Below are 256,195 nucleotides of genomic sequence, written 5' to 3'. Positions count from 1 at the left end.
TTTTTCCTCTTTGGCACCCAAGCTCTAGCCAGTTTTCCGAATTTCTGGAAAAACCCTTTAAAGGATTGGCCAATAGTTACAAACTTTATCAGGGTAAGAACAAGACTATAACAGGGTCTCCCATATTGGATCTACCCTGGTAAATTTTACCTGTGGTACGTAGGGAACGGTAGGCCACGTGATGGGGCGCAAGCAGGACTTAGGACTTCCTACAGTTATCAATGTCTACACCCCCCCCCCACCTCTGTAATAACCACTCCCATTATTTTCCAAGGTCATCCACACGTCCCTCCAACCAATGAAATGGGAGTGTTTTTCATGCAATGGGTGTTCAGACTGTACGGCCCCCTCCATCTGCCAGAAGCCAGCAGGACACGGGGTGTCATAAGAAGCTTTGCTTCCGGGATCTCACAGACTTTACTAAGGTAAGTACAAGACCCTAACCGGGTCTCCTATATTGAACTTACCCTGGTAAAGTTTGTTATTAGTGACCAACCCCTTTAAGCTGGCGCATGTTTCTCACTTCCATTTTTTACAACCATTCTATATAGGTGCCCCTCCATTGATTGGAATTGTCTATCTCCCATCATTCCCAAGTAATCACCTTCTTTGTGGCTCATTTACTAAGGGTACGGGGAGCGCATTTTCGTCGGGATCCCCGACGATTTCTGTTTTGCAGCGCATCGCATCGTGGATTGTGTCGCACGCAATCGGATTTTGATGCATTGGTGCTGGTTTGCACGCGACACAAATCGAGGGGTGGGCCGTCGGACAACCCCACAGATTCGGACAACGTGCAAGATTTAACATTTAGAATGTTTCGCAAGCCATGCACTTACAAGCAGCGGGAAGAAGAAGGTGAACTCCGGCGGACCTCAGCGCGGAAGCGACGGATGCAGGAACTCGGGCGCACGATCTTCATGAATCGCACCGGACTTCATCCTCCTTGAACCGTCCGATTTGGTGATCGCGACAGGACCAGGTAAGTAAATTTACCTGAATCCGTCGGGTTCTCCGACGGCCCACCCCCCGATTTATGTAGCATGCAAGCCGGCGCCAATGCATCAAAATCCGATCACATACGACACAATCCCCGCAAAACGGCAATCCCTGGCGCAATGCAGTGCAAAACGGAAATCCCCGGCGCCATGCGGCGCAAAACGGTAATCGTCGGGAATCCCGACTAAAATGCGCTCCGCGGACCCTTAGTGAGCCCCAATGTTTTCATATCTCTTCTGTCAGGTGGGTTGAGGCAAGTTCCAGCACCGGCCCATCAATCTGATAATAGAAGCCCTAATAAACTTATTGGATACTGAAACTACTCTAAAGAAATGCATCTACAGTTGTCTCTTAAAGGGGTCACAAGGACATCAGCAGTCATGGCAGGTTTCACGTGGGCAGTCATTAATTTGTAAGCTTTCTTATTTAGAAGGAAAAACAATGATAGGCAAAAACAGCATACATCTATCTACAATATCTATATTATCTGCTCAGCTCCTCCTCATGCTCTATAACATGCTGCCTACAGATAGGACACTATGTACAATCTGCTCAGCTCCTCCTGCTCTATAACATGCTGCCTGCAGATAGGACACTATATACAATCTGCTCAGCTCCTCCTGCTGCTCTATAACATGCTGCCTGCAGATAGGACACTATGTATTAACTGCTCATCTCCTCCTGCTCTATTACATGCTGCCTGCGGATAGGACACTATGTACAGTCTGCTCAGCTCCTTCTGCTCTATAACATGCTGCCTGCAGATAGGACACTATGTACAATCTGCTCAGCTCCTCCTGCTCTATAACATGCTGCCTGCAGATAGGGCACTATGTGCAATGTGCTCAGCTCCTCCTGCTCTATAACATGCTGCCTACAGATAGGACATTGGGGCACATTTTCTCACCTGTGCGGAGGAGTTTACAGAAAGTGCATTGTCCAACGATCATGCACTCTGCCGCGATTCACCAAGTTCGTGCATGTGTCGCTTCCCCACTCAGGTCCCCGGAGTTCACCTTCTTCTTCCTGGTGCATGTAAGTGCTTGGGCTTGCGACACAATTTGAAAGTTAAATTTAGTGCTCAGTCCAAATCAGTCAGACCCCCCCCCCCCATTTCTGTCACAGCCGTGCAAAAAACCCATAAACGTCGGTTAGTCTGACAAAAGTGCGTCTGCAGACCCTTAGTAAATAAGCCCCATTATGTACAATCTGTTCAATCTGTTCCTGCTCTATAACATCCTTCCTGTAGATCTACTTGTCACATCAATTTGCTAATCTTTTCTATCCTGGGTGATAATTCCCTGAATGTACAAGTTGTGAATCTTCATTAGATCCATCCGGTTTGTATATAAAAAGTATCTTTATTTATGAGGCTCTCGGTTACTCCACAATTATTGCACATTGATCCAATAAGATAATGGATTGTGTAACCTTTCTAGAAAATATTAATTACACTTGGAGGCAGCTGTGCATAGCGGAGAGCGCGGCTCGCAGGTCCCCTGAGAGGGCGAGCTAATTGTCTTGTATATTTCCTGGTTACGTCTACATCTAGTGCCTGGGTCCGGACCACCAGTGCTTTGTACATGTACCAGATCCATCTCTATGGGTCATCCATTGCCTCTTGTCCATCCCCCATGTACAATAATGTACTAAACCTTTATCCGAATTCTGTTTTATCCGGTTGCTCTCCTGTCTCCAGTCGCTTCCGATCGTCATGTGCTCCTTCAGGCAACACTCGGATGGTTAATTATCAGCAGCCATCTGCCATAGAGGAACATTAGACCCTGAACTGACCTCCTATAAGTGTATTATTTATTACCGCGTATGTACAGTCATGTCTATTACACAATTCCCCGGCAACGTAGGAGGTGCTATTTTTTAATTTTTTAAAAAAAGCTTCCTGGAAGTGAAGGGGTTAAACGCATTGAAAGGGAAAGAGTCGTCATCTGATACTGAAATATAATTTACAGAGTGGGCCCTGGGGAGGAAGACGGTTTTTCAAGTCACCGCGTTCAATCCCTTAATTATGGGAAGAGCAGAGGCTGTAGATTTGTTTGTGCAGCGTCGTAGTGACAGCGCGCAATTATTACCATTACAGCAGCTGCTCGCGCTCAGCCGTCCGGTTACCTCACTGTATTTTTTAAATTTAGTAATTAATTTAGATTTTTTTTATATATATATTTATTATATTATTATTGTAATTATTAATTTATTTTTTTTTTTTTTGCTGAATCCTGTTGGGTAATATTTCCCGAAGAAGGATTATTTTTATGGATATTCATTCCAATATTTTTGATCCGAAACTACCGGTCCACATGTGCAATTGCTAATACAGGCAGTCCCCTACTTAAGAACACCTGACTTACAGACGACCCCAGTTAGAAACGGACCCCGGTAATTGGCAATTTACTGTACTTTAGCCACAGGTTACAATAATCAGCTACAACAGTTATCACAGGCGTCTGCAATGAAGCTTTATTGTTAATCCTGGTTCTTAAGACAACCCAACATTTTTAAAATCCAATTATCACAGAGAACAAAAAATTTTTTGTCTGGGTTACAATTATAAAATATACAGTTCCGACTTACATACAAATTCAACCTAAGAACAAACCTACAGAACCTATCCTGTACATAACCCGGGGACTGCTTGTATGGTCAATGCAATAATCCATCTCGCTGTAATATTTTTTGTTATAATCGGTAGCCAGGTTCTGAACATATTACCCACAGTACCATCAGTACCACAGTACTATCATAAGGTAGTGGCACCCATAAAATTGCTCACTCCAAGACCGGGATGTCACTGATCACTGGCGTTACCAGCAGAGGGTGGAGCTAAACCCCACTTCTGATGAAGTATTGGGCAGCACGGTGACTCAGTGGTTAGCACTAAATACTTGCAGCGCTGGGAAGGTGGGTTCAAGCCCCACCTAGGTCAACCTCTGCAATGAGTTTGTATGTTCTGTGATTGGTGATCTCGGGTGCCATGACTCCTCAGGGACAGTGTGCCTTGTGGTTGGTTCTTGCATCTCCTTTGGTGTTTATGCTTCTTGTTGTCTTCTGTTTCTACTTCTAGAGGTAGCTGAGTAATGATTTCTGATGGTCTCACGCTTATGTGATTTTGTCTCACGACTGGTCATCCATCTCGACAGTAAACTATGCCAAATCTCTTAGAACATCCTGAACCGACCCAGCAGATTTGTCCTTGTAGCGGCCGTGTTAATTTGGAAGGGCCCATAACTCAGTGGCAAATCCTAATAGGAGATTTAAAGTTGGTTGGGTTCTAGCAGCCGACCCGATCTCAGATGACCCAGCTGCCGGCTCAAAGCCTTACTGGCACCGCGCCCATGGGCGAGAGAGAGAGCGAGAATCATCAAACATGTCATACCCCATCTTCAAGAATCATAGACAATTCCAGATGAAATACACAAAGTTCTATGTTATAGAGGAGAGGACGATGTTAAAAATATACCTAGTCTTCCCATAAATGGCATAATTTGTAAAATGTAAAAAAACGTGATAAAATAAAGTTATACAAAAAAATATATAGCTTATATAGCAGATAAAGGGAGTGGAACAACAGTGTAGACCATACAAAGCTGCAGGCAGTATTCGGTCTTGTCCTTGGAGTTCTGCGTAATCATACCTTTGTGTGTGTAGTAGTAGCAGCAGGACTGTAAAATATGCATTTATATTCCAGGTTCGTAGCTGGACTTGGAGCACTGTTGTGTGAGACTCCTTTGTCACAGGCGTTGTCCAGGATTCTAAATATGTCTCTAAAAATACACATACTTACCTCTACCCCCCGCTCCGGTTCTCCTGCGGAGGCAACTGTCTGTATACAGCAGCTTGTTTATACAGCCGCACACCTACTACTGCACTGAAATCAATGCTATATATGCGCATCACCGCCAGCCTCCGCATGTAAACAGAAGCTGCAGAAGCACCTTGCTGCCTGCCTCTGAATACAGATGGAAACCGGCAGTGACTGCTGTGGGACAACAGGAACGGGGGCAGAGGTAAGTATAAGTTCTTGTTTTAGAGATGCCCCCCCCAGCCATATATAAAACATTTTATGATCCCAGACTACCCCTTTAAACACAACATAGCTCAGAGTAAGAACATTTAGAAGGAAGGAGCTTGGAATGTAGAGATCAAAGAGCACAGCAGTGTGAAGAGACTCCAAGTCCAGCTACAATCCTGGAATATAAATGCTGCTACTTATAAGCGCACACAAATGTATGATTACACAGATCTCCAGGGCCACTACCTATCACTGCACATGAGTAAGAAGAAGATGATGCCAGTTATGGGAAGAAGGTTATTAGGCCTCATCTATGCAGAAGAGTTACATCCTATACAGATCAGTCAGATGAATAGAATCTGACTGATGGCTTGCTGCTGGCAGCTGCACTGCTTTTTATAGATTGTATGTCTTGTATGTATTGAGATGTCTAAATCTTGGGCATTGGATTTAGTTTTCGGGGACATTCTGATACTAAGAGGCCAAAGAAAGCTAAACACAACCACATCCAGGGTAGATTTGTACTAATGTTCTTTTATGGGTACAACTTCCTTCACATTTCTTTTTTAATGCTAATCATTTAAGAAATATTTTGGATTAAATTAGAGGAACACCCCAGGTAAAAATGAGAGATTACTCAGCCAGTCCAAATCATGACGTTTTATAGTTATATAATCAGGCAAACCCTGATCGGTTGCTATTTACAAATGGACAGTTTTAATTATTGAGGATCAAATTTTTGGAAGTAGAGGACGAGTGGTGTTTTACACGGCTCAGGATTTCCAAAAACACAAACTAGAGAAGTGATGACCACCTGCACTCCATTGCATCCCACACTGTGCTCCTAGAAATAGCACTGCGCTCCTAAGTTGAATCACCACCAAGCACTGATGTATACATAACGTTGCTTACCTGACATTAGTTACCCCTATTGGTTGCTGTGCATGAACATATGGCTATTTATGTAATAAAGGTGTTAGATACCTTGGTAATCCCATGCAGGAAATAAGATGGCTAGGGGTTGGTATATTCCAATTAAAGATAATGGGGAAGATTTATCAGAATTGTCTGAGGTAGAACTGTAAAGGTAGATTGGGTGGTAGGTGGATCAATAGGACTTGATAGCCCCTAGGCGCATAGCCGTTGGGCTAATGACTGCTCAAAGGTGGCTAACAGTCTGGATACAATAAAAGGTGTGTGGCCCCTTTAATTGGAGGTTGCTCTACCCTCTCTCATCTTTATTCATCAGAGGGATGTGCTGGGGGCGTGGCTAGTAATGTGGGCGGTACAGGAGGTGAGCACATGCTCAAATACTCTGAGTAGCAGAGACTCAGCCTCTTTTTCATCGGTTTTCCCTCCCTCCCTCCCTTTTTATATCGTTTTCTTGTATTTTTTGTCACAGCGGGCGTTTTTTTAGGGGTAACACTGCCCTACATGCCCTTACATATGGCAGGCATACAGGGTGTTATCTGGTGTGATGTAAAGTGGAATAGTTAAAAGTGTGTATATATTCAAACAAAGAAATGGTTAAATTATCAATGGTTTCAATAAAGCTGTGGCCGACCCCGAGTCACCCCACAATGGAGAATGGTTAAGCAATGGTTTCTGTGTGGTTATTTATATTTGGGGTATGCGGTATTAAAGGGGCCAATCCGGCTCCGGGTTAGTAAGTGTTTATTATTTGAGCAGTCATGAGCACTTTTTGATAACTTTTATTAGCTTTACATGCAAATTTTGTAATGCGACTACTGGGGTGGAGTAGCCGCAGCTGAGGCTACACAGCGTGGCTACTCCACGCCCCAGTAGCCTCTTTACTCCTCTTACCCACAATCTTCGGCGCACAGCTGCACAGAACAGCAGGCCCGCACCTGCCCAATCAGTGCTCCGAAGCCTGGGCTGCACAGGCGCGGGCCTGCTGTTCTGCGCATGCGCAGACGGCAGGTTCGTCGGACAAGGGCGCGCAGCTACTAGGAGCTGCGCACCGAAAATTTGGGACAGGAGGAACAAAGTGGCTACCGGGGCGTGGAGTAACCGCGTCGTATAGCCTCAGCAGCGGCTACTCCACACCACAGTAGCTTCATAACAAAATTTGCATAAAAAGCTGATAAAAGTTATCAAAAAGTGCGGGGACGTGAGGATTAGCCCTTAAAAGCACTATCCTCACGTCCTTTTGATCCACCTACCACCCGATCTACCTTTATAGGTAGATTCGTGGTGGTAGGTTCCCTTTAAAGTTGCCCATGAAAACCTCAGCCTTAATTTTATAAACAGCTGTGGGAAAATGAAAGCTGATCTCTGATTGGTCGGCCATTGAAGTGCTCTGTAACAGAGGAGCATTGAATTTTGGACATTTGTGGACGTTTGAATATTTCCCCTATGCAAACTCTTCACTTCTTACTTTATTTTACACCAAGGGTTAACTTGTTATAAACATTCCGTTTATTATTACTGTATCTGTATAGACTAGTAGAAAGGGTTAATGAACACTGAGAGACGTTTGTGACTTCATTGTCTCTATCCGTCAGAGAAGTCAGTCATTTTCCAGCCATAACAGAAGTTGTTTTGCAGAAGGGAGACAGACTTGTTTACCAGACAAGCAGACAGCCTGACCTTTTGACTGACAGGTGCTGTCTGGAAAGTTGTTTACACTTTAGAACCCTAGAATATTATGAGGGGCTCAATGTAAGTCTATGGGGAAATGCCTTGTCACTGTTTTTGTGCTAACCACTACTCCCCTGGTAGAAAGTATATCATGAGAATAGTCGCAGTCCTTAGTGTCCTGCAGTTATGGAACAGACCTTGGAGGAGAAGACATCCAGTCTACCTGAGCAACCAGAAGAAAGGACAGGGATACTCTCCCATAGACACTGGCACCCAGCCTGTGACCAGGGTACCAGCCTTCTGAGAAAGAGAGGGACAGCTAGCCCGGGCCTCTCCTCAGCATTATCCCTTCTTCTGCCGGGGAGGAGATTGGAGAAGTCAGCCCTTTGATTTGTTTGTATTGTTTTGTACCTTGTTTTTCTTCACTGCAAACCCCAACTCTCTGGACTCATTGGGGTGCACCAGGCCTTACCATCCCTTCTGGAGAGCAGCAACAGGTGGTGGTGACACCTAGATGGTGGCTGGTGGATCCCGCATAGCGTTGAGGCCACCCCTAACCTGGGCAACTAGAACAGTTAGACATTTCTGATAAATCTTCCACAATTATTTAATTCTATATAGGGTCTTTATAGAATTCTGTAAAACCCTGTGGGGGTGCTGGACCTGCGTGTCAAAAGACAAGAACGTAGACTGACCCTGAATCGGCCAATAATTCACACATCACTCTGGTGCTTCCGGTTTACGGCCCTGCGTCCAACTACTGTTACTGGAGCAACTTGGACCAATAAATGGCCTCATCGGACCATGGGATATAACTTCCTGTAACCATGGGATGTCACTTCCTTTGTTACCCCCAGGTCCGAATAGTCCGCTCATTGGTCGATGTGGGTCCTTTGACCCAACGAAACATCCCAACCATACCCACAGCTGAAAATCAGAACTTACTAGAGCAAAGTTGGAACTGAGGGCTTGGTCAAGGTAAGTAGGCTTTCATTTTTTTGCCATCACTCCTGGCCACTATAGGGTTTTCCCAGAATTCCTCTGTCATGTCCAAAATGCCTCCCAAATCAATAACAGTACTAGGGGCCTATGTAGGAGCAGCCCATGTATGGGCATATAGTGGGTCTCTGTTTTTGAAGTGCCAGGCTACACAGGAATAAGGGATGAGGAATAGGGCATCAGACTTTGACCTTTGAGAACTAGTTGATCACTAGCAAATGCTCATTCACAAATTGGGTCTTAGGTACATACCCCTCAAAGTCAAAGGGCAGTGTGAAAGAGGCCATAATTCATCCACATTATTACTAGTATTACAGCTGTAAATACTCCCCGACAGCAGGTTCAGGTTATTGGACTCGTGGACTTTACGGTATCTGCAGCGGATTTATGAACTGCCTGATATCGTAGACAAGACGTAGACAATTTGCATCTGTATTTCGCTAATTTATTATAGATACATAAGGGTCCTGCTTTTACATATCTGCAGAATATACACATTTTACACGTTATATATACACATGTGTACAATTTGTAACTGTTTACATACCTGAGCTCTACAACCTGTAGAAAATCAATTAGAAAAAGAGGAATTTCAGCATTTCAGTCTTTTTTTTTTTTAGCCGCTACCTTCCTAGATTGGTACAAAATAAAATATATGCCTCCTATTTAGATCCAAGTTGACGTAACGCGTCCCTTGCCGTCAGATGGCGAGGCTGGCCCATCCGGCAATAACAAGTGAGCGGAGACGTGTGCAGCGATGGATGGGGTGGGGGGGGGAGGCCAGCCTCTCCAGCACTCAGAGGGTTAAGACGAAGCCTGGCTCGGATTGAAGGAGGCCCAGCGGCATCTCAATGAAGATTTAGGAACATCTATCTACTTTATAAACTGTACATAAATATGTGACTCAGAGTTCTAGAATTATCTATAGAACATTATCCAGGACAAACACTGTGACTACATGGAGACAATGGAGGGTGTATAATGTATCTGTGCATCTGTGCTAAGCAATATTGACATTGATTATTTTATTACAGGTCAATGAGGGGAAAGGTCAATTCACACTTTGCAGATTTGCTGCAGTAATTCCTACAACTGTCCCATTCACCCAAATGGGGAAGGCAGAAATGTATGTATTTGCTGCTCAAACAACTCAATTCCTTCATTTTCAGAAATGTGCACGTGCGAATTTACCTTGAAACATACAGCTTCATATTTTTTCCCTCTTTGCCTTGAAAATCTCCTTCTAAATAATTTGTCACGTCATAACAAGATGTACAGACCCTGTTCACACGGTGACATTTTGATGCAATTTTTCACCATTTAACCCCCCCTAAAAAAGTGGATTAATACAAGTCTGCCCTTATGTGCATCCAAAAGAGAACTAAAAAAAACTGCATGCTAAAGAGTGTAAACAAAGCCTAAGGGTTACTGTACACGTGCAGTAAATATCCTCACCGATTCAGTTTCCTCCGAAATAATCTAAGAATCCGCTACAAAACATGTAAACAGGTCACTAGAGTTCATTCAATCCCGACTTAGGAATCGACCAAAAATAAAGGTTTTTTTTTTTTCAGAACTGCATATCACACATCGGAAGGTTCCCCACATAAAAAAGATAAGGCTCTAGCTAGTGTCCAAAAAATTCTGATTTATCCCCTAATGATGGTGGGAATACTTAAGGTGGCCATACACCGCCCCCAACAGCTGCCGGACAGCAGCTACTCCCCCCCTTCCCCGACTTACACATGCACACTCGAATCGGCCGAGTGTCAATGTGGTGTCAATAGGTAAAGAGGAGACGTCTCTCCAAGGGAACAAAGGATCAGACGTGTTTCCTACTTGATTGACGATTAATATGTGTGGCCACCCAACTAATATAATAGACCCAGTAGTAAAATAGGCTTACTCTAGAATTGATATCTTGTTCTTTACCAGAAAGAAAGGACATTTTGGAAAGTGTCTCTTTTATATAATGCATGACCACCTCCGTTCATCATCATCCAGGAAGAGGTAATGCAGAGAAGAAGGAGGCTTTACATGCAAGGCAAACAAGGGGCCCATCTACTCCCACCATTAGCTAATATTGGTCCAGAGAGACGTCTCTTCTTGTAATCCTCTGTTGACAGATGGGACTGCAAAGCATTGCAGATCTTCATGGCACAGCAGGGTCGATAATCAAATCCATATCGCCATGCATACATGGATATAATACGTCCTGCAGATACTAACATTAGAAATCTTTGGTTATCTCCTTGGGTGGTCGCCATCTCTGTTTTTCTCAGAAGGTTGTGTGTTGAAATCAGTATTTTCTAAGACCAAAGTGTCCATGGCCAAATCCTGAGTCCCACCTGAGGTGAAGGCATCTCCTGCATCTACCGAAGGCTTGTGGTATCCAGACATCTTCTCCTCGTTCCTTGAGAGTGGATCTTCTCCATCTGCTTTGATGTTGAATCTTGTTTCGCGAGACTTCCTCACATTTCCCAGTCCTTTCATGGTCCCTGGGGGTTGACTAGTGCTGTCGAGCTCGAAGGCCTGAGGCCTGTTAGACGTGGTCTCGTTGAGAGGAGGGACGGGGACCACTTGGCTGTTGTTGCTATTGCTGCTGTTCCCACTACCGGATCTCACAGGCATCCATATTAAACTGTAGTAAATAGCCAGAATTATGGCTGCCATTGATACGGAGAGTACGTAGGCAAATACAGTTGCAAGTCTTACCCATTTTTGGTTGGTCTTGGCGGCCATTCTTGCTTTTTTGTCTCCGGTGTACGTAGCAGGTTTACCCCTTTCTGTGTTGGGCATGAAGTCTTTGTCCTTCATAGCTCCCCGAGCTTTAACTCTGTTCTGCACCGCGCGATCCGTCTTGGCGCGTTTTGGAGACCCTCAACACAACGTATGGATGTATTCGGGAGATGTATAGAGATCAGCAGCCTGGCCCGGGCGATAGGCTCTCTGTCCCCAGTCGGATCATTTCCCTGCAGACCGCCTGCATTGCATCACCGCCGCTTGCTCCTCGTTCTGTCTCTCCATGATCGGCCTCAGCTGCTGCTTAAGACTGGGGATGATTCCAGCTAATTCTCTCCTTTCCCAAATTATCTAGAGCCGATTACCAAAGGTTTTATCACCCGTCTGCTTCTCCTTTGGAAATAAAGCTGCTTCTCCCAGTGATGAGCTGTGGGCAGCCCTCAAGAAATCAAATGACAGCTCAGAATAGGGAGGAGAGAAGACGAGTGCTCTTAAAAGGGAAACACACACAGGCGTGCAGCTCGGGATGGGAGGTGGAAGATCATTGTCATGGTAACTCTGAAAACTTGCCAAACCCGAGGAGAGACGTCCTCAGCTGTACGTAGCGGCTAGACCGGAGTGAACTATGAGTATTGTCCAAAGGAAAAGTCATTCAAGGTCAAAAATACGATAAGAACATAAAGAGCATAAAACATTTTTAGTACAACAAAAAAAAAACATTAAAAACAATTGATGTTTATGGTGAAAAAAAATCACAACGACAACATGTAAAAGGTAAGATATTTGTTCCTGAGACATCCATTTCAAGAAAACTGGAAAAGCCTTTGAAGTAAAAATTTTAAATACAGCAGTTAATTTTCTAATTCTGTCTTTTTTTTTTTTAATCTACAGATCAGAAACGCTACAAAAAAATTGATCTGCTGCAGATTGAAAAAGTCCACTTTGCAAATTAGTTTACGAGTGGAAATAAAAAAAAAAATCGACCAGCATAAACATTTTTTTGAAAAATGCCACATGAAAAAAAAAAAATCCCTGAAAAATGCGCATAAGAAAATTTACCTTGCTGATGCTAATGACACTGTAATAGGCAGAGGATATTCTGGGAAGTCTGTACTTGGTAATGGAACATATTAGGCTTAGATTTATCAAATAAATCCCTACAACGGTAGGGCAAATTTACTTACCTGGTCCTGTCACAATCCCCGATCCGGAAGGTCAGACAAAGATGAAGTCCAGCGCGATTCACGTAGCTCGTGCGCCCGATTTCCTGCATCTGTCGCTTCCCTGCTGAGGTCCGCCGGAGTTCACCATCTTCTTCCCAATGCTTGTAAGTGCGTGTCTTGCGACACAATTTGAAATTTAAATCCCGCTACGGCCACGCCCCCTGATTTGCGTCGCATGAAAGCCGGCGCGATTGCATCAAAATCCAATCGCGTGCTCCAAAAACCCCTGTTAAATGCGGCACAACGCGGAAATCGTCGGGAAACCCGACAAAAATGCACTCTGCGGACCCTTAGTAAATGAGCCCCATTGTGTTAATATGTGCCTTAAAGGGGTTGTCTATTTTCTCCCAAGTGTAACGTAATCAAAAACCAATAATCAATCAAATCTTCATGCCGTGTCATTTTTTCCCCTTCACTGTGATCTCTCCCCTCCCTGAAGAAGGTAATTTCCCAAATCAATTCTCCATGAAGTGACCCTTAAATGCAGAGTGAAAAGTTGTACAACTCGATAATGTAAGCGCTGGATGGAATTCATTGATAATGTGACTTAGGGCAATGTCAATTCATTAACACCAACGTGTACTGATTTTATTTCCTTAAGTGGGTTACAGAAAAGGGCACACAAGGTTTTGTTTACATTGGGAAAATTATTGGACGAAGATGGGGAATGTTTTGTTTTTACAGAGTGAGGGGAATGGGATCAACCTCTTTTTATAGTATCAGGATATGTATACTAAGGCAACACAAGGGAACCAAAGCAATTATAACTTTTCACAAATAGTCTTAAAGAGAACCTGTCACCACATATACAAATACAGCTAGTGACAGGTTCCCATAGAGCCCTATTAAAGGGGTATTCCCATGAAGACAAGTTTCTTATATGTACTCAGGATAACAAAATAACACATTCTCTAATTCACTAATATTAACAAAAATACAGCATTTCATGGATATAAGTCCGACCTGTCTCTATCAGTCCTGGTGTACCCAATTTTAGTTGCTCCTAGACAAGACCCAGTAACTTGTGACTTAGGGTCGGGCGTCATCTTGGATGAGATTGTGCAGATGAGATTTCTGTCTCTGCTGTGTGGCTGTAGCCCCGCCCCCTGCCCGGAGCTCAGAGACTCTCACTGATTCACCTCCTGTCAGCACATGGTGAGCAGAGAGAGAAGCTGAAAACTACAAGCTACAAGGAGATAAGCGATCCACGGGAAGGGGGAGGCAGGCACATAGCTGTGAGATGTAGCAGTGCTTCATCTCTCTTTGTGTCAGTGTGTTAGTACAGAAGCCAGATGAAAGTGTTTATACACCTTGTACCCTGATAATCTAACCACATTGTCACCCCAACAAAACTAGATGGGTCATTATGTGCCTGTTAAGGAGGCCTCGGCCACACCCTGGGATTTTGCATTGAGCAGCCAAGGAGAGATAAGAGCTAAAACAGCAATAAAACTGAGTAAAATTGTAAAGTAAAGGGTTAAAGTGATCTTTAGATGGGGATAGAAATGCGAGAATTTTCTTTTGTGGAGAAACCCCTTTAACTAAATGCCACCATTTTTGCAGCTAAAAATTGTTTCCTTCACATCCCCATAAAATCAAGTTTGTTATCTTACCTGGCATCAGCAGCGAATCTGAAGGGATGTGTCCTACTCGGTCGAGGCCAGGGTGACTCCTGCTTGCCCTTCAGAACTTAATGTCATGTGACAAGGGTGATGTCACCTAAGGTCCTTTCCCCATTAACATTTGCAAAATCTATCCCATGTATGTATCTGATCACATGAAATCACAGCAGCCTCCATGGGAAGGAGTAGAAGTCTATGGAGGCTGCTGTGATTTCATGTAATCAGATACATACATGGGGTAGATTTTGCAAATGTTAGTAGGTAAAGGACCTTAGGTGACATCACCCTGGTTACATAACATGAAGTGCTGAGGGTGTGGTCAAACATTGCAGTTACAACTGCATCGCAATCAGTTTTGAGGTGATTTTAGGTGCAGTTTTGTTAATTTAACAGGAAAAAGACATGAACTGAACGGGTGAAATCACTGATTGTGATCCAGTTAACTGCAACATGTGACTGCACCCTCATTGGTGAGAAGGAAACATGGGAAAGTGGAATCGGCTGAACAGGACACGCCCCCTATAACTCGCTGCTAATGCCAGGTAAGATAACAAAGTAGATTTTTTAGGGATATGAGGGAAACCATTTTTAGTTGATAGGCCTCTATGGGAACCTGTCACTAGCTGTATTTGTGAAAAATGTGATCACAGGCTCTCTTTAAAAATAGGCCTTGAGGGAACAGTGAGGAGTGTATTGTAGCCCTACCTTCTATGTGTCCAATTTTTTGTCCTGTTTTGCCTAAAGATAGTAGTTATGAATCATTTTGTTGGAGGCATGTACAGAATATTACTGCCATATATAGATATTAAAACGTTATGAAGTTGGAAAACCCCTTTAAATCTAAATACTAAACCATAAACTAAGATAAAGATGAGCATCCTAAGCTTTTTATTATGCCTCCTGTGTCAGCCCTTCCTCCACATAGATTATACGCTCCTATTGAAGTCCTTAGATTGGTTGGGGTTGATCATTTTAACCCCTTACTTTACAATATTACTAAGTTTTATTACTGTTTTAGCTCCTATCACTCATCACTCAGTAATAGTCAGTGTAAGATCCCAGTGTGTGAGCAGGGACTCTCTAAGCAGACACTTCATGATTCCTCTGTGCTATGAGATGCTGTGTGCTGACAATGTGCTTAGATTATCAGGGTATAGGGTTTATCTATCTTTAATTTAGCTACTGAACATTCTACTAGTATCTGAGAAAGAAAAAGAGATGAGACAGATCAGAGATGATGAGATCCATGAGATGAATATAACACAAAATGACACTTTAAGCTCTACTATCTCACCTATAACGCACACAGTCAGCACTGCTATGCCTGCGACTCCCCCAGGATAAAGAGCTTATCTGTCTGTAGCTTGTAGAGTAAGTTAGAGATGTGTCGTTCGTGAACGAACTGCCTCTTGTTTGTGAACGATGGGTTCCGGCTCCTGTCAGTGAGACGATGGCTCACTTAACCCCGCCCCTAACTGGCTCGCCATGCCCCCTTTAACTTCATATAATTGAGTTAAAAGTGGAGTGGTGTGAGGTGAATGACTGTCCTGCGGCTCCCTATTATATATTTAATAGGAAGCCGTTCAGGAGCCTGGAGAGCCGTCTCTGCTTAGTGAGCCAGCTCACTAAAAAGAGCCGAAATTCCCATCACTAGAGTAAGTCTCTTGCCGACAGGTAGTGCCTGTGTCTGAGTTGGTCTTGTAATGCGGGGGTGGGGGGTTTAGGGAGGATGCAGAGAGCACTGTAGTGTGCAGAAAAGAGAAGCTATTCATGAGAAGAATCCAATCATAGTCAGAAGATTTACGGTTGGATCCAGGGACAACCAGAATTGTGTACACCAGGACAGATAGAGACGGGTTGGAATTATATCTGTGAAATGCTGCATTTTTGTTAATAACAATGAATTAGAGAGTGTGTTATTTTGTTATCCTGAGTATATTTAAGAATCTTTATTTCTGGACTATGATCCCTAATGAACATAGAGAGATTACAGATGGATTTCTGTAAGTTACAGGATTCAATATGCAAGAGGCTATTACATGCTTAATGGAAAAAAACATGTCTAAAACTATCACGGAAAAAGTATTACGGTATAAGTCAACAAGGTAACTATAGCCACCAGGGCCAGCCAGCCACGGCCAAGACAAAGACAGTCATGAGATGCAACAAAAGAGCATGGATAAGAACAGATCCACCATAATGTCAGTCAATAACTGAGACTATGCTGTGTTATCGTCAGACAGCAGATAAGTGTTATAGAGCAGGAGGAGCTGAGCAGATTGTACATAGTGTCCTATCTGCAGGCAGCATGTTATAGAGCAGGATGAGCTGAGCACATTATACATGGTGACCTATCTGCAGGCAGCATGTTATAGAGCAGGAGGAGCTGAGTAGAATGTACAAAGTATCTTATCTGCAGGCAGCATGTTATGGAGCAAGAGGAGCTGAGTAGATTGAGCATATTGTCCTATCTGCAGGCAGCTTGTTATAGAGCAGGAGGAGCTGAGCAGATTGTACATAGGGTCCTATCTGCAGACAGCATGTTATAGAGCAGGAGGAGCTGAGCAGATTGTACATAGTGTCCTATCTGCAGACAGCATGTTATAGAGCAGGAGGAGCTGAGCAGATTGTACATAGTGTCCTATCTGCAGGCAGCATGTTAAAGAGCAGGAGGAGCTGAACAAATTGTACATAGTATCCCATCTGCAGGCAGCATGTTATAGAGCAGGAGGAGCTGAGCAGATTGTACATAGTGTCCTATCTGCAGACAGCATGTTATAGAGCAGGAGGAGCTGAGCAGATTGTACATAGTGTCCTATCTGCAGACAGCATGTTATAGAGCAGGAGGAGCTGAGCAGATTGTACATAGTGTCCTATCTGCAGGCAGCATGTTAAAGAGCAGGAGGAGCTGAACAAATTGTACATAGTGTCCTATCTGCAGGCAGCATGTTAAAGAGCAGGAGGAGCTGAACAAATTGTACATAGTATCCCATCTGCAGGCAGCATGTTGTAGAGCAGGATGAGCTGAGCACATTATACATGGTGACCTATCTGCAGGCAGCATGTTATAGAGCAGGAGGAGCTGAGCAGATTGTACATAGTGTCCTATCTGCAGACAGCATGTTATAGAGCAGGAGGAGCTGAGCAGATTGTACATAGTGTCCTATCTGCAGGCAGCATGTTATAGAGCAGGAGGAGCTGAGAAGATTATACATAGTGTCCTATCTGCAGGCAGCATGTTATAGAGCAGGAGGAGCTGAGCAGATTGTACATAGGGTCCTATCTGCAGACAGCATGTTATAGAGCAGGAGGAGCTGAGCAGATTGTACATAGTGTCCTATCTGCAGACAGCATGTTATAGAGCAGGAGGAGCTGAGCAGATTGTACATAGTGTCCTATCTGCAGGCAGCATGTTAAAGAGCAGGAGGAGCTGAACAAATTGTACATAGTATCCCATCTGCAGGCAGCATGTTATAGAGCAGGAGGAGCTGAGCAGATTGTACATAGTGTCCTATCTGCAGACAGCATGTTATAGAGCAGGAGAAGCTGAGCAGATTGTACATAGTGTCCTATCTGCAGGCAGCATGTTAAAGAGCAGGAGGAGCTGAACAAATTGTACATAGTATCCCATCTGCAGGCAGCATGTTATAGAGCAGGATGAGCTGAGCACATTATACATGGTGACCTATCTGCAGGCAGCATGTTATAGAGCAGGAGGAGCTGAGTAGATTGTACAAAGTATCTTATCTGCAGGCAGCATGTTATGGAGCAAGAGGAGCTGAGTAGATTGAGCATATTGTCCTATCTGCAGGCAGCTTGTTATAGAGCAGGAGGAGCTGAGCAGATTGTACATAGTGTCCTATCTGCAGGCAGCATGTTATAGAGCAGGATGAGCTGAGCACATTATACATGGTGACCTATCTGCAGGTAGCATGTTATAGAGCAGGATGAGCTGAGCACATTATACATGGTGACCTATCTGCAGGCAGCATGTTATAGAGCAGGAGGAGCTGAGTGGATTGTACAAAGTATCTTATCTGCAGGCAGCATGTTATAGAGCAGGAGGAGCTGAGTAGATTGCACAAAGTATCTTATCTGCAGGCAGCATGTTATATAGCAAGAGGAGCTAAGTAGATTGATCATATTGTCCTATCTGCAGGCAGCTTGTTATAGAGCAGGAGGAGCTGAGCAGATTGTACATAGTGTCCTATCTGCAGGCAGCATGTTATAGAGCAGGAGGAGCTGAGAAGATTATACATAGTGTCCTATCTGCAGGCAGCATGTTATAGAGCAGGAGGAGCTGAGTAGATTGTGCATAGTGTCCTCCAATCTGCAGGCAGCCTGTTATAGAGCAGGAGGAGCTGAGCAGATTATATATAGTGTCCTATCTGCAGGTAGCATGTTATAGAGCAGGAGGAGCTGAGTAGATTGTGCATAGTGTCCTCCTACCTGCAGGCAGCATGTTATAGAGCAGGAGGAGCTGAGCAGATTATACATAGTGTCCTATCTGCAGGCAGCATGAGTTTCTGAAAGTGCATTGTCCGACAACAAGGCACTGTGCCTCTTGATTCACTAGGATTGTGCGCCTGATATCCAGCAAATCCGATCGCGTGCAACACAATCCCCTGTTAAATCCGGCGCAAATCCCAAAATTGACGGGAAGTCCGACAGAAATGCTATCCGCGGACCCATAGTAAATAAGCCCCAGTTTCTTATCTGCAGGCAGCATGTTATAGAGCAGAAGGAGCTGAGCAAATTATAAATAGTGACATATCTGCTGGCAGCATTTTATAGAGCAGGAGGGACTGCACTGATTGTACATAGTGGGGTACATTTTCTTACCCTGTACTGTCGCAATCCCCGCGGCGCGTTCTCAGTCGAGGATTTGGGTCTTCCAGGGATTCACTAAGGTAGTGCGCCCAATGTCCACTAGGTGTCGCTGCTGCGCTGAAGTCCGCCGGAGTTCACCAGAGTTCACTATCGTATTCCTGGTGCAGGTAAGCGCGTTGTCCGACGGCCACGCCCCCCGATTTCCGTTGCATGCATGCCTGCGCCGATACGCCACAATCCGATCGCGTGTGCCAAAAACCCGGGGCAATTCAGGGAAAGACGTGTGAATCGGAAATATTCGGGAAACCCGGCAAAAAATAGCGATTCAGGTCCTTAGTAAATGACCCCCAGTGACCTATCTGCAGGCAGCATGTAAATTTTATCAGATTGCTCTCACACATAACGCAGAGATTCTCTTTCCTGTAAATTTTAACAGTAATTTTTGGTTGTGTCATGTTTAATGTGACATAATGAACATCAGATTTTGCATGATAAATGAGGGAACGCCCCTTTCAATGACAAAACTTGTGTCACGTGAAGAATAGTGCAGCCGCGACACAAAACGGTTGCGTGTGTTTTAGTAGGGTATATAGTAGTGGGGTATTTACCAGAAAATACACAGGAGTAACAAATAGCTGTTAACTTCTGTTATGAGTTATGTGTCGTCCGAATTAGACTGTGATCTCAGACCAACATTTCCAAATTTAGCTGTTTTTGTGCCCCTAAAAAGTGCAAGCAGCACACAGAATTTTGTATATGTCCATAATAATAATAATTATTTGTATAGCGCCATCATATTCCGTAGCGCTTTACAAATCATATATACCGTATTTTTCAGACTATAAGGCGCACAAAAAAATCCTTTGATTTTCTCAGAAATCAAAGGTGTGCCTTATAGTCCAGTGCGCCTTATATATGAACCGTACTGACAGACAACAGCTGCCTTGTACTGTGCACAGGTCTGCCACCTGCTGGTCATTCATCCTTATAATCACGTGAGCCTTATAATCCAGTGCGCCTTATATATGAACCTAGACATTTTAGCAGGCATTTATCGATGGTGCGCTTATACTCCGGTGCGCCTTATAGTCCGAAAAATACTGTAAGCTGCAGATAAAGATCCAGGACCGGCCTATTATTTAACTGCCTGTATGTCCAGTTCTGTAGCTTGCCGAGCCGTAAGTTTGATTGGATCTGCAAGATGAGATTCCTATCTCCAGTATAACACCAGCAGCACATTTCTAGGTGCTATACTACAGGGGCTTCTTATATTATAATTTTCTGAAAAATGTTGACAGCCCCCCCTATGCAGATTTCACCTTCTTCTATTGTTACAGTTGGAAGTAATTGTTCTGCTACAATGTTACTGTTCATACCGCAGAATGGACCATAGGGGGCAGTATAACATGAGAAATACTCACCGCAACTCGTATCCTCATCCCTGTAATGGCTAATAATGATAATAAGAACCTTTATTTCTGTAGCACCATCTCTCTTTAGGATACAATAGTAGGGACAAGGACAGTGTAAAAATACAAACACAATCTTTTTCAGAATATAAATGTTTTACTTAAGAATACCCGACTTACAGACGACCCCTAGTTACAAACGGACCTTTTAGATGTTGGTAATTTTAGTCCCAGACTACAATAAAAAGCTATAACCTTATTAAATGTGTCTGTAATTAAGATTTATTGTTAAAAACTGGTTCTTATGACAATCCAACATTTTTAAAATCTAATTGTCACAGAGACCAAAAGAAAAATTTAGTTGAGGTTACAATTACAAAATATACAGTTCCGACTTACATACAAATTCAAGTTAAGAACAAACCTACTGATCCTATCTTGTACGTAACCCGGGGTTACATACTGCCTGTATTTACCATTTTTTAATTTAAATTATTTAATTATAATTAACTGTAAAGAAGGTTTTAGTCGCATCGGAAGGAAAAATAAGAAGAACATTTAATTCACTTAAAAATGAGTTGTGCAGATAATATATGTCGAGATATGGTTTCCTGGACGCAGACAACATCTTGTGGAAGGCTTAGACTAGCGTCCTCGAGTGTCATGGTTACGGCATGAGATCTAACATTAGATCAGAGTTGTTTCCTGTTACCCGTCTCCCTCTATGGCCCTATTCACACAAGCTGGTGTCACGTGCACTGCCTATTAATGTCAATGAAAGCCTGCTAAAACGTCTAGGTTCATATATAAGGCGCACTGGATTATAAGGCGCACCTGACTGTAAGGATGAATGACCAGCAGGTGGCAGACCTTTGCACAGTACAAGGCAGCTGTTGTCTGTAAGTACGGTTCATATATTAGCCGCACTGGACTATAAGACGCACCTTTGATTTCTGAGAAAATCAAAGGATTTTTTGTGCGCCTTATAATCCGAAAAATACGGTATAGTAAATCTATATCAGTAATTTGGGGTTTTCTCTCAGTAGTAGAGACCTAGGTGCTGAGCTCACCCTATAGTAAAAATCAGTATTGATATAGCGCCATCATATTCCATAGCGCTTTACAAACCACAGGGGACAGATACAAATAAAATACTACATGAAAGAGTACAAACAGTCATAGGGAACAATAAAACTTCTATGCAATCTGGCACCTCAATGAGTTTCTGTCCGTCTTGCTATCAAGAGGAAATTAAGCAAAGATTTAGGGTAAGTAGCTTGGGAAGGAAGGAAGAATGGAGAATGATTGTGATCTGTAAGATCGAGTAATAATGGGATGGAGAGTTTAGTTCTAGGACTGCAGGGACAATGAGGACATGGCCCAAAGATCTTTACCACTTGTGGTATCAACCCTAAGGAACTGTCCAAGGAGATCAGAGACGGAATTGTGGCAAGGCACAGATCTGGCCAAGGTTACAAAAGAATTTCTGTAGCACTCAAGGTTCCTAACAGCACAGTGGCCTCTATAATTCTTAAATGGAAGAGGTTTGGGACGACCACAACTCTCCCTTGTCCCGGCCATCCAGCCAAACTAAGCAATCGTGCGAGAATAGCCTTGGTGAGAGAGGTAAAGAAGAACCCTAATATCACTGTGGCTGAGCTCCAGAGATGAAGTAGGGAGATAAGTGAAAGTCACCTATTACTGCAGTCTCCACCAGTCAGAGTTTTATGGCAGAGTCTGCTGACAGAAGCGGGGTGGGTATGACAACCAGTCATTGGAGCAGCGACAAAAGTCATCACGACTGCGAGTCTGAGTCAGAGAAACAGAGAATAAAGAGAAGGATCAGTTCAAAATCCAGGGTTCTTTATGGTCGGCTGTTGATTTTACTTAGTACTAACTATTTCCTATTTTAATCCTTGAGTAACCGTGTATCAGCCCAAGGCAAAAACATAAATGAAATGATGACGTCCAGTTGTTTTTTTTCTAACCTGGGAATCGCAGGATTCAGACTGCAGACGTAATGGGGAGGTGTTACATAGCGCTAGCACATCCCACAGAAACCGCCTAGAAATAGAACAGGAACATGTTGTGAAATGTGTAGGTGTAAAACTTCTCTTCATCTTTCGGTTCATGACATCGTCCTGCGTTACATCACGGAAACTGGAAATGGGAAAAAAAGAGCTTCTGCTCTCACTCAGGTTTTCCTCCCGACTGCTCTTCCTGAATAGTTATACAATCCTGGGACATAATATTTTGTTAGGGGACATAAAGAAGGAGAATCAAATTATAATACGGCGGTTTGGGGTCCGAAGCTCCCACACTACTCATCAAGGTTAACACTGCCATATACAGGTAACAGAGGGCCGCTATTGCTGTACTGTACACATACATACTGGCTAGGACACACATACATACAATAGCCGAGGACCTTGGAAGTTCCTTTAAAGGTCGTTCAACTCCAACCTAGTAAAAGATTTTTTAAAATGTAAAGTAATATGACATATCCCTCTGCTCGCTCAAAGGGTGTCCATCAATGAGCATGCTCTATCTTTCCCCGTACGTATGGGTGGGCACCATGTCCCACCATTGGCATCCCTCCGCCTCTCCAGCGCGCGTCTGTATGCGGGCTAATGCCAGGTGAGCATATGGCCCAAGACTGTATACAGATACATCCCTTTGTCCTGAGCATTTGTGGCGAGGTTGCAAACAATGGGGCTTATTCACTAAAGGTCCGCGGACACACTTTTGTCGGACTTTCGGATTTTGCACAGCTGTGACGGCTATTTGACAGGGGATTGTGTCGCACGCCATCGGATTGTGGTGCAACTGCGCTGCTTTCATGTGACACAAATCAGGGGGACATGCCGTCGATCTGACTGATTCGCACTGAGCGCGGGATTTAACTTTCAAATTGTGTCGCAAAACCAAGCAATCACATACACCGGAAAGAAGAAGGTGAACTCCGGGGGACCTGAGCGGGGAAGCGACACATGCATTTGGGGCACGATCTTAGTGAATCGCAGCACAGTGTATGATTGTTGGACAACGCTCTTTGTGTGAACTCCTCCGGATGGGTAAGTAAATGTGCCCCAATGTTTTGATGCCTTCCCCACAGTTACATAGAGTATCTAATATATTCCATCACTGCTTATCACATCTCTGTACAATATTCCACCTGACAAGTGATATATAGAGGGAAGTTAATCCTTTTTCCTCTTTTGCATCCCGTCCCCACATTTGCCTTGGCAGCTGCAGCCGAGTCGTGGATCGGTTTCCAGTCTACTAGTATTTCTAAATCCATCACAATTAACCTGACCGACCCTGACTGTGGAATTGGTTAGAAAGCACATGGTAGGCATCGCTATAGTCATCCAGTATACAAAAAATATTAAAGATTTTAGCTATCTGCATCCCATGTGATACCCCCTGTGTAAGTGCAAGGCTGAGGATACATTGGGGGAGATTTATCAGACGTCTCTTAGAGCAGAACTGTTCTAGTTACCCATTGGAACCAATCATAGCTCAGCTTTCATTTTTGGGCAACTAGAACAGTTTTACCCCAGACACTTCTGGTAAATCTCCCCTTATCATGTGTAACTTTCATGAGCACATACAGCCACATGTCTCAACAACCTGCTGCAAGTCAATCCAAGGACATATAATCCTACCATCCACATAATTTACACTGCTAGACACAGAGGGCATAACTTGAGTGGCTGCAGAGGGTGTGGTCGCACCCGGGCCCAAGGGGTTTAGGGGGCCCTTACTGTATCACTTTCCCATATGAGAAGACTATTACTATAAACCATACATTATAGTCAGGGCCTGGTACAGACTTTGCACTGGGGCCCATCAGCTTCTAGTTACGCCACTGTACACACATCAAGCACAATCAATTCTGACAGCCACATACTATAATGTATACTCTCATCCACACACAGTACAGAAGGCCAGAGTATTCCCCCAAGCCTAGACTATACCTGGGGTTAAAGTGGCCCAGACCTGATTATACCCCAGGTATATTTGGCCTAAGCAAGATTATACCCTCGGCCATAATGTGGCCTAGGCCCATCAGTAGCATTGTGAGAAAGCCAGGCACCAGCACCCGGCTTACCTGGGCAAGTGTCGGGGCCGAGGGTGCTAGAGGGGCTCTCTCAGGCACCGAAAAAAAAATGAATTGTACCGGGGGGGGGGGGGGGGGGCTACTGGGGGAAGGCGTTGTGGTGCTGGGAAAGTGAGTTTGCTGAAAAGGGGCCCACTAGGGGCCAGGGGCCTGCTTTAACATGGAGCCAAACACCTAACATCACTGTCAGGCTTCATTCCCACATTGAGGTTTTCTGTTTTTGTTTTGTAGCAGATGCTGCCCCTCCAATTCTTATCTTACCATTCTCATTGCCACATTTATATATATATATATATATATATATATATATATATATATATATATATATATTCTTCAGTTACATTCTATTAAAAAAATGTCCCTTTGTGAAGATAATTTCTCACAAACAAGATAGTCGTCCTTGGATACAACTGTTTACGGACATGTAGTGTAAACACGGTGTTCACATTTGCCCACATTTATTAAAGTAAATGCTGTGTAATTATCACCTCGATGTAAACTCAGTGCAAACATCATGCTGACATTGCACGAATTTACATAAATGTGGTGTAAACATGTTCACATTTCATTTACATAAACACTGTTTACACAAATGGGATGTTAACACAATGTAAACTTGATGTAGATGAAAAGTGTGGGAGTGCAGGATAATATTAAATTCACATTGCGTTTATGTAAATGTGTTATAAACATTGGGGCTTATTTACTAAGGGTCCCGCGGCCGCATTTTTCGTCGGTTTTCCCGACTTTTTGGTGATCGCAATCGCACCGGCTTTCACACGACACAAATCGGTGGACGGGCCATCGGACGATCCGACGGATTCGGACTACGCACGGAATTTAACATTTAAGTTTGTGTTGCAAGCCATGCACTTACATACACGAGGAAGAAGAAGGTGAACTCCACCGGACCTGATCGGGGAAGCGACACATGCAGGATATCGGGCGCACGATCTTCATCAATCGCGGCAGAGTTCATCCACGTTGGACAGTCTGGATTGGGAATCACGCAGGGACCGGGTAAGTAAATGTGCCCCATTGTGTTCAAGTTGCTTTAACATAGTTTAAATAGACGGGATATGAACGCAAAGTAAACGCAATGTTTATGAAAAGTGTGGATGCAGGCTAATATTGCGTTCACATATCACTTACGTAAATTTGGTATAAACATTGCGTTCACGTTGCTTTTCCGAAAACGTGGTTTGAATAAACGTGATGTTAATGTAATGTCAACATGATGTGTGAACGCAAACATTGAATTCACATTGCTTTTACGTAAATAAGTTGTTCACACAACCAGTCTCTGGCGTAGTGGAGATGGAAAGGGGTGAGCGGTCCTCCCCCCTTCCACCCAACGATACGTGACATTGTGGATCAGTCATTGTGGGGCACATTTATCAAAAACAGTGCAAACTGCAACATGTGCAGTGTCCTGTGTATAGTGCAGGGGGCGCCAGATTCATGATTTCTGGCGCACGTTCTTCATGAATCTGGCCCTTCCTGCACTGCTCCAACAGAGTGCACCATTAACAAGGTGCACCTTTAACATGGGTCGGGCAACACACTTATGTCAGACTTTACATGTTAAATGTGAGGCCCGGTCCAACTGAACACCGGAACTCCCCCTTCAGTGCAGAAATTTATGTTGTGTCGGGTATAGTGCAGTGTGCTCCACAAAGTGTCGCACGCGCCACAAGTCCGACAGAAAAGTGGTGCAAGGTCCTTAGTAAATGTGCCCCAGGGTGCTCAATGCACTGTGGCCATACATAATACTAGTCAATGCTACCTGGGTGTAAACTGGGATGGGGTTATTCTGGACTGCTACATGGGTTACAGGCGGTCCCCTACTTAAGAACACTCGACTTACATACGACCCCTAATTACAAACAGACCTCTGGATATTGGTAATTTATTGTACTTTAGTCCTACGCTACAATAATCATCTATAACAGATATCACAGGCGTCTGTAATGAAGCTTTAGTGTTAATCCTGACTCTTATGACAACCCAACATTTTTAAAATCCAATTGTCACAGAGACCAAAAAAGTTCTGGCTGGGATTACAATTATAAAATATACAGTTCTGACTTACATACAAATTCAACTTAAGAACAAACCTACAGACCCTATCCTGTATGTAACCCGGGGACTGCCTGTATTGGAGGATGTTGCAATGTAACCCCCATATTAAACAAAATGAGGGTTTCTTGACAATTTCAACTCACACCTACATGGGAAAGTCCCTTAAAATTAGTTCATTGTGACAAAAGTAAATAAAACATCATTTAATGGACACAGGGTTTTTTTGTTCCATTTTTTGCTCCCCACCTTCAAAAATCTATAACTTCCATGTACAGATCTGTGTGAGGGATTATTTTCTGTGTAACAAATTTTGCTTCTCAGTGACGTTATTTATTATTCCATGCCGTGTACTGGGAAGCTGGAAAAAAATTCCAAATGTGGTGAAATTGGAGAAATTGTGCGCTCCAAATGATACGTCTACTTTATTCTTTGGTTCGGTATGATCACGGTGATACCACATTTATAGAGGTTGTAATGGGTTTTAATTAGAGATGAGCGAACATGCTCGTCCGAGCTTGATGCTCGTTCGAGCATTAGCGTACTCGAAACTGCTCGTTGCTCGGACGAATACTTCGCCCGCTCGAGAAAATGTCAGCTCCCGCCGTTTTGCTTTTTGGCGGCCAGAAACAGAGCCAATCACAAGCCAGGAGACTGTGCACTCCACCCAGCATGACGTGGTACCCTTACACGTCGATAGCAGTGGTTGGCTGGCCAGATCAGGTGACCCTGGGATAGACTAGCCGCTGCCCGCGCTGCTCGGATCATTCTGTGTCTGGATGCCGCTAGGGAGAGAGCCGCTGCTGGTCAGGGAAAGCGTTAGGGTGTTCTATTAGCTTACTGTTAGGCAGGAGTGATTCTCCAAGAACCCAACAGCCCTTCTTAGGGCTACAATAACGTTCTACTTTTTTGTTTTTTATTTGCATCTAGTACCATTTTGTGAGGAATTAGCAGGGGGACTTGCTACCGTTGTGTTTAGCTCTTAGTGGCACACATATCCACCTCAAACACCAAAGTGGGAAAATTTAGTAGGGGTTGGATTTCAATTAGGCACAGTCTGCCATTTTTCCTTTTTTATTTTACGTTTATTTTGTTTAATAACTCAGTGTCATCTCATCTGGCATAGTAGTGTGCTTTCATACTTGGCTAGAAAATAGCCATAGGAGAATCCAAACGGCTTACTTACGCCTACAGTAGCGTTATATATATTTGATTTCTGGTTGATCTGCTGGTGGCTGTACTTGCTGCAGTGCATCTACTAGCCAATTGTGAGCAATTTGTAGTGAGACTTGCGACCGCTGTGTTTTGCGCTTAGTGACGCACATATCCATTGCAAAGACCGAAGTGGGAAAATTTAGTAGGGGTTGGATTTCAATTAGGCACAGTCTGCCATTTGTCCTTTTTTATTTTACGTTTATTTTGTTTAATAACTCGGTGTCATCTCACCTGGCATAGTAGTGTGCTTTCATACTTGGCTAGAAAATAGCCATAGCAATAGGATAGCATTGTTTGGTTTTAAAAACTCAAAAACACAAAAAAAAAAAAAAACACAAAAAAAAGTTAAAAAAAAATTAAAGCTATAACTCTCATTTTAAAAATGTTTAACCCGAGGGCTAGGGGTAGAGGACGAGGGCGGGGACGTGGGCGTCCAACTACTGCAGGGGTCAGAGGCCGTGGTCCTGGCCGGGGTGAGACACCACCTGCTGATGAGGGAGCAGGGGAACGCCGCAGAGCTACACTTCCTAGGTTCATGTCTGAAGTTACTGGGACTCGTGGTAGAGCACTGTTGAGGCCAGAACAGTGCGAACAGGTGATGTCGTGGATTGCTGACAATGCTTCGAGCAATTTGTCCACCAGTCAGTCTTCCACGCAGTCCACCCATGTCACCGAAATCGCCACTCCTCCAGCTCCTGCACCTCAGCCTCCTCCCCCCCAGTCTGCCCCCTCCCAGGAAAATTTGGCATTTGAACCGGCATACTCTGAGGAACTGTTTTCTGGACCCTTCCCACAGTCACAAACCACTTGTCCGGTTGCTGCTGAGCAATTTTCCGATGCCCAGGTTTTCCACCAGTCACAGTCTGTGGGTGATGATGACCTTCTTGACGTAGTGGAAGTGTGTAAAGAGGTGTCCGACGATGAGGAGACACGGTTGTCAGACAGTGGGGAAGTTGTTGTCAGGGCAGGAAGTCCGAGGGGGGAGCAGACTGAGGGATCGGAGGATGATGAGGTGACAGACCCAAGCTGGGTTGAGAGGCCGGGTGAACACAGTGCTTCTGAGACGGAGGAGAGTCCTCGACCAGAACAGGTTGGAAGAGGCAGTGGTGGGGCCAGACGGAGAGGCAGGGCCAGAGCTGGTGCATCAGCGCCAAATGTGTCAACTAGTGAAGCTCCCGTGGCGAGGGCTCTTGCGGCGAGGGCTAGATCTTCAGAAGTCTGGAGGTTCTTTAAGGAAACACCGGATGACCGACGGACTGTGGTGTGCAACATTTGCCAAACCAGGCTCAGCAGGGGTTCCACCACTACTAGCTTAACTACCACCAGTATGCGCAGGCATATGAATGCTAAACACCCCACTCAGTGGCAACAAGCCCGTTCACCTCCGGCCGTGCACACCACTGCTCCTTCCCCTGTGTCAGCTGCTAGTCAGCCCCCTGCCCAGGACCCTGCCACAAAAACCCCATCGTCGCCTCCACGATCCTCCACAGCATCCACCAGCGTTCAGCTCTCCATACCCCAGACGCTGGAGCGGAAACGCAAATATAGTGCAACCCACCCGCACGCCCAAGCCCTTAATGTGCACATCTCCAGATTGCTTAGCCTGGAGATGCTGCCCTATAGGCTAGTAGAGACCGAGGCCTTTCGCAACCTCATGGCGGCGGCCGCCTCTCGGTATTCGGTCCCCAGCCGCCACTACTTTTCCCGATGTGCCGTCCCAGCCCTGCATCAGCACGTGTCAGACAACATCACCCGTGCCCTGACCAACGCCGTTTCTGACAAGGTCCACCTGACCACGGACACGTGGACGAGTGCTGCCGGGCAGGGCCACTATATATCGCTGACCGCACATTGGGTTAACTTGGTGGAGGCTGGGACCGAGTCTGACCCTGGGGCTGGTCATATACTGCCGACGCCGAGGATTGCGGGGCCTACCTCGGTCCAGGTGTTTCAGGCCTACTATGCCTCCTCCTCCTCCCACCCCTCCTCCACCTCCTCCTCCGAACTACCATCCGTGGGCACGGCGCCATCAGTCGGTAGCTCTAGGCACAGCAGCAGTGCCGTTGCTAAGCGACAGCAGGCGGTGCTCAAACTGCTGAGCCTAGGCGATAAAAGGCACACCGCCCAAGAGCTATTACAGGGCATCACGGCGCAGACTGATCTGTGGCTGGCACCGCTGAACCTGAAGCCAGGCATGGTAGTGTGTGACAACGGCCGTAACCTGGTGGCGGCTCTGCAACTCGGCAGACTGACACATGTGCCATGCCTGGCCCATGTGTTAAATCTGATAGTTCAGCGTTTCCTCAAGACATACCCCAATCTGTCTGATTTGCTCACGAAGGTGCGCCGCATCTGTGCGCATTTCAGGAAGTCCAGCACAGATGCTGCCACTCTCAGGGCAGCGCAGCGCCGCCTCCAACTGCCCGCTCACCGACTGTTGTGCGACGTGCCCACGAGGTGGAATTCAACACTGACCATGTTATCCAGAGTTTACCAGCAGCGCCGAGCGATTGTAGACTGCCAGATGTCAACTTCCACCAGAACTGGTAGTCAGGTCAGTCAGCTTCCTCAAGTCTACAATGAGGAGTGGACGTGGATGTCTGATATCTGTCAGGTGCTGAGTAACTTTGAGGAGTCAACACAGATGGTCAGTGGCGATGCCGCCATCATCAGCCTCACCATCCCGCTGCTTGGCCTGTTGAAAAACTCTCTGATCAGCATGAAGTCGGAAGCTTTGCGCTCGTCACAAGAGACGGGGGAAGAAGATTCCCTTGTTGAAAGCCAAAGCACCCTTAGGTCTGTTTCTCAGCGCATATCGGAGGTGGTGGAGGTGGAGGAGGATGAGGAGGAAGAGGAGGAGAATGTTGGCGAGACACAAGAGGGGACCATTGTTGAGTCCTTCACTGTTCAGCGTGTATGGGCAGAAGAAGAGGAGTTGGAGGAGTTGGAGGAGGAGGAAATGGACAGTCAGGCCAGTGAGGGGAGTGAATTCTTACGCTTTGGTACTCTGGCGCATATGGCAGATTTCATGCTAGGCTGCCTATCCCGTGACCCTCGCGTTCAAAGAATTTATTCCAGCACCGATTACTGGGTGTTCACTCTCCTGGACCCACGGTACAAGCAAAATCTTTCCACTCTCATCCCTGCAGAGGAAAGGAGTGTGAGAATGCATGAATACCAGCAGGCCCTGGTGCACAAGCTGAAACACTATTTCCCTTCTGACAGCGCTAGCGGCAGAGGGCGTAGTTCTGCGGGACAAGTAGCGAGGGAGAGTAGGCGAGCAGGCAGCTTGTCCAGCACTGGCAAGGGTACGCTTTACAAGGCTTTTGCCAGCTTTATGTCACCCCAGCAAGACACTGTCACCTGTCCCCAGTCTCGGCAGAGTAGGGCTGATCTTTACAGAAAGATGGTGAGGGAGTACGTAGCTGACCATACCATCGTCCTAAATGATCACACAGCTCCCTACAACTACTGGGTTTCAAAGCTGGACATGTGGCACGAACTGGCGCTGTACGCCTTGGAGGTTCTTGCCTGCCCTGCCGCTAGCGTCTTGTCCGAGTGGGTTTTCAGTGCAGCTGGTGGCATCATCACCGATAAGCGTACACGCCTGTCGACTGACAGCGCTGACAGGCTGACGCTTATCAAGATGAATAAAGCCTGGATTTCTCATAATTTCCAATCTCCACCAGGTGAAGGAAGCTCAACCTGAATAATTGATCCACTCCTCCTCCTCATTTTCCTCCTTCTCCTCCTCTTTGTACAGTAAAGCAGAGGAAACTGGCTATTTTTTGACAGGGCCCACTGGCTCTAGCTATAGTACTTTATGCATTTAATTTTTCTGGAGGGCCACCGACCCGGTCCTCTGTTTTAAACAATTTTTGGGAGTGCCACATACAGGCACTCAATCTATTCAATTTTTCTGGAGGGCCACCTACCTGCTCCTCTGGTTTGAAAACTTTTTGGGACTGCCACATACAGGCACTCAATCTATTCTATTTTTCTGGAGGGCCACCTACCTGCTCCTCTGGTTTGAAAACTTTTTGGGACTGCCACATACAGGCACTCAATCGATTCCATTTTTCTGGAGGGCCACCTACCTGTTCCTCTGGTTTGAAAACTTTTTGGGACTGCCACATACAGGCACTCAATCGATTCCATTTTTCTGGAGGGCCACCTACCTGCTCCTCTGGTTTGAAAACTTTTTGGGACTGCCACATACAGGCACTCAATCGATTCAATTTTTCTGGAGGGCCACCTACCTGCTCCTCTGGTTTGAAAACTTTTTGGGACTGCCACATACAGGCACTCAATCTATTCTATTTTTCTGGAGGGCCACCTACCTGCTCCTCTGGTTTGAAAACTTTTTGGGACTGCCACATACAGGCACTCAATCTATTCTATTTTTCTGGAGGGCCACCTACCTGCTCCTCTGGTTTGAAAAATTTTTGGGACTGCCACATACAGGCACTATCCAAATTAAATTGTCTCCATAGCAGCCTCCACACGTTGTCTCCATTGCTACCTCCAAAAGTCGTCCATATAGCTGCCTCCATACATCGTCCCTTTATCAAACGAGGTGTGTCAGGCAGAAATTTGGGTTGTTTTCATGGATTCCACATCAAAGTTGTTAACTTTGTCGCCACCCAGCTGTGTTATCCACAAAATATACTAATAAACTTTTATCATTTACCAATATTATTTCAGCGCTTCTTGCGCATCTGTTTACATTCCCCTCACCCGACATATCCCAAACTTATAAGAACGCTACTACACTTGATCTTATACAAAAGGTTCTTAGAAGTGCTGTTTGGGGAGTAGCCTAGAGACAGGGGCTTGGATTGGCGAAAGCTCGCCTGGCTGCGGAGTTTTAACTGCAGCACCTTTAATCTACTACTAGTTCACTGCCTCCATAATAATAATAATAATCTTTATTTATATAGCGCCATCATATTCCGTAGCGCTTTACAAATCATAGGAAACAAATACAAATGTAATGTAACAGAGCACAACATTTGTATGGAACAACAGGAGTGAGGTCCCTGCTCGCCAGAGCTTACGGTTTATGAAGATGATGGGGTAACACGAGGTAAAAGAATATTTAATGGTCAAGCCATTCTTCTTAGGGAATAGAACAAAATATAATAAATGGAATTGCTGTCGCTTGAACCACTCAGCCGTCATCTTATATACCAGGTCCAGGGTGAATGGGACTGTAGAGAAGTCTGGTGCCTGTTGGTTGCTGGATAACAGATGGGAGGACGACACAGGACGGGTTAGTAGAAGAGTTAAAACTTCATGCAGTTAATGAGTGTTATAGGCTTGCCTAAAGAAATGGGTTTTAAGAGCACGTTTGAAACTTTGGAGGTTAGGTATTAGTCTGATAGTCCAGGGCAGAGCATTCCATAGAATTGGTGCAGCTCTAGAGAAGTCTTGGAGACGCGAGTGGGAGGTCCGCACTAGGGTAGAGGTTAATCTAAGATCACTGGCGGATCTAAGAGCACGGGTTGGGCGATAGACTGAGATAAGAGAGGAGAGGTAGGGGGGTGCAGCATTATACAGAGCTTTATGGATGAGGGTTATTATTTTAAACTATTCGAAAGGAGACTGGCAGTCAGTGCAGCTACTGGCATGAACTGTAAGCATACATGGTCCCCTTATCAAACGAGCTGTGTCAGGCAGAATTTTGGGTTGTTTTCATGGCTTCCACAACAAACTTGTTAACTTTGTCGCCACCCTGCTGTGTAATCCACAAAAAATACTGGCAAACTTTTATCATTTACCGATATTATTTCAGCGCTTCTTGCGCATCTGTTTACATTCCCCTCACCCGCCATATCCTAAACTTATAAGAACGCTACTACACTTGATCTTATACAAAAGGTTCTTAGAAGTGCTGTTTGGGGAGTAGCCTAGAGACAGGGGCTTGGATTGGCGAAAGCTCGCCTGGCAGCGGAGCGCCAGCTCCATGCCAAGATCCAACCAAACATAGTTTTAACTGCAGCACCTTTAATCTACTACTAGTTCACTGCCTCCATACATGGTCCCCTTATCAAACGAGCTGTGTCAGGCAGAATTTTGGGTTGTTTTCATGGCTTCCATGTTAACTTTGTCGCCACCCTGCTGTGTAATCCACAAAATATACTGGCAAACTTTTATCATGTACCGATATTGTTTGAGCGCTTCTTGCTCACCTCCTTTGGTTCCTCTCTGCCACCCATTGGTTTGAAGCCTGAGTCCATTTAGGGTATGTCGCCATGACACTCTCTAGCCTGCCGCTGCTGCCTCTGCATGCCGTCCCCTATAGTGTCAGGGTCAATTATTGGATGTTTTAGATGCTATCTAGCTTCATTCTGTCACTCTGTCATGGCCATGCTGTTGCCCATAATTTTGGCATAATGGTGCGTTTAAGCAGTCTCAGAGGCATCCATGCATGCTGCCCCTGCTGTTTCCTGTCCATTTCCGTGGTGTTTCCATCTTTTTCTGAGGTTCCCAGGTGTTTGGCCAAGCTTCCCTGTGCAGAGCCTTGGTCCCCTTGAAAAATGCTCGAGTCTCCCATTGACTTCAATGGGGCTCGTTATTCGAGACGAGCACTCGAGCATCGGGAAAAGTTCGTCTTGAATAACGAGTACCCGAGCATTTTAGTGCTCGCTCATCTCTAGTTTTAATACATTTTCAAAAATAAAAAAATTTTTACTACATTTTTATGTGATATAACATGGCATAAAAGTGTTTTTTTTAGACATTTTGGGCTCTATTTTCCGTAATGGGCTTCACTGACCGGGAATAACCATTTTTTATATTTTGAAAGATGGGACATTTTGGGAAGCGGCGATACCTAACATGTTTGTCATTTTTACTGTTTATTTAGTTTTATATAAGTTCTAGTAAAAGGGGGGCGTTTTGAATTTTTAGTTTTTTAAAAAAATTTTATTACTTTTTAGACTCTAGGGTACTTTAACCCTCCACAGTCTGGTCATTCCTACCATATATTGCAGCACTGTACAGATGTATCATCTACCGTCCCTTCCCGATTGTACTGTAGCCCCCCCCCTCCACTTCATGAGATCTTTTATTCATCTGCATGAAGAGGAAAACGGAAACATTTGGCAAGGGGCAGCACAGTCCTTCCATATTAATACAAGAGGAACTTCAGAGCTCTGATCTTTTCCTCGTGACATCTTAGAGACTCTAAATGGGGAAGTTTCTTTTACTTGGTTACTAGTAAAGTCTTCTCTTGTGGGGGCAACGTACATGGGGTCTTCAAGTAATAAAAATAACACTGAAGACTGTTGTTACCTGCATAAAGATGTTTTATGCAGGTATAAGTTTGTGGCGTAAGGGATTAATGAATTAGCGCACGGACTGAATGGTTTAGCACTCCCTAGACCAGTGATGGCAAACCTTTTAGAGGTCGAGTGCCCAAACTGCAACCCAAAACCTGCATATTTTTTGCAAAGTGCCAACAAAGCAATTCTTGCAGTAACTTATTACAATCTTCTTGCTCCATGCTATACCACAGCTTTCAATAGGCCAAAGGGCACCAATATCTTTGTCAGAAGGAGAAGAAATTTGGATTGCCACTGGAGCTTCCCTTGACAGCCCCCTGAACAGGAAGATTCAGGGGTCACACAGAATGATAACCTAACCCTGTCCACACCTCTCTCTTCCTGCAGTCTCAGGAAGACCATGATGCTTCACATTAAAATAATGCAAAGCATGGAAAGTCCTGAAACTGCAGGAGGATCCCTGTCTGGCAAACTCTGCCATGGGGCAACAGCCTGAGTGCCCACTGAAAGGGCTCGGAGTGCCACCTCTGGCACCCGTGCCATAGGTTCGCCACCACTGCCCTAGACCATCCATTAGCTGCTCTCTTTGTGCCACAAAATGCACCAAAAACGAGTTGAAAAATAGAAAAGCCAGAAAATTGTTGGAATCACAAGCAGCACCACAATTTTGCGCCCAAAAATAGAACAAGTGGAGAGTGTCGGAAGACCAACGATATAGTGGCGCCAAAACTTATCATATATTAAGGTACAAGAGGTGCGAGAAAGGAAAGGGGGGGGGGGGACAGTTTTCCGTTTGAATGGCGGTAATAAATTACCCCCATAGTGTTCTTATAATGGTATCACCCCACATTGCTCTAATAGCATTGTATGCCACACAGTGTCCCTATCACTGCACCAGCTACCCAGTGTAATACTCCAGCCCAAATCAGCATAATCCACACAGTGCCACCACATCAACACCTGCCCAAACAGTGCCACCACATCAACACCTGCCCACACAGTGGTACCACATCAACACCTGCCCACACAGTGCCACTACATCAACACCTGCCCACACAGTGCCATCACATCAACACCTGCCCACACAGTGCCACCACATCAACACCTGCCCACACAGTGGAACCACATCAACACCTGCCCACACAGTGCCACCACATCAACACCTGCCCACACAGTGGTACCACATCAACACCTGCCTACACAGTGGCACCACATCAACACCTGCCCACACAGTGGCACCACATCAACACCTGCCCACACAGTGGTACCACATCAACACCTGCCCACACAGTGCCACCACATCAACACCTGCCCACACAGTGCCACCACATCAACACCTGCCCACACAGTGGCACTACATCAACACCTGCCCACACAGTGGTACTACATCAACACCTGCCCACACAGTGCCATCACATCAACACCTGCCCACACAGTGCCACCACATCAACACCTGCCCACACAGTGGAACCACATCAACACCTGCCCACACAGTGCCACCACATCAACACCTGCCCACACAGTGGTACCACATCAACACCTGCCCACACAGTGCCACCACATCAACACCTGCCCACACAGTGCCACCACATCAACACCTGCCCACACAGTGCCACCACATCAACACCTGCCCACACAGTGCCACCACATCAACACCTGCCCACACAGTGGAACCACATCAACACCTGCCCACACAGTGCCACCACATCAACACCTGCCCACACAGTGGTACCACATCAACACCTGCCCACACAGTGCCACCACATCAACACCTGCCCACACAGTGCCACCACATCAACACCTGCCCACACAGTGCCACCACATCAACACCTGCCCACACAGTGGTACCACATCAACACCTGCCCACACAGTGCCACCACATCAACACCTGCCCACACAGCGCCACCACATCAACACCTGCCCACACAGTGGCACCACATCAACACCTGCATACACAGTGGCACCACATCAACACCTGCCCACACAGTGCCACCACATCAACACCTGCCCACACAGTGCCACCACATCAACACCTGCCCACACAGTGGCACCACATCAACACCTGCCCACACAGTGGCACCACATCAACACCTGCCCACACAGTGCCACCACATCAACACCTGCCCACACAGTGCCACCACATCAACACCTGCCCACACAGTGGTACCACATCAACACCTGCCCACACAGTGGCACCACATCAACACCTGCCCACACAGTGGTACCACATCAACACCTGCCCACACAGTGGCACCACATCAACACCTGCCCACACAGTGGCACCACATCAACACCTGCCCACACAGTGGCACCACATCAACACCTGCCCACACAGCGCCACCACATCAACACCTGCCCACACAGTGGCACCACATCAACACCTGCCCACACAGTGGAACCACATCAACACCTGCCCACACAGTGGCACCACATCAACACCTGCCCACACAGCGCCACCACATCAACACCTGCCCACACAGTGGCACCACATCAACACCTGCCCATACAGTGGCACCACATCAACACCTGCCCACACAGTGCCACCACATAAACACCTGCCCACACAGTGGTACCACATCAACACCTGCCCACACAGTGCCACCACATCAACACCTGCCCACACAGTGCCACCACATCAACACCTGCCCACACAGTGGCACTACATCAACACCTGCCCACACAGTGGTACTACATCAACACCTGCCCACACAGTGCCACCACATAAACACCTGCCCACACAGTGGTACCACATCAACACCTGCCCACACAGTGCCACCACATCAACACCTGCCCACACAGTGCCACCACATCAACACCTGCCCACACAGTGGCACTACATCAACACCTGCCCACACAGTGGCACTACATCAACACCTGCCCACACAGTGGCACCACATCAACACCTGCCCATACAGTGGCACCACATCAACACCTGCCCACACAGTGCCACCACATAAACACCTGCCCACACAGTGGTACCACATCAACACCTGCCCACACAGTGCCACCACATCAACACCTGCCCACACAGTGCCACCACATCAACACCTGCCCACACAGTGGCACTACATCAACACCTGCCCACACAGTGGTACTACATCAACACCTGCCCACACAGTGCCACCACATAAACACCTGCTCACACAGTGTCTCTATAAGAACACCAACTATACAGTGCCCCAATATCAGCACTAGCCACACATTGTCCACATAACATCACCGGTCACATGGTGCCCCCATAATAGTAACAGTCAGACAGTGCCCCCATAACATCAAACCACACTATGCCCCTATAACATCACAAACCACACTATGCCCCCTTGCATCAGCAGCCACATAGTGCCCCATACCAGCACCAGCCACACAGTTCCCCATTAAGTGCACTATCCACACAGTGCTTCCATATCAGCACCAGCCAAACAATGCCCCCATAACATTACCAGCCCACACAGTGCCCCCATATCAGCACCAACTGATACAGTGGGGCACATTTACTTACCCGGCCCATTCGCGATCCAGCGGCGCGTTCTCTGCACAGGATTCGGGTCCGGCTGGGATTTAAGATGGTAGTTCCTCCGCCGTCCACCAGGTGGCGCTGCAGCGCCGAAAATAATCTTAACGCCCCGGAATGCACCATCCCATAGAAGGTGAAGGTGAGCGCTCCCCAAGCGACACATTTTCGGATTTTAAATGCGGCGGTTTTTCCGAATACGTCGGGTTTTCGTTCGGCCACGCCCCCCCGATTTCTGTCGCGCGCATGCCGGCCCCGATGCGCCACAATCCGATCGCGTGCGCCAAAAACCCGGGGCAATTCATGTACAAGCGGCGCAAATCGGAAATATTCGGGTAACACGTCGGGAAAACGCGAATCGGGCCCTTAGTAAATGACCCCCAGTGTCTCCATATTAGCACCTGCCACACAGTACTTCCACAAGAACACCATCCACACAGTGCACTATGCCGCCCTAACATCACCAGTCATACAGTGTACCCAAATCAGTACCAGCCACACAGTACCATCATAAAAATACCATCCACAAAGTGCCTCCATATCTGCATTAGCCACACAGTGCCCCCATAACAGCACACACCCATGCCTTGCCTCATGAGAATAGAGACTCTGTGTACATGCATAACAACCCTCTCACCTCTGGGGAACTGCCAAAATGTTAATCTCCCTAAAATCAGCTCATCAGCAATCTCATAGATAGGGGAGAGGGGTCAATAGTGTAAAACCCCTTTAATAACCTGAGCTTGTATATTCATCTTATCACTTTGATAGTTGCCACCCTTTGTAATTATCTCATTATCTTGACGTTTCAGGAAGTTAGAGAGTCACGTTGTATTCCACGACCCGGGAGAAGATTATTTTAGGGTTTTCGCTAGACCTTTTTTCTATGAGGGCCTATACGTTTCTCAATAGGCATCGGAGCTGTGATGAAACCACGATAAGCCGGTGGAGCTCTCGAGAAGCATGAGCTCAGAAGAAAAAAGGAAGTCCCTTGGTGGAACTGGTTGCAGCATAATTACTACACATCTATCTGTGAGCAGACTATCCCTCCGTCAGCACGGCCCCGGGAAGCTGAAAGGTGATCGCTTCCCTGCTTATTTACAATGCAGATTGAGGGATACTGGGTTATTTGCTTGTAACAAATTCTGGCTATAAAACCAGGAAACCTGAGAGGGATGGCAGCAGGAGCGCACGTCCCAGGACACATGATGTGAGAAGCCAGCGAGGGAGCGAGCCATCACCATCCAGGATGTCCATGCTAACACCTATCCTGACCCCCACCGAGATCAAAGGTTACCTGTCCAAGGGGGAGCGCTTCATAAAATGGGATGATGTAAGTAGCACAATCACTCATCTTCCTACTCAAATGTAATACTTAAGGGTCAAGTAAATTGGGTGACAAAAATGGTAAATTAGAAAAAATTTCAAAAAGTGAAAATTTCAAAAAGCTGCTTCAATTATATAAAGTTTGTTTTCTGTACTATGCAGTGTTCAGGGGGAAATTAGTGTTGTTGTAGATCAATACTTTAGGAAACTTAGGGTAGGGGATTTTTAATCCTGTATGGGACCACCCAACTGTGGGACCACTAGTGAATTCAAAAAGAGGGGCTTACATGTCCCCTTGGGTGTATTGGGTGCACATGCTGGTCGACTGCCCAATTCAATTCTATGGGGATGCAAGAAATAGTCATCCCAGATGTCCCATAGCAGTCAATGGAGAAGAGAGCAGACATGTGCACTATTGCTCTATTCATATAGAGGACTTGTGGACCACTGATCACTCGGACCCCCAGCAATGAGAAACATATCCCCCATCATATAATCATTGCTAATGGGAAAGATTTAGACATTTTAAGAATGAAACTTCGTGAAAGTTTTGTCTTTGTCTATCATCTTGTCATATTCAGAAGCAGGTGTTTAGCACATGTCATATCCAGTCTAGATGACGCTTAGGGGCACAAATCAGTTTCCTGTGCTCATGGTTCACTGCAGAGTATCACTACTGCAGAGTATCACTACTTGGAAAATGAATTGGTCCTACTATTTGTTTTTTGCATAAGTCACAAAGGATAATGAAGAATGTAATTTTTTTTGCAGAAGTACAGGGGATGTGTCTGGTCTGTGCCGCTCAGGGTGAATCAGGGTTGTGATAGGGTGCATCAGGGTTGTGATAGGGTGCATCAGGGTTGTGATAGGATGCATCAGGGTTGTGATAGGGTGCATCAGGGTTTTGATAGGGTGCATCAGGGTTGTGATAGGGTGCATCAGGGTTGTGATAGGGTGCATCAGGGTTGTGATAGGTGGCATCAGGGTTGTGATAGGGTGCATCAGGGTTTTGATAGGCTGCATCAGGGTTGTGATAGGGTGCATCAGGGTTATTATAGGGTGTTTCAAAGTTGTAATAGGATGCATCAAGGTTGTGATAGGGTGCATCAGGGTTTTGATAGGGTGCATCACAGGGTTCTGATAGGGTACATCAGGGTTGTGATTGGGCGCATCAAGGCTGTGATAGGTTCCATCAAGGTTGTGATAGGTTCCATCAAGGTTGTGATAGGTGGCATCAAGGCTGTGATAGGGTGCATCAGGGTTGTGATAGGGTGCATCAGGGTTGTGACAGGGTGCTTCAAGGCTGTAATAGGATGCATCAAGGTTGTGATAAAGTGCATCAGGGTTGTGATAGGGTGCATCAGGGTTGTGATAGGGTGCATCAGGGTTTTGATAGGGTGCATCAGGGTTGTGATAGGGTACATCAGGGTTGTGATAGGGTACATCAGGGTTGTGATAGGGTGTTTCAAAGTTGTAATAGGATGCATCAAGGTTGTGATAGGGTGCATCAGGGTTTTGATAGGGTGCATCAGGGTTATTATAGGGTGTTTCAAAGTTGTAATAGGATGCATCAAGGTTGTGATGGGGTGCATCAGGGTTTTGATAGGGTGCATCACAGGGTTCTGATAGGGTACATCAGGGTTGTGATTGGGCGCATCAAGGCTGTGATAGGTTCCATCAAGGTTGTGATAGGTGGCATCAAGGCTGTGATAGGGTGCATCAGGGTTGTGATAGGGTGCTTCAAGGTTGTGATAGGGTGCATCATGGTTGTGATAAGGTGCATCAAGGTTGTGATAAGGTGCATCAGGGCTGTGATAGGGTGCCTCAAGGCTTTAATAGGTTGTATCAAGGTGGTGATAGGGTGCATCAGGGTTGTGATAGGGTGCTTCAAGGTTGTGATCGGATGCATCATGGTTGTGATAAGGTGCATCAGGGTTGTAATAGGGTGTGTCAAGGTTTTAATAAGGTGCTTTAGGGTTGTAACAGGGCTGCAAAACTGCACAGAGAGGGTCCATGAGCTGTGTCCTCTCCATACCCGCCGGTACCATACATCTACCGTTTATCATAATTAATGCTGGCAGGTTCAACACTGCGAACCCAAACAGCGGCAGGATACAGAAATCAGTTGCCATGATGGTCAGGAGCCAAAATCTTCCAGGCCTCTAATAGAAGAAACTCAAATACACTCTGCTGATGGCAAAATACCAATGTACAGCAGTATTGTAGTAGTATTTCAGCACATTGTATAAGCACTGGGGACCTTAGGGTTCAAACACCTTAAAAAAAACTTTAAGAAAATAAACCAAGCTTCAAACTTATAAAACACAAAAAACATATTATAGAATCCCCTTCCGCACATAAAAATACCAAATAAATCCTGAACATACTAGCTATGATCTATAAAAATAAAAAAATTATGATCCCATAAGGTAAATTCCATAAAGGAAAAACATTCACATGTCCAAATTGCTGCTTTTTTCTGTTTTGACAACCAGAAAAATTTTAATAAAAAATGACAGACATTTTGGTTCTTTTTCCAGTTTGACCACCCGTTTAACTTCTCATAGAGAGAAGCTAATGGAAATTTGCATCCTCAAATGCATTATAAAGAAATTGATGCTTCATGGTCAACTGTACTATTTTGGGCCCATGCTGGTTCCTGTTTCAAAATCCAAACCACAGCAGAAAAAAAGCAGTAACTAAAATATATCAAATCTATCAAAAAATTACCAGTGATATCGCATTCTCATAATTCCTCATTATCTTCATGTGAGTAGTGCTGCTGCAGTATTGGGAATGTACTGATAAAATGGACTGTGTCTGAGCTAACAGGGGTATTCCCATGAAGACAAGATTCTTAAATATACTCAGGATAACAAAATAACACATTCTCTAATTCACTGTTATTAACAAAAATACAGCATTTCACAGATATAATTCTAACCTGTCTCTATCAGTCCTGGTGTACACAATTTTGGTTGTCCTTGGAAACGACCATAAATCTTCTGACAATGGTTGGTTTCTTCTCATGAACAACATTTCCTGTCTGCACACTGCAGGGCTCTCTGCGTCCTGCCCCCTCCTCCCATTACAAGGCCAGCTCAGAGACAGGCACTTCCTGCCAGCAAGCAGCAGTATGCAGAGACTTACTCTACCAGCTACATACAGATAAGGTCTTTATAGCAGAGGTTACTGTGTGTTTCATTGATGAGTTGAGGAAGCAGGACTGAGAGTGTCATTGTGTTTTATATCCATCTCATGAATCTCATCATATCTTATCGCTGATCTGTCTGATCTCTGTGTCAGATGCTAGTATAATGCGCCAAAGCTAAATAAAAGTGTAGATAAAGCTATACCCTGAAAATCTAAACACATTGGGGCACATTTACTTACCCGGTCCAGTTGCGATCCCGCGGCGCGTTGCCCGATGCTAATTCGGGTCCGCCGGGATTCACTAAGGTCCGATATCCAGGAGGTGTCGCTGCTGCGCCAAAGTTCACCTTCTTCGTCCCGATGCATGTAAGTGGTGATCTTGCGACACAAATTCTTTTTTAAATTCTGCGTTTTCTCCGAATCCGTCGGGTTTTCCGACGGCCACGCCCCCACATTTCTGTCGCATGAAAGCTGGCGCCGATGCGACAAAATCCGATTGTGTGCGCCAAAATCCTGGGGCAATTCAGAGCAAATCGGAAATCGTCGGGATACCCGACGAAAGTGCGCGATTCAGACCCTTAGTAAATGAGCCGCATTGTCAACACATACTTATGCGCTACTTTTTCAAGTTCAAGTGTAATTTTCAATTTCCTCCACTGGTGGCACTGCAGTAATATGAAACACTGCTGGTTTTCCCTATAGCGGATTACAGTACAGTTCACTGGATAATAAGAATACCGTATTTTCCGGACTATAAGGCGCACAAAAAATCCTTTTATTTTCTCAGAAATCAAAGGTGCGCCTCATAGTCCAGTGCGCATTATATATGAACCGTACTTATTACCAGGTCTGCCACCTGCTGGTAATTCATCCTTATAATCAGGTGCGTTATACTCCGGTGCGCCTTATATATGAACCTAGACGTTTTAGCAGGCATTTATTGATGGTGCTCCTTATAGTCCGAAAAATACTGTAAGTAATCACAGGTCAGTCATCTATCCACAAGCAGTCAATATTGGGTTAAAAGGGTTCTGCAAATGGTTATAAATAATTCTTAAAACATATTTAAATATTTTTTAAAGAAAGGCTTAAAGGGAACCTACCACCACGAATCTACCTATAAAGGTAGATCGGGTGGTAGGTGGATCAATAGGACGTGAGGATAGCCCTTTTAAGGGCTAATCCTCCCGTCCCTGCACTTTTTGGATAACTTTTAAGAACCAAATATGGGGCGTGGAGTAGCTGGAGCTGAGGCTACACAGCGTGGCTACTCCACGCCCCAGTAGCCACTTTGTTCCTCCTATCCAAAATCTTCGGCGTACAGCTCCTCGTAGCTGTGCACCCTCGTCCGACGAACCTGCCGTCTGCGCATGCGCAGAACAGCAGGCCCGCGCCTGTGCAGATCCTGCTTCGGACAGTGACCGCGCAGACGCGGGCCTGCTGTTCTGCGCATGCGCAGACGACAGGTTCATCGGACGAGGGCGCGCAGCTATGAGGAGCTGCGAACCGAAGATTTTGGGTAGGAGGAACAAAGAGGCTACATGGGCGTGGAGTAGCCGCTACATGTGGCCTCAGCTCCGGCTACTCCAAGCCCCAGTAGCCGATTAACAAAATTTACATATTCGGTTCATAAAAATTATCCAAAAAGTGCCGGGAAGGGAGGATTAGCCCTTGAAAGGGCTATTCTCACGTCCTATTGATCCACCTACCGATCTACCTTTATGTAGATTCATGGAGGTAGGTTCCCTTTAACCTCTTAACGCTCAGCGTCCGATATATCGGACGCTGAGCGCAGTGACTTAGCGCTCAGCGTCCGATATATCGGACGCTGAGCTGATGCCGGTTCAGCTCAAGATCTGAGCCGAACCGGCATCGGGAAACACGGGGTGCCGGCTGTGACTAATAGCCGGCACCCCAGTGTAACACCCGCGATCGGAGTTGTCTCCGATCGCGGGTGCTTAACCCGTTAAATGCCGCGGTCAGCGCGACCGCGGCATCTAACATGTATCTGGGGGATCTTTCCCCCACGATCGGCCCCCCCGAACCGTTTTCGGGGTGCGCCGATCGTTGCTATAGTAACTCTGGGGTCCGATCTGGACCCCAGAGTTACCTGCAAGAATTGCCAGTAAGATGGCGTCTGTGACGTCATCTTACTGGCACAGTGCCAGCCTATGCAAGTGTATAGGCTGACACTGATAATACTCTGCAATACATGAGTATTGCAGAATATTATCATGAAGAAGCAATCAGATGATTGCTTCTTCATGTCCCATGGTATAAAAGTGAAAAAGTAAAAAAAAAAGTTATTCAATAAAAAAATAAAGTCATAAATCACTAAAAATGCCCCAAACCCCCAAAACATATAAAGAGAAATATAACTCAAAAAAAAGTCTAAATCATAACACAAACCCCAAATATATAGTATCACCGCGTCCGTAACAACCCGTAGAATAAAAGTAAATCATTATTGAACCCGCACGATAAACGCCGTAAAAAAAAACTGTTATAAACCCTCCAAAAATTATGATTTTTACCTTTTCAATCCCACAAAAAATGCTATAAAATGTGATCAAAAAACCATATGTACTGCGACATGATACTGGTGCAAAGTACAACATGTCCCGCAAAAAACAAGCCATCAACCAGCTCCGTAGCCAAAAAAGTAACAATGTTATGCCACTTGGAAGACGGCAATACATAAATGATAGATTTTTCCCCACATTAGGGTTTTGTTTGACAAATTTAGTAAAACGTAAGAAAATATATTCATGTCTGGTATCCCCGTAATCGTATCGACCCATAGAATAAAGATAACATGATTATTAGTCTATACGGTGAACACCAAAAAAAAAAGAAGTAAAAAATCCAGTACAGAATTGATGCTTTTCTACTCCTGTCCTCAAAAAACGTTCCTAAATTTTCAACAATAGGTGATACAAACCCCAAAATGGTAACATTGGAAAAAGCATCTCATCCCGCAAAAAAAATGGCATCACATGGCCCCAATAACGAAAAAGCGAAAATTTTATAGCCTTCAAAAGGGGCCAATGAGGAAACTAAAATCCTGGCAGCTGCAGCGCCCTCCTTCCCTTCTGCACCTCGCTGTGCCCCCATAACACAAGTCACAGCCACATGTGGGGGGTCTTTGTACTCAGGAGAAATTGCAGAACAAATTGTATGGTGGGTTTTCTCTTTTTATCTTTTGGAAATGTGTAAATTTTAGGGCTAAATGAACGTATAAGGGAACAATATGACCATTCTAAATTTCACCTCCATTTTGATTCAATTACTATGAAGATCTCAAGGGGTTAACAATCTTCGTAAAAGCTGTTTCTGATAGCTTGAGGGGTGCAGATTTGAAAATGGGTTGGTTATATAGGGGGTTTTGATGCTAAATATGTAAAATTTCATTCCAAACTGTATTTATCCCCAAAATAGTCAATTCTGAAAATCCGGAAAAGCGATATTCTATTTGTAAGCCGCGTGACGGCAAAATAAATTATCCAGACATTTCAGAAATTATGAAAATGTAAAGTAGACAAATGGGAAATGTTATTCAGCAACTTATTTAGGTGGTAAATCGATCTGCCTGAAAACGCAATGATTTTGAATTTCGAAAATGGCAAATTTTTCCAAAAATTTATCATATTTTCTTTTTTTTTGTAAATAAATGCAAAACTTATCAGCCAAAATTTACCACTAAAATGAAGTACAACATGTGGGGAAAAAACAATCTCAGAATCGCTTTGATAAGTAACAGTGTTCAAAAGTTATAACCGTATAAAGAGACGCAAGTCAGAATCCAAAAAATCGGGCTGAGCCTTAAGCTAAAAAATGGCTGCGTCCTTAAGGGGTTAAAGAGTAACTGTAAAGGTTTTTTTGTTTTCCACAAATCAATAGCTCTTGGGATGTAAAACAACAACAACAGTTTCCTTCCTATAGCCCTCGGATTACCGCATTGCTGCAATGGCTGCCTCCTCTCAATGTCCTGATAAGCCCTGGAACAAAGTGGAAACAAACTGCAGATTCATGGGAGGGGAGGGGCTGCTGCTGCCATGTAACATGTAACAGTGTATGTAGCAGAGCTGGAAATGTATGCAGATGTCTCCTGCACAGAATAGTGAGGTACAAGACCTCCCTGTTCTCTATCAGTCCCTCCATCCTAGTCTGTGATTCTGCAGAACTTTCTCTGTCTCTCTCCTTTCCTCATGCTTCTCCCCTCCCCTACCTTGTCATCGGCAGTATCAGCTCTGTCCAGATAAGCTAGAAACCCTTACTGCTCACACAGTACGGGCTATAGCCTGTATGTAACTACTGGTTTACTTATGATTTCTACAGCTTATTACATGTTCCCTGTTCCTTCATGTGATGGAAGCTGCCAGGCTGTCACCATATACATCCTGTTGTTGAGCTGTTCTTAACCCCTTAACAACCAGGCCCTTTTTCGTTTTTGCGTATTTTCACTCTCCACCTCCAAAAATCTATAAAACTTTTTTATTTTTACATGTAAAGAGCTGTGTGAGGGCTTGTTTTCTGGGTAACAAATTGCACTTCATAGTGATGGTATTTTATTCCATGCCGTGTACTGGGAAGTGGGAAAAAAATTCCAAATGCATTGAAATTGGTGTAGAAATGCATTTGCGCCATTTTCACAAGGCTTGGATTTCACAGCTTTCACTGTGCGCTCCAAATGACATGTTTACTTTATTATTTGGTTCAGTATGGTCATGGGGATAACAAATTTTATAATATTTTCATACCTCCTGTACAAAAAAAAAAATTATTTTGCTGCCTTCTGGCGCTAATAACCTTTTCATACTTCAGATTTTTGTGAAATGAGATGACATTTTCAATGCTACCATTTTGAGGACTGTACAGACACTTTCTGATCGCTTTTTATAAATTGTTTAATATTTTTCAAAATGGCGAAAAAGTGCCATTTTCGACTTTAGATGCTATTTTCCGTACGGGGTTAAACCCCAGCAATAATCGTTATTGTATTTTGATAGATCGGACATTTTGGGATGCGGCTATACCTAATATGTTTATGATTTTTACAGCTTATTTATATTTATATGAGTTCTAGGGAAAGAGAGGGATTTTAATTTTTATGATTTTTTTATTCATTAACTTTTACTATTTTTCAGACTCCCTGAGGTACTTTAACCCTAGGTTTTCTGATTGATCCTACCATATACTCCCATACTGCCATTTTCCTAATCATTTATTACAATGTGCAAATCCCACATTGTAATAAAATGGTTAAAGGGAACCTACCACCACAAATCTACCTATAAAGGTAGATTGGGTGGTAGGTGGATCAATGGGACGTGAGGATAGCCCTTTTAAGGGCTAATCCTCACGTCCCCACACTTTTTTGATAACTTTTATTATCCCTATATTCAAATTTACTTATGCGGCTACTGGGGCGTGGAGTAGCCGCATCTGAGGTTACACGAGGCGGCTACTCCACGCCCCGGTAGCCACTTTATCCCTCCTACTCACCCATCTTCGGCGCGCAGCTCCGCGTAGCTGCGCGCCCCCGTCCAGCGATCCTGCCGTCTGCGCATGCGCAGAAGAGCAGACCCGCGCCTGTTTCGGAGCAGTGAGCGCGCGGAGCTGCGCGCCGAAGATGGGTGAGTAGGAGGGGTAAAGTGGCTACCGGGGCGTGGAGTAGCTGCCTCGTGTAACCTCAGATGCGGCTACTCCACGCCCCAGTAGCCGCATAAGTAAATTTGAATATAGGGATAATAAAAGTTATCAAAAAAGTGTGGGGACGTGAGGATTAGCCCTTAAAAGGGCTATCCTCACGTCCCATTGATCCACCTACCACCCAATCTACCTTTATAGGTAGATTTGTGGTGGTAGGTTCCCTTTAAATTCAAACAGCCTTGGGTCTTTGTATGCCGCTCTCCGATGACATCACAGGGAGTGAAGGTCTTCACCAAGATGGGCGCCGCCATCTTTTGGACACCGCTGGCAGCCGAGAGCAATGTAAACACCCGCAATTGGTGCGCAGGTGTTACTGGCAGGTGTTTGCTGTAATATGCAGCAAACACCCTCTTGGTACGGAGAGGGGTCAGCCCATGTCCTCGTATAGAAAAGCTCAACAGTGTGGATGCTTGACACATGAATTTCCCCCAGCAGCCTTAGAAATTAATGTGCATATTGACAAATTAAACTTTGGAGCTGATGCCGCACAGCTTTGAGTGTGTGCTCTGTGCATGCGCACACCCATTTGCCTTGTGGACTCACGGGAGCTGCGCACTAAGGATAGGGTAAGAGGGTACAAAGAAGCTACTGGGGCCACAGCGCGGCTACTCCACGCCCCACTAGCTTCTTCATGTAATTTGCATATATACAACAAAAACTTTTTATCAAGATATCAGCCACTCAAGATTTTGCAATAAAAAATGATACAGTATGATTTTCCTGTATGGGACTGTGAGAGGTCAGTGTCTCTGGTGATGGCCTGTCATGCTCACCAGCTCTTCATTCAGGTTATGTTGGGGGCATTTGAAGACATTGGGGCACATTAACTAAGGGTCCGCACACTGCATTTCCATCAGATTTCCCGAGTATTTCCGTGTTGCGCCGCATTTAACAGAGGTTTATGGCGCACGCAAGCAGATTTTGGCGCAATCGTGACGACTTTCATGCGACACAAATCGGGATGTGGCCGTCGGTCACCCCGACTGATTCGGACTAAGTGTGGGATTTAAAATGCCCCGGGAAGAAGATGGTGAACTCCGGCGGACCTGAGCGCGGAAGCGACACATGCAGGATCTCGGCCGCACCATCTTAGTGAATCGCGCCAGACTTCATCCTCGTCGGACAACGCACCTCGGGGATTGCGCAGGGACCGGGTAAGTAAATGTGCCCCATTGTTTTTCCTCAACTGCACCCGCAGCAATCAGACACTGTTTCCCATGGCAGCCAACCAGAGCTCAGCTTTAGTTTTCCTACAGCTGTTTTTAGAATTAAAGCTGAGCTCTGATTGGTTTCCATGAGCAACTAGAACAGTTTTACCTCAGACACTTCTGATAAATCTATTTATTATGGTTGGTAGTGATTGATGCATAGATCAGGGCCTATGCGCACACATATTTATCATAAGTCTCTTAGAGCAGAACTGTTCTAGTTGCCCATGGCAACCAATCAGAGCTCAGCTTTCATTTTCCCACAGCTGTTTATAAAATTAAAGCTGATCTCTGATTGGTTTCCATGGGCAACCAGAACAGATTTACCTCAGAAACTTGATGATAAATCTCCCCCATAGGGTGGATTTGGTATTTCTGCCCCTAGTAATGTTCTGTCTGGGGGGGGTTCCCTAATTCATAGCTTCACTCCAAGAAGTGTTGTGCTCCCCTTTCCTGAGAACATCACATTGAGACCTATGTATCCTGACACTTGGGTCAGGTATAGGATCTGTTTGGCGTCTTGCACACAGCATGTAATGGCCGCCATTGTCTATGTACAGACATGTCTGGTACTTTCGGCCATTAGCCTGTGTTGGTACAGACTGTAGTTTGTTTAGCCGTTGTTGCAGTATTTGACTCTAATTTGTTATGAAAATTTAGGCAAATGAAGAAGCAAAAACTGTGCGCGTTCTGTGAAGCCACATCCAGACATACGAAACCTCAGCGTCTTCTAGATGGAGCGTCGCTGTGATTGCGAGGTCTGATGTTTACATTGAGGGATCCTGGTCAGGATCGCTTCCTGTGAGCTTAGTCATCTAGACCCAAGACATCAAAGGCAGAAACGAGTCAAGAGAAAACATTGTGAATATATCACTCTCAACCTTGCTGGAACATACTGAAAGCCATAACAATAACACAATATACTACCCAGAAGTGGAATACAATATAGACAGATTGCGCGGTAGCCCGGGCCCAAGTTTTCTAGAGGGCCCGTGGCCACCCAAATCACCCACCAAATTTTATACTGAGAAGGACCTTTGCTATTAAATCCTCATACATCTGTTCATGATTTTAATACACAAGTACATGAGAGCAATTTCAGGCGCACTTGTAGGGGCACTAATATTCATACAGGCCCATAGTGGTCTTAATCCATACCTTATCCTACCCTTCCTAAAACTACATATTTGAAGATGAGTGGCCAGGATGACCAGCTTTAACACTACACAAACAAAAATTTGTGATTCTATATTTGGAGATGACCAAATCAGATACCTTCAAACCTGGATTTATTTTGCTACACTCACCATTTTAAAGGGGTTGTCTGAGACTGTAAAAAAAACCTTGGTGGGCGAGAGGGGGCTCCTTAAAAAAAATAAACATTTACTGTCCTGCCGGCGTCCCGCGCTGCCATCTCTCTGACACCCATATCTACTGTTCTATAGGATCCAGAAACAATTTCCTTTTTCAGATCCCTTTCAGACTTGTACTTCTGTAAGATAAGATTATTATCTTTTATATAACACCAGAACTATGTTTCTATGTACAACAGAACCGAAGATAGGGGCGTCTGAAGTGACTCTCCCGATGCAATCTAAACTTGACTCATCTCAGGAAAATATGACTCTTCTCTGCTCTTTTTTCCAGGACTTTAGAGGAGATTTTTATAGGAAAACAGGAGAGTTTTCACATACAAGAGTAAATTCAAGAAAGGACATTTCATACCCCACCTGAGAGGGCTGCTAGTTAAAGGAATAAAATCTGGTGACATGTTCCCTTTGATTGTGTAAGGAAAGGAAAGAAATCTGTAGAAAAGTGAACTGCTACTCTTTCTTAGTCCTCTCTTCACAGATAAATATTGCACTACGCTGGTGTTTCCATTCTCTAACACCTTTCTTTTGAAATAAATTGTGCACTAACCTGTAATAAAAAAAGTTTTTTTTACTACGTTGCTTAAAGGGGTTGTCTGCCATTCTATAGCTCTTCTCTCTTCTTCCTGATGTGAGCTGTAGAACGGCCATCCCTACACCCCCTTTTTTTTAGTAAGTGGGTTCTCCATGCAGCGTCTCACATCAAGCCTGACATTGGATGAGAAAAGACATTTATTAACGTGTCAGTTCCTGCTTTTTAGCAGGTGACTGAGGCCCTGATGCTGCCCCCTATCTTTCTGCACGTGGTGCTGCCTGATGCAAGAGGCTCAACTTGCCTCATGGTTGGTGCACTCCTGCCTGTTATACTGTATGAATAGAGCAACATGTCGAGCAAAGCACAAAGTCATATGATTGCAAGGGGATCCCAACCCTTGAAAAAAGAAAGTATGACTTTTACTTCACAGACCCTTTAAAGGGAAGCTGTCACCATTTTATCACTAATTCCTTTATTTATATAGTGCTGCACAGAGCTTTGCCAAATCAGTCCCTGTCCCCATGGGGCTCACAATCTAATCAACCTACCAGTTTGTTTTGGAGTGTGGGAGAAAACCAGAGGAGCCGGTGGAAACCCACACAAACACGGAAAGAACATACAAACTCTTTGCAGATGTTGACATGGATGGGACTTGAACCCAGGACCCCAGCGATGCAAGGCTGTAGTGCTAACCACTGAGCCACCTTACTACATTAATAACACCTGGAAGTAGGGTGTGAAATATCCTTTTTAGCAATACCTCTTCTTCGCAAAAATTCCTGTTTACCTACAATTCTTCACATCTAAAGTCAAATGTCAAAGGTCAGAGATGATCTCTGTGTATACTGATTCAACTGACTCTGCCCCTTAATCTGGGAGAAGAGCAGAATCATGGCAAAATATGCAATGAAGGCCCTAAGTGCATATTCTCTAGTAGAAGGACCTGTGATGATGACATCCACAAGCTCAGGTTTTCAGATGCAGTTTTTAACCCCTTAACGACCAGGCCCCTTTTTGTTTTTTCATTTCCATTTTTCACTCCCCATCTTCAAAAATCTATAATTTTTTTTTATTTTTACATGTATAGAGCTGTGTGATGGCATGTTTTCTAACAAATTGCACTTCCTAGGGTCGGTATTGAATATTCCAAGCCGTGTACAGGGAACTACAAAAAAAATTCCAAACGCAGTGAAAACGGCAAAAAAACGCATTTGAAACTTTTTCTTGTGGGCTTGGATTTTACAGATTTCACTGTGCGCCCCAAATGACAGGTCAACTTTATTCTTTGGGTCGGTACGATAACGGGGATAACAAATTTATATAGGTTTTAGAATGTTTTCATTTCAACTTTTTCATACTTAGGTATACGGAGCTTTTTGTTGTGTCATTTTGTGCGACTTTTGATGATGTTTTCAATGTTACCATTTTTAGGACAGTGCAACGTTTTGATACTTTTTATAGAATTTTTTTATATTTTTCAAAATGGCAAAAAGTGCCATTTTCAACTTTGGGCGCTATTTTCCTTTACAGAGTTAAACACAGTGAAAAACCATTATTATATTTTGGTAGATCAGGCATTTTCGGATGCTTCGATACCTAATGTGTTAGTGATTTTTACCTTAACTGTTTTTCAGACGCCATAGGGTACTTTAACCCTAGGTTGTCTGATCGATCCTACCATATACTGCCATACTACAGAATGGCAGAATATGGGGATTTTCCAGCCCTTTCAATAAAATATGCAAATCGCAAATTGTAATGAATGGGTTAAAATGAGACAGCCTCGGGTCCTCAGAAGACCCAAAGTTGTCATGGCGACCGATCGCCGCTCCCCGATGATGTCACGGGGAGAGACGATCGTCACCATCTTTTTTAAGTCACCGGCTAGCACCGATCGCGGGTGTTACTGGTAAGTCTTTGCTGCAATATGCAGCAAACACTTACCGGCTATGGAGAGGGCTCGTAACTGATGTAATGAGCCATTTGCAGTTTCACCGTAAAGAATAGTCAGTACTTAGACATGCATGGCTAAATCTTTAAAAGAAGCATATACTACTGGCAGGATCAACCAGGTAGCCGGCTCTGAGGAGGGGGATGACTCCTTTTCAGGCTCTGTGTGCATTGTCAGTGCAGTATTTGCTGATAGATTGAGGTAGTTTAATAGTAACAGCATATGATTATAACTTTTCAAAAGTTTTGTGATCAGTGGAGTTCTGACAGTTGTGACCCCACAGTGATGATAATTCTGTACATACCTACACATACGTGTTACCCCAGCCTCAGAATGCAGTTGCAAATCTAAGACAAATTATTGACCAATAGGAAATGCTTTTCCTCCAGACGAAAAAATTGCCAGACTCGTGTAAACATGCAGAAGACAAACATTCATACATTTTTCAATTTGTGCAGAAATATTTGTAATAAATGTATTGATTTTGTGCAGGAATCATCTACAGCATCTCCAGTAATTCTACGTGTTGACCCAAAAGGTTTTTACCTGTATTGGACTTTCCAGAGTAAGGTGAGAATATTCTTTCCTACCATATATTGTATGTTTTACCTGTCTTGCCTGTATACAGACCTGCAAGCAGCATATTATCAAGGAAACTCAGCAGATTGTTTATCGTGTCCTCTCTGACAGCAGGATATTATAGAGCAAAAAAAGTGTAAAAAAGTGTCTTATATGCAGGCAGCATGTTATAGAGCAGGTGGATCTGAGCAGATTGCATATTGTGTCCTAGCTGCAGACAGCATGTTATAGAGCAGGAGGAGCTGAGCAGACTGTACATAGTGTCCTATCTGCAGGCAGCATGTTATAGAGCAGAATGAACTGAATAGATTGTGCATAGTGTCCTATCTGCAGGCAACATCTTATAGAGCAGGAGGAGAAATTGAGCAGCTTGTATTTAGTGTCCTATGTGCAGGCAGTATGTTATAGAGCAGGAGGAGCTGAGCAGATTGCATATTGGGGGTCATTTAGTAAGGGCCCGATTCGCGTTTTCCCGACGTGTTACCCGAATATTTCCGATTTGCGCCGCTTGTACATGAATTGCCCCGGGTTTTTGGCGCACGCGATCGGATTGTGGCGCATCGGGGCCGGCATGCGCGCGACAGAAATCGGGGGGGCGTGGCCGAACGAAAACCCGACGTATTCGGAAAAACCGCCGCATTTAAAAACCGAAAATGTGTCGCTTGGGGAGCGCTCACCTTCACCTTCTATGGGATGGTGCATTCCGGGGCGTTAAGATTATTTTCGGCGCTGCAGCGCCACCTGGTGGACGGCGGAGGAACTACCATCTTAAATCCCAGCCAGACCCGAATCCTGTGCAGAGAACGCGCCGCTGGATCGCGAATGGGCCGGGTAAGTAAATGTGCCCCATTGTGTCCTAGCTGCAGACAGCATGTTATAGAGCAGGAGGAGCTGAGCAGACTGTACATAGTGTCCTATCTGCAGGCAGCATGTTATAGAGCAGGAGGAGCTGAGCAGCTTGTAAAAAGTGTCTTATTTGCAGGCAACATCTTATAGAGCAGGAGGAGAAATTGAGCAGCTTGTATGTAGTGTCCTATGTGCAGGCAGCATGTAATAGGCAGGGGTGGATTAAGCCTGCCATGGGCCCCGGGCTGTATGTATATTATAAGCCCTACAAGTCTGGAGTCACTTCCTACATATGGTACTAGAATCAGCTTCTTGGGGAATGGAGGATGCATCCCTTCTGTCTGCTTTCATACTGCTGTTTCAAGACTATGGTAAGACCATCAAAGGTCCTGAAATGGCTCTTGTGTACATATATATTAAGAACAGGAACAGATGTGCAAGGATTTCATGGGTCTAGGTACTTCTTAGAATAAAATTTGGTGGGTGGTGTTGGTGGCCATGGGTCCTCTAGACCAGTGATTTTCAACCTTTTTTGAGCCGCGGCACACTTTTTTACTTAGAAAATCCTGGGGCACACCACCAACCAAAATAGCACAAAATGATATTATTATGACTATATAATACAAATAGTTAATAATATAGATTGTAAATTTATTTTACTCACTCAGTGTGAAACCTGGGCCTGTTTCGATAAAAAACAAAATGGATATCCTGGCAGGAATGGTGGAAAGACACACACAAAGCTCTTCCTCAACAGCTCTTCTCAGTTTCTCCCTGTTTTTAGTATATGGTGCTGATTATTATGTGGCTCATATACTGCAAAATAAAGGGGTACAATGAGAAGTACTATGGCCATGAAGCCAGAGTACAGGTGCCAGCTCATATACTCAGCATATGGGCTGGTACTTGTAGTACTCCAGCCTCATGACTATAGTATTTCTCATTTTACATTTCTCATTGTTATATACAGTATACTGCTGGAGTACTACAAGTACCAGCTCATATGCTGAGTATTCTGCCAACAGTTCATATACTCAGGCAAAAGCTCATATAGTCAGCATTATTGGCGGGCATTACCTTGGCGGTGGGCAAATGCGAGAGTCTCTCCGCTCTCAGGATGATGCGCCGGCCTCGGTGAGGTCATTTTGTTGCGCGAGGTTCAAAGCTTGCGAATGTGTTATTGTACACGTCTCCTACATTGTAAGAAGCCATGACTGCGCATTGCCGGGAAACAAAGCACAGGGGGCATCATAGTTTGGGGAACTTTCCACGCGGCACACCCGACCATGTGTCGCGGCACACTAGTGTGCCACGGCACACTGGTTGAAAATCACTGCTCTAGAAAACTACAATCTGCTCAGCTCCTCCTGCTCTATACGATGCTGCCTGCACATAGGAGACTATGTACAATATTCTCAGCTCCTCCTGCTCTATACGACGCTACCCGGAGATAGGACCCTATGTACAATCTGCTCAGGTCCTCCTGCTCTATAACATGCTGCCTGCAGATAGGACACTATGTACAATCTGCTCATCTCCTCCTGCTCTATAACATGCTGCCTGCAGATAGGACACTATGTACAGTCTGCTCATCTCCTCCTGCTCTATAACATGCTGCCTGCAGATAGAACACTATGGGGCTTATTTACTAATGTTCCGCGGCCGCATTTCAGTTGGGTTTTCTGACGTTTTTGGGCATTGCGCCGGGGACTGCATTGCGTGCGACCGATTTATGTCGCAATCGCGTCGGCTTTCACGTGACACAAATCGGGGGCCGGCCGACGGACGATCTGACGGATTCAGACAACGTGCGAGATTTAACAAATCAATTTGTGTGGCATCCAATGCACTTACATACACCGGGAGGAAGAAGGTGAACTCCGGCGGACCTGATCGGGGAAGCGACACAAGCTGGAAATTGGGCGCACGATCTTCATGAATCGCAGCAGATGGGCATTCCGGTGGAGAACGCACCTCGGGATCGCACAGGACAGGTAAGTAAATGTGCCATTATGTACGATCTGCTCAGCTCCTCCTGCTCTACAACATGCTCCCTGCATACAGGACACTGTGTACATTCAGCTCATTATGCTGTATAACATGCTGCCTGCAGATTAAACACTATGGGGCTCATTTACTAAGGGTCACACTGCTCACTTTCGTTGGACTGTGCACCTTTTTCAGGGATTGCACGGCTTGGACAGGTATTTAACAAGTGTCTGTGCTGGGATTTTGGCGCATGCGATCCTTGCGTCACAAATTGGGGGCGGGCCATCAGACAATCCGACTGATTCGGACTGAGCGCGGGATTTAACTTCCAAATTGTGTCGCAAGACAATGCACTTACATGCACCAGAAAGAAGAAGGTGAACTCTGTCGGACCTCAGCGGGGAAGCGACACATGCAGGATATCGGGCGCACAATCTTAGTGAATCGAGGCACAGCGCATTCTCATCGAACAATGCACTTTCAGTAAACTCCAGCGGACAGGACGGGTAAGTAAATTTGCCCAATTGTATAATGTGCTCAGCTCCTCCTGCTCTATAACACGCTGCCTGCAGGACACTATGTACAGTCTGTTCAGTATTTCCTTCTCTATAACACTGGATCTGATGTAGAAATTATTACATTTGATAATTGATATTTATTGGATTTCGCCTGATGCCAAGGGTGGGGTGGTCACACAGAAGCAGAAGACAGAAGACGTTATATAACCACTATCATGGACATTTTATAGTGTTCCTCCCTGCGATAAGTTCTCACATAAAAAGCTTTATACTATCCTACTAACATCTAATTGTGATATTTAGAAACATCCTAAAGGGAATCAGCAATACCATAATGTTGTAAATGTCAGCTGGAGGAGAGGGTTTCTCCGCTCTGTCTTATGGGCATTGAGCAGATACTTCCCCTCCACTGACTCCACTGCTATTAGTATGAACACATAATGAAGGCAGATATGGCAAAAACATGAAATTATGGGTCACAGATCCAACACAGACTACAAAAAGCCAGTGTGGTGTGTAAAAAAAATCCTGAAGAGATAGGATTCATTTCAAAAGTAAAGACAAATTTATTGAAACACCAATAAAAATACTTAAAATGCACGTTCCAAATACATGCAGAATCAGAGAATTCATACAAATGTGAATGACTGGTTCAAGCAGAATCACACAAAGTTTTGATTAAAGCCAAATAGCCTATTGATACAAGTATAATGGCATGCTAGCACCGGTCAAAACATATATAACCCAAATCAAGCCTGCATTCAGGGGGAGTGTGGTGCCTAAAAATGAAATGACAAGTTTCCTTTAAGGAAATGTCCATTCATGGACATGTGTAACTTAACATTTTCCTCAGATCTTAATGATGGACTTATTTAACTCCGCTCTTCATTACTAGATCTGTGATTACAGCCCTCGTTCAGTGCATACAGTCAGAAGTAGTCTTTGACACACCTACTTTTTTGTGATTGGCTGCTCCTTTGCCCCTCCCACTGCAGTTCTGCCTCCTTATACCCCTGCTGATAAAGCAGAATATAGGAGGACAGGGTTGGACTGGCACACCGGTGTACCCATGTACACATAGGTGGGCTCTGACACCTTTTGGCTCCACCCCCACCACCGCTGACTCCTCCCTCCATAGTTTCAGGACTTCAACTCTATCTGTGTCCTCCGAACGCAGATAGAGTTGAATAAGATGATGGAGCAGAGAGATTTCACTTTTTCCTTGCTGCAAGAGAGCTGTGGAACAGAGTAGTGATGGGAATTCCAGCTCTTCTTAGTGAGCTGGCTCATTAGGCTCCACTCACTAAGAAGAGCCAGCTCTTCTAGCTCCTGAATGGCTCCCTGTAAAATATATAATAGGGGCATGATGAGCCGTTTAGGGGTGGGGTTAAGTGAGCCATTCATGCGACTGAGCACTAGAACAGGAAGACATAAGTATCTAGTGTATCCAGTCCCACCTGGTCCCTCCCATTGGAATTGAAAAGCCGATGACATCAGGGACCCATCGGGACTGGAGGGTGAATAAACTATAAGCCGAGGAGTCCCGGTGATGTAAGAAGGAAAGCCTCAAGCTAATTTGCATAATTAGTAAAACTGTTTTGGATTATAATAAAAGAAGTTCCTAGAATCCTAAGCAGCATGTGAATAGGATTACTCTACCATCAGTCAGTCGGACAGTAGAAGACCTTTAAACGTATTTCATTTACTACATATCCATAAACGTATGTTCTGAGTATATATAACTACACAAACCTTGCTCCTTCATTAACTTCAGTTTGTTTTAATCACTTTTACAGGAAATTGAATTTGTTGACTTAACAAGTATCCGGGACACACGATTTGGAAAATATGCCAAAATCCCCAAGGTATTCAGATTATTATGGAAAGGAAACGCACTAGACTGGATGATTCTCTATGGCTACATGTAATGTTATCTAATGACTGGTATTCACACTCATATTGACATAAGACATCTAATTTGAGAGTTATGGGAAAATTTTTGAGACAAATATTTCTCTGATTTTACAGAAGGGGCTTTGCTCAACCGGGAGTCTTATCATGCATTAAAGGGGTTTTCCCAGGAAACGAGTTAGATCCTAACCACAGGATAGGGCCTAACTTGCTGATCGTTGGAGGTCCGATTATAAGACCCCCACAGGCCACAAGAATGGGGGTCCGATGAGGTCCGAGGTACCTCCGTCAGACCCCTCGTCGCCCTCCGAGATGAGCAGAGCAGAAGGCCGAACGTAACCGTTATGCTCCATTTATCTCTATGGAACTGATGGAGATTGTCGAGTGCTGATCAACTCCATCGGACCCCCCGTTCTCGTGATCTGTCTTATCACTAAGACTCTCCCAAATCAGCAAGTTATTAACTTGTTTCATCGGAAAACCCCCTTTAAAAGGGGTATTCCAATGAAGACAAGATTCTTTAATAAACTCAGGATAACAAAATAACAGATTCTCTAATTCACTGTTATTAACAAAAATACATAATTCCAACCTGTCTCTATCAGTCCTGGTGTATGCAATTTGGTTGTCCTTGGATCTGACAGCAAATCTTCTGACTATGGTTGGATTCTTCTCATGAATAGCTTCTCTTGTCTGCACACTGAAGTGCTCTCTGCATCCTGCCTCTCCCCCTGCATTACAATTCCAGGTCAGGCACAGGCACTTCCTGATAGCAATCAGCAGTGTGCAGAAACTTAATCTACTAGCTACAGGGAAAATATGCAAAGTTTTCCAGGATGGGATAAGGAAAACCACGCCTCTTTTAGCTACCTTGTAAGGCAGCTCCCTTGACATCAAGCATGACCTTCAGGAAGCATTATGACATGATTCTGGATTAAAACCAAACCCGTATATCTATTCCAGAAGGAACAGAATCAAATGTAGACAACACAGTTTCGACCTGGTTGGGTCTCTTCAGTACAGTATAGGGAACTGGTTTGGCTGAGTGAGAGGCTTGTGACTAGGGTCAGGAAGTAACAGTTCTCCTTCTGGAGACTGGCGATTAAGGCCGCCGTGTGGAGTCTTATAGCAGACAGACAAGGTCTTGATCCGAGTGAAGGGAGGCATATAGCACAGCTGACAGTGAGTGTTATAGGTGAGATAGCAGAGCTGAGTGTTTCATTGTGTCTTATATCCATCTCACGACTCTGATCTCTCATCTCTCTTTTCCTGTGTCAGATACTAGTGAATGTTCAGAAGCTAAATAAAAGTGTAGATAAACCATTACCCTCATAATCTAAGCACATTGTCAGCACACAGCATCTTACAGAACAAAGGGATCATGAAATGTCTGTTTAGAGAGTCCTCAGCTACACTGACCATCACTGAGTTATAGAAGCTAAAACAGCAATAAAAAACGAGTAAAATTGTAAAGTAAGGGGTTAAAACGATCTTTATTCACTAGCGGGATAAAAATTGAGGACTTTCTTTAATAGCCAAACCCCTTTAAACAAAGGGGCAGCAGGGTTCTGTTCAGAAGTGCATCCTTCACTTCTTGTGCGATTTATCTCATCTCAAGAAGAGCAAATTGTCTAAAGCTGTACAGGAAGATTAACTTATGCATTACCATTTTGGATGACGCCTTTATATAATGCCCACAACAAAAGTAACCTGTGACAGGTAGTGTAGGTATAGTATTTAACATGCACTCAAAGTGTACACCACCATTACAGAATGTGATAGGGATGGGCAAAGTGGTGAGTGTGACTGGTGTATGTGAGTGGTGAGTGCTTTTGACTATTATAACATAACTTTTATTAAATTCCAATCAAATATATTGTAGACCTATGTGTTATCTTATACCACCATTAGGCAGCATCCAGATCATGGATGTGGCCTTGTTGAATAGATGCAGCCACTGAAGAGAAGTCCCCTATATACTATATTTTTATTAAGATTTATATATTATTCTCCCCAGGAAATGTACCTCCTTTTACTAGTACTTACACAAAGTGCAAGAGGGACTGTACAAGGAAGGCAGACTGTGTCCCTAAGTCCTGCTACGGTCATAGTCTCCTCAAACATAGTGGCTACTCATGTAGAATCTAGCAGTCGCAACTGAGATAAAGGAGTTGTCCGGGGATTAAAAATACTTGATTTATGGCTGGGGGTAAATTCATTTTACATGATGATAGGTTCCAATAGCCTCTGACAAGCTGAATTCAAAAATGTCTTTGTGGTGCATCTGAATAATTCCACTGCCCGGCTCCCTGCCAGCAGTGTGCGGTGAGTCCCGGCTAATGGGGGGGGAGGCCAATTCATATGAGAATTGCTTGCAGCGGGGAGCTGACATAAGCAGGGGGTTGGGAGAAGAGGAGAGGCTGAAGGAGGAGGAGGGCAATGATTGAGGAGAAGACGACGTGTGCTGTTTGTACTGCACCCCCCAGGGACTCACCGCACACCACTAGAAACAATTGAAACCAGTAGAATTATTCAGATGCAAGACAAAAGCATTTTTCAAATCAACATGCCAGAGGGTATTAGAACATGTCATCAGGAGTTCAGATAGCAGCCATAAGGTAGTAGTCGGGACGGCATGGCAGGTCTTTGTATACAAACAGAGGCTGGTAGTGACATATGGTGCCACAGGAGAATGAGAGCACCAGAGCAGGTGAGTATTAAGTGTTTAGTGTTTTGTAAAGAAAATATACCACCAGGATGAAGGATCGTAAACAAAGCACATTTACACACTGGTGATATGCTCTTCTTTAAGCTTCTTATGCCCCTGTTTAAAAAAAAAAGCTTTAAACATAATGCAAATGAGCCTGAGGGTCTCCGGGATTAATTAGCAGCTATGGGGCCCAGAGCCCCTTAGGCTCATTTGCATAATTGTTTATACCTTTTTTTTGTAAAAATAAGTGCATACGAACCTAAAAGAAGAGATTTCCACAGCCATATATACATTTTTTTACTCCATGTATAAAGTTTCAGATGACATAGTCAGATAAGATCACGACACCTGAGAGGAAAGTAGACTCCCTACGTGTCAGGTTAAAGGACATCAACCATCACAATGAAGGATTGTAAACCAAGCGCACTGACATACTGGGGTGCGTCCCCTCTGGCAGGATCTGCTCTTCTTTAACCCCTTCCCGACATTTGACGTACTATTACTGCATGGCGGGAGGTGCGTTCCCGCAAAATGCAGTACTATTACGTCAAGCTTCTGGCCCCGGCTCCTGAACGGAGCCGGGGCCAGAAGCTGCGGGTGTCGGCTATATGTTATAGCTGACACCCGCCTCTAACACCCGCGATCGGAGAATTCTCCGATCGCGGGTGTTAACCCCTAACACGCCGCGGTCGCGCTGACCGCGGTGTGTTAGAGGCATTTAAAGTTATTTAAATGTGAATCGGACCCCCCCGCGGCGCTTACCGGGGGGGTCCGCTCCTCCGATCGCAGCCCCGGGACTGCCGGTGCCCGGGGCTGCGCGATCCTCCTCTCGGTGCCGGGTCCCTGCCTCCTGGCAGGACCCGGCTGTAAGACACTGGGCATGCGCAGCATGCTCAGTGTCTTACATTACACAGTGCAATACATCTGTATTGCACTGTGTAACCTGTAACAAAGCTTGAACAAGTGATCAGAAGATCACTTGTTCAAGCTTAGATGTCAGTAAATGTAAAAAAAGTAAAAATAAATAAAGGTTTTTTACAGTAAAAATAAATAATAAAAGAAAGTGAAAGTCCCCCCAAACACCACATTTCCCTGTACACAAGTAATAAAGTATAAAAAACACTAAATCACAATCAAACCCCACTTATTTGGTATCGCCGCGTCCGTAACAATCTGTACAATAAATCCTAATCATAATTGGACCCGCTCGGTGAACGTGGTAAAAAAAAAAAACCAAAAACTTGCCAAAAATTAAAACTTTTTATCAAATTGCTTTACAAAAAATGTTCTAAAAAGTGATCCGAAAAAGTTACAAGCACCAAAATGATACCAATAAAAAGAGCAACTTGTCACGCAAAAAATAAGCTTACAACCAGCTCCGTAAACCAAAAAATACTATAATTATGCCGCTATAAAAATGACAATACTAAAACAAATGCAATTTTTTCTATTCTAGTTTTCCTTCAATAAAATTGGACAAATAAAAATAAAACTATATAAATGAGGTATCACCGTAATCGTAGTGATCCGTAGAATAAAGATAATATATTATTGTTATGCTACAGTGAACAACCCCCCCAAAAAATGCTAAAAATCCAAAACAAGAATTGATGATTTTATTTTCCTCCACACGTAAAAAGTTAATAAAATTGCTTCAATAAGCTAAAAACCCACTAAAATTAAGGTTTTTTTTACAGTGCATCTCGTCTCGCAAAAAATAAGCCCTTATTTGTCTAAATTGCTTAAAAAATAAATAAAGATTGTATAGCCTATTCCCAACGAGCGTTGTTATAGAACGGTGCGGCGGGTAGTGACTTTCCAACACCGGTCAGGGTAAGACGGCGGCTGTTCACTGATCGGGGTAAGACGGCGGCTGTTCCTGACAGCCATCCATCCTGCCCCATGGACCAGAAGGGTTACGTCCCCCCCACACACCCCCAGTTTATTATCGCTGCTATTGGCTCATCAATTCAGACGAGCCGATAGCAGCGAATTTACTTATGACGTCAGTAATACCGATCACCATGTCTGTAGACACGGTGATCGGGGCAGGGTGGCGGCTGTTCCTGACAGCCACCAATTTTGCCTTGCGGTCCAGAGGGGTTTTGTTGCCCCCCTCTGTTCATGTTTGCCGCTATTTGCTGGTCGATTTGGTCCAGCCAAAAGCAGCAATATTCGTCACAATGGGCATCGCTAGGGTGAATAAAAGCAACACTTGGTGATAATTTCCCTTCTAAAACGAAGATTTGGTACAAAAGTGCGGGCCGTGTACATTGTACAGATTATGGTGTACAACTCTTACGAGCTGTTCCAATGTGCATGTCCTGCCGTATCATTTCTCCGTTTTCAAGAGGAAGATATTAGGAAACTAATATTGGGACAAGAAGGACGGGCCCCAGTACCTCTGGTTTAGATGTTCCTGTGTTTTGCCAGGACAGCATTTTCCCAGTGAATTCTGCTGCTTCTAATGGTAGGACTCAATAAAGAGTCTGTTCCAAAAGAGAAGTTAGGATGGACACTATATACTAAGAGACCTGCGACAACTCCAGAGTGACAAAAGTTTAGTTGGTCCCCTGGTATATTCTACCTCCTTATACACTAGACATTCACAATTCACGCCCAACCTATTGTGAATTAATTTCGGTAAAATGAATAATTGTAACAACTGTTATGTCCCGTTGCTCCCTAAACCCCTCCATTATTTCATAAGGGGCGCCACATAACGGGCACTGAACTTTCCAGAAATAATTGCAATTTCCATCTTGGACTCCGTTGCACATCATATTTGGAAACCACCTATATGTTCAAAATGCTCATTTCACCACGTGTATTACACTACACCACATATTACACATTGCTATATTCCCCAAGGGGTGTACATTCAACAATTAGGGTCACTTTTCGGGTTTTCCTCTGTTTTGGTACCACTACGGCTCTCCAAATGTATCCTGACACATATGAAGGATTTCTTGCAAATTTGGCCTCTAAAAGACAAACATCCCTCTTTTCCTCTACTGTGCGCCCATAAAGCATTTTATATGCACATGTGGGGTACTTCTACACTCGGGAGAAATAGTTTTACACCTTTTTTGGGGTTATTTAATATATTATCCCTTGTGGCTTACATAAATTAGGGGTAAAGTGACATTTATAGGAAAATTTTCACCTTTTTAATGATTCAGGCCTAATTGGATCATTCACCTGTAGGGGCAAATACATATATTACACATTGCAAAATTCTCTAAGGGGTGTGCATTCAAAGATTAGGGTCACTTTTCGGATTCTTATCTGTTTTATACCACTAGGGTTCTCCAAATGCATGTCAAACATTTCTGTCAAATTTGGCTTCTAAAAGGCAAACATTCCCCTTTCCTTTTACTGTGCGCCCATACAACATTTTATATACACATGTGGGGTACTTCTACACTCGAGAGAAATAGGTTTACACATTTTGAGGGGTTATTACATTTTTTTATCCCTTGTGGCTATCTAAAATTAGGAGTAAAATGACCTTTATAAGAAAATGTTCACCTTTTATCTATTTAAGTCCTAATTAAATCAAACACCTTTACGGACAAATACACATATTACACCTTGCTAAATTCTCTAAGGGGTGTGCTTTCCAAAATGGTGATACTTGTTGGGGTTCCCCTCTGTTTTGGTACCACTACGGCTCTCTAAATGCATCCTGACACATGTAAAGGATGTCTGTCAAATTTGGCTTCTAAAAGGCCAACGCCCCTCTTTCCCTTCTGAGCTTCACTGCGTACCCATACAACATTTTATTTGCATGTGTGGGGCAATTTTATACTCGGGAGAAATGCTAGTACACATTTTTTGGGGTTGTTTCATCTTTAATGCCTTATGGGATACAAAAATTAGCCGTAAAAGTGACTTTTTTGGGAAAATGTTCACCTTTTTCCTTTTAGGGACCTAATTGAAGCAAACACCTGTAGGGGAAAATACACATATTACACCTTGCTAAATTCTCCAAAGGGTGCACTTTCCAAAATGGTGACACTTGTTGGGGTTCCCCTCTGTTTTGGTACCACTAGGGCTCTCCAAATGCATCCTGACACATGTAAAGGATGATTGTCAAATCTGGCTTCTAAAAGGCCAGAGCCCCTCTTTCCCTTCTGAGCCCTACTGTGCACCCATACAACACTTTATATGCAAAAGTGGTGCAGTTCTGTGCTTAGGAGAAATAGTTTTACACATTTATGGGGTTGTTTCATCTTTTATCCCTTGTGGCTTACAAAAATTTGGGGTAAAAGTGACTTTTTTGAGAAAATTTTCACCTTTTTTCCCTTTTGGGGCCTAATTGAATCAAACACCTATTGGGGAAAATACACAAATTACACGTTGCTAAACTCTCCAAGGGGTGTACTTTCCAAAATGGTGTCTCATGTTGGGGCTTACCTCTGTTTTGGTACCACTATGGCTCTCCAAATGCATCCTGACACATGTAAACTTTTTCAGCCATATTTGCCCTGCAAAAACGAAACAACGCTCTTTCCATTCCAAGTGCCCCCCTGTGCCCGTACAGCAGGGTACAGTGACAAAATGGGTATTGGCATACTCAAGAGGAATTGCCCTCAACATTGTAAAATGCATTTTCCTTTTTAACCCATTGTGAAGGTGCAAATTTTAGTGTTAAATGAATCTATAGTAAGATAAAATTACATTTCTGTAATTTCACTTTCATTTATCTTTCACGCTCATGAAACGCTCAAAGGGTTAACAAAATTCCCAAAGGTTGTTTTGAATATTTTGAGGGGTGTAGTTTCTAAAATGGTGTCATTTGTGGGGGGTTTCTGTCATGTGGGCCTTATAAAGTCACTTCTAACTAAATTGACCCTCCAAAAGTAGGTTTTGATGATTTTCGTAAAAATCTGAAAAATTGCACCTAAAGTTATAAGCCTCCTAACATCCAAAATAAAGGAAAAGATGTTTGAAAAATGATGCCAAGTTAAAGCAGACATATGGGAAATGTTAGTTCAAGTTATTTTAGTGCTATGACCAACTTTCCAAAAAGTAGAAAATTTAGAATTTGGAAAACATTGTTTTTTTCAAAATTTTTGCCAAATTTCCATTTATTTCATAAATAAATACTAAATATATTTATTAAATTTCTCAACCAGCATGAAGTACAATGTGTCACGAAAAAACAATCTCAAAATCAACTGGATATGTTAAAGCGTTCCAAAGTTATAACCACTTAAATAGACACATGTCAGATTTTAAAAAATGGTCCGTGTCAGGAAGGTGAAAAGTGGCTTCAGCGTTAAGGGGTTAAGCTTCTTATGTCCTGTTTTTTTTATTTTTATTAAGGCTTTTAAAATTATGCAAATGAGCCTCCACAGATGTTGATGGAGCATAATTTTTAAAACTTTTTTTTATTAAAAACAAGGGCATAAGAAGCTAAAAGAAGATCAGATCCGCACACCAGTATGTCAGTGTGCTTGGTTAACAATCCTTTATCCTGGTGGTAGATTTCCTATAAATGCACAGTGAAAAACAAACCCTGAATGTTGCAGCTGTGCTAGTTTTTTTTCATAAATGTTTTTTTTAATAGTAGTAGTGCCACTACTAGGAAGTTTACACTTTTTCCGAAGATAACAAGCCTTTTGGTTTTTGGAATTGCAGGCAATGAAAAGCAAAATATGGCTGTCTCATGAAAGGGTTAAGAATGCTATTGAATTAAACATTTTTTAAAGCACAAAAATGAACCGGAAAGTGTTTTCACATCCTTGTTTGTTTTACTGGAACTTCTTGAGGGAAATAATACATTACTTGTAAGACATAAGGATATGGATCATGATTTATTACACTGATGGGTAACTAGGATTCTCCACCCATGTGCCATTGTACTGGCATCGCTGGCAGAGGCCGTCCTGACATCCTGGTGGTTATAATTTTGTCTCATATAAATCAGTTGTTGTAATTGGCCGGGGTACAGGACAAACGTGTGACATTGATCACACCCAGCACCAGATACAAGTAATATATCATGTGGGATTATCTTCAGGAATCTGCTGAGGCCGGTCACACAAGTGGCGCTTTGGTGGCGTTTCTGAACACATTTTTGGGGCATTTATCAATTGTGATAAAGGGTCTGCGTTTTTTGCACACAAATCGTGCTATTATTTTCACTGGGATGTTAGATTGTGGCGCATGGGGTTAAAGGGCACCTACCACCCTGATTCTACCTATAAAGGTAGAAGGTGTGGTAGGTGGATGGATGGGACGTGAGGATGGCCCTTTTTTGGGCTAATCCTCACGTCCCGGGTGTCTTTTACAAAACATCTATATGCAAATTTTTTTATGCGGCTACTGGGGCGTGGAGTAGCCGGTAGCCACGTTACTCCGCCTACCAGGAAATCTTCGGCGCGCAGCTCCTGGTAGCTGCGCGCCCACGTCTGAGTCCCCCGGCTACTGCGAATGCGCAGTAGTTCTGGCCCCGGAGCCGCGGTCGCGCAGCTACCAGGAGCTGTGCGCCGAAGATTATCTGGTAGGCGGAGTAACACGGCTACTGGGACGTGGAGTAGCCGCGACTAGTAGCCTCATGTCCGGCTACTCCACGCCCCAGTAGCCGCATAAAAAAATTTGCATATAGATGTAATAAAGTTTTGTAAAAGACACCCGGGACGTGAGGATTAGCCCAAAAAAGGGCTATCCTCACGTCCCATCCATCCACCTACCACCCCTTCTACCTTTATAGGTAGAATCGGGGTGGTAGGTGCCCTTTAACGAATTGTCTCACAACCTAAATGGTCTAACCTGTCTCTCCATTCATGAAGGGGAAATAGAACACCAGCTTTCCATAGCGATATATGGGGCTTGGTCCATCTTTCTCCCGGTTACAGGATGGTACAGTGCCGCACATACTGCTCAATATGGCGCCGTGTGCCCATTGCCGTCTATGTGGACATATATACGGCGTATATATGTCGGACGTATATATGTCCCCCATACAGTTGTGTGAATATATGTGAATATAAATGTGTGTGTATGAATGAAGAACTGTATGTTAATGTATACAGATATATAAATAAGTGTAATATGTATATTTTTAAGCGGGGAGGGGGCCCCATTCAGCAGTTTGCTATAAGGCCCTGCCTCTCCTAGTTACGCCCCCGAGGTGATCGCATGCGTTTCAAAATGTAGACTACAAACAAAACCATTTTCAAAAAGCGCAACCACTTTGAAAAAATTAATTGAAAATGCACATCACAAACTCAGACCTTCAAAAATGCAATGGAGAAAACGCCAACTAAAGACACTTAAAGGGCATCTATCACCAGGATGAAGGGTTGTATGCAAATGAGCCAGAGGGACTCCAGGTTCCATAAGTGTTAATAGAGCCTGGAGACCCTCAGGCTCATTTGCATACTGCCCTTCATCCTATTGGTAGATGTCATTTAATCAGGAATCCTATTTGAAGACTCAAGAAGCAAAACTGATCCTTTTTTATATGAATCAAAAATGCTATTTAAAAACACCATAGAAACCCTATGGGTGTCACAGGCCTAAGGTCTGTCTTATGATTTCTGATTTGTTTCCTACTCAACTTCAATGAAAGAAATGAATGGGCAAGTGTGTATTTACATGAGAACAGCGATGATGATTTTCAATTGGAAACTTGTAGAAAAAAAAAAGTACAGCCAGGAAAACCAATTATAATTCGGGGTCACATATTATTCGCTTTCCAACAGTTTTAAGGCGGATGGTTTTTTCACCGCAATTCACCTTCTTTTCCAACACTCACACCTCTTTTTTTATTTGTCACTCAATTTCATAGCATCTTTTGAATCCCCACACTTTTCCTGAACTTCTAGCTTCCAAGACTTTTATTGGGGAATATTTTTTGGCGCAATATTAAGCCAACAAAAAAGCAAGTCTAAATCATGATCTAAGTCAGATCATGAATAAGGACGAAAGCACACTAGTCCAAAACGCGTAGATCCTATTTTGGATGTTATGCAATATGTGACCTTGTGTTTTTTAACATTTATACAATAAAAATTATTTATTTTTAAAGAAGAAATCGAGTGCTGGAATACCTTCGTTTTACAGTGCTCCAAATACATTAATACCTACAATATAACATCACAGTGCCAAACATCGCTAAAATCAGGCGCCAAAAAAAATGAATGTCCCCTAATATGTTTAATAACTTCAGGAAATTGGAATCAACAAATTTTAATGCAGATTTAGGAAGCAGATATTTCACCTCCATCGATGAAAACAAAACTAGTACATTAACAGTATCAATGACACAACTTTGCAATCAGCAAATAAGAACACATATATAATAAAAACCTTCAACAATCACCTAAATAACACCCAATAACAAAAGCAGGACAATCACAAGAATAATATCAAATTAATCACCACATGAGTAAACACAATATACAGGAGGGGGCACATACAGGACCATGTCCCCAAATATATCTGCACAGAAGTAAACCACATACGCCAACATCTAACATACAGAATTATATTTCTTCAGATTTCAAATCGATAAGGGGAAAAAATGTAATCAAGAGGAAGGAAAGAATTTTGTAGTAAGTAGAGAGTAAAAGTAGAGTAGAAAAGTGAGATCTCTCTCCCACCTGTGTCTGAGAGAAAATGTAAGGTGATGGCATGTGCCTATCGCATAGCCAGACAGCAAAGACACAGCAATAACAAAACTAGAATAATCAGAAGAATAATAACAAGACTAGAATAACCACAAGAATAAAACACAATGGGGCACATTTACTAAGGGTCCGAATCACGGTTTTCCGCCGGGTTTCCAGAATGTTTCCGATTTGCGCCAAATTGCCCCGGGATTTTGGCACACGCGATTGGATTTTGGTGCATCGGCGCCGGCTTCCACGTGACAGAAATCGGGGGGCGTGGCCGCCAGAAAACCCGACGGATTCGGAAAAACCGCAGAATGTTTTAAAAAAATGGTGTCGCAAAAATAGCACTCACATACACCGAGATGGAGAAGGTGAACTCCGGCGGACTTCAGCGCAGCAGCGACACCTAGTGGACATCGGGCGCACGATCTTAGTGAATCCCGACAGAAGCCGAATCAGCGGCGGAGAACGCGCCGTTGGATCGCGACTGGACCGGGTAAGTAAATCTGCCCCATTAACCAAACTAAGACAATCAGTTGAATAATAACAAGCCTAGAACAATCACAATAATAAAACACAAAAACAAATCTAGTGCAATCAGAATAATGACAGAAACCACATGACCACAACAACAATAAGGCTCAGTTCACACTGTTACACTTTCCATTTTAGGAGAAGGTAACCAAAACTAAGAACAGCAAGTGAACAGAACGTCTCCCTTCACCTCCCGTTCCTCACTGACATGTAGTTCTATTACAATACCATTATGATAGCAATGTGTTCTATGGAAAGGGGGGTGATTTAAACTTTTCATTTTAAATTTTTTTAATATTTAAAAAATACTGCCAAACACTGCAATGCTACTGTATTGCTGTACATATCAATTTTACTGCTCCTCTCTAACAGACTGCCATGGCAGGCCTAAGAGTCTCTATGAGACTGTAGACTGCTATGGCAACCGATTGGTGCCCCCTGATGACATCACAAGGGGCGCCGATTACCCTAATGGCAGCTTTGTTAGGCACTTAACAAGTTAACTGCAGCGATCATAGTAGTAAGTCCTGGTGCACGAAAGGGTTTAATGGGCAAAAACTGGATCAAAACCTGGATCAAAACTGTGGATTGATGGATTGGGCTTGATGGCCCTGAATCCTTTTTAAGCTACTTTATGATATGACTATAATACATTCACAATAACAAAACACAAAATCAAAAGCAGGACATTCACAGTAGCAGCAGATCCATTACGATCAGTAGTGGATTATAACATAGGCAGTTTGGGCTGTAGCCCAGGACCCAAGTCTTCTAGGGGGCCCATGGCCACCCAAACCACCTACCAAATTTTATACTGAGAATGACTTTTACCCATGAAATCCTTGTACATCTTTTCCTGCTCTCAGTACACATGTACAGAAGAGCCATTTGAGGACCTTTGAAGATCCTTGGTATGAATCCATCGGGTGAGGGGGCTTTATATAAAATAACCATAAGGGGCTGTTTGGTATGATAAACTAGGGAACATTTTTAATGCCACCACGTGAATTCACTGCAAAGGGGCCCACTAAGGCTCTGTCGCCCAGGGGCCTACTGAAACCTGGAGCCGACCCTGAATCCACCCCAGATTATGATCCCTGTATATCTCACCCGCACCTGTGAATCTCTTATATACATATATCTGAGTAGGACTCTGTACAGTATACATATTTCTTGTGCCTTGGATTCCTTTTCCTTTGTTCTAGTCCAGACTCCATAGACGGATACAATCCCATTAATCCCTTGCATATCCGTTGGATCTTAGTTGGCGTCCTCTGCGCTCCCCTCTCTGTTTGCGTCCGGGATTTGCATAGTAGGATATGATTACTAGTGTCATTTGCACAGGAAATACAACTAGGTAAATCCACAGAAAACAGATCTGTCACTCTGGAGCAGCTGCCCTTTGTCAGGATGATATGCGACCGCTAGGGTATAGATGGAAGAGAATCACCAGATAATCTGCTTTGTCCAATAACGTGAGGCTTCATCATACATTATAATAATCTTATGTCACTTCTTCCAGTGTTAAATATACCTATTTAATAGAATGGAGCTGAGCTGCAATACCATCACTGCCCATGGGTATGGGGGGGCGCTATTTCTGTAGGGAATATGAAAAGCTACCACATATAGCCATATATGTAGAAACCATGTTTTTTTTATGACTTTATTTTTATTTGGTTTTTTTAAAAATTTAATACAAAGAACAACATATATGTGTATCATCTTAAGTTTCATGACATTAAGAAACATAATACATTGTTGATATATGATACATTGCGTAAGTATTATAAACATATATGAACATATACAAAAAAGGTAACAGTGCCTGTTGTTTAATGTACATTAAAGATATTTGTTTCGGATTTATACAACATATATAACAAAAAGAGTCAGATTGTGTTAAGGTCTGAGCCTGGAGACATAGTTTTGTACAGGACAGGGAGACCACGTTCGACATAACATTTCTCAGTAATAGCCGTGGACATGTTTCCTCTCAGTATTTGGCAGCCTCTCTCACATTTTCCAGCAGAGAGAATATGGCCGGGGGCCAGCAATCATTTCCTCCTCTTCGCGCTTGCAGCACATTTCTAGCAGTTAGTATTGCTTTGCATAAAGATAAGATCAAAACTCGTCAAATTATATTCTATTGAATGTAAATAGTATTGTGGTATGAATTTACATACAATCTGTATACATATATGTCATAAAACATTAGCGCGGCCATGGGCGCAACGCAAACTTCCTGTAAATTAGTCACATGACCATCAAGAAATGGGGCATGTGGGGAGATCTCTTCACTTTACTGCTGTGTAGCCCCTCCCCCTGAGTAACTGCTGTAGGTTTCAAACTGAAGCTGTTGCAGCAGTGACTCAGAGCTGTGTATAGTTCACATTTCTACTATGCTTTGACTTTCAGGTCACACCATTTTTAAGATCACTGCTTGCTGAATCTAGAATATGCAAATAAGTTTCCCAGAGTGTGAAAAGAATATGGAAACCTTCTTGTTTTTTTTTTTTTAATTGTTTCTTAATTTGCCAAATGCTTTGAAATAACATGAAATATTCTTATTTTCTTTTACCGCCATCCATATAGAGATCTCTGGTATAATTTTTTTAAAAATATTCATGCCTATTTCTTATAGGGTCCATCAGCACCCAACCACTGGAGCACATGTCCTGCTATAACCTGGGCGTCCACTATATACACTTTGTTATAAAGAAAATAATTAATTTAGTTTAAAAAAAAAATCTTTGAAAAAGTTTGAAAAATTTTATAGATTATGCAGTTTTCTTTTACTGCGGCCCACAATATCCAGCGTTAAAAAATTATATAAGTCCCCCTATGATTTGTAAAGCGCTTGTCACAGTCTATGGAGATTAGTCCCTTAGGACTAAGTAAGTGGACTCCCTGGACCACCGCGGGAGATAACAACCTTAGCCACACCCGGGAGCGGAGTCTAAGTGAACTCCTGGTCTTCGCCAGAGCCCGCCGCAAAGCGGGATGGACTTGCTGCGGTGGGGAGTCACCAGGTCGCTCCACGGGTGCGACTAGGCCCACGGTGGCAGCCAAGGTAGGGACAAGGGGACCACGGGAAGGCAGGCAGGACCACGGGAAGGCAGGCAGGCAGGACCACGGGAAGGCAGGCAGGCAGGACCACGGGAAGGCAGGCAGGCAGGACCACGGGAAGGCAGGCAGGCAGGACCACGGGAAGGCAGGCAGGCAGGACCACGGGAAGGCAGGCAGGCAGGACCACGGGAAGGCAGGCAGGACCACCACAGGATGCCAGGACCGCCACAGGAGCCACAGAACAGGGGAAACAACACGGAACACAGGAAACCGGGAACTCAGAGGCGTCTGGAAACGCTCAAGAAGGCTTTCTCCTCAGAAGAGTGAACTGAAGATCCGGAGGGGGATGCTGGGAGTCGCCAGGCTATATAGCCGAGCCAGGAATGCCAGAGCCAATAAGGAGGACGCTGCCCTTTAAGGCTGGGAGAAGTCCGCGCGCGCTCCCTCTAGTGGCAGGAGCACGCGACTGCATGGAAGAAGCATGCGGCCTACACGCTGGGAGCAAGAGTGCAGGCCGGAGCCTGGAGAGGTAAGTGAGAGCTGGGGGAGCGGGGACCGCGGCAGCAGGCACGGGTACACCCTCAATCCGTACCGAGGATCGTGGGTGTAACCGTGACAGTACCCCCCCCCCCCTTAGGGCCCCTCTTCTCTTCTTCTTCAGCCCGCTGTTCTTCTTTCTTCGCCTCCTCCAATTCTTCTTGGTGATGATACACCTTAGGAGGAGAGAAGGCACCGGGAAGACTTGGAAAGCAGGCTGGGTCGGCTCTAGGCACACCGGAGCAGCCTCAGGGGAGGCCAAAGCAGCCGTGGCAAGCTGCGGAGTCTCTGGAGCAGCCGTGGCAAGCTGCGGAGTCTCTGGAGAAGCCGTGGCAAGCTGCGGAGTCTCTGGAGCAGCCGTGGCAAGCTGCGGAGTCTCTGGAGCAGCCGTGGCAAGCTGCGGAGTCTCTGGAGCAGCCGTGGCAAGCTGCGGAGTCTCTGGAGCAGCCGTGGCAAGCTGCGGAGTCTGGGGCACCACTTGGGCAGCACTGGCAAGCTGCAGAGTCTCTTGGGCAGCCGTGGCAAGCTGCGGAGTCTGGGGCGCCACTGGAGCAGCCGTGGCAAGCTGCGGAGTCTGGGGCGCCACTGGAGCAGCCGTGGCAAGCTGCGGAGTCTGGGGCGCCACTGGAGCAGCCGTGGCAAGCTGCGGAGTCTCTGGAGCAGCCGTGGCAAGCTGCAGAGTCTGGGGCGCCACTGGAGCAGCCGTGGCAAGCTGCGGAGACTGGGGCGCCACTGGAGCAGCCGTGGCAAGCTGCGGAGACTGGGGCGCCACTGGAGCAGCCGTGGCAAGCTGCGGAGACTGGGGCGCCACTGGAGCAGCCGTGGCAAGCTGCGGAGTCTGGGGCGCCACTGGAGCAGCCGTGGCAAGCTGCGGAGACTGGGGCGCCACTGGAGCAGCCGTGGCAAGCTGCGGAGACTGGGGCGCCACTGGAGCAGCCGTGGCAAGCTGCGGAGACTGGGGCGCCACTGGAGCAGCCGTGGCAAGCTGCGGAGTCTGGGGCGCCACTGGAGCAGCCGTGGCAAGCTGCGGAGTCTGGGGCGCCAGTGGAGCAGCCGTGGCAAGCTGCGGAGACTGGGGCGCCACTGGAGCAGACGTGGCAAGCTGCGGAGACTGGGGCGCCACTGGAGCAGCCGTGGCAAGCTGCGGAGACTGGGGCGCCACTGGAGCAGCCGCGGGGAGCTGCGGAGCCACTGGAGCAGCCGCGGGGAGCTGCGGAGCCACTGGAGCAGCCGCGGGGAGCTGCGGAGCCACTGGAGCAGCCGCGGGGAGCTGCTGAGCTACTGGAGCAGCCGCGGGGAGCTGCAGAGCCACTGGAGCAGCCGCGGGGAGCTGCGGAGCCACCGGAGCAGCCGCGGGGAGCTGCGGAGCCACTGGAGCTGCAGCGGGGAGCTGCAGAGCCACTGGAGCAGCCGCGGGGAGCTGCAGAGCCACTGGAGCAGCCGCAGGCAGGACCACGGGAAGGCAGGCAGGCAGGATTACGGGAAGGCAGGCAGGCAGGCAGGACCACGGGAAGGCAGGCAGGCAGGACCACGGGAAGGCAGGCAGGCAGGACCACGGGAAGGCAGGCAGGACCACGGGAAGGCAGGCAGGACCACCACAGGATGCCAGGACCGCCACAGGAGCCACAGAACAGGGGAAACAACACGGAACACAGGAAACCGGGAACACGGGAACTCAGAGGCGTCTGGAAACGCTCAAGAAGGCTTTCTCCTCAGAAGAGTGAACTGAAGATCCAGAGGGGGATGCTGGGAGTCGCCAGGCTATATAGCCGAGCCAGGAATGCCAGAGCCAATAAGGAGGACGCTGGCCCTTTAAGGCTGGGAGAAGTCCGCGCGTGCTCCCTCTAGTGGCAGGAGCACGCGACTGCATGGAAGAAGCATGCGGCCTACACGCTGGGAGCAAGAGTGCAGGCTGGAGCCCTGAGAGGTAAGTGAGAGCTGGGGGAGCGGGGACCGCGGCAGCAGGCACGGGTACACCCTCAATCCGTACCGAGGATCGTGGGTGTAACCGTGACAGCGCTGCAGACTATGATGGCGCTATATAAATATAGGTGATTGTTATTGTTAATAATAAAAGAAACTGTATTTTTCAGGATCTAGATGTACATTAGAAAACTTGACCAAAAATAGTTCAGAGGCTTTTTGATGCTTTGTTTAAGCAGCAGTGACACCTGGTGGTCTATTACTGCACATACAGGTGTTCTCATATACAAGGATGACAAGGGCTGCTCAACAAATCCCTTTTTGGGAAGAAATATTAGAATAAATCTTTTCACTGTAAATTTGTGGGTGAAGCCACTGAGCAAACTCCAGTTACAGGCCACACTTTCCTGAGAATAAGACCCAGTGGCAGTGGTCCAAATCCATAATAAGCAACTGTTCCGGACCAGGACGAAAGGCAGGGAAAAATGGGAGGCGGAACATTTTTGTTTCATAAAGTATATTACAAAATTTACTATTCTTATCTATATTATTCATCTATGTAATTTGGCTAAAAAATTTGTTTTACTTTAAGACATCTTTTAATTCCGTGCAGCAGAGCCGGAAAAACATCCCACTCTGCCCCAATATTGTGTTCTTACTAAATAGCTGCCCGTATTTCTCCCCAATACCATGCCCACCTTGCTACAATACTATATACAGGCAGTCCCCTACTTAAGGACACCCGACTTACAGACGACCCATAGTTACAGACGGTCCCCTCTGCCCTCTGGTGCTTTAGTATAGTCCTAGACTGCAATGATCAGCTGTAAGGTGTCTGTAATGAAGCTTTACTGATAATGCTTGGTACAATTACAGCAAAATATTTTGAAACTCCAATTGTTACTGGGACAAAATTTTTTTTTGTCTGGAGCTACAATTAAAAAATATACAGTTTCGACTTACATACAAATTCAACTTAAGAACACACCTATGGAACCCATGTTGTATCTAACCGGGGACTGTCTGTATGGTATAATCTGTCTCCACTGAGGGCTGCTTCTCCTGTCCAAAATACTGTGCCTATTGTGTTGCTTTATTCACAATCTTCCTGTAGCGGCATCATGAACTTTAATATTCAATTTGCCTATAATGCTCTCCAATACACAGGTATGGATTTGTATTTCATGAGCCATTGGAGTATCAACAAATTTTCGCATGAAAGAAAGTAATCCAATTTGAATCCCCTAGTGATGTTTACACAATCAAGATCAATTTTAACCCCTTACTTTACAATTTTACTTCGTTTTATTCATGGTCAGGGTAAGATTCCAGTGTGAGCGGGGACTCTCTAAGAAGACAACTCATGATACCTCTGAGCTGTGAGATACTGTGTGCTGACAATGTGCTTAGATTATCAGGGTACAGGTTTATCTACACTTTTATTTAGCTTCTCAACATTCTACTAGTATCTGATACAGAGAAAAAGAGAGCTGAGACAAATCAGAGATGATGAGATCCATGACATGGATATAACACACAATGACACTCTCGGCTCTGCTCACTCACCTATAACACACTGTCACCTCTTCTAACTCACCTAACCAATAAAACACACTGTGTGTCAACTGTGCAAGCTTATCTTGTTTTAAGCTTGGCGCAGCTTCCCTTCAATGCCCTGGCGTGTGCCCATGCAGCAGGTTACCACCACATATGGGGTATTGTTATACGTGGGAGGGATTGGGTATCAAATTTTGTGGAGCGTTTTGATATTTTATCCACTGAGAATTTGTACATTTTTTTTTAAAAACACATTCATTTAGCCAAAACATATTTACTTTCAAATTTGTACCTGATTTTGTTTTAACCCCTGTAAATCAATTAAAGGGTTAACAAACTTCATACAAATTGTTTTACATACACTGAGGGGCGTAGTTTCTATAATGGGGTAATTTATGGGGTATTACTTTTATTTAGGCCTCTCAAAGTGATTTGAAACCTGAGCAGGTCCCTCAACAGCAGGATTTTGCATTTTTTATGAAAATGAGAAAAATTGCACCTGACGTTCAAAGCCCCATAACATCCTACAAAAATAAGAGTATGCATAAAAAACCATGGAGACATAAAGAAGACATTCGGTGAATGTTAGTTATTAAGTATTTATGCGGTTATGACTATGTGTGGAAAAAGTAGAACATTTTGAAGTTCGAAAATCGAGAATTTTTCCAAATTTTCCCCAAATATCAGATTTTCTCATAAATAAATGCAAAACATACCACCAAATTTTTCAACTAACATGAAGTACAAAGTGTCACGAGAAAACAATTTTAAAATCACTTAGATATGTTAAAGCGTTTCAAAGTTATAACCACTTATAGTGACACAGGGCAGATTTGAAAAAATGGGCCGTTTCAGGAAGGTGAAAAGTGGCTTCGGCCTTAAGGGGTTAAATAAAAAAGGACCCTTTTAGCTGGTTTTACTGGAAAACCATTGAACAGCAATTGATATTGACATTTCTGTAACAAATCCAATTGTGCACAAAACATGGCTTTATATACATGGTAAAAAGTAAAAAAAAAATCTTATGGAGCGACATTATAAGGAAAACATGTGAGTTAGTGGTATACTTCACCCTAGAGACACGTCAGCAGTCACTGTTCATTTCGAGACCTTGCAGGGAAGATAAGTTACATCTGTCCCAGGATTTGGCATTACATAAGCACATGGTGACGGATTGAGGAAGTGTAGGGTTGTCAGTGTCGCCTAACTCGTTGTGAATCTTTCCCGTCCTGGACTGCAGGGTCTGGATGGTGTCACCGTCACTTTTTTCAACATCAATATTTAAGTTAAAACATTCAGGATGTTAGGCGAGACTTCAGAGGGAATGAGCAGAAATACTTCCCCATGTGTTCGTGGTATGTTTCCCAGAAACGGGTCTATGTCTTTTCCCAGGCTGGGCTGTATACTGTCACATACATGTATGGTATGTACACACACCAACTAATGAAAACATCTCCATTGTTACCAAAAAAAGCACAAACTACATTAAGACTGGCAAAAAACTTTGACTAGGACCTTTTACCAATCAGCCAGTGTATAAAGGTGGTTTTGGCAAACTGCTGCTCATTATATTCAATTGATTAAGACCTCTGCTGCAGTTCCCCCAAACCACCACTATAGACTGTAGGGAGTCCTCAGCTTCTCACTCCATTCCTTAGGTTCTAGCACTGAGATCACAGGTAGATGCTCTACTCTTTTAAAGCCAACTGTGTATGAGCTCATTGAATAGAGCAGAAAGCTCTTCAGGATGAAGCACCTCCCCAATTAACACTTGCAGAGCTGCAGCCTTCGATTAAAATTCTATTCTTCACAGTCCTATTGTTGCTAATCATGTACACAAAGATATGACTACACAGATATCCAAACCTGCTACCTAACACTGTCTTCAGTTTTTAATAGCCAAAACTACTGCTAGATTCCATTCAAGGTTCTTTGTTCCACACTTGTCCTAGGTTCTGTATACAATGTATTGACTTTCCTTCTTGATGATATCCCCATCTACTAATATAATCTACCTTCTCATGTATAGAGTCAGAAATTACGGGAGGTTTTCAACCTGGACTTTCCTGAAAATAATTTTTTGGCCAAAACCTTATGTATCGTCACCGGGCCGGACATGGTGGATCTCACCTTTCACAACTTTGTATCCTACAAGGAGAATGTTGGCAAGGTATAGTACCGGCCGTCTCACAAAGAAATTATTTGTTGTGTTTATAAAGATATTGCTTAATTCGTTAATGGTGTTGAGCAAGTTTAAAGGTTATTTCAGAATTTTATATGTGTTCAGAAGAGATGTGTCCTCACACTGCTGTGCTCTTACCTCCCTGCATTGAACTGCCATACAGCTCCTTTAATAATTCCTTTATTTATATAGCGCACACAGATTATGCAGAGCTGCACAGAGCTTTCCAAATCATTCCCCGTAACCCTTGGGGCTCACAATCTAATCAACCTACCGGTATGTTTTAGAGTGTGGGAGGAAACCGGAAGACCCAGAGGAAATCCACACAAACACGGAACGAACATACAAACTCTTTACAGATGTTGATGCTGGGACTTGAGCCCAGGTCCCCAGCGCTGCAAGGCTGTAATGCTAACCACTGAGCCACCTTGTGCTTGACTTGCTTCTATCATACCCTCCTCCTTTTCTTTGTTCTGCATGAAAGCTGTATCGGTGTCATTGATGGATGCTACAGCTGTCACTTAGAGCAGAGGTGAGGGGCTGTGGATAAGATCAGTTTAGGGAATAGATGGCTCTTTATCAACCTTATGGCAGTCAATGTATAGGAGTAAATTGCAGAGAAGTCAAGCGATTTTCTGACAGACCTATCTATTGCAGGACTGGGCTACTGACATCATGATGATCATCCAGAATCCTCTCCAAAATAATGCTTCCAGATACTCCTTCTATGAAAAAATGTAAGTGATGCACATAATATTTAAGGTGTCCTACGAGGGGTTTGGTGGAGATATAAAGAAATGGTAGTAAAATTACTATTTGAAATTTTTAAAATCAATGTTTTGGGGGTAAAGGATAAGCAGCTTTTTGTATTTAGTGAGGGATTAGGCCATTTTATGTAAGATTCTCCTTAGCAACACTCTAAAAGAGCGTTATTAAGGGGAGCATCTATGCACAGCGAGTAAGGATGCAGGAAGTTATTGTTAGGTTGTGCAGAGGATCTGTCTGGTTGTAGCCTCTTGGCAGCTTTATGCAACCTAAACCTATGGTCACTGTCTTTATGGCAGCAATAATTAACAGCCCTTCTTATCTCCTGGAGCCGGACAGTGAAAGGATAGAGCAAGGAAGTGAAGTTTTGTTAGTGATCAGAGTTGATTGGGAACAGTAAATAAAGTGTGGGATGTTTTTCTCCTATTATGTGCCAAGCAGAAAATTTTGTTATTTTTTTTTCCCCCATGTTTTTCCCCTTTTTCTTCTCTTTAGACACGTAAAACTCACACTCCAACTAAATCCAGAAGGAAAGATTCCTGTGCGCAAGTAAGACATCAAATTTACACATTTTGGAGGACAGTTTAGTCTTGGTTCAATTTCAGTTAATTGCCCTTACAATGCATCTAGATAATGAAAATGTGCTTGTTGCTACCCCATCAGACATCCTCTTCTTAGAGTAAATGTCCCAATTGCTCCCCCTCAGTATGTTCTCAGGAAGGAGGAAACAACTATGTGGTTCACTCTTAGTTATAGTGTATGGGGGCAAAGAGATCAGTCATATGTGGAGGGTCTCTGGCCATATATTTAGGCCTGATTAACTATCAGGTGGCAGCTGTGGTCTGGTTATCCCTAGGGGTAAGTAATGTGATTTCGGTCAGACTCTCGCGAGGGTGAAATTTACCCTCAAAATCCATCATGATAAACCAGGGACATTTACTCATAGATCAAGGCACTGTGACTTTGATAATCTTCTTATATTTGTTATCCATGGCCTCCTTCCTTCTAAAATCAAATTTAAAAATTATTATAAGGAGCCTGAAGTTCTATTGGGGTGTTACCAGAGCTCCTCTGTGCTGTAGCTCCACACGCTGTTACACTGTACACTCCCTTAGCACTCCTCCCCTCCCTCTGCCTGCTGTGTTCTTACTTCAGCTAAGGAAGTTTCAGCACACAGTGGGAGAAAGGAAGTGCTCCTGCACTGTGTATCTACAGCACAGAGGGGCTCTGGTAACAACCCCAATGGCACCTCAGCCTCATTAGGATAATTTTAAAACTTGATTATAGAAGGAAGAGGCCACGGATAACAAATATAAGAAGATTACAGTTCCACGGTTCCTGGATCTGTGAGTAAGTGTCCCTGGTTTAACATGATGGAATTTGCTAGATTTCCTTTAAAGTGTTTTTAAAGCCAGAAGTGGATTCAACAAGATTTAGCTCCAAAACTTCATCCAAACAAAAAGTATTTTGGCGTTATTATTATTATAAGCAGTATGTGAACACAGGCTAAAACAATATAACATGAATATGTGTCCAATACTGTGATATAGAACACCAGCTTTTTAGCAGATTTAATTTATTACAAAAAATACCTGTATTAACCCGAAAAACCTGTCTTTTTTCCCTTCTTGGACAGTATTTTCCAGATGTTTCCTGCTGACAGGAAAAGAGTAGAAAATGCATTACACGCCTGTCATCTCGCGAAGGGGAAAGTGAGTGTGATACCATCGCTGAACTTACTTATTGGCCCTTTCTTCTTCCCATAGCGGCGATTTATTGTAAATTTATTTGTGCTAAAATAAAATAAATAAAAAATTTTACTGATTTTTACAAGCTGCACACAAAAAAAGTTAACACATTTTCAGCAATAGGGCAGAGCCACCCCAAGATAGTACCACTGAAAAATGCATCGCATCCCGCAAATAACAAGCCCTCGCATTGCAACATTTACAGAAAAACAATTATTTTATAGCTCAAAAAAGTGCAAACCAACTAAAAATCACTAAATTCTATAAGGCAAAACTGGCAGCTGCAGGGCGCTCCTTCCCCTCTGCGCCTCACTGTGCGCCCCTACAAGTAAAGGCCACATGTGGGGGGTCTCTGTACTCGGGAGAAATTGCATAACAAATTTTAAGATGAGTTTTCTCATTTTATGTTTTGTGAACATTTAGCTTTTAAGGGTTAATTGAAGGTAAAACTGCCAAAATTGGACCGTTCTAAATTTTACCTCCATTTTGATTTAATTACTGTGAAGATCTCAAGGGGTTAACAATCTTCCTAAAAGCTGTTTCTGATAGTTTGAGGGGTGCAGATTTGAAAATGGGTTAGTATATAGGGGGTTTCGAATATAATATATTTAAAATTTCATTAAAAATAGTAATTATCCCCCCAAAAATCAAATCTCCTTGAAAACACGGAAAACCGATGTTCGATTTGTAAGCTGCGTGACATTGAAATAAATTTTCCAGACATTTGAAAAATGATGATGGTAAATCTGGCTGAAAACGAGATAATTTTGAAAATTTTTGGCAAATTTTTCAAAGGATGCATAATTTTTTAAATAAATAAATGCAAAAATTTATCAATAAAGTTATAACCATATAAAGCGACGCATGTCACATTACAAAACATAGGGCTGAACCTTAAGCTATAGACGGGCCGCGTCCTGAAGGGGTTAAACTAGGATCCAGTCATCTCTTTATGGCTGAGCTGCAATACCAGCACTAACCGTGGTCAGGTGCTGTTTTTCCTCCAGACCCCATCTGTCCATGAAAGAAAGTTCTCAAATTACAATCCCCTAGTGATGTTTACACAATTAAGATCATTATTAACCCCCTTACTTTACAATTGTACTCAGTTGTATTGCTGTTTTAACTCCTATCGCTCACTGATGGTCAGTGTAAGATCCCAGAGTGTGTGTGGGGGGGGGGGGGAATTCCCTGAGCAAACACTTCATGATCCCTCTGTGCTATGATTCTGTGTGCTGACAATGTGCTTAGATTATCAGGGTACAGGTTTATATACACTTTCATTTAGCTTCTGAACATTGTACTAGTATCTGACCTATTGAAAAAGAGATGAGACAGAGAGAGAGTGATGATGAGATCCATGAGATGCATATTACAAATGACATACTCAACTCTACTATACCTCACCTAAAACACATACTGTGAAATCTGCTGTGCCTCCCCCTCCCTTGGATGAAGATCTTATCTTTCTGTAGATTTCCTCTCCTTACACACGCTGGCAGGAAGTCTGTGTTTGTGTATTAGTGTGAACTCGTCCTGGGTGGGGGCTAGAGAGGAGCTCAGCGTCAGGCAGAAAAGCAAGATGCCTGTCAGAAGATACAGGGTTGGGTCCAAGGGCAACCAAAATTATATCTGTGAAAAACTGTATTTTTGTTAATAACCTTGAATTTGAGAATATGTAATTTTGTTATCCTGAGCACATTTAAGAATCTTGTCTTCGTGGGAATACCCCTTTAAGTTTACATATGTGGTTCATAAGGAGCATCTGGGACTCAGTATAAGAACATACTTTCATACCGCTCCAGCTCTACAATTAACGTCCCATGGGTATAGATTAATATAGTGCTACTTCCTTAAATGCAGGGTCTTGTAACCTTCCATTAATCTTATAAAGCAGACATTACATAAGACACCTCTCTGTACGGATATTCAGATGCAGACTTCCATGACGCAGCTCTTGTGACTGTATTACGTACCAGAGATCGGAAAGGTCCACACATTGATGGGATACAGTTAATTCGATACTGATTGTTAAAAAGAAACAGCAAGTTCTGGAACCAGAGAGATGCTAACTAGTAGTCTGCTAACTCATATCTCCCTTATTTGCAATAAACTGTATTGGCATCCACTGGATGCTGATACAATATAAGGGATTATTTGAAAAATAAATAATCCCTTATGCAGGGGCTATAGGACATTCAAGGACTTCTTTCTGCAGAACCTCTGTGGTGTATCGCCCAAATATTCCAGACATATACATCCTACTAATACTAATAATTCTCTGTTTTTTTTATCCATCTATAGAACGACTCTATCAATCCTGAGGATTTCCCTGAAACTGTCTTCAGAACGTTCCTCATGCAACTCTGTCCGCGACCCGAGATCGATGAAATCTTTACATCCTAGTGAGTCCGACCCCCTATCCCAGATGCCAGATCCCAGATACAGACATGTCATATAACTTGGTGCACCAAATCTGTCAAGCAGAAAACACATGGATAGGGAAAGGCCACCTTATTAGGGGAAAAAAATCCAATTTCCCTGCCTGGTTCTTTATCTTTTACGAGGTGAAATGGTTTGTTGGCACATGCCACATGCCCAGCCACATGCCCGGCCTGACCTTCCCCCAGCTAAAATGAAACCAACTCTTATGTCTTTTTTGTTCTTGGCCTGTGGCTTTAACTAAGGTTGTAATGGGCAAACTTTATCAACTCACAAACTTCCTAACAGAAAGTTACAGCTTGCATTTTTGTGAGCTGCAATATCCTGTAGATAAGAGTTTGGTTAATTTCGAGGCTGTGAAACTGACCTCACAATGCTGAGACTTCCTCTTGTTACATAAAGGAGCTTCACGATGGCACTGGGTTACTAGATGCATTGTGCTTTCAGTAAACGGACAAGTGTAGAAGTAGCATAAGGATACTCACATGTAGATTTTTTGGCAATTGTTTCCCACTTCAAAATTCTTGTGGAAAAGTATCAGGAAGAAGCCAATTTAGGATTCTGCATGGATTACAGTGGATTACTCGTTGCTGTTTCAAAATTTTGGCAAAAAACTCATGAGTAGAGATGAGTAGCCCCAAACTTTAGGTTTAGTGTCCACCATTCGGCAACTCTGCCTAAACCAGACGTGTTGCGTGATGAGTTTATCTCTTTGGGAATGAAAGGATTGTGCATGCTGAGATCCAATATGGCTGATCCTTCTATCTCCAAATATGCGTGCATGAAAAATCTCAGTACCTCCATATACACTAGTAAGGATAGATGGCCACCATTGGGTTCAACCAATAATTTTTTTCTTATGTGTAAAGTTCTTTAGAGCAGATTTTTCCATTTCAAGTTGGATGAAATTTCTACAATGGTTATGAGTAGGGATGAGCAAACTTTAGGTTTGGTGTCCTCCGATTTGCAGCTCCACCTAACCTGGATGTGCCGTTTGATGCTCCGCAGAGCCAATAGACATGGCTTTGATTGGCCAGTTGGACAACTAGTAGACACACCTGGCCAATCACAGCCATAACTAGGTGCTTGGGCGTGAAGCTGTCTCATTGGCTGCTCTGCAGCCCATCAAGAAACATGTCCGGGTTAGGCAGAGCTGCCAAGCGAAGGATGCCAAACCTAAAGTTCGAGTCTGCTCATCTCTACTCATGACCATTACAGAAACTTCCTCCTAGTGGAAAAATCTGCTCTAAAAAACTTAGTGGGACCATACCTTTACACATAAGAAAGGAATATCGGTTGAACCCAACAATGGTGGAATTACCGGCCAACTATCCTAACAAGTGTATCCAGTTTTTCATGTAAGCATATTTGGAGATAGCAGGATCAGCCATGTTGGATTTCAACATGAACAATCCTTTGATTTCGAAAGAGATAAACCAGCATCTAAAGAACATCTTATTCCCATCGTTCTACTGAAAGTCAATGCATGTGAATAGGGAAATCAGAAGTATGGCCTAAAGAGCTGTGCACCAGAGGTATATGCTGCTTGGAATCCCCTACAAGGGTGAAAATGGAAAGCACAATGTAACGCTTGCCATGGCTAACCCATCCTAATCGCATAGGACAATATCAGAGGCAACGTTTAACCATGGAAATGAACTTCTGGTCTTACAGTCATAGGCGTGAAATAAATTTCTGTATTTTTTGTGTTTCAGCCACTCCAAAGCCAAACCATACATGACGAAGGACCACCTCACCAAGTTTATCAACCAGAAGCAGAGAGATAGTCGCTTGAATGAACTGCTCTTCCCTGCCGCAAAGATCGAGCAAGTGAAAGTCCTCATAGAAAAATATGAGCCCAGTGCCATCAACAAGCAGAGAGGTGGGAATGACGTGTCCCAGCAACGTCACACAATATCACATCATCTTATCTCTTTTTGATTTTATATTACAAAATACTACTTTGATATTTTTACTACATGTCAGCTGCCAAATCTCTCCAAAAGTAATCATAATGCCATGCAAGGGACATTCACACAAACATATCCTGATTGAGAGAGCTCAATGTCTAAATGTCTTATGGTTAATGGCTCTGAGAGCTGACAGAATGCCCTTAAAGGGGAACTTTCACAACCTCCACCAATTCTAAATCTTTGCATCCTTGAATCTGTGACTCTAGAATTAGGATTCGGGTCCATGCCAGATTTCGTGGGCTCTTGTTCACAGATCCAAACACGAACTTCAGTCAGAAGTTCAGGTCCCGGTTCGAGAGTAACAAGATAACGCTGGTTGATGGACTGTTGAGCCGCCAGTCAGCTAATTTAGCCCAAAGCAATCACAGGCACACCCAGTTTCAGCATGGCTGTGATTGACCAGGCAAGACATGTGACTCTGCTGTATAAGAGGCAGGGTCACATCTCCTGACATCTTTACATCTGTAGAGAGCCAGGGAGATGCTGCAACTGGAGGGACAGTGAGGGAAAGAATAGAGCTGTAATCAGTACAGAATTCCCCTTTTGGGCACAGATAAGGAGATCGAAATAATTGCCCTTTTCAGGGCAGCGTGAAGAAGTGTTATAGTGAGGTAACCTTACTGTATCATCATCTTCATCATTAATGTAATCATTTCAGAATTCCCCTTTTGGGCACAGATAAGGAGATCGAAATAATTGCCCTTTTCAGGGCAGCGTGAAGAAGTGTTATAGTAAGATAACCTTACTGTATCATCATCTTTATCATTAATGTAATCATTTCAAAATCCCCCTTTTGGGGACAGATAAGGAGATCAAAATAATTGCCCTTTTCAGGGCAGCGTGAAGAAGTGTTATAGTGAGGTAACCTTACTGTATCATCATCTTCATCATTAATGTAATCATTTCAGAATTCCCCTTTTGGGCACAGATAAGGAGATCGAAATAATTGCCCTTTTCAGGGCAGCGTGAAGAAGTGTTATAGTAAGATAACTTTACTGTATCATCATCTCCATCATTAATTATAAATAGCATCATTATTCATGCAACAGTATATTCCTAAACTGCAGATCTCTGCTTACTGCATCAGAGTTTTCCTAAATAGCGGTGCCTGTGTTTGCTCCATCCATATATTTCCCTAAATAGTAGATTCCTTGTTAACTGCATCAATGTCTATATAAATAGCAGTGCCAGTTTTTGCCTAATCCTTATATCCCTAAACGGCAGAGTCCATGTTCACTGCATCCACGTTTTCTTAAATCACAGTGCTGGTGTTTGCTCCCCGAAATTGCACAGTATTCACTGCATGCCTGTTTTCCTAAATTGCAGATGTTTGCTAAATCTGTATATATCCCTAAATTGCAGGTCCATGTTCAGGGAGGCAGGTCCATGTTTACGGACACAGGTCCATGTTTTTTTCCTCAATGGTGATGCCAGTGTTTGTATATATCCCCATTTGAAGGTCCCATCGCTTCTTTTAAGGCTATGAGAATGACTGCATCTGCACACCCATAGAGACTTTAACCTCAATGACATTAACAGCAATTTTTAAATACTTTTTATTATTATTATTCCTTCCTGCCCTGTTATTAACCCCATTTTGCAGCCCTCTAGCCCTTTCCTCCATAATTTTACAGCCATTTTTGGGTGTAAAATTTGGCTCCCCGTTGATGAAGCAATGTGGTTTGTGTTCAGGGTCAAGTCCATGCGTATAAACATGTCTGTCACAGGAAGCCAGTGCAAGGAGAGAGAGTTTCTTCTTTATCAAATTGCACATGAGAAAATTATGAATTTCTATACATATAATTAATCAAATTAGCCTTTGTCATTGGATGGTAATTTAAGCAGCACCTGTACTCCATTTTCAGAATCATTTTACATATATTTTGGTTGTTTTCACACTTTTTGGTAGATATTCTTTTATTTGTATAATCTAATCATGAGCAGATCTCCCTAACATGATGGGGAAATGGTCTGATATAATGTTGCATTGGTAAATACATTGTACAGTGGAAGTGTAATTTTAAATGAGAAAAGTTTGACTGTGGAGGGTTCTGACTACGACTACGATATCATTGGTTCTTTCTCCACTCTAGGACAGCTGTCTCCAGAAGGTATGGTCTGGCTACTCTGTGGGTCTGAGAATAGTATTGTGTCGATGGACAAGTTACCTGTGAATCAGGACATGGACCAACCTTTTACTCACTACTTTATCAACTCTTCTCATAACACTTACCTCACAGGTACTCGTCTTCTTCACAGGTTCTCTTCTGTATCTTCTCTACTGCTCAGAACCCATAAGCATTCTGTAAATCCCAATATTTAACTCAGCAAAGGCAACAATCATACGGAATAGAAAAATATATATTTAAAAAAAAAAACATCCAACACGTGTAAAAACTGATCATGCACCACAGATAATGGGGCTTATTTACTAAGGGTCCGTGGAAGGCACTTTCGTCGGATTTAGGAAATTTTCGGGATTTGCGCCGCTGTGACAGCTATTTAGAAGGGGATTGTGTCGCATGTGATCGGATTGTGGCGCAGCAGCGCTGGCTTTCATGCGACAGAAATCGGGGGGGCGTGCCGTTGGACGATCCGACTGATTCGGACTGAGCGCGGGATTTAATATTCAAATTGTGTTGCAAGCCCAAGCACTTACATGCACCAGGAAGAAGAAGGTGAACTCTGTCGGACCTGAGTGGAGAAGTGACACATGCCGGATATCGGGCGCACGATCTTTGTGAATCGCGGCACAGAGCATTATCGCCGAACAATGGACTTTCAGTGAACCTCGCGGACTGGGTAGGTAAATGTGCCCCAATGGGTAAATCCAAAAAAACAACTAAAGACTGCTGTGTTTTTGTTTCGTGCTTCAGATGCCCAGACAATAGTTTCTGACCCGGAATCTGAAACAGATTTTCAAATACCATAGTAAGAATATACCGTAAGGGTGCAGCACAAGAGAAGTCTTAGTGATTGTAGGAGAAATAAGGGTTCAAGTTTAGTAAAGGACAGAATTGTGAAGAATTTTGTGGGTTGGCACCAGTAGTTTGCATTATTCTAGGACCCCCTCATATTGGAATGAACATCCAATTAAACGCGCAGAATAATACACCCTGTGTTACCTTACTAGCTACTTACTATCTATACTATAAACCTTGCAGCCGGGCAGTTTTCTGGGGTCTCATCCCCTGAAATGTACCGACAGACTTTGCTCTCTGGTTGTCGATGTGTGGAGCTAGACTGCTGGAAGGGGAAGCCTCCTGATGAAGAGCCCATCATCACCCACGGATTTACAATGACTACTGAGATCCTTTTTAAGGTGAATAATCACATTTTTGAAACAAGAGTATTATACGGCATGAGAATCTAACTCCTTTATAAAAATTCTTGTTCAACGAGAATACATTAGCCCTTAACTTTCTCTACTTGTCCAAGAATACATTAGCCCTTAACTTTCTCTACTTGTCCAAGAATACATTAGCCCTTAACTTTCTCTACTTGGCCAAGAATACAGTAGACCTTAAGTTTCTCTACAGTAGACCTTAAAGGGATATTCCCATCTGGGCATTAACATTTAATTTAATTCATTTGCCATATTTCTTCAATTGGATGTTATTAAAAAAAAGTTCCAGTGTGAAAATAATTTCTCATAAATTTCATGTTATCCCTTATAAACAAGACTGTGCCCTCGGATACGACCACCTTGCACTCTGGCAGCGGTGGCCAGACATTCACTATTAAGCCCTGCCTGACCACCTGGCTTCAGGGATCATTACCACAGGACGGCTGTGGGACATAGTCACTACCAGAACCTTTTGTACCTTTGTGCAATCCCTCCAGCAGAGGTGGTCGTATCCAAGGACAAAGTCTGGTTTCTAAAGGACCAAATCACTACATTTATGAAAAATTATCTACACTCAGGTAGATATAATCTAATACCATTTAATACCATCTAATTGAAGAAATGTATATATATATATATATATATATATATATATGGCAGATTAATGAATGAACGTAAATGCCCAGATAAGAATATCCCTTTAACTTTCTCTACTTGACCGAGAATACAGTAGCCCTTAGTAGACTGATCTTATTTTTACAGGATGTAATTGAAGCTATTGCAGAATCTGCATTCAAAACTTCTCCGTATCCAGTGGTCTTGTCCTTTGAAAACCACGTAGACTCGTGAGTACTGCTCATGTCCACCATGATGTGAAATCTTTAAGGAATTAAAGGGATTTTCTAGGTCTACTACATCTTCCTATACAACAATATGTAGAAATCTAGGCCTAATAAATAGTCAAGTACTTGCTAAAAGAAAGGTACAAAGGGTCATTCTGAGACAAGGCCATTACTTTGAAGGATAGGTGATTAATCTATGATCACAGGGGGTCCAATAGCCATTAATATATAATGGGGAAAGCCCTCCAGACCTGCTCCATACCAGAGTCCCACAGAAGTCAATGTAACACAGGACTTTATAGGACTTTGGGAACATCATGGACAGGGGCGTAACTTTAGTGGGTGTAGAGGTTGCAATCGCACCCGGGCCCAAGAGGTTTAGGGGGCCCTTATGGTGTCACTTTCTCTTATGAGAAGACTATTACTATAAACCATACATTATAGTCGGGGGCCTGGCACAGACGTTGCACTGGGGCCCATCAGCTTCTAGTTACGCCACTGATCATGGGTGTCAGCCAATACCCTTCTTCTGGTTACTATAAATTGATAGGTGTCTGTGCATGTTTGGGGCCCACAATTAAGTTATATGTGGTTCCAAAATGAAAAAAAAATCCTTAAGTTATGAGAAAAACGTTAACTTGTCATATTGTATTTTGCAGTGCCAAGCAACAGGCGAAAATGGCTGAGTACTGCAGAACCATATTCGGAGACATGTTACTGACCGATGTTCTGGAAAAGTATCCAGTAAGTCTGATCAAGTATCGTCCAATGAACCCATGATTCACTAAAATCTGTTCTGTGTGTCAGATTCTGGTAGATTTTATACCCCCTGCCCCTTTTTCTATCCTCAACCCCAAATTTAGGACTGTAAGATAACCATGACGGTACCCAATACTATTCCAAGGGCCTTCATTTTTGTCTTTTTTAGTTGAAACCGGGATGTCCAGTTCCAAGCCCCAATGAATTACTGGGCAAAATCCTGATTAAAAACAAGAAAAACCAAGCGTTTTCATCAACGGAGAAAAAAGCACAAACCAACGACCCAACAAGTACAGAACAGGGAAATTCTGAGACAAGTGAAAATTCAGGTAAATCCAATTTTTCACAATCCTATTAACCCTTGTTTGTAGGAGTTTTATTGATCGCATAGACATCATGTATGACGTCATCACCAGTAAAATATATGAAAAATCTTCCCAGATAATCCAACAGAAGAGGACGCTGGGAAAGAAGGTGAAAGTGAGGAGGTTGTCGAAAATGTGAATGAAGAAGAGATGAAACAGATGCAGTCGGATGAGGTAAGATTGGAAATTTGTCCGAGATTTTTGATAAGTGTAAAAACAGCAGCAATTGGTAACTCTTGTTCCCTGCTTTTCAGTAAAACAGGCTCCACCCTTCTGAGGAGGCATTCTAGAATATTTAGGAAATTTTGTCCAGGGTGACCATTTAGCAAACACTGATATTGGATGAGATCTCCACTCACAAAACTAGGCCCTAGTGTACAGAGCAAAGTCCAAAAAGTCTTGGGGTTGGGGAAGTTTGATGTTTAAGATCTTGAACTCATCCAGCCAAACTCCCCCAACCCCAAGACTTTTTGGACTCTGTTCTGTACACTAGGGCCTAGTTTTGTGGGAACAGAAAAGGACCTTCCCCAAAGTGCTTCCACAAGGTTGAGAATATACAGTACACCTGTCCAAAAGATCTTGGTAAAGCACTTGGCTATCTCCACCACTAATGCCCAACCCTAGCTGCATTCAATCTTTTTCTCACTTTCATTGGGTCCCCCCATTCTTATGATAAGTAAGTTTTCAGTCATGTAGGCACCAAATTTCCAGGCAATTTTTACCTGTCGTGTAGATATGTGATAAACGGTGGTTGTGGGATATTTTTAATACTAGATGTGCAGTTTCAAAGATGGTGTTTGCGTTTTTGCTACAAGAAGATATGGAATGAAGTCTTCAAAGTTTTAGGGAAGGTTGTAGTCAGATGTAGTTGTGGCGATGGTAGAAGGTGCAAGTTGCAAAGAAATTATTACCAAACAGGATACTTGTGTTCCATTACCAATTTCCAGCTTAAAGAGGACATTTCACCACCTCACACATGTGGAGATGCAGGGGCTGTTTTACGGATTCAGGGGCACTTAGCATTTTCTTTCTATCATGCATTGTTGCTGAGATATCAGTTCCAGTATCTGACCATTATAATTCTCTCCACTGTCAGAAAGGAGGTGCGTAGGTGGTGCTGGAGTGGAAGAGGTGCTGAAGCAGAAGAGGGGGGGTGTATTATCAAAATTTTCTCTGACGCTGAGACGATTATCATAACACACGACGCCTCCTTAGCTTGCGACAGTGCAGAGGATTATAATGGTCAGAAACTGGAACTGGTATCTCTGCAACAATGGGCGCTAGAAAGAAAATGTAATTTCTAAGCATTATCATCATTCCACAGAATTTCCATAAATATATTGTTAAAATTTTACTATTTATAATACAAAAAAATTCTTTGGCTCTTCAACATCATTGCCAGATTCAGAGTTTTTTTTAATTGTTTGAATAAAGTTTTTAATCACAGTTTTTTTTGTACCACATTACATCTGTACAGGGTACGGCGGGTCAGGAGGCAGTCGCTTATGAAGAGATGTCAAGTTTGGTCAACTACGTCCAGCCTGTTAAATTTGAGTCATTTGAAATATCTGCACGTAAGACGAATTGCTTAAATTATAAGAGATAAAGAGGTTTTCTGGTCTATAAATATTGGTGAACCATCCATAGGATAGTTTATCAGTTTCAGATTTTGAGGAGGCCTGAGACTTGGCACCGTTATCGTTTGGAGATAAAGTAACAATGAGAATAAAGCAGGAAGAACGGCTCCATTGTTTTTGTAGTGGTCAAGTTGTGTTACTGCAGCTCATTTTTTTTTTCAAGTAAATTCCTTATTTTTAGGCTGCCCACTCCCTGATAGTATCTCTTTCCTGGTCAATCAGAATATTGGTATTGTATTGTATTGAGTAGGGTTTTTAGGCTTTCATTTTCAAAATTTTTTTTTTTTTTACTTGGACTACCCCTTTAATTTATACAGCTTTGAATTTTGGTGTAGACAGTCTCACAAATGTAGGTCCCATATGTTAGAAACTAATTTGGTATAAGTTTGTCTGTTCTATGGTATATAAGCACATTGCATGTGTAGTCCAGATAGTGGTGTGAATCTGGTCCTACAGTAGTCAATGTTTTTTCTCTCGTTTCTGTCTCCAGAAAAGAATCAAAGTTATGTCATTTCTTCATTCGTGGAAACCAAAGCCTACGATCTGCTGACCAAGTTCCCAGTGCAGTTTGTTGAGTATCCTTCATTTTGCTCTCGATAAAAAACCTAATAGGGTAATATTATTCGATCAAGGCTATTATGGTGACAAGTGCAGCCAGAAGAATAGCTTAAAAGGGAACAAATCCGGGTTAGGGACCATGCAAAGCTGCGCATGGTGCCAGACCACAGCACTGGAGAGATGTTTGGTGATAACTTTTGTGTGTGATTAATAGCAGCAGGTCTGCGGATCTTAATATTTCAGGATTGGAGCTGGACTTGGAGCACTGAAGCAGAGTGTTTTTGGGTTTATAACTAATTTAGTATTGGACTAATTTAGTATTGGACTAGGAGTCCTCTACAGCTCTTACTCAGAGTCTGGGAAGGGTATGTGGAGCAGTGCATCAAGTCCAGCTACAATCTGGGAACATACATGTATTTTTCACAGTCCTGCTGCTTCGAATAACACACATAAGGTTATTATTGCACAGATCTCCTTGGCAATTCCCAACAGGGTCCGAAGCTTTGTCCCTTTAAATCTGCCCCTAAAATATTATATACACATAGAGAAAAGTCACTTAGGACCAGACTCTCAAGTTACACTTATGGCTCTGAGTTTGCCATACACTACTAATACTTCTACTCATACAGAAGGCAACTCTTTATTTCCTATACAATCTATTCAGATATAATAAGAGACAAATGAGCCGGATTTATCCAAAAGGAACCAGGATGGACTCATCCAACTACATGCCGCAAATGTTCTGGAATGCCGGATGTCAGATGGTGGCGCTCAACTTCCAAACTATGGGTCAGTTTTATGCATATTTATACAATGATCACTTAGTATATGCAGAATATATATTATACATTTCATTTCTTACTATAATAACATTGTCTCCTAGACTTGGCGATGCAGCAGAATATGGCCGTCTTCGAGTTCAATGGCGGCAGTGGTTACATACTGAAACATGAATTCATGAGACGAGCGGACAAGCAATTTGACCCATTCACAGTTGACCGGATAGATGTGGTTGTGGCCAATACACTTTCAATAACGGTAAGTTACTGTTACTGGTGATTCCCATCTCAGATATTTATGGCATAACCTCAGGACCTGGTAACACGACCAATGGAGGTCACATACAAAAGGTAAATGTGCTGTGTATCTCTCTGCATTGAGCTGCTCCTCTCTGCTCTGAGTAACTGCTATAGCTTCTACTCAAAGAAGAGGGATCTCAATGCAAAGAGCTAAGTAGTGTTAAGGACACACCCCCAGTGCTTTTGGAGAATTTAAATTCAATTTTAGCAGTCTGCTGTATCTTAGATACAGCAAAGGGAAGTTTAGCTTAAAGGAAATCTACCCCATGGATTCGGTACTGCACACCAAGCACACTTAGATGCTGGTGTGTGTCCCCTGAAACAGGATCCGTTCTTCGTTTATCTTCAAATGGCCTCATTTGGGTGAAAAATTGTCTTTTAAAGTTATGCAAATGAGCCCCATGGGCTCCTGTTTACATGACAGAAGCCCCTTCTGCTAATTATCACATCACCGGCTCACTGGCTGGAAACGGGAGGGAGGAGGCTGGCAGTAACACTGAATAGAGGGATGAATAATTAGCAGATGACAGAGCCCGAATGGACTTCTGTGATTTAGACAGGAGCCCCTGAGGCTCATTTGCGTACGTTTAAAAGACTATTATCTCCACAATGAAGCCATTAGAAGATAAAGGAATGGCATATCCTGTTTCTGGGGACACATATCAGCATGTAAGTGTGCTTGGTTTATAAAACTGAACCTATGTGGTAGATTTCCTTTAAACTGGGGAAGACAAACAAAAACTGTCTGTTAGACAAAACGTGCAGCTACAATCCTGGAAGATAAATGCATTTCTCACAGTCCTGCTGCTTCTAAACGGTCTCATACTGTGCCGCTAGGTCTTTGAAGTGTGTCATTGTGGATAATAAATTTGATGTAGATTAAGGTGGCCAAGTCTAACTTCGTGCCTCAAATAAGTTGGCTTAGATTTATGGCAGATAATGTGCAATTTAGACATCTCCTATTTTAAAGAGACCACACCCCTCTGCTAATAAACCACACCCATTTGTACTAGTCATAGAAGTCTCTAAAAATGATCTAAAAGGAAATATGGTACAACTCATGTTTTTCAGTGCTAATTCTGTCAGCAATCTGGTGGGTCTTTCTAAGTTTATCTCCCCCAATGTCTGCAGTTATACATGGTCAGCAATTCTGTAAATTCCCTTTAAACTCACTTCTAAGCTAAAGCCGGGCATGAGGTTTTGAGAGTTAGCAACCAAGTAACAAAAAAACACAAGATAAGTGATGAAATATTCTATCTTCAGATAATCTCAGGTCAGTTTCTCAGTGACAAGAGTGTGAAGACCTACGTAGAAGTTGAGCTCTTTGGACTACCTGGAGACCCCAAGCGCAAGTACAAAACCAAATTAACCTCTACTGCCAACTCAATAAATCCTGTATGGAAAGAAGAACCGTATGTGTTTGAAAAGGTAATGTGAGGAATTGTGTGCGATCCTGACGTACAACCTTAGACCTGCACGGCTTAGACCTTGTAGGACGTTTTCTCCTAATCATATCATATTGATCCTTTCCAGATCCTTATGCCAGCAATGGCCTCTCTAAGGGTTGCAGCCTTTGAAGAAGGAGGAAAATTTATTGGCCACCGGATAATACCGGTTGATGTCATCAGATCAGGTACAAGTCCCATTGTATTGTCCTGCCAACAGACATGATACAATCTTGTTACTGTTGTAGTACTCTAGTAGCGTTGTCGTACTGTACTGTTGTATCCTTGTACTGTTGTAGGGAGTTTTATCTGGAAGACAATCATAGTGTATTTTCCTATTTTCATGTGGTAATGTCTCATATGCCACCTAGAGACAAAATGTGTAAATTAGGGATTCTATTAGCAATATAAGTGACCACGACTCTAAAAAGCTCAAAAGCCAACAACTGCTTATTGGGGCAATGGTCCTTTTGTTCTGGGGAATAATGAAAGGGGTTTTCCCACTTACCAAGTTAGGCCCTATCCAGAGAATAAGGCTTACTTGCTGATCGGTGGGGGTCTCAGTGATGAGCCCCCCACAGATCACAAGAACAAGGGGTCCGATGGGGTCCCAGCTGCCTCTGTCGGACGCCATTAATCTCACAGAGATTAATGGAGCAGAAGGTGGCACGTGACCGTTCTGCTCCATACTTCTCAATGGAGCTGACCGATATTGCGAGACCCCCACAATCAGCAAGTTAGGCCCTATCCTGTGCATAGGGTCTTTCTTGGTCCATGGGAAAACCCCTTTCATATTGGTCAAACTATGATTGCAATATGGTGTTTCACAAAGATTCTTCACTAGTGTCTCCACTAGTGTCTTAGTAGCGGCTACCCGCTATGTCCAACCCATTACAGAGCCTTGAAACATGACAGGATGACACACAGTGCCTGTAAGACTCTATATGTCAGCTCCATAGTCTGTAAGAAGTAACAGTTCTGCCAGGAACAAGCACCACAGAACAGAGGTCCACAATTGGTAGTTGTTTTCTGTATCTTGTATCATGTTTCAAGGTTTGTCAATGGGTTGGACATTGGACAATGACCTGCAATGTATATAGGTCAGAATGAACAGAGCAACTATGATCATCTTGTCTCTGCATCGAGACAGACCTCTTCCTGTTTCCGTGATTGGTGGACCTCCACCAATGATAGATGTACCCCCCCCCCCCATGTCTTATTACTGAAAAACTCCTTTAAAACCACATTAGTGTTATGCCCGGAGTGACCTACAGTAGTTACACATGTTCAGAAACTTTTCATAGGACATGGATAAACATGTTGTACTGCTGTGATTATGCCTCCACCACAATCCTGACAAGTCAACATGTGACAGGTGTCATAACAATTTGGAATTTTGCAAATGCATGGTAAATATTGCAAATTTTTGGGGGAACTGTTCGTTGTGAGGCTTTATTGTGTATTCATTACATGCAATTATATTTATAATTTAAGAGGTCCCTTTGATTCCATTGCCAGGCTACCATCACATGTGCCTCCGGAGCGAGAGTAACATGCCCCTTACAATGCCATCGCTGTTTGTCTACGTGGAGGTGAAGGACTATGTGCCAGATACGTGGGCAGGTAATAATCAATTAATTCTTCCTCAATCATTAGTATCAGCTGTATAACTGAAAATACCTTTAAAGTATATTGAAAGTGCCTTTAAGGCAGATGCATTTTTTACCAGTGTACAATCTGTACCAGGTTCCAAACCATAATAAATAGTTCATAGTAATGGACTCTCCAGCTCCTGGGCACCAAGTCCTACACGCACCCTCTGTACCCCGACAAATTACCCTTCGGTTTCCAGAGAAAATACTGTCCCTGGTGTCACACAGAAGAGGCTTTTGTGATATGGACAGGAGCCCCTGAGTCTCATTTGCATAATTTTAGAATACAATGTTATCCAAAATGAGGCCATTAGAAGTTAAAGCAAGAACAGACTCACTTCAGTGTCCTTGGTGTAAAATACTGCATCCATGTGGTATGTTTCCATTAATTTATGCTGGTTTTTAACTTTTAACTTTGTTATGGTCTATTTTGCAGATCTTACTCACGCGCTTTCAAATCCCATCAAAGCCTTCAAAGCCCAGGAGAAGTCAATAAAGATGAATAACAAAGCATCATGTGATGAGGTAGTGAGCAAAACCTTTTATGAACTACTTGGAGCAAAATCAACATATTTAACTTTATAAACAGTTTACCAATGCAAGATACCAGAAGTAAGAATGTACAATGTCCTTCCTTAAAGATCTGCATCCCTTTATGGTCATGCAAACGCTACCTTTTGTTGTGCTTGGAAACATAAAGGTTATGGCTAGTGTGTTGTACTGTTGTATTGAATTGTTTTTTGGGGGGTAATAGGAGATTTCACCAAATTAATTTAAGACTCTTAACTACAAGCAAAAATTTTTGTACAATTTTTAACTAAAGTTACACTTTAGTGCAAAATCGCATGAAGGTTCCAATAATTGAAAAGTGCCATTTGGCATCTGAATAGGTGTAAAAAAGTTAAATATCCAAGTGAGGGGCAATAATGTCATTTTATTTCTTTTTCATTTAGTTTTTAATTGTGTATGTCAATTGTGTAAAAGTTGACCTGAAGGTGTCAATTTAGGTAAATATCGAAAGCACATACATTTACAGTGGCAACTGTTCACCTTAACAATATAATGAACAACCTAGTGAAATAATGTTTGGAAATGAACCTGAACCTTTTATGGCAGACTCCATGACACATTCTCAGAGTATTCTCCGGATCATTCCAATTTGTGAATGTTGATTTCTTTGTTTTTATTCCTAGAAATCGGTCAGCCTTCTATCCAATGGATCATGTCGCTCTATTAAGCTGTCAAACGCGCTGGTGCAGAACTGTACTGCAAGTAAAGTTTTTTCCATTTATTTTACTTTTTGTTTTACAATATTTTTATAGGGCTTTTCAAATATTACAGACTTATAGTAACAAGTGTTATTTTACTTTTTTGAAATGAATAACTACACTTGCTTTTTCGGGCTTCTTTTATTCTATGATGTGCCTAAAGGTACATTTGTATCTCCGCTATTCACATCTGATATGGAAATCCCATCCTAAGCCAAGGCTAAAGTTGGCCAGGAGTATAGAGAGGAGGAGATTTGTCAGAATTCTAGAGTAATTTGTACCTGCGCCACATTTATCAAGAGTTTTAGATAATTTATAGACAATTTTCCAACTTATCTGACAAAGGGGTGTGTCCTTGGGAAAAGGGGAGTGACTAAGTCTGTGTGCCAGAAATTAGCCCAACTAAGTGCATTCACACGACCGTAGGGGGACATATGTACGGCATGTCCTATCTAACTTGTGTTATGGGCCGTGTGCCTCTATGGAGAGGGGTCACCACTCCTCCTCTCTATGGTGCTGGACGTATACGCCCACCTGGCCATCGCCGAGCGGGCATACCTCAGTGTGAATGCCCCCTAAGGCTTCTTTCACACGGTTGTTTGCTCACCCAGGTTGTACCGGGGCTGGTGGAGGTGAGAGGGGAGGAGAGTTCTCCTCACCCCTTCCTTCTCCATAGAAAACCGGGCAGCCTTAATCCTGTAAAATATAGGACACGTCACATATTCTGCTCATAGACAATTGTGCAGCCTAAATTAGCTGGTCTAAATTTGACTCCAGTCTAACTCTTTACTGGTCTATTCATAAATCTCCCCCCAGCAGTAGAACAGGATTTTCTGCAATGTGTTGAAGTTATGAGATGGATTTATGGACCAGTATTTGTATACCCTGAACCACCAGAGGATTGCACTTGACTTATAAATTGGTGCATCCTCCAGCAGCGCATGCACCTAAAATAAGGTTTATACAAGCTGGTAGCCAGCATGGAGTGAGGGTTAAACCATGCTGTGCCATACACTTGTACATTACGCCAAACATAACAGGATCAGTCTTTGTTTCTTACCCAAAATGTTTTAAACAATGGAACCCAAATGGAAGTCAATGAGATGTCCCCATTTATGTGTATTTCTTTAGGTGCTTCAGGCTGTGGAAAAAATGATCCTACGTGTGACACAGCAGGTAAGAATATGGCATGGGGCATCACAATTTTTTTTGGAAAGTAAAATTTGTTATTAATTTTGATAAGTGGTTTGAGGAGCCTCCTAGGGCCTAAGGCCACACAAACCATGTACCAAGTTTGAAACTATCCTGTAGAGATAATAAGGAAAGGATGACCACTGCCTCAGGATAAAGGTGCTGGACTGGCTAAGCAGGTCTCCAGTACCTAAACCCTAATGAGCATTTGTGGGGCATACTCAAACGGAAGGTGGATGAGCCCACAGTCCCAACATCCAGCAGCTCTGTGATGTCTTCATTGAGTAGAAATGGATTTCGGTAGCTGTAGCCTGAGAAGCTCTAATGAACTCCAAGTCCGAGAGTGTTAAAGGGAACCTGTCAGATAAACTAACCCACACTGACTAAACATGTCTTTACAAACAGCTATTATACAGCGGTACAACTATCCCTATATTGTTCCTCTCTATTCATGTAAAGTTCCACAGTCCGTTTGTAAAGTTGACTCTATGCATATGCATGTTCTTCCAGCTCAGCCGCGCCTCCATCTTCCTGATTGACAATGGTCCTGCTTTCTCTTGAGCAGAGTAAACTCGGCACAGCTACATCAATCACCCGTCCCTCAGGAATGATAGAGATGCTGGCTGTATGTGACAGACTTGCTGAAGAGAAATCCTAAGGGAGGAGTGAATGAGGGGGTTGAGAGAAAGCGCTGTCTGTGTGTGATTTGCTGAAGAGAAATTGGTTCCTCATTCACCCCTCACTCAGGAATTCTCTCAGCGAGTCACAAGCCAGCATTTCTCTCATTCCTGATGGAGGGGGGAATGAGCCGGAGGCAATGCTGAGCAGAAAGGAAAGCTCTGGACTCAGCTCAGAGGAAAGGCAACGATTGCATCTACATGGGGTCATCTTCATAGATGGTGAGTCAGTTTCACAAACGGACCATGGAACTTTTCAGGCATGTGGAGTAACAATATAGGGATAGCTGTGCCACTGTATAGTAGCAGTTTTCAAAGATATGTTTAGTTAGTGTGGGTTAGTGTGACTGACAGGTTCTCTTTGAGGAAGTTTATACATTAATGAATGTACACTATTATACAAGCTGTACACTGTCTACGTTACACCGTATCATACTGTCATATCTTCATTGTTGTCCCATTAAAAAATATATAATAAAATATTTCCAAATCGTGAGGGGTATACTGACTTTTGTTAGATACTATATGCCCTGTGATACTGTCAGATCAGGAGGAATAGCTGTTGTTACACAAAGAGTTAAGGGAGTAAAATACAGTTTTATATCTAAAGATATGTCTTTCCTTACCTTGATATATTTCAAAGTGAGTGACATGAGATGATTGAAATTTTCTGAAGCTAGTCGTCTCTTGCCACTCTCCTAGCCAGATCTGGAGCCAGGAGGATAGTAATGTAGGATTATATCCGCCAAATTTGGTTACTTTGCAGAAAGTCATATGGAGGAGTATCCATTTAGGAGTCTTGTATACTTTGCCATTGTTGGTTGGTTGACTGGTTGTCTTATATAACTAATAGAGATTTCATTGTTTGCATCCTAGAACCAGAAACCACAAATCAGGATGAATTACAGAAACAGAAAAGTTTTATGAAACTTCAGAAAAAGCAGGAGAAAGAACTGAAGGAATTGGAACGCAAAGGAATGAAACGGCGGGAAGAGATTCTCCAAAAATATTCCAGTGCCTTCAGTGACTTGAATACACAGATGAACAAGAAGAAGAATAGCAAGAAGGCCAGCAAGTATGTGTTCTGCAACAATGGTAAAGAGGGGGCTTATAGACAAGATGTCACCAGCGATCCCCCCATAAACAACACACAGTAGATGTCCCTGTGATGTCTCTATCTATGGGATTAGAGTCCGAATTTTTTCTAACAAAAGACTTATTTATGTCCTCTGCTTCAGTCACGGAGGCAGTGAGCTGCAGTATAAAGTCATGCCTCCTCGCTGTCCTCACTGATACTGACACTGGCTGAAGAGAATTCCTAACGGCAGCCTGAGGTTGATTTCTCTTCAGATAGCCAATCACTATAAACCCCTCCTTACTGAGAGAGTGGTTAACGATGTAGCAGAACTTTGTCACACACAGCCAATGTCTGTCTCTGTCTCTCTCTCTCCTCAACGTTACATAAATCTTTCATGCAGCCCCTGTAAGGGAAAGTAAACGGTGCTGTATATGTCTGTAGTTTAATATTGTCAGACAGTCCCTAAGTACTAGTTCCATATGGCAGCATGGTGGTAGCAAGGAGAAATGTCAATCAGGAACATGGAGCCAGGGCCGTGCAGGGAACAATGAATATGCAGGACTCACTTTCATTGGACTTATCCCTAGATTATTCCTTTCCAGTCATGGAAAAGAACAATTTTGGGATGAGGATAATGCTTTAATCATAGTTCTTCATTAAAGGACATCTACCACCATTTTCTCGGTGGTAGGCTGTCCCATATGCCACCCTCGTTACCTTATGCTCACAATGGAGAGTCTTTGTGCTTTCTCTGGTGCCCCGTGGTGTGGAGAAAATGAACTTTTATATCTATTCAAATGAGCCGGAGGTGCTCAGGGTCTCGAGTGAGCGCCTCCTGGCTCCTCCGAAAGCTTATTTATGCTAGCCTTCCATGTCATTAGTATGCTCTGCTCCCAACTACACACGCAGTCAGGCAGCCGGTGATGTTATCCGGTACTCTTGATTTCTTGCGCAGCCGCACAGGATACCTGTGAGCTGCATAAAACACAAGATCTTGCCACAGAAGAGTACCGGATGATGTCACCGGCTGCCTGACCATGCGGGTAGCTGACAGCGGTGCATATGAATGAGGGGGGACATGCATAAATTAGCCTCTGGAGGAGCCAGGAAACACTTGTTGGACGAGACCCTGAGGCTCATTTGAATAGATATAAAAGTTTATTTTCTCCATACCAGGGACCCCTGAGGAAGTGCAAAGAGGCTTCATAGAGAGCATAAGGTACTGAGGGTGGCATATGGGACAGTCTACCTCCGAGAAAATGGTGGTAGATGTCCTTTAAGTATTATTTTGGGTGGGTAAATTTGAATGGCAGGTTCCCTTTAAATTGCTCAACACTTCTATATTTTTGCCTCCCATAACAAATCTCAAACAAGTAATAGGTGTCCTCAAGGTTTCAGTTTATACACAATTTTCCATTACATTGGACTTTCATGACATACTATCAGTAGTACTGTTCTATAGTAGTGTCCTAGTCATTGAAAGGCTACATTTCTGGCTCAGACTGGTCAATAGGTGACCCAATAAATCCCCCAATGGGCCCCTAATCTAGGTGTGCCACATGCCACTGTATTAACAGTGCGGATTACACTCCCTGTACATTACAATACAGATTATTCAGTAGTGGCATATACTGTAGATGCATTGGGATAACATCTAGGTCCAGTGCATCCCCACCAGTATCATTCCCCCTGGGGCCTCAATCACAAATGATCTCCTTGCATCTTGCTTCTTTCTGTGGCTCAAGGCCTGATCTTGTGTGGCCTGGTGTATATATGGCTGACAGAGCCTGAGGGCCAGTCAACAGGTTACTGACAGGGGCCCTAGGACCATAACATTATAAGATAAGGGCTAGAAAGCAGCTACTACTGAAAGGGAGTTATGATGGCTAAAATATGGGAACTTGGAAATGGATGTCAGATAATATTTGCATGTAGCTGTATAATAGCGGGCCCGAGGCATCCCAGTCTGGCGCTGAGATCATACATAATGAGACTACTTCTTTGAGGAGACAACCACTACCACATATCCAAACCAGACTTCCTATAAAATATTTTATATTATGTATACCTGTCATTTTGTTCGAGAAGCCCCTCATTTTCAATACCAAAATCAGCCCTGATAAGCCAAGGGGACTTCTCCTCTGCCTGCTGTAATATCACACAGTGAGAGGGGTTAAGTGCTCCTGAGTAGTGTAACAGCCTGTGAAGCTACAGCATGAAGGGGAACTGGTTAAGGCCACAAAGCACTTCATTAACATAATTTTAATGGCAATGGCCATGGATATCAAAAAGAAGATGACAGACGACAGTCACAGTGCCTGGATCTATGAGTAATGCCCCTGGTTTATCATGATGGATTTTCATGGTAGATTTTCGTAGCTGCATGTAACAATGGTCATATATATTGTAGAAGCCTGGAGGAGGAGTACGGCGCAGTGTGGGGTGCAGGCGAAATGCCAGGTAAACCAGATCCAAAGGTGGTTGAATTGAAAGAGAAGCTAGAACAGGAACTACTGCGCCTGGGAGAGGAGCTCCATGAGAGTATCTGGAAGAAGAAGGAGCAGCACGCTAGCGAAGTACGTATGTGCCGAAAATACTTCTGTGGTTAGGTAGAAAGTAGAAGTTTATCTTATCATATAGTGACGTGTCCCATCTCTGAACAGCAAATGGCAAAACTGCTGGAATTGGCCCAAGAAAAGCAAGCGACAGAGCTTAAAGTTTTGAAGGAATCGACAGACAGGTAAGACTCTGAATATTATAAATATAACTCTATATCCAGTATGAACAAATGCAGTGACTATACATGCTACATATAGGGTGACTTGTATATCTAAATAGTAGATAATCCAAAATATAAAGCTGAATGTATGTCTGAGTGCATGTATGTGTGAGTGTATGTGTGTGTGCGTATGTGTGTATGTATGTGATAAATCCCCCCATAGACAAAGTGACGGAGGCAGTCACTGGAATGAGAGTGCCGGCGACACACAGTCACTGAAAAGAGACTGCCGGTGACACACAGTCACTGAAAAGAGACTGCCGGCGACACACAGTCACTGAAAAGACTCTGCCGGCGACAGACAGTCATTAAAAGAGACTGCCAGAGACAGACAGTCACTGGAATAAGAGTGCTGGCAACAGACAGTCACTGAAATGAGACTGCTGGCAACAGACAGTCACTGAAAGAGACTATAGATACATATAAAATATTTTGGTAACCCATTCTATTTAGTTGTAGCTCAGTTATTTACTATCCCAGGCAACGCCGGGAGCTACAGCTAGTACAAATATATTCACTGTACAGACCCATAGACCACTAACTAAGCACTAACATGGTCATCTGCAGAGTCAGGCACATGGTGGGAAAGGGACTCCTGTTCACTGGATCATTGGGGGCCCAAGCAACAAGACGATCCACAAGTAGTAAAAGTACAGTAAAAAAAAAAGGTGATTGGTGCCACCATCTGGTGCACAGGTGACTGTAGCTTGTCTATTGCAATGCAGTATGACAGCTCCTGTGTTAAAAAAAGCAAGTGTTTGATCACAATTAACATCTAACCTTCCCAAGTTTCAATCCCTCCAGCCCCTTTAAGAACCTTTATCTATTTTAAGAAATTCCACATAAAAAAAATTCCAGAACAATATCAGGAACAAGAGAAATGAATGTTGGTTGTCAGAAATGTTTCAGTCTTGGATGGAAAGCAGGTCTACTAACACAAATCTTACCCAAATATGAGGGATAAAAGTTACAGGGTTATTTAGATGTGAAATGTTAAACCCAGGAATGGGAAGAGCTGCATTATGTCACAGTGTAACACCAAGGCAGATTACATAAAACAATGGCCGGGGTGCTGTGAGGTCCAGATGTGTGAATGATGCGTCTTTCCACAGTGACACTAAACAGATGAAGAAGAAGCTGGAGATGAAGAGGATCGAGAGACTGGAAGCCATGAGCAAGAATACAATGGATAAAGCCGCTCAGGAGAGGTGTGATTTTACTCAATATTGTGAATTTTCCAATGAAATTAATACATTTTTAACAAAATACCCAATGCTGAGTAGTAAATTATAGGGAACCGGTCACTATATTCTTCACAAATACAGCTAGTGAAAGGTTCCTATAGTGCCCTATTAACTAACTGACACCTTCTTTTAGCTAAAAATGGATTCCATCACATCCCCATAAAATCAACTTTGTTATCTTACCTGTCATACAACCAGATCTAGCAACGAGTCAGAGGGGGCGTGTCCTCCTGTCCACACTCAGTTCCATTCCTCTCCATGCCTCCTTCTCACCATTCAGGACTTCCTGTCATGTGACCACAGTGATGTCATCTATGGTCATATACCCAATAACATTTGAAAAATCTACCACATGTATGTATCTGATCACATGAAATCACAGAATGCCTCCACGGAGGATGGGGAGGAGTAGAAGCCTGTGAAGGCATGCTGTGATATCATGTGATCAGATACATACATGGGGTAGATGTTGCAAATGTTATTGGGTAAAGGGCCTAAGATGACATCCCTGTGGTCACGTGATATGATGTGCTGAATGGTGAGGAGGTTTGAAGAGGTGTAGAAGTAAGTGAGGACAGTAGATAGGTAAGATAAAAAAAGTTGAATTCATAAGGATGTGAGGGAAACAATTTTTAGATAAAAAAAGGGTGTCAGCTAATAGGGCTCTATGGGAACCTAGCTGTATTTGTGAAAAATGTGGTGACATGTTCCCTTCAAGCCTGTACTCAAAGACCAGTGTTAGGTGTTAAAATGTAAATACTTATGCATAAACTTTGTACCTTTCAGGTTAAAAAAGGAGATAAACAACTCACATATCCAAGAAGTGGTGCAGGTCCTACAAATGGTTGGTATTGTCTTCAAGTCTATTAGTGCCGACATTTATCAAAACTAGTGCAGCTTTCCTCACTAATGTGCAGGGTGCATCAGATTATTAAAACCCAGCGCATGGTCTTCATTAATCTGGCGCCCCCTGCTGCTCGGGAAGTGAGCACCAACTTATTTTCAGTCCACCTTTAACATAGTGCGTGAAACACAAGTTGCAGTAATAAACGTGCCTCACAGTTGCAATTGGCACCGGAACGTTGCTTTAGGTGCAGAATTTTGTAGAGTGGCAGACAAAATGCAGCCACGACACAAAACTATTGAAAACATGATTTTTAAAAAACTTCCTTCCCTCCCGTGTTCCCAGAGAAATTGGAGCAGAAGGAAACAAAGGCAATACAGCCAGTAGCCATAGTGTACTTGTATAGACCGTGTAAAGGTGTCCATAATGTTCTCTAAATTCTGATGCCTGTACTACATTGCCAATGCCCCCTTCTGGCACTATATTCTCTTTCTTAATTATAACTCTTAGTGCTACTACCGGTAGTAATAAAGAAAATTACTACATTTTTTACATGTTTAAAGGGAACTATGCTATGCCAATTCTAAAAATGCCTTTGTCAGCATTCTGAATCATTTCAGTTATTTATATAAGTTTAATTCACATTATCTGGCTCCCTGCCAGAAGCATGTAGTGAGTCCCGGGGGAGGGGGCAGCTGCAGCCTGTGTGTGCCTGTGTGTCTGCTCTTCTCAATACTCATGCAGATGGTGTGGAGGAGAGGAAGACTGCATGAGGAGACACAGACACAGGCTGCAGCAGCCCCCTTCCTGCGGAATTACCACACTCTGCTGGCGGGGAGCCAGGTAATGTGAATTAAATTATTATAAAGCACTGAAATGATTCACAAAGGTGAAGGCATTTTCAAAATCAGCTTTACATAGGCTATTGGAACCTGTTACCAGGTAGAAATAACATTCCTGGTGACAGATTTGCTTTCAATTCTATTTGCCATAACAATATTTACAAGTGTAAATATAGCTATATCCCTACTTGCTACATGTTCTGAGTATATAAAGAAATGCTCTGGAATTAAACTTATATTTATCCTTTAGGACACGGCCATACATTATGAGGGGCCATAAACTTTTCAGTACGGTCAGGACAGAGCCTAATCTATTGAGATAACTGTGTTCTGTTTCCATTTTTTTCCTAGAATGATAATTCCTAGAAAGTGAGTGGGTAGAAAAGAATAGGAGAACAAAGAGTATTGTTTGTGTGCTACAGATGGAGGATTATTACACAATGGCTTTCAGCATGACATGCTCAGACACGCTGCCTCCAGAGCGAGGGATGGGTTTATGCTCCGTTTATGCAGTACTGAACATTCCCACCGTTTTAACCTATAGTTTATCATTATTACTTTCCTAATTATCCTTATTAGCATTGAAAGAGTCATGTTGCTGGTATACACCTTCACCTACTGATTGATGGGATCAGGCTGCAGTGTAGGGATCTGCTGTTATTCCCAACACAATGGCTTCCCCAGTCACCGTCCCAAATCAGAAGGATTGGGAAGTTTCCAGTAGTGACAATGGTCCAGTGGTAGCAATGCCCAATGTTATGGAATCTTCCAAGCGAGATTTAAAGGGGTTTCAAAGCAAGACCCCTATTCGGATACCAATGGGCACTCCTAATTCTTATGATAATTTGGTATGCCAGCCATTTAATCCCTAGCTACTAGATGCTCACGCCTACGCTGAGGTTTTGGGATATGTGATATCATTGGGAAAATCCCTTTAAAGAGGAAATCTGGACTTAAACTCTTTTCTCTTAATTCTACAAAAAATGTATGAATGAAGTGACAACATATCGTCTTAATTTGTGCCAAAAGATTAAAACCATTAGGTGCGGGGGGTACCAGGTGCTCTAGCTGAACCGATCCACTATGCAGTTCCTATCACATGGACAAGTCATGTGTACACACAGGCTGAAAAATAAACTGCGACTATCATGAATCTTTTAGGTCTCTGATAAATGGAGCAACCAACAACAGAAATTAGAAGAAAAACAGACTGTAGGACTGCAAAGAATCAAAGACAAAGGCGAGCAAGTAAGTGCATGTACACACATATAACAGATGCATGGTTAATATGTTACATAGTTAATATGGTTGAAATAAAGACACATTTCCATTAAGTTCAGCCACAGAAGGGAATGGATTGGATGAGGAGGAGATGAAAGGGAAACAATTCTATATTATAGATTCTATATAATAGAAGATGTGACTTACCGTCTCCAACCGCTGAAAGTCCAATTGTATAGTGACCTATCGTATTATATAAAGTCCAAGAGCTTGTGCTGTCATTTATAATAGCACTTGATCATATCTGACAGAAAAGATAAAAATTGTATAGCGTAAACTGTGCAGGTTTACATCTGTCCTCTCTAAGCCACTTTTATGGCACACGGCTACAATCTAATCTTCCTAGTTACACTTAGCAGAAAATGTCTCCTCTTACAGAATTTTTTAAATAAAAAAAAAACAATAAACTTTAAGCACATCTGGTCAGACAGATATACACCAGTAACTACCTGCTAATGTTTACTTAAAGGGTATCAAGTTTTACATTTATTCTCTATGCACAGGAAAGGAGATGAATGTATGATCCGGGAGAGGAGGGGATCTAACTGCTAGGACCCTCCTAGGATCTACAGATTGGGGGATTATAAATCACCTGTACATGGTGGTTAATACGTGTATTTTGGAAAGGGCAGGGTAACCATTTTAGCCTCAAACCAAGTCTATGACGTTCCCCGAGTCACAGAGAGCTGTGTAAAATTTGGTGATTGTAAATGGGACGGTGACGATTCTTTTAGCGGACATATATATATATATATATATATATATATATATATATATACACTCAGCATTATATACTATACCTCTTATATAGTATACCACAACACTCTCACTTACATACTGCATAGCTTCTTATGTAGACAAACGCCTTACTGAAGGGGTTTTCCCAAGAAGGAAAGTTAGGCGCTATCCACAGGATAGGGCCTAACATGCTGATCAGTGGGGTTCTCAGTTCTGAGACCCCTCGCAGATCGATCCGTTGGACCCCTCGTCGCTCCGTCACTAATGGAGCAGACGCGCATGAGCGTTCTGTTCCATTAATCTCTATGGAGCTGACGGAGATCGGTGAGTGCAGTGCTCAGCGTCAGCTGAATAGAGCAGAACGGTCATGAGCGGCCATCTGCTCCATTAATCTGACAGAGCTACGATCTACGAGACCCCCACTGGTCTAACTTTCGTACGTGGGAAAACCCCTTTAACGGTGGTATTCTTTTAGGTAAAGTTTCTTAATAAGTTACCTACCATGTGTGTCCGAATTGCTTTGTTCTGAATACAATGTGCCAGGATGTTAGGCCATTGCCATGAGAAACGGGTTCTGAATCCAAACCCATTTCTCCATAAGCTAGATCCTCAATCTTTTTGGAGATCTGTGTGCAGGAGGAGCCTGTACACATGGTGCTTTCCGGCCTTGGGTCTGTGCATAGGGATGGGCTGAGATCTTTGTAAAAGAGTGTATAGTGTGGAGTCCTTATCTTCAGTTAGTGCTTCAACTGAAATACTTAAGATGACCACAGTTGGGGGAGCAATATTTGGCCCTTTAACCCATCAAACAACAGTGAGACAATAACAGACTCCATCAACGTTTATTGGGTTCATCTGGGGTTCCGCAAAGTATCCAACGATTTGATATAAAGAATATGGCTGCAGTGTGTGTACAAGACTCACCTTATAACAAGTGATAACTGATCACTACCACAATGGAGCGGGACAAAACTTTATCGTTATTGGGTCGACAGGTGTAGACAATAGGACATCCTCTAGAGTTGCTGGGAGAATCATACTATGACAGTAAAATCGCTACAATCAATGTCACATTCCATGCTGCAATCTTTTGTTTGTAAACTTTTTATTCTGTTTCCTTACAGACTCAAAAGGACCTTCAACAGGAATACCAGGAAAAGGTAAAGAGTTTGGAGCTGGAAGTACCAGATGTGGTTCACGACTGCATGGCACCATGGTTTCCCACAGAAGCCAAATCTTTGAAGAAAGAACCGGAAAACTGTATGAATAGGTGGGAATTTCTCTTTGCAAAAAAAGACAAAACAGATACTTCTTCTACAAAATCTCAAGAGGAACCCAAACCCCAGGGTGATCCAACTACAAAAGAAGTAGAAGATGCATCCGCGGATAGCAGCCCATCCAAGGAGCCACTTACCCGAGCTGCTTCAGTGGGAGAGACATCGACAAATGATGGATCATCGAGTGACACGCCAACATCTTCAGAAGAAGCGGGAAAGGCTTCTCCGGAGGAAGTATCCACACAATAACTTCACCTTGGCACTTAGATATTTAGGATCTGACTGTCTGATGTTTTCATGTTTGGAATGGACAAAGGATTAGACTGGAATTTAAATTATTGTTTGTAATAATCGGGGTAACATATGGGAGATGGGAATATTAATATTTAACTGTAGATGTCTGTGTATATGTTCACAACCAGGAAACATGTTCATGTCATGTCAGTAAACTTACTACTGCTAAAATATGGACTTAAAGGGAACCCCTCATCCACCCACCAAACCATAACAGTACCTTGTTGTACACATTGCATATGTTCCATTGATGCTTCTACAACTTCTTTACCTTATACTATGCCTCCAAAAATCACTTTTATTATTTCCCTGTTAGCCCTAAAATAAAGTCAAGGAGGCAGGGAGCTCAACCATGTAATCACCCTCCCTCCACTTCGTCATGGCCACTCAGGCTCTTAACCCTACCCCTCTTCATCGATGCGAGTCTCCATGTTGGAGCATACTCATGCATGTACAGTGCGCTTGTGAGTTAGGCGTTGGCCCTGCACATCCCAGCTACTTCTTAGGACAGTGCGGGAGCGATTATTAGCAGTCACATGCACACTGGGCCATGGCCGGCTAGCTAGCAATTACTGAAAAAGTGTGCCATGCCTATGCCCAAGAACTCTCCAAGGAGGAGAGTGATGCCGGCAAGGAGGAACAGGATTTTAAGGCTGAGCGGCCATGAGGGGGCAGAGGGAGTATGGCTGAGCTCCAACACTACCTTACCTTTAGTTCAGGGAGAACAGAGAAATCGTGATTTCCAAAAGCAAATTAGTTAGAAAAGCATCAACAGAAAACTTCCAACAGGTAGAACAAGGTAGTGTTTGGTGTTTGTAAGGAGAGCTCTTACTTCCCGAGAAACACCCTACAGAGACTTTGCCAATCAAGGTCACCCTGCAGGCATGTGGAGACTTCAGTGGGGGATTCTGGGAAATATGCAAATACATTTTCCAGGATGGGATAAGAAAAACATTGCTTCTCATCAACACAGTAGGGTCAAAGCTGTAATACACAGCCATTACTTTGCCACAAACACAGGGATGGGATGACAACGTCAGTGCCAGCCACTGTACAACCTTCAGTTACAGCAAGGTGTACATTTAAGTTTTATTTTTTTTAAAAATGACATATAAAATAATTATATATATTAGAAAAAATATAGAAAATACTGTGTATAAACCCCTTTTTATTAAAAACATTACTTTTTTAAATAGTTCACCATAAAAAAAATGATATACAAATTTGGTACCACCTGAATCCTCACCACCTGTAGAATAATAAATAAACTTATTATTCATGCTTAGTGGCACTTGGCAAGTTAAAAGTGTTACAGTGAATTCTGTACAACCCCCCCCCCCCCCAAAAAAAAAAAAGGAATAAAAAAGATTAGAGCTCGAAAAAGTGTAAAAAATTATTGTCAAATTAGTTAAGTCCAAAGATGGGTCGATCCTAAAGGTTCAAGACTATCCACAACTGCTATAGCTGTGCAGCCCTGGACTATGGCAAAGGACGTAGAGTAACATTTTAATATTGGATTTCATTAAAATACTGGAAGAAAAAAAAAAAAAAACAACAAAGCCTTTTCCTGGAGGCTTTCCTTGCTGTACATATTACAACTGCACTGTATTTTTGCATGATCGGGTTGTAGTGGTAATTAATTTTTTTTTTATATTAAGTGTAAAGTAAATGCCCTTAAAATATGTCTGGGGTCCTGGGTGCTGTTAAATTAGAATAATAAAAAAAAATATATCAATTTTGTCTGTAGCCAATCTTAATCAAAAGAAAACTATATCCAGTATCTTTATTGTTAGTATTTGTTAAGGTTACATAAACATAGAGACAAAAATATCTCTACCCCAACATTACGCCCACCCTTAAAGAGGACCTGTCACCCAAAATTTCGGCACTAGGAGCTGCTTACTAAAGTACTGCCCCTAACCACGCCCCAACCCCGCCCCACATGAATACGTCGGACAGCTTTGCGAGCGGTCCGAGGATTACATTGTACCCCGCCGCAGTGTTAGATAGCGTTACCGGAGGCTAACACTGCAGCGTTTAAGCACTAGGAGCTGCATACTTTAGTAAGCAGCAACTGGTGCCGAAATTTTGGGTGACAGGTCCTCTTTAACCTTGATAAAGAAAGTTAAGAAAAACACAGTTAGGGCCATATCCATCCCTATAGATGTCTGTTACGTCCGGCCGTGGTACAGTGAATACATCCTTATGTAAACTTACCGTCAACGGGGAAAACATATAGCATGCTCTATCTTATCCCGTAAGTACGGCCGGGCACCACACGTCCCTATGTAGAGGGGTGAGCACTCTCCTTCGCCTGGGGGAGCATATGTGCATTTGAAAGGGGCCTTAAAAGGGGGAGCTAAAACCTAACGCTCAACAAGCAACCATGATAATGATATGGTTCTAATAAAAGGGGTATACATGTCATAGACATAAGACAATGGCGGCCAAAGGCTGGGGAAGGGGCCTCCAAATTCTACTTTGTCAACAACAGAGGTTGGGGATGTAAGTATCAGTATTTTTCCAATTTTTTTTTTTTTTATTAGAAAATTGTGGAGTGACGGGCATTTGGAGAGAGTTATCAATTCTGGAGTAGATTGAAAATAGAATTTACAGCTACAAATTCTAGCAAACATTATGAGGGCATGTCCAAGGTTAGGTCATCTGTGCCCACGAGCAGCTTTGTTCCCCCATAGAAAGAGTAGAAATGTAAAATGGCATACATTTTTACTAAAAAAATACATTTTTTTCAGACATTATTAAAAATAATTTAGCACAGCTCCAATGCCTTTCAATTGTTGCAAGTGACATGATCACAAGCCAGTGATGGTCATGGGTGCGTGTATGGGACATCATCCCTGCAGGATGTAGGTTATTGAAGTAGCCAAGTATATTTTTTTGCTTTTTTTTTTTTAAATCTGATTATTTGCTTTTATCCTGTTCAGTTTTTTTCTCCAGTGGAGGGTGTTATACGGAATTAGAGAGAAATGGTAAAAATAAGAAATTGAGGATGATCAAATTTCAGAAGGGGATAAAAAAAAAGGATGTGATGGATGAAGATAAGAACTGTGGTTTTCACCATTTAAGATCAGGGTTAAATCAAGATGAAAAAGTCTTGTTTATCAAAAAGGCAATTGGTAGCGGGCAGGATAAGACCCTCACCCGAGCCTTGGAAACAAGTCCTGGTGCTGCAATGCAAGATATCAATTAGGAGTCAATAGTGGTGGAGACCTTTACCACCTTCTACTTTCCGGCAGTGTAACTGGCCATATCTGGGATGTTGCTTATACAAGCACAATTCACTTTAGTTTGCATGTAACAGAAGCCTTTGATGGTTTCATAACCCCAGCAAGGTATTTGAGGAAGGCAGCAGAAATCCCAAGGCACGGTTCTCTTACAGTCCTTTTTTCCATTGCCGATGTTCGGAACATGCCTTGAGGGAACAATCACAGTTATGGACACCCCTCCAGCTGATCCCATCTGACGCAACAACAGCTAGAAAATACATTTTCCTAAAATACAGGACAGACTTATAAACACTTCTTACAAAAGGTTTACAAAAAGTCAGACTGCTCAGTGTAGAATCTCAATGTGGTAGGGACAGAATATTTGGCTTTATACATAACAATAAGGACCAGTTCTTGATGTGCTCAAACACTGAGTGAGATGTCCTTCAACATTTACATTATTATGAAAAGGTCACCAGTGCCCATGAGCAGATAACCAGCTTTGGCGGTATCTCTAAATCTGACTGCTGGTCATCTAAGCCAAAATCTCAGCATCATAGAAGTCTGATGCTGGGATGTCCAATTCTGCCATGTCAGCATTGCCCTGTATATGTAGCATCATGTGAGTACAGTGAAGACAAGATCAATCTGGAACTCATAGTACCAGAATTCATTAAACAGCTATAAGTTCAGGTCCGACAAGCCGCAGTCGAGACTGAAAAGCAGACACAAATGGACAGACATGGCATCTGCATTGTATCAACAAATTATAATGAACATCTGGTTGTGCACCCAATGTTATACCCAAAGGATTAGAATCACACACACACTGGGCGCGCTGTTAATCAACCTCTCCAGTTTTCACCCTGATACAGGGATCCGGGTCTATCCTTAGTGTTGGTCCCATTATGGACAGCAGTTGGTCCAGACAAGTCAGGAGAAACTGGTGAGGAACACCAGGGGTCAGGCAAAAGTAACCAAAGACAGTCCAGTAGAAGGGTGAATGGCAATCCAGCAGTCTAGGAAAGTAGCCATAAGTCAAGGGGAGGCAGGAAACAGACAGAGTGCAAGTTATAGGCCATTGATCGGGTAGGCAAATACTGATCAAAATTAGGTCCTGGTTTGTCAACAGAACAGAATACAGGATCCTAGAGTAGAATCAGAGTCGGGGAACGGAGCTGGGTCAAACACAGGAATATACATTTTCAGGAGAACCTCAGTGCTGAGGCAGCGGGAGAGGGTGCCATTTGTTACCACAGGTGAGCACCAGCTGGTAGGGGACACATGAGGTCCATTTCACATCTCTTCAGTTATTTGCATCAGTTATTGAAAGCCAAAACCACATGTGGTCAAACACACAGAACAGGTGAAAGTCTTGTTATGTGAACTGGCCCTTACATGCACGGGCATCAACCCCTTTTAACATTTGCAACAGACACGTGGCAATGCCTAAGGACCCAGAAGCTGACGACCTGAAGAGAAAAATAGCGTTTCCATAACTATAGAGATCAATATTTTTAAAAGAACAATCTAGCGTATTTTACTTGGTGCAGGTGTTTTACGCTGTGAAAGGCATAATCTCAGTGGATATGAGCAACATCTGTACTCTATGGCATTAGAGTGTGATGAGGGAACCCAGAGAGGAATAAGAGGAAGGATTCCACCACCGACCGGCTGTCAGGAAGCCTCATTAGTGGAATTCCCTGCTCCAAAGAGGGGGAAAAATGCCCAGGAGAGAAACCTAAGGCATCTTCTGTTACATTTCCTCTTGATTCACGATATCTATAGGAGAGGCAGATGTACAAAGCAAAGCAAGCAATTTCACTGGATCCTGGGTATCAGCTGGGCCCGGCAGCAACATCAATACAATGTCAGAGCAAGGACTAATCAACTCCGAACAGAGCAGTGCTCTAGTTGATGCACTGTGTAGCTGAAGCACAGGAGACACAAGGGGACACATTTATTTACCCGGTCCAAGTTCACAGAAAGTACATTGTCCGACGATCATGCACTCTGCCGCGATTCACTAAGATTGTGCGCCCGATATCCTGCATGTGTCGCTTCCCCGCTCAGATCCAACAGAGTTCCCCTTCTTCTTCCTGGGTGCTTCTCTTACGACATAATTTGAAAATAAAATCCTACGCTCAATCCGAATCAGTCAGATTGTCCGACGGCACAGCCCCCCGATTTCTGTTGCATGGAAGGCGGCGCAGCTGTGCCAAAATCTTATTGTGTGTGACACAATCCCTAGTTAAATACCTGTCACAGCCGTGCCAACCGCTGAAAAGTCAGAAGAAACAGCGTCCGCTTACCCTTAGTAAATAAGCCCTAATGTTTTATATTTTGGTTGTATCCCAAAGCTGATCGTGGCATATTGTCAGTCAATAAAAAAACCTAAAGAGCTACACACTTGCAGTGCTTATTCTTACCACCGGCATTTATGATACAACATTAGATTCTAAACAAACTACATACACAATCTAAAAACAATAAAAACTCAATCTAGACAGTGACAGGTTAAATGGGGTAATTCTGGCTGAACGGTGTCATGTTTATCACTTACCCAGGCTGCATTTTGTGTCTGTTTTGGAATTGACACTGTCCTCATTACACATCTGCACCTGGTACTTGAATCACTGGGAATGATAGAAGCGATTACTGGTCCCCAGGAGTGCGGGTGTCATCCACAAAGGACAACATAATAACCACTATTCTCATTGCAGCAACTCAGTGATCGCTCAGTACTGAACAGTCTGCAGGAGACAGAGCAGCTTATCAATACCTTGTACAGGAGCCCAAGTGTAGGGGACAGAGCAGCCGCAACATTCCTTTGTATACTGCCTTCTAAAGGGGAAAGTCTTATCTTCATCTTCAAATTTAAGATAAATTCCTTCCTTTCCTAGGTTCCAGATTTTGAGCAGTTGCAAATTTATTCCATCAAACTTCCATCATATTTTGGTGAAATTTGCACTTTAGTTCTATATTGTATTATTAAATACTAGCAGGAATTATTACTATAGTCAACACAGCACAGTTCGTACCACGTGGCTGTACATTCAAAGGGCTTCACAGACATTACATGAAGACAAACACAAATGACACCAAACTAGACTTAACGGGCAAATAGACTGAAGTGGAAGGAGGACGGTAGTGTGAGGACTCACTATCTATATGCGGGGGGGGGGGGGGGTGGTGGAGACACCAAGTGAGGGAGCAAAGAAGAAAGGTGATTACATGGTGTAGGCAATTAGAAACCAAAGGGTTTTCAGGTTACGTTTGAAGGTTTGGAAGGTGGGAGACAGTCTGACACATTTTGGTAGAGAGTTCCAGAGTATGGGGGAAGCACAGGAGAAGTCTTTGAAATATTTGTGAAAAGAGTGAATGGTAATAGAGGGAAGCTGATGTGATGATCAGAGATTTTGTGTGGGATTGGGAACAAAACATAGAGATTTTGGGTCCATGGCCTGGAAACTCCCCAGTTCTCATTGAGAACTTGTGGTCAATCATCAAGAGACTGTTGGTTTTTGTTTGTCCACCCAATTGTGACACAATGCAGCATTGATTGTGCAGGAATGGACGGCTATCAGCCAGGATTTGGTCCAGAAGGTGAGTGAGAGCTGCCAGGGAGAATTGCAGAGGTCCTGAAGAAGAAGGGACAACACTGCAGATACTGACTTGCTGCAGTAACTCCTTCTAACTGTCCATAAAAGCTTTTGTTCCTCAGAATATGATTGCACTTGTATTTTTGTATGTAATAAAAACATCTGACAAACCAGAGGGCAACAGATCATGTGACAATATAATATTTGTGTCATTCTCAAAACTTTTGGCCATGACTGTATGGAAGGAACAGGGTGTGGACAGCTTTTTAACGTATGGTTATGTAGATTTCCAAAACTTCTCTTTTAAAAAATGTAAATAGTCTAAATAGGACAAACAACCATTGTTAAAAGGTTGAACCAAATGTGTGCGCAAAGGGCAACCAAGAAGATATATATATATATTTTTCTTTCTATATTCTTCAACTCAGCATTCCGATGGCAGGCACAATACTGTAGGTTTTCTATATTATTAGAGTGAAATCACTACTTTTATGAAATCTTTTTTATCATAAAGTATTCTGAATGACAAATTCTTGACTTTGTTTCATCACAGAGACGAGTTTTGCATCAGCTCTCACAACATACACAATGTACATCCAATCACTGAGTACAATGTCGTGTAATATAGTTCAATGTAGTTTTCTAAAGGATTTTAGAAGAAAAAAAAAGATACATTAAATTCTTACAACATTTCTGTCTTCTAATGTACACAATGCTTTACGTTTGGTGACTGTTGATTAAATTGCACCAGGCTCATTATTCTGCTCCAGGTCATCAGTGGTTAACCTGCTGCGATGGACAGAAGTCCTTATCCTATCAGCATTGGGACCAGGATTCTGAAATCACATAAAAGGTCTTTGGATCCTTTCCTCAGTCCTTGTTATAGTTCACACGTGACCGAGTTAGTGTATATTCTGTCGGCTTATATCAGATATCTCCTGAGCCCTTGGCCTGTCTCCTGGTTTGCCTTTAGTCTATTGCAGTGGTTCTCAACCTGTGGGTCGCGACCCCGGCGGGGGGTCGCACGATCAAAACACAGGGGTCTCCTAAAGCCATCGGAGCCACGATTTTATTGCATTTTTTGGCACAAAAACAATATTCTTGTACATGGTTTGGGGTCACCGCAACTTGAGGAACTGTATTGCGGGGTCACAGCATTAGAAAGGTTGAGAACCACTGGTCTATCGCTTTGGTATTTCATTTGCTCTTTGTTGTGACCTCACAGCAGAAACCTTTCTTATCCATTTGTACTGATTTTCTTTGTCTCTGTTTTCCACTTTGGGAGAGAAAAGGAACATTAAATAGCAATAATCCTTTGTCATTAGGGCTGGTGTCTGGTAGGGGCATCTGGGAAGAGAGTTTAGCATCAGGAGCCACTGTCTTATCTGTGGATTCCCAGAGCCGGCTTTACAGTTTTTGCAAACATGTCTGGTGTGCGTTGAATTTTTTCTTTTAAAAAGGGTAATGCAGGAGTCTTACAGCCAAAGGGGGGGAGATAAGGTGCAGTCTGGACATGATTTAGTGGCAAAGATAGAAAAAAAAAAAAGTGCCCCAATATGTTCTGTGCACAGACTGTTTATTTAACTGAAATACAAGGTCTTCATGTCACTTATCACTACATTTTCCTAAACATTCCTATCTGCAAACTTGTTATTCCCAGTGAGCTGACAGATAAATAATTGCAGGCAGGGCTTGCAGTGGGAAGCAAATTTCAGCAACAACGAGAAGCTTCTACCGTAAGACTTGTCCCTAATTTCTAGAGCCTTTTCCTCATCTTATATTACAGTCCCCTGGCCTGGGGACTTACAGTCTGTGCACCCACCGAAGTTGCTGTGCTGCTCCGAACTTTCCTTTACTTTAATTTCTAGAGGAGTTAGGGGCTATAAATCCAGTGTGTCAAATATAAAGTCATCTTTTTGATCATGTTTCATATGAAGATTATGAACTTTTTTACAGTAATCATTGGGTTACATATTCTTATACAGTGCTCAAAAAAATAAAGGTAACACTCAAATGACACACTGAATGCATGAAATATTCTTATTGAATACTTTGTCCTGTACAAAGTTGCATGTGGGGGACAACAACATTACCAAAATAATCAATGGAAATCAAATTTATTGACCAATGGAGGCCTGGATTTGAAGCCATAAAATCAAAGTTGAAAACACGCTACAGGCTGATAAAACTTTGATGTAACTTCCGTAAAACAAGACAAAATGAGGCCCAGTATTGGTTTCCACCATACTTTAAGGTTTCCTAACATCATCAAACTATTGGGTGGGTTCTTTTGGAACATGACATAACCTGTATTACACAGAAAAGTACTAAGTAGATACTCTTGATCAGTGAGGCTGCTGGATACATCAAGAGGCTCCAGCAGGGGCCTGTGCAGAGTTTAGTTAAACGCAGCAATCGACTTTTCACGTATTGAAATTCGCTGGCCATGCCCCTCCCCCTTTCATGCCCCTCTGGTGTGGACAGATTTGAAAAAGGGAAAATAATCGCAATTGCTAGCAATAAGCCACTCCTGTGGCTTAAGGCCCCTGATAAATACCCAGTAAGTAACACTACTATATGCAACTACGCTTACAAAGATAAATAAGATGTGCGTTTAAGTATTAAGGATATGTAAATAATTCAAATGTAAGGAAATGTTCAGACAAAAGGCTCAGGGGACCACATGTGCACCACTGCCCTTTGACTTTGCAACCTTTGTGGATGCACAGGGAATCTGTCAACTAGCTACGTCTATACGTGTGCCCAATATCCCACCTTCCAGACCACAAAGGACTGAGATAATGAAGGTCTATGTACACAGAGGCTTATTCAAAGAAACGCAGGGCTGCTTTGCTAGTAAAATTCCAGACCTTTCCATTACAGCAACACAAGCATAAAGGTTTTGGATATAAACCTAATGTTCAAACACCTGTTGTTGTTATTGACATCCAAGGCAGGATTACAAGGAGCTGAAAGTAATGCAAAAACTATCCCAGCAGGCTCAAGGCAGAAAAACAACATGCCAACTTGCATGGCTTTACCTGAAGCCACACTGAGGGGCCTGTCCATCTCTGTTCTAGCTTATCCCTGCCCAGAGGAGTCAGACGGGGGTGACGTCCAGTCTATGTGCATCCTTATTCTTTAACACCAGACTCCCCAATCCTTGTCTTTATGGAACATCATTATTGCACACTGACAGTGTCACGCCCTGAGCAGAAAAGAGACCTTCTCCAAATTGCTCTCACAAAATATTTCATTCACAAAAAAAAAAGTCTTTGTATGCAAAAGCATTGATATCCCTTTACCTGAGCCAAGGGCTCTAGGCCAACTCCAGAAAGACCACCTCCATAGTATTTTTGGCCAACCTGCACCAAACTTTACAGCTGGTACAATGGGGTTCTCCTGACAATACAGTAGTAATTGTAATATACCGTATTTTCTGGACTATAAGACGCACTTTTTAGCAAGAAAAAAAATCTTGCTAAAAAGTGGCTGCGTCTTATAGACCGGAGGTCAGCGGGAACCAGCACTGCCAGACCCTCCTGACCCTGTAAGGGAGATCGGGTTATGCCCTGATATAGAGCTGCATCCGATCTCCCAGAGAGGAGAGGCTCCGTACTGCTCTCACCTCTCCCCGATGTCCTACAAGTCCAGGACCTGCGGTGATATCAGAATCATGTGACTGATCACATGCTTCTTACATCACTGCAGGTCTCATACTGCCATGCTGCACTGGGACAGGGTAAGAAGAAGGGAAATGGGGGAAGTAAGTGTGTGTATGTATATGTGTGTGGTTCTGTGTGAGTGTGCATAGGTGATGCAGAGTTGAGTGTGTATAGGTGGGCCGAGTGTGTATAGGTATGGATGATGCAGAGTTGAGTGTGTATGTGGATGGATGATGCAGAGTTGAGTGTGTAAATGTATGTCTGTGTGCTGTGCTTAAGTGCAACCAACAAGGATATTTTAATTTGTGTAAAATATATTTTTCCTTTTTTTTGGAAGCCTAAATCTGGGGTGCGTCCTATAGTAAAAAGCATCTTCTAGTCCGAAAAATATGGTAATATATACACAGTTTATAAAGTTGCCTCATGCAATGTGAGGATAGTTAACTAATATAATACGGTGTACAAGTGATGTGAAATTTGAAGACAAAGTTTATTTTTTAAATTCTTTATTCAAAGCATTTTACAGCCATTTATCATAAACATTAAACATCAAAACAACACAACTAGGAGTAAATTACAACAGGGAATTATTTAATTTGATTAAATGGAGAGGGGGAGGTGATACAGTAGTATATGTATAGCTATACTTTACATAAAGACGCAGTGATGTAACTTACAGCATAGAAAAGTGATAGTGAGGCAAAAAAGTATTCACTCAATTGGGCAAGTTCTCCCACCTAAAGAGGACCTGTCACCCATAAAAAAGCAATAGTGGCTGCTCACTAAAGTAAGCAGCTCCTATACCGATGCCGCAGTGTTACACTGCTAGCGTTAGCAGAAACCTCAGATAAAGCTAGAAGACACTGCAGCGATGTACAATAGAAACACCGAACCACGCTGTAAGCTGTCGGGCTTATTCATGAGGGGGCGGGACTAGGAGGCGGTGACTGCCACATGAAGCTCTGTAGTCACCACCACCCTATGGAGTGGGAGGGGTGGTCCGGGGGAAGAAGCAGCACCTCAGACCACCAACTCCTGAACACACCCGACCGCTTACAGAGCGGTCCGGCGTTTCCATTGAAGACAAATACGGAAAAAAAATTTTAAGAGAACTTATTTGCAAATTATGGTGAAAATAAGTATTTGGTCAATAACAAAAATGCATCTCAGTGGCAAGCACTAACCTCAGTACTAATCCCTTGCCGTCAATGACAGAGGTCAAACGTTTTCTACAAGTCTTCACAAGGTTGGCCCATTCCTCCATGCAGATCTCCTTTGGAGCAGCGATGTTCCACAGTAGGTCTGGTGTTCTGTGGATGCAACTCAGCATTGACTCTCCTCCAAACACGACGAGTTGTGTTTCTACCAAACAGTTCTACTTTGGTTTCATCTGACCCCATGACATTCTCCCAATACTCTTCTGGAACAGTCAAATGATCTCTAGCAAACTTCAGACGGGCCAGATAAGTACTGGCATAAGCAGGGGGACACGTCTGGGACTGGAGGATCAGAGTCCCTGGTGGTGTAGTGTTACTGACGGGACCCTTTGTTACGTTGGTCCCAGCTTCCTGCAGGTCATTCACTAGGTTCACCAAGTGGTTCTGGGAAATTTTTGCTCACCGTTCTTGTGATTATTTTGTATTATCAGTGGTCTTGTAGGTCTAATTTCTAATTATTGCTCCCACAGTTGATTTCTTCACACCAAAATGCTGCCTATTGTAGATTCAGTCTTCCCAGTCTGGTGCAGGTCTACAACGGTTTCTGATGTCCTTCGACAGATCTTTGGTCTTCACCATTGTGTAGGTTGTCGTGTAACTGTTTGAAGTTGTGGACAGGCGTCTTATACTGATAACAAGTTCAAACAGGAGCCATTACTACAGGTAGCGAGTAGAGGACAGAGGGGCCTCTTAAATAAGAAGTTACAGGTCTGTGAGATCCAGAAATCTTGGTTGTTATCGGTGGCCAAATACTTATTTCCACCTTAATTTGCATATAAATTGTTTAAAAATCAGACAAATGTAGTTTTCTGGATTTGTTTTCACATTTCGTCTCCAATAGAGGAGAGACAAATTAAGTGGGGTATAGTATGAGGATACAGTATAGCAGGGCAGTGGTATAGGAGGATATAGTATAGCAGTGGTAGGGGTATAGGAGGATACAGTATAACAGGGCAGTGGTATAGGAGGATATAGTATAGCAGTGGTAGGGGTATAGGAGGATACAGTATAACAGGGCAGTGGTATAGGAGGATATAGTATAGCAGGGGGTACAGTATGAGGATATAGTATAGCAGTGGTATATAGTATGAAGATATAGTATAGCAGGGCAGTGGTATAAGAGGATATAGTATAGCAGGGGGTATAGTATGAGGATATAGTATAGCAGTGGTAGGGGTATAGGAGGATACAGTATAACAGGGCAGTGGTATAAGAGGATATAGTATAGCAGGGCAGTGTTACATGAGGATACAGTGTATCAGTGGTAGATGGGGCTGTAGCTCTCCTCCTCCGCTATTTCTCATGCAGTGAAGGAGTCTCCGTCCCCTGACCCTCCCCGGTGGCGGCAGCATCACCGGTCCTGGTTACTATGGCTACCCTGATGTATAAAGCGCTTGGGCTCAGCGGGGCCCGGGACTTACCCTGTGCGGGCGGTGTACGAGCTCCATCAGCCCAGCAGGATGCTCCGTCCCCGGGACCTCCGGCGCAGCTCCGGCACCCGCACCTTCCTGGACGCCATGCACGGGGGAAAGGTGCACCTGGCCCGCTTCGTCCTGGATGCCCTGGACCAGAGGATCGTGAACTCCCGTGCGGGAGAGCAGGGCCGCACTCCGCTCATGTTCGCCGTGTGCCTGCGGGAAGCCGAGCTCCGGAGCCGCTTCGTGCGGCTGCTGCTGGACAAGGGCGCTGATGTGAACGGGCAGGACCAGGCGGGGCGCACGGCTCTGAGCCTGGCCTGTGAGCTGGGACACCTGGACGCCGTCAAGTTACTGGTGCAGCACAGCGCAGACCCGGAGATTCCGGACCGGGACGGGAACAGGGCGCTCATGTACGCGGCGTCCTGCGGGAACAGCGCCGAGCTACTCTTCCTGCTCCGCTCCTACAAACGCTTCGGACTCCGCCTGGACGCCACCAACAGAGCGGGCATATCGGCTCTGGACGCCGCCCGGGTGTCCGGCCACTGGGAGTGTGAGAGAGCCCTGAGCGGGCGGAGCGGCCGCAGCCCGGACTCCAGGAACGGAGAGACCTCTGCCCGCAGCCCCAAACCCTTATCCCGCCACATGCTGGCGCGCTTCTCCCGGCGCCGGTCACACCGCACGGAGGACGAGGACAGCGCGCAGCCCCGGGGGATCCTCATCCGCTCCGCCAGCTGCTCTCCCGCCCCCGCCGAGGAGGAGGAGGCCGCCGCCGGGAGGGGAGCCCTGCGCATCCCGGAGCTCGTCATACAGCGGGCGCACAGCTGGGACGGCCCCACCACCGGGGACTTAACACAGAGCAACCGCCTGCTCCGCCGGGTCACCTCTCCGGACTTCTGTGAGGGACTCTCCCCGGATAATGTGCCCTGCTACCCCGGAGACCTCAGGAGTGTGAGGAGAGACAGTGTCTGCAGCCGGAGCCAGCTCATCCCGACCAGCAGCAGGCAGGCCCTGGCCCTGTGACACCGGGGGGAGCGGAGCAGAGCCTCACACAACTTTCTACAACTGCTACTACTAGATGATCGGGCGGGAAAAATCCCCGCGGTCACGTGACTCGCGCTCGCTGGACTGACACCAACCGTCACACCTGTGGCGGGAAGTGGTGCGCGGTCACGTGACCCTGCCTCCGCATAGGGCAGCCTATAGATATTCACAATGCTATACGTTTATTGAAGGTGCCCCCCTCTGTGATAACAAGAATTACTTGTTTTTACCCATAACTCTGTGGCACTTATTTAAGACAGACATGTAAGGGTGATGCCACACATGGCGTGTTGAACCCGTTTTTGGTCAGTTTTTAAGCAGTCTGTTTTTGACAGGTTTAACCAATTATCTTAATCAAAACTGGTCAAAAACGCATGCGTTTTTTTTAACGGACAGCTTAAAAACGGGTTCCAAACGCCATGTAAGGCATCACCCAGGATTTTAGGTGTTGAGGATGCGGTCAAACATGAGGGGGAAATTTAGCAGAAGTGTCTGAGGTAAAACTGTTCTATTTGCCCATGGAAACCAATCAGAGCTCAGCTTTCATTTTATAAATGGCTGTGGGATAACGAAAGCTGAGCTCTGATTGGATGCCATGAGCAACCAGAACATTTTTACCTCAGACACTTCTGATAATTCTTTTCAAATCGGGGAAACGCATGTAAAAACGTAATGCAAACCCCACAAGAGAGAAATGTCTGTTGTCCACTGCAGCCAATCGCTGTGCAGCTTTTAATTCGTATTCTGCACTTATTAAACGAAAGCAGTGCAGTGATTGGTTGACGTGGGCTATTAGACCTCTGCCCTGGAGATATATATGCAATATTAGCAGATGGTGCTCTGTCATAATGTCGTACTGTATATAAAGTCTGAGTATCATAATATGTCTAGTCATCCATGATACACTAACTATAATTTGGTGGACTGCATACATCAGGAACTTGTGTATCACTCTGTCAAAAGTTTATGGCCATGTCTGATCAATATATTTCCATAGCTATGGAAATACATTGTATTGTTAATATTTTGCTTATCCTGAATTAGTCTATGGTGTAGTTCAGAGCTGAATTCATACTTCTGCTGTTTGATATTGATATGGGAAATGTTAAGATAATCTGTTCAGGATGTGTCTTGGACTGAGGCGCATTTGCACAGTCAGTATTTGTTCCGTATTTTACTCCCTGTTAGACTACATTCACACTGCTGTATGGGGGAAGTACATACGGCCGATATACGCCCACCATAGACGGCAATGGGCGCACAGCGTACCACTCCGTACCCCGGAAAAAGATAGGACATGTCCTATCTTTCCCCGTAGTACGGCGCTGTGCGCCATATCTTCCTATGGAGAGGGGCGGGGGTGAGCTGCGCTCACCTCCTCCTCTCCCTGTGCGCTGCCGTTGCCCGCTACAGTACGGTAAGGCGGGCAACGGCAGTGTGAATGCAGCCTTAGTTAAAAACCAGGAATGGGCCGAAAACACGGAAGAGAAACAGATATTTTTTCATTAAAACGATGCTTTGTGTAGGCTCCACTTCTCGTTTTTTTTTGGCGATCAAAGCCAAAGCAAAATATGGATCAAGTACTGACTGTGAAATTGGTCTTGGGCTGCGTTCAGTTTTGGTGATGTAGGTTTCTCAACGCGCACCCTAAGGATATACATGGCCAGCACACACTACCATTAGCATTTCCATTTGTCTACGTTGAAAAATGAACTGGGGACATATCAGTCACTGTCATTTATTATGACTAATCATCAATTCCTTCAATCGCTCACATGTACAGACTGTCCCCTACTTGAGAACACCCGACTTACAGACGACCCCTAGTTACAAACAGACCTCTGGATTTTGGTAATTTACTGCACTTTAGTCTAAAGGTGATGGCACACATGGCGTTTTGAACACGTTTTGAACATGCGTTAACATTGCATTTACAAACGTAAACGGTAATGTAATTGGGCAAATCACCTCTCATCAGCTGTTGTATATGCGTTTCAAACGCAATGAAAACGCGACCAAAACGCAACGTGTGAACGCGCCCTCAGGCTACAATAAACAGCTGTAACAGTTACTAAAGGTGTCTGCAATTAAGATTTATTATTAATCCTGGTTCTTATGACAACCCAACATTTTTAAAATCCAATTATCACAGAGACCAAAAAAAATTTCGACTGGGGCTACAAATATAAAATATACAGTTCCGGCTTACATACAACTTTAACTTGAGAACAAACCTTTAGAACTTGTCTTGTAAGTAACCCGGGGACTGCGTGTATCCATAATCTATACATATATATCTCCATCCTATATCTATCCCTCTATAAAAAAAAAAATTACACTTTTACTATCTGTCAAAAAAAACATAAAATTTACATTGAGGTGAGAAGGATTTTTTTTTTTACTCTTTTAAACCTCTCGGAGGTAAGGGACAGAGGTTTAAACTGTAATGTGAACTAAGCCTAACCTTAACAGATCCGGCTAAAAATGTCATACTTTGCCTTCCGTTAGTGTAAATTAGTTTCTGTTTTTCAGCATTTTATAGCCATCCGTTGTTATTTTTTAAATTAGAACAATCCTCTCAAAAAAACAAAGATACTAGCGAAACATTGTTGCAAGGCTATTGAAATAATAGGAGAAAAAAAATGGATACGTTATTCATCCATTTTAAACCTGAACGCGGATGGGAACGGCTCAGTGCCTGTGGGTGAGGGGTGTCGTATGGTATCTGTGATGTCCTCCATTAAACATATTCACCCCAGTGTGTATGGCCCAAAAATGCAAGCGGACAGACATAAAGGTTTGCTAGGAGATTTCAGCTCTGAAGCCTGGGAAATTGTGAATGCAGCTCTGAACTTTATTATAGACTCTGCTCAGAATCAGTTCTTCTTACCAATGTATTTACTGAGTTACATGTTATGTAAAATGCTGCTTATTGGAGAAAATATGCTTTAAAGGGGTCTTCAGGGTTGTAAAAAATGGTTTCTGAATTAAAAATATAATAAACTTTGTACTGTACCTAGACAGCTGTGATAGTTACTGCTTTCCCAAGGAAAATACTGCACTGTATAGAAGATGTATATAAGAGCAGTCTGTATGGAATCCCAGCACTAAGATGAGTATACACAGCTGAAGAGAGCTGATTTGCCTAATTACATTACTGTTAACATTTGTGTTTACAAAATGCCTTGTAAATGAGACATTAACACATGTTAACATACATGTTTTACAGTAATGTAATTGGGTAAATCGCCTCTCCTCAGCTGTTGTAATGCGTTTGATAACGCAATGTGTGAACACGGCCCTAGGCGTGTTCCCTCGTTTAGGGCGCTGTCCCACGTTGCGTTTGCAGACGCAGACAAAACCGCGCCCACCGGGGCGGTCCGATCGCATCGGCGTTTCTATGGAAGCGCCTGCGATCGGGTAAGAGACGCCGGTGTTTTGCGTTAAATTAATGCAAAACACCGGTGGCTCGTTCCCGATCGCAGGCGTTTCCATAGAAAGGCCGATGCGATCGGACCGCCACGGTGGGCGCGGTTTTGTCTGCATCTGCGTTTGCGAACGCAACGTGGGACAGCGCCCTTAGGCTTTGCATGCGATCAACTTTGGATAACGGGAGAGGAAGTCTAACCAACTTGTCCTAATACTGTTTTTACTGTCATCCTGGATTTAGCCTAAAAAATGGCATCAGGGAAGGAATTCCAAGCATCATAGATATATGTGCATATATGATGCAAGGAGTCCCTGCATCCCTATGGGTTAACACTGCCCCACAGTGATGCTGTATTCAGTCTAGTGCGGTTATCCTGTGATGAAGCAGAGAATTCTTACATCATATATAACATCACACATAAGTGTCCATATCAAAGGATACCACACGGTCCTCTTCAAGTTCATTCACGGACCGTACACTGTGCCAGGGATGGGACTCTGAGCAACATTATGATGTACATGTAGAAGGGGTCTCTTTTTCCTTGCGGAATAGCAGCCCTGGACTGTTATCCCTGTTTGGCACTGCTGTACAGAGGTTTTGAAGCGGCTCCTTGCATCATATATAACTATGTCCCATATACAGTGTTCTGTCACTGCACATGATTTGGCAGTCATTTTAGCCTAAGGGTGGTGACACACGTGGCATTTTGAACCCGTTTTTAGTCATGCGTTTTTAAGCCCGTTAAAAAATGCATCTGTTTTTAATTAAGATAATTGGGAAAAACCGGACAAAAACTGATGTGTTTTTTTTACAGACTGGAAACATGTGGCTAAAAACGGGTTCAAGACGCCACGTGTGCCACCATCTTAAGCCTGAGGGCGCTTTCATGCAATGCATTGCGTTTTTTGTTGCATTTTTGACGCATTCTAAAGTCTTCAAACTTTCTAAAGTCTTGCAACAACGCAATGTTACTTCAATATGTGATTGAGGGTGATGTCACACATAAATACGGGTCAAAAACAGCCTAAAAACGCCATGTGTGACATCACCCTAAGGCTGAAGCCTTTTGAATGCATCAAAAACGTGACACAACGCATCGTGTGAATGCGCCCTGAGGGCGAGGTCATGCGCTGCAATTACATTAGCATCATAAAGAACTGCATTCAGTTTTATCTGCTTTTTTTAATGAGGCATTTATTCAACAGTTTTCGCCTGTAAAATGGAACCAAAAGCAACGTAAGAACGAGATTTTTAACAAGGCAGACCAGGCTAGTCAAGAGTTTCACCCATTGCGCTAGCAATTAGTTATAAACCACAATCCTGCGTCCTCATCTCGGATGAAGACACAATTTAGTTTCAGTTTTGCCTCTTGAACACAGAACGTGCTCTACCCATGTGCTGGCCACATCCCATGGACCGTGCACGGTGGCATTAGAGAGAAATATGATGCAAGGAGTCCCGGCAGCGCTGACACTATAACACTGCCAGCACTGCTGTTTGGATGGCAGACAGGGACTCCTTGCATCACAGTTCTTTATTAATAACGTACTCCCATCCACTGCATTGTGCTCGGTCCATGGGATCTGACCAGGACATGGGTCTGTTTCAATAGACTGAGCACGTTCGTAAGTAGCCTTACTACACCAAGGCTACGTTCACATGTGGCATTAACATCGCGGTTTCCAGGGAGGATATTTGACTAATTACATTGCTGTTATCATTAACAAAACCATTAACACACTGTTCATGTGTGTTAACATTTTGTAAATGCAAATGTTAACAACAATGTAGGCAAATATCCTCTTCTCTGCTTTCTTATTGTGTTTCAAAATGCAATGTAAACGCCACGTGTGAACGCAGACTCAAACCAGGGACACTTAATCATAGATCCAGGCACCGTGACTGATGGTAATCTATGGCCTCCTTTCTTGTAAAAATCAACTTGTAAAATTATGAAGGAGAAGCTGCACTGTGCTGCAGCTTCACATGCCGTTACACTGTTTACCCCTCTCACGGCAGCAGAGCAAGTTTCTGCACACAGTAGGAGAGGAGGATGCTCCTTGCATAGTCTTACAAAGTCTAACCCCTTCCAGCCGGGGGGCGGCCAATGACTGTATGATGTTCATAGTAATAACTTTGCCCACTATATAGTGAAGTTATTGGCTATGACAGAATATTTTGTACCATTTCTATCACAAAATGCAAAACAGATTCCAAGAGAGGAACACAATGGCCAGAGAAAGATATGACCACTTTTCTGGAATATTTTCCCATTCTTTGTGTATATAGAAAAACAGTTAAAAAAAATTCATCTAAATGACGTGTAAACAATAGTTCTCGGAGAGGTCATTGTACCCTCTTCCCGTTGTAGCGCCGCTATGAGAAAGTGATGTTATACACTCACTGTGCGCTGAGCTCTTCAGCAAGTTGCTTGGAGATTTGTTATACATTTTATGTTTATCTCATTAGTTTGTGTAGTTAATTTTTTTTGCGGTTTTACTTTTTAGATGGTTTCGTCAAGGACACGGCTGTTTATATTGCTCTACTCTTTGCATACATATGAGATAAAAGACAAATATACAAGGCATGTCCGAAAATAGATTCTTCCTTACAAGCGTGGGAACGAAAACAGACCTGAGGGCTTATTCACATGGCTGCGGTACAGTGCACGCCTGGTGCATTGGACTCCACATGGGGGCAATTACATACATGCATAAGTTTTTCCTTGTGAAAAAAAAAAATCCTTGAGCATTTTTGTCTTTTTTGGTCTTTTTTTTGTCAGGGTGCAGTTTAATTTTTCCTTGGAATCTAACAAGAGGTTTTAGAATCATTTATATCAATAATAAAAAAAAACTCTTGTATCATTATGGCCTAGAAGTAGAAGCCTCAACATATACAGTAGCTTAGTATTTTAGGCCTATCGCCCACAAGTGAGTTTGTTACCTACAACTGCTGAACTGAACTGAGTCTGTCTGACACATGCACTGAACAATAAATTCACTTAGACAAGGGGCCTCTTACATCTAAAGACTCCTAGACACTAGATGCGGCCGGTCCGTGATCAATTACAGTGTTGGTGCTGCTGTTTAGCAAGGAGGCAAGGACTCCTTGCATCGTCATATTGATATGATGCAAGGATTACCTTCCTCAGCAGTGTTGTCGGCCCGTGACACAGGAATCAAAATTAAGCCTTAAAAAAAACGGGGACACTTAGTCATGTATCCAGTCACTGAGACTGTGGTAATCCTCTTATATTTGTTATCCATGGCCTCCTTCCTTCTAAATTCAACTTTTATAATTATGCTAACGAGTACAGAAGGGCCCTAAGGTTTCCAGAGCACCTCAGTGCTGTAGCTCCACAGGCTGTTACACCGTGTAGTTCTCTCCTGCTTCCTTGGCACTCCTTGGCACATCCCCCGTCCCTCCCACACAGTGGAGGGGAGGGAATGCTCCTGCACAGTACCACAGCACAGAGAGGCTCTTGTAACACCTCCCAGAGCATTTATTGCTCATTAGCATAATTCTAAAAGTTGATTTTAGAAGGAAGGAGGTTATGGATAACACAATATAACAAGATACTCATAGATCCAGGCATCGTGACTGGTTAAGTATCCATGGTTTATCATGATGGCTTTGATGGTGGTTTTCCTTCAAGTAATTTTATGCCTCGAAAGAGTAACAATACCAGTGACGTCAGCTTAGTTTGAACGTCTCTTCTCTCCTAACTTTTGTGCAGTTAAACAAAAATAGTGCCTCGGTACCTTTTCAGGCACTAGCATCAAACATAAATCAATAAGAAATTTTGTGTTGGCAAAAACATTGGATCCTTGAACCTGAATAAATTATCAAGAATCTTATACTCGGTCGCTGTGTCCACATTATTCAAAAACCATACACTTTGCATTGATATAAGCAATGTATTCTATAGAAATCAACCAATGTCATGCAACGTGAAAGGTAAGCATGGCCACTTTGTCTTAGCATAGCTTAAAGGGGTATTTTGGGAATATTATCGTCCGATTCAAAAACCCATAATACTATAAGTAAATGAATAAAACAGAACTCAATGTCATTAATCACAAAATGGAGCTTAAATAGTTTGCTTTTAGGATTCGAAAAATATCATGGGCTTTCTAAAGTAGGGGAAGTTATATCCAAGATTGCCGACATCTACAACTACAACTACCATGATCCCTCAGTTCTTATTAACAGCTCCGCCATCTCAGGCTCTGCTCCCAGCGATGATGTAACAGACTGTCCTGCTGTTACCATAGTAATGATGTGTGTAACAGCCATCACTTCACATTAACCCACTGAGATGATGTCTCACCACAACACCAGCTATACTGCCTGCACTGCAACCAACCGACTACATCCAAACATAGTGATCACATGACATGCCCAGGTAGGTGCAGGACATGTGATATGGACATGTGACCAGCGGCCATCTTCTGTCCTGTGTCTCCTCCTCAGGGACAAAATCACAGGCCAGTAGCATTATAATTTTCCATCATAGTCTACAACATTTTTCTGCTAAGGGGAGCAAAATTTTAAACAACTAATTACACATTAGCTTATAGTTTAATGACCCTTTTGAATATGAATTATGCTTATTCTTGGAATACCCCTTTAAGCTAGAGCCACATAACTGATCACTAAGGCCTAAACAAAGCTGCACATGCATTGTTAACATTGGTTCACATATGACGGTCATATTGGCTGTGCAGTAAATCCCAGTGACACCCAATTACCTTAAAAACACTGTGGCCCCTAAATATGACAGTCCCAGCTGAGGCTGGTGCAAGGATCAATAGACCCAGATATTGATTCCCCCCCCCGTTCATCCTTGGGAGCTGGATACAGTAATAAAAAGTACAGATTGCCACTTTTTTTTATCTTAAAAATACCATTTTGCACAAATGTCCCATGAACTGTTTTGTTGTGGACCTTTGCAAAAGAGAACGGTAATACAGCCAATAAATTGTGTTTATTTAATAATATTTATTGTATACCCAGCTTCTATGGAGAACTATTCATCTCCATGGTAACAGACTATATACAAACTTTGAGTAGTCTGATCATACAATAATTTTGCAAACTACACTTTAAATGTGCCGTGGCACCAAATAGGCAAACAAATCCTCCGAGGCTTCCTGGAAACGTAAGCTATGTATTGTAGAAATGATAACAAAAATGAGAGAGTTCTGTTTCCAGCTGAAATTTCTCAAACATTAGTGGAATTTAGATAAATATCCTAATCTTTCTGAGACTTCCTGCCTGCAGACGAAGGTTACATAGTGCAGTGGTAGAAGAGAAATAATTCTTGAAGACAAATGCCTTCTGGAGAATATCTACATCCAAGTCCAGATCTGAGACAGGAAAGAAGGGAAGCGGAGACAAGACTCCTTGTAAACACAGTGGGGATCATTTACTAAGGGCCCAAATCGCGTTTTTACGTTGCGTTACCTGAATTTTTCCATTTTGCGCCGATTTTCCCTGAATTGTCCCGGGTTTTTGGCGCACACGACTGGATTGCGGCGCATCGACGCCAGCGTGCACTCGACGGAAACCGGGAGGCGTGGCCAAACGAAAACCTGACGGATTCGGAGAAACCGCCGCATTAAAAAAAAAAAAAAAGTGTCGCTTACCTTCACTCGGCCCGGCTTGGTGAAGTTCAGTGCATTTCGATGAACTTCAGCACAGCAGCGCCACCTGGTGGATGTCAGACGACCTTAGTGAATCCCGGCAGTACCCGAATCCTCAGCAGAGAACGCGCCGCTGGATTGCGAATGGACCGGGTAAGTAAATCTGCCCCAATGATCACAATTGACGCGGCCGGTCAGACCATCAATGCTTTTATTAAAACAGGTTGGTTGAAAGTGCTTGGTGTTGTACACATACATGTTACATCTGATAGCAGCAGCACAGCAGACTTTGCATTATACTCACTGGCAGGCACCAGGTAGTAGATTACTGGTAACATCATATACAGTGAACCCTTTATCAGTACAGATGAGCAGACCCAAAACTTTAGGTTCCGGTCCAGGGTTCGGGAGCGTCACCCGCAACCTGGATATATTGGCGGCTAAGCAGCCAAACCAGCAAATTTGGCTGTGATTCGCCAGGGGTGCTCAGTACACACCCAGACCTAAAGTTCTGGTCTGCAAAAAAGAAAAAAAAAAAGTGATAAGATTTGGCACAACATCTCAATCACAAAAATCGTTGTAAACTTGTTATATAAGCGCAGTGTATCTGCAAAAAAACCAACGCAGGCAGTCACGTAGCGTCAAATAAACAAAGTAGGTTAGTGCGGGGTTCAGCAGATTGCTACATCTTTGGGGCAAATTTTTAGTTTTTTGTGACCTTTTTTTTTTTTTTAACTACAAAGTCAAATCCAGATTTTCATAGTATATTAAAAATATGTTCTATATACATTTGTATATAAAGTTATGAGAAAAAGAAAGTACATTCTCTTTGAATTATATGGATACATTTATCAATTGATACTTTGTAAAAATTAAAGACCTTAGAAGGTCTTAAAATTAGGTGAAAACAACCTCAAAACACACAATTATTCATTTTTAATTATTTCATCAAGGCCAAAAAACTGAAGAGACATGTGTGAAAAACGAAGTACATTTGTACTGCTTTCACGCTGCTAATCAAATGCTCTTGATTAATTGATCATCAGAAATTGTGACCACTTCTATAAAAGCTGAAGTTTGTGCAGTTTGCTGGTCTGGAGAATTGAAGAATGTATTATCAGAATGCAAGGAGGAAATATATCAGCTGTAATAATAGAAGAGCAATTGAACCATTTAATGACAACCTGAAAAGGTTCTATGATCAGGACATTTTTTGCGAACCTTCGTTTAAGGGGCATGAATTCTTTTCTTGAGTGCTACCGTTGACATTTTAGTGGGTTTTTTTTTGTGTGACAGATAGGGATACTTAAAAATTAACAAACGTTAAAGAGTACCTGTCACCCCCCCCAAAAGACCCCCACCAAATATGTCCCCCATAATGCTCTCCCCAGCCCGTTTCTAGCAATGACATTTTTAAAAATATTTAGGTTGGCAAAGTCCGCTGTCAGTGCGGCCACATCGCAGAGAGCCGGTAGCTATTGCGGAATATATGCGCTGCTGCCGGCTATTCTTACAGGTCCCCGCTGAGGGGGGCGTGTAGTGGGTGTGTTGGCCGCCGCCCTCATGAATTCAGCCGACTGCCAGGGAACAGGATACAAGGATTCGACCTCTCATTTGGTAAGAGGTCGGATCGATTAAAAACGAACTTTGCCAACCCAAAATGTCATTGCTAGAAAGGGGCTGGGAGGAGGATTATGGGGGACATTTTTGGTGGGGTTCTTTTGGTGGGGGATGACAGGTTCTCTTTAAAGGATTTTTAAAAATGTTTTTGCCGGGGTGTGGGGGTTAAAGTTTTATAAAGTTGGAATAAAAATACTTTTTATAGTATACATATTTTTACATTTATGAATGAACTCAAAATGACGGTCGTTCTGAATCTATATAAATATTTTACGTGTGTGTGTTTTACTTTAAAAATGTTCCCCAGGGGTGTTTTATGACCTCATGGGGGACATTTAGAGGTTTTTCATAAATAGCTTTTCCATACTGGTATTTTGGGAAGTAATCTGGAATCTGTTGTCCACCTTACATTTCCATTTCAACAGCTTCTAAGGCTCAGATGGTTTTTTATTATGTTTGTATATGTAAAACCATATAATTCAAAAGAGGAAGGATTTTCTTTTTTCCCCTCATAATTGTAAAAAATAAATAATAATAACAGCTTTATTGTAGTGCAGGAAATAACAGGTCCCATAAACTGAGGAGTGATATAAAGTTTTGTGGGGAAAGTTTCAGCATCACTTGTATTATACTTATTTAAACCTTTGGTCATTCAGGACTTTGGAGTCCAGTGGGCGGTCCTACTCAATGACGGACAGTTACGTCTGTACACACAGTTATACAGGGAAACGGTCACTGCAGTGTTGTGAATATACATATAGACAATAACCATTACTCTCTATATTACATTCTATACATTGTGCACCAAAATATTAGTAGTATGATGTGTGTATATGCTTACTCTCCCCAGTGTCTTAACCTTTCTGACCTGTACCAATCTAGTCAGTGGGAGGACAGGATAGAAAATAAAAACTAGTTTTCATAAAATAACATCCCGTATTAGGCTACATTCACACAGCCATAAGGGGGACGTATATACGGCCAATGTGTATACATCGGATATATGCCCCCTATAGACGGCAATGGGAGCACAGCACCATACCGCTGTGTCCTATCTTTCCCTGGAATACGGAGCCATGTCCCATGTTTCTCTATGGAGAGGGGCGGGAGTGAGCAGCGCTACGGTACGGAGGGCACACGTGTGTGTGAATGTAGCCTTAAAAAATACTGAATTTTCCTTTTAGAAGTTTAGAAAACACGGTCCTGCCTTTACCCATAAATATTACCCAACAATACCTAAACCACCTCAAGATCTGCTTTGTATAAAGAGGTGATCAGATGTTTTATACAGTACTCGACTGGCGAAAACTTAAATCCTTTAGAAACTTATTTGCATATATAAAATCCTGTGGTTCTATTGTGTTATACAATACATTTTTTTTGTAATACACTGATGATCGATCACATTCTGGATGGTGAACAATGAATATCACTCACATTTAAGGGTTCCAAAAAACTGAGTATCCACATTAAAACAACACACTAGTCACATATGATTCATTGAATTATACCTTGTGCAGGGCCTAAAGGGAGGAGCAGGACTCCAGGTTCTAGCAAGGTTCTAGGATTACAATGGAAATGAGTCCTGCTCCTCCCTTCAGATCCTGCACCAGGAATTATTCAGTAAATTATCTTTGACTGGAGCATTCCTTGAATGGGTAAATATAGCGTAACAGTCTGATCTTGGGGTCTGACCACCAGGACTCCCAACAACCCAGAGTATAGGGTCCCATCCCCACTAATTCATGGAGCATTTGGTCAAGCAAGCGTCCTCATTCATAGTGTATTCAATGCAACATTCTCCTTATCGCCGTAGGTCCCTCACCTTTCAAACTTTTATCCTCAGCCCTTGTGTTCTTTGAGATAACCTACCGCAGTGGTGGCAAACCTATGGCACGGGTGCCAAAGGTGGCACTCAAAGCCATCTATGTGGGCACCCAGTCCTTTACCCTAGCACAGAGTTAGCCTAGGATGTGCTGCGTTCAGTGCTATTTTAAAGAAAATGGGATAGGATTATCATTGGAGCTCCTGCCCCTCAATTCTTCCTTTTCAAAGGGTCCTTTGAGGGAAACTACAATAATAATCCGAATTTCCTCTTCTTCTTTTAACTGTATTGATGTCCTCAAGATGCCAATACGATTGAAAGCTGTGGCAGAGCGGGGAGCTATAAGTTGCTGATGAAATTGCTGTGTTGGTGATAAATAAGTAGGGAAATTAAAAAAAAAAAAAAAAGTGAGGGGAAATCAATCCCATTGTTCGGATAGAACACAGTCCCAAGTTGTATCTTACGAATAAAGAAGTTGTTCTATCCGAAACGCGTCAGCAGGATTGAGTTTGGTGCTGCAACAACCTCGTGTTCCTTCTTGGATGTATCTTCGAGTGAAGGTGACCTAGCTCTGTATTTCTTGCATCAAGACATATTAGGAATCAGTGCAAGTGGAGAAAAACATATGATTTACTCCACTCTTACCTTTCAGTATACATGCATGCATGGACAGGCCAAGGATACATGCATAAGGATAGGGAACAAATATCTCTAATGTCTATTGGCAGCCAGGTACTGTATGTCAACATATCCATAAAAATCTGTGCCATCTCATATATCTTCTCTATTTTCTAACTTATATGTTGGATCTAAAGCATAGGCAATCAACCCATATTCCTAGAAAATAGCTTCAGGGCTGGAGCAACATGGGCTAGGGTACACCGACAACAGGCCACTTTAGGACTGCCATCGGATCTGGTTAGAGATGACTGGACCCCATGTTTGGGTTCGGCGGCCTGACCCGGAAACCATCGGGTTTACTCATCTCTAATTCTGTGATTTCTCTAATGAGGATTTGATATTTATTGGGTATATATGGTACCAGAACCAAGCTGTTTGGAAAAGGGGGGTGTACTTTCTGCTGGCTTTCAGTTCTGCAGTTTAAGGACGTTTGGAAGCCCTTCAAACTGGTTGCTTTTTGGAGGCATGGACCCTGTGTAGCCGCTGAAACATATTATAATCCTCTACTGACACTGCACAATTATCATGAGATGTTGTCTGGAGGTTAAAAAACATGTCTGCTTTCTTCCAAAAACAGCGCCATGGCCACCTGACCATGATTTGTGCTGGAATTGCCGCATAGCTGAATAGAGATGAATGGAGCTTGCTTGCAATACTCTGCCCTTTTAGATAACCTACCAACAAGTATATTGGTCTACAGGTTGATTTATAAAAACAGGGTTGTTTTAGCACCAAAATAGGGTAAAAAGTTGAACTGTATTCTATATTAGGTAAAAAAAAAAAGTATAAACATGAAAAGATAAATGGAAAAGGGGGAGAAATCAATCCCAATAACGCTTTTCGGAAGAAAACTGTCATAAATTATGAATGAGTTTTGGATAGAACACGGTCATTAGTCGTAGCTTAAGAATAAGGAAGTTCTTCTGTCCGAAACGCGTCAGCTGGATTGATGCGTGTTGTGGTGCTGTTTGTGGCAGAAAGGAGCCATGTTTTCAACCTCCGGACAACCCCTTTAAGTGATCTCACCTGCTGCAGCTTTCAGCCATTACATTGTAAAGAATGAAATTCTTTGGGCTTAAAAACTTTCTAGTGTGGACAGGAGCTATAAATCTGGACAGATCCTCTTATAAAAATGTAATAGCAATACTCTTTTAGCCTCGATGATATAAAAGCAAGTAAAGCACACTTCTAATGGAAAATTGCGGGTGTCACGTGGGTGCTCTGCAAACTAAGACACACGGAGAAACACCTCTAAATCTAAATCCTGACACATTAGTGACACCGACACGTACACACTGTGAACAGATGCACAATATAAACAGAAACCTGCAACATCAGATAAATGTATCAACTTTTCATTTGTCGGATCATTCCAGAACCTTATGCTTCACATTTGTCTTGTGCCCAACAGACCACACACACACCCGTACTCCTATCCAGTGTCAGCACTGCTGTGCTAGCCTTTGTCACAAGACTGCTACCCTTTGTATCTGCTGTGCATATCTAAACTATAACCTGTGGCTTTTTAAAAAATTTTTTAATAAACGTCCCTTTAAGGAAGGCAGTCTGATCAGGCTGCAACCTTACAAGACCATAGAGCGGGAAAAAACACTGCAAAAAACGATGTATCGATTGTCATTGTGTTTCCAGCTCCCTCTGCTGGTCATCTGAGGAGGTGTCTGTCCTCGGAAAAGAAAAATTTTTATAAGGTGCTTCTGTCATGGTCCGTGTTATGAATTACTTTTTTTTTTTTTATTCCAGTGTAAAAATAAATTATTTACCACCTTGCTGCTAGCACCGGCAGAATGGAGTTTCCTGTACTTTCCAGCAGTGAACTGGTTAATAACTACTGTAAACAAACACATTTTTAAACCCAGTGAAGAGATGCATTCTGGGTAGTTCAAGTAGATCACTTGTTCACCACAATTGAGTTATCGTTATACTTTACAAAAAGTTTTCGCCTCTTGTGGTACAATGTCGTATCTTTATGACTCTTCTGGGAGAGAATAGGCAAGTTGGTGGACATCCATGAACCGGTTTTCCAAGAAAGTTATTCCCCGGTATTAACAGGTAGAGTTCCTCTTGTGATATTGCTGGATCAGGGGAACCAAACATTCTGGGAGGCCGGCCTGGAGAAGGAAAAAGTGGTCCAGAAGCTCCTGAGCGGTAGCTCTTTCTGTGGCTTCCCGGGTCAACATTCGGTCCAGGAAATCTCGCAGGATTGGGGAAGCCTAGGAGAAAGGATAAACCATAAGATTCTACAGATATTCACTTTGCTATTAGGCCCATGCTAAAAGGATTGTGATATGGCCAGCTGTCATAGGAAATAATCCCCCATATTACATCTGGAAGGATGGCAATCGGTGGCGGTATGTGGTTATACTTGCGTCATTCCAATGCTTCCCATGTCTGAAGCCGTTGTACTACACCCAGTATCGTGAAGGTGGCTTTAAGTACTGCACAGGTGGGGGGAGCACAAGAGATTGGTCCCATGCACCTCTAGGCAAGTATAAAGGGTTTTTCTTTTTGATAGCACCCACGGACAGACTTGGTAAAAGGCGATTTGGTACACTAAAACATAGGGACCCGGTTCTCTTACCTACCATGAGGAATCTACTATCAGAAGTAGATGTGATCCCTCCTGTCTGCCTCTGTCCTAATCTGTAATTTAATAATCCTGGAACCTAAATTGTTAAAAAAACTTTATTTTAGTAATATGTAAATTAGCTGCAGAGGCTACTGGTGTGTGTACTAGCCTGGGCACTGGGAGCTAAGGCTACTCCACGCCCCAGAAGCCTCTGCAGCGAATTTACATATTACTAAAATAGAGGCTACTGGGGCGTGTACTAGCCTGGCTGGCCCTGGGAGCTAAGGCTACTCCACGCCCCAGAAGCCTCTGCAGCTAATTTACATATTACTAAAATAGAGGCTACTGGGGCGTGGAGTAGCCTTAGCTCCCAGTGCCCGGCCAGGCTAGTACACGCCCCAGTAGCCTCTGCAGTTCATTTACATATTACTAAAATAAAGTTTTTTAACAAGTTAGGTTATTCTAGGATTATTAAATTACAGATTAGGACAGATGCAGGCAGGAGGAATATACCATCAGATCTACTTCTAATAGTAGATTTCTCATGTTAGGTTTCCTTTAAATGACTGGTTCTCACAGAAGTCTTCATACTGTACTTTTAAGTATGACATCACTTTTAAAGTGGTGTCTTATTCATCTTAGTAATTTTGTGACCCGATCTCCCTCAGCTCCCTCACCCAATCCCGTCACAAATATTCTACAGCGGATGTCTCCCTCATTTCCCCCCTCCCTCGGTAACTTTCTTCAGCCAAGTCTACCAACATCTCCTTCAGCTCCATCATTTCCCCCTCCCTCAGAATGACAGAAGGCTCCTTCATTCAAGTGAATAGGAGCTGCTCTGCAGTTCCCTGGCTCCACCACTAAGCAGTGGGTGGAGCTTTCCGCTTCTGATTTTGTCCATTGATATAATTTCCAGCTTTATTTTTAAAATTCTTCCATGTAAAATACAATCGGCTCAGCAACATACCAAGCTAAAATAACATATCCAAAACAGGAAAGGCAGAGAATAACAAAGTTGAGATAAAACCAACAAATGACTGATCTGGCAAGATCTGTGCAGCGCTGTGGAATCTGTTGGCTCTATATAAATAAAGGAATTATTATTATTATTGACATTAACAATTGCCTGGGTACCACATATAGGGCAAATAAGTAAGGCATAGTCCATTAAAATATTTAAGAGTCACCACCTATCAAAAACAAAGTCCAGCGCTATATCCATCCCAACGTGCCCATTCAGAATCAAACTTGTCCATCGGATTCCTTAATAGGTCATCTTAATATAAAAACAAAGTGGGGGAAAAGATACCCCCTCTAAACTTTCACTTTGTGAATGTATCAGAGGACCATATTTCTGAAAATGTTTTGCTCACACTCTCTGTGGGCATAAAGAGGCCCGACAACGACTTCTCCATTCAGGGACTACACTAAACCACATTGTATCACGGCCACCAGAGATACAGTAATCAGGATTATAAAGTACGTGTGTGCATACAGTGATCCAACATCTGTACCTCTGTTCATTAGATATTCCAATAAGGCAAAACGTATTAAAGGGTTAATAGTAAAGGATTGGTTTCCACATTGTGTTTGATGGCCAAAAGCCCAAACCACAACTTCCTGTTCTGTAACAGAATGTCGTCATTGTTCGCGATGAGTAATTTAAGCAAATTTAACAAAATCTAGAATCCAGGAAATTATTCATTGTGAACAATTCTTCGGCTTTTGTGAAATATAAGCTAAAATGGTGATAGTTACTCACCTTGTGAGCATTCCTAAGTTTAGGAGGAGGGCTGTCTCGCAACCTTTTCATGGCCTGGACAGGAGAGTCACTGAAGTATGGAGGTTCACCATCCACCATTTCAATCACCATGATCCCCAGTGACCAGATATCCACCTAAGGAGTAATAAGAGAGTGACACAGCAACGTTACTATAGAGAATTGCTTTTGTAATCTCAAGGATTCCCTATGATCAGACTCAGACTGGCCCACAGAAGAACAGTCGAATCCATCGGTGGGCCGCTGACCTTGGTGGGCCCCCAAGCCCTGCATTAGTTGTGAAGAACCCTCACAGTACGTCATAGACATATTATAGCAGTGATGGCGAACCTTTTAGAGACCAAGTGCCCAAACTACAACCCATACCGACCTGTTTATCACAAAGTGCCATCAAGTCAATTTATTCCCTAACTAATTGGTCCCTACTCTGTTGTAACTTTCAATCGTATCAGTGTTCTGAGGACACCAATACAGTAGATAGAAGGAAGACCAATTCTTCCTGTTCCCCAGAAAAAGGAAGAAAATTTTTACCTGGAGAAGAAGCTACAATGATAATTCTGATCTATCCACACCTTCCTACTCCTCCTGTAGTCCCAGGCAGCGCTGTTGCTTTATTATAACATTGAGCGTGACAAGACCTGGGCTGCCTGGGAGTGCAAGTAGATACCTTGAGTTCTCTTTGGTGATGGCCTGGGTGCCCATAGAGGGGGCTCTGAGTGCCACAGGTTCGCCACCACTGTATTATAGGGTGGCTAAAATGCTGAAAAATTACATTATCTATTATTCTACTACCGAATAAACTCCTCACTTTATGTATTGAAATTGTAGACGCATTAGATAACATAAATATAATGTCTAGCCAACCAGTACCTATCTCTCTAGGCCATATCAATGCCGCTGTGGGAATCTTTCTGCTATTTTATAGACATATACTCCTGGCTTACAGAGACAATTGGGCCAACGCTAAGGCAAAGACCGGTCACAAGTTTACCAACAGGACTCCCAGAACCATAACAGTCCAACACAAGGGCTAGAAAGCAAGCTATGGGTCAGTCATGTTTCAGGAATTTAAATAAATATAAGGTAATATTTGCATGTAGCCTGTGGAACAAATGAAAGAATTTTACCGGAATGCCCTAGACACTCCACTTAACACTGCCTATGATATAACATTGATTATTATAGTTAGTTTGAAGTACTGACTACATTTTTTATGTGTATGTGGCCTTCCCAGCCTTCCACCAACAGAAAGTGGCATAGAAAATGTGGAACTGACTAACAAAAGTCATCCACAAGCTCAAGCCATACCGTAATCTCAGATCTTTACAAGGTCTACTCTCCTGCTATCCACTTTTCTCACAACTGTCTCCAGGCAGCCTCACGTAAATCTCCAATACTCTGGACCTCTCTCCCAAAACATATCAGACTGTCCTCCACTTTCCAACCTTCAAATGTAACTTGAAAATACAGGCAGTCCCCGGGTTCTGCAGGTTTGTTCTTAAGTTGAATTTGTATGCAAGTCGGAACTGTATACTTTATAATTATAACTCCAGGCAAAACTTTTTTTGGTCTCTATGACAATTGGGTTTTAAAAATGTTGGGTTGTCATAAGAACCAGGATTAACAATAAAGCTTCATTACAGATACATTTGATAACTGCTACAGCTGATTATTTTAACCTGGGACTAAAGTACAGTAAATTACCAAATCCAGAGGTCTGTTTGTAACTGGGGGTCGTCTGTAAGTCAGGCGTTCTTAAGTAGGGGACCACCTGTACATGTATTTAGAATGGCCTAAAATCCCTATGCCTCCTTCACAGGAGACTGGCAGTAGCTTGGCAAAGCACCATGTCAGTGAAGTGTCCAAAAAAAATCAAGGTTGTACAGAATTGGTGAATATTGCCAGTTATACATGTGGTTGTGCCAAGCTGGCATGTCATCCTCTATTCACAGGATAGGGCATAGTATAATCATTGACAGATTTAGGGAACGCCACAAATCATGACAATGGGAGTCCCATTCCCACTTAGGAATGGATCAGCACTTCGACCATGGACCTTGCCCTAGGTTGACTGCAAGAGTTTGGCGAATACAGTCCTCAACTAATTCCAGCAATGCCTTGTATGAATGAATGGAGCATAAGTGCACCCAACAAACCATTTATTACAGGTAATGGTACTCTCCTACTCAAGATTAGTCAGAATTTTATTAGTCAGCATGTAATTTTCTATACTGTTTATAGAGGATACTGTATCATTTTGCGACAACTCTTTACAAGGTGACCTTATTATTGGCTTACCTCAGTGCCGTATGACAACCTCATAATGACCTCCGGTGCCATCCAGTATGGAGTACCCACTAAAGATTTCCTCTTTGGAACATCTTTGCTAATTTGAGCACAAAACCCAAAATCGGAAAGCTTCACCTATAAAACAAAAATGGCCACACATGTATTTTATTATAATAGAATTATAACACCTAAATTTATATATTCTATCATATCATGGCCACACTGCACAATCCTGCTGTACACTTATAGTATAGAAGACCTGTAGAAGTGTCCACCCTTCGCGGTAATCCAGGCAGACCTGAAGTTCAGTGACACAAAGTGATTAGTAATTAAAGAGTAATTACAGTAATCAGGTAGAGTTCAGGACGGGTGACCCAGGTTCAGAGTCTGGTTAAACAGAGAGAAGTCAAACTGCGTTCACATGTTGCTGAGGAGAGGAGATTTGCCCAATTACATTGCTGTTAACATTTGTGTTTACAAAACACAGCGTGAACGCAATGTTAACATGCCTCAGACTGGAGTCTACAGTGACGTCTTTACATGCCGCTGTAGTATTCTACTTCTCCTGTGCTAGTCACAGGAGCAGGATCCGGTCTCCGGCTGTCAGACACCCGGAGACCTTAGGGAGAAGAAGATGTGGTTTATTACCACTTCTCCACTTCTCACAGCACGCTGAAGTAGCCGGGTATAAAGGGGTTAATCAGAGCTGCTGGGTTTGAATAGACCCAGTTCAGCTCTGAGCAGCATCGGCCCTGATAGGGGGACGTTTCCCACTGTAACTGAGGCTCTTATAGATGCCCCAGTTACAAGGGAAAACATGTTAAATAAAAAAAGAAATGTAAAAATAAAAAAAAATTAAAAAACAAAAGGGAAAATGTCTCCCATTTTATGACCTCATGAGGGACCTATAATGTAAAAACACACACAGACAAAAAAAAAATATTAATAAATACTCAGAATACATTTACATTTCCCAATACAAAAAACACTGCCATAGTTGCCCCGTTTGCCTGAGATTATACAGTTTATATATCAACAGACTGAAACAAAATAGGAAATTAATTAATAATGTTCATTTCGAGATCATTTGAAAAAAAAAAAATTATATATATATATATTAAATTCCAAAAAAACAACTTTTTTTTTCACTTTTAACTCCAAATAAAAACTTAATAAAAGTTAAAAGATTTTTTTTTTATTTTATATTTAACTAGCTCTATGTATCCCAATAAAAGGTAGCACACACAAAAAAAGAAAGTATGGCCCTAAAACCACCAAATTCGAAAATTCACTAAACAGTCACTAGATGGTTAACATGTGTTAACAGTCACATGTGTTACAGAATACACGTGCATGCATTGCTTTTGTAAATGCAATTGTTAACAGCAATGAAATTAGGTAAATCTCCTCTCCTTATCTGTTGTATTGTGTTCCAAAACGCAATGTAAAAGCTACATGTGAACAGAGACTAAAAGGAATAACCACATGAACGTGTTTGCAGGTACCTTATGGCTCAGACAGCTTCCCCTGGAGGAAGGAGCATATAGCAGAAGCTGAATGTTTATGTGTGGTTAATGGTCAGTAGATGGTGCCAGAACCCCGTCTCGGAGAACATCCACAGAAGAGGAAGAATCGGGTCTGTACTTGAGGAGTAGAGTGTTTTGGAGTGTAGGGTCCAGGTGATTCAGTCAATATAGCAGAGAATAAGAGACCCAGGAGCGGACTGGGACCAGCACTGAACCAGAACCCTGGAACGCTGTTATACGTTTTATTCTTATTCCCATCTGACCTAAAGTTATATCCTGTTAGAGATAGAATATATACAACACAAAGGGGGTCATTTATCTTATCTCTATTTGTTTTTACATCTGCTTCTTGGTAATTTATCAATCTCACTTTTCCCTGTGTTAAATGAGGGTTTTTTTCAGATCTCTTTTAGAGACATTTGTTACAAATGTCTCAAAAATGTTGCACGAATGTCTGAAGTCATTTCTTTCCATTTTCGAAGTTTTCCTTAAGTGTGGTTTCGTTTGGAGTTTTTGGCGCCAAAAAATGGCGCAAATTTTAGATAATTTTAAATAAATGTCATTTGACACATTTAGCACATCTGGAACAGAAGATAAATGTGTCTTACTGACAAAATGTCCACAAAAAGGCGCAAAAATTGCAATGTGCCAAAAAATGTCTAAAAACGACAGAAAACACAGGAAGAAAAATAAAGATAAATGACCCCCAAAGTGCCTCTCCATGGCCCTCATCTTCTGGCTATCCTAAGGGCAGCAAATGAATGTAGCGCAGTTGCGCTAAATGTCATCTCTATGTGCAAAGTTTGTCTGAGGTCAACAATAAAATGCCCCAACTGCAGACCGTCATATAGTGTCCTCCTACAAAAAGTGACCACAAAAGAATGGCTTAGTTTACATCATGCTGGCAAAAGGCTAATATCCCATTTAGTTAAAGGGGTCTTCCAAAATTGTTATTGATTGTGTACTGAAGAGTTATATAATTTTTCAATATACTTTCTGTATCAATTTCTCATGTTTTTCTAGATCTCTGCTTGCTGCAATTATATAGGAAGCTTTTTTGTTTTTCTCCAGTGGATAGAAATCTGTCCATGGTCACACAGGTGCACTGCTCGTTATATCACACAGCTCTGATTACTCTCTAGGATACTAACGAGCTGTGCACCTGTGTGACCATGGTCAGATTTCTATCCACAGGAAGTAAACATAGAAAGTTTGTTGATACAGAAAGTATATTGGAATATTGTATAATTTTTCATCATACTAACAATAACATTCATTTGCCGAAATTGGAACACCCCTTTAATATAATCTGAAACTGTATACACAATCATTATAGTGTGGAGGGAGTAATTTGGTCCAACTCAAGGACACATCTCCTCTCTGTAAAGAACCTTTGCATGTCCCTTTAGGATATAAAGTATCATTTTGAATATTCTAAAATAACTTTTTTGGATGATAACAGATATTGTTCCAAAGCCACCTGCTGGCCATCATGATGCGTTTTAGACCCCGTTTTTAGCTTTTGGCTATGCATTCTAAAAAATCAGACAGAGGGATGGGAACCAGATTATAAAAGTAAAATGTTAGGGCTCTGTTATAAGGAGAGGCAGGGTACACCGATAGAGGCTACAGATTGTACTGGGCCCACAAGCCACTGTATAACCCTTTCATCTCCTTTAATATCTTCAAATATAAACATCATAAAAACATGAAGCAACTCTGTATACAGAGATTTAGGATGGCAAACCTACCATTGCCTCCCCTTCCCCTTAAGAGATCAGTAATCTTTCAATCGATGCAGGTAGAGAAAAGGGGCACTCCCGACGACAGTCTTAATAAGAAAGGTACACCTCCTTCTTGGTTTCTCTAAGCCTTTTCTATTGGAGGGCTGACAACGTGTTCTTTATGTGGTGGTGCTCATACCCGTAGGCAAGATGAAGCGTTGACAGTAACGCGAAACGACACGTCCCTGGAACGCTCCATAGCATGTTGTTCTCCCTTCCCTGTGTGTGCCAACTTTTAAAGATGTTTGAATAAAAGAAGAATTTTAAGAAAACGTGGTGAGTGCCTACCTTTCTTTTCCTCTATATTTCATATGAGTAATCTTTTAATGCCAGAAGTAGAAGTTGGTGACTATATAGTGAGAAATATGCAGCTGCAGTGGTTTCAGAGTTCTCCGTTTACTCCACTCACACTACGTTCAAAGATGATGGTACTGTATATAACTGGAGCGTGATTACTTCTCACTCCTACAGATGGTGTCTAATGTAATATAGGGATATCTATCAAACAAATATGGACATTCACCTTTCATAGAGTGAAATGTAAGCTTCTATTGTATAGACAACCCCCTTAGGCCTTTTTCACATTTACTCACCCGGCCATCAACATATTGGAAAAGATAGAGCATGCTTTATCTTTATCCAGTGCACGGTACAGTGGCACATGTGTGTGTGCACCATATTGCAGCTGGATGCCATAGATGTCTATGGGGACTGATATAGGTCCCCACAAAGTCCACATGAAAGGGGCCTAACAGAGAGAGTTGAGCTGCTGTATCATGGCAAAGAAAATTACAGGCAGTCGCCGGGTTACGTACAAGATAGGGTCCGGAGGTTTGTTCTTAAGTTGAATTTGTATGCAAGTCGAAACTGTATATTTTATAATTGTAGATCCAGACAAAAAAAATTTGGGCCCCAGTGACATTTAGAGTCTAAACATTTTTTGCTGTAATGGGACCAAGGATTATCAATAAAGCTTCATTACAGACACCTTACAGCTGATCATTGCAGCCTGGGACTATAGTAAAACATTCAGAAAGCTTCACTAGAGGTCAGAGGGGTCTGTATCTAACTATGGGTTGTCTGTAAGTCGGGTGTCTTTAAGTTGGGGACCACCTGTACTGATATTTTGGCCTATGCCAAGAGTTAAGCAAGAAGGAATTTTGCACCTAATATGGGATAATTGGTGTCCTTCTCATGTTTATTTTTTTTTTGGGGGGGGAGGGGGAGGGGGGTCATAGAGATCACCAATATAGGACTATAGGTTAACCACCCTTATGGGATTTTTTTTCGATCTTATAAAACAGGATACAATATGTATAATTTTGTGTTGTTCTTTTTAGAATTTGGACCGGCATAGTCTATTAGACTAGCTATAACAATATTTAGTCTACACACACTCACCCGACCATCCAGCGTGAGGAGTATGGAGTCACTCTTGATGTCCCGGTGGATCACACCCTGGGAGTGTAGATATACTAGAGCTTGCAGCACAGACTTGCAAACAGTAGCAATCTGCTCCTCATTCAGTCTAAAATCAAATCACAAAGGATTAAATCTTGTGAAGACACATAAAACACCGGCAACACATCAAAATAAAGATTTGTGAGTCTTCAGAAAATAGGCTACTCCAATGAGTCTTTTGGATGTTAATCAAAAATACTAATTAAAAAATACTAACATCCTTAAAGGGGTTGTCCACGTTCAGCAAATAATTGATATTGTTTGTTTAAGTTATACAATTTTCCATGATACCTTTTGTATCAATGGGAAAGAATTATTGTGGTGTGGCTTCGTCTTCCCCTGTCCAATTTGTATCAGCCGGAGCTTTATTCTTATTCACCCTTTACCTATGTGTAAGCATGCATCCCTTACACAGACAAACCCAGAGGTCTATGGGTTGCCAGAAAAATAAAATCTGACGTTACCTAGACAAACGTAGCATTTGTGACGATTATAGATGCCAATGCTAAACCAACAGGTGCTGGATTATAGGGATTTGATTGAAGAAAGAACATACAGAGAGTTTAGGTTGAATGTCCCTTTGGCATCAGTCCTGTATACATAGATGAGTTTTTAATCTCCAGTATCTGTTTGATGACATTACACCTTTGCCCTGTTTATTTGTACATTGTGTCATTGGATTACTTTGCGCATACCTGGTTTGTGATACAATTTCGGTCAGAGCACCTCCTTGTACATACTCCATCATAACCCAGAGTTCTTCTCCCACCAGATAGCTCTTGTACATCTCCACCACGTTGACGTGCTGATAATCCCGCATGATGACAACCTACATACCGCAAAAACAAACCTGTGTCAACAATCACAGAAACAGGCTGCCAAATATATCGCAAGAAGAAGCAGCCACAATGACAGATGGTATACAAGATGTAAATAGCAATGATAATCACAAAGCAAGAACCTGCTCCATCTCCTTTTCTATATGAATTTTATTGTTGACTCATTTTAGGGAAAAATGATTTATTTTAAAAGTCTTGGAGTACTCAATAAAAGAGAAGAACCTCTTCACGCCTTTTCAATTACGCTTTTCGCCATAATGGGTTAAATAAATCAGATGGCTCCCTTAGAGAAGACTGGAAACAATTTGGACATGACCATTTTAGCAAGTACCTATATTTCAGTTTTTTTTCTGTAACTCTTAGTTCCAGTAGTGGTGCAGACCCCGGTCCTTTAGGGCAGTGATGGCGAACCTTTTGGAGACAGAGTGCCCAAGCTACAACCAAAACTCACTTATATGTTGCAAAGTGCCAACATGATAATTTAAGCAGTAACTTATTGATCCCTGCTGTATCACAGGTTTTAATCGTAGTGGTGTCCTGAGTTCACCAATACAAGAAAAAGAAGATCGAGAAATTTGGATTATAGCTTCCCTCAAGGGTCCCCTGAAGAAGAAGGATCAGGGGACCCAGAACAGGATGTCCAATGACAATCTATCTCTTTCCACACCTTATTGCTCCTCCTGTAGTCCTGGCAACCAAATAGCGCTAAGCTTGGCACGTCCTGTATTGGATCACAGGAGAAAGTCTTGAGTCCTATCTGGCAAACTCTGTGTTGGGGTGAAGGCCTGGGTGCCCACAGAAAGAGCTCCGAGTGCCACCTCTGGCACCTGTGCCATAGGTTCGCCATCACTGCTCTAGGGGATCTAAGACCACCCAACAACCAACCAAATGTTATACTGGAAGGGCTTTCACCCATGAACTTCTCATAAATCTGTTTCTACTCTCAATACACATGTACACAAGAGCCATTTCAGGACCTTTGAAGGTCTTCCAAAGGTCTTGAAAGCAGGCAGAAAGGACACTTCATCCATTCCCAAAGAAGCTGATTCTAGTACCATATGTAGGGAGTGACTTCAGACTTATAGGAGCTATAATATACAGCTCAGGGCCCATGGCAGTCTTAGTCCAGCTATGGTTATTTCTCCTTGACTTTTATGAATACATTGCCATCTGGGTGTTCCAATTGTCAAAGGGGTGCGTCCCTACAAACACCGGCACCTCTGATTGAATAGTATCAAGACCCACCACCAACTCATTAAACCAAGTTGTAAATTTGTTACAAGCGTTTACTGAAACAGACACATAAGAAGAGGTGTCGGGTCCCTCGTAATATTTTACCGCACACAGCACTCACCTCATTAAACAGTAGTTCTCTCCTCTGTTGCTTTCGGAGGTCCATCATTTTTACTGCCACCTGGCGCCCACTATGTTTCTCTCGAGCAATGCAAACAACTCCAGTAGACCCTTCGCCAATTTTCACATAGTCCTCCAAAAGCAGACGTGGATCCCCCTTGTCCACCACCATCCGAAGTGCCGTCTTGAACTGCTCATGAGTTACTACGGTCGTGTCCTGGTTACCCAGGGGAATTTTGTTAAATGAGTCCTGACATAAATGGAGATTGGTGGAGCTGGTTTGGATGGGGCGGCTTCGGGGTGAACCTGCAGGAGAGGGTCTGCATGGCCGGAGAGGAGATATCCTCTCCGATGGTGTCCCGGGAAAAACCCTTGGGAAATCTGGTGATAAGTGGTCTGGGGGGAGAGAATTAGCTTTAGCCAAAACTCCTCGTGCAGTCACCTTGGGGCGCTGATATTCATCATTCTGCAAAACAGACAAAAAAAAAAAAATATTCATACTCGTGAATTACATTCCTTCCAATTTTAACCTACAATCATGTCCCAGCCCAAACTAAAGCAGGAGATATCAACATGGTTCTACAGCACAGTCTGGCGAAATATAAAGTCTGGATGACAGACCTGTAACCAGGTTTTACCCCATTAAACTACTAGTCCCCATAGGTAGGGTATGAAATGCCCTTTTTACAATTCCTTTTTATATGTGAAAGCTCACCAGTTTACCTTTAAGTAATGTCCCACAAAGTCAGACAAATATGACTCTTCACACCTCCTTTTCACGTAAGGTTAATAAAGTTTAAGTGTCCCAGTTGTAGTGCCACTTCAAAAGCCCCTACCTTCTGTTCTATAGCACCTAAAAACATGCTGGTGTCATATTAAAACAAAAGGACTTTATCTTTCATATCACAACAGGTTTTATGAGATACATAAACAGATATGCAGGCTAAAGACATAGTTGGATATGCAAGCTGCAGATAAAGATCCAGTTCAAGCCTAAATTTTAGCTGTGAGTATGTCCAATTCTGTAGCTCACAAAACTGAGAGCTTCATGGGATCGGAAAGATGAGATCCGTATCTTTAATATGACACTAAAAGTTGTTTCTAAGTACAATAGAACCAAAAGATGAAGCAAGACTATCCCTTCAACCACTAAACTTGACTCATATCAGGTGAAAATGGGATGAGAAGACACATATCTACCTAAATGTGGGGGCGATTTTTCAGAGCCTGCTCAGAACTCCAGCTTCCAACGACATTGTCTGATACAAAGAGTTGTATGATGTCTGTTTTTAACCATTAATGTACATGATTAATATAAGCAATATATCTCACTTCTTTTCTGTTTTTGTAAGTTGTTGTATAAGAAAGAAAATGTGTCAAGAAAATGTACATGGGAAAAGTGGTGTCACTTTTGGCAATCCTAACAAGTGGAGCCACCCATCATTTTATGACTTTTCACCTACTTAGTGAATAGGCCATAAAGTAGTTTTAAAGGAAACCTACCACTGCTGATGGTAGGTATTAGATGTAAACACCGGGCACCAGCTCAGGGTAAGCTGGTGCCGGAGCTTACTTTTGCTAGTGTTTTAAACCGCTATATCGCGGTTTAAACACATTTTACAGCCCCGAGGTAGCTTCGGCGCGCGCGCCTCCATTGGAAGTGCCGGAGGATTCACGCACGGCCGCGCGCAGCGCCGGAGCTACCTCGGGGCTGTAAATTAAAATGTGTTTAAACCGCGAAATAGCGGTTTAAAACACTAGCAAAAGTAAGCTCCGGCACCAACTCACCCTGAGCTGGTGCCCGGTGTTTACATCTCATACCTACCATCAGCAGTGGTAGGTTTCCTTTAACCAGAATAAGTTTGCTCTGGCTTAGTTGTCCACTGCACCATATCATAAGTGAGACGTAAAAAAAAATATATATAGAGAATGTTCTATTTTCTCCATTCTTTCCGTTCTGTATAAACCAAAGAAGACTATTGGTATTTTCAAAATACGTGTTGCATTCTGTCAACCAGCCAATAGTCGGCCAGCCATCATTTTCCAGCCCACAGTATTTTATATGGATACGGTACAGCTACAGTGACATACATGCACATATGGATGAAAAACGCCACGTATATACAGATTCAGGCTACATTCACACTGACGTGTACCCGCGGGCACACAATGGCACCGGGGAGAGGAGGAGGGGGGAAGCGCTGCTCACCCCCACCCCTCTCCTTAGAGGAACATGCGAACAGCGCCCTATTCCGAGTAAAGATATGAAAAAGTCTTTTCACGGGGTACGGAAAGGTACCGTGCCGCACTTGTGCCCATTGCCGGCTATGGGGGACGTATATACGCCGTATGTATGTCCCCGATACAGCATTGTGAATGCAGCCTCATACAGATTCAGAAATGGAGAAATCATACGTTCATGTGAATGCAGCTTAAGGCTACATTCACACAAACATAACCTGATGTGTGCTCTCTGGGCCGTGGCTTAGGCGAGCACACGTCAGCGCGCAGCAGAGTAGGGTGACGCCTTCCCTCTCCATAGAAGATGGCAGCGCACGGCTGTACACAAATGAAAAAGATAAAAACATCTTTTGTGTGGCACCGTTCCACCGCTGCATGCCTATTGCCGCCTATGGGGTGTATATTTTAATCCCCACGACGGTCGTGTGAATGAATCCAAAGAGTGCAAATTAGGACAATTCCCATAACACCCTTAAATTCCTGACCTAACCGAAATAACACGTGATCCAAAATTCATGTCATTGTCCAGCAGCGATAAGAACAAAGCAGATGTTTGTGGCGTTTTTCATCGCACATTCAGGTCAAGATAACCAATTACTGTTAATTAGCAATGCATCATAATGAAGCCATTCACAGTACACGCAGCCTGAGCCATACTCATGCCGTCATACCCCTGTACCTAGTCATTAGGTTATTTTAAGAAAGGCTGTAATTACTGAAAGCGTTGATAGGGAATGATCTTATCATAATAGCGTATTCATTAAAATTCATCCTGGTGAGCCAGGAGCGGAGGGTATGTGCCAAATATATTCTACGCAGGTTACAAGAGTGAGACCTTGAAAGCCTCGAGGCCTTATCTGTCTGTAGAGCGAATTGTAAATGATAACACAGCTGCCGAGGACCAGGACAAATATGTAATGTACAGACCTGCACATTGTATATGTCACTATAGCCCAAGACTCAATCTCAGAACTTCACGGCCCTCTTCACGTCTTAGCCTTTCAAGCATCCTAAATATTTAATTTTTTCAACTTGTTGTCTTCTTAAAGATGGAGACTACCTGTCTGAACTGGAAGGACTCCATTCACACCTGCTTTCCTGTTCATACTGGAAAACCATAGAATGTCTTCCCCGAGGATAGGCTATACAGGGCTATAAAAACACTGCATGCTTCTATCACTCATCAACCTTGAGCAAACACTATGGTCACCTGGAATCCTGCCGCTGATGTGTGTTCAGATACACGTGTGTTTTCTTATGATAACTATGTGTATATCTGGCATGACAAAACAAGGTGTAAATTGTTGCTGCATAAAACCAGTGGTTTTTGACTACATAAAGTTGTAGACTGTGTTAGGTCTAGTCATTGGAGTCCTGTGTAACCTTTGTGTTTGGTAGTAGCAGCGAGACAGTATAAAAAAAATGCATTTATATTCCAGAATTGTAGCTGGACTTTGGTGCACTGGCGGAATCTGGTGCTGTGTTCTTTGATATCTGCATTCCCTGTGGGGGGCGGGGCCAGCAGGCTATATACTGTGGGGGCAGGGGCCAGCTATATACTGGCAGATATGGGCTGGTCGGCTTTATACTGGCTGGTGGATGTGCCCGATGCATTTACCGGCTTATACTCGAGTCAATAGGTTTTCCCAGTTTTTTGTGTTAAAAATAAGGTACCTTGGCTTATACTCGAGTATATATGGTATCAGTAATAAAATATAAGCCACAATGAAGAAGAGAACTATAATCAGTTTAAAAATCAAGTTATGTTAAACTATTTTAAACTTTTTAAATAATTCTTATTAAAAAAAAAAAATAGAAATGATGGGTGAATAGTGTTGCTTTTAGCTGTTACTTCCTGTTCTTTATAGTTCCCTTTTCAACAGTCATCTTATTATCGCCATTGGGATGAATACAATGAAAGAGAACGCATCTATTATAGGATCCACTACACTACCAATAGGTCAGTCACAGGTCATCTCCGCCCCCTCTTTAAATGATGACCTCTACACACGTCAAACCCACAGCACTCTATATGCGAATGTCAATGGTATTATGGACCATTGACTTACAGAGAAAATGACATTTTAAAATCTACAAATCGGATATGTCAGGTTTTAAGACACTTTTTGTACCTTATTTGACCATTTTGAAAAGTGGCAAATGGCTAAAATTATGCAAACATTTTTAAAGGACATCTTCCCCCAGGATGAAGGATTGTAAACAAATCACACTTACCAGCATGTAATTGTGCTTGGTTTTACAAAAAAACCAAGGCTTTTAAAATTATGCAAATGAGTCTGAGGGGCTCAGTGTTCCATAGGTGTTAATGGAACCTGGGGCCCCTCAAGCTCATTTTTTTAAAGCCTTTTTTTCTTAACAACAGGGGCATAAAGAAGCTTAAAGAAGAGTGGATTCTGCACCAGCATGTAAGTGTACTTGGTTTACAATCTTTCATCCTGGTGGTATATTTCCATTAATTATGTTTTTTTTTATTTTCAAGGAAGCTGGTGATCCCCGTCCAATCCTCATCATATCCACACCAAAATAAATGGACAGCAGTTTGTTAGCGTAGATCCTTGAAACATTTGTTGAACTTTTGATGCGAAACCTACTAAGGATGACCCTACTAATCATTGTCCCTCTGTGTGGAAGACTTTACATACATAATCACAATGGGGCTCGTTTACCAAGGGTCCAAACGCCGCACTTTCGTCGGGTTTCCGGAATATTTCCGATTTGCGCCGAATTGCCCCGGGTTTTTGGCCGACGTGATCTGATTGTGGCGCATCCGCGCCAACAGAAATGGGGGGGTGTGGCCATCGGACAGCCCGATGGATTCGGAAAAAATGCGGAATTTTAAAAGCGATTTCTGTCGCAAGATCAAGCATTTACATGCACCAGGAAGAAGAAGGCGAACTCCGGCGGACCTCGGCGCAGCAGCGACACCTGCTGGATATCAGGTGCACGATCTTAGTGAATGCCGGCAGACCCGAATCCTTGTCGGACAACGCGCCGCAGGATCGCGACTGGATCGGGTATGTAAATGTGCCCCAGCGTTCTAGACCCTACAATGTGATCTCGAGAGTCTGTGCGTCTTTGATGATGGAAAACTTCCACATATTCAGCCATGCACTAAGCTAAGGAAATCCTTAAAACACACACTGACGACTCCATGACGGGTTTCGTTGGACTGTGCATTCTTCTAAATCCACCACAAACCATAAAAATGCAACCTGGGAAAACAAGCTTATATAAACAGTGTAGTTATACCGTTAGAGAAAACAATGGTACCTTTCTCTGCTGCGCTGGGACAGGCTTCTCCACACTTTTCTCATTGCCTGAAGGCTCAAAACCACTCCTTAATAGTCCTTGTTTTGAAATACTCTCAGTAGATTTGGAGACAGGACCCTCTTCTAGCAAAGTCTCGTGGGATAGCTGTCTTTTTGTAGCACGTGTATCCTGCTCAAAGCTGTGACCTCCATTAATGTTCTTACATAGGACTCCAGGAGATTGGGATGGAGTCACACGATCCACTGTATCCTGAAAGTCTCCAGGATCCAAGGACTTTGCTTTACAAACAGAACCTTTGGGTTTGGCTGGACTATCGTCTGTAGGCTTGTAGTCCGGCCACATAGTCTGTCTCCTGCTGGCCTTAGAGTCTCCATTGCAATTGACGTAGTTGGAATACTTATCGGATATATTTGGCTCTTGTACAACATATTGTCCATTGTTTGGCCGCTCCTCGCCAAGTACTCCCAAAGACTGTGCTCGCCTCCGTGTGAGGGGACTTCTTCCTCTTAGGGTGTTGGAGCTGGTTACGGATAGTTTTTGAATATCAAGCAGTATCCCTGAGATGTATCCTTCCAAGCCAATGGTGCTGCCCCGGACAACAGTCTAAGAAGAATGAAAATAAATCCATTATATATGTTATTCGTTGTGCCTCATGGTTATCATAAGTGTGCCTAAGTGTGTGGAGGGTTAAAGGGGTTACCAACTGCCCATGTACCTGTGGATAATCCCTGAATCTTCATCAAGTGATTTAGCATTCCTGCTATTTACTTTTGTACTGTGTGCAGACTCCCCATCCTTCTTTGTTCATCTCTGCTGAGGAGGATATGTAGCAGGAGACTTATGGCTCATCCTGCTCCCTCCCCTCCCCTTTTCCTGTCTGTCAATAAGGACGGACAGTGCAAAGGGAGACACTGCCTAGAGCAGCGAGAGAGAGAAAGCTGTGTATATATATGCAGAGGGCAGCATGGTGAGAACAGGGAAAGGCTGCAGCTCTCAAAGAAGGCAAAGACACAGATGCAAATAGCTGCAGATACATGTCTAATGAAAGAGATTTATTGGGGCTCATTTACTAAGGGTCATGCTGTTCACTTTTGTCGGACTGTTTGCCTTTTTCGGGGATTGCACTGCTTGGACAGCTATTTGACAGGTGTATGCGCTGGGATTTTAGCACGGCTGCGCTGGCTTCCATGTGACACAAATTAGGGGGAGTGCTGTCGGCTGATTCGGACTGAGCGCGGGATTTAACTTTCAAATTGTGTCGCAAGCCAATGCACTTACATGCACCACTTGAAAGATGGTGAACTCTGTCTGACCTGAGCGGGGAAACGACACATGCAGAATATCGGGCGCACAATCTTAGTGAATCGCGGCACAGTGTATTATTGCCGGACAATGCACTTTTAGTGAATCCAGCGGACAGGTAAGTAAATGTGCCCCATTGTGTCCAAAAGTGGCCAAAGTCTCATATTTGGGATTCAGACAATTGGGTCCCCAAGAACAGAGGAATTAAATTTGCCCTTAGCTCTCCATCATGACTATGGGGCTGCCAGGATTTGATCTTGTGCAGCCCCATAGAAATTCATGGAGCATCTCTGTCATTTGTAGTGGCTAGAGACTTGCCTCTATAATGTCTACCATAGTTTACACAATATCTGCTCCATAACTCTGTCTCATCATACACATTGGCGCATGGAAGAGGCAGAGGTGGTGCCACGGTGCCTTAATACAGGGAAAGATAGGACATGTCCTATCTTCTCCCTGGGTACGGAATGGTGCGGTGCCACACCGTACGGCTCCATGCCCCCATTGCCAGCCATTGGGGGACGTATACAAGACGTATATACGGCAGCCATATATATATCCCCCAACGGCCATGTGATTGTAGCCCTCGAAGGATAAGTTAAGAGAGAAGTACCAGTAATATATAATACAGCATTCAGCACTCACTTTCATAGGTTTGAGCTGCATTGGAGTTATTCTGGAAGGGTCGACTACAGGTTTCGGACGCCGTAAAGTGTCCAAGACGTTCTGCCATTGTTGAGGAAGACCAATAAATCTGCCTTCCTTGGCATCAAAGGAGGTATGTACACGATGCTGAAAATTCAGAGGTGCAGAGATCTCAGGTCGTTTCTTTTTCTTTTTGCGAAACATGATTTTAAACTGAAAAGGAAAAAAGAAATAAACATTGATACATCTAAAGAAAGCAATATCTTCAACAAGAACCACCTACCACCAACACTGACAATGAGGATATTGGGGAATATTTATCATATGTGTGTTGGCGTACGATAGCCCCACCACCTCTCTAGGTGCAGCCAGATACATCAAGAGGCTCCAACCTTTTTATGTATTCATCGGGCTCCTGTTTATCATCTATTTCTATGCCAGCACAGTGGCTTAGTGGTTAGCACTACAGCCTTGCAGCGCTGGGGTCTTCGGTTCAAGTCCCAGGTCAACATCTGCAAAGAGTTTGTATGTTCTCTTTGGGTTTACGTGAGTTTCCTACGACGCTCCAAAACATACTGGTAGGGTGATTAGATCGTGAGACCCATTGGGGATAGGGACTGATTTGGCAAGATCTGTGCGCTATATAAATAAAGGAATTATTATTATTATATGCCAGGTCCTAACTGAGAGCTTGTTGAAGACCAGCTCTCCCTGCTGCTTTGATTGACATCATGCACTAGACTTCAGAAGACGATTCTGAACATAAGGTGACAGACTGCTTGAAAAGATACTGCTAGTTTTCTATTAGGTCAGATTCTGCTGACAGGTTCCCTTTAAGATTGTTTGATGCAAGTTATTCAAAATGCAAGACCAACGGTTACAAACAAATGCGTAACTTAAAGGGACTAGCCGCTGCTGTTGTGCCAAACACTTTTATTGTGAATAACAAAAAAGTGCTGTTGTGCCAAAGTGGGACCTATAAGATGATTCTTCCCCATATGAGGATAGCTATGCTATAAACAATACATTACGTTATACTTTAGGGATACGGCACTGATTTTTTTGTGCATCTTTGTAAGACGTAAGCGGAACAAGAAACTTGTATAATTCAAAATGGTCTCGGAGCCAGTAGGAATTCCTGTATCTCATTCTGAGGGGAAAACTAAAGGGGGATATGGCACCCTTCTAAGGTAATATTGTTGTGTTAATATAAACCCTCTAGGCCGCCCCTGTGGAGGCTTACCCCGATACTCTTTTTACTGAGCCTTGAATGAATGAACTCTATCTGGCTGCTGGACAGTCTGGACTTGTGTGCTGTATGTTGCACTTGATGAATAACAATGGTGTACCAGAAGGTAGACTGGAAAGGCACCAGACTAGAAGGTGTGGGGAGGTGTTTTATGGTAAGGCAGGAGGTCCAATTTTCTACCCCATTTTGGGAGACAAGTACAATTAAAGATGTGTTAGGGTTGAGGGGCCCTACAAATTTTGCAACAGAAGATATTGATGGAATGTATGTGGTGTGCAACCAGAGGTTTCAAGATCCTTTTAAATGGACTGATGAATTTGGTCAATGATCAATGACCCAGGATTCCTAGCCATTCACAATAATTGGCAACTATGAACTACATGTTCTGCCGACAAATGCAGACAACTTATCTCCATATAGCAGCAAAAATTGAAGCATAAAGTAGGAACAACCACTCCTGATCCTGAGCAGTACCCTTCTTGGTCATGTGGTGTGAATAGGCCACTTATTTAATCGGCTGACGGAGAACACAAGCCCAGTGGGGACGTGTATGGGAAATGGTGGGCTGAAAATACATATCTGTACAAGAAGTGTAAAAAAATGAATGGTCTTCATAGTTCACAATATAACCTCACACAGAGATAGCTAAATGCTCAAGGATGAATCTTGTAAACCCGTCTTACCGTCCTTTCCCACAGATACAAAACATTGTTCAGGGAACGATATAATCACTGGCAAGCCCTCCCTACCAGAAAAAAAATGCAGTTTTGTAAATTAATTGCTCAAATTTCATCTGTCAGGCGAGATTGCGGATTACATGACTGTCTAATACACACAAATAGCAGATGCTGCAGGCAAAAGAACAATCATGAAAGAAGAAAGGACAGACTAGCCAGGCAGGTTTAAAGAAAATAAATTACTTTCTTGGTCCTTGCCGAGCCAAAACTTAGGTTACTTGGTTATAACAATCTGTAGTTCATTGGCGAACAAATAAGAATAAACTTGTTCTGAAGGTTGGAAGAACCTAGATCCAGAAGGGTTGGCATGAAATTGACATTGTAGACTAAAGGACTAACTATTATTGACTCAATTTTCTCAGTACGGGAATATGTCTAGCCCGTCATATTCACAAGATAACACACAATTGGGGGGATTTACTTACCCGGTCTGTCGCGATCCCGCGGTGCATTATCCAACGAGGATTCGGGTCTGCCGCGTTTCACTAAGAACGTGAGCCCGAGTTCCTGCATGTGTCGCTGCTGCGCCGAGGTCCACCGGAGTTCATCTGCTTCTTCCTGGTGCATGTAAGTGCTTGATCTTGGGACACAAATGCTTTTTTAAATTCCACAGTTTGTCCGAATCCGTCGGGTTGCCCGCCCCCCTATTTCTGTCGCGTGCAAGCCGGAGCCGATGCAACAAAATCTGATTGCGTGCGCCAAAATCCCAGGACAATTCGACGCAAAATGGAAATCATCGGGAAACCCGGCGAAAATGCGTCCTACGGACCCTTAGTAAATGTGCCCCAATGGTTCAAGAGAGATTTATCTAGAATATCTATAGACATATTTTCTTAAGAATTGGAGTTTCCAGTTAACATAATAAGAGGCACCAGCTGAGAATATATAGTATGAATGCACAGTGTCGGACTGGGATACCTTGGGGCCACCAGTAAAATCTGATCTTGGGGCCCACCACAGCTATAAGTTTGTTACATAATCTATTGATAAAATCATATAAATACATAGGATAGTTGAGATGCTCTATGCTAAATATATGTATAATTTACAGAGAGGGTACCTTGTCCAGCACTACTTATGCAGGGCCTGGGGCCCACCTAACTCAGTGGCCCACGGTGGATCCGCCTGTTCACCTGTGGGCCAGGCCAAGCCTGTGAATGGGCCATGCTTTTGTATGAGAGTGGTCATTGGTGAATTAGGGCTTTTAACATGGGCGATTATTGGACCAATAATACAGCACAACCATTCCTTGTAGAGAAAGGAATCCATGGTACCAATGATCAGCAAATATCCAGATGCTCCTTTGTTAGGGCCCCCAAAATTATCATTTGTCAGCAACACGTTGTCACGTAAAAGGCGTATTATGCTGCCCAGGAATATAAACTGTATAAGCGATATGTGCACTCCCATACTACAGCCATAGCTCTGATGTAGAAAGCAGTCAACTATTAGACACTGGTTAAGAATTAACGTCTCTAGGAAATTCTCTTCAATCCCCCATAGGTCTGCTCGGGACAATCTACAACAGATTAAAGGTGTACAGTCAACTTTGAAAAAAAAAAAGCATTAATGGTTTTATTGCTGGGAGAATAGATTACCCCACTCTTGCTTTGGGGAAGCATTTCCACTATAATTACTATTGTATTCAGAAGACCGGTTTGTTCCTTATCTTTGTTCCTCCATCATGAAAAGCCTCCTTTGTTAATGATCGTTTTCTTCTTCCTCTAATATTTATATTAGTACTTTGCCTTATCTACACTAGACCTGGAGACATATAACAAACCAATCAGTATTTTCTTATTGACTTTCCCCACCCTTAGGGACTTTACCCCATCATGACACCGGAGTTCATTTATGTCCAAATCCTAGGCCCTATGTAAATGTTTTTAGTTCCTCCCTTCAGCTCATAGTGACATAGTTTGGCTTTAAGAAAAATTCAGCCTAGCATCCTGTGATGTGGTGACAATGGCTGGCAAACCCTCCCATGAGCTAGAAGCCTTTTCTTAGAACAAAACTGGGAATCAGAATAAATCTCTAGATCAATGACTAGAGATGAGCAGAACTGATGTTTGGTTTGAACGGATTGGTTTGCAATTGATGCCACTAGAAACTAGCATGGCAATATATTACTAACTGTATGTCACTATGCGTCATAAATCACTAACATGGCAATATGTCCAGGTTGGGCGGCTGAACCCGAATGACAGGTCGGCTCATGTCTATCAATAACCCATCTCAAGAGATAATAAACATATAAGTATAAAACTTTTCTGTAAATCACGCAGGTCATGCACCTCAAGCACAAAGGTCTTTGATCTCACTCCTCAGAACACGACCCCCCAAAACATACAAAATTGACTGCCTTAGATATTCATACAACTCCTGTAAATTATGAGATTTGTGACCCTCTCTTATTCTCCAAGTTTATTATAGTCTGGGTGCAGCTCTAAGCCGAGGGTACAAGGGCATTTGAGTTAGCATGCGCTGTACCATCCATTCCATGTCCATTGGATCTGAGGTCAGATGAGCAGGGAATGCACTTGGCGACTCAGGTCCAGCAGACAGGTGTCCTCCAGGGTAACAGTTTTGGAAAAAAAAAAGTAGTCTCCATGCATAAGAGCATTGAGGCCATTACTGGCAAGTTTTAGAAGGTGAGCCCGAGGAGGTGCAGAACCAGGCAAATGAGCTGGGCAGGCTACCCCATCCTTTCTGAGAGAGTTTTACCCATGATACTTGGAGAGGAGGCAGTGTTTGGTGCCTTATCCGGAGCTGCGGCCCCTGTGAGAAGGAGGGAAGTAAGGCCAGGGACAGAATCAGGTGTGACGAGACAAGAAAAAGCATGGAATGACCCAATTGTTGTCCCACTAGCCTGAGAGTACATTATTTCTTCTATCTAACCCAGCTCTATGCTCTACATTTCAATATCCGCTTTTGTTTAAATAATCTTAGCCTAGGGTTATAAGACAGAAGAGACTGAAACATGTTAAATATGATGAACGCAAAGTTTAATATTTGGAAAATTGGAAATGGGGTATATGTCTTGTGTGTCTCTGCTACGGTATAGAGGGGAGTGTGAACTGCAGTGATATTACTAAACTATTAAGATCTAAAAAAGAGGTTTTAGAGTTGTCATAAAAGTTTAAACCTTAAATTCTTTTGTTTTTTAAAACCTCAAATAATTCTAAGAAAGCGCAAATTAATCTTACAATCTGCAGATACAAAAATGTCGATGTACTGGTACATCCATTATATAATGAAAATGTACTTCTTCAGGCAAGACCAAAAATGGAAATTAATAAACAAGTTAAACCTAAATACAGGAGAAGTATATTCATAACATACTGCAATACAATAGTATTGCAGTATATTGTATAAGTGACCAAACCCCCTATGGTTTAAGTACCCTAGAGGGCCTGAAATATTAGTAAAAATAATTTTTAAAAGTTTTTAAAAATATAAAACAAAAAAGTTTAAAAAAATAAATTCTAAATCCCCCACCTTTCCCTAGAATATATATAATAATAATAAACAAACAAGTAAAATCATGAATATGTTAGGTATCCCAAAAACATCCCATCAAAACTATTATTCCTGGTGGTGAACCCTGTAACAAAAAATAGCACCTAAATGCCTGAATCACCACTTTTTCACCATTTTGCAGCCAATAAAAAATTTGAATAAAAAGTGATCAAAATGCTGTACAGTTTTCAAAATGATATCCATGAAAACATTGTCTCATCTCACAAACAATGAGACCTCACACAGCTCTGTACAGTGAAGTATAAAAAAGTTATGGGTGGCAAAACATAAAGGCATTAAGACATAACTAAACTATATAAATTTGGTATCTCTGCGACCATACTGATCCAAAGAATAATAGAGAAATACTGACACCCATAAAAATAAAGCCCATCACAATATGGTGCCACTGTGTCTTTTGCCAATTCCACTATGTTTGGAATTTTCTTTCCAGCTTCCCAGTGCAGTATATTGAATGTTGCCACTAAAAAATACCATTTGTTTTGCAGATAAATTGCCTTTGCATAGCTTTGTAAGCAAAAAAACCCCTAAAAGTTATGGCCTGTAGAAGAAACGGTAGAGTGAAAAACTGTAAAAAAAAAAAAAAAGGGGACGGGTTAAATCGGGCGTCTTGATGAATGTCCGATCCAACTCCCAGCTAGACTCCGAACTATTCCAATAACACAGGGCCTATTTCTCACTTACCTATTAGTGACCTGGAACATGTGCGTGTACTTTCCAGGATATACTACCCATATGTAATAGATCTTTCTTGTGGGAAACCTTTTACTCCTGTCAATCTCATAAATTAAGTCCATGAAATCCTTTGGCAAAACTACACAAGGTAGACAGGGGATATCATGGCATCGTAAACCCCCCTTGAAACCTCTGAACTGAGCCTGGACCTATTTTAGGGCTGTGGCGATTATAGCCATTTTACTGCTTGTTATATCAAAGATATCTCTAAAGCTATCCCATAGCAGAGATTATGGACAATGACCCATACACACCAAAGAAAGCTCCACTACTTCAGAGCCAGACTGCAATGCTTGGAGCTGGATGGGGAACACTCAGAAGCACAATTATGCTCCCATTAACAAGACAAGTGACAACAAATTCTGTCATTACCAAGTTACCCAACTAAAGGACATGCCCTGGAGCTAAGTGATTCAGTTACACACAGAGGATACGCATCTCAGTGACCCATGTTCCTGACCCCAACGGACGACCCTTTATTCACCTGGGCAGGAAGTACGAGGTAGATGTCAGCTTTGAACTCTATGTGTGGCAAAATTTATATATCAAAATAGTGTTTTAGTCATACAGTTCAGTTTAAAAAATTGATAATATGAAAACCTAAAGTAGATAGAGACCTACTGTCCATTAGACTCAAGACTGAAGGACCCGGAAGTTCTGGGGTAACTCCATACAGTGGTGGTATGGAAGACCTCCATGACCAGTTGGTTTGGGGAATGTAGCCTTAGTCTCTATCATTATGCTCATGATGCCAATACAGTAAAATTCTATAGTAGAGAAGGGGACAATGGACTCCTTACTCTGCCGTTCACAGCTGTACAATTCTGGGGTCACCAAATGAACTTTGCTTAGAGTCCTAGAATTGACAACTCTACCACTGTTGTCACTAATCTATATTGTGCATATATATATATATAAAAATACAAGAGAAAATTAAAGGGCATCTACCAACAGAACGAAGGATTGTATGCAAATGAGCCTGAGGGGTTCCAGGTTCATTTGCATATAGTCTTTCATCCTGGTGGTAGATGTCTTTTAAAATAACTGTAATGGTAAGATCTGTCAACAGAGTGACTACGAAGTGGATGGACTCAATGGCTTCTGCTTTGCATTTGCTTCTGGTTGCATTGGAAGTAGCTGAGAACAGCTGATCAGCATATGGGTGCTGAAAAATGTATGGATAACCAGTATAAACCTTCACAAAGTATGGACAGCCCCTTTAAAGCTCTTACACCCATCCCTGTATATAGATAAAAACTTGCATCAATGCATTGATGACACCATTCTACAATCTGGTTACTTAGGGTCAGTGGTGTAACTAGAAGCGGATGGGCCCCAGTGCAAAGTCTGCGCCAGGCCCCCAACTATAATGTATGGTTTATAGTAATAGTCTTCTCATATGGGAAAGTGACACCATAAGGGCCCCCTAAACCTCTTGGGCCCTGGTGTGATTACAACCTCTGCACCCCCTCAAGTTATGCCCCTGCTTAGGGTTATTGTACAGAGGTTATAGACATTGCTGAAAAGGTCCGACTGGAAACTTAAGAATCATCATTTATAGAAATATTTAGATTTGGACAAGACTTATCTGAATTCCTTATGTCTGTTACAAGAAGACATATACAGTATCTGTTCAGCATTTGCCACAGTGCATTGCCATGGAAACTGAAAAAAATCCATGGGGGACAAGACTATTCTCCTCTGAAATGTTGACCTTCTGAAGGTCGCACTGCATAAGGCTTTATTCACATGGCTGTGTTACCGCTCAGTCGGGGGATGTCAAAAATGAGACAGAAAATTGTCAAGGGAGTGGAGGTGAAATAATAAAATGTAAAAAGAAAAACATTTAATAAAAAAAACACATGAAAGATAATAAAAAGGAAAAATAAGAGCCTACACCAATGTCAAACATTGCCATAGTCACTTGGTTTGCCCAAGACTATGCAAATAATCATGAATATGATCATAAATATGATCATAAGAACACAGAGAACAGGGAACTCACTTATAATGGTTTTTATTTTCTCCTAAATAAAACTAAAAAATGAAAAAAAAAGATGTTAAAATGTAAAAAATTGTACTAAATTGTACTAAAGATGTTAAAATGTAAAAATTATGCTACTGCACATTATTATTTTATTGATAATAATAATAATTATAGACAAAAATGTTTGTCCCCCCCACAAAAAAAATGATTAAGTCTCAGGTTATCAAAGGGTTAAATCGTAAAAATATTGGTAGAACCAAAAAAAAAAAAATAGCTTTTTGCAAAGGATTTCCTACATTTGTGTCTGGATGGTGCTGGTGACACTAGCTAGATACACTTTGGCACTTGTGTGAATGTGCAGGCTTATATTCATGTTACAATAACCGAGTCAATGGATTCAAAGTAACAAATACCAGAAACAAACATCATTTGTACTGGAGATAATAGTCATTTCTTTGAACATAATCTCTGTGCTAAACAGATAATGTAAGCTGAAATTGGAGAAGAATGAATAAACAAAGCATATTACATGTACTGAACTAAAGTTCCTCAAACACCAAGAAAAGAAAGCTGAACCCACCAAGATCTCCCATCAGCACAGATATATGTGAACCCCTTAACGGCTCGGCCCTTTTACGTTTTTGTGTATCAGTGTTTTGCTCCCCACCTTCAAAAATCCATACATTTTTTTATTTTTCCCACATACAGAGCTATAGGCATTTACATGATTAACATGGTGCTACCGGTGGGAGTTTGCTGCAACATGCAGCAAACACCCACTTTGTATGGAGAGGGCTCAGCCTGTGTTCCTGACATTACGGCATGCAACGTGAAGGTGTTACTGGGTGTTCAAGGTCAAGCGAATCACAAACCCAGTCTATGGGAACTCCCTGATTCTCCATAAGCAGATTATACTAAATATGCATATAAGTTTAGCACATGCACTCATAAATATATATAACATACACAGTAGGGAAAGTCTACAAAAAAACTATGATTTGTAAAGCGCTACGGAATTTGATGGCGCTACATAAAGATTTTTATTATTAACTACATAAATGTCCATAAGAAGCAATCACAGACGACCTGCAAAGTCAGTCTCCAGGGCTCATTCAGGTGGACATATCCATAGCACATCCACAAAAAAGCACATACCAGCGCATTCTAGTGGTGCGGTGTGGTATCCCCGTTGAAGAGAAATCAGACAATACTTTTTGAGGCTGAGTATATTTGATGTAGAACTTTGGGTATCCTAAATTTCCATATTAAAGAGCCATACATTCTGTATAAGATCTGTAATGTGTACAGGGCCTTAATGCTGCCCTATGCTACCCCAAGAAAACACGGTAACCACACGTCTTATAAACAGCTCACCATTACTTCACTGTGTACAGTAACGTATCACAATGTTGTCATTAAAGGGATTATAGCGCCTCTCTTGTCCTCGGCTTTGTGTGTAGCTCATCCTAATTCAAGTAAATAGGGTTAAAGTGGTATTCTCATCTTGGCACATTTAATTAAATTCATCTGCCATATACGTACATTTCTACAATTGCATGTTATTAAAAAAAAAAATGTCCCAGTGTGAAGATTATGTCCCATAAATGTAGCCATCTTGTCCCTTAGAGAAGAGATAGTTGTCCTTGGATACGACCACCACTGTGCTTTCCCAGCAGTAGCCAGGGATGTACTATTGAAGCCAGACCAATCACCTAGATTCAGCAATCATTACCACAGAACTTCTGTGGGACATGCAGTATCTCCCAGCCATTTCATATAGAAAAACAATATGACCCCGAGCAGCGGAAACAACAAACTTGTTTCTAAGGAACATCATAACTACATTTATGGGGAATTATCTTCACACAGGGATATTTTTTGTAATGACGTCCTATTAAAGAAATTAATGTATAATGTAGATGAATTAAATTAAATGTCAATGGCCTTTAAGCTGCAATACCACAACCCACCCATGAGTGGCGCTGTTTCTGGAAAAAGTAGCCTCTTTTTAGTAATCCCAAACAACCTCTTTAAGGGCAGATTCCCACTACTCGATTTTCAGCCTGTGCCTCATTTATACATATGTTACAATGAACACGTATGAAGATTTTCCTGGGGCGTACATGTGACTTGCCATGAGCTCAAATGATAATTAAGCAACTGTAAACTATTATTTCCCATAACAGGCCACTGCTATCTGCCAACACAACACAGCAGACAATGGCTTCCTAGCAACCGAGAGCCACATGAATACAATGATACTGCGAAAAACTATAAGGGAGCAAATGGAACATGTGTAGATTTTGAGCACATATAAATATATAACAAACACAATAGGAAAAATGAAATGAAAACTGCCCAAAAGAAAGGAAATCTTTACTTTTTATAACAACCAATTGCAGCGCAGCTTACATTTCTCAACAGCACAATTCAAAATGAAAACTGCACTTTGATTGGTTGCTATCGAAAACAAAGACAATTTCAATTTTAAAAAGTCTCCCATGTTATGTAAATTACAATATATTTTACATGCAAATGTAATCACACATTTTGCTATATTTTTTTTAACTCTACTTCAGGCTTGTCACCTATATCAGAAGAATAAAAGGCCAATGAAATTGGTCTCTGTACAAGTGTTCTCCTCCAGTCTCATTCCATTTTTTATCTTTAACTTAAGAAGCAAAGGTCACAAATCCGGAGCACACCCTATTGACACTGAGTTATATGTACAGATGTAGCAGAGCCGATACGTTTTTATGTACACAGGGACAGCGAATGGAGATTTATCAGAAGTGACTGAGAGCAGAACTGTTCTAGTTACTCATGGCAGCCAATCAGAGCTCAGCTTTCATTTTCCCACAGCTGTTTATAAAATGAAAACTGAGCTCCGATTGGTTGCCATGAGCAACTAGAACTGTTTTGCTCTTAGATACTTCTGATCAATCTCCCCCAATAACACTATGGGGCACATTTACTTACCTGTCCTGTTGACGCCTCCAATCCGAAATGTCTGCCAAGGATTCGGAGCTGCCGCGATTTACTAAGATCGTGCGCCTGATATCCTGCATGTGTCGCTTCCCCCGCTGAGGTCCGACAGAGTTCACCTTCTTCTTCCCGGTGTATGTGACTACGTGTTTTGCGACACAATTTTGAAAGTTAAATTCTGCGGTTTATCCGAATCAGTCGGATTGTCTGATGACTCGCCCCTCCATTTGTGTCGCATAAAAGCCCTTAGTAAATGTGCCCCAATATGTTTTAACAGAACTGCAGGTAACCTATAACCTAGGGATCAATTCACACTCGATATCAACTGCAAATCCATTCCATTCATGTCAAGGGGGTTGTTTTTGATTTCTGTAAGACACATCCAGGGTACAGCAATGGGATGCAAGCCTTAAAAGGGGTATTCTCATATCCATAGTATGACCCACTCCTATCTCACCAACGGGAATCTGCTGAACACAGTTTGATGCCAATAATCTCCATTCTGGTCTATGAGAGCAATTAAAATAGCCAGGGCTCCCATAGATCTGAATAGACAGTAGCCACACATGCGTCCCAAACTGTCAATGGGGGGGTCATATATCTTACATATCCTGTGGATATCGCACAAATATTAAAAGTGAGAATACCTGTTTAGGTCATGAACACAAGTGGCTGAGTTGGGAGTCCAAACGCTGTTTTGAGCACAATGTGGGCCTCTGTCCTACATCTTTCTGGTTTCCTGAACCAGGCGTTTTTCTAACGACCTGTCCAGTAGAACCTGCATAACACCACTGTGTGGACCTCCTGTGTGCCTTCTACAAACATAGTTTAATTAAATAAATGGAGGTGCCAACAATTTCCATTTGGCTGCCGTCACACGTGGCGTTTTGAACCTGTTTTTGGCCTGTTTTTAAGCGGTCCGTCAAAAACGTATGCGTTTTTTGAAAGCGCATCCGTTTTTGACCAGTTTTAATTGGTAAAACTTGTCAAAAACGCATGTGTTTTTCAACGGACTGCTTAAAAACGGCCCAAAAACGGGTTCAAAACGCCACATGTGACCGCAGCCTAAGGGCTAGGCTTGTAGGAAGGCTTATATTGTACTACAGGTTTTAACTATTGAGTGACTGCCGTGGTCCACACCAGAGCATGCAGTTCAGTCTATTACGGTGGACTGCAGCCAGTCACTTACAATACATAATAACATCTCTTTGTAACCTTATATGAACAATTTTTGGCTCAGCAGATAATGAGTAACTGTCCGGGGATAACTGATTAGACCTTTCACTACTAAATACCTACCTGAGAGACACGGCGTGTCAGGACAGGTAGTGTAGCTTGATGTAAATTCTCATTACTTGGCTTCCTGTAATCGCATGAGCTCTTTGTAGTCAGGTACTCGCACACTCTGGGGATGGCGGGGTTAAAGAATTCAAAAATCCTGCAGATTATGCAAGAATATACTCGGAGCGGGGTGTTCGTTACAATGTGCTATGAGCTCTTTCCTTTTCAGATTGCACAGGTAGCAGTGTTATAGTTTGAAGACTACATCAGTTACCTATTACTATAATAAGAAATTAAGACAAAGCCGCCGTGGTGATAGGTAATAAAAAGTCACTTACCTGCGGACGGCACCTGATCACTGGTATAAAATAATCCACTCACTGCGGGAATGTGGGCACAGAAAATGAAGAAGGAAGGAGAGAGCACAGGAGAGTGGGGTGGGGAGAGGAAACCTGACATGTTTGTACAATCTTTTTTTTCTTACCTCGCTGGGAGTTTGATTACAGGGTGGGGCGTATCTGAGACAGGTAGAAGAGGGTTGTAGATGTCTCACACACTGACATGCAGGCTGTACACTTCCCGGGCTTTAGAAGAAGGCTACCGGCAAATATCCGGATACAGTAATGGATTATAATCTCTAGTTTTACAGCAAATTAGCTGCTAGTTCAGGTCTAGTCCACACAACTGACTGCTTATTACAGTTCTATCTTTTGGGGATATATAGTTATTATTGAATTGATCAGTGATTGTACCCAAATGCCATTTGCCCATGAGAAAGTTCACTCCAAGAAAGGTATTTCCTGGACTCGGGGCGCATTCACACGATGCATTGCGTCGCGTTATTTTTAATGCATTTTTGATGCATTCCAAAGGCTTCAGCCTTGATCACATGCTAAGGTTACATTGCGTTTTAGCAGATGTAGTGGAAACACAATGTAACCTTTGCATGTGATCAAGGCTGAAGTCTTTGGAATGCATCAAAAACCGTGACGCAACGCACCATGTGAAAACGCCCTAAATGTTGTAACACTGGATATCATTTCAGTCCGTTCAGTCTGGGAAATCCTGGGAGCAAGTTTCTCAGATTGATCTCACTCATTGAGAACCAAACAGCCCCCCGACCATTTTCTTTTCCAAGATCTTACATTTCCTATGCTATCCAATAATTTTAATTTGCAAAAGTTTTAGCTACATTGAGATCGCGTTCACACATTGCAATTAAATTACATTTAGAAACACATTCAAGGGCAGTGGGGAGGAGTTTCTCACGGTCACATATTTGTTTAGACCTAAAGCGTTTCTCTGGAAACACATATGCGATCGGGAACAAGCAGCACAAATTTTGCATTGTTTACTTGCAGTGTGTGTTCACACAATGCTTTTTTAGATGAGTTTTCATTGCGTTTTGAGATGCCCTGCAAGCGCATCAAGCAAAACACATCCCAAACATGCATACACCTGAAATGCGCTATTTGGGTGGCCAACGCTACTTTTCCGTTAACTGCACAAGTAATGTAAACCATATATTTTTGGAATCCGTTATTCTATTACATAACCAATGGACAGCCCGAGCGGAGGTGTGAGCTCACAGTTTTATTTTATTTTTTTTCATAAAGTTAAAGCAGGCGATTTCTCTTTAAAAGACCCATAATGCCTTGCACAGTTTCTATTGGTTATGTCAATATTTAAGGAGTCAATATAGGTCTGGTCTGTCTGCGGTTTCTGTAAATCTTTATCTATATTTTCTTTTTATGCTGCATAATGGACAACGTTACCTATATCCTCTGACTATGGACATTGCAACTACACACTAGATTTCTGAGCATGTGACACTACCCCCATACAGTGCTTCCCTGGATACAAATGCGGATACACCCTACTGCCCTGCAATTGGGGACTATACTAATACAAAATTATAAGTAAAATTATCATTCTGTTTAGGTCCCGTATTGGGGGTCATTCCCCCTTACAGTTGTCAGCTGAACCTTTTTCTATCTATACCACCCATATACATGTATGCTCAGCCTCGCCAAGTAAACTTGTATTCTATATGGGGTGAGAGAAGGACAGGCATCTCTGGTTGCACCCATTCATATTGCCCAAAAAGGAAAGTACTTGTTTATTATGTTTAACTAGCCCACCCCAGCCCTGCCCTCAGAAATTTTTAAAACCCGGATAACCCCTTTAAGTAGGACAACTTCACGAAACTTGAACAAGTGGCAGCCGGAAAACTCTGATACATGTGCCCCATGGATAATCTCCTCTAAGATCCTTAACCATTTTTTTCTGCCCACTATCTGTTAGGGAAGACTCGGGCCACTCCATAAACTTGGTCTTCTAGTTTCCCCAATTTCAGTTTCAGATAAAACCATCCTACATAATGCTTACAGATTTCATTCCTATCATATCCTATACTATATATGCACATAAAGTCAATGTATAATGGTATATTTCTATTAACATTGGGCCTGACTAATAGTTACATTGCTTCGCTGGTAAATATCCAGGATTTGTGACTAGAACATGTGACGTGCACATGTCTCAGATTCACAAGTTTCATTTTGCACCTTAACCTAACACTGTAATAATCGAGTGTGACTTCTTAGCGGCTCCGCTGATCCCGCGTCATCCTTCCTGCTGGATTTTCTACCTCTGCATCACACAGTCGGATGACTCATATGAACACTATGGAATTCAGGGAGAACAATTGATCTGGATGACCCAGTTTGGTGACTGTATAAATTGCTGACTCTTCATTGAATAAACTTGGATCAAAAGTGACTCAGGGTTTTAGCTTTTACAAGGATAATGGAGAAGGAGATGGGAGTTTGTGGTAACTTGTTGTACCTGTTCCTTTTGACTCAGCTTCACGTGCCTAATCCTGATATCTAATAAAATCTAAGGAAAAAGCAAAAGGTATTATTCAGGATTATGGTATTCCGGATCAGGCATCTCCGTGAGAAAGAGTTTAGTGCAAAATTGCTTGGCAAGTCCTAGAACACATCTGTGCTGAATGATGACAATGTGTACGTGACCTCTAGCCCACCAGGGGACCACAAAAAATAGCTGTGGTGCGTATAGCCTGCTAACATATTAGCCCTTTATCTCAACCAATTTCATGAGTTGTATCAGAAAATCATTAATATTCCCCATATATGAAACATTTGCTATTTTTGATTTTAAAAACTGCAGTTCTGGGCCAATTTACCTACAATCTCATTGTCAGTTTTATCAACTTTTGCAATGTAAGGTTATATATGTGTATGTAGTCCCTAGATATCACCCAAAGTAGACATAACATATGACTATTGACTGATACCATCGAATTTGATCAATTTATTTAAGAGTTTGCTGTATAGCTGCAGCACGGTTAAAGGGGTTTTAAGAACTGTATACGTTTTTCTCCATGCATAGGATAGGGAATAACAAACTGATCAGTAGAGGTACATCTGCTGGGACACCCACCCATTACAATAACAGGCAACCAGCAATACGGAGAAAGAAGGACCCATTCTCATTAAGGGGTGTAGCGGAATAATGAACAATCTCATTCATTAGTATACATTCTTGTAATTGGTGTGGGGTCCCAGCAGTTAGGCTTTCAACGATCAGCCTGTTAACGCCTATCCACAGGATAGGTGAGGGCCTTCCTGCTGAGATCATGAGTATGGGCCCCTTATATTTTTGAAGTAAGCAGTGGGACACATCCTCCTCATGCTGCTCCGCCCAGGGCTGGCACTAGGACTAGGCATACATGGGCAAGTGCCAGGGCCCAGAGCTGCTGGTGGGGCCCACGTACTGAATCCATAGGGGCTTTATATAAAATAACAATGACGGGACTGTTTGATATGATAAACTATGGAATATTTTAGGGAACAGGAGACTGTTTTAGCTTCAGAATTTTTAATATTGCCACGTGAGCAAAGAGGCCTACTAAGGCTCTGTCGACCAGGGGCCTATTGAAACCTGTAGCCAATCCGGGCTCCACTAATTATTCCCCTATTCTCCAGCTGGAGGTCCATTATTATGATCAGTGGGGTCCCAGCAGTTGGATGTCACCAATCACCTTGTTACTCCCTATCCGGTAGATAAGGGATAACTTAAATAGTTGGTACATAATCTATAATGTTACCAAAAACTCTTTATGGGCATTTGGCCCACAATAGCTCCTCATGATCCCTATAGACATGTATGCTTGACTTGACATGTGTCTACAACGGAAAGAAGAAACTAAGCCGATGATAACCTCTGCCACAAAAAGTTGGGATTTTGGATGGTAAAAATTCAACATACCCAATACTTCTCTCCTCCATCATCGTCTGCCGCTGAAAAGTTGAAAGGTCCCTCACAGGCAATATATAACAGATTTGGCCAACATTCATCTAATGTGTGTGGTTACCTATAGACGGCCAATCATGACAGCAATATACTACTTAGCGAGCAAACAAATTGGTGCCAAATTCAATGCCTCTTCCTGCTTGTAAAGTGCCCTTCATACAAGGCTGTGGACGTAGATTTCTCTTCACATGGTCGTGTGAAAGGATTCTTCTTCCTAACTTGGCCAGCTGCCATGTACATCTAAAATTTACAGGTTCAGACCCCGGCAAATACTCAGAAAGTATTTTTACACATCAGGACAATTTTGGACAAGTGTATTACATGCAGAAAAATGCACTCATGTCAACCTGGCCTAGCGCACTCAGCTGGTGAAAAATTTTAATTTTCCAGAAAAAAAAACTCTCATATCATCCATATTGTTCCTAAAGGAGGATATCTATTTGTAGAGCTTGTTTTCCCATCATGCTTTGCCTGTAGTGCTGTATCTCTTCAATAAGAACCCAAAAATACCCTATAGTAGTCCACTTCCCAACGTAATTGGCAACTTTTTGGTTTCCCCCACTACTATTGTATATACTCGAGTATAAGCCGACCCAAGTATAAGCCAAGGCCCCTAATTTTACCAAAAAAACCTGGTAAAACCAATATTGTTTTACTCGAGTATAAGCCGAGTTTGGGCTTTCAGCACATTTTTTTGTGCTGAAAAACTAGGCTTATACTCGAGTATATATGCTATAACATACCGGACAATGAACTATTCTAAATGTGTCATTCGGCAGGAGAGCCTGGTTGTGATCACATGAACATACTTTCACAAAGCTCAGGTGTTTTTTCAGTCCACAGAGTATTTTCTGCAGTGCTTACACACCATGTTCATTGCCTAAGGGTAAATGAAATATTGAACAGACGTCAAAATAGTCATCATATTTCAGCGTCTCAGCATATGTAAGCGTTTGAAGCGATTGTTAAATTAATTTTCTGCAAACTATATCTGTCTCCTATAAATTGGACCTTAATTTATCTACTTCTTAGCTTTTTTTTTTTTTGCGTACTGATAAATATTTTATTTGTCGCCTTAAGTAGCGTCTGATTGTGACCCCTAGGTCATTTTGGATAAATTTTATATGAGATTGTGGCATCTAGGGTGAAGAACTAAATACAGGTGTCCCCCTACTTAAGGACAACCGACTTACAGACGACCCATAGTAACAGACGGCCCCTCTGCCCACTGTGACCTCTGGTGAAGCTCTCTGGATGTTACTATAGTCCCAAGCTGCAATGATCAGCTGTAAGGTGTCTGTAATGAAGCTTTATTGATAATCCTTGGTCCAATTACAGCAAAAAATTTTGAAACTCCAATTGTTACTGGGGCAAAAAAAAATTTGGCAAGGATCTACAATTATAAAATATACTGTTTCGTCTTAAATAAAAATTTTAAAAAAACTTAAGAACATACCTATGGAATCTTTCTTGTATGTAACCTGTGGACTGCCTGTACATTCTTTGTCGGATACATAAAACCAGTGTAGGACTTTCCAACCAGAGTACCAGGGGATTCTCCTATGGCCAGACCCTAACCCAATACTAGAACACAGAGGTCCTTCAGATTAAACAAACCTATTTAGTGTCTACTAGAGTCTACTTTATAGGGATTGATAAAGGGTCGGCCAAGGACCTTCAGTCTGACCCTATATAAAACGGACATTGAGTGGCGCGTCTCCCACTATGGAGAGAATGGTCAGTTCTTGGAGTTGATGTGGTATGGCTATTATACCGGGGCACAGCAAACATGGCAGGTTTTGTGGGGTGACCCTGGTATGCAGTCATCAAGTAATACTAGTGGGGTCAGATCATCCAGTTCAGGTTGTGAACACAGTTAGGCACAACTATAGAAATGTATAACCAGGGATACACAAAAAGGAATCCTTGATGCTCAATAGTCCCAGTAGTAGCAATTGGGTCACAAAAGATAGGGGGATATGGAGGGTTCGGGCCAAAAACATCCCTAATGGAGAAGATTAACAAGCAGATATATTGTATAATATATACAGAGAGAGAGATACATATGAAGAGGCCCATTCAGATTAATTTGTATTGTATGGAAAGGAAAAACAAACCTTGGGTCTTGCATTCATTTGGATATATTTTTGACATATTGCCTTAATTGGTGCAAATCAAGTAGGCCCTTCATGGCAGCACTATTGCTTTATGTCCTGGCAAACTACAAAAAATTCAGTAATGTTATTTGATTAAAATTTTAATGTAATGAATGAAACATATCTTGTTTAATCCTTGAAATGAGTGATTTTGCTAGGAAAGCTGGGTGCAGGCTGGCTGTCGTACATAAAGGAGCTGCCTGAACTGTCCAGACAGGACTAAACAACCCGAGCTGGATGACTCAGAATACACAGCAGCAGGGGGATGGTTCAGTGATTGATTACTTCTGCCTGTCAGGGACAACACAGTAATGAAGTATTCCTGGTTTATGCTGGGCGGGACAAGGCTGGCATAATTAGGGTGAGAGGAGAGCACCGGGGCAGCCACAGGAGCGAACGAGCCTCATTATCATAATTTTATAATAGTTTTTTTGGCAAAACCACTCAGTTCAGAGATTAAACAAGATATATGCCTGCATCAGTGTAGCTACAGCATTATCAAGGTATGTTTGGTTCATAATGCATAAAAGCAAATGGTAGATTTTCTTTAATGAATACCAACTAACCTGTGACTAACCTTTTTGAGTTATCATCGCTGTGGAAGGATACACAGTACAGTCGATAAAGCGGATGAGATAATGACAAATGTAATAGACATTCATTTGTGGACACTGTCAATACTCTTATCACTAACGCATTTTGTTTACCTCAGAAACAGCAGATGGAAATGTAATGATCCAAGATAAAGTGAATTTACAAGGCAAATAGACCTATTAAAGCTCCATCCATACCGGCCATGTAAGACAGTATGATATCCTAATGCTGGTGACTGCCAGAACAGATCTACTTTGTAATAAAGCTGTTTACTCAACCTTAGGCCTGAAGTTTCACCAACATATAATTTTGATCCGGATTGGTGCATCTAAAGGGGTCACAGAGGTCGCAATAATGACTGGACCCTAGTGGCCCCAGATTGGAGGCCGAACAACAACAATATGGCAAATTGACACCCCTAGCAACTAGCCATGACTAGCCGTGGCTAGTTCCTATGGGCATCAATTTTCAGGACTGTTTGCCCGGGTCAGGTGGCCCAACCTGACCATCGGGTCCACTCGGTTCTGTTAGGGATCAATTGAAGGTGTGTCAGCAGAATAAGAGCAGAATGTGCCCAAAAACCTCTAAGCTGACACATGCTTCCCTAAAAACTTTTTCCATGGCCAGGGCTACAACTCACAAGGTATGTGATTTCATTATTTTGTTTGGAGTAATTATTTTTATTTTAAAGAACATCTACCACCAGGATGAAGGATTGTAAACCAAGCACACTGACATACTGGTGTGTGCCCCCTCTGACAGGATATGCACTTCTTTAAAGGGAACCTACCACCACAAATCTACCTATAAAGGTAGATCGGGTGGTAGGTGGATCAATGGGACGTGAGGATAGCCCTTTTAAGGGCTAATCCTCACGTCCCTGCACTTTTTTTTTTGAACTTTTATCAAAGTTTTATGCTAATTTTATTATGCGGCTACTGGGGCGTGGAGTAGCCGCATCTGAGGTTACACGAGGCGGCTACTCCACGCCCCGTTAGCCTATTTTCTCCTCCTACTCACCATCTTCGCGCGCAGCTGCTCGTAGCTGCGCGCCCTCGCCCGACGATCCTGCAGTCTGCGCATGCGCAGAACAGCAGGCCCGCGCCTGCGCTGTCACTGCTCCGAAGCCGGAGCTGAACAGGCGCAGTCCTGCTGTTCTGCGCATGCGCAGACTGCAGGTTCGTCGGACGAGGGCGCGCAGCTACGAGCAGCTGCGCGCAGAAGATGGTGGGTAGGAGGAGAAAATAGGCTACCGGGTCGTGGAGTAGCCGCCTCGTGTAACCTCAGATGCGGCTACTCCACGCCCCAGTAGCCGCATAAGTAAATTTGAATATATGTCTAATAAAAGTTAACCAAAAAGTGTGGGGACGTGAGGATTAGCCCTTAAAAGGGCTATCCTCACGTCCCATTGATCCACCTACCACCCGATCTTATAGGTAGATTTGTGGTGGTAGGTTCCCTTTAAGCTTCTTATGCTCTTGGTTTTAACAAGAAAAAAGGTTAATTAATTAGGGTGCTCTACATAATTTATTTTAGTGGGTGCTATAATTTTTGGACAGCACTGTATATAATTAAAAGATACTGTATATCACTAATACATGGGCACTGTATAATTTCCTTGTGGGGAAAGGATGCTGTATATATATAATATATAATATATAATTAATTTGATGTTTCTAGGGGCTGTTTATACTCTGTATAATATAATTACCGTAATGAGGGAGCACAATATATAACATGAAGGGGGCTGCTGTTTATTTTAGGGGGTTCCCAAATTTACTGTGGAGCAATGTAAAAAATAATTTAATGGATACAGTATGTTAGTTGGGGGATACTGTATATAATATTAATCCAGGGGCCTGTTATATATAAAGTAAGTCAGGGGCACTGTATATAATCTAATTTACATATGAGTTGCTGTACATGATTTATGGTGGGTTTGCTGTTTTCAAAAAAACTGAGGTTACGAGACCTGCTCTGGTCAGTCATTGGCCACAGCGACACCCTGAGGCATCACTTGTTCTATGTCAGCATAGTCAGCATTACCGAAAAAAACAGGAGAAGGCTACAATGATGGAACGGGTAGCCAGGGTTTTTTTTAAGGATTCTTAGTAAAGCACTTTAATTTTGGGGACCATATATATTATATTATTTAATAGTGCGGCCTTATATTATTCATTCAGGGGCGGTGTATATAATGTAATTATGGGGACAGAATGTCTATTTATCTTTTATAACCCCAGCCCTTTTATGTTTTTGTTTTTCTGTCTTTTACACCCGGTTACTCCCGTTTTCAGGTTTTGCATGGCTGTGAAAGATATTTAACAGGAGATTGTGTCGTACCTGCGGCGGCTTTCATGCGACAAAGATTGGGGTGTGTGCCGTCGGACAATTCTGACTGATTCGTACTGAGGGCGGGATTTAATATTCAAATTGTGTCGCATCCAATGCACTTACATGCACCAGGAAGAAGAAGGTGAACTCCGGCGGACCTGAGCGGAGAAGCGACACATGCAGGATATCGGGCGCACGATCTTTGTGAATCGCGACACAGTAAATTGGAGTTGGACAATGCACTTTCGGCCGGGTAAGTAAATGTCCCCCTGTGTGTTTTTTATTTTGTTTGCTTAGTTTTTTTGACCAATATATTAGGAATAAACCCCTTCCCTATTATACCCTACACTCTCCATAGGAATCTTTGTGAGGCTCCTGGCTGTGATGGCAAACAATTGTTACCCCCTAATAATGACCTGGGTGGCATCAATTGGTACCAACATAGCTGCAGCCATGCAGAGACATAGGGGAAGATTTACTTACCTGGTCCGTTCGCGATCCAGCGGCGCGTTCTATGCGCTGGATTCGGGTCCGGCCGGGATTCATCAAGGTAGTTCCTCCACCGTCCACCAGGTGGTGCTGCTGCGCTGAACGCACTTCACAGGGGCGGGCTGAGTGAAGGTAAGCGTGTCCCAAGCGACACTTTTATTGTTTTAAATGCGGCGGTTTTTCCGAATCCATCGGGTTTTCGCTCGGCCATGCCCCCGATTTCTGTATAACTGTATTGCTGTATATTGTGAAAATACAACTTTCCTATTACACCCTGCTACTGATCACTGATTCCATTCCTCCCATGCATTGCTGCTGTATAGGTTCCATGGTTCTTTACATGTTAAGCACAGTGTCATTACAAAGTTAATCTATTCAGGTGAGCACTTTTATATACAGGGAAAATGTATTTCCATATGCAGTGGGCACAGTGTGGTCAGCTGCGATGAGTATCTTTTTTATTTAGAAGCGCAGTGGGATATAGTTAGTGACTATAGTTTTTTAGGGGCACAGTGTGGAGAATTTTACAGGGAGCTGAAAACATTTGGGTGGCAAATTCTGCATAGGTCACCACCAGGAGAAGAGTGTTTAGTGATTCAAAGAGTGTCATGTTAGTGATATGGTTAAGGGGGATTGCAAGTTAAAATCCAGGTAGTATAAATTTACATGTTGGGTTTGAACACCTGCACCATAAGCTCAGTTAGTGCCTCTTATTTTAGTGGCAGCAACTCCATGACACTTGAAGTTTAAGAGCTGCTAGTCATATAAGCAATCCGATTACAGCCATTGAATGTATATTGTCAGCTTATGGCTGGGGATATACTGGGTGATTAGCCCAATATTTTGTTAACCACAAGCATTATCATAATTACTGTAATCTCACCGAAAAAAACAAAAAACTTTGCTATCCTACCTGCACGAATCACAGCAACTTTTGGTCCTGAAAGCACTCACATGATGTTCATAAAGAAATATACTGAGCCCTCTCGCACTACAGTCCACGAGAACTGATTGCAAGCTTTGCTGCCCTCTGATCTGCTGATATTAACCCCTTCTGACTCAGTTGGATAAAGTCGGTGCAGACTCCCGGGCTGAGGCTCATCTTTTGGTTGTTGAGCTTGAAGTTTGCACGCTGTAGCTTGTCTAGTGAGGGAGTGACATGACATAACTTTATACCTGCAGGGGACAAACTGCTACACTTTCTTAAAGGTAAAGGAAATTAACCCAATAAAAAACACTGCTAGATATGAGTGTGACATTTGTATATGTATAAAACAATAGGATTGGATATTAATGAATTACTCACACTGTAGAACAGGTTCAGGCTAAGATATGATAATGACTCAACTACAGTTGGCATAGCCCCTGGGAGTCAACTATGTCATATAGCGTCCCTTCACACACCCTTATAGAGTGAAGCGGGGCAACAAATAGGGGCACATTTACTTACCCGTCCCTGTGCGTTCCGAGGTGCGTTGTTCGACTGGAATGCACAGCTGCCGCGATTCACTTACATTGCGCACCCGATATCCTGCATGTGTCGCTCCCCACTCTGCTCAGCCGGAGTTCACAATTTTCTTCCTGGCGCATGTAAGTGCTTGGCTTACGACACAATTTAAATGTGAAATCCCGCGCATAGTCCGAATCAGTTGGATTGTCCGACGGTCCGCCCCCGATTTATGTTGTACGAAAGCCGGCGCCAAAGTGCGATACTGTGCGCCAAAATCGCCGGCTAAATGCGTCGCAAATAGAGATGAGCGAGCACTAAAATGCTCGGGTACTCGTTATTCGAGACGAACTTTTCCCGATGCTCGAGTGCTCGTCTCGAATAACGAGCCCCATTGAAGTCAATGGGAGACTCGAGCATTTTTCAAGGGGACCAAGGCTCTGCACAGGGAAGCTTGGCCAAACACCTGGGAACCTCAGAAAAGGATGGAAACACCACGGAAATGGACAGGAAACAGCAGGGGCAGCATGCATGGATGCCTCTGAGGCTGCCTAATCGCACCATTATGCCAAAATTATGGGCAACAGCATGGCCATGACAGAGTGACAGAATGAAGCTAGATAGCATCTAAAACATCCAATAATTGACCCTGACACTATAGGGGACGGCATGCAGAGGCAGCGGCAGCAGGCTAGAGAGTGTCATGGCGACATACCCTAAATGGACTCAGGCTTCAAACCAATGGGTGGCAGAGAGGAACCAAAGGAGGTGAGCAAGAAGCGCTCAAATAATATCGGTACATGATAAAAGTTTGCCAGTATATTTTGTGGATTACACAGCAGGGTGGCGACAAAGTTAACATGGAAGCCATGAAAACAACCCAAAATTCTGCCTGACACAGCTCGTTTGATAAGGGGACCATGTATGGAGGCAGTGAACTAGTAGTAGATTAAAGGTGCTGCAGTTAAAACTATGTTAGTTGGATCTTGGCATGGAGCTGGCGCTCCGCTGCCAGGCGAGCTTTCGCCAATCCAAGCCCCTGTCTCTAGGCTACTCCCCAAACAGCACTTCTAAGAACCTTTTGTATAAGATCAAGTGTAGTAGCGTTCTTATAAGTTTGGGATATGGCGGGTGAGGGGAATGTAAACAGATGCGCAAGAAGCGCTGAAATAATATCGGTAAATGATAAAAGTTTGCCAGTATATTTTGTGGATTACACAGCAGGGTGGCGACAAAGTTAACAAGTTTGATGTGGAATGCCCTGTAATAGCTCTTGGGCGGTGTGCCTTTTATCGCCTAGGCTCAGCAGTTTGAGCACCGCCTGCTGTCGCTTAGCGACGGCACTGCTGCTGTGCCTAGAGCTACCGACTGATGGCGCCATGGCCACGGATGGTAATTCGGAGGAGGTGGAGGAGGGGTGGGAGGAGGAGGAGGTATAGTAGGCCTTTGAGACCTGGACCGAGGTAGGCCCCGCAATCCTCGGCGTCGGCAGTATATGACCAGCCCCAGGGTCAGACTCGGTCCCAGCCTGCACCAAGTTAAGTGTAGTAGCGTTCTTATAAGTTTGGGATATGGCGGGTGAGGGGAATGTAAACAGATGCGCAAGAAGCGCTGAAATAATATCGGTTAATCATAAAAGTTTGCCAGTATATTTTGTGGATAACACAGCAGGGTGGCGACAAAGTTAACAAGTTTGATGTGGAAGCCATGAAAACAACCCAAAATTCTGCCTGACACAGCTCGTTTGATAAGGGGACCATGTATGGAGGCAGTGAACTAGTAGTAGATTAAAGGTGCTGCAGTTAAAACTATGTTAGTTGAATCTTGGCATGGAGCTGGCGCTCCGCTGCCAGGCGAGCTTTCGCCAATCCAAGCCCCTGTCTCTAGGCTACTCCCCAAACAGCACTTCTAAGAACCTTTTGTATAAGATCAAGTGTGGTAGCGTTCTTATAAGTTTGGGATATGGCGGGTGAGGGGAATGTAAACAGATGCGCAAGAAGCGCTGAAATAATATCGGTTAATCATAAAAGTTTGCCAGTATATTTTGTGGATTACACAGCAGGGTGGTGACAAAGTTAACAACTTTGATGTGGAATCCATGAAAACAACCCAAATTTCTGCCTGACACACCTCGTTTGATAAGGGGACGATGTATGGAGGCAGCTATATGGACGACTTTTGGAGGTAGCAATGGAGACAACGTGTGGAGGCTGCTATGGAGACAATTTAATTTGGATAGTGCCTGTATGTGGCAGTCCAAAAAAGTTTTCAAACCAGAGGAGCAGGTAGGTGGCCCTCCAGAAAAATGGAATAGATTGAGTGCCTGTATGTGGCAGTCCAAAAAAGTTTTCAAACCAGAGGAGCAGGTAGGTGGCCCTCCAGAAAAATGGAATAGATTGAGTGCCTGTATGTGGCAGTCCAAAAAAGTTTTCAAACCAGAGGAGCAGGTAGGTGGCCCTCCAGAAAAATGAAATAGATTGAGTGCCTGTATGTGGCAGTCCAAAAAAGTTTTCAAACCAGAGGAGCAGGTAGGTGGCCCTCCAGAAAAATTGAATAGATTGAGTGCCTGTATGTGGCAATCCCAAAAATTGTTTAAAACAGAGGACCGGGTAGGTGGCCCTGCAGAAAAATTAAATGCATAAAGTACTATAGCTAGAGCCAGTGGGCCCTGTCAAAAAATAGCCAGTTTCCTCTGCTTTAGTGTACAAAGAGGAGGAGAAGGAGGAAAATGAGGAGGAGGAGGAGGAGTGCATAAATTATTCAGGTTGAGCTTCCTTCACCTGGTGGAGATTGGAAATTATGAGAAATCCAGGCTTTATTCATCTTAATAAGCGTCAGCCTGTCAGCGCTGTCAGTCGACAGGCGTGTACGCTTATCGGTAATGATGCCACCAGCTGCACTGAAAACCCGCTCGGACAAGACGCTAGCGGCAGGGCAGGCAAGAACCTCCAAGGCGTACAGCGCCAGTTCGTGCCACATGTCCAGCTTTGAAACCCAGTAGTTGTAGGGAGCTGTGTGATCATTTAGGACGATGGTATGGTCAGCTACGTACTCCCTCACCATCTTTCTGTAAAGATCAGCCCTACTCTGCCGAGACTGGGGACAGGTGACAGTGTCTTGCTGGGGTGACATAAAGCTGGCAAAAGCCTTGTAAAGCGTACCCTTGCCAGTGCTGGACAAGCTGCCTGCTCGCCTACTCTCCCTCGCTACTTGTCCCGCAGAACTACGCACTCTGCCGCTAGCGCTGTCAGAAGGGAAATACTGTTTCAGCTTGTGCACCAGGGCCTGCTGGTATTCATGCATTCTCACACTCCTTTCCTCTCCAGGGATGAGAGTGGAAAGATTTTGCTTGTACCGAGGGTCACGGGATAGGCAGCCTAGCATGAAATCTGCCGTATGCGCCAGAGTCCCAACGCGCAAGAATTCACTCCCCTCACTGGCCTGACTGCCCATTTCCTCCTCCTCCAACTCCTCCAACTCCTCTTCTTCTGCCCATACACGCTGAACAGTGAAGGTCTGAGCAATGCTCCCCTCTTGTGTCTCGCCAACATTCTCCTCCTCTTCCTCCTCATCCTCCTCCACCTCCTCCGATATGCGCTGAGAAACAGACCTGAGGGTGCTTTGGCTATCAACAAGGGAATCTTCTTCCCCCGTCTCTTGTGACGAGCGCAAAGCTTCCGACTTCATGCTGATCAGAGAGTTTTTCAACAGGCCAAGCAGCGGGATGGTGAGGCTGATGATGGCGGCATCGCCACTGACCATCTGTGTTGACTCCTCAAAGTTACTCAGCACCTGACAGATATCAGACATCCACGTCCACTCCTCATTGTAGACTTGAGGAAGCTGACTGACCTGACTACCAGTTCTGGTGGAAGTTGACATCTGGCAGTCTACAATCGCTCTGCGCTGCTGGTAAACTCTGGATAACATGGTTAATGTTGAATTCCACCTCGTGGGCACGTCGCACAACAGTCGGTGAGCGGGCAGTTGGAGGCGGCGCTGCGCTGCCCTGAGAGTGGCAGCATCTGTGCTGGACTTCCTGAAATGCGCACAGATGCGGCGCACCTTCGTGAGCAAATCTGACAGATTGGGGTATGTCTTGAGGAAACGCTGAACTATCAGATTTAACACATGGGCCAGGCATGGCACATGTGTCAGTCTGCCGAGTTGCAGAGCCGCCACCAGGTTACGGCCGTTGTCACACACAACCATGCCTGGCTTCAGGTTCAGCGGTGCCAGCCACAGATCAGTCTGCACCGTGATGCCCTGTAATAGTTCTTGGGCGGTGTGCCTTTTATCGCCTAGGCTCAGCAGTTTGAGCACCGCCTGCTGTCGCTTAGCGACGGCACTGCTGCTGTGCCTAGAGCTAGCGACTGATGGCGCCATGCCCACGGATGGTAGTTCGGAGGAGGAGGTGGAGGAGGGGTGGGAGGAGGAGGAGGCATAGTAGGCCTTTGAGACCTGGACCCAGGTAGGCCCCGCAATCCTCGGTGTCGTCAGTATATGACCAGCCCCAGGGTCAGACTCGGTCCCAGCCTCCACCAAGTTAACCCAATGTGCCGTCAGCGGTATATAGTGGCCCTGCCCGGCAGCACTCGTCCACGTGTCCGTGGTCAGGTGGACCTTGTCAGAAACGGCGTTGGTCAGGGCACGGATGATGTTGTCTGACTCGTGCTGGTGCAGGGCTGGGACGGCACATCGGGAAAAGTAGTGGCGGCTGGGGACCGAATACCGAGGAGCGGCCGCCGCCATGAGGTTGCGAAAGGCCTCGGTCTCTACTAGCCTATAGGGCAGCATCTTCAGGCTAAGCAATCTGGAGATGTGCACATTAAGGGCTTGGGCGTGCGGGTGGGTTGCACTATATTTTCTTTTCCGCTCCAGCGTCTGGGGTATGGAGAGCTGAACGCTGGTGGATGCTGTGGAGGATCGTGGAGGCGACGATGGGGTTTTTGTGCCAGGGTCCTGGGCAGGGGGCTGACTATCAGCTGACACAGGGGAAGGAGCAGTGGTGTGCACGGCCGGAGGTGAACGGGCTTGGTGCCACTGATTCGGGTGTTTAGCATTCATATGCCTGCGCATACTGGTGGTAGTTAAGCTAGTAGTGGTGGAACCCCTGCTGATCCTGGTTTGGCAAAGGTTGCACACCACAGTCTGTCGGTCATCCGGTGTTTCCTTAAAGAACCTCCAGACTTCTGAAAATCTAGCCCTCGCCGCGGGAGCCCTCGCCACGGGAGCTTCACTACGTGACACATTTGGCGCTGATGCACCTGCTCTGGCCCTGCCTCTCCGTCTGGCCCCACCACTGCCTCTTCCAACCTGTTCTGCTATAGGACTCTCCTCCGTCTCAGAAGCACTGTGTTCACCCGGCCTCTCAACCCAGCTTGGGTCTGTCACCTCATCATCCTCCGATCCCTCAGTCTGCTCCCCCCCCGGACTTCCTGCCCTGACAACAACTTCACCACTGTCTGACAACCGTGTCTCCTCATCGTCCGACACCTCTTTACACACTTCTTCCACTACGTCAAGAAGGTCATCATCACCCACAGACTGCGACTGGTGGAAAACCTGGGCATCGGAAAATTGCTCAGCAGCAACCGGACAAGTGGTTTGTGACTGTGGGAAGGGTCCAGAAAACAGTTCCTCAGAGTATGGCGGTTCAAATGCCAAATTTTCCTGGGAGGGGGCAGACTGGGGGGGAGGAGGCTGAGGTGCAGGAGCTGGAGGAGTGCCGATTTCGGTGACATGGGTGGACTGCGTGGAAGACTGACTGGTGGACAAATTGCTCGAAGCATTGTCGGCAATCCACGACATCACCTGTTCGCACTGTTCTGGCCTCAACAGTGCTCTACCACGAGTCCCAGTAACTTCAGACATGATGAACCTAGGGAGTGTAGCTCTGCGGCGTTCCCCTGCTCCCTCATCAGCAGGTGGTGTCTCACCCCACCCAGGACCACGGCCTCTGACCCCTGCAGTAGATGGACGCCCACGTCCCCGCCCTCGTCCTCGTCCTCTACCCCTAGCCCTCGGGTTAAACATTTTGAAAATGAAAGTTATATAACTTTAATTTTTTTTTTAACTTTTTTTTGTGTTTTTTAGTTTTTAAAACCAAACAATGCTATCCTATTGCTATGGCTATTTTCTAGCCAAGTATGAAAGCACACTGATGAGATGACGCTGAGTTATGAAAAAATAAAAGGAAAATAAAAAGGAAATGGCAGACTGTGCCTAATTGAAATCCAACCCCTAATAAATTTTCCCACCTCGGTCTTTGCGATGGATATGTGCGTCACTAAGCGCTAAACACAGCGGTCGCAAGTCTCACTCCAAATTCCTCACAATTGGCTAGTAGATGCACTGCAGCAAGTACAGCCACCAGCAGATCAACCAGAAATAAAATATATATAACGCTATTGTAGGCGTAAGTAAGCCGTTTGGATTCTCCTTTGGCTATTTTCTAGCCAAGTATGAAAGCACACTGATGAGATGACGCTGAGTTATGAAAAAATAAAAGGAAAATAAAAAGAAACTGGCAGACTGTGCCTAATTGAAATCCAACCCCTAATAAATTTTCCCACTTTGGTGTTTGAGGTGGATATGTGTGTCACTAAGAGCTAAACACAATGGTAGCAAGTCCCCCTGCAAATTCCTCACAATATGGTACTAGCTGCACTACTAGTGCCAGCAAGCCCAGCCACAAGCAAACAAAAAAAAAAAAAGTATAACGTTATTGTAGCCCTAAGAAGGGCTGTTGGGTTCTTGGAGAATCACTCCTGCCTAACAGTAATCTACTAGCACCCTAACGCTGTCCCTGACCAGCAGCAGCTCTCTCCCTAGCGGCATCCAGACACAGAATGATCCGAGCAGCGCGGGCAGCGGCTAGTCTATCCCAGGGTCACCTGATCTGGCCAGCCAACCACTGCTATCGACGTGTAAGGGTACCACGTCATGCTGGGTGGAGTGCAGAGTCTCCTGGCTTGTGATTGGCTCTGTTTCTGGCCGCCAAAAAGCAAAACGGCGGGAGCTGCCATTTTCTCGAGCGGGCGAAGTATTCGTCCGAGCAACGAGCAGTTTCGAGTACGCTAATGCTCGAACGAGCATCAAGCTCGGACGAGTATGTTCGCTCATCTCTAGTCGCAAATCGGAAATTGTGGGAATATCGAATGATAGTGCGGTCTGCGGACCCTTAGTAAATGAGCCCCATAGTGTCTTTCACACTGGAGGACCTGTCCTGTCCTGCACTACAAAAACAGGCAGTTGATTTGAACAAGCACTGTGTAATGCCTCATTTCACCTGCAGGGGCAGAGGTGCATCAGCCACGATGCGAGTTGAGCCCCTTGCCTCAGGCACCACAACCTGCAGTAAGATATGGGGGGATCTGCTACAAAGCAGCGCCTTCCACATAAAAATAGTGTCTCTTTACACCTAATGTCTGCATAGAGAACTCACATACAAAAAAATAACCTGATATTACTAATGTGTAGAGCAGAGGAGGCACCGTTCTACAGCTGCCTTCAGGTACCATAGAGTTTATGTTCACCCCTGTCCAGGGGTACTGTAGGAAAGTTGAACACTTTGTGATCGCCTTTATGTCAAGGAACCTTTCTCACAAATAGAGAAAAAACGGTACACAAAAATCGGAAAAACCCCTTCAAAGAATCACAGGATATATAAAGTTAAGTTGAATCACATAGCAAAGTTAGGAGCAGATCCAAACGAAGGCAACAAAGTTTCCTTCACACATACAGTGGCAATTGTTTGCTTCTTTTTTGTATTATAACTTTTAAAGAGAATCTACCACCTCGAAAGTCAACTACGAGTTTGAATATTTATGTAAATTAGCTTCTTAATACACCAAGGATAAGGTCCTGCCGTCTGTGGCATCTGTTTTCTTCTTTTTAGGGTACTCAACAGCAAGTGAGACCCACCCTATGCATTGTGTTAGACAAAGTCTTGTATGAAGTAGTTGTAAAAAAAAAAAAATAGAAACACTGAGATGTTCATTTGAATATAGATGCGCTTGAAATTTTCCAATATTGTCCTACACATTGCTGTTTTTACTTGTAACTAAATTGAGATGTGGTAAACTCTGCTTAAAGGACATCTATCGTCAGATCAAGGATTGTAAACCAAGCACACCAACATACTGGTGTGTGCCCCTTCTGGCAGGATCTGCTCTTTTTATGCAAATGAACCTGAGGGTCTCCAGGCTCTATAGGAGTTAATGGAGCCTGGAGCCCTTCAGGCTCATTTGCATAATTTTTTAAGCCCCCTTTTCTTAGAAACAAGAGCATAAGAAACTAAAAGTACAGTAGATCCTGCCAGAGGGGGTACACACCAGTATGCCTGTATGTTTGGTTTACAATCCTTGATCTGTCCTTTAAAGGAAATCTACCACCAGGATGAAGGATTGTACACCAAGCACACTGACATACTGGTGTTCGCCCCTTCTGGCAGGATCTGCTCTTCTTTAAGCTTCCTTTGCCCTTGTTTTTGAGAACAAAGGCTTTAAAAATTATGCAAATGAGCCTGAGGAGCAATGGGATGGGAGATCAGGGCCCGAACTACAACCAACACCCACTTATTTACCATACGCCCGCCATCACTGACCTAGGGCATAAGAAACTAAAAGAAGAGCAGATCATGTCAGAGGGGGCACACACCAAAATGTCAGTGTGCTTGGTTTATAATCCTTCTTTCTGGTGGTAGATGTCCTCTACTCCATTACTCTTATGCAGAGATCAGCAGGTTCGGCCCTCTTTGTGGGAAAACCCCTTTAAAGGGTTGTCAATATATGTAGGTGATAACAAGGTGATCAGTGAGGGTCTGTCTGTGGGATTTCCACCAATCATGAACACAGGAGCCTGATTTCTCACTAGTGGGTGGAGCATCAGGACAAGAGGGGTCGGTCAGGGGAACCTAAACCACAAAACTTTGTGGTTCGGGTCCACTCAACAGTACCCATCGACAGCACATGGACATAGGAAATGCTCGTCTGAGACATTTTATTGGCTGATAAAATCTTTTGGGGTTTTCAAGATAAAAAGAAAAAGTTCAATGTTTGCCTTCTTTCAAGTATCCTCAGGTAGTCAATAGTCACCATAGCATAGCATAGTGATTAGGGGCATTCGCATATTTTTAACCTTTACCGTTCTCTGTCCTGGCCGACCTTTAAAATTCCTTTATGGTAATCTCTATACATGTGAAAGGTCAATTAAGGCCAAAAGTGGGAAGGGAAAGGCTCATGATTATTCACAGAGAACTAGGCTAGGACTACGTGGTGACTACTGGTCCCTAATTATAAGTATCATAGTATCATAGTTTATACGGTGGAAAAAAGACACTTGTCCATCAAGTTCAACCAAGGAAGTGAAGGGATTGGATGAGGAAGGGATTTAGGGGAAACAATTCTATATAACATAACCAACAATGTTATTTAGGTGTAAAAAGGCATCTAGACCCTTCTTGAAGCTCTCTGCTGTCCCTGCTGTGACCAGCGCCTGAGGCAGGCTATTTCACAGATTGACAGTTCTCATAGTAAAGAAGCCCTGCCGCCTCCGGTGATTAAACCTTGATTTCTCCAGATGGAGACAGTGCCCCCTCGTCTTTTGATTAATCTAATCTAAAACAACTTACCACCATATTTTTTTGTATGGACCATTCATATATTTATATAAATTAATCATGTCCCCTCGTAGTCGTCTCTTTTCCAGACTAAATAAATCTAGTTGTTTTAATCTTTCCTCATAACTGAGACCAAAGTGAAGAAGATATTTAGTTACCCACAGGTTACCATGACACAACAGATTACAAAAATACAACCATGCTGGATTTTAGTGAAGCTACATTCCTCAAGCCTCAAGTTACCGTACAGACCTAAAATTTGTGCCATGAATCTACTCTATCTCATAATTTGTATGCAAATGTCTTGAAGGAATTGCCGAACCAATCTGAGCTAAGCTTTCATTTTAAAAACTGAAAAAATTAAATCTGAGCTCCGATTGGTTGCATGTGGGAAACACTGACAACCTTACTTTTAGATGTGGTGTTAGAGGGGTATTCCCATTTCAGGAAATAAATGTTATTGTTTGTATGATGAAAAGTTATACAATTTTCCAATATACTTTCTGTATCAATTCCTTGTGGTTTTCTAGATCTCTGCTTGCTGTCATTCTATAGGAAGCTTCTATGTTCACTTCCAGTGGACAGAAATCTGACCATGGTCACACAGGTGCACGGCTCGTTATATCACACAGCTCTGATTACTCTCTGTGATATAACGAGCCGTGCACCTGTGTGACCATGGTCAGATTTCTGTCCACTGGAAGTGACATAGAAGTTACATTCAATAGAATGACAGCAAGCAGAGCTCTAGAAAACTCATTGATACAGAAAGTATATTGTAATATTGTATTACTTTTTAGTATACAAACGATAACATTAATTTGCCAAAATGGGAATAACCCTTTAAGGCTAGTTCAGGGCTGAAGCTATGATTTACCCTTACAGAAAATTTGCTTTATTGTTCCTTTAATATGGCGCAGGGGGTCATGCTTCAATACCGTCATTTACATGCAATACAGATATTAATACACCTCGAAATGTCACGTGACATGCATACTAAGAAACTGTAGTAGGCATCAAAGAGGTCTAGCCTCCCGCTCATGTGCCATGGTGAGTGCCAAGTGATTGGGCTCCCATCTATACACTGGTCTTTATGATGAAGCTTACAATGTACAATCCCATGCGTTGCGATTAGACACTAATTAGCCAACGAAACCATCCTACAAAATGTGTGTGTGATGATATATATATATATGATATAAAGGTGCACAGTACCTGTGTCCCGGGAGACTCTACCCTATGAAGTGCCGGATCCGCTATAGCGGGTGTAGAATCGCCATTCGCATAAAAACACAAGGACATATTCTCCAAACAGAGCGCAGGAGAGAAAACCGGAGCCGGTTCTTCATTCTGATCCAAAACACCTGCTGAGTTACTTCTCTGTAGACAGTCAACCATAAGAGAAGGTCAACACCTTCCCTTTCACAGAGGAACAAAGCAGACGCAGCCCCCCGATAAGGGACAATTCCTCACTGTTGTCCTAAAATAACACAAGACCTTGTAGTATGTCCGTCCAGGCAAAGGTGCGTCCCTTCGCTGTAAAAATCGGATCCCTCCCTTTAAGGACTCTTCTCCAACCTGTTCTTTTTTGGCACCCCCAGACTCCAATGTTGCCTGGGAATTTTACTACAGCCTCTAGTTACCATGGGAAGGCGGCTGATGTCATTGGCATGAATGAGACCCTGCAAATTCACAACTCAGACAGGAATAGAAGCGTTCAGCCTTCACTTAACCCCCTCATCCCCTTAAGTGGGGGGTGTTCAAAGCCATTGGATGTAGCAGGGCCATTCACCGCCTGCACAATGAAGGAGTTAATTTCCGCTGACCGGTGTCACAGTCCTATTATTACGCCTGAACCGCTTTGTATTCTGCTGTGAAAGCTGTCAAATATTGCATCCTCTTTTTTTCCCCTAATATTCCATTTTTTATATAGGGAAGATATCGGAGGAGAGGCGCTATCCTCTACTTTAAGCCTATAATTACATTACAAAAAAAATCCACTTGACACAGTTTCTCGGCTGTTTCTATAGTAACCACTGGCAGTCGGATACGTAAAATCAGCCGCTGACTATATAATACAGCAATGTATCTGGTTGTATATGATATATAGGCATAGGTCACTATAGCCGCTCATATGTTTCATGGGTTAATTTGGGTGCTCATTATTTATGTCTAATATACTATAAACACAGCTAATATATATATATATATATGGCGCATGATTTATTCACACATGAATTTTATTATGTACATTTACATTTAAAATGTAAGAATTTATATGTGTTTGTATACATATATGTTTATATGTATATATATTTATACAGTGATATACATATAATTATGTATATATACCATGTGTGAACGTTCCCATGATGGGGTTGTCTCATGTTTGAAATCCTTTCATTGATACATCTTAGACAGACACTGGGGCACATTTACTTACCCGTCCCTTGCGCGATCCCCGCTGTGCGTTGTCCGGCGATCATGGACTCCAGCGCGATTCGCAAACATTGTGCACCCGATATCCTGCATGTGTCGCGTCCCGCTCAGGTCCGCCCGAGTTCACCTTCTTCCCGATGCATGTAAGTGCTTGGCTTGCAACACAAATTCAAATGTTAAATTCCTCGCTTAGTCCGAATCCGTCGGATCGTCAGACGGTCCGCCCCCGATTTGTGTCGCATGAAATCCAATCGCGTGCGCCACAATCCCCTTTTAAATGCGCCGCAAAATGGTACTCGACGGAATATCCGACGTTTGTGCGGTCCGCGGACCTTTAGTAAATGAGCCCCATTATCTGATGCGTTTCTGGCACATACCATCGGCTCTACTCATGGCTATGATTGCACACGCCAGAAACGAGTCAGATTTTTTTTTTTACGTCTTGTCCATCTAAGATGCATCAATAAAAGGATTTCATATTAACCTGCAGAGAATTGAGGTGGATCTTTCGCTTTATTTCTCTATTAACCCAAGGCGATACAGCCTGATCCATGCTCCAAGCTTTAATATCCGAGAATTAATATAGGAGGATGACGGGGTGACACAAGAGCTTACAGTCTATGAGGATGAGGGGGTGACACAAGAGCTTACAGTCTATGATGATGAGGGGTGACACAAGAGCTTACAGTCTATGAGGATGAGGGGGTGACACAAGAGCTTACAGTCTATGAGGATGAGGGGGTGACACAAGAGCTTACAGTCTATGAGGATGAGGGGGTGACACAAGAGCTTACAGTCTATGAGGATGAGGGAGTGACACAAGAGCTTACAGTCTATGAGGATGAGGGAGTGACACAAGAGCTTACAGTCTATGATGATGAGGGGGTGACACAAGAGCTTACAGTCTATGAGGATGAGGAGGTGACACAAGAGCTTACAGTCTATGAGGATGAGGGGGTGACACAAGAGCTTACAGTCTATGAGGATGAGGGGGTGACACAAGAGCTTACAGTCTATGAGGATGAGGGGGTGACACAAGAGCTTACAGTCTATGAGGATGAGGGAGTGACACAAGAGCTTACAGTCTATGATGATGAGGGGGTGACACAAGAGCTTACAGTCTATGAGGATGAAGGGGTGACACAAGAGCTTACAGTCTATGAGGATGAGGGGGTGACACAAGAGCTTACAGTCTATGAGGATGAGGGGGTGACACAAGAGCTTACAGTCTATGAGGATGAGGGGGTGACACAAGAGCTTACAGTCTATGAGGATGAGGGAGTGACACAAGAGCTTACAGTCTATGATGATGAGGGGGTGACACAAGAGCTTACAGTCTATGAGGATGAAGGGGTGACACAAGAGCTTACAGTCTATGAGGATGAACGGGGTGACACAAGAGCTTACAGTCTATGAGGATGGAGGGGGTGACACAAGAGCTTACAGTCTATGAGGATGGAGGGGGTGACACAAGAGCTTACAGTCTATGAGGATGAGGGAGTGACACAAGAGCTTACAGTCCATGAGGATGAGGGGGTGACACAAGAGCTTACAGTCTATGAGGATGGGGGGGGGGCACAAGAGCTTACAGTCCATGAGGATGAGGGGGTGACACAAGAGCTTACAGTCTATGAGGATGGGGGGGTGGACACAAGAGCTTACAGTCTATGAGGATGAGGGGGTGACACGAGCTTACAGTCTATGAGGATGAGGGGGTGACACAAGAGCTTACAGTCTATGAGGATGAGGGGGTGACACAAGAGCTTACAGTCTGAGGATGAGGGGATGACACAAGAGCTTACAATGTATGAGGATGAGGGGTGACACAAGAGCTTACAGTCTATGAGGATGAGGGGGTGACACAAGAGCTTACAGTCTATGAGGATGAGGGGGTGACACATGAGCTTACAGTCTATGAGGATGAGGGGGTGACACAAGAGCTTACAGTCTATGAGGATGAGGAGGTGACACAAGAGCTTACAGTCTATGAGGATGAGGGGGGTGACGAGGGAGCTTACAGTCTATGAGGATGAGGGGGGTGACGAGGGAGCTTACAGTCTATGAGGATGAGGGGGTGACACAAGAGCTTACAGTCTATGAGGATGAAGGGGTGGCACAAGAGCTTACATTCTATGAGGATGAGGGGGTGACACAAGAGCTTACAGTCTATGAGGATGAGGGGGATCACACAAGAGCTTACAGTCTATGAGGATGAAGGGGTGGCACAAGAGCTTACATTCTATGAGGATGAGGGGGTGACACAAGAGCTTACAGTCTATGAGGATGAGGGGGTGACACAAGAGCTTACAGTCTATGAGGATGAGGGGATGACACAAGAGCTTACAGTCTATGAGGATGAGGAGGTGACACAAGAGCTTACAGTCTATGAGGATGAGGGGGTGACACAAGAGCTTACAGTCTATGAGGATGAGGGGGTGACACAAGAGCTTACAGTCTATGAGGATGATGGGTGACACAAGAGCTTACAGTCTATGAGGATGAGGGGGTGACACGAGCTTACAGTCTATGAGGATGAGGGGGTGACACAAGAACTTTGTCTATGAGGATGAGGGGGTTAAAATCCCAGCACAGATGTGAACCCAGTTATATACAAATAAAGATATATATGGATATTTGTGCTGTGTATTATATCCCTATGGAGTGAGGTTCATGAACAGCTGTTTCCATGGTAACCTAAGCCACTTTAAATATCAAGGTAAAAGGTGGGAAAAAGAATCAAGTTCTTGGTTTCCCATCTATGTTTCCTCTACAGTTTCTTCTGTCTCTTGCACAAAGTCGCTGTGCAATTTAAGGCTGGGGCTACATGGGACAGAACTAACATGGGCCTAACTTGCTGATCAGTGGGGGTCTCAGTGTTGAGATCCCCGCAGATCACGAAAACGAGGCGTCCGATGGGGTCCCACGTACCTCCGTCGGACCCCTCATCCCTCCATGAGGGATTAATGGAGCAGACGGCCGCGGATGACCATTCGGGTCCATTAATTTCTATGGAACTGAGGGAAATTGCCAACCCCCACTGATCAGCAAGTTAGGCCTTATTCCATGGATAGGGAATAACTGTTCTTCATGGGAAAACCCCTTTAATTATAACAATTGCCTATAATTCAGACATGGAATGGGATGATAGCTAAACCAGTAAGGCTACATTCACACGACCGTATGCTCGCCCCTCCACTCTCCGTATATATACGTCGTCACAATGGCCGTCTTTTACTAAAGGAATGGACATTTCTGAATCATTGTTCCTCATTAGTACATCCTAGGCTGAGTGGGCGGCCATAGACAAGGGTCAGGAGGGAATTGATTCTCCCTATGGAGATTATCTTTGCAGGCCTACAGAGCCTTAAAGGCATTGTATACTCCACTGAGGATTCTGGGTAAAGTATATACAAATATACACACCATTATTTCCAACAGATCTTCAAAAATGTCTATCCTTGTCCAGTGTTAGAAGGGGTTGTCCATTAAAGGGATTTGCTTAGTGTACACATTGCCCCTGTGATGGATCCTGTATTTTTTTCCTTTACGTTTGTCAAGTCTCTCATGAAATCTACGAAAATAATAATTAGCTCCACGTACGATTATCCTATACGCTTATTATTTACACGCCAGATAAGAAGCTGTACTTACACTGACACCATACAATACACCATACAATACACAGCCGACACATCACGTAATGGTATGTGATGGATGATGAGTCTGGATGATGAGGGCGCTCTCCCTGGCTATGGAGCAGACATGTTACTCTTTAAAAAATGGTGTTAATTAAATGCCTGCTGTGTCCCCTGTCTGTCAGTAGATTGTCAGCCATTACAATCAATGTGGCGACATAAAAATATTGTGACAGCAGGAGATCCTTTTAGTTCAGACACTAATAAGTAGAGTTCCTAGTGGGAAAATCCATTCAGTGGTGTTAAAGGACACCTATCACCAGGATGGACGACTGTATGCAAATGAGCTGTATGCATTAATACCTATGGAGCCTGGAGCCCCTCAGGCTCATTTGCATACAGTCTTTCATCCTGGTGGTAGATGCCGTTTACCAAGTTTGACTGGGATAGGGGATAACGACCAGTGGTCCCATACTTACTAATTCATGGAAGGTAAGGTTGAGCATAAGTGCTACCACACCACTCAATACTATGTTAATGTTGGAACAGTGCTTAGCTATCTCTGGCATTCTGACTTTGTAAATTGCTGCCTCACTTCTGGTACAGTATGAAATATCTTTTTTAACATTTCCTCTTTTATATTAAACATTTTCAGTGACGAGAAGAGTCACTTTTTTGGCTTAGATAAGTCACCCTGAGAGGCTGGAGGGGGATCATCACTTCAAACACCCCGATCTTGGGATTTATAGCTTCTGGTGTAATTTTAAAGATGAGAAACACCGTTCTTTTTCGGGAGCAGAGAGGGCCAGGATGGGGACACCCTTACCTGCCAAATTTACCATAGCTTGGGTACAGCTGAATTCTATGGGAGGCAAAGAGGGTCGTAGAGCATGATGCATTCAGTCTTGATGGTAACGTCAGCCGCAGATAAAGATCCAATCCCCACCTTAGGCTTTAGCTGCCGGTATCTCCAGTTATATTACACAAAAACTCAATCCTGATACATTTTCAAAGCCAAGATTCTCATGTTTAAAATGACATCAGCATGGTGCTAGCTACAATAGAGCCCTATATAGCGGCATCTCAGAGTGACTCATCTCAATGGAAAAATATGACTCTTCTCTGCTCATTTGGATATGACTTTGGAACTAAGGATATTTCATACCTTACAAGGTTGGTAGTTCAGTGCGGCAAAATACTGAGGACAATTTCCCTTTAACGCTGTTCTAATGAAACGTTACGTGATCCAACTACCGCTGGGGTCAAGAGGGCTGTAATGCAGACTATAAAACTTGCCCCTATGACAGCCATGTGAAATCATGCTTAGCCACTGCGTTTCTCAATGCCAACAGATCCGTTAATTGCTGATGTAGTAAAACTAATTAAATTATCTCTGCAATCTTAAGGCTGACTGGCTCTGAATCACAGAACCCGGTCTTCCGTGTAATTAGAGGCAGGTATACATTATGGGATCTGAGACGTAGCCGAACAATGACAAGCCGCAGCTTAGAATAGATCTTAACGACACTTCATTGTCCTTTACAATTAGATATAAAACAAACAAATCCCATAAAAGCAAAACATTCTTTGCATAAATTATTGACATACTGGAGCCATCCTATAATAATAATAAAATCAAATAATCCTATATGATACCCGGATTCCAGCGTCGTTTGACACTGTCCCATCCTTAGGGCATTGGATCCGTCAGGTTACAGTCTTACCATTCTGGACATTGTCCTCTGAAACGCGTGGACCGCAACAACCCTCTCCAAAGTACGGAACTCCACGCAAAAAAAAAAAGCAAAACCAACTCGGTTCTTAGTTCTGGCTCTATCAGACGGGTGTCTGCTGATTGTCTGGGTGTTTCTAAGCTGTTTGGCATAAGGCATTGAGATGTAACCTTTTCCCTAATGTTCTTCCCAGCACAAATATTTAGTCTTACTTAGTAACATCACATTTATTCCGACAGAAGAAACCCAAAGGGCGCAGGGTCTGGACACAATTATAAGACCCATAATTGTCAGAACTTAAAGAGGAACCAGAACAACGGATCAGATCTTGTGAGAGTTCAGTAAGGTATCTAAACACTGGAGAAGTAGAGAACATTAACCTAAAACATCCTACATTATGGATATAATACAAATAATATAAATGTCATCTGAATTTTATATAAATGTAAAACACATGATAAATATAACATAATAAGAATATCAATCTTATACGAATAATATAAATATAATCCCAATACTAAAGAAAATCCATCATGATAAACCAGGGACATTACTCATAGATCCAGGCACCGTGACTGTGGTAATCTTCTTATATTTGTTATCCATGGCTTCCTTCCTTCTAAAATCAACTTTAAAATTATGCTAATGAGTTTGAAGGCCTCTGGGGGGGGCGCACCATGCTGCAGATTCTTTGGCAATTACAATTTTATCCCCCTCCTGCCCTCCCGCTGCCTGTTGTAATATCAGACAGCGGAAGTGGTTTTGCACAGTGTAACAGCCTGTGAAGCTGCAGCACAGATGGGATTTGGTTACACCCCCAGAGCCGTTGTGCCTCGTAAGCATAATTGTAATAGTTTAGGAAGGAGGCCACGGATAACAAATATGAGAAGATTACCACAGTCACAGTGTCTGGATCTATGAGTAATGTCCCTGGTTTATCATAATGGATTGTAATGGTGGATTTCCTTTCACATAAAATTATATAATACAAATAAAATAAATCTATTACCAATCTAAATTAAAATAAAATAATAGATATAAATAACATAATATAAACTAAATATAAAATGATATAATACATTTAGTTTAAATACAAATAGTTTAAATATAATATAAAAAATGTAATGTGCAATGGTGGCTCAGTGGTTAGCACTACAGCCTTGCAGCACTGGGGTCCTGGGTTCAAGTCCCACCCAGGTTGACATCTGCAAAGAGTTTGTATGTTCTCTCCATGTTTGTGTGGGTTTCCTCCAACACTCCAAAACATACTGGTAGGATGATTACATTGTGAGCCCCATGGGGACAGGGACTGATTTAAATGGAACCTACCACCACGATTCTACCCATAAAGGTAGGCATTCACTGAAATAGGGATATATAATTGTTAACCTCCCTAAATAAGGACACTATTCACTGAGCAGAGTAAAGGGGAGTATAAACTGGTTAAAACTTAACCTTTATTATTCTGTTAAAATATCAGACGTCGTCCGTCAAAATAGAAAAGAAAACCTGTGTAACCACAGTGTAATCCCTACACCCAAAAGTGTTGGTAAAAAGGAGATAATCGTAACCTCAGACCACAGAGAGATGTACTCTGATGGAGGACCGAGGTCCGTAGGATAACCTAATTCTTACTACCCGGGTTCCCCACAACAGCCACTTTCTATGGCCTCCCTAAGGTCCATAAGGGGTATCCTCCCCTTAAAGGACGACCCATAGTTTCTGGGATCAACAGCCTGACCCAGAACATCAGTCTCTATGTGGATCGTATCCTCAGACCGTTTGTCACAAGCCTACCATCGTACGTACGTGACACAATGGATGTCCTCAAACAAATCGAGGGAATTACTCTTGAGCAAAAAACTTACCTGGCAAGCCTCGACGTTGAGGCCTTATATTCCTCAATCCCCCATGCCAAGGGGTGCGAGGCAGTAGGGGCTTTCTTAAGTTCAAGAGGCACGCAATTTGGCAGGCATAATCAGTTTATATTGGATCTGTTGAGATTTATTTTAGAGAGGAATGTCTTCCTTTTTGAGAGACGGATCTTCCACCAGCTGAGGGGTACAGCTATGGGGAGCCCAATGGCCCCCAGTTACGCTAATTTATACCTCGGCTGGTGGGAGGACCGTATCGTCTTTTCGGAGGAGAATGCCAGATGGATATCCTCAATATCCATCTGGCTCCGATATATAGACGATGTGCTCATCCTGTGGACCTCTACATCATCAGATTTCCAGGAGTTTGTCCAGGTACTTAACATCAATGATCTTGGTCTCAGATTTACTAGCGAAATCCAGGAGAAGTCCATTGCTTTCCTGGACATACGCATCACTAAGACCGTGGAGGGCCAACTCCAAACTAAGGTCCATAGGAAAGAAACTGCTACTAACAGCTTGCTGCGCTGGGAGAGCTGCCACCCGGTCCCCCTCAAGAAGGGTATACCGAAGGGGCAGTTCCTCAGATTACACCGCAATTGCAGCCAAATGGAAGACTTTTTGACTCAATCCAGAGATCTTACTGATAGATTGTCCGAACGAGGGTTCCCAAGAAGAACCATCAGTAAAGCCTTCCAACATGCCTTGTCATCTAAGAGAGAAGATCTTCTAGTTCCGCGTACTAGAGAGGAGGACAATGCCTTACGCATAATAGGCACCTTTGATGCCAAGGCAGAGGTGGTGAAGCAGATTATCAACAAATATTGGGGCATCTTGAGACAGGATCCAGACCTCAAAGAAAGCCTACAACCGTTCCCCTCAATCACATATAGAAGGGGGAAGAATCTACGTGATAGATTAGTACATAGCCACCTTGAACCGGCACGAGGAGCCACGACTTGGCTCTCGACTCGCACTGGCATGTTTAGATGTGGCAACTGTAATGTTTGCCCACGGGTCCTGGGGGACATGTTTTGTAGTGCAAGCACGGGGGAGACTTTTACGATCAGAGAGTATGCCAACTGCCGAACGGAGGGAGTGGTGTATATGCTCACATGCCCGTGCCCACTAAACTATGTCGGAAAAACTTTTCGCCCCGTAAAAACCAGGATTCAGGAACATATGGGCGACATTAGAAACCATCGGGAGACCTCAGTCTCTAAACACTTTGCAGAGAAACACGGCAGTGACCCGAAGTGTTTGCGGTTCCAGGTTATTGAAAGAATTAGACCACCAAAACGCGGTGGCAACTGGGATCGCCTCATTTGCCAAAAAGAGACCAGATGGATCTATACTTTAAGAACAATGGATCCAGAGGGTCTTAATGAGAATCTCTCCTTTACTAGCTTTTTATAGTGCACCTGCCTTGGGTGTCTAGTACCAATATTTAGAACCAAGATACCTGGATCACACCTATTTGTCTCTCTATGTGATACCATTGCATACTGGCTATTTTTATCCATCCTCTTCTTTCTAATTAGGTTAATAATTTATTAATTTATTTGTTAATAATTAATTATTTATTTGTAGGTTTACAATATACTCTTTCGGGTGTCCCTCTGAATTATCCTCTGTTCCTCCATCTCGATCTCTCTTATACATGGTTGGCAGGAGCTCCTGCCACCTTTTGATCCTTACTTCTGCTGACGTGTCTGCCCTAGCGCTTCACTGTATGTATGCCATAATTGGCACTTAGCTATCTGTCTATATCTGATTTACCATTGTCCATGGATGGCGGGTTTTGTGGATATAATACCCTGCTCGGGGTGCTAAGTGATGAGCATCCCGTGATGTCCCTTTTCTATTGCTTGCCTTCTCCTCCCCGTGTCAGACACATATCGGGGAGTGGCCGTTCCTCTTTGTTTACCTCCGCCCGCATATGCACCAATGGCTGTGCCCCGCGTCATAATCGGGGCGGTCTCCTGGCTTCCCGATGACGCGTGGTCACATGACCGGAGACTTGTGACAGCCTCCGGCCTCCCATTGGCCAGACCATCTATGATGCGGTGGGGGCGGGCCCAATGCGGAGGGGCATGTCTCTTTGGCCCACTCCCATTGGTTGACGGCCACCCTGTGACGACACAGGTGGGTGTCGCTTATGCCTTTTATACCTGGCGTTCCCCGCGGGCGCTAGCCGCTAACATCAATGCGGGGATACGCTATACCAGTGTTCTCAGGGACCAGACCTAACACAAATTGTCTGGTCTAGCCAAACCATGTATTGATCCCTGATGAATGTGTTCAGGAAACGCGACGGATCTTATAATAAATATCTATAGGAGAGCTTATGGGGGTTAGAGAATCATCTATGGCTGCCTAGCTTAGTCCACAGGCTAAAATTAGCAATGGACTGCTAAGAATGACAGCACTCTACCCTGACTTCCCATTATCATAAAGCCTCACTAGGTTATCCTACGGACCTCGGTCCTCCATCAGAGTACATCTCTCTGTGGTCTGAGGTTACGATTATCTCCTATTTACCAACACTTTTGGGTGTAGGGATTACACTGTGGTTACACAGGTTTTCTTTTCTATTTTGACGGACGACGTCTGATATTTTAACAGAATAATAAAGGTTAAGTTTTAACCAGTTTATACTCCCCTTTACTCTACCCATAAAGGTAGATCGGGTGGTAGGTGGATGAATGGGAAGTGAGGAGAGCCCTTTTTTGGGCTAATCCTCACGTCCTGGCTATCTTAGAAAACTTTAATCCTGGGATATGTAAATTTTCTTAAGCGGCTACTGAGGCGTGGAGTAGCCGGACATGAGGCTACAAGTCGCGGCTACTCCACGCCCCAGTAGCCTCTTTTCTCCGCCTACCATTTAATCTTCGGCGCGCAGCTCCTCATACCTGCGCACCCTCGTCCGAGTCCCTGGCGTTCTGCGCATGCGCAGGCCTTCGGCTGCGTGGCCGCAGCTCCAAGGGCCAGAACTACTGTGCATGCGCAGAACACCGCAGATGCCGATAACTTGGACGAGGGCGCGCAGGTACGAGGAGCTGCCCGCCGAAGATTAAATGGTAGGCGGAGAAAAGAGGCTACTGGGGCATGGAGTAGCCGCGACTTGTAGCCTCATGTCCGGCTACTCCACGCCTCAGTAGCCGCTTAAGAAAATTTACATATCCCAGGATTAAAGTTTTCTAAGATAGCCAGGACGTGAGGATTAGCCCAAAAAAGGGCTCTCCTCACTTCCCATTCATCCACCTACCACCCGATCTACCTTTATAGGTAGAATCAGGGTAGTAGGTTCCCTTTAACAAGCTGCATAATCTGTATGCGCTATATAAATAAAGGAATTATTATTCTAAAATAGAATTTAATAGAAAGCCATGATAAAGATGAATATGATGGCCCTGGTTAACACATTACATAAATTGTCCAGGATTTTGGTTGCACTTTACTAAAATTATATTATAACATATAATATATAATACATTACAGTCCAAACACAGCATAAGAAGTCTATCCTCGCGTTTGCAAATTTCTTGCTGCAGCTTTGATCATTATAACCAATAGGTGAAGATAACCGAACACATGTAGCTTTTGTAGCAGATTTTCATGCTATTTCATGCGGCACGGTGGCTGAATGAGTAGCACTTCTGCCTTGCAGCACTGGAGTCCTGGGTTCGAATCCCACCCAGGTAAACATCTGCAAAGAGTTTGTATGTTCTCTCCGTGTTTGCGTGGGTTTCCTCCGGGTACTCCGGTTTCCTCCCACACTCCAAAACATACTGTTAGGTTGATTAGATTGTGAGCCCCATGGGGACAGGGACCAATTTGAAATGCATTGTGCAGCGCTGCGTAATCTGTGTGCCCTATATAAATAAAGAATTATTATTTGACAACTATAGGTAGTTTTCTTATTTCATCTATATGTTTATCAGATAATCCTGTATTATTTGGATTCAGTTGCAAATAATTTAAAGGACACAAATGGAACACCTCCTCAGTATACGCCATCAATAGCAGATTGAATCCTGGCACCCTGTTTGAGATGACTCAAGCACAGTGCCATACATTGTATATTGGATTTACCTGGTATTGCAGGACAGTCCCATTCATTTCAATAGGACTGAGTTGCATACAGGGCCAGTGCCAGCACTGGGCATACCTGGGCAAGTGCCGGGACCCAGAGCTTTGGGTTGATAAACTAGGGAATATTTTAGGGAACATTAGAACATGTTTTAGTTTCAAAATTTTTAATGTTGCCACATGAGTTCACTCAGGGGCACCAGGGGCCTACTGCAACCTGAAGCCGACCCCGGTTGCAAACAGACCATTGAATTCTCTAGGCCTGAGAAGCGGAAGCTAATTTGAACTCATTGGGCCATATTTATCAGGGCATACAAGCCCAGAATTAGACGCTATTCTTGGCACACAGCCAGAAATTGAACTCATTCCGCCAGGTCCTTAAGCCAGGTCCTTGAGGTTGGCGGCAGAGTGGGCTGACGCGACCTGTTCCTTCCCCAGGACCTGTGCAATACCTATAGGCTGTACCAGTTTTGGCACAGGCTACGGCACAATTCTAAGCTAGGTCAGACCATCATACACTGGTCTCATTGGGTCCAGCACCTGACCAATTAATTGGATATTGATGACTTACTCTAAATACAGGTCATAAATATTTTAGTCCTGGAAAACCCCCAAAGGTGCCAATACACATAAGAGCTAATTAGCTAAAAATACAACTCATTGGGTAAGGAAGAAACAGGTTGTTTGATTTCAACACAATAAATCATTTTGTTCTCAAAGGAGAAATTCCGAAAGCCAAATGGTGTGTGAATAAGTAAGGGAAAGGAAGAATAATTACCCATCACTAGAAAGGATGTCCCTTGTAACCCCCATATGAATAGAGTGATAGCTGTGGAGGCTCACAAAAGACCCCCATTTTTCATTATCAGCAAGGGTCCCTCACCCCTACTCATCGGCAATTCTCTAGAGTTACTGAGAAATTAATAAAGGGGGCCCCTATATAGATGAAGTCCTACACAAATTACAATCTCATCTCATGTGTTGGGGGTGATCCCATTGGAAATGTCTGAGAAAGGAATGATCAGCCACGTAAAATCTAAACATGCCTGATCCCTTGTTGCCACAAGAAGGATATAGAGATAGATAGATAGATAGATAGATAGATCTCTCTATCATAGACTGGTTTGCCTTTTCATTATAGAAAATACTGATCATGTTTGTGTGTAGAAAGACAAAGTCGTCTGCTGGACAAGTGTTCAGTCACAGGTATTCATGGTATATGGGCACATTAGAAGATAGTCGTCCTCCTGAGAACGGTGTATGGGCACGTTAGAGGATAGCCCCCTCCTGAGAACAGGGTATGGGTGTGTATTACTTGGCATTGCTGTTAGAATCATGAAAATGTGACGGATTTGTATAAAGTGAAATTATGAGGTAACACAAGGCAATAGCTGTTCAGTCAGAACACCCTTAAATACTAAAATGAAATAATTTTTTCAGGTCTACACACAGCTGTGTACCTGCTCATACTGGGGCTTCTATTGCACTGGCTTTTTATGCCTATGGTGTACTTTGTATGACTTGCTCTCTATATACAGCACCCAACAAATCCTTTATGGCCATAGTAGTTACCTGTTACTGTAATGCCAGAACCTCAGACACTGCCGCCAATCTCTAAATAAAGACTACGGCCTGCAGGAGCCCTGGACTGCTTGTAAAACAAGGGGGAGTTTTTATGGATTTATATACATTTTTTTAAAAACCTTTTTACACCTTGATAACCTACCCACCACCCTATTCCTGCCCTGGCTCACTTCCCGGTCCTTCCTGACACACAGGACATGGCCAGTCATCCATTCACTGGCTGAGGTGAGGCACCGCTCTGCATCCCCATCATTTCCTGGAGCAGTGAAGGATCATGTGGTCATTTATATCATTTTTATCACTATATTAATGCCCTGGCAGTGTGAAATGGGCTTACAATTCAAATAAATCCTGAAAAGTGCCTAAAAAAAAATATATATGAGCAAGTTCACAGCTGCACCACTTTCTTAAATTTAGTTCGGGTGCTCGCCCTCCTAAATGGTTTGACTCTCCACTTCTCAGTACAAAAACAGTAAAAAAAAAAAAAAAATAGGCTACACACCAACTTGTAAAAAAAGAGTGGGTAGAGCTTTCTGCTTTGTGCTGCTGTACAGCCCTCCCCTCACAGCAGTCACTCAGAGCAGAGGGGAGGGGCCGTGGAACAGTTTCAAGAGGACCTGTCACCCAATTTATCGGCACTAGGAGCTGCTTACTAAGGTAAGCAGCTCCTAGTGCTTGACCAAACACCCCAGTGTTAGAGTGATACCGTTACTGGAAACCTGCGGTAACGCTATCAAACACTGCAGCGGGGGTACAATGTAATTGTCGGGCAGCTTGCAAAGCTGTCCGACGTATTCATGAGGGGGCAAGGTTGGGGCGTGGCTAGGGGCGGTGACTGCCGCCTAGCGCGTGGCAGTCACTGCCGGCCTATGGAGCGAGCGGGGTGGTCCGGGGAAGAGGCAGCGCCTCGGACCGCCCACTCATGAATACATCGGACAGCTTTGCAAGCTGTCCGATGATTACACTGTACACCGCCGCAGTGTTTGGGGTAACGCTATCACTAACACTGCAGCGTTTGATCAAGCACTAGGAGCTGCTTACTTTAGTAAGCAGCTCCTAGTGCCGAAAATTTAGGTGACAGGTCCTCTTTAAAGTAGAGAACAAAAAATCTCTTCAGGCTGAAAGACCCGCCCAGAGCACTTGCCAGAGCTGGATTAAATGTTCACTTTTCATACCTCTGTTACAATTTACTACACACCCAAAGGCATGATAACATATAAAAGCCGAAGACGGATGTAAAAAATAGTCTACTAGCAATAACGTTCAAGTAAATAAACAGAAAAGGGTGCAAAATTTTTTTTACTAGAAATATCTACAGTAAATATACAAGTCATTGAATAAAGGAGATATAAATATCTATTCTACACAAAATAGTAACATAAGATGGACGCAAGCACAACACGAGGAGAGGGGGCGTCTGGGAATGTCATGTAAAAACTTCATCATGTGACGTCAAGTCAATCATAACCACAAAGGGTTAAGTTCGGGTTTCCAACTCTATTAAGTAACTGCAAATTTCCCCAAAACAGAGGTCAAATAATCCGGCCAGCTTTTCCTTCAGCCCCTTCAGTACTTCTACAGGTGACCCGTGGCTGGAGTTCAGGATTTCCGAGAAGAAGGTGTTCCATAGACTTCCATTCCACAACCTGCAGCACAACAGACACTGTTAAGGGGTCGTCTGAGGTTTTAACTTTTTGAAATCTCCTCCTTACTGTTCCCTACCTGAATGTGCGCTCATACCAATACATTGGCTACCAGGCATTTCCTGGTGGGTTTAGGATGGGAACAGGGATGAGAGACCTGGTAGATGTTGGAAGACGAGTGTTCAACGGTTTGGCCACTTTACCTCAGGTTTTTGTGATGTGTGTGTAAGTGTTAGTGCAGAATATGAGGTAATTTACCAGTATACATCTAGTAATAGTTCTGCTCCGCTTTCTTGATATGTAAAGTGAAGCTTTTACCTCATCAGCCAGAGATTCCTGTCCATGGCTGCAGATGGAGGCCTATCATAAGGTTCTGGTAGATTGTTCATAGTCAGAGCCTCCATCAGCAGCCATGTTATGGGCAGGAATCACTGGTTGATAAGGTAAAATTCACTTTGCATATCAAGAAAGTGAAGCAGAACTATTACTAGATGTATATTGGTAAATTACCTCATATCCCCCCCCCCCCCCACACACACACATTACAACACATTACAAAAAAACATGAGGTAAAGTGGCCAACCCCTTTAAGGAAAGGTATACTTACTCTGTTTTATAAGACTTTTTACATTTTAGGAAGGTATATTTACTGACCGTAGTATATGTAGGTTCACAGTAATCATGAGCCCAATAGGGTAGCCAAATAAAATGACACAATGATATTTGCCACCAATTAACTAGCCGTCATATCATTTCATAGGAGAACAATAGGTGATAAATGTACATAAAAATGTACTCACGTCGGAACCTCTTGCACGATTTCCCACGTACAGTCGTTTTGCTGAACCTGAAGCGGTTTCTTGAAGATCATTAAATGAACCAAATTTGCAATACCAAGAAGATCCACCTGAGGGCAGTAAAATTAGCACATGTATATTGCACAAAGAAAAAATATACCATATATATTTCTACTTGTATCTCTCTAGATATCATTGACTACATAATCCTCCATACAAAAATTAACCCCTTAACTACTTGACTTTTTTTTAATTTTTGCCTCCCAACTTTGAAAAAACTAAACTTTTATTTTTCTGTGTACAGAGCTGTGTAAGGGTTAATTTTCTGCAGGACTGTGGAGTAGGGGTTGTGGGGTCAGAGACAATTGTGGTGGAGTTGGAAACATATAATTGCAAAATATACAATTTTTAAAATTTCATATAAATGTTTGTTCTATTCCGGATCTAAGGATTTAGGCCAGGGGTGAGCAACATTTATTGGTCCAAGGGCCTCATGGTCATACTGCTCAACTTTAACCCCTTAAGGACGGAGGGTTATTTCACTCATTTCTCACTCTCCAACTTTTCACTTTTCTGTGTACAGAGCGGTGGGAGGGCTTATTTTGTGCATAACAAATTTTACTTCTCTGTGGCGTTATTTATTATTCCATGCCATGTACTGGGAAGCTGGAAAAAAAAATTCAAAATGTGGTGAAATTGGGAAAAAAATTCATTTGCAAATTCATGTGGGCTCAATTTTTTATGACTTTCACTGTGCGCTCCAAATAACGCCTCTGCTTTAATCTTTGGTTCGGTACGAAGACTGGGTTAACAAATTTATACAGGTTTTTATTGTGTTTGAAATTTCAAAAATTAAATGAATGTGTACAAAAAAAAAAAAAAAAATAATAAAAATGTTGCCATCTTCTGACACCAATAACGATTTCATACTTTGGTGCATGGATCTTTGTGTGATGTCATTTTTTTCGAGATGAGCTGATGTTTCCATTGCTATCATTTTGAGTACTTTTTATTACATTTTTTATGGGATGTAAAATGGTGTAAAAGTCACGTTTCGGACATTTGGGCACTATTTTCCGTTATGGGGGTCATCCCCGGCAATAACCGTTTTTATATTTTGATAGATTGGGCATTTTGAGACGCAGCGAAAATGTATTTGTGATTTTTATTTTATTACGTTACTATTAGTATAACTTTTTTTTTTAAACTTTTGCCGTTTCTTAGACCCTCCAGGGTACAGTAACCCTAGATGGGCTGATCATTTCTACCATATACTACTGTATTGCAGCATATGGCATTTTTGGATACTATTTATACTATTACTATTTATTAGCCACTAACAAATCAGCAAAAACTGATGATGTTTTGGGAGTGACGATTGTAACCGAGGCAGCGGCGCCCACGCACCATCATCTTTTAAACGTCGCTGGCAGCTTTGCCGAGTGCATTGGAAGGATAATCCTAGCACCAACCGCAGGTTTTAGTGGTGGGTGTTTGCTGCAATATGCAGCGAACCCCACCTGAGTATCAAGAAGGTCAGCCCATGAGTGCTCTTCATACACCCTCCCCAGCATACATGTACAGCGTGGAACATGCAGGGGTTAATGGGCCACATAAGTAAACAGCACCCTAGATGCACCTACTCTAGATGGAGACTCAGCCCATGTGCCCTCTCCATACTCACTTAACGGCGTTGTGATGTAATATTACCCACAAGTCGTTAAGGGAATACTACGTACAGGGAAGTTTCCCATAGCTGAGAGTATCTAATCGATGTGATCCATTCAGTTTACTAACAAACAGACAACCGAGCACTTTACTGAGTAATCTCTATTAGTCCCAGACCTTGAATGGCGCCGGAGTGCACATCTGCTCTTTTATATAGGACTTAATGGGTTCATAGTACAACATTAGCCAGCACTTATCTGGCGGATGTCAAAAATGTATGGACAGCGGCAGGAGAGCACTTACCTGATATGGGGAGGTTTGGGCAGTTATCATTTGCTGCCCATATTCGGTCTGTGCTATAGGAAAAGCTCTGGCGGTCACTGTGGGGCACAGCCGCAAGTCCATACTGTGGGAAAAGTCAAGCAGCTTGAAGCAATTGTTCATCTCTATGCTCGGGGAGAGGTCAAAAATCCTGGAAAAAGAAGAATTTTTGCAATCTTTTAGGATGTAATCCTGTCCAGAATTTTAGGAACCCTCCCACTAATGAAAATTGGAATTCTGACTATCTTGTATCATGTGCAGATGCAATGGTGTGAAGGACTACTCACCCAACATCCAGCAGGAGAGTCTCCGGCCTCAGGTCTCCAAGGACTATCTCCGCTGTGTGCAGTTTCTCCACCAGACTCAATAAGTTGTAAGCAAACAGGATAGTAACGTGCTGCAACACGGCCTCGGGATCCTGAAGTAGATCCTAAATAGGGACAGTGACATATTCAGTTATGGATTTATTCCCCCCCCCCACTCTTGCACATCGTCTCATCCCAGTTGAAGCCAATAAGGCTGCAATACCAGAACCATTTTTCAAATCATATCAAACCTGTGGTTCTGTGAGCTACAGAGCCAGTAAACTGATGGTAGATGTCCTTAATGAGATACCAGAACCGTCAGAGGGTGAGTACACGGTTTGTTTTTCTCCTACAGGCTATATACTAGGTGTCAGGGGCTGCAGGCTATATACTAGAGGGGGATTGCTGGCTACATACTGGGGAGGCTGTGAACAATGCATTACCCACTCTGAGGTTATTCTCGAGTCAATAGGTTTTTCCAGTTCTTTTGTGTTAAAATAAGGCGTCTCGGCTTATACTCAAGTTGGCTTATACACGAGTATAAACGGTAATTATGGAGGAGGATTTTTATAGGTAAACAGTTGACATTTCCCATCAAAGAGGGAATTTTAGAAAGGATATTTCACACCCGACCTGAAGGGGCTGCTAGTTAACAAGTCAAGTAGTTAATAGGTTCTTTTAAGACAAATGTAGCAGGTTGCCAAGATTAAATTACCCCTGTAAGCTCTTATCTTCACAATTATTTTGGCAGCAATCCCCGAGAAGAAGCCGGGAGCATACTCACTTGGACACTCAACACACCGACATCCTTATAGAGAGTAATGCATCCGTCCTGAAACAGGTAGCAGTTACTTGGCTCCACAAAACTGTCCTTGAAGTCAACATCAAGACGCTCCTTCAGCTGCTGCACAATATAGAAATCCCATGGAAGAGGCCGCATGTCCAACTACAAGAGACATAAAAGAGCAGAATCATAGCACTGGAGTCAGAACGGGTCATAGAAGTGCCGGATTATAATCAAAGTCTAACGAGAGGGGAGGGGGAGAAGGGAGATGGCTGCAGAGAGAGAGGCTGTAGGAGGTAAGTAATATGTGTCTATCTCACCCCAAGTGCTTTATACAAAGCAGAATGTCTCTATAATGTTCTATGTAATCTGGATAATCTCCGTTTTGTGCGCAGTATATGGGAGACATCATAGTAGCTGGTCCCCAACTACCAGTACGAGGCCAGAAATTGTTACGCACGCTGGACTATTGATGTATTGAAAGCTTTAGGTGGTTAGCCACATAGAAAGTTATTTCAAATACAGGAATATGGGGACAAAAAAACCTAAAAATATAATTTTTTTAAATCTTAACCTTTATTGCGACTCTAACTCCTCGCGGATCACAATCAGCTGGGGCCTCCAAATACATTTTGCTGTTCTCTCCAAGAAAAATTTCACCTTTAAGATGGTACGATTCACTGCCTGCGACACAGAAGGGTAAAGATTACACAAGGTGATAGAATATTTTAAATATTTTATAGAGAATCTGTCATCACATATTCACAAACACAGCTAGTGGCAGGTTCCTATAGAACCCTATTAACTAACCAACACCCTTCTTTTAGCTACAAACAGTTTCCATCACATCCCCATGAATCAACTTTATACTAGATTACCTAGCATTGGAGGGGGCTTTTCCTGCTTGGCTGGCCCCTCCCATCTAATCCCCCCCCCCATGTACTATGCCTCTTCTCAGCTTGTCATGTGACCAGGGTGAGGTCATCCAAGGTCATGTTTGCCTGTCTACACCACGTATGTATCTGGTCAAATTAAATCACACCAGCCTCCATTGTAGACGTTGCAAATGTACCCGAATAAAAGGACCTTCAATTAAATCACCCTGGTCACATGACATGAAGTGCCCAATGAGAGAGTTCTCTCTAAATGTTCCATACAGCAGCATGCCCTAACAGTGAGACCTGTCAATCAAGAACTAGGACCATTGCAAGCAAAATTTAATATGTAGCACTCACATTGCAGCCATGGAAAGGAACCACTTAGGGATAAGGGTGATGCTCTTTAATCATAGTTTTTAAAGAATATCTACCACGAGGATGGATTGTAAACCAAGCACACTGACATACTGGTGTGCGTCCCCTCTGGGAGGATCCACTATTCATTTAGCATATTAAGACTTTAAAAATTATGCAAATTAGCCTGAGGGGCTGTGGGCTCAATTAACAGCTGTGGAGCCACATTTGCATAATTAAAGCCTTTTTTGCAAAAACAAAGTTATAAGAAGCTAAAAGAGAGAATCCTGCCACAGGGAGCACAGACCACCATGTTACTGTACTTGGTTTACAATCCTTGATCCTGGTGGTAGATTTCCTTTAATTAAGTATTTATTTTGGGTGGGTTAGTTTGCATGGCAGGGTCTCTTTAAGGAAATTATACCCCATACATCAAAACTACTGCTCTATATGCAGATAGGACACCACTTATAATCTACTCAGCTCCACCTGCCCTATAACATGCTGCCGGCATAGAAAACACTATGCACAATCTGCTCAGCTCCTCCTGCTCTATAACATGCTGCCTGCAGGTAGGATGCCATGTATAATCTGCTCAGCTCCTCCTGCTCTATAACATGCTTCCGGTCAAGAAATAACACTATGTACAGATACATACATACATAGCCTCTGTGCAATATGATAGGTCCTAAATCTAAATCTTACCAAGCTGCACCTCTTCTTGATCCTTCATAACAGGGATCTGCCCAGATTCCCGAATGATGGCTTCCGACGATAATAGTTCAGGCAGAGCTTCCAGGAGGCTTCTCTGCAGTTCTGAGCTCCCTACTATTACAGAAGCTTCTTCTGGAAAACAAAAAACATATGGATTTATAATTTGCTTCCACAATAATTGTGGAGAATACACATTATTCATCTAGAACCACCCCCTGATCTGGACGCTGTATTAGGATGTATATGTTGGAACTGGAAGGTTTTCCTTAAGTCACTGATCACGGTCAGGATAGTTTCCAACAAGAAGGTAACGTACAAAGCAGATGGTCCCTTTAAATCCCCCCCTCCCCTAGGGATTAGATATTTACCCCATATCATGCCAGAATGCAGGTTTCTTACCCAAAGCTTGCTCATATACCCCGGACACCAGATCAAGCTTCTCTTGGATAATCAGGGTCTTGGTAGTGGACAAGCTAGTCGACCCCGAGGTGGAGGACACAGAAGACACAGAGGTACGTGTATCCTCCTGACTGGCTTCCAAAATGGGACTAGAAATTGAAAAAATGTACACAGTATGGATATAGAATATGTTATTTAGTCATTGGCTGACAGATACACAGGTATAAGCCTGTACCTCAGCTTCTTAGGGCCCACCACTTGTCTATAGGACTCCTCGCACACCGGGGTCTTCTCTCTAAGGGGCATTCTCTCCAGACCCGGGGTCCCACTCTGTTCCAGCTCTTCCTTGGTCTTATGAAAGGGAGTGGATGCCAACTGTGCCGCTCTCATAAAGTCACACGTGTCCTCCGGGTCCGCAAATAAAGTCTTGTTTCTGTCGGAACCGGTCACAATGGCGTCTTCGCTGAGGGGTTCAAGATCTTCAAGGGAGTCCTTTAAAAAGGAAATCGACTGAAAAATATGCCAAGACTCTGCCTCCCAAAGGTTTTAGTGGTTGGAATCACCCATGAAATTTTGGTGGCCCGTGGATAAGTGCGATTGTATGTGGTTATGCTGCATGCAGAACATAGACGCTGATGCCATTGATACAAAAAGAGGTATCCTGGAAGACTTACCGGAAGCGGGGCATCTTGTTTTATAGTGGTTCCTGATACGGGTGCCAGCGAGAGTCGTTTGGCAGGGGGCATGCAATTTTGAGAACCTCTGTTAAAAGGGAAAACAAGGGTGCAAAAACTGAATACGTTTTTTGATACCCTATAGTGATGGGTGATACATATATGAACGTTCATAGCTGCTGCCTACTGGACTCTGCATAATCATTAGGGGTCCGACAACTGGAACCTCTAGTAATAACAGTAAGAGGGGGTTGCAGGTTTATCACTTGAAATGAGCTCTTGTGTGGCACCTGGGTCACTCAAAAAGAGACTAATAAGGGGGAGACATGATTTATATAAATGGTCCATACATTAAAATGTGGTGGAAAGTTGGTCCAGGTAAAATTAAATAAAAAAAGACTAAGAGGCTCCGTCTGGAAAAAAAACAAGGTTTAAACACCAGAGGCGACAAGGCTTCTTTACTGTAAGAACAGTGAATGTGTGGAATAGGCGAGCTCAGGAGCTGCTCACAGCAGGGATAGCAGAGAGCTTCAATAAGGGTCTAGATACATTTTTACATTAGAATAACATTAATAGCCATGTTATAATGTAGAATTGTTTTCCCTTATAACCCCTTCCTTATTCCATTCCTTCTCTGGCTGAATTAGATGAACATGTGTCTTTTATCAATCAAAAAAACTATGTAATTTCTATAAAGACTTCCAGGTCAGCTATCCCGCTCATCCCGATAGTTATAATGTGGGTTAAACTATTGAAAAACATGGATACAGGACACTCAGAGATAATATATAGCGGATTAGGAGACATAATTTACTTACATGTCAGGCCCTGCCTCGCAGGTCTCATCAAATATGGTGAAGGATTGCACTGCAGAAGACTCTGGGGAAGGAAGGATGGATGGAGAGAATTGTGCTAGTTGGCCTAGTAAGAACACTAAAAGTTGAAAACATCCCTGAGATACAATGTATGGATTTAGAGGCAGATGTGCCAGCCCATTGTGTGGTAGTGGTGCACAATAACCACAGACTTGGCTCCAGTGCTGAAGCATAGAGTATGGCAGCATGTGAATTAGTTTCCATGCATTATGTTGTGCTTTCACTTTCACTGATCAGATATAGCCCATCACCGTGACTAATAAGGAGCTAAGCCTCCCTGACCGTATATTTATGGTATGGAGAGGATGAAAAATGGGACAGGATTATCACTCAAAATTTGGAGCACAATAACAGCACAGAAAGAGTTATAAGTAAAGAAAAGTATTTACTGGAAGAGACAGCGGTAAAGGGTTCTCGGGCACAAAAGATTCTACATACCGTATATTTCAGACTATACAATGCACTTTTTAGCAAGAATAACAAATATTGCTAAACGTGGCTACATCTTATAGTGAGAAGGTGAGGAGGATTCAGCACTGCCAAACCCTTTTCACCGCTGTCCCGGAGATGAAGGGTTGACAAAGCATTTCACTCAATCTCATAGAGCATAGCTTCCGCACAGCTCCCTCCCTCCCTTCCTGACATTACTGCAGGACCTATAGTGATCACATGCTTCATGCATCACTGGGGGGGGTCTTAAAACCCTTTCATGCTGCCAAGAGAAGAAGTGGCAAGCTGGGACTGCGTATGAAGAAATGCTGTGAATGAGTGAGGAAATGGATGTAGCAGAGCTGTGTGCGAGTGATTGTGTCTTAAAGTCCAAAAATACAGTTTATTTATACAAAACAAATAAGTCCTGTAAATGTCAATATCATAAGAGAATTTCTTTTTACTCACCCATACTGCCAAGCTTATTTTCATTCACCAACAGGATCTCACTGCTAAAAATGGAAAGGAAACAAAAAGTGATCATTCAATCATAGTAGCTTCTATGTCCGCATGGATGAGGAATCGTAAAGAACCCCAGTACAGATCATGGAGAAACCTAGAGTGTTGCTGGTGTCAAGATGAACCAAGGACCAGCAAACATATGGGCGGGGAGAACTTGCAGAAAATTTTTGAAGTCCCTTTGAGTAGGTGAAGTGCAGCGGATCCCTTTTGTAGAAACTTTTGTTTGTACAAAATTGATTCACATTTCAGGATTTTTGTTTCTCTAAGAATATTTGAGGGGTGTCCTCACTCTGTTGTGCTCTTAGTGCTACGCTTTGATCTACTCCACAGTCCCTCCCCTCAACACTGGGTCAAAGCCGTAGAGGAGATGTAGGGTCTTTAATGCAGAGTGCTAAAAGCACAGCACAAGTCCAGCTACAATCCTCAAAACGCGAATTCATTTTTCACAGTCCTGCGCCTAAAAATAAGATACACTAAGTTTTTATTACACAAATCTCCACAGCCAAACACCTATTTACACGGGTCACGTGCGGCCTAATAAATGTCCCCATAGACGCCTATGGTGCAGTACGGTGAGCACAACGTGTCGTCCCTGCAAAAAAGATAGAGCTTGCTCTATCTTGGCCAGTAAGAAGGGTTGTGCGGCGCCATTTCTAAAGAGGGGAAGGGGCGAGCATCCCTCTCCAGCGCACTGACATGTACTCGCCTGGATGAGCAGACGTCAATGTGAATATACCCCAACACGGAGTGCAGCTTTGATAGCTAATAGGACTAGATAACTGTATTTCCAGCTTGTATCATGGTCTACAAATCATCCAAATCTTCTATGTGTAAGAAATGTATCATAAAACATTGTGTGGTTAGTTCTAGCCTTCATGATGAGATATTAGATTGACCATATTACATGTATGGACACCTGCCTTGGTAAACTAGCAGCAGTGATGGCACGTTCAGCAGAGGGATCTTCCGCCTCCGAGTTTCGGGTAGACTGTGTATTTGATATTCCCCTCTCAGGAGACTGGTTCTCATCATCGCAGTATATTCTAAAGGGCTCTCCAGACGGCACAGGCTGCAAGGACAGGACAAAGAACCAGACTATCAAAGCCAACCTGTACGCTAGATGGAGTCTCCAAAAAAAAGCTGCTGTAATACCATGGACCACAATGAGTTTGTGTACCTGCTCAGCCGCTGTGTCTTCATGTATAACACAGCCTCCTTTCAGCTTCTTCTCCATCTCTTCAATCTGTCTCTCCATCTCCAGTCTACGAAGAGCGCTGGCTTGGAGATCCTCTGCAAAAATAGCAGAATATACAAAAATGTGGATCATTACTTGTTGACGGTGATCTACATGACACAGAACACTGGTATTAAAGGGATCCCGGTCACCAGATTTACCCCAGCAGGATGTCCCTGTTTTTTTTGTGAAATCTAGCCTGTTTACCTATAAAATAATCTCCTCCAAAGTCTTGTGAAACTGAGCAGAGAAGAGTCATTTTGTCTGAGATGAGTCACTTATAGAGGTTGCAGGGGTAGCATCAACTCAGGCGGCCCCATCTACAGTTCTATAGGTAGGAGTCTAACTTTCAGACTGCATCTGGCTTGTAGTTATGTGAGCCACAAATTTTTCCCACGATCGACAGTTTCAATCTGTGAAATTTTCTAGGCCATAACACAGTCAAGCAGCGGACACTACATCATGTCAAGAGTGTATAGCAGATGTAACAGTAGGATCCACCACCTCTGGTAACAGGTCAGGAACTCTGTAGCATCTTTACATCTCTTTCTACAGAAGTGAAATTTACAAATCCACAAAACAACTGGGGGCCACAGGTCGGGGGGGAGGAAGGGGTGGTCCCTGCACAGTTTGACGCGTCCTTGTCACAGCCAGTTCGTTTCTTATAAATCACTAGGAGGAATTACAGAGGAACAACACAACATAAATATGCTCTATACAGTCATGTCAAGGGGAAAGATTTCCAAAATAAACCCAATTTTATAAGGCTGTGGATGAGCAAGGAGAAGAAAATGAGGATTTGAGGAAAGAAAAACGGGGACTTCACTTTTGTCAAAATGGCAAGGTAACGTAGGCAGCGACGTACAGACAACCTAGTCCACAATAGACCTAGATCACTTTTGGAGGTCAAGAAATCTTAACTCTAATATTTTACTTTTAGTCTCCTTGTTTTTCCTGGGAGCTGTCATAACCCTATAGATCTACATTAGTGACAGCAATATAATAATAAAATAATAATAATAATAATAATACAACAGAACAAAAAATAAATAAATAAAATTACACCCCTCCCCCTTCCTTCATATCCCATCGCCACAAGACAAACCTTCTCTCTTTTTCCGGATCTTTGCCATGTAAATTTCTGCTCGGATCTCCTCTAAGGAGAACTCCTCCACCCCGGCATAGACTTTATTTTTGCAGTACATGACCAGCTCCTCTTTGCCTTGTGGGTTGCTCTGCAACCGTTGCAGAGGATCCTCTTCCTTCCCGGGCTTCCGAGCGCTCAGGACACTGCTGACCGCTGGATTAATTTTGCAAGGGGTTCTGAAAGAGGAAAAGTGAAGACGACATAACGCGGGGATGTCTAATATAATATATCTACCTTCATATAGCCCTGCTTCCCAAGGTTTGCACAATAGGCCCATAGTGTGTTGCGTTGCTTCAATTATGATCACATGACCAGTTTACCAAAAGTAACCAACTACTATGTTACTCCAACAATCCTTGTGCTACGATACAATATTACACCAAAGAACATCAATTTTTGGGATTCTATTTTACTCATGTTGTATCATCTCAAGTCATGATCTGGTTCAAAAGGAATCTTACACAGTTTGTTGCTCGGCCATTTCATCCACATAAGGAGTGAAGCTGGGGAAGCTCTGGGGAGGCTCGCTGCTAGAGCTATGATGACCATTTCGAGGCTGTGGGAAAGGGGGGGGGGGGGAGAAATAAAAAAATATAATATTATACATAAAATATGTAAATAGAAAATTTTAAAAATGTAAAAGAAAACAAAAAAGACAACATTTCTCACTAATAAAACTTTGCATACTGTAATTTAGTAATTTAACTTGAATATAAAATGAAATCCTTGAAGAGGTTTTATTGGCTGTTATCCCCATGATGCCTCAGCGCAGGATAACACGGACAGCTAGAGCCAGTAGAAAGACACTCTCTCCTATCAAAATCCATCATGATAAACCAGGGACATTACTCATAGATCCAGGCAGTGTGACTGTAGTAATCTTCTTACATTTGTTCTCTTTGGCCTCCTTCCTTCTAATATCAAAATTATGTTAAGGAGCTGAAGGGCTAATGGAGTGTTACCAGAGCCCTTCCACACTACAACTTCACTGGGCCCGAGGGAGCAGTGAGAGACAGTGTAAAAGCCTGTAAAAATACAACACAGAGGGGCTCTGGTAAACTTATAGCTCACAAGTATAATTTTAAAAGTTGATTTTACAAAGGAGGTGGCCATGGATAACACATGTAAGAATATTCCCACAGTCACAGTGCCTGGATCTATGAGTAATGTCCCTGGTTTATCAGGATTGTAGATTTCTTTAACCCCTTAAAGCTGAAGCCACTTTTCACCTTCCTGACACGGCCCATTTTTTCAAATCTGTCCTGTGTCACTGTAAATGGTTATAACTTTGAAACGCTTTAACATAGCCAAGTGATTTTAAAATTGTTTTCTCGTGACACATTGTACTCCATGTTAGTTGAAAAATTTTGGTGGTATGTTTTGCATTTATTTATGAGAAAACCAGATATTTGGTGAAAATTTGGAAAAAATTCTCGATTTTCGAACTTCAGAATGTTCTACTTTTTTCATACATAGTCATAACAGCAAAAAAACTTAATAACTAACATTAACCGAACGTCTACTTTATGTGGACATGGTTTTTTATGCATACTCTTATTTTTGTAGGATGTTATGGGCCTGCGATTTTTCACATTTTCATAAAAACCGCAAAATCCTGCTAATGAGGGACCTGCTCAGGTTTCAAATCACTTTGAGAGGCCTAAATAAAAGTAAAACCCCATAAATTACCCCAATATAGAAACTACACCCCTCAATGTATGTAAAACAACTTTTATGAAGTTTGTTAACACTTTCATTGTTTTACAGGGGTTAAAACAAAATCGGATACAATTTTGAAAGTACATTTTTTTTGGCTAAATGAATGTGTTTTTAAAAAAAATGTACAAATTCTCAGTGGATAAAATACCAAAACGCTCCACAAAATGTGATACCCAATTCCTCCCGCGTATAACAATACCCCATATGTGGTGGTGACTGCTGTATGGGCACACGCCAGGGCATGGAGGTGGGAGCTGCGCCATTCAGAGCAGATTATGCATTGTCACTTTTTATTGGCTGTACAATCTTTATTTTTTTGGCAATTTGGACATATAAGGCTTATTTTTTGCGACATGAGATGCACTTTACAAATACTTCATTTTAGTGGGTCATTAGCTTATTTATGGGATTTTATTAACTCTTGAATGTATGGGTGAAAAGAAAATTGTCAATTTTGGTTTCTTTCTTTTTGTATTTTTTGGGGGTCGTACACCGTACACTAAAAATACTATATTATATTTATTCTATAGGTCACTACGATTACAGTGATACCTCATTTGTATAGTTTTTCATTTATTTTTACAATTTTACTGGAAAAAAACTAATATAGAGGAAATCCCATTTGTTTTTGCATCGCCATCTTTTCGGAGACGTAACTTTAATATTTTTTGGTTGACAGAGCTAGTTTAGGGCTTATTTTTTACGTGTTGAGTTGTCCTTTCAATTGATACCATTTTGGCGCTCATAACTTTTTTTGATCACTTTTTAGAACATTTTTGTGAAGAGATTTTATGAAAAATGTACATTTTTGGCGAGTTTTTCGGCTTTTGTTTTTACGGCGTTCACCGAGCGGGTCCAATAATGTTTCTAAGTTATTGTACGGATTGTTACGGACGCGACAATACCAAATATGTGGGGTTTTTTGGCGATCTTGTGTTTTTTTCACTTTATTGCATGTGTATAGGGAATGTGTGAGTTTAGGGGACTTTAACTTTATTTAATTAATTCTTTTTATTAAAAAATGTTTTTATTAAATGTTTTTAACTGTTTTTTTTTACTTTTACAGGTAAGCTTGAACAAGTGATCCACTGATCACTTGTTCAAGCTATTCTTCACCTTACACAGTATAATACAGATGTATTATACTGTATACTGAGCGCATGCTCAGTGTGTTACAGCCGGGTCCTGCCAGAAGGCAGTGACCCGGCTCCCGGAAGAAGGATCGCGCAGCCCCGGGCACCGGCAGTCCCGGGGCTGCGATCGGAGCAGCGGCCCCCCCCCGGTAAGCGCCCCGGGGGGGTCCGATTCACTTGGAATTAATTTTAAATGCCTCTAACACGCCGCGGTCAGCGCGACCGCTGCGTGTTAGGGGTTAACACCCGCGATCGGAGAAATCTCCGATCGTGGGTGTTAGAGGCAGGTGTCGGCTATAATATATAGCCGACACCCGCAGCTTCTGGCCCCGGCTCCGTTCAGGAGCCAGGGCCAGAAGCTTGACGTAATAGTACTGCATTTTGCGGGAACGCACCTCCCGCCATGCAGTACTATTACGTCAAATGTCGGGAAGGGGTTAAACACCAATCTTATGTATACACACAGTAAGCTGCTACAACAGGCCTATACAAGGTGTAATCAACACACATACCTTCCTGGAGTTCCAGGTTCCCGCTTTCTGTTCATTTTCTTTAGCTCGTGCTGGTGGAAGTGCTGCCCAGGGTTGAACACTTGCTGCTGGCATACCGCCTATCCCCGGGAGACCCGAATTCTCATCAAATACTGCAAAGCAAGAGCGGCTTGGAACCTGCTGCGGAGGAGCACTCGGTGCCACTAACCCTAGGCCACGAGCTAGGAGGAAAAAAGAAAAATAAAACCTTAAATATCCAATAATTAGGAAAGCAAAATTCTTAAAAACAAAATGTATCACCTACATTTAACGGCATCGCCCACTCGGTTTATTGGAGCCTTCACTTTATTCTTCCCTTTGGTTTTTAAATCCACCAGTGACGTCCGCTGAGGCTCGATGACTTCAGGATCCTCGGCGTCGTCCCCGTCGCTGATTTTTTGGAATATCTGACGCGAGACCCGAGCTTGGAATTGCCTGCAATAGAATATCAGGAAGGGCTTTCTTAACATGGATTAATAGAACTAAGTCACTGATACATCTTCTCACAAGGGGATAAATTCTAGACTGGGGGATCCAACCCTCCTCAATACACCCAGTAGCCCGTTTTTTATAGAAAACAATAGCAAATGGGCAAATATTGACACTATTTAGCACTAAGGCAGCGCGGGTGCAGGACTAAGTGGAAGGGGTCTCATCCTACCCACAGTGGACAGGGAATAACTTGCTATTCCAGGAATACTAAAGGGAACCTGTCACAAGGTTTTACCACACTAAACTACTGGCCCTCTCAGGTACGGTATGGAATGACCTTTCCAGAATTACCTCTTTTATGTGAGGTCTCAGCCATTTACCTAAAAATTAAAACCTCCCACAAAGTCTTTCCACCTCATCTTTACATGAGTCAAGTTTCAAGGTCGTAATTCCAACACCCCTATCATATTAAAGATAACAAAACCAAAATAAACCCAATTTTATAAGGCTGTGGATGAGCAAGGAGAAGAAAATGAGGATGTGAGGATAGAGTGGAAAATGACCGAAAAACTGGGACTTCGCTTTTGTCAACATGGCAAGGTAACGTAGCCAGCGACGTAAAGACAACCGAGTCCACAATAGACCTAGATCACGTTTGGTGGACAAGAAATCTTAACTCTAATATTTAACTTTTAGTCTCTTCATCTTCCAGATCATATCAGGCTTGTGGCTTTGTGCACTACGTACAGAATCAGAAATACAGGCAGCTAAAGATATAGTTGGAAATGCAAACTGCAGAGAAAGAGACAATCCCTGCATTTTAACTCCCTGTAGCTCACAAAACCATAAGCTAGATGTGATTTGAAATATGAGCTTCCGATCTTTAATTTAACTCACTAAAAGCTTGTTTCTACTTTACAACCAAAGATAGGGGCGTCCCACTACTCCTGCTGCCACTAAACCCGACGCATCTCATGTGAAAATAAGGTGAGAAAGGTCTTAATGGGTGAGATTTCACAAAAAAAGGGAATTCTAGAAAGTACATTTCATACAAGACCTGGGGGGCTGGTAGTTGGGGGGGGGGGGGAGGAGGAGGTTCTTTTAGACTCTCTGTTGGGGTCTGAATGAATGGAGGTCCCACAGGTCAGACATGCAAGCTGAGGCTCCATTCCCTGTCTATAGCGTTGGCTGATGATGGAAGGGAAGATTGAAGAATACTGTGCTCAGCTGTCAGTGACAGATGAATAGTGCAACACTGGGTACAATAGACTCCCATTACACAAGCTCTATGGTGGTCCCACCGCCAGCACCCAATACTGTCCATTGTCCATTACTGTGACTAAGTGAAAATGTATTCTGTTGGACGACCCCTTTTAGAACAAGTGTAATAAATATTTAAGCTATATTCAATTCCAATATATTCTGTTGTGAATATGCCCTTATATACACTACATCCTCACATTAAGGCTATATTCACACTGCCGTTGCCCGCCCGTACCGTACCGTAGCGGGCAACGGCAGTGTACGGGGAGAGGAGGAGGAGGTGAGCGCAGCTCACCCCCGCCCCTCTCCATAGCAACCTATGGCGCACGTGTGCGGCACCGTACCGCTCCCGTAGGGGTGTATGGGGGACGTATATCGGTCGTATATACGTCGGCCGTATATACGCCCCCCATACGTTAGTGTGAATGTAGCCTAACACCAACCATGTGTGTAATACACTACAGAAGATTGACAAGACTTCTTACTTGTGGTGGGTTTCGAGCTTGTCGAGGGGCTCCGCTCTGCGTTGGATGCCGTCCTGGAATATGGAATCTGCCTTCTTGTAATTGCCCCGGGCTTCGTATTCCTCTGCCCATGTGATATAGAGCGGTGCGTGTAGGATGCCAATCCCCTGGCTGTGTAGATAGCTGTACAAGTCTACAGGCTCTGTGCAGAACCGCGCCTGGGACATCAACAAATAATGCAACAATGCAAGAAGGAAAATCATTGGTTGGGGAAGAAAAGGGGGTAAAATTAATTTAAAAAAAAAAAAAAAGGAAGGAAGGATCACTTATGTTGGGGGAGCAGGGGATGAGTGTGGCTTACAAGGGGCCAACAAGTTATATACATTTATTATGTGTAGGGCCATTTTATTATGCATGATGACACAGAGTATGCTGAGCAAGGGCGACCCCCATCCGCAAGGTCCCCAATAAACAATGGTTTACAATACAATTTCTGATCTTTAATTGAAACTTTAGATCAGGATATGTGGATACATTTTTTATTGTATAAATAGTGAGCATCCCTCTCCAATGCTCATCACTGAATAGATCAACTATAGAAACCAAAACACACACCGGAAACCAGATCCTCAAACAGAAAATAAGAAGTTATTCTTTTTGCCAAACTTACAAATTTGAGGCAGATGTTGAGGTAGCGCAGGTCGCCATAATACTTCTGCTCTTGGTGGAATATCTTGACCGCCCTCTCAAGCAGTGGGGACAGAATGCTCTCCTTCCCGCCCTGAGGAAAGGCTTGTTCTGCCCATTTAATATACCTACAAGTTAGAAGAGGACAGGCTTCACAACACGGTTTTAAAGGACATCTACCACCAGGATGAAGGATCGTAAACCAAGCACACCGACATACTGGTGCGTGCCCCCCTCTGGCATGATAAGATCTTGATTTAGCTTCTTATGCCCTGGTTTTTACAAAAAAGGGCTTTTAAAATTATGTAAATGAGCCTGAGCTGCTCCAGCCTCCATAGGTGTTAATAGGTGTTGAGGTTCTTGAAGGATAAAATAAAGACATCCAATGGCTTGGCCTGCGGCTGGCTGTAGAGACCTCAGATCAAGCGGTGTGCATGGAGCGGGATCACAACATGAAGTAACCTCCGTAAAAGCCATGTATCTTTCTGATACAACTTCCAATGAGGGCAGTTTGAGTAGCCATGGCTGCTGCAACTTCTTGCAACACGTCCTCGCGTTTGCAAGTCTTTAAAAGAAGCTGGTCAGTCGGGTAGGGAGATTGTCAGCATCCTAACCAAGCCGTCCTTACAGTGTCATCCGCTGTGCCTCTCTTTTCACTGCCCATCCTCACTGACAGACACAGGTAGAGGGGAGGGGGAGAGCAGGATGAGTCATAACTATTCTGCTTCATCTCCTCCTATTCAACAGAGCTCTGACATGTAAACAAGGAATCATGGAGAGTCTGCACACAGCACACAAGTAAGTAAGAATCACTTAGTGAACACAAGGCAGTAAAGGCATATGGGCAACTTATGCAAAAGAACGGCCAACTCCTTTAACAAACTAGAAGTCACCTACAGGGCATTACTTGTAGGGACACAAGAGTTATGTCCATTGACTTACCTGTCCCAAACATCCAGAGGATCGTCCCCAGTGTAGAATCGAAGTTCCAATTCAAATGCCCTTTACGACACAGATAAAATGAATGTGTTTTAGAGTCTTATTACATCTGCAAAAGTCCTTAATAGGTAAATTCTGTTCCTAAGTCACTCACTGTTTCTTTTGCTGGATGGCGCTATGGCTGGCACTGTCTTGCTGGGTCAGGACTTCCTGCAGAGTGGACATAGCCCGGCCCTGACGAAGAGGCTGCACATTTTCCTTACTGAGTTCCCACTCGTCTCCAGCCTGTGCCATCCTGATGGAGGCTGAAGGCAGAATAGATACATAATAATAATAATTCTTTATTTATATAGTGCACACAGATTACACAGCGCATGTCAGATCGGTCCCTGTCCCCAAGGGTCTCACAATCTAATTAACCTACCAGTATGTTTTGGAGTGTGGGAGGAAAACGGAGTACCTGGAGGAAACCCATGCAAACACAGAGAGAACATACAAACTCTTTGCAGATGTTGACCTGGGTGAGACTAACCCAGGACCCCAGCGCTGCAAGGCTGTAGTGCTAACCAATCAGCCACCGTGTACACTGAAACCTTCACCCACAGTGTACTGACAAATCCACTAGCGATCATGGGGGGACCAGGTGTCGGACCCATCCTAAGGAGAGCTGGGTAAGCATGGTCACCCCTACATTTCCGTAGTCTGTGCAGGCCCCCAGTTTAGTGGTCAGTGGGAATCTATCTTACTCTCACCTTATAATTTAGGATTAGGTTTCAGATTATATTGCAATGTATAACAGTGGTTCATGAGGATTTGTCAATGAGCTTCCCAGAGAGCGCTGTGCTCAGCAATTTCTGACATTCCCATACTACTGAATGGCAGAACACATCCTACGCCACCAACCATTAATGAGAATGGGATCCTCGTTCTCTGGATTGCTGGGGACCCCGTTCTGGTGATCAGCCCGAGGAGATTTTAAATTGTTATCTCCCTATAATGTGGATAAGGTAGAAGCCCTTTAGTATGAGATCAGTGGGGGATAGCTCCACCCCTTGTGTAGTGGCAGCTCATGAGTACTGCACCCTGTACTGTGCAGCTTATTTAGAGGGGAACCCATCCGGTCTTGTCACCCGCCCCCATGACATCATGCATGACCTGCACATGCATACAGCCTATACAGTCAGGTTACATACATCTACTGGGGAACTACAAGCCCCAGCAACCCCTGCAGAGCTGGATCCCATCCGGTAGCCCCGTGTATCCTCCGGCCCCGCACTCACCGCCCGATCACTTATCTCCGCAGATCAGGGAGTCTCCGCTGCACAAGAACCACATTCAAACTGAAGCAGCAGCTCTCTGATTGGTCCGACGCGACAACTGTCACGTGACGCACCTCCCACTCCGCCGCTGTCTCTCTCGACTCCTCCCCCGAGCTGATTCGATAAAACGCACCACGTGGTGTTCCAGGAAGCAGAAAGGCATCATGGGAGATGTAGTTTTCCGATTAGTTATTGCGTGCGTGACGTTGAAGTCGATGTTTCCGCTTTATATCCTGTCAGTTCTGCTGTGGAATAAAATTATAACTAATAATTTATCATTATATATATATAGTTACTATTGATGAATAGCACTATTCATTCATTCATTTAAAGGATGTTTATTGCTCTTTGTGACTATTACAAATAAAGCTCTACAACGAGTGGCGTAACTAGAAGCTGATGGGCCCCAGTGCAAAGTATGTGCCAGGTCCCCAACTATAATGTATGGTTCATAGTAATAGTCTTCTCATATGGGAAAGTGACACCATAAGGGCCCCTAAACCTCTTTGGCCCTGGTGCGACAGCAATCTCTGCACCCCCTCAAGTTACGCCCCTGTCTACAACAACTTTGTGATCATGCGACCCACATTAGGCTAGGGGCTACATGGTGAATTCAATCACCCAATAGGTATATGGCAGTCTCGCCTTTTGGGGTTGTAACTTAAGATACTCAATTTAGTACTGTGCCAAAAACAGCTATCCTGCTCCCTACTGCTGAGTGACAGAGGCCATATAAGTAAATGAGGGAAGGATGCCGTGCTTTTAGGATACAAATCTAGCAGCTGAAACTCACTGCTCCCCCTCCCCACTCCATAGAGTAGTTGTGCTTCTCTACACTATTGAAACAGTCCACTTGCAGTAGATTAGTCTAAATCAGTCTAACAGAGACTTTCCCTTCTTTTTAATGTCATTTCGCCCTAGATTGAAAGCAGTCATACATTTATCATACATATACAGTTAAAGGGAACCTGTCATCAGAAATTGGCATAATAAACCAATACCAGTTGTTTTAATCCCCTAGTGATGTTTACACAATAAAGATAATTTTTAACCCCTTACTTTAAAATTTAACTCAGTTTTATTGCTGTTTTAGCTCCTATAACTCAGTTGCTGGTCAGTACAAAATTCCAGGGTGTGAGCTGGGACTCTCTAAGCAGACACTTCATGATCCATCTAGTTCTGTGAGCTGAAAATGCGGTTAGATTATCAAGGTACAGGTTTTATTTACACATAGAAAGAGAAATGAGACAGATGAGAGATGATGAGATCCTATAAGATGCCTATTACACACAATGACACAGTCAGCCCTGCTACATCTCCCCATCCCCAGATAAAGAACATATCTGCCAGTAGCTCTACACTCCTTACCCTGCTGTCAGCAGGAAGTCAGTGTCTGTGTCAGTGTAAGCTCTGTCCTGGATTGGGAGGGGCAAGAGGCAGAGAACAGAGAGAGACAGAAAACCAAGATGGCTCCCCGACCCTAAGTCAGAAGTTACAGGGTCGTGTGTATTATGGGCAACAGAAATTGTGTACAGCAGGACTGATAGAGACAGGTTGGACTTATATCTGTGAAATGCTGCATTTTTGTTAATAACAGTGAATAATTAGAGAATGTGTTATTTTATCATCCTGAGTACATTAAGGAAACTTGTCTTCATGGGAATACCTTGTGTTCATTGGAACACCTTTGAAATCATGTTTCTTTCGTGGTCCAGTGTGGTGGCATCATCTAGAAAATCATTTGTGAACTAAGATGTAAAATTGTTGAATAAAGTCAAGGAGGCGGAGAGTTTAGTCCTGAAATCAAAATCTTTCCGCCCCATAACGCCTCCTCCTCTGCGATTGACATCATGCATCGGACTTCAGAAGATCTGCTTAGCGATGTCTCTGGATGCAGGACCACAAATACAGTGAAAGAGGCATTCTGAGGCAGGGAGAGCTTGACTTCAGAGTTAAGATCTCTGCCTCCTTGACTTTAGACAACCATTTCACATCTCACTTCAAAGTTGATTTTCTGGATGAGACCATCACACTGGGTCATGAAGAAATATATTCTCAAAGGTGTTCAGCTGCTTGAGAACCTACTGGTAGTGGTTTATTAGGTCAATTTCTGCTGACAGGTTCCCTTTACATGTATCTTTTTGACATAGATATAAACACATTTAAGCTTTTAATTTAAATAGGTTTTTCTGTATAAATGAAGTGTTAGTGTCTCTCTGTACACTTATATCCAATATGTAGCTTTATCCGAGCATTTGTTGGATTGTGACCTGTTTGTCAGACCTTAGATGGTGACACTATTACCTTTCCTAATTGGACATTTGTTTACTTAATTGCACATTGTGTCCCTGCATCATCTGTCTGGCTTCTTTCTCTTCGCTATGCATGGATGCCCCTCAGGTGGCGAAACTCTAGGGAGTGATGTCTCTGTCCCTTTCATTTATTAATGCCAACTGGTCATAGGAGACAGTGCTAATTACAGGCACTGTCAGCTAATCCTGCCATTGAGAAGCTGTTGATATGGTTGACTGCCAAGTGCCAAAAAGGATTTAGGTACCTGTAGACAATGAGCCTTAAAGTGATAATGTCACCAACTCCTAGCTACATCTTCTGAGAAAAGATGCAATTGATATCAGAAGCCTTAAAGGGGTTATATCAATGGGTGGGTAATAGGATAGGGGATAACAAGCTGATTGTTGAGGACCTGACTGTTAGCCCCACAATCACAAGAAGGAGACCCAGTTTGTCTATTCCCCAAGAATCCTATTCTTGTAAGGTCTCAGAATTCAGACCCTTACTGATCAGCTTGTTATATTGTATCCTGTGATTAGGGTATAATTTGCAAAATTGGTACAACCCCTTAAAGGAAATCTACCACCAGGATAAAAGATTGTAAACCAAGCACACTTACATGCTGGCGTGTGCTCCCTCTCTGAGGATATGATCTTCTCTTTGCTTCTTATGCCCTTGTTTTTACATAAAAAGACTTCCAAAATTATGCAGATTGAGTCTGAGGAGCTCCAAGCTCCATAGCTGTTAATTGAGCCTGGAGCCCCTTAGGCACATTTGCATTATTTAAAGCATTTTTATGTTCAATCCAGTTATTTGGACCAAAACAAACAAACAAGATAAGAAATATAATAACAAAGATATGGCGATACAGTGTAAAGACACAAAGACACATCAGTGCAATTTCAAATTTGTAACAATTGTTGCAGGTCACTGGAAGAACTACATTGGGTACATAGGGGCACATTTACTTACAATCCCCGATCCGGACTATCCGACGAGGATGAAGTCCGGCACGATTCACCAAGATCATATGCCCAATATCCTGCACGTGTCGCTTCCCTACTGGGGTCCGCCGGAGTTCACCATAATATTTTAGCTGTTGGATCACATGCAGTGGGGAAAATAAGAATTTGATACCTTGACGATTTTGCAAGCAGTACAAACAAAGAGGAACAGTTGTCAGAACCTGGTCAGCACCAAGAGGACAAACACAGTACAAAATCACAAGGCAAAAAGATAGTCTTAATACAAAACAAAGGGTAAGGATACCAGAATACAGAGTAATGGAATACAAATCAAGCTAAGTACTTATACTATAGCAGGCAGCCTTTACTCCAGCACAGAAGTTATACCTGTCCACTCACTCAATCAATCACACATCAACCTCTCTACCATGGCCAAGACCAAGGAGTTGTCTAAGGGATGAAATTGTAGACCAGTACAGGGCTGGGATGAGCTGCAAGACAATAGGGAACCAGTTTGTTGAAAATGCAACTACTGTTGACACAATTATTAAAAAATGGAAGAGACGCAAGGTGATTCTAAGAAAGGAATCAGGAATCAGCCATGAAGTAAGTGGGAGGACATGTGTCAGGCTTCTGGGGCAGTGAACCCCCTGGACTACCGCCAACGATGACACAAGCCGACACCTGGGACCGGAGTCTCAGTGGAACCTGGTTTTCACCAGAGCCCGTCGCAAAGCGGGTTGGACTTGCTGAGGCGTGGTACCACTAGGTCGTTCCACATGTGCGACTTTTCCGCAGAGGCAGCCAAGGTCGTGGTACAAAATGGCCGGGCAATCTAGTGGTTGGGGACAGCCAATTGGTCAAGGCAGTCGGCAACAATTCAGGGTCAGAGGCAGAGCAGAAGGTCAAGGCAGGCAGTGGAGGAAGATAAACAGGAACAGTTCTGGGGTCACAATGGGGAATCCAATCACAAGCACTAGGCACAGGATGGCATATAGAACGAAGATTTGGAAGAAAATGCTGGGATACGCTGGACTTTATCCATTTCCTGAAAGGGACCAGCACCAATTAGCGGTGCTCTGGCCCTTAAAATCCTCTGAAGCCGGCGTGCGACCTAGGAGACAGGAAAGCACGCCCGCGGCCGCCGGACAGTAATCAGGAACGAGGCGAGGTAAGACAGAGTGGAGGGGCGCTGGGGCACACCGAGGATCACAGGGATCTCGGGTTGCAGAAGCACCCGTAACAACATGGTCAATGACCAGAGAAGGTGCACAAGACTGAGAGGTAACACTCAATGGACTTTTGCACATAAATATGGGTGAATATTTCTCTGTATTCCGATGGTATGTTCACCGGGCCTATGGTATATTCATTGGATCCAAAAGAAGTTAGGTTCCAGAGAATGAGTTTTTTACTCTAAAGCAAGAGCCTGCAAAGATTTCCAAGACTCCCTGAAGAAGAGGTTTGTCCTTTAGTGACTTTGTCCTCAAGCTCATAAATACTTGTGTCTCGAACAGCCACTCAAACCACCAGGATTAAAGTTTAATTCTGGGTTTTGATTGGCAGCTAACAAGAGGATTGTTGAAGAGAGAAACCCTAACTTTAGACTGTGTCTGTTTCGTCTGTGGTACACAATTTCCATCTTTCTGGTCAGCACTGGCTTAAGAAGAACAAAAGAACTCAAGGGGGATGAAAATTTAATGTCATGGTAGAAAGCCCTGATGTAATGGATCATCAGTGCACACGTTCAGCCATGACCAGTTAGAAGAGTATAGCTTTTCTCATTTACACATGAGCCGAACACTAACGCAACGCTACAAACACCGACATAATCTGAGAAAAATAACACTAAAAAGATTAAAATGAGAATTTCTCAGAACCAGCATAAAGGACATAAATAGTAGAGGTATTATTTTTTTAGATCTTTAGAACAGGCTGACAACAGATTATAATTCTTGGAGAGGTGGCAGACTCCCTTTAAACTGGCCATACACATAATTGTCTTGGCTGAAAGGGTTTGGCTACTCTTTTACTTAAATTGCCTTTACTGCCTTAATAATAACCCCAGAATGTTCATTCAGTAATTCAGCATTCCTGCTACTTACTCTTTTGCTGCCTGCAGGCTCTCCATGGATCTTTGTTTACATGTCTGAGCTCTGATGAACAGGAGGAGTTGTAGCAGGAGAGGTATGACTCATCTTGCTCCCTACCCCTTCTTGTCTTTGTCAGTGATTATAGACTTTGAGAAGAGAAAGGAAGGTGTGTATATATGCAGAGGGCAGCATGGTGAGAATAAGGAAAGGCTAAAGCTATCAAAGGAGGCAAAGACCATGCAGAGAGATGTCTAATGGCAGAGATTTTTTGAAAAATGGTCAACTCCTTTAATCGGGAGAGCCACCACCAATGAGGAGGTCAGGAGTAACACCTGGCTATAAGGCTAAAAGTCTTCTAATATGTAAACAGTCACAATAATATGGAAATAAATGACTATGGAATACAAACGCAAGCGAACTTTAGTTTGAGCTGAAAAACACAACAATGATTCATTTTATCGTACGTATAAAATTGTCAGCTGTTAGTTTTGTTACATAAAAGGGGAGATGTTCTGACACACTGGTATTGGTGAATAAGGGTTCCCATCTATTTTTCACTCAAAAACGTATTTACATATCCTGATTTTACAGAAATCTTTTGTGCATTTTTTTTTTTACAAATCCAACCTCACACGTGACTAGGTCCATATTCTGCTCGGACTGGGGTGGGTCTGCAAAAGAAGGAGTTTCTTATATGAATACAAATTAACCTCTTATTATGAAACATTATGGCATTACTAATGGTGGTAGAGAATAATAAAAATATTTGCACCTTCTTCCAAATATCAATACCAGCAGCCTAATGTTAAGGCCTCATGCACATGTGCAGAAACGGGTAACACACAGGGGAAAGATTGCCAACCGCTTTACCCCTCCCATCTCCAAAGGAGCTATGTATGCAACAATTCGGGAAGGAATAGGACCCCTTTCTATATTTTGTGGCGTGCTTGCTCGGCTCCGTCACGGTGTGGTGAGACACAGTGTGCAGTGAGCTAGCAATTTGTGCGGTAATGTGGCCCTCCTAAGGCTGGTGCCACAAGCACCGCTTTGTCTGCGTAATGCAAACGCAGAGAAAGCCGCGCCTACCGGGAACGAGCCGCCTGTGTTTTGCGTTAATTTAATGCAAAACACCGGCGGCTTGTTCCCGATCGCAGGCGTTTCCATAGAACCGCCAATGCGATCGGGCCGCGGCCCACCCCTGTTGGCGCGGCTTTGTCTGTGTTTTCAAACGCAGACAAAGCGGTGCGTGTGGCACCGGCCTAAGGGTGATGCCACACATGGCGTTTTTGGCCCATTTTTAAGCATGCGTTTTCAGTCTGTTTAAAAATGCATCTGTTTTTGACCGTTTACCATGCGTTTGGATACTTACAACCTGTTTATCTTTTAAGATAATTGGGAAAAATGGACAAAAACTGTCAAAAAATGAAAACACATGCTTAAAAACGGACCAAAAACGCCACATGTGGCATCACCCCAGACACTGGGTGCTGGTTACTGATCGCCAGGAAACGCAACACTAGTGGAAGTATGACCACACCCTAAGGCTGCGTTCACACATTGGGGCACATTTACTTACCCGGTCGGGAGGAGATCCCGAAATGCGGCCGTGTGACCCTTAGTAAATAAGCCACATTGGGGCTCATTTACTTACCTGGTCCTGCACAATCCCCGACGAGTATGAACTCTGCCGCTATTCATGAAGATTGTGCGCCCGATATCCTGCATGTGTCGCTTCCCCAACCAGGTCCACCAGAGTTCACCTTCTTCTTCCTAGTGCATGTAAGTGCTTGGCTTGCGATACAAGTTAAATCCTGCGGTTATAGTAAATGAGCCCCTTTGTGTTTTGTTTGCATTTCACACATGCATTTTCAAACAGCTGAAGAGGAGATTTGCCTAATTACATTGTTGTCAACACTGCATTTACAAAACGCATGCGTTAACATGATGTTAAAGCAAACGCTAACATTTTGTTAACACATATGTTTTGTACCGCTTTATTAACATTGCGGTAACACATGCGTGTTGTAAACGCAATGTTAGGCAAATCTCCTCCTTAGCTGTTTGAAAGCGCATGCGTTAAACGCAAACAGAACGCAACGTGTGAACGCAGCCTAAGGCTTCTGGATATAGTTGTACTTTAATTACAAACCGATGTCATAGCATTACATGTTTGGCACAAGGGTCAAAGCCATTTCACTTGAAACTAATTGTAAGTAAGATTTGCAGTAATTTGTCTAGTTGCACCTGTACTTCCCACCTATAATAAGTACAGATGCACTTCAGGAATTACTAATCCCATGGAGTTTCACCTTATTCCGAGTTATACTTGTACTTCCTATCACTTCATGTAGAAGGTAAAAATTACCACCAGATTACTTCAATCTCAGGTATCACTGTCCTGCCATGCTACGGATCACAAGCTCATGATTCACAGCAATGTACATAAGAATCGCGCTCATCCTCTCCATCTATCTGCATTCACCATTTATAACACTAGAGGGTAATGTAATACTAATATGGAGCAGACGTCCTCTTACAGGCCAAGTTCACTTGCCTTATTTTTACTATAAGATCCTTAAGTCTTGTGTTTCTGCACAAAAATTCACTTTATTGCGATTTAAAGGGGTTTTCCCATGAGTTAAAGTTAGGCCTATCCATCTCCGTCAGCTCCATAGAGATTAATGGAGCGGAACGGCTGCTCCATTAGTCTGACGGAGCGGCGAGGGGTCTGAGGGTGGTACCTGGAACCCCATCGGGCCCCTTGTTTTTGAGAGCTGTGGGGGTCTCAGCACTGAGACCCCCACTGATCAGTGGATAGGGCCTTACTTTAGTTTGTGGAAAAAAACCCTGTAATGGGTGTAAATTGTCATTTTTTTTGTCCTGTATATGATACAAATATGTGTTTTTACTACAGAAATTGGGTTTTAGAAACCTTCACTTCTAGCAGGAAATCTCAGTGTGAATTTTTGTGATTTTATTTATTTTCCATTCCTACTTTTCCCATTAGGTTGCCAGTAAGATCTTTATAACAAGTTACCGCCCTCTTGGGCGTTAAAGAAAATCTACCATCAAAATCCATCCTGATAAACCAGGGACACTTAATCATAAATCATAGTGGCTCAATGGTTAGCATTACAGCCTTGCAGTGTTGGAGACCTTGGTTCATGTCCCATCCAGGTCAACATCTGCAGAGTTTGTATGTTCTCTCCGCGATTGCGTGGGTTTCCTCCGGATCCTCCGGTTTCCTCCCACACTCCAAAATATACTGGTAGGTTGATTAGATTGTGAGCCCCTTTGGGGACAGGAACCGATTTGGCAAGTTCTGTGCAGCGCTGCGTAATCTGTGTGTGCTATATAAATAAAGGAATTATTATTATTGAACCAGGCACCGTGACTGTGGTAATCTTCTTATATTTGTTATCCATGGTCTCCTTCCTTCTAAAATCAATCTTAAAAATTTTACATTATAATAATAAACCACAAGGGCTCTTTGGGAGTTACCGAAGCCCCTTCATGTTGTAGCTTCACTGTCTGTTACTCTGTGCTGAACACTTCCCCCTTGCACTGTATGCTGAAACTTCTGTGAGGGAAGTGCTGACGTGACGGAGGGGGGGGGGGAGACAGAGTAACAGCCAGTTAAGCTGCAGCACAGTGGGGCTCTGGTAACTTCCCACAGAGCCCTTCTGGCTTATTAGTATAATTTTAAAAGTTGAGTTTAGAAAGAAGGAGGCCATGGATAAGAAGTATAAGAAGATTACCACAGTCACGGTGCCTGGATCTATGAGTAATGTCCCTGGTTTATGATGATGGATTTTGCTGGTAGATTCCCTTTAAAGCTGGTAATTCAGGAAATTTTTACATCTGTTGTATATACCTGAAGCAATTTACCTAACCTGCTTTCCCCCTGATTTGGTATAGAAATCGCATTGTTTTGTATGGGATCATAAATGGCCCATTAGTTTATACCCCGGGCTTCTCCCTGCACATTAGTCTGTCTCTCTATGGACGGGTTGTCTTTAGCATAATCTCTCTGGAAAAAACTTCAGCGTCTATGATGTTCTCATATCAAAGTCGAGTTAACTTTACATAACAGCAATTTAAGTGATTCATCACAAAATGTACCCAATGTTTGTTTACAGCATTTATTATAATGTTATTACTGAACTCAGTTTTCCTCCACTTCAGATTTAAAAGAGAGTTTCTGTATATAAATTTTAGCAAGTCTATAAAGTTCATGATCTGTTGACAGCTCCCCTTTGGTAGATCACCTTCTTCCTCCTCCCTGAACTCCCTGCCAAGTAAACAAGGAGCACATATCCCCATTATACAGTTAACCCCTTAAAGGACATCTACTACCAGAATGAAGGGTTGTAAACCAAGCACACTGACATACTGGTGTATGCCCCCTTTGGCAGGATCTGCTCTTCTTTTAACCTCTTATGCCCTTGTATTTAAGAAAAAAACATTAAGAATTATACAAATGAGAATGAGGAGCTCCAGTCTCTATTAACATCAATGGAGCCCAGAGCCCCTCAGGCTCATTTGCATAGTTTTGAAAAAAAAAGCCTTTTTTTGTTAAAACCATGGCATAAGAGGGTAAAAAAAGAGCAGATCCTGCCTGAGGGAGCACACACCAAAGTGTCAGTGTGCTTGGTTTACAATCCTTCATCCAAGTGGTAGGTGACCTTAAGGAGATGCCAAATTTGTATAATAATAATAATAATAATATTTCCTTTATTTATATAGCGCACACAGATTATGCAGCGCTGCACAGACCTTGCCAAATCAGTCCCTCTCCCCAATGGGGCTCACAATCTAATCAACCTACCAGTATGTTTTGGAGTGTGAGAGGAAACCAGAGGACCCAGAAGAAACCCAAGCAAATACGGAGAGAACATACAAACTCTTTGCAGATGTTGATGGGACTTGAAACCAGGACCCCAGTATAGTTTTGTTACTTGTTTATCACCATGTTCTGACACCTCTTTGATTCTTTTATGTATGTAGCTACTTAAAGTGTAGCTTCATTGAGTCCATGAACTGTGAAACTGTAGAACCTTTTGATCACTTTTTTATTCAAATTATTATTGGTGGCCAAATCGGGAAAAGGCAGCAATTTGGATGTGTGGCCGTTCAGGTCTTCTCCTGAGCTGCACCAATTCCCAGGAATACTCTACCCCAGAATATCAGACCAATCCCCAATCTCCCTCTCTTTAGGCAGGTCTATAACATTCCCTAACTGCATGAAATTTCAAATCTCTTGTTACTAACCCATCCTATGTTCTCCTACCGACTGTTATCCTGAAAACACCAGATATAAAGCTCCAGGCTCCTCTGCAGTCCCATGGACCTTGGATTTTGTATATAAAATTGCAGCTGATGGCTGTCTCAAGCAGCATTATTTCCCAACTCATCTTCATAGACTGTAAGCTATTGTGTCACCCTTTCATCCTCATAGACTGTAAGCTCTTGTGTCACCCCTTCATCCTCATAGACTGTAAGCTCTTGTGTCACCCCCTCATCCTCATAGACTGTAAGCTCTTGTGTCACCCCCTCATCCTCATAAGCTATAAGCTCTTGTGTCACCCCGTCATCCTCATAGACTGTAAGCTCTTGTGTCACCCCTTCATCCTCATAGACTGTAAGCTCTTGTGTCATCCCCTCATCCTCATAGACTGTAAGCTCTTGTGTCAACCCCTCATCCTCATAGACTGTAAGCTTGTGTCCCCTTCATCCCCATAGACTGTAAGCTCTTGTGTCACCCCTCATCCTCATAGACTGTAAGCTCTTGTGTCTCCTCATAGACTGTAAGCTCTTGTGTCTCCTACTCATCTTCATAGACTGTAAGCTCTTGTGTCACCACCTCAACCTCATAGACTAAAAGCTCTTGTGTCACCCCCTCATCCTCATAGACTGTAAGCTCTTGTGTCACCCCCTCATCCTCATAGGCTATAAGCTCTTGTGTCACCCCCTCATCCTCATAGACTGTAAGCTCTTGTGTCACCCCTCATCCTCATAGACTGTAAGCTCTTTTGTCACCCCTTCATCCTCATAGACAGTAAGCTCTTGCGAGTAGGGCCACCACTCCTATTGTTCCATAATACTATCTTTTTACTCTTTAATGTCTTATTTTATTTGTTTATGTTTCCTATAATCTGTAAAGTGCTACAAAATATGATGATCTTGTCCTGAAGGAATTATGCAAATATGATGTGGCGTTTTTTATTCTCAATATGGTGGTATTATACTGTTACAATATAGATTACTATACAATATATACAATATAGTATTATACTGTGGTATTATACTGTTACACGGTGTCAATCATAAGGCGCAAGGGCCAATTCTTGCCCATGTCCTTGTGTTATACGGCCTGGCTCCATGCCCCTGGGCTGCGATAGTCAGGAGTGCAGCGTAGGGGCAGGGTAACTACTATACCCCCACTTCACTGCTCCTCCGATGCAGCAAGACATGCATTGGGGAAAGGGGCAGAGGGTAATGGCTACCATTGGGAGCACTGTGACTACTATGGGGTGCACTCCGGCAGCTGTCGGGGCACTTTGGCAACTGTGGGGGGCCCTCAGTCAACTATGGGGGTACTGTGGCAACTATAGAGCCCTGTGGCAGTTGTGGGGGTACTGACTACTCTTTCTACTGTGGAGTCACTGTAGCTGCTGTGGGGGTACTTTACCTACTCTGGAGTCACTATGGCTGCTGTGGGGGTACTCTAGCTACTCTGGAGTCACTGTGGCTGCTGCGGGGTACTCTAGCTACTCTAGAGTCACTGTAGATGCTGTGGGGTACTCTAGCTACTCTGGAGTCACTGTGGCTGCTGTGGGGGTACTCTAGCTACTCTGGAGTCACTGTGGCTGCTGTGGGGTTACTCTAGCTACTCTGGAGTCACTGTGAATGCTGTGGGGTACTCTAGCTACTCTGGAGTCACAGTGGCTGCTGTGGGGTACTCTAGCTACTCTGGAGTCACTGTGGCTGCTGTGGGAGTACTCTAGCTACTCTGGAGTCACTGTGGTTGCTGCAGGGTACTGTAGCTACTCTGGAGTCACTATGGCTGCTGTGGGGGTACTCTAGCTACTCTGGAGTCACTGTGGCTGCTGTGGGGTACTCTAGCTACTCTGGAGTCACAGTGGCTGCTGTGGGGTACTCTAGCTACTCTGGAGTCACTGTGGCTGCTGTGGGAGTACTCTAGCTACTCTGGAGTCACTGTGGTTGCTGCAGGGTACTCTAGCTACTCTGGAGTCACTATGGCTGCTGTGGGGGTACTCTAGCTACTCTGGAGTCACTGTGGCTGCTGTGGGGTACTCTAGCTACTTCGGAGTCACTGTGACTGCTGTGGGGGTACTCTAGCTACTGTGGAGTCACTGTGGCTGCTCTGGGGGTATTCTAGCTACACTGGAGTCACTATGGCTACTGTGGGGGTACTCTAGCTACTCTGGAGTCACTGTGGCTGCTCGGGGTACTCTAGCTACTGTGGAGTCACTGTGGCTGCTGCGGGGTACTCTAGCTACTCTGGAGTCACTATGGCTGCTGTGGGGGTACTCTAGCTACTCTGGAGTCACTGTGACTGCTGTGGGGGTACTCTAGCTACTCTGGAGTCACTGTGGCTGCTGTGGGGTACTCTAGCTACTCTGGAGTCACTGTGGCTGCTGTGGGGTACTCTAGCTACTGTGGAGTCACTGTGGCTGCTGTGGGGTACTCTAGCTACTCTGGAATCACTGTGGCTGCTGTGGGGGTACTCTAGCTACTCTGGAGTCACTGTGGCTGCTGTGGGGTACTCTAGCTACTCTGGAGTCACTGTGGCTGCTGTGAGGTACTCTAGCTACTCTGGAGTCACTCTGGCTGCTGTGGGGTACTCTAGCTACTGTGGAGTCACTCTGGCTGCTGTGGGGTACTCTAGCTACTCTGGAGTCACTGTGGCTGCTGTGGGGTACTCTAGCTACTGTGGAGTCACTGTGGCTGCTGTGGGGTACTCTAGCTACTCTGGAATCACTCTGGCTGCTGTGGGGTACTCTAGCTACTGTGGAGTCACTTTGGCTGCTGTGGGGTACTCTAGCTACTGTGGAGTCACTGTGGCTGCTGTGGGGTACTCTAGCTACTCTGGAATCACTCTGGCTGCTGCGGGGTACTCTAGCTACTGTGGAGTCACTTTGGCTGCTGTGGGGTACTCTAGCTACTGTGGAGTCACTCTGGCTGCTGTGGGGTACTCTAGCTACTGTGGAGTCACTCTGGCTGCTGTGGGGTACTCTAGCTACTCTGGAGTCACTCTGGCTGCTGTGGGGTACTCTAGCTACTGTGGAGTCACTTTGGCTGCTGTGGGGTACTCTAGCTACTGTGGAGTCACTGTGGCTGCTGTGGGGTACTCTAGCTACTCTGGAATCACTCTGGCTGCTGCGGGGTACTCTAGCTACTGTGGAGTCACTCTGGCTACTGTTTGGGGGGCTCACTTGCAATGGCGGTGCCTCAGGACATTTTACAATGTGTTCGGCTTTGTGGTTGCCCTGAATTGCCTTATTATAACGGTAACACTGTATAAATGTAACCACGGAACACGTTGCGGAGATACATTTATACAGTAATATATATATTATTAAATACAGTACAGTAATATTTATATACAGTAATAAAATAAGTATAATAAGGTATTATTTGCGGCATGGTGGTATTATCCACCAAATACTGAATAATGGCACAGATTAAATTCCTTCATATTATTAATATACTTAATGATGTGTATATAGAGCCATGACAGAGGCGCGGACCCAAAATGCTTCAGCTGTTTGTCACTGCATGAAATAAAGGGTTTTTACAGGATTTCCCCCTCTGAACCTCCCATATGCTGCAGTTATTGTGCCCCACGGCAGGATGTGGTGTTACAGGAAAAAGATTATTTATTCTTCTTTTATACAATGTTTTATTATTAGAGAAAATCTTCCATCCTGATAATCAGATACATTACTCATAGATCCAGGTGATAATCTTCTTATATTTGTTATCCATGACCTCTTTCCATCTAAAATCAACTTTTAAAATTATGCTGATGAGCCAGAAGTTCTATGTGGGTGTTACCAGAGCCCCTCCATGCTGTAGCTTTTCAGGCTGTTCCCACTTTCTCCCCCTCTCCCTTGCTCCCTCAGCACTTCCCCCTATCTCTGCCTGATGTAATGTCACACAGTGGAAGGGGGGAAGTGCTATGCACATTAAGAACATTTATCCCCTTTCCATAGGTCAGAGGTGAAGTGTCTGATCACAGGGAGAAATGAGAAGAAATCCATAGCTGCCTGTGTCTTCTGATATCAGCTCATGCAGACAAGCCATTGGGGCACATTTTTATAGTTTTTCATTGTATTATACAGGTTTAGACCACCTGAGTACTATTAGGCTTCTGATGGACCCAGGCTCTCGCCTGGTCCAAGGTCCAGCAGACTCTGAGAAAAGTGAAGCAATCATTTGGAATCCAATTTATTTAATCATTTGGATCTATTATTAGATCTGTCGTATTGATGATACAATCCAAATGCACAGCTTCTTTGGTGATCCATGAGCATAGTCACCTCTGGTGGGCCCAAGATGCCCGAAATAGACAATCCAAATAAATACACTTATCAGTAGTGTAACAATAGGGCCAGAAATATTAGGGCCTCTCAGTACATGGTTAATATACAGTTATGTCACAGTACAGGGATAATACACACAGTGATGTCACAGTACAGGGATAATACACACAGTGATGTCACAGTACAGAGATACTACACACAGTGATGTCACACTTCAGGGATCATACACACAGTGATGTCACAGTGCAGGGATAATACACACAGTGATGTCACAGTACAGGGATAATACACACAGTGATGTCACAGTACAGGGATAATACACACAGTGATGTCACAGTACAGGGATAATACACACAGTGATGTCACGGTACAGGGATAATACACACAGCGATGTGACAGTACAGGGATAATACACACAGTGATGTCACAGTACAGGGATAATACACACAGCGATGTGACAGTACAGGGATAATACACACAGTGATGTCACAGTACAGGGATAATACACATAGCGATGTGACAGTACAGGGATAATACACACAGCGATGTCACAGTACAGGGATAATACACACAGTGATGTCACCGTACAGAGATAATACACACAGTGATGTCACAGTACAGAGATAATACACACAGTGATGTCACAGTACAGAGATAATACACACAGCGATGTGACAGTACAGGGGTAATACACACAGTGATGTCACAGTGCAGGGATAATACACACAGTGATGTCACAGTACAGGGATAATACACAGTGATGTCACAGTACAGAGATAATACACACAGTGATGTCACAGTACATGGATAATACACACAGTGATGTCACAGTACAGGGATAATACACACAGTGCTGTCACAGTACAGGGATAATACACACAGTGATGTCACAGTACATGGATAATACACACAGTGATGTCACAGTACAGGGATAATACACACAGTGCTGTCACAGTGCAGGGATAATACACACAGCGATGTCACAGTGCAGGGATAATACACACAGTGATGTCACAGTACAGGGATAATACACACAGTGATGTGACAGTACAGTGGATAATTAACACAGTGATGTCACAGTGCAGGGATAATACACACAGTGATGTGACAGTACACGGATAATACACACAGTGATGTCACAGTACAGGGATAATACACACAGTGAGGTCACAGTACAGAGATAATACACACAGTGATATCACAGTACAGGGATAATACACACAGTGATGTCACAGTACAGGGATAATACACACAGTGATGTCACAGTATAGGGATAATACACACAGTGATGTCACAGTACAGGGATAATACACACAGTGATGTCACAGTACAGAGATAATACACACAGTGATATCACAGTACAGGGATAATACACACAGTGATGTCACAGTACAGGGGTAATACACACAGTGATGTTACAGTACAGGGATAATACACACAGTGATGTCACTGTACAGAGATAATACACACAGTGATGTCACAGTACAGGGATAATACACACAGTGATGTCACAGTACAGGGATAATACACACAGTGATGTCACTGTACAGAGATAATACACACAGTGATGTCACAGTACAGGGATAATACACACAGTGATGTCACAGTACAGGGATAATACACACAGTGATGTCACAGTACAGAGATAATACACACAGTGATGTCACAGTACAGGGATAATACACACAGTGATGTCACTGTACAGAGATAATACACACAGTGATGTCACAGTACAGAGATAATATACACAGGGATGTCACAGTACAGGGATAATACACAGTGATGTCACAGTACAGGGGATAATATACACAGTGATTTCACAGTACAGGGATAAGGAGCTAAGTAAAATTTTGCTAATGAGATGGTGTACGCTGAAGTATGACGTACAGTGAGTATGCTCTGCTATCCACCACTCATGCAGGGCCTGTGGGCAAAGCTCAGGACCCACCTGAGGTCATGTCTGGGCCTGAATATGAGTAACAAAGTATGTTCTGGCCATTCTATACGGCACAGTGAGCACGTGGGTTACATCCTTCCCGGTGCAGCTGTTGTTGCTAATAGTCAGTATGTAGGGCAGTGGCAGGTGAATGTAAAGGAACCTAATATACACAAAATCTTATATTCCAGGGTGATGAAACAAGGGATCTGGATCTAGAAGGACGTAATATTATCCCTGGACACTGGGCTATTGTGCCATCTTAGGCATCGTCTGGTGGTGGAGTGCCAGGGGCAGCGCTCACACAAAGATTCTGGTGTCTTCTGATAAACAAGAAGACATAAGTATCATAATTGCCCCGGGGTTGGGTCAAGGCCGGTGGAGACCTCTGGCTAGAAGACTAAGTGAGGGCTTCTAATGTGTGGGGGTCACATACACTAGGTACTGGTACATAACATACAAAATCTGGAGACAATTCAGAGGTCGTGTTGGTGACCCCCTCCTTCTATTGGAGTCTGCCAGTAAGATTTGTCACACTGGATTTTATCTTGTTTGCTGTTTAATGCTATATATTTAATGTGTTTCCTCACAAATATCAATAGACACGAAAACTTGTTATATCTTTCTGCTAAGAAGGACTGAAAAACCAGGAGGCTAAAGCTTTGGGCAGTTTTCCTCATCTCAAATTCCCTTAGAAGTAAAACCAACGTTTTGTTTCAAAATGTATCTACAAGACTTCAAGATTGTAACCTATGATTTGGGAGATAATGTAACGTTTACCTACTGCGTGGTAGGGACGGAGCCATGTCTTCTGGTGCGCCAATGCTTCTTAACATTTCCAAGGATCCTCCTTCACATAATGGGACACATTTACTTACCCGGTCCCACTGGAGTTCACCGAAAGTGCATTGTCCGACGATAATGCACTCTGCCGCGATTCACTAAGACCATGCGCCCGATATCCTGCATGTGTCGCTTCTCCGCTCAGGTCCGCCGGAGTTCACCTTCTTCTTCCTGGTGCATGTAAGTGCTTGGGCTTGCGACACAATTTGAAAGTTAAATCCCGCGCTCAGTCCGAATCAGTCAGACCGTCTGATGGCACGTCCCCCGATTTGTGTTGCATGAAAACCGTCACCGCTGCGCCACAAAAGGATAGCGTGCGTCAAAATCCCAGCGCAGACACTTCTTTAATACCTGTGTAAGCCGTGCAATCCCCAAAAAAGGTGCACAGTCGGACAAAAGTGTGCAACGCAACCCTCAGGCCGCTGTCCCATGTTCCGCTAGTGTTGCGTTCATAACGCAAGTGTTCTCTGGAAACGCATATTCTATTGGGCCGAGGCAGCTCCCTGTGCGCAAGCGTCGCATTATGAACGCAATGCTAGCGGAACGCGTGACCGGGGCCTCAGAAAATGAGCCTCATTATGTAATCTACACAACACTGGAGCAATTTGGGAGCCATGAATGCTATCCCTCTATATCGGGTGTATGTCATTCTAATTTGATATTGCGCCATGGACATCTGCTTTTTACAAAGTAAACACTGTTCCCGAAAAAAAATTCTAAATAGACCTATATTTGTTATGTGCATTACAAACTGTACCAAACAAAATCATCATGACACAACTGCTGTCTTTGGTTATCTCACCCCGGAAAAAAATAAATATTAGAAAAGTCAGAATGGTAAAATAGAGGACAACAGTTTGACTCATGCCCCACATTCTCCGAGTCCCAACTCTGATGTCACCGGTAGGTAGCAGGCAGGACTACAATAGAGACGGCCGTGCCAAGAGAAGTTAAAGGGGTTATCCGGGTTTAAATTTTTTTTATGTCCGGGCTGGGGAGGGCTAGTTAAACATAATAAACATGGACTTACCCCCTCCGGCGCCGCCGTTGTCCCGCGCCGCGGTCCCTTCGATCCGTGCCCCTGTTTGTTTACAGGGGCACGGAAGCCGCGCACAGGGAGCTTCCGGTCCACGATGTGGTCGGCTCCTCCCATGCGTCCCTATCTCTCAGCGTTGTAAGCGCTGGGAGATGGTGCGCATGGGAGCTTCCGGCCGGCCGGAAGCTCCCTGTGCGCCGGTGTAATGAAACCGGCGCACGGAGAAGACGGGCCGCGGCGCGGGACATCGGCAGCACCGGAGGAGGTAAGTACATGTTTATTATGTTTAACTAGCCCTCCCCAGCCCGAACATAAAAAAAAAATTAAGCCCGGATAACCCCTTTAAGCCTGAGCACCTCCAGCTTATCTGCATTTTTTTTTTTAAAACTTTTTTTCTTACAAATCATGCCGGTCCTGAACATAATAAGAACAGTTCCAGTACCTGTAATAAAATGAACGAGCATGTGAGTTCTACACATCTAACATTAGTCAAACTGATGGTAGATGTCCTCCGAAGCCACTTTTCACCTTCTTGACACGGCCCATTTTTTCAAATCTGCCCTGTGTCACTATAAGTGGTCATAACTTTGGAACGCTTTAACATATCCAAGTGATTTTGAAATTGTTTTCTCGTGGCACATTGGGGCAGATTTACTTACCCGGTCCATTCACGATCCAGCGGCGCGTTCTCTGTGGTGGATTCGGGTCCGTCCGGGATTCATTAAGGCAGTTCCTCCGATGTCCACCAGGTGGCGCTGCTGCACTGAAGAGCATCGGAACGCACTCAAGTTCACCGGCCTATTCCTAGTGAAGGTAAGTGCAAGCTCCCCAACACTTTTTTTTTTAAAATGCGGCGGTTTTTCCGAATCCGTCGGGTTTTCGTTCGGCCACGCCCCCCGATTTCCGTCGCGTGCATGCCAGCGCCGATGCGCCACAATCCGATCGCGTGCGCCAAAATCCCGGGGCAATACAGGGAAAATCGGCGCAAATCGGAAATATTCGGGTAACAAGTCGGGAAAACGCGAATCGGGCCCTTAGTAAATGACCCCCATTGTACTTCATGTTAGTTAAAAAATTTTGGTGCTATGTTTTGCATTTACTTATGAGAAAATCAGATATTTTGTGAAAATTTGGAAAAATTCGCAATTTTCGAAATTCAAAATGTTCTACTTTTTCCACACATAAGTCATAACACCAAAAACGTAATAACTAACATTCACCGAATGTCTACTTTATGCCTCAGTGGTTTTTTATGCATACTCTTATTTTTGTAGGAGGTTCTGGGGCTTTGAACGTCAGGTGCAATTTTTCACATTTTCATAAAAAAAGCAAAATCCTGCTATTGAGGGAGGTGCTCAGGTTTGAAGTCACTTTGAGAGGCCTAAATAAAAGTAAAACCCCATAAATTACTCCATTATAGAAACTACACCCCTCAACGTACGTAAAACAACTTTTATGAAGTTTGTTAACCTTTTAATTGGTTTACAGGGGTTAAAACAAAATCGAATGCAATTTCGAAATTAAATTTTTTTTGGCTAAATGAATGTGTTTTTCATAAAATGTACAAATTCTCAGTGGATAAAATACAAAAAAGCTCCACAAAATTTGATACCCAATCCCTCCCGCGTATAACAATACCCCATATGTGGTGGTAACCTGCTGTATGGGCACACGCCAAGGCATTGAAGGGAAGCTGCGTCATTCAGAGCAGATTATGCATTGTCACTTTATAATGGCTATATCAAACTTTTTTTTGATCACTTTTTGGAACATTTTTGTGAAGGGATTTTATGAAAATTTACATTTTTGGCGAGTTTTTCAGGTTTTGTTTTTACGGCGTTCACCGTACGGGTCCAATAATGTTTCTGTCTTATTGTAAAGATTGTTACAGACGCGGCGATACCAAATATGTGGGGGTTTTGGTGATTTTCCATTTTTTTTTTACTTTATTAGATGTGTATAGGGAATGTTTGTGTTTAGGGGACTTTAACTTTATGTAATTCATTTTTTTTATTAAAAAGTGTGTTTATTTAGTGCTTTTAACTTTTTTCTTTACTTTTACAGGTTAGCTTGAACAAGCGATCAACAAGCTGTTCAAGCTATTCTTCACCTAATACAGTGTAATACAGATGTATTACACTGTATTATGTGACACACTGAGCATGCTGGCAGGACCCGGCTCCCCGGAAGGAGGCACTTAAACCCCCCGGTAAGCGCTGTGGGGGGGTCCGATTACAGTCAAATGCCCCTGGTCCGCGCGACCGCGGCGTGTTAGCGGTTAACACCCGCGATCGGAGAATTCTCCGATCGCGGGTGTTAGAGGCGGGTGTCGGCTATTAGAGGCGGGTGTCGGGTACTATTACTGCATTTTGCGGGAACGCACCTCCCGCCATGCAGTAATAGTACGTCAAATGTCGGGAAGGGGTTAAACACTACAGCCTGTCCTACAAAAAAACAAGTTTCATTGTTTACTTCCTGTGAATAATAACCAGTCCCTGGTCATGTGATGTTACACAGGTGCTCAACTCGTTATATATCCTTATAATGTGATGTCACACAGGTGCATGGCTTGTTATGTCCCTGGTCATGTGATGTCACACAGGTGCACGGCTCGTTATGTCCCTGGTCATGTCATGTCACACAGGTGTGCGGCTCGTTATGTCCCTGGTCATATGATGTCACACAGGTGCGCGGCTCGTTATGTCCCTGGTCATGTCATGTCACACAGGTGCATGGCTCGTTATATCCCTGGTCATGTGATGTCACACAAGTGCATGGCCCGTTTTATACCAGGTCATGTCATGTCACACAGGTACACGGCTCGTTATATCCCTGGTCATGTGATGTCACACAGGTGCATGGCCCATTTTATACCAGGTCATGTCATGTCACACAGGCAGTGGCGTAACTAGTAGTGGCTGGGCCCCATAGCAGATTTCTGCATGGGGCCCCCTTCCCCTTTAAAAGATATATGCAAATTTATACAGACATATACACACACACATATAACGTTCTACACTCATACATTCACTATCCTATACTCGCATCCACATACATACATGTATACACTCATATGCATACACAAATACATTTATACACATATATACAAACTCATACAGTATATACACATCAAATTTGCACACTTACTGTATACTACATACACATTATATACATATAGTATGTATATGTATACTTATACATACAGTATAAACACAACATATACATACAGTGTTTACATACAGTACATACAGCATTTACACACATACATTAAGTATATATAGCATATACACACACGTATAGCATGTACACACATACAGCACATGCATACATTCACATTCGCACCATATACAAAAACACACATACAGCATTTATATATTATATATACACACACACATACCCAAGCATAAGCATATATATATATATACACACACACATACATAAGCATATATATATATATATATATACACACACATACATAAGCATATATATATATACACACACACATACATAAGCATATATATATATATATATATATATATATATATATACACACACAAGCATATATATATATATATATATATATATATATATACACACACACAAGCATATATATATATATATATATATATATATACACACACACAAGCATATATATATATATATATACACACACACAAGCATATATATATACAAAACACACACATTAGCATATATATATATATATATACAAAACACACACATTAGCATATATATACAAACACATGTAAATAATAGTACTTACTTTTTTGATGTCCAGCGTGGCGGCTGTGTAGGCCATCAGCTGGGTGGTTCGGCGTTCGGGCGGGCAGGGGGGTTCGCGTGCGGTTGGCAAGTGCGGGGGGCGGGCGGTTGGCAAGTGCGGGGGGCGGGCGGATGGCAAGTGTGGGGGGCGGGCGAATGGCAAGTGCGGGGGACGGGCGGTTGGCAAGTGCGGGGGGCGTGCGGATGGCAAGTGCGGGGGGCGTGCGGATGGCAAGTGCGGGGGGCGGGCGGATGGCAAGTGCAGGGGGCGGGCGGATGGCAAGTGCGGGGGGCGGGCGGATGGCAAGTGCGGGGGGCGGGCGGATGGCAAGTGCGGGGGGGCGGGCGGATGGCAAGTGCGGGCGGGCGGATGGCAAGTGCGGGGAGGCGGCCGCGCGCGCGCGAGATAGTGCGGTGGGGGCGGGCAGTGTGGTCGGAGGTTCGTTGTGCCGGCGGCTGGGAGGGAAGTTCAGTATTCGGGGTGGGTGGTCGGTCCCCTTTGTCGGCCGGCGTATGGGAGGCTGTTTGGGAGGGAGTAGGCAGGTTAGACACATGCGGCCGTGCGTCCCCGGGCCCCTTAAGTTCACGGGCCCCGTAGCAACCGCTATGGCTGCTACGGTGGTAGTTACGCCACTGCACACAGGTACACGGCTCTGATTACTCTCTGTGATATGACGAGCCGCACACCTCTTTGACATCACATGACCAGGGACTGGTTTATATCCACAAGAAGTAAACAAGAAAGCTTCCTGATGCATGACAGAAAGCAGAGATCTGGAAAACCATGAGGAATTGATACAGAAAGTATATTGGAAAATTGTATAACTTTTCATTATTCAAACAATATCAAATTATTTGCTGAAAGTGACAATCTATATGAATTCGATTCTGCAGCAGACATGCTGACTTGATGATATGCGCACCATTTATTTTGTAAAAATTGTGAAATTGTGTATTTTTTTCATGTTCCACTGTGCAATTTCTTTATTTCAGTTTACAATACATTGGGGGACATTTACTTACCGGTCCCTCGGAGTTCCCAAAAGTGCATTGTCCGACTGGAATGCACTCCTCTGCGTTTCACTAAGATTGTGCGTCCAATTTCCTGCATGTGTCGCTTCCCTGCTGAGGTCCGCCAGAGTTCACCTTCTTCTTCCTGGTGCATGTAAGTGCATTGGTTGCGACACAATTTGAATATTAAATCCCGCGCTCAGTCCAAATCAGTCGGATCATCCGACAGCCCCCCCCCCCCCCGTTTTGCCACAATCGGATCGCGTGCGACACAATCCCCTGCTAAATACCTGTCACAGCCGTGCAAATCCCGAAAATGTTGGGAAGTCCGATGGAAATGCAATCCACGGACACTTAGTAAATAAGCCTAATTGTATAGAACATTAATAGATATTGAGCTTAGAGATAAAGCAGCTTCCACTCTGTTCTGACAAATCACAGTGACATATTGATCATAAAATATTCTCTGCCAAGATTACATTGGTGTATTATGCAAATAATATGTTGTTAACATATAAAGATAGATATTTTGTTATAATATATACAAAAGATAGACAGGGCATGTCTGGGCATGACTGAAAATAGATGACTGGATGTATAACGTGAGGAGCCAATACCTTACACCCTAAATTAGTGATGGTGAACCTTTCGGAGATCGATTTTCCAAATTACAACCAAAACTTACTTATTTGTCACAAAGTGCCAACTTGACAATTTAAGCTGCTCCTCACTTTGACACAACATTTCATTGTTTCGGTGTCCTGAGAACAGCAATACAGTAGAAAGAAGAAGTTTGGATTATTATTGTAGCGTCCCTCCAGGGTTCCGTGAACTGGAAGAATTGTGGGACCCAGAGCAGAAGCTCCAAAGGTAATCCAGCTATGTTCCATGGACCATGACTAAGGGTACCATGTGTACCTGAAACGCATAGGTTTTTCTTTCCTTTACAGAGTCAGGGGGTATGCCATGTATACATTTTTAATCCTATCTCAATAAAGTCTGGATGGACAAGAAAATATTTTGTCCTTCAATGGTGCGGAATCCTTTTTTTCTTTGCCTATTCCAGCTATGTTCACACCTTCTCGCTAGTCCA

The 256,195-nt window shown here is 43.3% G+C and overlaps 4 protein-coding genes across 13 annotated transcripts; 2 read left to right on the top strand and 2 right to left on the bottom strand.

The window, feature by feature from the left end:
- Positions 1–39,675: 39,675 nt before the first annotated feature.
- On the top strand, positions 39,676–114,198 carry PLCB2 (phospholipase C beta 2). Of its 2 annotated transcripts, XM_072115294.1 has the most exons (33): positions 50,389–50,564; positions 50,726–50,823; positions 54,414–54,491; positions 59,650–59,718; positions 80,751–80,891; positions 81,561–81,640; positions 82,164–82,217; positions 83,305–83,380; positions 85,721–85,821; positions 87,574–87,740; positions 89,925–90,071; positions 90,996–91,153; positions 91,940–92,022; positions 92,679–92,763; positions 92,948–93,107; positions 93,220–93,317; positions 94,621–94,717; positions 95,271–95,355; positions 96,003–96,127; positions 96,222–96,376; positions 97,681–97,845; positions 97,951–98,050; positions 99,381–99,485; positions 99,951–100,039; positions 100,708–100,786; positions 101,914–101,958; positions 103,527–103,725; positions 106,139–106,304; positions 106,392–106,468; positions 107,620–107,715; positions 108,538–108,595; positions 110,599–110,685; positions 112,581–114,198. In XM_072115294.1, the coding sequence occupies exons 2-33, from the start codon at positions 50,800–50,802 to the stop codon at positions 112,980–112,982; spliced, it is 3,651 nt and encodes a 1,216-aa protein (XP_071971395.1). In that variant the 5' UTR covers positions 50,389–50,564; positions 50,726–50,799; the 3' UTR covers positions 112,983–114,198. The 2 variants fall into 2 exon arrangements, with proteins under 2 accessions (XP_071971394.1, XP_071971395.1); XM_072115293.1 differs by lacking the exons at positions 50,389–50,564; positions 50,726–50,823 and adding an exon at positions 39,676–39,999.
- Positions 114,199–126,024: 11,826 nt separating this feature from the next.
- Positions 126,025–130,218, top strand: ANKRD63 (ankyrin repeat domain 63). The gene has a single exon (XM_072115299.1). The coding sequence runs from the start codon at positions 126,199–126,201 to the stop codon at positions 127,174–127,176; it is 978 nt and encodes a 325-aa protein (XP_071971400.1). The 5' UTR covers positions 126,025–126,198; the 3' UTR covers positions 127,177–130,218.
- Positions 130,219–138,653: 8,435 nt separating this feature from the next.
- Positions 138,654–196,908, bottom strand: PAK6 (p21 (RAC1) activated kinase 6). Of its 5 annotated transcripts, none has more exons than XM_072115286.1 (9): positions 196,206–196,908; positions 161,497–161,709; positions 159,550–160,152; positions 154,019–154,483; positions 152,521–152,654; positions 151,766–151,892; positions 147,064–147,189; positions 144,748–144,882; positions 138,654–142,629 (listed from the first exon to the last, which is right to left on the bottom strand). In XM_072115286.1, the coding sequence occupies exons 1-9, from the start codon at positions 196,386–196,388 to the stop codon at positions 142,462–142,464; spliced, it is 2,154 nt and encodes a 717-aa protein (XP_071971387.1). In that variant the 5' UTR covers positions 196,389–196,908; the 3' UTR covers positions 138,654–142,461. The 5 variants fall into 5 exon arrangements, with proteins under 5 accessions (XP_071971387.1, XP_071971391.1, XP_071971390.1 ...); XM_072115290.1 differs by lacking the exon at positions 196,206–196,908 and adding an exon at positions 184,835–185,016; XM_072115289.1 differs by lacking the exon at positions 196,206–196,908 and adding an exon at positions 174,495–174,643.
- A 14,720-nt stretch (positions 196,909–211,628) lies between these two features.
- BUB1B (BUB1 mitotic checkpoint serine/threonine kinase B) lies at positions 211,629–231,711 on the bottom strand. 5 transcript variants are annotated; one of them, XM_072115284.1, is made up of 23 exons: positions 231,539–231,711; positions 230,413–230,563; positions 230,262–230,321; positions 229,303–229,447; positions 228,654–228,850; positions 226,739–226,908; positions 226,456–226,655; positions 223,553–223,647; positions 223,050–223,267; positions 221,888–222,000; positions 221,631–221,779; positions 220,657–220,700; positions 219,703–219,763; positions 218,885–218,972; positions 218,446–218,702; positions 218,211–218,359; positions 217,803–217,940; positions 216,440–216,549; positions 215,866–216,027; positions 215,064–215,206; positions 214,759–214,927; positions 212,791–212,897; positions 211,629–211,993 (listed from the first exon to the last, which is right to left on the bottom strand). In XM_072115284.1, exons 2-23 carry the CDS (start codon positions 230,550–230,552, stop codon positions 211,825–211,827), a joined length of 3,084 nt encoding a protein of 1,027 aa, XP_071971385.1. In that variant the 5' UTR covers positions 230,553–230,563; positions 231,539–231,711; the 3' UTR covers positions 211,629–211,824. The 5 variants fall into 5 exon arrangements, with proteins under 5 accessions (XP_071971385.1, XP_071971386.1, XP_071971382.1 ...); XM_072115285.1 differs by having other exon boundaries at positions 217,803–217,943; positions 219,703–219,751; positions 231,539–231,710; XM_072115281.1 differs by having other exon boundaries at positions 217,803–217,943; positions 231,539–231,709.
- Positions 231,712–256,195: the final 24,484 nt, after the last annotated feature.

The sequence above is a fragment of the Engystomops pustulosus genome, chromosome 7, assembly GCF_040894005.1.
Source record: "Engystomops pustulosus chromosome 7, aEngPut4.maternal, whole genome shotgun sequence".
NCBI lineage: Eukaryota > Metazoa > Chordata > Amphibia > Anura > Leptodactylidae > Engystomops > Engystomops pustulosus.
The sequence above is the reverse complement of the archived record's forward strand: the minus strand, read 5'-3'. Positions and strand labels throughout refer to the sequence as shown.

Bases quoted from the DNA above. Each gene is read 5' to 3' on its own strand.
- ANKRD63 (XM_072115299.1), top strand. From the start codon at position 126,199: ATGCTCCGTCCCCGGGACCTCCGGCGCAGCTCCGGCACCCGCACCTTC.
- BUB1B (XM_072115281.1), bottom strand. From the start codon at position 230,552: ATGGCACAGGCTGGAGACGAGTGGGAACTCAGTAAGGAAAATGTGCAG. The intron at 229,448-230,261 runs GTAAGTCAATGG...TCTAACTTGTAG, and splicing joins CCTCTGGATGTTTGGGACAG to GTATATTAAATGGGCAGAAC. The intron at 218,703-218,884 runs GTAAGTCTTCCA...TCCTTTTTAAAG, and splicing joins AACAAGATGCCCCGCTTCCG to GACTCCCTTGAAGATCTTGA.
- PLCB2 (XM_072115293.1), top strand. From the start codon at position 39,916: ATGTCCATGCTAACACCTATCCTGACCCCCACCGAGATCAAAGGTTAC. The intron at 80,892-81,560 runs GTATAGTACCGG...TATCTATTGCAG, and splicing joins ACAAGGAGAATGTTGGCAAG to GACTGGGCTACTGACATCAT. The intron at 96,128-96,221 runs GTCAGTTTTATG...ATTGTCTCCTAG, and splicing joins GCTCAACTTCCAAACTATGG to ACTTGGCGATGCAGCAGAAT.
- PAK6 (XM_072115286.1), bottom strand. From the start codon at position 196,388: ATGGTTGACTGTCTACAGAGAAGTAACTCAGCAGGTGTTTTGGATCAG. The intron at 152,655-154,018 runs GTGAGTGCTGTG...TGCGGTATGTAG, and splicing joins GAGAACTACTGTTTAATGAG to GTTGTCATCATGCGGGATTA. The intron at 151,893-152,520 runs GTATGCGCAAAG...ATTTGATTTTAG, and splicing joins GAAATTGTATCACAAACCAG to ACTGAATGAGGAGCAGATTG.